Source organism: Vanessa tameamea, chromosome 24 (assembly GCF_037043105.1).
Source record: "Vanessa tameamea isolate UH-Manoa-2023 chromosome 24, ilVanTame1 primary haplotype, whole genome shotgun sequence".
Taxonomy (NCBI): domain Eukaryota; kingdom Metazoa; phylum Arthropoda; class Insecta; order Lepidoptera; family Nymphalidae; genus Vanessa; species Vanessa tameamea.
In genome coordinates this window covers 7,352,501-7,581,263 of record NC_087332.1, presented here as the reverse complement: position 1 = coordinate 7,581,263, position 228,763 = coordinate 7,352,501, and the positions used below count along the sequence as shown (strand labels likewise).

Here is a 228,763-nt window from a genome sequence, read left to right as displayed (position 1 = left end):
ATTTGATAAAACGGCCAGACTAAATCGGTCCAATGTCAATTTCTATTATTATTTAAAAATCGTCATCAAGTTTATTTGGGGCCAAGTTTTATGATTTTCTCTTCCATTAATAGCTTTCTCAAGAAATATTATTTTTACACATCTTCCTTCACACAAACTTGAACCAACAAGAGTGGGTGGTTCAAGTTTGTACAAGTCCTAGGAAGCCCTAGCCTAGGAAGGTAAAACACAGTCGTCACTTAGGGTTATTGTGTTCCAGTTTGAAGTATAGTTCCCAAGGTTGGTGTCGTGTTGGCGATGTATAGAACCGTTGAAATTTCTTACGGCGCCAATGTCTATTGGCAGTGGTAACTAGTTGCTATCAGGTGCGCCGTTTTCCAGTCTGGAAATAGACGACACTTGGAGTCTTAACTAATATCGCTCAGATATCTGAGATTTCAAGGCTACACAAGAATTACCAAATTTTCATTTATTTAATTAGTGTTTATTATTAATCTTGTTTTCCGTGCTAAAGAAATCTGCCAGCAACTCGAATTGGAGCGTAAGCTTCAAATCTTCTCTTCAAAAGGTGAGGGGCCAAATTCAAGAAACATTTACAAGCTGTTACTTTACTCCCTGCTCGTCTCACCTCGAGCTCAACTTATGGGACAAGAGTGATCTCGCCTCATCTCCTCACATAACCACTCCTCGCTAGTGGGTATATAACGTTCATTGTCAGCACATATTCATAACGTTATAAGTAGCGTCAATGGAAAACTTCCTCTTACGTAATCACACATTTGATCCACCTCATCACCCCTGATCATGCAACAATATGATACTTCATTCATGTAATCGTATTTCAAGTGTCTCCATGACAGACCGAATAAATTGGAAAATTACTTGGCCTTACGATGCGCATGCGTTATGATGAAACCTCTTCTAGTTATCGATGTCTTCATTTACATTTCAAGTGTTTATTCATGTTATTTACCTTAAAAAATATTGTTATACGTACTCGCAATATTGCAAGTGAGTACGCCTTATTACCTTATGCGTAAAGAATATATTATATTAGGCCTGTCTAGCGGATACGTCTTCTTTTATTGCAGTTCTTAAGGACTTATTCAATTAAAAAAAAAAGATTTACCGTAATGTAACCGTAATGATCCTACTAATTTTTTTTTTTTTGTTAATGTCTAAAACTGTTTCTGTTTAGTTATAGTTTAATTTGTTTATATATTATATATTTTTTATCTGTGACGGTTGTTAATTTATATGATTCTTTGTTGGAGATACTAAAAAGAAGTATTTATGCGTGAATGTGAAGTTGCCTATATAGTTGATCCGTTAATGGTGGCAGTTTCCGAAATCAGTCAGCATGATATCAATAATAACTAAACATTATAATAATTCAGCTATGATTATATATTATATTTATTTTATATAATATACAACTGAATTGTGCAAAGGATAAATTATAAATGCATATTAATATATTACAATTACATATATTCAAACTTCTTAGACTTTTGGTTAAATTTTCTCAAAGTTACTAATATACTGGCCGAATAAATAAAAAAGTAACAAAGTCAAATTTCGCTAATGTCAATACTATTATTATAATTAGGCAAAATTGTTAACACAAAATAATTTGGCTAAATTTACAAAAAATGCACAATAGATACGAAAACCTTAAGCTTTTCAAAGTGATCGAACCGCGAGCTTAAAATGGCCTGCCCAATATTGCCCTCGAAGTTGAAGACGGAAGAAATCATAAAAGGGGCCCATGTACTCGGTCCAGGGATAGAGTCAAAGTTTGACGAGCTGAAATGTGAGATACTCCAAAAAATCGAGAAGGAAGTTTCCGACTCCGGTAACGCGAGATTATACATATCACAGAAATACGACGAGCTCAGCAATAAAATACAGTACCTAACAGAACTAGATGCTACCGTTACCGGGTTTAGGAGTGACGTGAAGGCTATCGAGAGACAGATCATTGAATTGGCGACGAGAGTCGATGATATGGAAAAGAGGATCATCTGTAAGGAGTGTCCATCCATATCCTCATCAGCACTTGGAACCCCTAAATAGCATCTGCTAACAATTTGTTCTATGAATGTGTTTGTGGTGTGCATATTTTTTTGATATACAAATTTCAAAGTACAGAAGACTTGACCGTTTTTATTTCTCAAATGATATTTAAATAAAAGCAAATTATAAAAATTATGAAGTTTTTTTTTTGCTAGAATGCAAGAAGCAGGTAGGTATCTTAGTTACCGGTAATCAGCAATAGGCATTGCCATTGTGTCCTTTGCTTGTAATTACACTGTCTCATTCCCAGTTTAAACGAAACAAAAGCAATACAAAGTTTTTATTTGTTGACATATACCCAGTGAGCAAAGGTCAACTCCAAATTAAAAAAAAATGTCCTCAAAAGAACGAAAACTGATTGTGACGTGGTTCGAAAATTAAAAAATAAATGTGTCCGTCACGGATGTCATTATGTTAGATTTTTATAATAAATTTTATTTTTAAATAAAACATTGTTTTTCGCAACAACCATGAAAATAACTTTTAATAATATGGGAGAAATAAAACAATTATGTATTATTATAATTAATCATTTTTATTTAACATTTAGTTAAACTTTAACAATATAACAACCGATTTAAATTATTAATAACATTTTATTGTCACAAAATATAACAAAGTACGCAGATTTAAATATTTATAAAAAGTATCTAATCCAAATTAAAAGCGATTACCTATATCACTAATTTATTGCACATCACATTCAAATACGTCACGAATAAATTAAAAAAAAAAAAATCCGACGCCGACAATAAATATTTGGCACGTTTTCACTTAATAATAATAAAAAATTGCTAAAAAACCAATGACCTTATATACAAACGTCGTATAGGGGATGTTTAGGTAAACAGTGCTGTCTTCTTCTTACGAACGTCAAATCAATAATGACAGAAAGAGACGGACAGTGTTTCCCGGCACCGCTAAGCAACGTTTATAACAATGGCCGTAAATTGTTTACAGTTAATCACAAATTACATAAAACGAGCAATGTCTACTAGAATCCGATCCACACATACTTTATAATGTCATCGAACGATAATTGCGCGTGAAATGATATGAACACATCTATTTAAATTATTAGTCTTATAACTAAAACTTATTTGATACAATTGACGAAATTCCATAAACAAAACACTGAGTATTCGACACATTACGATCGACTTTGTTCAAGACCTCGACCCGCCGAGGATGGTCTGGATCTGAGAGACAGTCTTCCCCTTCGTCTCGGGGATCAAGAAGAACACGAAGAAAACGCATATGATCATGAAACCACTGAAGAACCAGAAGCAACTGTAAATACCGATCGCGTCCTTCATCAAGGGGAAACATAGCGTGACGATGAAGACGAGGCACCAGTTCATGATGACCGTGATACCAGACGCCGTCCCTCTGAACTCGACGGCGAACAGCTCCGACATCATCATCCAGGGTATCGGCCCGAAACCGAGCGAGAAGGAAATTATGAAGAGGACCAGACACAGCAGCGGGAGCCAGCCGACGGGAGCGACCTTCGCACCGCTCTCCTGCAACTTGAAGTACGTACCGAGAACTATCAAACATATGCCCATAATGATACAACTCTGGAGAAGCAGGATGCGTCTGCCGGCCTTCTCAATGAGGAGGGAGGAGATGTAGGTGGCGATAGTTTGCACCACTCCCACGATGATGGTGGCGATGGCGGGCGGGATGTTGGAGCCGGCAGACTGGAAGATGTTGTTGGTGTAGAAGATGACGGCGTTGATGCCACTGAACTGTTGGAAGAACATGAGCCCCAGCGAGCAGATGAGCGCCATGAGGGGCGCGCGGTTGGTGATCATGCTGACCATGCCGGCCTTCTGACGGGCTGAATTATCCACCTGGTGAGAGAAATAGGTGATTTTAACGTATTCAACTCATTGACCTAATTTTAATAAACGCATAATATGATTGTTCAAAAATCCATAAGCTAATATCTCTTAAAAATTACAAACAAAACTGCTTTGAATTAATTAATTTATAGATAGTGTAACTTGGAATGATGTTAGAGTTCTAACAACAAAAAAAAATCTTTACAGTCGTATAAGCTTTAGTGAAATAAAGAACTCATATACAAACATCAACTCTGTAAACATGAAGCGTTTCTGGGCAGTCGCGTAGAAATAATCTTACCAATTCTGTTGGAACATTTACGATTCTCCAAGAAGTTTCAACTTCAACTTCAAAGTTTTGCTAAATGAATGTTACTCACGTCTTTCTGCATGTCTTCGAGTTCCGCGGAGAGGTCAGCGTCAGGTCCTCGGAGCCACCTCAAGGCTTTCTCTGCATCGCGCCTTCTGTTCTGACCTAACAGATATTGGGGCGTTTCCGGCATCCACCTGCAATCGAATAAGATCAATGGAGCGAGGCTAATTGTTTGAATTCTTAATCTCTACATAAGACAAAATGTAGTCGCTTCCCGCCGTCTGTACACTTAGACTTACACTTAGATCTCTTAAATTACAAAACGGATTTTAATGCAGGTTTCATCAATAAACTCATGATAATATGAGAACAGAGAAAAAACGAGAATTTCAATATAACAGCCGGGAAAAATCAAGATTTTTTCGTTTTATGTTTTTTCCCTTATTCTGTTTTCACACGGGTACAATAAAAACGGGACGACTAGCTAAATATTAGTTTTTAGTTTAATGAAATTACGCATTAATAATTAATTCAAAATATTCGAACTTTTGAATAGTATTTTTTTCTATGAAACAACAAATCCAATCTTATACCAAAACGATCACAATAAATCATTACGATTCTCTGTAACTTACCAAAAAACAGCGACCAGTAATATCGGGAAGATTGCGGAAATGATGGAGAGCGTCCTCCAATGAGTCCAGCCGCCGACGACGAATGTGAACAGGATGCCCACTGTCAAGAACAGCTGGAAGAAAGCACCCAGAGCACCTCGGATAGAGGTCTCAGTTATTTCGCCAATGTACATGGGTGCTGCTACGCATATACCACCTGGAACACGAACAATGAAATTTATAATGGAGTAGGGTAAGGTCGAAGAAGTAGATTATATTACTTCTTAGGTATCTTTGAGTTTTACAAAATTATACAAGTATCTGTAAATGTGGTTTAGCGAGTGTTAAGTTAATTCATCTCGTGCTCGGCGGTGAAGGAAAACATCGTGAGCAAACTTGCATGTGTCTAATTTCAACGAAATTCTGCCACATGTGAATCAACCAACCATCAATGGAGCACCCTGGTGGAATATGCTCCTAACCTCCTCCTCAAAAGGAGAAGAGGCCTTAGCCCAGTAGTGGGAAATTTACAGGCTGTTATTTTTTTATGATATAGGTTGGCGGATGAACCAATGGGCCAGCTGATGGTATGTGGTCACCATCGCCCATAGACATGTGCGCCGTAAGAAATATTAACTATTCCTTGCATCGCCAATGCGCCACCAACCAGGGGAAGTAAGATGTTATGTCCCTTGTGCCTGTAGTTATACTGGCTCACTCACCCTTCAAACCGGAACACAACAACCATAATGAGTACTGCTGCTTGGCGGTAGAATATCTGATGAGTGTAGGAGAGTACCTACCCAACGGGTAACCTACCCAAAGCCCTACCACCAAATACTATACTATAAGTTAAATAATGTTTTTGTCTTCTTATTTTTAACCACCGATAATAAATTATATTATTTGTAAATTGAATACTCGCTTAACTCCATTATTTAGGTCGTTATTGTTTATACTATATATTCAAACATTATCAAAATTGTAATTAGTATTATATATATTTACGTATATATTTATAAGTTACAATGTTTATTAGATATAGAACCGGATTTAAGAGGGGTCGAGAGGGGTCAATTTAAAAGAAATCTCGAATACAAAATCCTAATTCATTATTTAACAAATTTAGTTATATATATGTAGACTTAAAATATCGTTCATTATTTAGACACAAAAAAACATTGATTAATTTGTTTGGAAAAATAAATTTCCTCCAGACTTAATGTTGTCTTTACTATTCTTGGATATTGTTAAAGACTCGTATATATTAGGGATGTTTGTCAAGGTCACACGAGCTATAACTCCTAGTTGAAGAACTATTACGTATTACAAGTGTTGCACGATGACGTTCAATGTATAGTATTACAAGATACTTATAAAGTAATATTATACATTAGAACCTTCTCCGAAAGCACTGCATCTTCTGGTACAAGTTTTATGTAGGTATATCGGTTTTGCTTTTTTTTTAACTTACAAAAAAACATCACATTTATTTCATAATATAATTTGCCGGTCAATGTATGTATTTTTTTAAATATTGATGTATAATTTATTCAATGCCTATATAAGTGACAACGAGGTTTACCGATTCCTGTCATGAAGATTAGCCCGCTGCAAGATCTATTTCCTCACTTTCATATGGGGGTTAGTGACAGCTTCTTGCTGGAAAGGCGTGGAATTCCTTGGATTTTAACTCACGCCTTGGATCTAGTTAAAAAAAACCAACCAATAATAATAAACAAAAAAATCTCTTTCGTTATATATTTACCAGTAGCTATTCCAGCGAAGAATCTTGCGGCAATGAGCATCCCGGATCCATTAGCGAAGATTGTGAGCACCCAGTTTAATAGAAAAGGCACTGCTAGTGCAAGCATTGTTGGGCGTCTTCCGAATTTTTGTGCGAAAACGCCAACAGGTAGGGCGCTAATAGCCGCCCCGATGGCTAGGATTGCTGACACCAGGGAACCTAGGAAAGAATATTTTTTAAGGATTAACCTAGGAAATATATATATTTTAGGTGAACTGTAAATACCAAATTCTTAATATTGTGATAAGTTATTTGATTCATAATGCCGTTTATTTTGGAAAAGTCATTGTAATTTTAAAATATATATCACAGTTTAAATTGACTAATTCGTAGGACTAAAGATCTTCTACGTTCTAAAGATCTTCTACGTTCTACGTCTCTATAGAATACTATAGACAGATAGAAGGTAGAAGGTGACTATTTTTTATGAACACCTAACAGCTGTTTAATGAAGTACTGGAAGTTATAGTATTTCCTAAGATTTTTCCATCACTATAAGCACATGAAAAATGAGGTCGAAGGGAAACGTCTTGAGCACGCGAGAGCATCCTCGAACGAGCTCATGCCCTCACGAGTCTGCTCGAGCGTCTGTTAAATGCCTACCACGGTGCCAAACTTTCGGAATGCATTTTTGCTTCCATGCGAATTGTAACCGAGGAAAAAGAGGTTGCCTAAGCGTTCACGAGGTTCTTTTGTTTGGTAGAAACTGACCCAGCTGTAAAGTTGGTCCACTGGACCCACCGATCTTTGATATATCACATGTCCTATTCACTAAGCCATATATATCTTCAATAATTTCAATACTATGTGAATACTATTTCCATGATCTTAACGTAAAAAACTTTAGCCGATCTCTTCCTGTTTATAAATAAAATTTGTAATTACATAACATATCATGTGACTATTTACAATTTAAACGAATACGCACTTTTTTTACTCAATCGCGTGATGTGAATTCGAAAACAAAGTAAACGACCTTCGATGACGTTTCTGGCTGAGGTCCAGAGACTACGTAATGGAAGTACAGTGGTGGGTGTGGCGTTTAAATATATACCTGTGGTAATTACATATTGAATATGCATCAGCGCTAACATTCCTAGTTCTATGAAAGCTGGTTTATTTGTAAATTAACTGTGGGGCCTTTTCTGATATCTGATATAAGCCTATTCCAATCGAAGGTGGAATTAATATAAACCTTAGATTTATTCCACGCGATTTGCCAATAACTCAGCTATATTGTGCACTACTATTATAATACTTTCTTGATTAATTAACTCGTGTCTTTATTTATAATACAACACTTCTTCGACTTTCAAAATGCAATTTTTTCGCAGATCCAGATTATTCAAGGTCTCGACCAACGAACGTCAAAGTAGCATGCGAAAGCGATCCTGTGGCGCCCGCTGAAAAGACAGAGAGGGTACCGTTGGTTTTTTAGTGGGTATTCCGGTGTGCTTAGTCCTAGGCACCGGCGAGTTCCACGAACCCCCCCCCCCCCCCACTTTACCGGGGGAAACGCGTAATGCGTTTTTCCAGCGAGAAAAAATAAGGTCTCGATCAACGATATCGCGTCAATATGATGTTGTTTATTTGGCTTTTGTCCTCTTGTGGTTGGAATACGCTATGTCTTTTCCTAAAAAACTAAGCACTCTATCTGTTAAGCTCGAATCTCACTGCAGAACGCGAACGTGAAATGTCAGAATATGATGTGCGACATTGACTATTATAATTATGAAATGTATAAAATTTCTATTAAAATCCGGCGAAATAAATAAACCACAATAAAAAATTACAAATGAATGTATACTTTCTAAAACTTCGTTAAATAAAATATGTTTATATGATCCTAGTAGATACATATATTAAATTACATAAATATTTTCATTATATTATGTATTTATACGTGTACGTATTATTTATAATGATATTAATTTCAAATTAAATTAATAGTTATATAACTTACTTTCAGTGGTATTCAACAAAAAGTCGGCAGGTTGTCCCAGCGAATTTAACAACACTTGAGTTAAATTTTTATCAATAATGCTGTCAGTCTCGTTCATTGAGAATATATCGATTTCTGGTTCCGTAATATTTTTCGTCGTGTTCTTCGGCGGCTCTAGCTGAGGTAACGCTGGAGACGTCCACGCTAGGATCGTTCCGGCTGCGATCGCGCCAATCGCCGCTGAAAATAACAATGATGGATCTATTCAGTTATTATCCTTGCATTGACAATTGTAACACAGACAGACAATTTTGTGCATAACATTAGCATTTTTATAGGAATAACAAATAGCTAACGGCTGTTAAAATCTGCAAGATTATTTTTCTTGTAAAGTTAATTAAAATAACAGCGTGATAATGTACTACGTCTCAGTCAAGTCAACCTATCCTTATGAAGAGAAAAGTTTGTAGTTTATTACATTACTCTGCTCCAATGCATATTGGTGGATACCCAAGTGGCAGATCATCAGACACATGTAAATTTCCTCCTCCTAGTTGTTTTCCTTCACCACCAAACACGAGGTGAATTAAAAACACATTTTAAGCACAGGACTCGTGAAGCAAATTCAGTGGAGTTTGTTCAAATTACTTAATCTGGGACAGCAATCAGACAGGATCAAAGAGAAATCAGTCGCCGTACCAACTGCTTTATATCTGAGACACGATAATGCAGTACTAGCAAATTCCTAATTAATATAGGCCGTTATTGAGACAGACAACCCTACCCAACCTAACCCTTGACAGTAAACCCTAATACTCTTTGATCCCACCATTGATTTGCACCCAATAATCTTACAAGCTATAGTCGATTCGGTGCAAACATATATCTATATATGTATAAGTACCAAACAAACAAGACAGTTAAATATACAAATTAAAACGATACACACAAATTATAAACAAGTCGTTATTTAATTATAATTTCAGACAAATCGTAATTGCTAACTATATTGAACTAGTGGGTCTTTAAGTGGCTATTTTTAACCGCAGTCAAGCAAGTCTGCGTGTATATTTACTGTCACACTTCATTCAATTTGCAATCGTATTGAATTTATTAACGGGACGAGGGTCAATTGATGCAAATAGATTATATTCCAATAATTCAATAATTAATTAGAAGTCTATTTCGTTTTAATATTATCATTGCGTGGACTTCATGTGGTATAAAGGGGCTCCCTTTAATGGTGGTATAACATCTTATTTAAAAGGTTGGTGCATCAAGACGTAAGGGATGGTATGGTATATCATAATGCCAATGTAAAATTATTTTGTGTAATGATCAATTGTTAGATCTTGTTTTTTAAAATAGATTGGCAAACATCCAAATGAGCTTTCTAAGTGGTCACCACCGCCCATAGACAATGGCATTGTAAGAAATATTAACCATTCCTTACATCACCAATGCGCCACCAACCTTGGGAACTAAGATGTTACGTCCCTTGTACCTGTAGTTGCACTGGCACACTCACCCTTCAAACCGGAACACAACAATACTAAGTACTGATGTTTGGCGGTAGAATATCTGATGAGTTGGTGGTACCTACCCAGACGGGCTTGTACAAAGCCCTACCACCAAGTATGTATCCTATTTCTGATCTGACCTGATCGTCTTTTAAAATTTAGCATTGACAACAAGAGATACATTCGAGTACATAAAACTATTGAATTAATGATTTTAGTATACTTTGCCACGAAAGTCACAGCTCGCAAGTAGTTAACAAAGTCAAAAGTAAAAATATTTCTCACCTGCAATGGCTGCGATGTATTGATTAGTTTTCTTCGTCTCTCCGCCCTTCTCCTGGACGGAGAGCATATGCATTGTTGGTTTCTCCATGGTTCACGTTTACTTATCGCATCCTGTAAAAAAATAGTAATTAAATATGAATACAATGTTTAATAGGACAATTTATTGGATTTCAATTTCGAATTCACCAATGACTTTTTAGTTTGATTATACAAAATTGAATTATTTCGATCTTCAATATTCAATAAGTTCTAAATTTGTGTTCGAATTCCAAATTTAAATTAGATAACGTATGGCATGTTGTAGTAATACGTTTTTTTTTTATTTGTCACCATAACAGCTCCAAGTCGAATCACTAAACTACACAATTTTTGTAGACCTCAACACTAACTCAAATATATTATATCGAATACGTCTTAACGAATTAAGTCAAGATATTTTGAAAGTAGTTGCTACTAAGATTATACTTTTTAAATAATGTTCATGGTGAATATGTTTGGTACGTGAAGTATGGCAATGTTATGTTCATAGCCTCGGTAGTAGATGTCTAGATCTAATGTGTGCTAATTAAGTGCTAATATCTTACTGTTTACGCAATACATTTGTCACTATAAATAATTACATTCTTTTACTGAAAACAATAGAAGATTTTTAACGTGCTGTTAAGGAAAGTTTAAATATAATAAATATTTTCTCAACAGCTCAACAGTAGTACTATTCTGTATGAAATCACTTCGTATCTCAGCCGTAAATTGTTAAAAAACGACTTAGGTTAATATACTATTTAAATGTGTGTATTCCTTAAATGTAACGATTGTGTTCTGCGGTGAGTTTCAAGTTTATCATAACAGCATAGTTCTACAGTAAGGGCAACATATTTACATAGTTGTATATTACATACTGGTATATTTCATACTCTGATCCATGTGATTGTATATACTTAGCTCAAACAATAATAGGAAGAAATATATATCGCTTTCTCATTTTCATTTTAAAGATAAAAAGATAAATTTTAATAATACACAGTACTTTTATAGCAGTTTCTAAATGACGGAAAGGAAGTTGGAGAGATTAGGTTGGTTGGTCCGTCTGCAGCCGGATGTTTGATTTTTTACGATTGTGTCCGATCTATCCCCCATATTTAGGTTTTTACATACTATAAAACAGTAACAGCGTTTAAGGATTACGTTAAGAAAATTTAAAAGTAGTATTACCACCGGTTTTTCTAAAGTACGTCTGACTTTGAAGGATGTCCATTTTAAGGGCGAAACTAGGTTAGATGTCTGATCTGCTTCAGCTGATGAGAACGGGAATAGAGTAAAAAGAGCAACTGATTGCAGGTTACCTCTGCTCATAGGCACACCTTCAATTCTCCGATAACTTTGGATGTAAAATGCTATGCTCCTTCAACCTGTCTATAATGGTAAGCATATTGTGAAGTTGAACTTACCACCATTATAATCGTTTATAATATAATATATAAGAAAATTATGAAAATGACAGACTATTCAATTAAATTATAACGCCTAATAGCAGGTTTACAGCGGTTCAATTTTAGTTGATCAACATTTACTCTACAAACCTTGAAAGACGACCTTCTATTGTAACCATTTTTGTTTCTATTTAGTTGATATTCATTTCAGATCAATTCGCTTTCGATTGAAATTAGACGAAGACTTAAAGACGGCAAAAAAAACAGTTTACTTTTTTTATTCGTTATAAAATCGTTGAAATACCGATCATTTTTACTTAATCTCTGATACTCCTCACTGTTTACGATGCATCTGCTGATGATAAGAACTGCAGTCGTCTAAGACCTATCGAATATCGTATATAATCTATTCGTAACTGGAAAAACTGAAAACATCGTAAGCACTTCCTGCTTTAAATGGGAATCCTTCTCCCAATTTCAAAGTTTCTTCGATGTACAACTTAGAGTCTTTAACGCTGTTGACTTTAAAACTCAGGTCCTCGAGTTTTTTCTTGTTTATTAATTATATTCGTGTGGTAGGATATTCAGAAAGATCGGATCAATGCGAAAATCCTTGGACAATTGCAAAGGGCCGTATAGTTAGAATCTTTGGAAGGTTTTCACAAATCCTTTGAGCTGTTTCTGTGATCATTGAAAAAATCCAACATTTCTTAGCGTTTATCACTTTGTGAGCGTTGATTGACTGATATTAACGTTAAGTAGCTTACTTCCTTAGATTCCAATCATCTAGTCCTATAAAATCGTCCTGTAATTTTTGTAATGATCCAATTCGTCTGAATGTTCTACGCCATACGCCTATATTTCAACGAACCTAATTAACGTAACAAAGTATACGCCTGTCACTGTTCTACAAGTAATGTTTACGTAGGTCAATTCATATCATTCGTCTCATTGCACGTTAATGAGGTTCAATGGAGTAAAATATATAATGTTTGAGTCATCGTCGATGCACCGTTGAACTTGTGAGATGCGGGTGACATGTTTAAATTATATTTTTTAATTTACCGACATATTTGAATTGCGCAGTTTCATAATTAATATAGGTTCAAGAGAGGCTATAGAGATTGTATTTACAGAAACGATGAATGATGAAACTTGTTTGGGGCAGAGCTTTGTCCCCGTCCAGGTGCAAAACACAAAACGGCAATTCTTTGTATCGATGAATGGCGTTCTTTGTATTTCATTTCCCTAGTAAGAACTAGAATTAAATACTCGATCACGTGTTAAACACGTATCGATTTGAAACACATTTTAATAAACAAATACGATAACTTAATGCAAATACTTTTGTCAAGGAAATATAAAGTTCACTTATAATTATACCGCCTAAAAGCAAACTTTTTCGTTACATCCGTTATGAATTCCAAAAATAATGGCAAGACTAAGAGTAATACGAATTTGGATACAATGTTTGTCAGCAGCAGCTGGCTTGGCTTAAGGATTAGTTCCGTCTGGTATAGTGAATATTTACCAAGTGTCTGCTTTAAGCCGTTATGCCATAAGATTTTATATTTTCAATGAATGCAACGCTATTTTTTATGATTACAATATACACAAATATACATATATTTGTGTTTAGATTTTACATATAAATTGCATACATTTATGAATATATAATTTACATTAATAATGCATATTAATAAATACATACATATATTAAAGGTAAAAAAATGTAATAATTATTTATTTGTACTCATGATGATGATGATGAAAAAACTAGTTCCTGAATCACGGTAATGTTTGGTTTGGTCCGATATATATAGGATCTCGACTGAATGTTTTGTTTATTACCACGTATTTGTAACAAATGTCAACCGAAACTACGGTAGTTGATTTTTTGGATCGGAAGTGTACACGTAGGGATAGTCTGACCTATACTGTACTCCATTTATAAACACCATAAGCCAATGAACTCAATTTACTGCTTTAATACTTAAATATTTAGCAGGTTCACACGGTGCGGTTTCAGTTGATAAAAAAAAACCGAAAAAAACAGTGAAGTTTTTAAATAATTGTTGCTCCAATTACATTGAAAGTTTATAGAGACGATCCAATCAAAATCGGTCGTGCATTTGATCAACGACTTGTGTTAGCCAGGTTAACACAAGTCGTTGATCAAACTACAGACAGATAATAAAATTAAATGGAATCATCCACATCCATAAAGGTTTCATGAAAGATCCTTTTGAGAATAAATATTTTTAAATAATATAACATGAAACATATATTGTACCATGAAAAGCATTACAGCGAATGATCGAAGCGATAAACATCGGCGCCAAATCTCACCGAGCTGATAATGATAAGTGCCACTTGAACGCAACCTTCGATATGTGGGCTAACGTGACATCAGGAAACAATGATATAATTTATACATATATTTTTAAATTATTTATCGAAATTATGTGGAGCGGATTTTTTTTTTTGAGGGGTTGTGTTGAGCAGCGCCCTGCTACCATACAGAAGTAATACTGTACAATAAATAAACATTAGTTTTCGAGTTACTGGGCAATCGGTTGTGATAGGGACCTCTTTATAAAATCCAAAAAAAATTTTGGAGGAATATGGGTTGGCGGATACACTATATGGATGTAGTCACTCCCGCCCATGGACATTGATGCATTGCAAGAAATATTAAACATTCCTTACATGCCAAAGCGCCACCGACTTTGGAAACTAAGATATAAGCTGTCCCTAGAGCCTGTAGTTACACTAATTCACTTATTCTTTAAATATAATATAAATACAACAATACTAAGCAGTACTGATAAGCGGTTGCATATCTAATAGAAAGGAGGTACCTACACAGATAGGCTTGCATGAAGCTCTACCACCAAAACAAGTTTTCTTTATTAGGAAAGTATCAACTAAAAACAATGCCTTACAACCATCACAGAGGATATTTAACAAAGGCAGGAGTGTTGCAAACACATTTGCATTCTCTATTCGAAACGATCGAAAAGAGAGATCACACGCTGGACGCATAACGTGTTCCCCAAAACAAACACATCGCTGTGACACCACCAGCTCTGTGAATTCGAGCTGCTACTTCGATTTCCTTAAGGATTCCGTTGCCAATGTGAGTCCAGGAACGTGTGGCATATCTATAAGCTAGCCACTTGACAGTCGAGACAGTGATATCCAACAATCCATAGTGAGCTACCGGCTCTTTATCAATATAAGATATACAATAATATTTTCAGCAGCTTATCTTTAGAGGATTAAGTCTAAGCTTATGCTACTGTATATGGTGGAATATAAATCTTATAATACTTCTAGATTTATTATCAGTTTCCGCTCGCGGCTCCAAGCCACGTATGAAGGGGGAGGCGGGAGGGTGTATGTGTCGTTGTTCCTCTGTCCTTTTCTGCACTCTTGACAGTGTGCATGCAAAATTTCACGATAGTCAGTTGAGTAAGACAAATACATTATTAATACCATAAATTATTCAATGATTGGTTACTTCGTTAAAAAAATCTGAATAAAATAGATTATAAAGTTTGCTCTAAAAATATCCTACATCCTACTAATAGTATAAATGTTTTAAGTTTGTATGTTTGTTAGTCAATCATATAGATACGTCTGGACGGATTTGGATGAAATTTTGGATAGAGGATAGCTTATATCCTGACTTACCACATAAGATATCTACTAACGCCTGAACATCAAACCCTCTTCCGTTTCATACGTAGGCGAAGCCACAGGCGGAATTTAATCATTACATAGTATAAAACAAAGTCGCTTACCTCAGTTTGTCTGTCTCTGTGTATGCTTAGATCTTTAAAATTACGCAACGGATTTTGATGCGGTTTTTTTTAATATAGAGTGATTCAAGAGGAAGGATCCAATTAAGTACCTTAAATACATTGTGCATTTAATATAGATCAATATGGCCATTTACATCATGTAATTTATATGAATATTTTCGAAGATATTACATATTTAAAACGCAAGGACATAGCGGTTTGTATTGTCTAATGGCTGAAAAACTGTGAACGTTGTATATGAAGATACACTGTAGTATATTTAGGATCAGCATTGCACCCGTGCGGAGCCGGGACGTGTCGCTAGTATAATATATAAAAGAGCAATTCGATTTAGTCTTTAGAATCTTGTGATAAAATATCATCAATAGTGATCTATTTCAGGTTGGCAATGTTTGACAAGCCCGCTAATGCCAGTCTACTTCTAATCATGAGTCAGTACGTAGTCAGTCGTTTGTCGTTTTGGGACATTGGATCATTCAACTGAAAAAATACATGATAAAACTATTATAAGACTATTTGGAAACGGCCTCTTTGGTCTAGTGGCTTAAAATCCCGTAGTCCTGTGTTCGAGCCGCTGGCTAGGCCAAGTAATAAATTATTGAGTTTTTTAGAGTTATTAGGTTAATGGTAAAGCAGCCCGGAATTTGGAAATTGGAAGTGGCTTTCAGAACTCGGATAACATAAGAACTCTGAGCTTTAATTACTTCCGGTCGTCATTGGATTATGATATTTAGGGAACAGAGTGTGAGAGTGAGAATGAGAACGATTATATGTCTCGCGAATTTTGCTCGTCTCTCTTTTTCTTTCTCTTTTAAATGAAGTATGTTATGAAACTAAGCACTCGTGAAAATAGTCCGATTACTAAAGAGGTTAGTCATCTGACTATTTTCACTAAGACCCTAAGGTCCTATATAATATTTTTTTATAATAAATAAAATAGAGGATTTTTCATTATTTATTTCTGTCAACCCTCATATTCATAATTCATTTTGGGTTGACTATTAGTAGTAGTTATACGATGTATGTGGAATACTTCATTTTTATCTTTAAATAGATCTACCCACAAGGTAAAGGTTGGGAATTTTGCTTTACATCCGCTCTTAAACTCAATACATTCTTCTGCTTCAGTCAAATTTGATTGCCAAGGTACATTACCAAATGTAGTACATAACTTATAGTTTTGCTAACGCGACGGTGATCCCGTTTCGGCTTCACACGGGTGGGATAAGGATTTCATCGCGTTTTATTATTTAACCAATCAGAGAGAAGCATTCGCCAGCGATCTTTTCACCCCTACTCTACTAATGAGTCGAGAAATACGCCCCATGATTTTAATATCTCGTAATATATCTAAAACAACAGTATCGAATTTTAAAACCATATTTATTAACATTAAATGTTTAAATATGATTAATTTTGATAAGCATTAATACTTCGTGCCTTAAACTAGTTTCGGTTCACATTTTTTTAACATAAAAACAGTAATTATTGACTCAGGGGTGGATTTAGGCCTAGTAGCGCAACGCCTAGGGCCGAGCTAAATTTAGGGGGGCGGCATAACTTGATTGGTGAGCTTTTCTTAGTAGACACATGCCTCGGTGAACTCACCGTCTAAAAACTGCATAACTCTTCTCAAAAATAAAAAAAAATGTGTAAAAATAAATGACTTGACTTATCAAAACTTTTCTTTACAATGAGTAAGAATCATGCAGCATCTTTATAGGCCTATGGCGGCTAAGGTCGTCACGGTAGGATTCGAAAGCGATCCCGTGGCTCCCGCTGACGAGACGGAGAGGGTACCGCTGATTTTTTAGTGGGTATTCCGGTGTACCGCCAACATATTGGGCACTGGCGAGTCCCACATACCCCCCCCCCTTCCACGTGGGGAAAACGCGTAAGGCGTTTTACCAGCGAAAAAAAAGGGCGGCTAAGGTATCGAATTCGACCCTATACTGATTATAAATCCATAAAAGAAAGAAATAATATAAATGATTTTACTGTAGAAATCTTAGAGATTTTCAAATAATTCATACATAGCTTAGTTCATCAGGCATAGTTTGGACCGCGTTTAATTCAAAAGCGCCGGGGCCGACAATTTTCTGTGCATCTACGTTGATATATTAAGATATAAATAAAATTACAACGAATAAACATACAATATTTAAAATCTATTCGAAAACATTTTTTGTACATCTATCGTTTTTTTTTGTTTAACAGCATATAAACATACATTTAAGGATATGAGACTACGCTGTTATGAAGTTAACGAACTAAACCATAGGTAATCAAAATTTTTAATACTTGGTTAACATATTTACTTCAGAAGCGTCGTGAACTTTGATGCAGTTTATAAGTACGTCAGTGTATTATTTTCAGTTATGTAACAATTTTAATTGATTAATACATACTTAGCAGTCTCATAGTAACTAAACGAATTTTAATCTCGTATTATTTTTTATTGCTGGTAATATATTATAATATTCGTGTAGGTAAAATGATAATGACCGGTCCGAGTCATTATCAGTATATATTTACACAATACGATAACACAATTGTATAATTGTGACTCTCGAAGTTTTATATACACAATTATGTACTTAAAATCAGTTTTATAAACTGCGGTTCTTTTATAGACTTCATTTTATGGAGTGAACTTTATTTTATTGAAGATATATTATATATTTTTTACTGCTAGCTTATATTGCTATTGTGATTAATCTTTATATTGAAATGTTAAACGATGACAACATGAATTACTTACTTTTTTAACAATATGTTTTATAACGTATTTTCAAATTTGTATTTGGAATATATTATTTTTTACATTACATTAACAGCCTGTAAATTTCCCACTGCTGCGCTAAGGCCTCCTCTCCCATTGACGAGAAGGTTTTGGAGCATCCACCACGCTGCTCCAATGCGGGTTAGCGGAATACAAATGTGGGAGAATTTCGTTGATATTAGACACATGCAGGTTTCCTCGCGATGTTTTCCTTCACCGCCGAGCCCGAGATGAATTATAAACACAATTTAAGCACATGAAAATTCAGTAATGCTTGCCTGGATTTGAACCCGAAATCATCGGTTAAGATGCACGCGTTCTAACCATTGGGCCATCTCGGCACTGGAATATATTAGTAACGGAATATTGTATAGTCTATTCCAAGCACGAGAGGACAAAAGCCAAATAGGTATATAACATTAGACACCGAATTGACGTGATATCATTGGTGGAGAGCTGGAATAATCTATGATGGATTTGCGAAAATATTGCGTTTTGAATGTCGACGTAGCTGTTATTGGAATTTTGGAATTGAAATTGAAATGGATATTATGTTATGTGTAATAGTGTTTTATTATAAATAGAGATATATTAATCAAGAATTGTTATTACAATATAGCTGAGCTATTAACAATTTGCATGAAACACCGTGAAACTAAGGTTTGTTTATCTTCATTGTTCCCCCATTGGATATACACTGTTATACATATATATATATTCATCTATTGCAAATGTCTTAAATATATATACCTGAGCAGTATTAGTACTATTAAAGAGAATTTTCTTGAATTCCATTTAAAAAAAAACTCTACCGAACACAAACGCCTACTTTTAATTTTATAATATTTATTATTATATATAATTTACCTTATAATGTTATATGATTTTTATAAAACACTACACGGTAGCAGACATTAAACTGTAGTACTTACTTTAAAACAGGAAAAAACAATTTTAACCAATAAGTCGATTACCCGAAGTCGAATGCATTTAGGAATTGCTGAGTCGTACAACTCGAATTACATTTTTTTTTAATATATGTAGGCGGACAGACAAATTGCCCATCAAATGGGAAGTGGTATACATTGGTGACGTAAGAAATATTAATCATTCCTTACATCGCCAATGTGCCACCAACCTTGGGAACTAAGATGTCATATCCCTTGTGACTATAGTTACACAGGTTTATAAATAAAACAGATATATAATATGGTACACGGACAAAATTAAAAATAAATAATTACTGATAGTGTGGACACGACTTTAGCATCAACTTCCCAAACTGCAAATAAAGTAAAACTCGTAAAAGCCGCACTTTTATTTCCTTCGACGTTGAATCCAGCAGTATATTTAATAATAAAAAATAATGAGTAACTTCCCACGCACGAAAGAGTTGGCGCGAAAATTCCATTCTATACGTTAAAGAATAGTCTGGTCAACCGTATATTCCTCGAGGATTCTTCAACAAAAATTGGCAACACTTGAACTTTGCGTCAATGTTTCATATCTGGCTAATTGCTAATGAGTTAATCCATTAACCAAAATTGGATCAGCGTGATGTTATAAGTCAAACCTTCTCAAGTCCTTAGCAGTATTACATTTAGTATTTTATTAAATTATTTAATTTATAAATGAACTTATCATTATCATTTCCTTCATTTTAATGACAAAAAGAAGACGAGCATGTTTGAATGCCTTATTCTCAGGATCTACTAGATCCAAATAAAAAAATATTTTTGCGTTCGATTGCTAATTTATTGCGAAAGGCTATAAATAGTTTTTAAAATAGTGTTACAAGCTTCCTTTCGAGAAATGTAAAACACAAAGACGATGCGGTAACGTGGAGGAAAACGCGCGATGTTATTAGTCCAATTAATATTGGGCATAAATGCAGAGTGAGTATGTTTGTTATGCATTTAACTCTTAACTACTCAAGCGATCATCATGAAATTTTGCGTCCAGGGTACGGAAAAGTACGTGTCTTCAGATAAACCACTTCACACTGTAGTTCTTTACCAGTGGTCCGCGGAACACTGACGGTCCCTGGAAGCATCCGAAGTGGCCCATGAAGTCATTGGAAAACTATGAAATAAGTGTCGAAATAAGTTCACGTTGCGCGAATAACGCTGGAGGATTCGGATTGTCATACAAAGAAAAATTGTCAAATATTTCACTAAAAGATTAGCAACCACTGACATAAAACCTGTCCCCGAGGGGTTACATAACTCGCGGGCGAAGCCACAGGCGTTAACTAGTTTTTTTATGTATATTTATGTACGTATTACGATGAACTAAATTAGCTGCCGGTTTAAAGCCAAATGTTTCTCATATTATAAACCTATTTTCGGAAATAAACATCGTTATGCTCTCACGGTAGCTTCGTGTTTGGGGATAGAAATACGCACATCTATAACGTGGGTTTATGGATTTAATTCGGCGAAATTTCATTATTTCGGTGAACATTTGAAATAGGTTGAGAGAGCACGTAAACGGTAAATTATCGTTTTAAAGTGATGTTAACAACATTGGCTCAATATCATACATATACATATGTATATATACATTATATACTATATAGCAAAAGCTACATACTTAACTACCCTTAATCATTTAAATTATGTCATTTATACCGGATCACAAGGTGTACGCGCGAGAGATAAATGGACTGTAATAAAAAGGGGGGGTTGTTACCTCGAAATCTGAGCTCTTACTCTTGAAGACACGTTCTTCTTGGGAGCGCTCCCTTGATATTCACACAAACTTCTGGGTAGGTACCACCCACTCATCAGATATTCTGCCGCCAAGCAGAAATACTTGATATTATTGTGTTCCAGTTTGAAGGGTGACTGAGCCAGTGTAACTACAGGCACGAGGGACATAACATCTTAGTTCCCAATGTTGGTGGCGCATAGGCGATGTAAGGGATGGTTAATATTTCAACAGCGCCACTATCTATGGACGGTGGTGACCACTAAACATCAGGTGGCCCATTCCGCCTACCTATTACATAAAAAAGGAGGACATCATCATCATCTTCATATCGAAGTCGGTCAAAATCCATCATATTAACCGTTTTTTCCTTACAAAAAAACATTAAGCTTTGATACGAGGATACGTCATAAGGTTAACAGTAATTGAATCTTAGGTGGCAAAGGTTGTTATAACTCCACGAATTGATAAAAAATAATATGAAGAGATATGCCGCGTTTATGAGTTACTAGAAATCGTCGGTAGATATTTTCGTATATTTTAACTGATAATTGTAAAGACTGTGTTTAAATGAAGCTGAATAATTGAATTTTATTACAAACGGCGTAGTGTTTAATATTATATATTATATGCTTTTTACGTCCTATAGGTTTGATGTTTCGACTGAAATTATTGACTAACTTTTAAGGCTGCAGAGCCCAAGGTTAAATCCGAATCATTCCAAAAAATGTTATTGGGTTTTCGGTAGATAAGTCAGAAGTAAGGATCACTTTAGTGTTTGGATATGGGCAGTTCCCAGCATCACTTGTAGTAGTCTAATCTTTCTCGTAGAAAGACAAAGGATTATATGAATCGACGCGTGACTTTTAGCCCTCGTTGCAAACATATGGAGCCCATATGGTAAGTCTAGTCTATAATTAGTATCAATATCACACGTGGAAATTGTCTTTACAAGTGTTTACATATTTTATCTAATAATATTGAACTTTTAAACAATACATATTGTAATTTAACTTCTTTTGCAATACGTTTTTTTAGGGTGTTTTGTATTTTTTTTATATAATAGAACGGGAAAATGGGCCACCTGATGGTAAGGTGAGATGGTCACCGCCGCCCATAGACATTGACTCTCTAAGAAATAATAACCATTCCTTACATATACCAATGCGCCACCTACCTCGGGAGCTGTTAGATGAGATGTTATGTACTCTTCACACCCTCTCTCTCACTCACCCTTCAAACCGGAACACAACAATAGGAAGTATTGCTGTTTGGCGGTAGGATTTTTTTGAAATAAGGTCATATATATAACGGGGCGCGGTTACTTTGGTTGTTGATTTGGACAATAAATGAATCGAATTGGTAGCAATAATGATTGATGGCTGATTTACTTTTAAGAGCGGCTCACCCCGAATGGAGTTGTAAGTGTCATGGCAACGCGAGCCGTTATGTCTTGGACAAGCGACTCGAATGCGACGGTTGCTTGCAAACCCATTTGCTCTTAATCGAGATGAATAATTGTAATCCTTTGATATTATTGTGGTGTACGATTATTGAATCAATTAATACAGTGATTAGACGATATTAAATACGTTTTATTTTGTGAATATCTCCATTGCACGCCCCCATTGTATTCCAAATGTCGGATCAATCCCCGAACCCAACTGTTCGGCATCCTGCTCCTCGACATATATATATGTTTATAAATACTATTGTATACATCTTGATTGTAATTAGTATACTTTTATGAATCAATAATAATATTCTGAAACGAGTTCTACAGTATCTACATTAGTATATATTTTCTATACATTTTGGTAATTGCTTATTTGTTATTCCGAACCGTGGTAGTTTTAAGATAATTTATGTTATTATATTTATTTTAAATGAAAACTGTCTTAGTTTAATGTTGAGATTATTTAACTAAGCAATCATATTATTTAACTAATCAATCATATTTATACAAATGCATCAATCGACGTGTTACTCGTCTAGGTCTGTTTGTCACGTAGTTTCCTATGAATAGTGCTCCATCATACGCGTACCAGAGTTGACACATGAGGTAAATGTACGTAAAATATAATCACATAAATGTGGATTATCCCCCTTGCTCATAATATACTAAAGTTACCTGTTTTTCTTTGTTATTTACACGATGTAGTTTTTAGCACATCACTGTTACGTTCATTTGTTTAAGAACATTTTATATCCTTGTAGTGTTTCGCATCGCTATAAGTCAGCAAACAAAATCATCAATAAGGATTTTTAAATCGAATTTTTATTGGATGGAATGTAAAACTACCTTCGTTTCCAAATGTACATTCTACAGAGAAACGGCATGAAACACAACAGTAAAGATGACACCAATTTAATTACATAGGTAGATACTTTTAAATTGATTCATTTATATATCTTTTAAATTTAAACAATATATTTTTGTATAACTTGAATTAGCCGAAATTTTATATTGATAAGTCCATAATTATTATTTTAGACTAAAGTATCCGCGTGTTGAAATCCAAGTATTTCATTTATTAACATTATTTGCAAATGAGTAACTCTTGTCTTGCAGTTAAAGAAAATAAAACTTACTTACCCACACTCAAAAACATACATTACCCATATTTAACACAGCATAGTAGACACAACGAATAAGGAATTATTTCATCTTTAAATCTTAAAGGACTACAAATTTAAATACATTTTTAAAATAGTGACGTATACATGATCATATTTATTTGTATAGTGTATAAAAATATGTCACCTGTCATGTTAAAAAGCGCATGCAAATTAATTAAAAACTCAAATAAACACCATACTCTTATTTTTTTCAGTCTGACGATAATTTCAATTCCCAATTTTTCCTATGATCTATAGGTAAATTTTATAATAACATTTAACAAACGTTATTTGAAAATCTCTTTTGATTTGACTATTGTAAATACTTGATCGTTTTAGAGGATTTACACTAAGTTAAACATTACTAAGCGTGTATAAGCTTCTCAATTTTCGATTTTTAAGACACTTTCTGCCTCGCACAACCACTCTGTGGAACCAGCTCTCGCCGGCGGTTTTTCCGAACCGATACGACTTAGGAACCTTCAAGAAAAGAGCGTACTCTTTCCTGAAAGGCCGGCAACGCACCTGCAAGCCCCCCGGTGTTGCAGATGTCCATGGGCGGTGGTAGTCACTTTCCATCAGGTGAGCCTCCTGCTCGTTTGCCACCACTACCATAAAAAAAAAAATAATAATAACCAGCGTAGGGTTACAGGAGTAACGAGTTTGTGTTTGTTCCTTATACAGATACCGTGGTATCTCGGATGGAGGATCTTTTAGATAAGAACACATCGATTCATACAATTATACGCTTTATTCTTTGATCAAAGGGCGCCATATAAACCGTACATTGACCTCAATTCACAAGTGTGATCGAGTCTGATACTACCCATCTATTAACTCAATATCTATTTTTTTTGGCATAGGCTGATGTTCAGTTGCTGATTGCCCATGGAATGGATGAATGAATGAAATGGATTGGAAATGTAAAAAATATTGATCATTCCACATATCACCGATGATACCAACCTTGATAACTCAGATGTTAAGTCCCTTATGCCTGCAGCAATAGTATTTTTTACTGATGTATTTTTGATGGTAGATTTTATGATGAGTAGGTGCTATCTACCCAGACGGGCTCGGAAGAAGCTCTACCAGGGAGTAGAAAATAAATCTTAAGCACATATATGCCCCGTAATATCCTTTACGAGCGTGACCAAAGGAAATAGGAAATCATTTTTTATCTCTACATAGTATAAAATAAAGTCGCTTTTCGTTAAATTTTATATTTAAAGTATAACAATATTAATAATAGCTACTGTACAAATCATGACGGCGCGGATGTCGAAAAAGCCCCCCATCACAAGTATTATCGTCTTATCACAAGTAAAATGAACACACCCCTTGTGTTATGTTTTATAAAAGTTTTTTGGGCTACACACTCCCTGGACGAAGTATTTCAACTGTAAACTCTCATTCGACATTTATGGAATATTTTTTATACAAACTAGTTGTTTACTTGAAGTGAAATAAACTTCAAAAATTATTATTATTTTATGAAAAAAATAAATATTATCCTATCATTATCCTTGCGTAATCTAGTTACTGTAAAATTGGCTTGAATGATTTATACCGTCGTATCCCTTCCAGTTTGGGTCGGATGCTTTTAATCAATCGTTTGTAAGGTTATAATTTTGGATAAACCAGACTATTAATACATCATCGGTTTTGCCCTTCCATACATTTATGTTAAATGTTTCCTTATTTAGCTTAACATTATGCCGTACGTTTCATCTCGGTTCTGAAGGCAAATATCGTCAGGTAACCTGCATGCGCTGGTGTAATTCTGTCATAATATATGATCATATCCAATAATGGACCAGCGTGGTGTAATATAGTATATATTATGAAGTTAAAACTATCTCTTGAAGAAATTTTTTGCCAAACTGTGAGATTGTATAATCATTTTTTTTCTCAATTTTTTATATTCACAATAATATTACGCTTTTGTAAAAGATCGCTTCGAAAAATATTCAACGAACAGACAAGACCCCGTTATTTCGTTATATATATAGAAATATATTGATACATTGCCAAATCTATTTAAATAACAATAAATATTGTTTGTTTATCCGATGTCCGCTGTTAGCGTGATATGCGTGAAGCAATTCATGTACGCATGATATTGATTGATACATCTCTTAAACTAATCCTATTTGACAGGAAATATATTGCTCTCTTTCTCACGTCCCATACTTAAAAAAGAGAGAGCAATATTTGGTTAACACATGTAAAACAATCTCGGCACCATTGTATCGAAGGAGACCTCTCGAACTGAGATGGCTAAATGGTTAGATTTGAATCTTAACCTTATAAGTGTGGGTTCAAACTCAATTTTCATACTAAGATTTATTTGTGTTTATAAATTCTCAGATTCATTCATTCAACATTGAAGCAACAAAAGCGAATACAAATTTCATTGTTAGTGCGAAACGACGCGTCTATTTGTTAATTAAATACAATTTTAACCAGTATAGTTAAATTTACTTAAGATTGTCATGAAAATATAAATATCTATAATAATTACGTTAGAAAGTTGGAATGCGATGTGGATGGATATAGAGGTAGGGGACGACCCAAGAAACGATCGATGGATTGTGTGAAAGACGATATGGTTAGAAAGAATGTTACTTGTGAGATGACGATTTAGTATGACTATGTATATTTTCTGGGAAGTCAAAAACAAATTAACCAATTCTATGAACGGAAGATGTACGAATGAATGAACGCCTGAATATCATTCAAGCTGCGGGAACGGCGTCGCTTAGTAAAAAGGCTAGGCTGTTAATTGAAAGGCTATTTAAGATAGTCATATACATGCATATCACCAAAAAATAACATTGAAGAATGCTGCAAATCTCCTTCTTCTAAGGGAGACTAACTCTGCAAAATCAGTTAATTTGGACTATTTACTGTAACAATGATACTTATTTCCGCTTTGTGTTTCTTAGAAACCACAAGATACAGCAGATATGATATTTGTGGTAAGTTTAGAGTTACTGTCTATGGTGAACGTTGAGGTTGACCATATTTTTTTTAAGTCTATAGGTACTATAAATTAAATAATTAAACACATTTGTACAGACATTTCTGTTTAATCCGAGTCTTTTTGTTATTTATATTATTAAATGCCTACCTGTCCCGGGTATCCGCACGGGTAGACAACATAAACGTCTGATTATGGAGAAATATACAAATAATATTGTTTATTTTATTTTTCCGTTTTGATACTTTCTCGCAGAACAATTAAACGAGGAAAGGAGGCACTAATGAAGGAAAACTTAGAAAAAATATTTTCATTGATATTGATTATACTAACAGATAAGGCTACGTTAAACGTTAATGTTCACCCAAGCAAATACTTTTTTTGTAACCATTGATTTTGAACCTGTTGAATATATATTGGTACAAATTTAATTTCAAAACATTCATATTCTTTTGCGTGCAGAGCGTTTTTGGCTTTTGTTAGGCTTTTTACGTTTGATTTTTGTTTCGCAAACGAGATACATTTGATTGTATTTATATTTCATTAGAATTTAACAAGATTTATGGCAATCATCAGAAAGGCTTAATTTTACATTAAAAAAATAATCGTACCAGCGTACCACGTATTAATACTGGGACAAAATCTTCAATAATGTAGGATCTCTTTCTTACTCAAATGTCCGGCCAAACTGACTGGTCTGTCCGACTATTAGGTTCGGCAAACTGGCAACCCTACCTACGCACGATATAAAAATAAAAAATACATATATATCTCAATAAGTATGTGATTTGAATCAGTTTTACTCGATCGTCTAGTTATTTTATTAACTCTTACTATGTGGGTAGACAATATACATATATACATTTTCTTATAAAACGTAGCCGTATTAAAACATGCAGGTGTGCCATAGAACAAATGTTATAATGGAAGTGCTAAGGACTACCTAGTCCTACCTAGTACCTACTAGTACCTACATTGATGATGTCCATGTGTTGACGTGTGACGTGTGAAAAACGTGAATTTCACGTACGACGTCGTAACGTCAAGACGTGTAAAGTAATTGTGTCCTAGCCATAGACTAAAAAAGGTTGATATAAAATTGTCATGATGTGTTATGATATTTCAATAAGATAAATGACTTTTGCTTATTCTGTAATTAAAATTTACTATGGCGTAATTGTATTGAATGAAAAAATCAGTCACTTTTAACCATAGCTACAAGTTGACAAGTATAGATGGATCAAAAGTATTGATTGTACACAATTATTTTATGAGAGACGATCGTACCTACTATGACCGGTTGAATACACAGTTAAGTACACAGTCCCTAAGTATAATTTAAAGTCAAAATAGACAACTTCACTCCTTAGCTTATTTGATTATGTTTATTTTATCACAAAATTAAATTTTAAATATTCTAAACATAATTTTTGTGAGCAGTGAAAACAAAAAAAAGAAATTACATTTATCATAATAATAATAATTATTTTATTATTAATAAGTGCATTATTATTATTTTTTGATAGTTAATTATTCACATGCAGTTCAAAACTATTTTTAATTGCACCGAAACATAGGAATTCGCATGTACTTAACACGCACATTCTTGATCCTTGTAGACACAAATTATTATTGTGACCCAAGACCCTCGATACCATTTCTAATTTGCTCTGACATTTATCTTGAAGTATGTACATAAATAAATAATGTTGTATTTATAATTAGTCCTTGCTTTCAAGAATTGTTTTTATACCTTTATCCTCCGAGATTTTTTAATTAAATCACAATTTATAAGGAAAATATCAATTATTTGCATTTGCCTAGGAATCTTCATGTTATATTATTGTTTATTACGAATTAAACGAAAACAACGTAAAGCGGTCAACAATATTAACAGATTATATATGGCTTGAATAAACACATTCCACAGACTAAAAATTAATGGAACATATTTAAAAAATAAAGTTTAGCTATTCATTAGCCGCTATGTCACGTTTCATATGGATTTTATTTTGATTATCTATATTTGTTCATACTGTATAAATGAGGGGGGGCGCGCCCCTCCACGTTCAATTTATCGGCGTAGATTGGTGTGAGTAACGCCCGTGCTTACGAGATGATTTTAGTGTGCGTGAAACATCAAAAGTAAAGATAACAAAAATATACAAATTAGATTATGTTTAGTAAAGTTTCATTTTATTATAAAATAATAAATTTAATGTTGTGAGTAAATACATATACACCTCCTTTTAGAATGGTATACGTTAGTAATATTAACATTTCGCTACTAGGGGTCGTAACACAAATTAAGTATTACGTAAAAAGTTTATATATATTTATTTTAGTTTCTGTTTCAAAGTATAAAAACTCTCGAGGCTTATAAAATATATGAAGATAATATTATTATAATTATTATCTATATAAACGTATTTCTTTAATTAAACAATTGATAGGAAATCTTGTTACCAATTTGATTTTTTTAATTTATCTAATATATCAGAGCAAAGAGATAATTTAAAAGATAATGACGATAGTAAATAGTATCAGTTTTCGTTATATTACGATATAAATTATAAAACAATCACTGACAGTCATAAAACCAATAGTTTAATTTTTTATTTTTTTTATGGCATTGATTGGCGGACGAGCATATGGGCCACCTGATGGTAAGTGGTCACCACTGCCCATAGACAAAGGCGCTGTAAGAAATATTAACCATTCCTTACATCACCTATGCGCCATCAACCTTGGGAACTAAGATGTTATGTCCCTTGTGCCTGTGATTACACTGGCTCACTCACCCTTCTAACCGGAATACAACAAACCAGAGTACTGTTATTTGGCGGTAGAAAATCTGATGAGTGGGTGGTACCTACCCAGACGGGCTTGCACAAAGCCCTACCACCAAGTAGTTTAATATATAGATATACTAATATTATACAAGCGAAAGCAACTCTGCCTGTTAACTCTTCACGCTTTAACCACTCATTCAATTTAGATAAAGTTGTGTAGGTAATTTGAGTCTCGGGGAAGAACATAGTCTATTTCTTTTAACTCGCCCCTCGAGGGGGTATAATGGGGGGGGACGGTTATGTATTAGTTTTATAAATTTCGCGCAGATAAAGCCGCAGGTTCAGCTAGTATAAATATAAAAGTATAAATCATCCGTTTGTTCCGGCATGACGAAAAAACTACGATACCGATTCTGATGAAACTTTTACATTTAATTTTTTAAGAATTTGGCACAATATCAGTGACATATTAAATTCCTCTGTTTTACTATAACTGATTAAAATATAAAAATGAGAAGTACCAGGCGAACACGATGATATAAGCACTTCGTAATAAGCTTCAAGCTACGCGAACGCAACTGCACCCTTAAGCTATTACTAGTAGATTAGAAATTGAATGAATTCCCTATTAAATTGTGTAAAATCAATAAATGAGTCACAACGAACCGTTAACATAATATTTATAATACGAGAAAGGTCATCGTTGTTATTTATTTAACATTTTTAATAAAAAAATATATATATTAAAATTTCAAAATCTATAATTCCGTACTCGTTGCGACTTAAAACTTGCGACTTAATAATTTATTGATTTCTTGATTGTAAAATAGTTAGCATTTATGCAATTAATTTACATTTAACGTAGGTAGTCTTACAAAAAATTACCTCGTTTAGTTTCATGTAGGTTTTGGCGAAAGTATAAACACGTTGCTTGGGATAATCCAGGCATCGTGTGTATACTTTTAATATAATTATATTAAATTAATTATAATATATTATATTTTATATAGGTACACTAATTTCTGTGTAATATTACACTCAACTACCGACTGAGTTCATTTAAAAAATATAAATTATTATCACTTACCAAAAATAAAAGACCGGTGACCTATTGAAAAATAACAATAAATGCACTAACTGTTCTCAAAACTCACTAAATTTAGTATAATTGTAGTTCTGTCGACGTAATATATATTTTTTTAATTATGTAATGACGATATTGTGCGCACGGACGCAGCAATGGACGCGCTCAGCGTTCGCGCCGGATTTTGGAACACTGGCCAAATAATTTGAAATGACCTGCGTCACTGTCAAGCATTTGTTAGTGAGCGCTATTTGTGATAACCGTCTATTTATTTGTTACATGAAACAAATTAAAAAAAATAATTTAGATAATTAAATTTATTTCCGCGAAAATACTGATGAAATTTCTTTGGTTACCATAAAAGAGCAATTATTATATTTCTTCTAGTTGAGTAATAAAAATATTGAGCAGTAAAAACATTAATCGGCTAAATTTTTTTTTAATTTTTACAAAATTAATTATTTTATTCATTGTTTGTAAATAAATATACGTAATTCTTTTTTGAAAAGCTTGTGAAAAATTCAAAGAGATAGATTATTTATATTAAGGACTTAAACAATAAATGTTTTAGTTGAAATTTAAAAAAAAACCTTGTTATTATTCTTTTTTATTATTTTATTTTTAAATTTTTTTTTTGCACTGCTCTTTAAGTTTGGGCAAACTTTTTTACGATCATATCGATTAAACTTTTTTCCCATACATATCAATTAAATAACGAACTCCGCACAAATACATTGACAGACTTGTGGAGTCAAAACACATTACGATTCAGATTAGTATATTTTAAAAATAAACAGTCGCTCTTGACCGTGAAATATTTTTAGGTAAAGCGACTCAACACGATTTAATACCTACATCATAAATATTTTCTCGTGTTCACAGAGCAAAATATTGACATGATACTTTTTCTAATAGTGAATTAAATAATATGATTATAATATTCAATAAACTTATTGATCTCTGCGGACTTACCAGTAACAATAGGTATTGTTAATCAAAGACAATCATAAGGAAATGTCTACAATAGATAGCTGAATCAGAAAATAAACTTTGTGTGATAGATATTTATTTGTCTGTCCGAAAGATCATTCTTATGATGTAATAGCATTTTCTACATACGTATCTTATATCTTGTATATATATAGTTCGTTTTTCAAAGTTTTCTACAATAACTACAAATGTACCTACATCATATTTTTTTTAAATGCGAAAACATTTATTATTAAAACGAGGAAGAATGATAATATGGCTCTATAGTGATTGCTTTAGTTCAAACTCATCATTTCAAAAATACATGCGATGTCGACTGTTAACAATTTTACGGAATACCTGAATTAAAAAAAATTAATATTAATAATATTTATTTGTGTTTTTTTAGATTTACATATATAGTATAATTACAATGTAGAATAGAGAATAGGTACCTAATTGGGTAATAATTTTTAAGATACCCTACATTTTTCGTAAGTGCTGTCCGTATAATTGGGAACAGAGTAAAATATAACGAACGTTGTTGCACATACAGCTCGAATTTAAGGAAGTGAATCTTGATGTCGAATAAAGGGATAGATTCAGGAAAGCTAAAATATACTAATATTATATATGCCAAAGTTTGGTGGTATGAGTGTTTGACACTCAATCTCAAATCGCGGCTTGAACTAATGGCATAATATAAACGTTATATTTGTTTTTCATTTGTTATATTATGTTGCTAAAGGGTTCTTAGGTTATTTATGTAGTACTAATAAAAGGTATTTATATACTAATAAGGTACCTAACATTCTTAAAAATCTAAATCAAATTATGTTTTATTCAAGTAGGCTAATAAAATCACTTTTAAATCGTCATGTTCGGAAAGTAGATTCTACCGAGAAGAACTGACAAGAAACTCAGTAGTTACTCTTTAACAGAGTATATCAGTAAAATTCAATTAAAATTAAATACTGCCTAGAATTCAATAAATATTAACTCCACGCTTTATCATTACAATAATTTTCTATTGAGCAATACGTCTGGTTCATCAGGGTTTTTTTGACATGAACTTTACGTAGACCATGTTGAAAATAACTATATTTAACAAAAAATAAAAAAACATTTCTAAAGTTTATCCCTGTAAAGAGCACAGTTATTGAAGCAGTTTAAGTGCACTAAACGCATAAAATGGACGCAACAAGTTTTATCATACACTATATATGAAGCATCGAAAGCAATAAAACAATTAGGCAACACTTACTTAGTTTATTTATCAGGTAAAAGCGCACGATTAGAATGAATGAACGTTTACCTGTCAGTGTTACTGCGTGATTACGAAAAATCGATCTTCCAGATAACGGGTGTAGTTTCAACGAAAACTGTCATAGCGCGATAAAACATGACGTAGTTTTTTTATTAAATACATGTTTACTATCTAATATTAGAAAAACGCTTTAAAATATCTAATTTAAAAGCCATACAAGCGTTTGTTAACGCGCGGCGATGCGCTGCATTGAATTGTCTAATCAAATAAAATAAGATTAATTTTGTGTAATTCCTATAGAAGGGCGGTTTAAATAGATAGATGTGTAGTATTACAAATTCTAAACAAGTTATATCGTGATATAAGTAGGAATAAAATAATGGTAACAAATGATAGATAATATAAAAAGAGAAATGCTAGTTTTTTTGTATATGTATGTAAGAATGAACAATGTAAAAATCGCTAGCAAACCAAATAAATAAATTATGTAACAAATAAAGGTAACGAAAAATACTGGAGATATTATACCCTTAATTTTTAATAATTGTTAAGATAAACAGTGCATTAAATACTCTCTCGTTCTAATATCCGAAACTGGAGAAAATTCGATGCACATTGGTATGTGTAACAATTTACTAAATACGTGTATCAATTTTTTATGATGAGTGGTCACCACTGCCGATAAACATTGGCGCTGTGAGAAATATTAACCATTTCTTATATCGCCAATGCGCCACCAACCTTGGAACTAAGATGTTATGTCCCTCGTGTCTATAGTTACCCTTCAAACCGGAACACAACAATACTGGGTTTTGCTGTTTGGCGGTAGAATATCTGATGAGTGGGCTAGCAAAAGGCCCTAACACCAATATCACTGTTAATAGCCCCCCTAGTCAAATATTATACATAAGTACTATTTAATCAAACACAAACAGATTAAGGCATAAACAATTTTACTACTTTTTATTAATATGTTTATGAAAAGTAATCCAAGGAGGCTTGTTATGCGGTAAGCATACAAATAAATATAATACCTATAATAATTCCTACCCTCAGCGGGGGTTAAGCCCCCCCAAATGACAACGCCGGATCCGCCACTGGTCGCACACATAAGGTACGAAATAATATACTTTCACTTTCTTAATAACTAAAAAATATTCTATGCTGACATGTTAAACTATTGATATAAAAACATAATGCATCATAATATAAAGTATAAAACAATTTCCTTGAGGCCAGAGATCGGCGCATAGATAATTTTATGCAACGAGAAAGATGCTTACCTTTCCATTTTAGAAGACAAAGTCAGAAAATAACGATACTCTGGGGGATTACATCTAAATATCTCAAGGGATAATAATAGAGGCCTTTTCCTCGCATTGTTAATTCGTATTGTAATCGATGATGGATTATTAATTTGAATTAGAGTTTAATTAAGTATATTATTATTAAATTCTTAATTTCAAATTTTATAAAGTAGCCTTATCCAAATACCAGCCTCAGCTGTTAATTTTAAGAAATAGCCTAAAATAAAAGGAAGGCTATCTCTAATTGGTGAAAGGTAATTTGTTACCTATTGGCGAGTGTAACGTGTAAGTGGGCCACCTGTTGGTAAGTGGTCACCACCGTCCTTAGACAAAGGTGCTGTAAGAAATATTAACCTTTCTTCCATTCCTTAACATCGCCAATGCGCCACCAACCTCGGGAACTAAGTTGTTATGTCCCTTGTGCCTATAGTTACACCAAGTAATCTGGGGTAAGTAGTTATTTATTCTTGCACACCAAATTTGACATGCAACAGGCCATATATCGTCTTTTTATCAATAAGATAGCATCTTTATAAGCGAGCTAGTTCAACGAGGCAGCTATAGAGTAGTCACCTCGTTTGCGGCACTAATGGCGTTGAAAAACATCTTCTAGACACATCCTCATGACATATTGATTTAATCATTGATATTTATAATTTATGGTTTATGGTTGTATATTTTACGACGAGTAAGATAGTACAAAATGTTTATTACGAATTCAACAACCTAAGTGCTAAGTTTTATGACCAAGGCTACGTCTCCCAGACTATTTATTAGACCATATATGAAAACGAATGACCAATTTCCGCTCAGCTGTTCCACGGCTCCACTGACTTCAATACCGTGAAGGAATTATTCTATGTTTTCGATCTGCACGATCGTAATTTTAGACGACTGCCCTCCCTTGATATGAGATTCGTGTGTAAGTATACCCCCTTATCTATTAAGGTATGGGGGAATTAAAGGTATTTGGTAAGTTGGCACAATCGGCAATAGATGTTGGCATTTTAAGAAATATACAACACGAGGTCACTCAGTGCATCTTAGATATTACATACATTTTATTGTAGTTGTACTGGTTTTCTCGTCCTTCAAACCAGAATACCACAGCCAACACAAAGCTCAATAATCCATTAGTTTTCGGTGCATATGTGTGATACAGGGATCTCTATCATGTTTTTAATTCGTAATATCCTCTTGTTTAAAGTGACTAAAATTATATTATTAATCACATGTATCGCGCTTTACCACCAGCCGTCGCGCGGTTTCTGGAATGACCATGACCTTTTCCGACCGTTGCGATAAAAACTGTTGTACAGCGACAAAAATCAACTGTTTTATTAAAATGTGAACAGTTAGATATATTTTTCGAATAGGAATGTTATATTCAAATTGAATTTGTTTATAAAACCTCAGGGAATAGATAGACTTGTATTGAAATTAATTTAAGATAAAGTTACCGCGATAATCATTTATTTACTTATTGATAATGTTACTATGTTTGATTTGATCTAAGATTAGTATATTTAAAAATACTGTACTTATTAATACTGACATTTGAGTACCTTTTCTTATTTTTTTTGCGATGCTTGGATTTCATTATCTGGCAGAAAATCCAAATCCTAATGACTAAATCGTTTAACGAAAGACGGTATCAAATCATAAAAATACACTCAGAGTAAATAATCATACTGACAAATTGTTTTTAGAGCCTATTTTATAACGCCTATATTTATTAAAACACATTGACAAAATTGCTATTTTTAATTAATATATTTGTTTTTGTAACATTTATATATGGAGATGCTTTTATTTTATAATAATAAAATGTCATTTACTTTGCATTAAAGTGCATGCTTATCATAATTCATTTTATTATACGAATTAAATAATCATTATTCATATATGCATTTTTAAACTGTTTATTTTAATGTCAATGTCAAAAGCCAAATTTTTTAACTGTCAACTGGCTGTCAAATGATATCTGCACGACGCACGTGTATTTATTGCATTTTATTTTGCAAGTAAACGTTCTTTACTAAATGTAAGTCTTTCAAAAAATAATGGAACCGAAAAAGATATTACAAAAACCGTCTCTAGCATATACAAGTAATCCTAATTTCAGTAAACCTCCTAAAACACCTAACCCCGTAAGTATTGTTTATGTTTAATTTTTGAGGTACTACTGCTCATTTCAATATTTAAAAAATCTATGGATTATTTAATTAATACTAATTTACTGTTTTAGCACTTAGAATGCCTAGGGACGCCCCATATAGATTCTTTCAATTATATGGTACAAGATGGTCTCAAAGCTGCAATCGCGGATTTAATTCCGGCCGAATTCGAGATGCCGAGTGGAGAAAGAATTAAAATCACTATAGATGAGGCAGCGTTCGCTAAGCCGAGTGTACCCATGGAAGCAGTGGGTGTCAAAAATCAGAGGGTACTTCCTACAGAATGCCGACAAAGGGCTGCTACATATAAGGGTGACTTTAAGATAAGATTAAGTTTCAATATTGATGGAAAAACTATGTCAATCGATAAGTCACTAGGAAGCTTGCCTATTATGCTAAAGGTAAAATAAATTCATTTATTAATTTTTATTAAAAAATATATTATTTTTGGAGTTTTAAATAATGTATTTTTATTCTGTATAGTGTTTTTTAATATATTTTTTAATGTTATAGTCAAAGGTCTGTCATTTGGCAGACTTATCGCCCGAGGAACTTGTGAAACACAATGAACATGCTGATGAATGGGGTGGATATTTTGTTATCAAGGTAATACCATAATTAGATTTTACTTAGTACAATATAATAAATACAGAAGTAACTCTGTCTGTCAGTCAAAAGTTTGCCTAAATTATATTTAAAAAAATATGTTACAATGTCTTTTACTATTGAAATAAAATTGGGACCACCTTGAATTTATACTGAACCCAATGCAAAAAGATTAATCAAAAGTCATTTTGGAATCAGTTAAAAATTTACTGGAACTTATTAAAATTTCAATAAATGATTGGTTGACAAAAAAAATTTTTTATATTTTTTTAAATTAATATGTGAATGTTGAAAACTGATTAGCTTCTTTTGTTTTTAATTTTATTCTACAGGTACTGTTCACAAAAAAATAGGTGACTAAAGAAAAATGAAAATGTAAAAAAATAATATTCTTCTTTCTTTTCTAGGGTCATGAACGTTTAGCTCGTATGTTACTAGTGACGCGCCGCAACTATCCCGTCGCTATTAAACGTTCAGGCTGGAAGATGAGAGGGAATTTATTCTCCGAGTTTGGAATCCTAGTACGCTGTGTCAAACCCGATCTCACGAGCACCGTAAGATTCTAATGAAGCATTACTCTTTATTATAGTAATTATCAAGACTTATCAATACTATAAGTGCTAAAGATTTAACAGTAACAACTTCACTGACAAGACAGTTATGTGAAATAAAAATGATTTAGTCAAAAAATTGAAAACAAACTATAAGGCTATCTACACAGTGAAATATTATTACTTATGGATATCTCACAAAAAGTGACAATGCAGGCCCTAATATTTAAATATAATAAAAGTTAAGCATTAACAAATTAATGTTCTGTTTATAACATTTATAGAATATTGTCAGTTGGTTTTGACATGAATCATTGGTCAATTGGGTTCAACTGTGGCATGGTCAGATTTGATACCTTGGCCTTACTCCCTGTAAATTACAAATATGTGAAGAATTTAATATTGAGATTGATCACCTTTTTACTTTCGAAACATTGACTTGTTTGTGGGTTCACTTTACCACTGGCAGCCCTACACCGTCTAGGGAAATCTCAAGTGGTCTGTTTGTTTGTAGTTAAGTACTACTACATATCTTACAACCCGAACTAATAGTCGATGTTAAAAAATTAAATTAAATTTTCTTTTCACAGAATAATGTTCTGCACTTTCTCCAAAATGGTACCTGTAAGCTAATGTTCTCTCACCGCAAAGTTATGTACTACGCGCCATTAGTATTGATCATGAAGAGTCTGGTGGACTGGCCGGACCATTACATATACAGATTATTGCTGCACGGAAAGAAGAATGATTTGTATTATGTTAAGTGAGTTATATATACAACCTCTTTTCAGTGATTCTATTTTATTTGGAGTTTATTAATTGTACTTTAACTTTGTTAACATGAAGTAATTGCGCAAAGAAATGGTCCAATGTTGGATAAAGGTTTTAATTTCAAAAAACTAAAGGTAGTGAAAATTAAAAGGTATTAAAAGTCTTATTCTACCATGCCGTTTCAGTGTAAGTTTGTGGTTTTATATATAGACAGAATAGGCTATTTGACTGGTTTTTAAAATCCATTTTATATTATTTAGTAGAGGTTACGGAACTCAATAAAAGTTGGGTTTTTTAATTCTAGTACATATTTGCTGAGAAATATCAAATTAAAAATTCAATATTTAAATAGCTCGCGAAAACGCTACTTTGATAATATGGTGCTGCTATGGGGTCGGTGACGTCACTTGCCTGTATTGTAATTTGTGGTTAACAAGCAAGTGACGTCATCATAAACCCGACCAATCAGGAGCGTTTTGTGTCCGTGTCATATGTTTAAAAAAATGCATATTTATTTAGGGATTTTTGAATAAATTAATTATTATTTTCGACTTAATAAATAACCATTTTTAAACTCATAATATATAATGATTACAATAATTGATACTTTATTTTTCGCATTTTCAAACAGCCTATTTTACCTGGAACATGTAGATTTCTTGTAACACTAACTATAAGATGAATTATAAAGATGTATGAAGCACCTGAATATGTTATGGTGTATACAAAGAAACTCTGTAAGATTCTAAAAATGACTTAAAAACATTTCTATAAATGGAATATTATTTCCAAAATATTTTCAATGTTTTGTTACCTAACATAAGGTTATACCTAACATATTCTTGCTGACTTCTATCATTAGCAATACCAGTAAAAATATGAAAAACTAAATCTCTCCTTAAGCAGGGTTACTATTGATCAATAAGCGCATATTTCAAAATTATTTCTTCCATAAACAGCTGTGTACAGAACATGCTTCGTGAACTTCATGAACAAAGTATCCACACACAAGAGGAATGTAAATCCTACCTCGGCCGCATGTTCCGGCCCAGGCTTAGCGAACTGCCTCCATGGGCAACGGACGAGGATGCTGCTGACTTCCTTCTGACTCGCTGTGTGATGATCCATCTCAATGGAAACACTGATAAGTTCCATGCTCTAGTGTTTATGGCACAGAAGCTATACGATGTTGTCCAGAATAAATGTAAGGTGAGCTTGAAATGCATTCACTTGTTACATTAAATCAAAATTAAACTATACTTTATTTAAGCAATGTCGTATGTTTAAAAGTATTTATATTGTTAATACAGTAGACGAATCTAGAATCTTCTACTAATAAAACTGCAAGAAATTCCTTAGTTTTTGCAAAATATATTATAAAAGTTTGAAAGATAGTTATTTAAGTTGAGCTGTGTAAATCTTCACTGTCCTAAAGTACAAAAATAACCAATAATATGATTACATGAGAACTTACATTCAGGTTGGTGAAAGATAAACGAGGTTACGAGGTAGATTGGAATTTTAAAGTTTTTTTTTTCTAATATAGGTGGAAGGTGCCGATGCTGTAATGGTCCAAGAGCTACAAGTCGGTGGACATCTTTATTTGCAAGTGTTGAAGGAACGACTTCAAACTATATTGTATATCATCAAGGCGAATATTCTAAAGCGAGCTAAAACTGCTAAGAAATTTGTACTGACTTCGGTAAGATTTGTATTGCTCATTTTTTTTTTCATAGTATTAGATGATAAATATAAAAATTGACTTAAAAATACTGTCCACGTTTACACCGCATTTACACAAAAAAATAATTGAATAATTCATAAGCTATTTTTGGAGTAATTAGTCTAATTTATAGGTGTATCAGTTTCAGTAAAATTCGTGAAATTAACACACAAATAAGAAATAAAAATATACTGACTATTATAGATAAAATTACAGTTAATTATTACATTTATGACTTAGTTTTACTAGAACTAACATATATGGCTGCTGCTACATATACAGTAAGGCACACTCATCTCTAGGAGAGATTTACAAGCTAGTCAATTGCTAGGCTGGTCTATCTTATGACAAATGAAGGTTTACTCAATACTTAAAAAACCATGTAGCATCACAATTTAAATTTTAAGATCACTGATGACAATATAGTTTTCACATACAAAATACTCGTACAAATTCTCCTTGGGCTGAACAAACAAGGACTTCTTCATTTGGAACAGATACATTTAGTAAGTTATGTTTACAGAAAGAGCTGCAGCAATTGATCCGAATGGCTGGGAGTTTGGAACAAAAGATGGAGACGTTCCTGGCGACTGGCAACGCCCCGTCCACCAACGTGAACCTCGCGCAGTACAAGGGGCTGACGATCGTCGCCGAGAACATCAACAGGATGCGATACATGTCGCATTTCAAGTGCGCCCGAGTATTTTCTATTTGAATTTTCTCATTGATTCTTTTGACCGCTTGTAATTGTACCATTGTACTAATGTTCTCTCGTAATATTTCATAACTGCATGGACCTCGATCGAAGGTGTGGTTTCAAAAACTCGTTCGGGGTGTGTTTTGCATGTTATTCACCGTATTCTCCAACTGACAATGGAACAATGCGATTCATATCATCTCCTCAAGATAGGAGGAGATCCTGACCAGGCCGTACGAAGTGTCTGCAACGTAGTTCGGTCCGCAGGGCGATCCACCGCGGCTCGTTCTTCATGGAGATGCGCACGACGGAGGCGCGTCAGCTGCTGCCCGACGCGTGGGGCTTCGTGTGCCCCGTGCACACGCCCGACGGCGCGCCCTGCGGCCTGCTCAACCACCTCACCGCCTCCGCGCAGGTACCTCCACCTCACTCCGCCGCTGTGGTTCGAAGAATCACTGTTTAATGTCCTTTGTTTTGCCTCCAGGTCACGCAGCATCCTGACCCTAAGCATCTCCCCAACCTGCCATTCGTCCTGGAAAAATGTGGTGTGTATAAAACCATTACTCGTTTAGGACATATTACTTGCAAAAAATGGTCACTAAGCAATATTCCTAATTGTTCTGTCAGTAGAAATTCTGGCGGATATACTCATATATATTTAAAAGTAACACAGTTTCTTGTCTAAATTCAGAGTGTGTTTAACTAAACTTTTAACCAAACACAAAAAAATGTTTAATTAATAAGCTACTACTTTATATTTGTTTTTTACTGCTCCGTATATTTTTTTCACTTTTTATCTTAATTGTATTTAAATTATTATTTAGTGCATGATGTGGTCTCCTATAATTGAAGGAGCACACAACTTGTAACCCTTATATTGCTTAATTTTAAGAATATGTATTTAGTGTGTATCTTTTGTTGGAGATTCGAGAATTAAATAAATAAATAAAATAAAAATTCGTAGTTCTGCAAGTCGATAGCATAAGCTTCGAACCCTTCACAGCCCAAAGACGAACTTTAATGACAGTAGGACTCTAATTTATGTACTAAAATTAGGAATGGAGCCTATCAGCTCGGTGGCCAATACTCCATTGTCCCACGACGTATACAAGTACCCAGTCTTCATAGACGGGAGACTGGTTGGCTATCTGCCTGAAGACACCGTTCAAAGGAGTGCCGCTTATCTCCGGACATTGAAGATCAAGGGGGAAGAGGTGCCTATAACTACTGAAATTGTTGTGATACCCAAAAAACAGGTACAGTCATGTTTTTTTATATATATATATATATTTTTAAAGATCAACAGACATACAGATGGAGTCACTTTCTTACTTATAATATTAGTATAGTATAGATAACTAGCTGATCCTGCGGCTTTATACGCGTGAAATTTATAAAACTATAGTACATTAAACTGATTCGGTTTTACAAGGAGTCCCTCGACAACTGATGCGGGAATAGCACTTCTCAAAACTATTTACATTGCATGGGAAAAATCACAGACTGCTATTGGAGTATTCTGTGATTTGTCTAAAGCATTTGATCGTGTAGAACACGAGACGTTTCTTTATAAGCTCAAATATTACGGTAATAAAGGTAAAGCCCTTGATCTCATTGCTTCATATTTAAGTCTAACAAGTTTTTAATAATGGAATAAAGTCTTCTGGATCTACGTTAAAAATGGGTGTTCCACAAGGATACATTTTGGGTCCCTTTCTATTTTTACTCGTAGTGTTGATTTTAATTGGCACAAAATAAACATACATTGAAGTTAACGGAAATGTTAATTATAATGAGTTTTCCTCCCTACCTTACTTACATTCCTTACCTAAGAAATGATTGATTCCATATACAAACTTGTATCCCCTTTTCAAACCCTTAAGGGATGATTTCCAAAATAAAAACTAGTCTATGTCCCTTCCCGGGATTCATAACTATATCTATGGTAATTTTATCAAAATCGGTTCAGAGGTTTAGGCGTGAAGTGGTAACAGACAGAGTTACTTACGCATTTATAATATTTATATAGATAAAATGCCTGCCTACCTGTTTTCGTTTAAAAAAAATTATAAATGTTACTCGTGGCCATTTCTGGAACAGATGTGCGCCCAGTATGCGGGTGTATTCCTCTTCACGACCGAGGCTCGTATGATGAGACCGGTCATCAACTTGTCCACGGGACAGTTGGAACTTATCGGGACAATGGAACAGTTGTATTTGGACATCGCCGTCACTCAGAACGAAGTTATAAAAGGTTTGTAAAATGTCTTTGAATACAGCATGTCTCTCTTAATCTATAATGTATATATATATATATTATATATCAAAGTATATATATATATATATATATATATATATATATTATATATCAAAGTATATAATATATATATATTATATACTTTGATATTTTTTTACTTACTTCTTGGTTAATTTTTCAGTCCATAGATGGCACTGCATGTATATTAAATCGCGTATTTATTTGGTATTTTATATTACAAGAATTTGAAGTAAAATACATATATTCTATCTCTAACAATAATACTTAGTGCTGCTGTGTTCCGGCTTGAAGGGTGAGTGAGCCAGTGTGTCTATGGGAATAAAAGATATAACATCTTATAACCTATGGAAGTAGGAAAAAAGATAAACAAACCTTAGATTTACGTATTTCATGCGATTTGCCTGAATAACTCAGCTGTATGTTCACTACTAAGAGTTTATGATTAATATATCTTTACTTTCAAAATTCCGATAACAGTTTCGTCGACGTTCAAAACGCCATTCTTTCGCAAATCCATAGTGAATATCATAGATTAATCAAGCTCTCGACCAATGATATCGCGTAAATTTTCTGTCAAATGTTAATTTAGCTCCTATTGTGGTTGGAATAGAGTATAGTTCTCAAGGTGACTGGAGTATTGATTATATACCGAATGATTAATATTTCTTATAGTATCAATATCTACCAACAGTTGGCTCATTTGCAAGTCCGCCAACTTTACGAGATTTAAAAAAATATTTATGTTGTCCAAAATTTATATGTATCCATAGAATATGTACGTACTAATTGTAATATGTAATACTGTTCATAAGTTAAAGAGATATATATCTTCGTTATGATTGGTTATGATACTTGTTCGATACTTTTGCTAGAATAAATAGTTAATATTTATTATAATATTTTTAGTCTCAATAAAACTGTTGTGAAGAGAACACGCGTTATTAATATTCACCCGCTTCATCGTACAAAATTGAACCATAACCAAATAAACAAAAAATATATACCCAATTTAAATTCTTGATTTTTTTTGGAATAAAAGGTAGAACAACACATTTGGAGCTCTCGAAGTCAGCGTTCATGAGCAACTTGGCACAACTGGTCCCGATGCCCGACTGCAACCAGTCGCCTCGGTAAGTTCTTGACACACAAATCACCCTTAACCTATTCATAGCAATAATATAAGTGTTCTACACTCACATTGCACATTACGTTTAAGAAATTGCCAATTCTGAATCACACCTCGATCATATAATAAGCAAATCCATTAATTTTATTAGATATTTTTTAATTTAGTTTCTGTTCACAAATTAAAAATATAAAAGTCTCTTGGTATCAATGTTTAAAAAAAAGATTTTCTACTAAAGTTAACTCTGAAGAGAATTTACGTAAAGGGACCTAAATTATTTCAGTATTGCTTTTTTAAGTAAAAATCTTTGAAATCCTTGGAGTGTCGTTAATTTCTCTTCGTATCAGATGCTACATGGGTATGTAATCCACAGTAACATGTACCAGTGCCAGATGGGCAAGCAGACGATGGGTACGCCCATCCACACGTGGTCGTCCACCGCCGAGACCAAACTGTACCGCCTGCAGTCGGGCGCGGCTCCGCTGTTCCGGCCGCTGCACCACGACCAGATGCGACTGGACGACTATCCCGCCGGCACCAACGCCATACTCGCCGTCATCTCCTACACGGTCAGCACCAGCCTGACTCACCACATGCGACTGACTGACTGACCGATTTCAGCCGGCAGCCTTTTTCAGGGGAGACCAGCCAACTACGTAGAACATAGAATAAGTGTGTGCATTAACACATGTGCACTCTATTTCTCACTCTCATATCCGATGGGACGGCAAATCCTACACGACCGGAAACAGTTCACACTTCCAACTTCACGACTTCGTGCTGGTACTGCAAAATTTTCAACGGAAAAACCTATTTTTTTTTTACCCTATACCCGAGATCTATGGCCTTATATCTAGCCACGAGATCGACGACCTTCGATCTATGCGTGAACTGCGACCGGTCTGAAGTCGGTCGAGAATACCGACGAGCCCCTCGTCGACTCTCCGAGCCGATCGCGGTAACGGTCCAGCGCGGGTGGGTTCCAGGGCTACGACATGGAGGACGCGATGATCATCAACAAGTCGGCGTACGAGCGCGGCTTCGCGGCGGGCGCGGTGTACAAGGCCAACTTCGTGGAGCTGGCGCACGCGGCGTCGTACTTCTGCCGCGACCCCGCGCGCGCCGAGCTGGCGCCGCACGTGGACGCCGACGGGCTGCCCGCGCCCGGCGCGCGCGTGCGCCCCGACGACCCCTTCTACTGGTGAGCCTTGCAGCGGCCCGCGGGCCCGTGAACATCGGCCGCGAAGGAAGGAGGACGCATTTTTCTTGAAGGTTCCTAAGTCTGTGAGAAAATGTCTTAAAGATCGCGCCGTTGGGGATTTTCGTTTTGATGGACATCTAGGTGGTGCGAGATTTAAATCGGAGCATGCACCGTCGACAACTATCTTGATGCTCCGATCTGCCAAAAAGCTGGTAATCCAATTGCATAATTTCCCGGGAAGCCCATAGGAAAGAAGCTTCGAAGGATCGCTTTGTGCCACACGCGATCGAAGGTTTTCGCTATGTCCAGGCTGGCTTCTAATGCTTCCCCCTTGCTCTCAACTCCAATTAATGGTACGAATTGCAGTACATATATATATTGACCATAATTATAAAAAAATAAGGTATATTATCAATTGTATTTCTTAGCTACTGGGACGGCGAGAAGAGTCAGTTCGTGGTTTCTCGCTACCACGGCAAAGAGGAGGTGTTCGTGGACAACGTGAGGTTATGTGGGGACTTCTCGTCGAAAGCGCCGAAGAAGGCCTGTGTCATGGTTCGGATACAGGTTGGACATTGTCATAGTGATAATACTTGAACATCATCTTGATAATACTTGAGTAACATCTTAAATTGATTTATTCCAGCGTAATCCGACAGTAGGTGACAAGTTCGCGTCCCGGGCCGGACAGAAGGGTATCTGTTCGCAGAAGTGGACGGCTGAGGACTTGCCGTTCACGGAGTCGGGTCTCATCCCGGACATTCTGTTCAACCCTCACGGTTTCCCGTCTAGAATGACAATCGCTATGATGATCGAGTGCATGGCCGGGAAAGCGGCGTGTCTGCATGGACACGTAAGTCGTTACGTTCTTTGCTAACATTTTTTAGTTATTTTCGATGCAGGAGAATTCCTTTAAATGTTTTATTGTGTAGCGTACTCCAACCGCAAGATGACAAAAGCGAAATAAACGACATTCGACATCGAATCGATGAGGATTTCGGTCGGGAGAGTCTTCGGTCGAGTCCGAATAAACTACTGTAGTCGTTTTGGATCGTCGCTTTGAACTTCTAACGAACTAAATATCGTACGATCAGGTCCACGACGCGACGCCGTTCCGCTTCAACGAGCGGGACACGGCGATCAACTACTTCGGGCGCCTGCTGGAGGCCGGCGGGTACAACTACTTCGGCACCGAGCGCATGTACAGCGGCGTGGACGGCAGGGAGATGGCGGCCGACATCTTCTGCGGGCTCGTGCACTACCAGCGGCTGCGGCACATGGTGTCGGACAAGTGGCAGGTGCGCACGACGGGCGCCGTGGACGCGCTGACGCGGCAGCCCGTCAAGGGCCGGCGGCGCGGCGGCGGCGTGCGCCTCGGCGAGATGGAGCGCGACGCGCTGCTGTCGCACGGCGCCGCCTTCGTGCTGCAGGACCGCCTGTTCCACTGCTCCGACAAGACCGAGGTACTCGACTGCCCCACTCGGTGTGCCGGTTCTAAATTAAGCGAAGCGATCGTTGTGATTTACTAGTGGAGGAGCCGACGTACTTGCAAAGTATACCTTCCGATCCGATGGTGACTTTGAATTAGACTTTAAAATAAAATGGAGATTTTGTAGTGTTGTTTTTGATTCAACTCATGCGACTTTTTGATATTCAATTGCACCTTAATTTTTACAACGTTCTTACTTAGATTAACGACAGAGATATTTGAATTGAGTAGAGATAATATGAGTACTTTGTTGTGCTTAGGCGATCGTGTGCTCGAAGTGCGGCACGCTGCTGGGCCCCGCGGCGGGGGACGCGGAGGGCTCCAAGGACTCGTGCCGCCTGTGCGGGGAGGGGGACCTGCTGACCGTGGCCATTCCTTATATCCTCAAGTTCTTTGTCACGCAACTGGCCTCCGTTAATATTAATGTTAAAATCAATTGTAACAACGATTTAGCCATAACGAGTTGTTGATTGTTAATACATTTGTATAGTAATAATAAAAAAATTACAATAATGATTTGTTTTACTTCAAAGTTCTAACGCATTCAAAGTGTAATAGAACCAAACTATTGTAATTTGGTTGAAGTATACATTCTGAGAACAATAAATTATACCGAAATCTATAACCAAACATTCATTTCTTGTCTGTCAAAAAACTGCATTAGTACACAGGAAAAACAGTACTCAGTTCATTTTTTAATGTTAAAAATTTGTATTTTTTTTCAAGTGTTGTTCGTACAAAAGTATAGGATTATTAAAACAAAACAATAATTGGAGAAAAATTTAATTGTATAATATATCAATAAATGTTTACACCCAGACAATGTCTGTATGTATCACTCTTAAAATAAAACATTTAAAAGAAGTATAGTAATATATTTCTTGCTAGTCTTCGTCCATGGCTACCTCTTGTTCCTTCTTTTCCTTCTTCTTCTTTTTCTTCTTACTAACGCTCACATCTGCTTCCTGGGCATTGCTCTCATCTGCCACCTGTACGTCTTGCTGTGATACTTCCTCCATGGCCTGTTTCATTACATCTATATTCTTCATTGGAATGTCACCGGTCTCGTAAAACTTTAATCTGTCTTCAACTTGCTGACGGAGTTTCTCTCCATACACAGTTGTTTGAGTTTCTAAACAAAATTATTCACAATTAAATTATATATTTTAAATTAAAATTAATTTTTAATAAACATATAATGGACATAAGAGATATATTTTGAACATAAAGCTATGTCTTGGACCAATTTTGATCACTATTATTAAGAAAATAATAGTGAAGTCAGCACTCACCAGAGAAGCAGTCGATCCTAGAAGCGATAGAGCACTTGTTTGCGAGGTAGCGACTGATACGTCCCTTGTTCTTAAGGCCAGCTCGCCCGATGAAAGTTGAGTGATATAGAAGACCATACTTAGGTGTCTTGGAGCGGGTCTTCAAAGCTCGGAACAAAGCTTTTTCCGCGCCTGTGAAAATGTGCATAGTAAAAGTATTTTAGGATTTTCATAAATGATGATATTTTAGTTTTTTATTAGCAAGTTGAACAAGAAGTTGCTAAAACTTACCAAGAATCTGTAATGTGGAAGCCGGGTACTTCGCTAAACTGGTAAGAGAACCAGCTTTGGAGATGAGACGAGCTCCCACCTGGTCCCCAATAAGTGTTGTAAGGTTTGGAGCCACCGAGGTCATCTTTGTATGTAAATACTCTGCTATTTCTTTCCTAAAAGGAATTTATAATATATTACTATAATAAATAAAATCAATACATTTTTTGCATAACGGCTTACATCTAATATGTAAAACAGATCTAGTATACTCATAATGTAATTTTATTAAATAATATTCTCAGAAAATTTAATATTACAAAAAAAATTATTAGTAGAATTGATTGAAACCTTATAATATAACAAATATGCTCAATAAATATGGATATATTATATCTATACATTAAAAAAAACTTAAATAACGTTCAATTGCTTCAATTTTAAATCTCGAAACTCACCTGTAATTACTCAATGCAACAACTCGTTCAGCAAACATTTGTATATTAATTAAATCAACCGGTGATATATCCATTCCCATAGACATTTTCGACGCATCAATAATAGCTTGTGCCTTCTCTGAGTCACCGAGGATCTCCGTTAACGGTTCAACAGATTCTTCTGATAGTGTTTTACGATCTTTGATGTATTCCGCACACTTTGAGTAGAGATAATTCTCTGGCACAATACTGACAAGCTCTGGGAAGTGGTAAGAATACCATTCTCTGTAAAAAAAAAATCAAATCACATTCACGTTTGCTATATATAGCATTACATAATAGTGCAACCGAAATTTTTTATTATCATTCATATTAGCATTTAGGGCAGATGGTAGAAGTTCAACTGCTAGGTAAACTCTAGTAATTTCTTATTTAATATACATAAACTAGAAAATTACTGAACTACATGAACCCAAATATCTTTCTCTTGCCATGCATCTAATAACACTGGATTTATATTTAGTCAAATGCATGTAATTAACACAATTTTTTTATCTTAATTTATTTTACCTAATTCTCATAGAAAATGTATTGACGTCTTTATCCAGCTGGTCCAGCAGAGCTATGGATTGAATGATCATGTTGTCCACACGATGAACATTGAACTTGACTCGGGCTCGCGAGTAAGAGTGGCCGAGACCTAGCTGAGCCACACTGCATGCCTTTGGAGTTAGTCCTTTGATGAGAGAGTGGAAATGGTGTCTTATCCCTAGAAACAATTAATTTAACTTGTGATAAACGGTCAAGATCGAATTTAAAAGTAACAATGTATACATGTATGCTGTCTAAGTACGATATTAATTTTTCAAAAATTGAGTTCTCTCTTATACATTACAAAAAAAATATAAATTTATAGGTTATGTTTTTATCAAATTAAGTTTTAAGGTCTCATAGTTATAGATTCAAGCTGAAAGCTAGTGTTAGGAGTGGGAGGACAATAGCCCAAGGGGTTAGGATCGATTTTAAGATTGTTTCATTGCAAGGCGGCCCTTAAACATAAGACATAAAACACACAGACAGTGCCCCCTTTCAATCAAAGACAAAGTGACATTTTTAAAAATACACCAAATATAAAATAAATAGAATAAATTTTATGTTGTCCAGTAGTTTAAGAGTGGAATTCTGGCAGTAGTAATCCTCCACATCCACAATACTGGCATTGTACCCATACACTAATTAGATGATCATAAGGTGTATCATACAAATATGTATATCACATTTTTAACAGAAATTATTTGAATTTCTCCCACCCAATCAAGCTACATTAACTTAAATATTGAAACAAGCTAACCTGTTTAAATATAATTATAGCTTTACAGACATAAAATGTAGAAATGTAGCAATAGCTTTAGTGCAGTTATCAAAGCAAATTGATAAATAAACAAAAGAACTGCATTAATATGGCACAATTTTATTACCACAAGTCAGGTTAAACTCGCAATAGATCAATTTGTGCATTATTAGTACTTATAAACAATTTTTTATATAATAAATAATATATAAAAATATAAATTAATACTTGTATGCATATGTTTTCTGGTTATGATGAAATTATGTAGGATTTTCTGTATAAGCCTATGAAGATTCCTGGTGCAAATAAAAGATGATCTTTGTATAACTCTAATTCTACCCGTGCAAAGTTGGGTCATATAGCTAGACATTTTTAAAAATCGTGTACTATAGTATCTTTACACCTTTACTGACTAATCTCCAAGATACACGAAGACACTCACCTCTAAGCACCTCTGGTACAGCGCCAGTGTGCGAGCAAGAAATTTCCAATGCTTCACTAATAGCAGCACCAAGCTTAGGGTCAGAAATACCGAGAGTGCATTTGCCACGCTTCTTGCGTTTCGGTAGACCACCTTCCAAGAAGAGATTGAGATCTTCTGGTAGAATACCTAAGCAAAAAAAGGATTTTATGAATTTCACTCTTCTTAATGCTTTCAAATTTCATGTTTCTGAAATATATACCTTCTGATATTGCGTTAATATTCTCTAAAGCAGTTATTGCAGATTTAAATGGTTGAAACGCAATCAGGGTCACCACAGAATTGAACCTCTGAAGGTCAGTCACTGATTCCTCAACTTGAGGCAAGAATGCTGCTAGTTCTTCAAACTCAGCTACTCGAAACAGGGCAAAGCCTGCGCTGTGCTCATAGAGCACATACAGCTTACTCTAAAAAAATAGAAATTATGTATTTTTGTGATAAGAGATATGTTTGTTTTTTCATATAGCGTACAAGCATGATATTATGCACAATATGTATAATAATATTTGTCTATTTCCGAAGATCTTCATCAGATCCTAAAACATTATAAACTAAAACTTGGCAGGCATATAAAAAATAGGCATTCAATATAGACACCACCATCCAAATCGTATGAGTGGTTTTTGAGAAAATCGCGGACTTACAACCTTACATACATATATTACACGGGAACCACGGAAAACTTCTTTATTTGTTAGAATGTAGCAAAAATTCTTTCCAACTTATCAATATTGCAATAAATTGGTAAATGTAATTGCTCTGATATAGCACAATTTTATAATCACAAGTCAACTTTATTAACTTGCAATAGATCAACTTGTGCATGGTACTTATACACACAGTACAATATATTATAAGGAGATTTCATTAAAATAACAATGTATATAGAATTCAGAAATAAAACAATGCAATTTAGTCTGGAAAATTCAACGAAATATACTTATGGTTACATTTTTAGAGCGTAGCTATGATGTAGTTATTTCGAACACATTGGAATTATTTCTCTTTATGTTGTTTCAAAGGTTTAAATTCAATTTAATACGATGAACGTTAAGGTACTATTCTTATAAAAGACATATAAACATAAAATAATGTTTTTAACTCACCATAATTAACTTCTATGTAATTATTTTACATTACTAAATATTGTAACGTAAACACGTGTGTTTTGATCTACCATGCAAAACAGAAGCGTTATTAATTTTTTAGGTTATAACGTTACGTTCTAAAAATATTTTTTTGTGTAGCAGTAATTTTATGAAAAGTATACTTATATTGGTTTATTTTCTATTAATTTAAAAATTACGCTATTAATAAAAACAGAAATACTATAATATTTAACATATCGTTAAATATTTTATGATTTTATTGCGTTAAATGAAACACGGTCATAGCTAAATTGGTGAATTAATAAAATTTGATTAGAATATTATATATATTTTTAAAATGCCAAATATACTATAGAACTGTATTAATGTTTTTATTTTATTTAAAATGTACGTAGGTAGGTACTAGTAATTTTATAACTTTTATCCATTAATGAAATTCAAAATTATTGACTATCTGTGGTTTTAACGGCAAATTTTGTCAAATTTGAAATATAATTGAGTACTACTATGTTGACTGTTAGTCGTATGCGTATAAATTAAAATCGTTTTATCATATAAAGTGATAGAAAACAAAGTATTGTTTTCGTCCGAAATATTACTTTCAGAGAATTTTCATAGAAATTTTCAAATTCAGTGAAATGTGTTAGATATACAAAATGGCTACGATATTAATGCAAAGAGATCTTGTTGTGACGCTGAAAAAGGAAACAAATTTAAATATTGGATTACTCAGCAAGCTACATCCTATGCTTCCAGATTTATCTCATTTAATATTCAAGGATAACGCTCTTGATAAACCTACTCAGAATTTATTTAATAATTTATCTTACTATTTGGTGTCTATAATTGATTCGCACGTACACGCATCTTTAACATGGCCCCTTTACGACACGAAGGCTGAAAGAATATATAGAAATGAACTATCCATTTTTATTAGCGATTATAGTTCTAAAGGCTTATTAACACATGTGATGACTTCATATTTAGTAAATCCTGGTTGTTTTAAAGTAACAGTGCTCTTGTTCCAACTCTCACAGTTGGCGGTAAATCGTTTACTCGTATCAAAAATTATGAAAGATAGTAAAAATACTTTGTACAATACTATGACTGATAAATATAAATCTCAAGAAAAAGAAGGTATTGTGGAATGTATTGAAAAAGAAACAAAAATAATGTTGAGTAAATTTTCTAATTATTTGTGTAAGAGACAGATCATGGAAAAATCAGCGGCATTATTTCGGAAGAGAATAACTGAAATGGAAAGTAAACTGCGCTCCTTGAACGCCCAGGGTTATATCAACAATTTGGTTGACAACTTTATAAATAACAATACACTTGAAGAAAACTTCAAGAGTGATCTCTTAAAAATTAAAAATGTTAATGAACATCCAGCATTCTTTGATAATTGGCTTTTGGAGACAGATAAGAAATTAGATAATATTGAAGGCGAATGGAATACGAAAGTGTTACCATTGTTGACAAGATGCAAATCCATAGTACAGAACACAGAAGCAATCATTCATCGACACACTGGTCAAGTACAAAAAAGTTCCTATATGATAGAATATGACCCCAAAACAGATTCAATATGTACGTCTGAATTACAAGATCAAGTGAACAGCCAACAAAAATATATACTCAGGAATCTAGAGAAGGACGGTGTACAGAATTTTCCTAATCTAATCAGGGCATTTCTCATATCAATTTGTTTCATTTTGAAAAATAATGAGATTGCAGATGAAATTTATAACTTTAATAAATATTTAGAAGGAGGGGAAAAGAATTTCAAAGAAGTTGTTAGTGCTTTAAAAGTATTGATAGAAAGAGTTTTAAATGCCGAAGCTAAATTACAGGTAATTTGTCATTTGTTATTTTTTTTCATTAAAGACTAAATAAGTAGATCCTTTTTGTGAAAATATTTTAAAAGCTGCCTTTTTTATTAGCTCATAATTAAATCGTATGTCTGTCTGATTTGTATTTGGTATTCTATTTAGACTAAACATTACATTATATTGTTTGAATGTCTATGGGTAGTGGGTGATGTTAACATCAGGTGGCCTGAACCTAACATTTGCATGAATGGTATTTTTCCTGTCCCATATAAAATGATATAACAAAACTATTCTCATAGTATTTTGTCCAGTTTTCAGTAGTTCTAGTTGTACTCTTGGCGGCAAAGATTTTATAGTCATAAATCTTCTTTCAATAGACTATATAGACTTTCTGTCCATTTATAGGAAACTTCACAATTACTTTTTTTTATATATATGTGGGATTATTGTGAGCGAAATGTTTTAAAAGAGTGATATTTCTTTAATAACTCTGGAATCAAAATTAACACGTCTTACCTCGGGTTACATTTTATGACAGTTGTCTAGTGTCATTATACTTTTAAAAAATAAATCCTCTAGTAAGGAGGTGTAACATTAAAATAATTAACCTAAATTTCTTAGTATACTACATATACATATTCGTTTGAACAGTATATGTCATGATTGGGAGCTAATTACCCAGGACCGCCATCAATTACCTGTTATTAATAATTTAATTTTTATTTTTTCAGTCTGTACCCATTGTATATGATGAGATAGTGTCAGTAAAAGATTACCCAGAAATACCTCCAATGCCTGACTTGTCGGAGTTGAAGATGAACAGGGATCAATACCAAGTCTTCTTTGATACATTTACTCCACTAAATCTCTACAAACATAAATTCAATTTACGAAAACGTACAAGCGGAAATTTCCTTAAACCTCAACCAAAGTCATTAATTACACCATTTTATCAAGCTTCTAAAGAAGATTTTATGAAAAGTTTAATATCATGTCGTGTAAGTTCCTATGATATTGCGAATACTACACACAATAATCACAATATGTCCGTCATTTCAAATATAAAGGTCAATGAGACAATATCGGAATGTTCATCTGGTTTTACAAAACAGCAGATCATTCGATTGCTGTCTACAAAGAAATCTAGTAGCTCGAAGAAATTTAAATACAAGCAAGAAAGACCGGATATTAATATTAAGAAAGGGGGATTATTTAATGAATCTGTTAACTCAAATGAAAGTAATGGTTTGTTTCGAAGTTATTCGTCACCAAATTTATTTGAAAATAGGGAGAAAAGATCACTTAATAACATAAGAGGCAGAAAACTTTCAATTATGCAAGAGGACAGTCCAACGCAACTTGATGTTTCTGGAATCACTTGCTTAGATCCTGATAGTAATTATAATACACCACATGGTCTAGGTAACGCAGAGAGTTCTAGACAAGCGGAAATGGCAAACTTTCCAATTATATCTGTAACACAAGATGCGGAATTTAGAATAAATAATGTTCTTAATGATGTCAAAGTTGATTTGAGTAAAGATTTAATAATTGACAGTACCGTATCACCCATATTAGATGTACCAAGGAAGAGTTTCGAATTAGAAATGCAGTCGTCAAAAACGGAAACACCGAAAACAAATACCTCACTCATTAAAAAGACAAGTTCGTTGGAGAAAATAATAAACAGGTTTAAAAAAGTTAGGGCTAATGTTATACCTCAGAGCTTAAATGATGTGAAAACAATCGTCGAAGAAAAGGAAAATGTAAATTTTGATGTTTACACTGCAAATAGAGTTTTATTGCCGGATCTATTGAGTCCCAGTTGCAGTACGCTAAGCGTTAGATCGAATGATAATTATTTGGATCAATTATGCTTTGATATGGAAGAAGTTGATCGTAGGAAGCCTCGGGAAAGTTTAGGAACTGCGCTGGGCGTTGATCAAACATTTTTAGACCAATTTGAATTAATAGACTGATATTTATTGTGGTCACATAGTTGTGATTATTTAGCATTTATCACCATTTCCTAAGTGAAAGTAGTAATGATACAATATAAAATTTTATATAAATAATTAAGTTTTTTTTTTATTCAATGCTAGTTTAATGAGGCACTGACCAGTGTTTCTAAAAGGCCATCCATAAAATTTGTACCTTGTGTCTCTCTAAGGAAGCATCATGTCTTCTAATGCTTTAATTAGATTAAATTCCATATTTCAATAATTTGTTTATATTTATAGAGATAAATAATATTTTCTTCTAGTATGTATATCAATAAGAATTTCTGTTGTAATATTTTCATGTTCTATTTTTATGCTTCATAGTAGATAGTTTATAGATCATAGTTAATAACCACCGAGGAACTGAAGATCAGAATCCGATAAAGCAACTTTGAATATACTCTGTAGTAAAATATAGTCGATTGGTGTGGAGGTATAAGCTCGGAATACTTACAGAAAAAGCCTTTTGTTGCAGTCGTACAACTATGGGCTGTTAATTTACTTTTCAAGAAAGGTTATTAAATAGAAAAAGTTACTACATATTATGGGTTCAATTGTAATATTAGAACATTTATGATTAAATATTTTCTTATAACCGACAATAATTCATAGTTTTAATCAGTTACATGTTATGTTATATAAACGTGAGAGGCCTTATTATGTAAATATTTATGTAAAATAAAAAAAGTATGTTTATATTTGTTTTTTTTTTTATTTAAAATCATTTTCCTTATTTAAGAATAATATTTTGTATATTATTAATAGTATGCATAGGTAATAAGTTAAAAAAAATATAAATAATATGCAGTAGGTTAACATAAGTTGTTCAATAAACAATTCTTAATTAAATATAATTAATCATTCTTAATTCAATTATTTTTACTTTAAGTACTGATCTGATATGCATTATTATTGATATTAAATATCCTGGATGTTATTAATAACCCTAATTGTACTCTTTCAGGATTATGATAAACGAACTAAATTCTTGGGTCATTCTCTTCCAATTTGACCATTTTTTCCGAAATCTCCCACAATTTTCTTGCTCTACTCATATCACTGGCTGAAGAAGATAGCGAGCTTATCTGGCAATCAGAGAAATACTCCCCAGTAACTTTCGAAAGGTTCTCATCTACAGCCAACATTACTGATGTTTGGCATCCTTGGACAGGGGTCTTGAAGTAAAGAGTGTTTATCAATCCCAAACCCCAGCTCAACGGTGCTGGCACGTTCCGCCAAATTCCAGTGTCAATTAAACCAGGATGTAAACAATTTACAGTGACGCCTGTTCCCTCCATACGTCTGGCCAGCTCCCTGGTAAAGAGAATATTTGCCTCCTTGGACACGTAGTACAAATACCCTGGCATTGTGTTCAATGGATTTGGGTTGTCTAAGTTTACGGATGCCAAGCGGTAGAGTGACGAAGCAACAACAACTATTCTTGATGGAGAACTTTTCTTTAACAGGTTTATGAGAAGATGAGTTAGTAAAAACGGTCCATAATGATTGGTAGCCATTGTCAATTCAATGCCGTCTTCCGAAATATTCTTTTTGAAGGTTTCTGCGTATCCTGCGTTGTGGATCAAGACGTCTAACGCCTTCTCATTTTTGTTGATGTCTTCAGCAAAAGTTCTTATAGATTCGAAAGAACTTAGATCTAGTTTTTTAACTACGACATTTGCGTTTTTTGTCGATTGCACGATTTCATCTGAAAAATAAGATATGTTGTTTATTTGAGAAAGTTATAATACTTCTAACGCCTTATTCGAGAATATTTTTGGGACATTGAACTTTGTATGTATATGTTACTGTAAAAGCTGGAACTACAGTAGGTAAATCCTAAGATTTTCCAGTAAAACCTAAGATTTACCAATTCTTAATGGTAAATGCCCAAAACGGTTTGCGATTCGAACTTTTGCCACCATTCACTTAGTAAATCTTAGGATTTACATTTAAGGCACGGTAAACGTTGAAAAAAATCATGTCATAACGTGTTCTAAACTAATATCCGAAATTAAAATAAGTTAAATAGGTTAGGTTAGTTATTTAATGACTATCGTTTGATACCTAAGGTTTTGACTAATAGTAATTAAAATAAGTGATTAAGAATTATAACATATCATTGTTTTATTCTTAAAACCAACGTCTACCAGCTGACAGCGGTAAAACCTACCATATACTGAATTCGAATGCTATAAGCCCGAAAAAATCGTCCAATTTTCAGAAATACTTACATTTATCAACTCATCTCGGTAAAATCTAAGACTTACTCTTAAATCTTAAGATTCACCGTAGTTCGAGCTTTTACAGTAACATATGTAATTCATAATTTTAAGATTTAAAAATGTTTCTTTTTTGTTTTGTACCTTGAACCTTTTCTGCCTTTTCCATACTTCTGCAAGCCATGATGACCCTGGCGCCTCTTTTTGCTAATTCTTTAGCAGTTTCCTTTCCAATACCACTTGTACATCCAGTGACGATTACCGTCTTTCCGTCCATCCTGGTTTTTGCTTGGTAACGTCCACAAGTAAGTTTAGCGTACAAACGAAGGGCGAAGAAGATACCCAATAGAGCGAGCAATGCCAGTAGCCCGAGAATTAATACAACTGGTAATATCCAAAATAGATAATTTGCTTTCCAGGCCTCTGCGACAATCATTTCTGAAAAATATTAAATTATTGTATTAGGAAAGTTTAAAAAATTGTCTATAAATATTTAAGTACATAAATTCAGTCAGCCATCAATTCACTGCCCATAATTAATCGTAATTTAATTACGAATTTCGAATCAGTGTAAACAATCATTTAACAAATTAGACTTAGTGGAAATAAGTGTAAGTCTTTATGTTTATAGTCAACTTCAATAAAACAAACACATACTCATCTTATAAAAAAAATCCCTACATTAATATCATGTAAGTATATTTAAAACAGATACATTAATTTCAGAAGTTTAATATTTAGGTTACGTATCAAATATATGTATATGTCTGGTACACAGGGTTAGTAACGATAGTTTAATTTCCAGATTTAGGGACTACTAGTAATATCAGTTTGAACGATGTAAGAAAACCAAAATGTCTCTTTCCTCTCAGGGAAACACTTGGCATTGACTTGGCACGCTGCCACAATGCTAGTTCGTGGAAACATCTGTCACAACTATATCAAACAAAGTTTTGTCATGGGTTCAGTAAAGCTTGCCCGTAATAGAAGGTTCTAACCACTGGACAATCATTTTTCAAATCTTTTTATGATATACTGGTGATGGTAAGTGGTCACCATCGCCCACAGACAATTGCCAATGCGCCACCAACCCTAGGAACTAAAGTATAATTACCCTTGTGCCTGTAACTATAAATGAAAATGCAAGCGAATATTTTATTTTAATTAGAACATCTACAAAACAATTGATTCACCTACTCAAGGTAAATGTTGTCGAATTAAAAAATCATTAAGAAATCTCAATTCTACCTAATAACTTTCGTAATTCAATTGACACATTTAAATGAAGAAGCTAACTTTACAAAAATTGTTACTGAATGTAAAATAATATTAAGCGGAATACAAGGTTTGAAGTTTTGAGTTACAGCATTGTAAAACGGCATTAAATGTACTTACTTAACATTTAATTAGCACAGATTCGGAAAAAAATATGTATGTAGATTACTTATTTAATTTCTAAAAAAAGATAACTTGATTTTGAAATAAGAACAGGGTTTTAAAAAAAATAATAATGAGATATATTTTTTAAATGATTTTGAGAATAGCGAATATTAAAATTAAAAATTACAGCTACTTACAGTTATATAAAATCGAAAATTAGGACCACAAAACACGTTAGCTTGACATGTGTACTTGTTCGAGTATGAACAAAGAATTAGATGTACGTAGTTACTCGTAACAAGACGTGGAATGTTTACAGAAACAATATTGTCTAGTAAAATGTGACCTGGTCGTTTTGTGGAGAGCCGAGACGACCGATGATATAGAACATGTAGTAGGTTCAAATTCGGTCAAGTCGGGCAGGCTGTGTAATTATGATTATTATTTATTTGACACCTACCGTTTAAAAAGGGAAAAAAATTCTAAGTAACAATAAATCTGTAAATCCGTTCGATAAACAATAAATAAATATTAAATTAGTTTTTCTGCAATTTACAAAGTTTGAAGTTTTAAAATGTACACAACATTTTATGAACACGTAACAGATAAAGAACTTGATTTTGTATTTTCCTTAAGTAAATCCGTAACGAATCGCTTTAAGACGATTATTTGAATTTTTTATCGATAAAATTGTTTCATTTATACCTAATAAAGATGATTACGTCGATTTCCTCCTATTTTGATCGCGGCCACCGTTCTCCCACGGAGAAAAATCAACTGCACAGGATTAATACGCAAATACAGGATCATTCACTATTCGTTCACTCTTATAATCCCCTGGGACGGAAAAACAACGCGACCGGAGAGAAATCACGACAAGCTTTTGGTGCTGTACATTGCCAATTTATAATTTTGAATTGCTACTGATAATTCATGTGCTGGATTTAAGGGAGGCCGGATCTGTTAGAGTAGTCCTAGTAATAGAAATTTCCTTTCCACGATAAACAATTATCACAAAACGAAGCTATATTATTACATACGAATAACCAGTTATTGCCCCTTAAGTGTTACATATTATGTTTCTATGATGTTTATTAAAAATAATATCGATACGACTTCGCTTGTTATATACGGTGATGGATATAAATCCAGAATACTTCGGGCAAGTGTCAACAAAAACTACGTACAAAGTTTCAACTTCAATCATTTCGGATTCATCATCATTTTTGCCCTAGTATGAAAGGAGCTGACCTGACTGGAGACGGATAAACTATAAGTTAATACATTTTAAAGTAATTAAATTCAACAATTACTTATCATAATCCAACAACAGAGGTATTTTATTTTATCATTAAAAGCTTCTTTTAATGTATTTAAAAGTAGTTGTGTAGTTGTAGTTATGTAACGTCATTCAAAATTCAATATGGCGTCATATGGAAAATGTAATGAGCCTTATAGTTGTCCCCTATCACGTGTAACCTCTGACATCTCACCTTGGCAATAAGCAACATTAACAATATATCCTCTCTAGAAGTACTCGTGTGCTATCTGACGTCAAACTCTAGCAATATAGCATTGTTCAAATCAAATAACACGCGCTTCCCTCACTTTCCGTGATACACTTCCGTCCCTTATCACGAAATCACTCCCACAGAAAAAAATATTGGAATGGACCATTTGGGCTATCAAATAAAAAACTTAATCAGATCATTTCAAATAAATAATTTGTTTGAATTAACTTGATAATTAAATCATATACTATTCAGAGCGCGATTTCGAGTCGAGTTTATTTTTAAAACTTTTACCTGTTATGTATAAATATTCGTAATATTCTTAGTTAAACCCCGATTATTATCACGATAATTAGGGCTCTAACAACACAAATGTAGCAATTATAGAGTAAAAATTAACTGTAAAATGGTAACACAGCTTTCATTTATTTAATTAGTTTCGGTTTTTATTGTTGTTCAAATGTAAAACCGTTAAAATAATGTTGAATTTAAGGTCGTAATTAAAGACGTTAGAAAGTTTCACAAATTAACTTGATTTTAAAGAAGAAAATGATTGTAGTAACTACCTATTTTTTAATCAAAATTATCGTTTGACCTAAAGTATGTTTTGTTCGTTTATTAGACAATATAATTATAAGTTCTGTCTTAAGTAGAGTCCCCTTTAGTTTTTCATTGAACAGGTGTAACAATAGCTAGCTAATTGATATTAATTGATTCTGAGGCAAGATCTCGGAGTGAGGGTTTAGTCCATAAAATCAAATGATCAAAAAATCGATTGTCGTAAAGCAAAAATTCAGATCCAGAGATTAGCATGTATAAACAAACAAACTTTTCAGTTTCATACATTATTATATATTCTTGTACTGATGTAATAATTCTTGGAATCACATTAGAACATTTGATACAATATCTTAGAACCTTTATTCATAATCACGCAACACAATATATTATATTCGAGTAACATAAATTAATTCTAAACACGTCAGTCACATGCAAACATCCTGCTTGTAATTCGGCCTATGTCTTATTTAATCTAATAAATTTAATTAGGGAACTTTCAGGGTTCCATTTAACTTTTTTTTTCTTTTACGTTGATCTTGACAAAGATCTCAGAATAATTATTATCTTCTAAATAAAATTCAATCACAATTAAAATATAGAAGTTTAGTTTTCCGTTTCATTACTTTTAGAACAATTGTTATTTCATGTTTTATCCGTCTCGGAATAAAATATTTTTTATGTCAACAGCACAGGTAAAATAACTTTAGATTTTTTCGTATGTCATTATGTACCTATCACCTTAACGATGAAACTGGTTTTGAAGATGTGTTCTTGTGTATTCACATGTCTCAAAAATACTATATACCTACGTCATCAGTGTCACGGCCTCCTTGGAAAGGCCTTCTTATATTTTTTTACTAAATCTCTGTTTTTAAGTAACTCCTGAAATTGTAAATTGAATTTGTAAATTGTTTTTTTTTTTAAGCAAAATGAGTAAAATATATCAATATCAAAAATCTGCATGTGTCTAATTTTAACGAAATTCTTCCACATGTGTATCCATCAACCCGCATTGGAGCAGTGTGGTGGAATAAGCTCCAAACCTTCTCCTCAAAGGAAGAGGAGCAATCCGGTCTATTTATAATCTTGGAGCTAGAGACTCTCTTCGGGATTTTTTTTAACAAAGTAGGAATACTCACTGTTGCGTCACAGTAAATTTACAATAATATTATGTATATTCACAGTAGCATTGATCACTTTGATAAAATCAGTGATAATCATTGTATGTGCACAAGAAGTAAGGATAAGCTTAGAACGCCAAGTTTCCGACTCCGCAAAGACAATAAATCATTCTTGGGGCAAGGTATCCGCTTCTATAATAAAATTCCGCAGACATTTTTAACTTTGCCGTTTCATAGATTCAAGAAAATTATAAAAAATACATTGGTAAAGAAGGCATATTATTCGATACAAGATTATATTGATGATAAAAAAGCGTGGAGTTAATGCTCGTTGACTTCCAGGCAGGAGACATAACATACATATATAATTGTATTTAACTAACATGACTGTATTTTTATATGTTGAAAAAGAGTAACTACTGAGTTTCTTGCCGGTTCTTCTCGGTAGAATCTACATTCCGAACCGGTGGTAGCTTTACTTTAAATAGTTTGTTAAATGACGATTCAAAAGTGCTTGTAAAAGCCTACTTGAATAAAGTATATTTTGATTTGATTTGATTTGATTTAGCCCAGCAGTGGAAAATTTACAGGTGGTTACTTTATATTAATATAATAATAAGGTTGAGAGTTTATAATAGAGCACGCATTTCCCTTCATTCCACCTAAATCCGTGGCTGTCGTATGCACAGAAGCGCATCTATCAATATTTATATTGTTATCGTTATAAACTTATTGTCTTGGTTAACTTCTAATTATACTTAATACTAACTATTATTCAGAGTCCGACGGTATATAACCAAAGACAATGAGGTTTAGGCATAGACAATTACAGCTAAGAAGGATCTGTCTTAATAACCTGTCGCTGGAAACCAACTCATCAGTAACAACATACAGGCGAGCAACTCGATTTTTTTGGTTGCTTGTTTAACGTATAACGACGTACGATAATGACTTAAGCAAGACAGATAATAAAAAAGAAAATCCTTAGAAAAGTGTCTATTTTTATAGCTAATGACGTCCTGAACGACTCCTTCAATCGGAGACTTGCTAGAAACGCAGGATATATAAAAGTAAACATATGTGGTGCACATGCTTTATCATCGAGGCTATATTTCGGGACTTCAGGCTCAAATTCAACAGCTTTATTTAACTTGACAGGGGTTGGGAATGGTTGATGTTGAGAATTTGGGTTTATTGGAAGAAATACCCAAACCCTCATATTAAGCCTAAGTCTAGAACCTTGTAAGCAACCTAATAGACCAACCAATAATTTAGAGAAAATTTAAGAAATATACACTAAAATATAAATCTCCGAACTGCTGGTTCGGATTTTACTTTGATAATTGGTCAGCAACAACAATCTCTATTCATTAAATTGTTTGGATTCATAACCTTTGTAGAATTCCCAACACTTATAAGTTTATCGGTAATGTACGCTATAGGCCCGGTGACGCAACTGCAGTATTCCGTGGGCCGTTAGAAAATTTGGTCGAGGGTTCGGTTTATATACTAGCTACTTTGCGCGGTTTGACTTTCGTTAAACTGTCCGGCACGCGTGAGCCGTATAGTGATGTTATATAGTCTACAATCTTTCTCAATCAATTAGCTATATAACGTAAAAATATTTTTACAAATCGGACAGGTCAATCTTAGAATTCACACGTTGATCCTAGACTTTAAAATAAGAGTATTTTTGCGATTCAACGGGGATGAAGCTAGCATTCTTGCCACCATTCCACGCGATCAAGATTTATATAGTAAATATTTTTAATTCATATTTGTATATATTTAAGGACTTAATGTTAATAATTCTTATGTTAATTTAACATAGTATAGATTAATAAATAAAAGATTTATCCCATATGAAGAGACCATTTTGATACATTACCTGTAGAAGTTACATACAATTCGGACTGGATTACAAAAAATATCATAAAATTTCTTCTCGAAATATACGGAACCATTCTAATATTATATATTCTCTATTAGTAAAGAAAGCGAGTCGTTCTAATGAATTGAAAGTGAAAACGAACGTGACACCGTATTATGTGACAACATGATAGTCACCAATTCAAATATACTGTCTTAGACCATGTTATATTGTATATTAAATATTAATTACATAATCTGTGCGCGTGGTGGGCGCGCTTAAAGGGGCCTTGCACCCCAAAGAAAAGGTTGTTTTACCTGTTTTGTTAGGATCAGTTTTGACTAGCAAATTCTAATAAAATATATTGTATAAAAAATTGCTATCGTACTATAGGCGTTATTTATAAATAAAAACAAATCTAATTGTGTTTGTAGTAACAGTACCGGTGTGTGTCTGTATTTGTACTAATATTATAACTCAGGTTCACTTGGTGTCAGGGCTCTGTGCAAGCCCGTCTGGGTAGGTACCACCCACTCATCAGATATTCTACCGCCAAACAGCAGTACTCAGTATTGTTGTGATCCGGTTTGAAGAGTGAGTGAGCCAGTGTAACTACTGGCACAAGGGACAAAATATCTTAATTCCCAAGGTTGGTGGCGCATTGGTGATGTAAGGAATGGTTAATATTTCTTACAACGCCATTGTCTATGGGAGGTGGTGACCACTTACCAGCAGGTGGCCCACCTGCTCGTCCGCTTATCGATAACATAAAAAAAAATGCGATAGTAGCTCTGTCTGTCTGTTTATCTATCTGTTCCTCTTATGATGCTGTTAATGCACGCTTTACCTTCAAGGAAAGACATAGGTTACTTTTTATGCCTGATACCTCTCGACCAACAAACCAACCTAAGCGGAAAATGAACAAAAACAATTCGAAAATGATTATTATTCAAAATAACAAAACCACCATTAGAGAGCCTCGTATTTTTTTTCTTAACCACATATTTCGGCTAAGCGCAGCCTCCGTCTGTCAATGTATTGAACATTTAAAAAAAAAACTGTAGTTGTGCTTTTTTTAATCTCGGGAACTACTGATGCAAATGACAATATTGTTACGGTAATTGAAATAACGGAAACCGTAAACGAAGGAGTTACTATGTTTTTTTTTTTTAATAAGTCAAATAATCTGCATCCTTAATACTTAAGAGTGAAGTCATTAGCTCATTAATTGAACATTTATAAGCTCTTAGTATAATTAAATATCTTTTAACTGTAAGAATCAGGGCCGGAGCGTAACTTTACGGGGCCCTGGGCTAACACTACTAAAGTAAAAAAAATATTAATTGAATGAGTTTGATTAATTGCAGGACTCGCAGGGCTGTAAACCATACGAACTGTTTAATTTAATAAAGTTATGGATTCTTTCGCATTATCATCTAATTTTGACTTTGACTTGACTTAGCTGGGGCCCCTTGAATCCACGGGGCCCTGGGTTGAAGCCCAAAAAGCCATATGGTAGATCCGGCCCTGCTAAGAATGCTTATCGTTAATATTTACAGTTAACGCCGTGAATAGGTACAACATCAAATATTGAGACGGTTTTCATTTTGTTAATGAGTGCCGATCTGTCAATTTATAATCACAAGATTATTGCGACAAAAACATTCGGGATGTTTTTAACAAAGTAGGAATACTTACAGATACGTCACAATATATTTACAACAATTTATTGTATATTCTCAATAATATAAATCACTTTGAATAAGTGATAATTTTATGAACACGAGAAGTTATAACGCCAAGTTTCCGATGCCGCAAAGTCAATAAATCCTTCTTGGGATAAATACCTTGTGTATTAGCTTCAATAATAAAATTTTGCAGATATTTTTAATTTCGTCGTTTCGTAAATTTAAATCATTTGTTAAAACTACGTTAATAAATAAGGCATATTATTCAACACAAGATGACAAAAAAGAGTGGAGCTTATACTTGTTGCCTTTCCGACAATATATATTATAAATAATTATATTTAACTGACATAGTTTTGTATTTCAAACGTTGGAAAAGAGTAACTACTGAGTTTCTTGCCGGTTCTTTACGGTAGAATGTAGATACCGAACAGGTGATAGTTTTACTTTGAATACAGTTCTGTGAAATGTCTTTAAAAAGTAACTACTCATAAAAACCTTCATGAATAAAGTATATGTTGATATTGAAATAATTAATGTATAGCAGATTATTAAAACGACTTCGATACCATTAAGTTTTTCTAAGCAATAAAACTTGGCAACATAAATATTTGGAAAATCAATGAAAAATAATAAAATTGTCAAGATTTTTTTTTATGAAGATAGATTCAGTTCCGTGAAAGCTTCATTTTGTTGTATAGTACGACTCTAAATGTCAAATTGTTAAGCAAGGATCTTTTTTTTTCAGAAGTAAGTTTAGAGACCAATCCACCACATTCATTTTTATAAAATATGTAGGTGGATTGGCAAATGTCTCATCTAACGCCTTAGCTTCTATGGACAGCAATGATTACTCACAGTCAATAAGGCCCACAGACGTTGGCAACGTAAAAAAAATGACCATTTCTTACATCGCCTATGCGCCACTAACCTTGGAAACTGATTGAGATATGATGCCCCTTGTTCCTGTAGTTACACTGGCTCTCTCACTCTAACGAATGAAACAATATTAAGTGTAAGGTGGTGTACCTACTTTTCTTGTTTTACTTTGATTATTTTTCTAATAATACAACCCATATCATAAATATTCTTCCACTACCAAACAGCAATACTTTTTATTGCTGAAGTGAGTGAGCTAGTTTAACTATTCCCCGGATTTCAATTTGCAATCATCGATCGAGTTTCATGTGTTGTAACCACTAGACTCTCGGCTCTCATTGTATCGAATGTTCAAAAACCCGAACGCAAAATTGGTGAACATGTGAAAAAAATTGGTGAAATTTAAATCGAGAAATTACCGTACAATTAAATGAATCATTTAAATGTCAGAATTATTTCATTAAAAATAGGCGATGGTTCAAAAAAAGTAAAAAAAAATTCCTCAATCTTAATAGATTTACCAATTAATGAAACGTATGTCATAAGAGATGTTCTATACGATCTTTGAGTTAATAAAAACCTAGCTAATACAAATGAAAATAGCACGAGCTTTCTCTTTATGACAAAAACCGGATAACAATTTATTCAAAGATAATTTCGGACATCTTCGGGGAATTTTGATTTACGGACAAACAGGTTATATATTAAATAAATTTAGTAATGTCTTAGTTTTTGGTCATAATACTATATCACGATACTTTTATTAAACATTTCTTTGTAAATAATTACAAAACTGTAAAGATGATGTTATTAGTATTATATGTATTAATTTTAAAGTATATAACGTATTTAACATACCTCTTAGTGGAATATATGTTTATCGGAATAAAACTCTTAACACGACCGCACGTCTCAAAGTACAGACACCTACTAAGTAAGTATTAAACTTAAAAGAAAATGTCATGTAAACCTATGCTCAAATAAGATGAGCAAGCATAACTTGAGCCAAAGGAAATTCTACCTTAATCCGTCGTTATAGAGACATTTTATAAAACATATTATAAAAAGGTTTCGTATTCATTTTTTAGATTCAGCGTTTTCACAGACAATCCTCAGAATAATTTCTTATATTTGTGTTATTAAAGCTATATGTATTTCGATGTAAATATGTATGTATATATGTAAATTATCTTTAAGCGTTGTTAAGTAAAACAATGCTGTGTCCTATTCATTCAAATGTTAAGTCATTGGTGATAGACAGAGACAAACCAGTTTTTAACTAGACACCCATACTTTTTTTTATATAAGTAATGCCGTTAATGTTTAGCTCGTAAACTTCGAGTGTCGGTAAAACGTATAGCGTAACGGCTCGTCGCTGTAGAGATAAGTTTTATTGAGAATGTTTGGAGTTTATTCCGCTACGCTGGTTTATAAACTGGTGGGTACTTTTGGAAGAATTAAATTTAACGTACCATAATGTAGCTTTTCTGATGAGTTTACTCAATAATACAAGCCCGATTTTGAACCTGAATTTCGTTCTATTACCTGGGTAGTTACAACCTCATGAGAACTTAGTATTGTTGTGTACTGGCTTGAGTGTTGAGTCAGTATAATTACAGGCACAAGGGATATTTCTTAGGTCCCGACGTTGATGGCGCTTTGGTTATGCATGGAATGATTAATATTGATTAAAACGCCGATATATATGATCACAGATATATATCCCATTTGAGTTCCCAGTACCCAGTTCACCTATAAAAAAAAATTATAATGTCAAAACAGTAAAATATGAAAAGATTCAAAATGAGATCTGAGTGGGTCTCTTAAATCAAGTGCGCGCAACGTATTAACAAGCACCGTGTAATAATATTATACTTTCTAAATAATACGAGTGATCTCGAAGCGTGGTGTCCAATTAGACACCTCTTCCGTCTTATCGAGTTACATAATTCCAGATATTATGCATGTAAGTAATTAATGCGATATTCTTGTTTTAAAATTAAAAAAAGATATACACTTTTAATTAATGAAATCAAAGTAAAATTCTATAACAAGACTTGGTGTACATACTACCGATTTTCATTACTTGATTTAATTATATTTCGAAACGGAATAATTTTATTTAATCCTTAAGATCTAATTATTCTATATTAGTGACCCGCACCGGCTTCGCACGGGTGCAATGCTGATAAAAATTAAAAAGTAAAGGATAAAAAATGGTTATTGTGGGTTATCCCTAAGAGATAGACCATCGCGGACTTTTTTGAAGAACTGTTTAAAGTATACAATACTGTAGTACATTATTTTGATCAATCTCGTAGCGTTCAGCCAGCTTTTGCAATGTAAGCGCAAAAAAATTGTTTATTTATGACATCACTTCAGAAACCTCTAAAAATACCAGTGTTTCTCTACTATATTGAGCAAGTATTATACATATAAACCTTCCTCTTGAATCAATCTATCTATTAAAAAAAAACCGCATCAAAATCCGTTGTGTCATTTTAAAGATCTAAGCATACACAGGGACAGACAGCGGTAAGCGACTTTGCTTTATACTATGTAATGATATATAAAGGCGAAATACCACTACCTGATTAATCACAAAATCTGAGAAACGTTACCACCTACAAACTTGAATTTGGCAGGTAGGTTGTTTATACGATGTAGAGCGTGCTAAGAATGTATATTACGAAACTCCACCCGTAAGGGGGTAAAATGGGGGTTAGAAGTTTGGGTTTTATAAATTTCGCGGGGATAAAGTCGTAGGTTCAGCTAGTTTATTCTAGTTCTACTTAGTGGTAGAGCTATGTTCAAGCCTTTTTGGGGTGCCACCATCACTCATCAAATTCTACCGCCAAACAGTACTCAGTATTATTGTGTTCCAGTTTGAAGGTCGGGTGAGACAGTGTGTGTATAGGCACAAGGGACATAACATCTTAGTTCATATGTAAACGGTAAATATTTCTTACAGCGCCATTGTCTGTGGGCGGTGGTACCGCTTAGGTACCATCAGGTGACCCTTTTACTCGTCCACATGTATGTAGGCACATATACCATAAAAAAATTCATATTTTCGTAAATTATTTGAGACATTTGAGAAACTATTTATCAACATGCAGTTTAATATTAATAACATAAAATAAACATTTTAACATATTTTATCAACCTATAAATAAATTATATGAGCTATATGAACTTAAGAAATGTAATCGTAATTATAAATTTCTCAATTTTGTTAAAAAATATTCCAAGTTATTTAAACAAGTTTGTCAAACTGCCCATTCGTTGCATATTAAAAATAGAATTTTAAAATCTAAAAATAAAATGAAAACTACTTGGGATATTATAAGTTCAGAGACGGGCAGAATGAAGTTTGAGGGCAATTAACCCTTAATATAAAAGGGAATGTTGTAAGTGAAGATTTAGATGTGGCCAACCAATTCGGAGAATATTTCTCTAATATTCCTTTGAATACTACTAAAGGACTTACTTAAGTGTTACGTTCCCCAGAATGAGTTAGAATTTTCTTTTGAGAGTATAACTCCGTACGATGTATTAAAAAATTTTAAAACATTAAATCTTAAAAAAACCAGTGATCTATGGGATCTATCAGTTACAATTATTAACAACGTAATTGTCGACTTGGCTCCTTGTTTAGCTATCATCTTTAATAAATGTATACTATCCGGTATTTTTCCAGATCTATTAAAATTAAGTAAAGTAATCCCATTATTTAAGTCCGGTGATAAAAATGACCCAAACAATTATAGACCGATCTCTATTTTGCCAGTATTAAGTAAAATTTTTGAAAAAATCATGTTTAATCAATTATTGTTATACTTAAACTCGAATAAGCTATTGCATTCTCAACAGTTTGGTTTTACTAAAGGTCGCTCGACTACTGATGCGGGTATAGCATTTGTTGAACACATTTATGATGCGTGGGTGAAGTCACAAAATGCTATTGGTGTTTTTTGTGACTTATTAAAAGCTTTCGATTGCGTTAGGCATGATATTCTTCTAGAAAAACTTAAATATTATGGAATCAAGGGCCCTGCACTGAAATTCATTTCCTCCTACTTTAATGAAAGAGTTTTGAAGGTTGTTGTTAACGGTACAAAATCAAATGGCGCTCTGGCGCAAATGAGTGTACCACAGGGTTTTATTTTAGGACCTCTCCTGTTCTTAATATATATAAATGATTTACCTTATTTTGTTAATAAGAATTGCAACATTGTACTGTTTGCAGATGACACATCCCTTATTTTTAAACTCGACAGAAAAATAAACAACTATGACGTTGTAAGCAGTGCTCTGTCGCGGGTTCTTGGTTGGTTTGAGATAGATAATTTGGTACTAAATGCAAAAAAGACTAAATGGTTTTTGTTTTCTCTGCCAAATGTCAAATCAAATTCTTCTGCCGTCATTTTGAATAATGAAAGGCTTGAGTTTGTTGAGTCGACGGCCTTTTGTAGGGATAACCCTTGACACCAAACTTCAGTGGGGCACCCATTTGTATGCCCTATCAGTGAAACTAAGTAGTGCCGTTTGTGCAATAAAAACAATAAGAAAACTCACGGACATAAGTACTGCTAGACTAGTTTATTTTAGTAATTTTCATAGTCTTATGTCATATGGAATGTTGTTATGGGGTAATGCAGCAGATATTGAAATAGTATTTATTCTGCAGAAAAGAGCTATCCGAACTATTTACAATATTAGCTCTAGGACATCATTACGCGAAAAATTTAAAGAAATAGGTGTATTAACGGCTGCTTCACAATATATTTATGATAACATAATGTTTATACAGTAGAATATACAAAAGTATTCCATAAAAGCTGATATACATACTATTAATACAAGAAATAAGAATAAACTTGTAACCCCTACTTTCCGTTTGCATACGATACAGAAAACGTTTTTGGGCAATCGTATACGCATATATAATAAGATACCGGGAAATGTAACCAATTTACCATTTACGAAATTTAAAAAGTTTATTAAGACTAAATTAATAAATAAGTCTTATTATTCATTAAAAGAGTACTTTTTAGAAAAAAACGTCTGGATTTAGGCTCGGGTTCCATCACAGGACACTAATTATTGTAAAAAAACAGCATTGTTAATCTGTTTATTTGAAAAGAGCAACTATGCGAGTTTCTTGCCGTTTCTTCTCGCTGGAGGCTGCTTTCCGAAACGGTGGTAGTATTTTAATATTGACGATTCAAAAACGCTTCGTTGTGAAGTTTACTTGAATAAAATTGATTTGATTTGATTTATAAAATGTCAAACCAATTGTTAACGAGTTAACAAGCGATTGTAATTATGGAAATCGTGACTTCTACAGTAGGTGGTAGGTATATTATTATCGTAGTGGGGCTTCCCCCGCCCTTTGATAAACGACTTCAAATTAAATATAAATAAATAAAATATAACGGAATACAGTCACTATGAATAGATGTTGTTTCAATTTATTTTGAGGTTACGAAACATTTCCATATCACAAAGATTAAATTATTTTAAAAAGCTTATACTTAATCAACTTTTTTTGTACGTATGTACAAATATTGTCATTTTGAATCTGTATTTTGAAACTTTAACAGATTGGGCCGAAATTTGATGTTATTGTCAATACAAACTAGTATCTATATCTATATCTATCTATCTTTTATACTTCTATATAAATCTGTAGTCTGTCTGTACACTCATTATTTTTTTTTGTCGAATTTCGTCATAAATATTTTGTTTTTATGACTCTTCGTGCTATGATCTTATATGTTCATAAATATATTAAAAATAAAAAAAAGTATGGCTTCCATTTATAATAATAATAATTATTATTATAAAGAACTAATTTAAAATAAATTTCAAAACGTCGTTTCAAAATGCAATATATTAAGAATGGTCATTACACTTGGTACATACAAAATCTTTTAATGTCACTTGTTTACGTCAACCTGTACTTATTTTCAATCATTATTGAAAATTCGAAGAAAGCATTAAATTAATTTGCTTGCTTGTGTTTCAAACATAATTTTTTCTAGTCATATTTTCATTATTTCATTATCATATTAATGATTAATGTATTTTATTCAAGTAAAAGTTACGTATTAGCGGCTTGGGATCTAATATAATTATAATTTCCATATATTAAACATAATTTCCTGACTTTGGGCTGTTAATGTAAATTATATAACACATTATCGAAATAAACCAACATATTTTTATCTCTCCTGGATTTTGAACCTAAGACCTCAGATTTATAAGCCTATCAACGTGAAACAAGCGGTAACGAGATTGACACAAATTTGCATGAACTGTGTGCAGAATGTCAGTAAGGAGGGATTATGATGATCCGCGAATAGAACATAAAAACAAACATATATAAACCAGATAAGAGGAACCTATAATGATGATGATAATATATAAACAATTATAATAACGACTGGCCATTTAGCACTTAAGTAGTTCTTTAGTGGTTTTGTAAACTGAACGTGTTGCCATTTAAGGAAAATATCTGTTTTCTATGTTAAGTAATCAGCTGTTAAGTCGCCAGCCATTGTTACTTACAAAGTCAGTATGTTAAAACGCACATATTTAATGTATCATTATTTATTTATATAAAAAAAACTTTGTAGATTTTTTATTTACTATGCAGGTACTAATGTGGGCAACGGTAATATGATTGAATGCCATATTATTGTCGTAAAAAAATAAATATGATAATTTAAATTACTTGTTATTTATCGATATATCGAAACTAATATTATAAATCTGAACATTTGTTATGCTTGAACTTCTCGACTGGTTATCATATGTCGTTGTAATGGTACAGGAAATACCTAACACTCATAAAACAAGAAAGAATAAAACACCTGCCCCCCCCCATTTCCCTTCAAATACGGGTGAAACTAGTTGATAAAACATTCCATTCATTTACTATTATTTAAATAATATATTAAGTACATATTACGCATACATATAGTGTTATTTATAAATTCTGTCGCAATCACGATCACTATATAAATATAATTTAAAGTATATACGCGTAAGTATATACCGTTAATTAATTATATTTATATTTATAGATGAACTTATATTTTTATTGTTAGCAATCAGATTCAACGATTAATAGCTACCATTGTTAACGCAACATGTTCGTAAATCACGACATATTATTAAACAAATGTCTGCATGTTTGTCTGAACGCGATAAACTGTGCAACGGATTCTCATACCGATTTCACCAACGGATGGAGTGTTTTATGGATTTTTTGTAAATTAGCTGAAATAGAAATGGGGTAACGAATAGTGTTAAATGTATTATGTTTAAAATATAAAAAAAACATATGTATATCCTTATTCTACAGTAAGCATATAAATTTTACGTTAAGAATGCTTACATCCGCCATCTTAAATTTCTTATGACGTCATCACATCACACTTCAATCTCAAAATCGATTCTCGTTATTGTTCACATGCATACAAGCGAGGTAAGTGCATTTCCTCTTCAATACTATACCGCTAAGTTTGCCATAACTGCACATTTTACATACGTACGCTCAAGGCAAAAGGTTTATAAATAATAGGTACTGTATTCTTGTCAATATAAGAATACGATAACAATCTATTAATTAATCAATTTTTATTAATGTTTTATTATATAATAATTTCAAATATTTAATTTTTTTTTCTTATTATAGATACCTACTTTCTTTGGCGAGCTATGATTTTTTTATGACGCTCAAGCACAGGTGATATGAAAACTATACAATGAAGTTGTTCCTAAGCCGTCAAATAAGTTCAAGTCGCACGAAATAGACAACTTCACACTTCATGTTTATTTTCTATACATATTATGATAAAATTTGAGTGTCTGTTTGTTACATTAATATAACCATATTTTACTAAATGCATATGTATGTTATACACGGCTTTTATACCAAAATAACATTTTTTTTTTCAATTTTTGTCTGTCTGTTTGTTTCGGCTAATCTCTGGAACGGCTGGACCGATTTTGACGGGACTTTCACTGGCAGAAATCTGATGTAATAAAGAGTCACTTAGGCAACAGCAATAACTTTTTTGTTAAATTCAAAAGCGCACGAAGTCGCGGGCACATCTAGTTTTATTATAAATTAAAATTGTGAGTTTTTTTGTGAGCGAGTGTCAAAGTTTTGGTGAAAAAAAAGGAATTATATTTATAATTATAATAATTATTGTATTTAATTATTTACATGTAATTATAAACTATTTTATTTTTATTTACGGGAAAATAGTACTAGGTACGTCTTACGCGCGTACTTAAATACACGCACCTTTATTGTTATTTTCAATAATTTTAGGTAAACACTATTATTATACTGTTCATATTATACACATTTTGAATACTTGTAAAGTTATATTACGCTTATTTATGTTGTAAACTTATGATAGCCAGTGTACGCAAATAGGCATTATATAGAAAGTGTTTATTTCCGAAGTAACAGACAGACAAACGAAAGGTTACTTGTTGTGTGTTGACACATTGACATACATTTCTGCGATCAGTCGTCATGAGATATTTTAAAAGCAAAAACATGTAAATGGATGTTATTTTAAAAAATACAATAAAACTATTTCGATAATTGATGAATAATGAATGAATGAATTATCTTTTTCTTCTATTCTTGTGTTAGTAGACATTGACCAGAATTTATACAGCCAAAAGTGCCATTCACACAGTCAATTGTTTTTATTGAATTGTGTAAATATATGTAAGTGTGTGTGTAAGGTTTTTAGGAATATGTCTAATTATTTAAAAATTTGTAATTCTCTATGGTTCATTTAATGTATTTAAGAAAATATCTATTTATTTTGGCAGTATGGTTAAGGTCTTTGCCGGGTACCCTTTAAGTAATTAAAACGAATTTTTTAGAGTAGCGAAATTTTTAGAACAAACTTACTTACTACCAAACCCCGTTTTAGTCCCTTATTTTACAAAATTCCACCCGAGGTTTGTAAAAATTAGCAGATGAAGCAGATCTTTGTTTCAAAACGCAGGTAGGGTTCAAATAGGATGGTTTAGTGGATAGAACGTTTGAGTCATTTCATTGATTAATGTCAAGTTATCGTCCAGCTGAACCTGAGTTTACCTTTCTCTCCAATCAGTGCATCGTATATTTCTTAGCATTGAATTTCGACCAATAAGCGGCCACTAGTAACATAATCAATTTTAACTTAACTGTAATAAAACCCTTTTATATCGATGCTAGAAAGCGTGATATCAACAGACGGCAAAAACTGTTTTCACAGTTAAGATTACGTTTTGATTGTTATGATGTCGATTTAGATACATGCCGACAGACAAATGCAATGCAATGCATCGGAATAGCGTGGTGAAATAAACTCTAAAGCTGCTCATCAAAGGGAGCGGAGGCCTTACAAACATTTACAGGCTTTACTTTATGCTTTTACATTTTTATTTATTAAAAAAAAAAAAATATATATATATATATATATATATATAATAAGTATAATAAAAGTTATGAGTAATAGTGAAATAGATACAGTAGGAACTTTCCCCCGTTTATTTTACGAGAGAGTTTTACGCCATTTTTAATTTTAGAGTTATCGCGGAACCGTGAGTTACTATCTCCAGTTTCCGACCTGAATGCCACTGATAATAATTATTAGAGTGAAACTAAAAATTCTTAAGTTCTAGTGTAAGTAATTATACGCTGCTATACAAAGTTTGGAAAGCTACAAGACATCCGCGGAACTGTACAGAAATATTTTACGTCACTATTGTTTATTGTCTCTTGAATTAGTATATATGTTTGTGTATATTGGTTATTATGTTTATATATTACTAGTATTACTATTTTAACCCCAAAATATTATTGATTACCAAAGATAAATGATTAGTACACCTCCTCACTATTTATAGAGCATACATTTTAAATTTCAAGTCTCTTACTTCAAAAACATTCATACAAACTTCCAAGCCCTGTTTTGCCCCACTAGGGTAAAATTTCGTAAAATTCGTCCTTAGCGGATGTCTACACCGTATAAGGATCCTACCTGCTAAATTTTAATTTTGTAGGTGTTACAGTTTCTGAGATTTCGTGATTAATCGGAGTGGTATTTCGCTTATATATTTAGGTAAAGTGAGTCACTTAAAGAGAACTTCAAAATAAGAAATATTCGCTGGAAGAAGAACAAATAATGCGTTGTCCGATTTTCATAACTCATATTGTAGTTTAGGGGTCAGGGGGTAAAAGCCAATTCCTTGCCGATAAGTAGCACAATAACCTGCAACATCAAGACCTGAGATCCGGAAATTCAGTTGATGGGCGATCGTGCACGACCGAACGTGAAGTTTGTTTGGCTTTTCCAAATTATTCAAGTATTCATTCGATACCTTAACATCTAAGACCGCATTGCTGTTGGATAGAGTAAGTAGAAAAGCACAGTTTGTGCGCTTCTCTATTTGGCATACGACTGTTAGAATATTTATCACACATACAAATTCGCTCGCTTAATAAATGCTTCTATAAAAGAGGTCTCGGGTATAATAATAAAATTTAATGTCAACAATGTTACAAGAATTAAGACCATAATTTGAAATAAAAAATAAATTAGCCGTATCAAATACTTTATATTATAATTACTATGATTTCTCATGTAAATTTATAATTTATTCATAAGATAATGAATAATACCCGAATAACAAAAAATATACGATCTTTACACATACTCAACTTAAGAAAAAAAAAATTATAAAATAACCTGGCCATCAAGACAGTTTCAATAAAAATGACATAACAAACACGGCAAAGATGCGAAATTTATATTTACAAAGAAACCGAGTTGAATATTCATTATAATAAACTACAATTAGTGAAAATAAAAAAAAAATGTCCACTCTAGATTTACCTATGCCGCTAACAGACATCGAATCAATTTTAGCCTGGGTCGACACCTACAAGTTATCCAGACCCACCAGGAAGATTAATAGAGATTTTTCTGATGCTGGTATATATTCTGAATATATAATCTTACTTGATTTGTTGAAGAATTTATTTTTAATACATACAAAACAAAAAGTGTTTAAAAGTTAGATAAACAGAAAGATCGTGATATTTTATATAAATAATATATAATATATTTATATATATAATAATCGGTTAAACTACAAAATAATCAGGGTCATGTTTAGCAGTATCGAAGTTCAAGTTCTTTAGCACCGATTTCTGGTTCTTAAAAGATTTCTCATGTAACATAATATCGTAACATGTATAGTTTATTTAATGTTTTAAATAATTTATTCGCAATAAATATCTTATGCGCTAAAAAAGAGCTTATCACATTTCGCTTTTAGTTCTTCTAGCTGAAATCCTAAGCGTTCACTATCCAAAGCTGGTTGAGATGCACAATTACCCACCACGAAACAGTCACTCACTGAAGCTGAACAACTGGATGACGCTGAACAGAAAGGTGTTGAAAAAACTAAAGCTTAATTTGTGTACCAACACGATGGAACAGCTGGCTAACTGTGCACCGGGGCTGATCGAGCGAGTGCTTGTTATGGGTGAGAGACTACATTTCTTTACCTTAAAAAATTTAAAAATCTGACTAGCATGAAAGAATTAATTAATCTATAGCCAGTACCACTCGAGGTGATTGAAGCACTCTAACGATACTCCAAACATGTAAATCTGCTCATGCGTTTAAGACTTAAGGTGGAATAAAGAAATTCCCATACATGAATATAACTGAGGCAGTCGATAACATATTATATTGTTTGAATTACTCGTTTTCCCATACATCAAAATTGCTTCGGTTAATAGATTCATTCAAAAAAGTTGCATGCACTATAATAAATACGTTCAATGTGTGTTCTAGTTAGAGATAAAATTCATCGAGATGATGATATTAATAAAAGTTTGAAAGAAGCTGAGCAAAACGTATCCAGCGGTGGCAGCTACTACGAAGCCTGCGGAGACGACGGTATATAGATTGATTAAATGAATTAATTAGAATGTAGCTCCATTTTTATAAATGAACGATAGATGATCTATAAAGGTATATATTTTGTTAGCTATGAATGATTTCAATGACATTTTAATTACAGAACACATATTAGTTGTTCCCGTTAAGACCAGAGTTAATGGTATACTAGAAACCATTCAAAAGAAGGTAGTTAGTCATGATTCATATCTTGCAATCAAAGAAGAACTGAAAGATGCCAAAGATTGCTTCGAAGTCCTGAAACAGAAGGTATTTAAATACAGAAGTATTATATTATTTATAATTTTTTGACGCTTTTGACTATATTGATAACATTTCTAGTATAGGAAAAAAAAAATGTTTTCCAGATTGTGTGTGTTTTTCATATACTGAATAGTTTATAATTATAAACAGGTTGAACATTTGGATAACTTACTTAAATTAAAAGAAGAGAGGATAGAAGAATTACAAAAACAATTAGAAAGGAAACAAACAAGACGTAAAGAAGTGGAAACTCTTCAGAACAGTCTGTCAATTCCTTTCGAAATAGAACCACCTTCCCCTAAAATAATTGAACTCGTCAAAATACCGAGTAGAACATTATCTATAAAATCATTGGAATCTGAAGGAAAATTAGTCAAAGAAGAATCCAGGATTCCTATACCCGTATCGGATCAAGCTAAATCTAAGCCAAGTATAACTGAAGTCACGTCGAAAGACTTTACTGAAGAACAATGCATTAACGTTGAAAAAGTTAAATCGGATGTTTTTAAAGAAATTGAAATAACGGATGAGAAAAATTCTGAACATTTTCAGGACAATCAAAATTTTGCAAATGAAATGAATACATTTGTAAATTTAGAAGCTACAATTCAAAACGTAATAAAAGGAACGTGTGATACACTTTGTGAGAACTTCAGTGAAAAAACCTAAGATTAATCAACACACATATATATTTTTTTTTATATACCTATGTGTTGATTAAGGACGATACAGATCTCATATCAATCTCATGAAGAATATTACAATCATGATTATTTTCTAGATTTTACAGTTTGCTTAATTTAGGATTAAAAGTCTGTGTTTTTCAATATTTTATAATTTAGCTATTATTTATTTAATTTAGAAATAGAAATATACAAAACTTATAAAATTCACATTTATTGTTTTGCTATTTATTCTTTTGATTTTTAATTTATTTTCAAATTATTTATCAACAACGAATATTTGCTTGAAATATGTCGTACAGGCTTGGGTGTTGTTTTAATATGTTTTTGATCTCATCCAATCTATTTCTGGTAGAATTCTTAACCTTATCATACCTAAAACAAAAGATCATTAATTAAACATCTTTATAATAATATTGCATCGATTTCAAGGATTAAATTGATGTAGTTTAGTTTTCTTATGTCTTTTTAAATATTTATTCTTTACTCGAGTAATATCATCAGCATACTGAATTGAATTGTCAATATGGAAGAATTGGTAAAAAATATTTTTTATTAAGGACAAAAATTTGAAATTGTCAGCCATATGCTGTTCTACATGGAGGTAAGTAAGTCTTATTGGCAACGGCAATGGCGGACAAATCTATGGTTATATTTTTCCATTATAGATCGAAAAATGAATTGTATTAAAAATTTAGAACACGATATAAATTGAACAATATTAAGTGTTAGAGACTAGCCCTAGACTCCAATACGGTGTTACGTCATAGGATGTCATTTTATTTTATTTTATTTTATTTTCATTAGGACAACCAACAGTAGATACAATATCACATCCAAAATAAAAAAATAAAAAATTACATATCAAAATTATCTCGGCAAAAGTTCTACTACGTACAGGTAGTCTCACCATGCATTATCATATTACAAAATGTAATTATTGAAAATATGAATTAAACATAAGCATAATAATTAAAAATAAGAAATACAATACATTTTTTAAACTATTATATAATAAATAATAATTAATAAGATAAACCATATTATATATGATGATTATAATCAAGCTATTTATTTTACATTATTATGTACTTGTACAATTATTGTTTAATAATTTGTTAAACATTAATTAATACAATTTTATTTGGCACACTATTTAAGACTGGCACAAAAACATATACGTACTTCTTTTTTTAAAAATGATCGAGCTGTCATAAGGAAAACAATTGGATGATTGTGAGGGATTGTAAAGAAATATAGAGAGATTGGAGCATCATTGTAAAACATAATTTTATTTTGCCATCCCGAACTACTGAAATTACATAAGATTACCGATGTCAGAGCTGTGTGCAAGTGTGTATGAGTATTTACTGCCCATTTATGGACAAAAGGGGGATCTAGACGTAGGTCCTGGTTTTGAGTAAATTTTAAGACTACAGTTAAAAACATACTATATATACAATGTACGTTGGAAAATTTATCAGAATATAATTATTTTATTGAAATAATTAGTTTGTTTACTTAATCTTGAATATCACATCTAAATTTAAAAGTCTGGTAAAAATAAAAGGACAAGAAAGATGAACTAGTTTGCACCAGTAGGAAAGAATATAAATACATAATACTTTGGATCGACCGACGTTCCAGTTAGGAAGTGACAATCGCTTTAATACAGACTTAAAGAACGTAACATGCAAAATCACTTGTAGCACATTGACAATGTTGCCAAATATTTCTCACAGTGTCAATCTCTTATTTACTTTGTTTGCCTGCTACAGATGAATAAATGAAAACAAAACATCCGTATAGGTACTTACGTATTTTCTCTACTTTCATCTCGTCCAATAACTTTGAACCGATTAAATTCAATGCTATCATCGAAGAAACATTCCGCATCGATTTCGTTAACTTTTTGTTTAACGGGAATCAAATCTGCCACTGTAAAAGTTAGAGTCGCTCCGTTAATACGTCATTTCATACATTTTGGTTTTTCTACGTGTGACTTTTGTTTGTTTGTCAATATTTTAATAGTTATGTAAAACAGCAAACCGAAAAAAGTTATTTCCTATTTCGAACACGTTATAGAAATTGATTGACAATGTCTCAGCCGTTTATCATGCACGTATGTACGTATTCCAGCTAGACAATGATGAAAGTGTCAAAAATTTGACAATGACTGTCTCGTTCGTGGAGTTCCAAAATTGTGGTTGGACCCACAAAAAGTTTTTAGGTTTTCCTGTGTATTCTCAGTAGCTGTCCGTTATCTGAAAGTCAGTATATTTACTTTCCCGTACCTAGAGAAGCACGTCAAACTGTTGGTAATTACTGCGCATGAACTGGTTTTTGTCAATTTTGCCGTCCTATCTAATTATAACGATGAGGGAATCGAGAGTGCACTCGGGTTTGCAGTCATACTTTTGCATTATAATATATTCCACGCAGTTGATTAGTCTCAATAGTAGCCGTGACCAAAATAAGACAGGGGGGACCATGATTTGTACTTACCAGTAAAGACGTGTTGTGTGCTTGACACTGGTGATGGACTTGGTACTCGACAGGTGCAGGGTGGTAACGACATTGATATGTCTGATGTCTGCACGGCTACTCCATCTAGACTGGGCGTCCAGGATAGCAGAGGATTTATTTCTGTTACAACGAAATCAACCTTTTCTCTCTTTTTCTTCTCTTCTATCCTCTTTTTTAGGATTTCCAGTTGTTCTGTAATAAATTTTATAGCTTTACAATACAGCAGGTATATCCTCGGAAGGATATCCACCAATGGGCATTAAACAGTTTTGTATATGTACTATATTATGTGTAATAAAAATCCATTGATTTAGTTAAATTCATCTTCGCATGATAGTTTTTTTTGATATTTCAAACTAGTACTCAAAAGTACCTATATCTTACTAGTATTTATACTAGTATGTATAATGTATATTGTATCTTGTTTCACAGTACAAAATAAATACCAATGCTGCCGACAATTAATATTCTATGAGTGCATATTCATATGAAGGTCTTGATTAGATCATAAGATAGATTAAAATACTGCCTCCAATCTGCTTTAAGTAGCTCAATATATCGTGCCATGGGAGAAGCCTATGTCCAGTAGTGGACTGAAACGGGTGATGATGATGATGTCATCAATAAACCTAAAATTTGACGCTGAACGGTCCAACAAATCATAAAAAAATCGAAAAGCACGTAATACATGTCTGTGGAGAAACGATTTTATCAGAAAAAAGGGTTTATTTGTCGTTACTAATACGACAAACTGAGTACGTCACCTGGCGAGCAAGCTTCGTATTCATCGTAAGTCTGTTCAATGTGCGTGAACGGACTGGTACGCATATATGCGGGGAGACTCCGTATGAACGAGTCCACTTGTAACTTCTGACATTTCTCCATTGGACAAATCTGATGTTGACGCAAATAATAGTATTATATAACCATCAGTTTATTATTATTATTAATTTAATATAGAAAACTACTATTGAAAGTGCAAACTACTAAAAAAAATGGTGTCGCTTTCTTAGCCGACCTCAAAAAAGTTTATAAATTTAGTCTATTTTTTTTATATTTTTTGCTCGATAGCTTCACTGACTGTGAACCGATTTAAATAATCCTTTAAAAACTTTGACAACCCTTATTCTATATAATGAAAATACCCTTTCATTATATAACTAAATTAAATAGAATTGTTGCGAAGATTACTATCTATATCAACATTATGAAAAGGTAAAATTTGTTTCTTTATATAATTTAGGAGGTAATTTCCTGAACTTACGATTCCACTCTGAATTCATTTAACAGGTAGAAAGCTATATTATGTTTAGGTGTTACAAATATAAATCATATTTATATCACAAATTCAAATAAATAGCACCCGAGCGAAGCCGGGCCGAGTCGAATATTTACAAAACTGGTAACCATATAACCCCAATTACAAGACGCGTAGATCTTCAAACTTACCTTTTCGTAATTAATCTTGTGATCAAAGTCTGGCACGTGTGAAATTATTTGCAAGCTGTCGTTATGTACGCTTCTGTCATTTTGGAAAAAAAACATGTTTAAGATTTATACCCTATCAGTTACAGTAGATCCTCGCTTCTCCGGACGCCGATCAGCAAATAGGGGAGGGTCTTGTATATAAAGTGTTATCTATATTTTCAAATATTTTTTCGTTTTGTTAAACCTATTTCCTTTCATTAGCTTAATTGAATATTACCAGTTTACAGGCACAAGGGACATAACATCTTATCAACCTTGGGTAGGTTGGCGCATTAGCGATGTAAGAAATGGTTAAGTTCTTTACGGTGCCAATGTCTATTGGCAGTGATTAATACTCATAATTAAGTGGCATAATCGAGCATCCGCCAACCGATGCCATAAAAGATAGACTGTTCAATCAATCTGTGTTCAATCGACCTGATTATTATTTGTATCGTAATTGGTTAAGAAGAATATTTATATGTAAAGTAAAAACTAATATTTGTGTATACTTAACCCAAGGGTTGACATTGATTCATCGCCGACTTCTTCATCTTCCATTTGAGACGTGGTCTCCCTGTGTTATGTGAGAACTATTATGTCGTGTTCTGTATTCAAAATTGCATATTTTGCAAATACCATTATCGCTAATGTCAAATTATTTCGTAATCTTAGATTGCCTAAAGTAAATGTGTGATGTGAAATAGATTTATTTTAGTCTTATATAAATAATTATATCTTTCCTAACAAATGTTGGATATGTATTTCAATTTAGATTAGTCAATAAACTAAAGTAAGGTATGTCATAGTGCGCCAACGCGACGGACGGAAATTGACACGATTGGAGATTTATCAGGTGCAGGACCCATGATTATATTTAAGAATGTGGGATATACTAAAGAAACAGCCTATAAATGTCACACTTACTGCCTATAAATGGCTTAGACTTCCTCCCTGTTCAAGAAGAAAGTTAGGAGCTAATTCCAGCATGCAGCTGCTTAAGTTTTTCTTCCAGCATGCTCTACTTTCAATGTTTTTCTTCACCGAAATCGGACAAACTGATGATCACTGATGCTTGTCGATGTTTTAGCCCACAATCTATGCTTTTGGTTCAGATGTGAGTCATCTTGTACTCGGCTCATGAGTGTACTAGCGAACAACATAATATACAACAGAGCACACGGATATTAATCGATTATGCAAAAAGTCTACCTCGGTACCGGTTCATGCTCTTCTACGTCTTCATTTTCTGGTCCTGCTTCCGAATACATTTCATTGAAGATTGAGTCCTGAATTTATGTTATAAGTATTTAATAGGTACATGGTAACAAATTATTTTTAACAAAACTCAGATAACAGTTCTTTTATGAAATTGATACTAATATTATAAATGCAAAAGAATTATCTGTATGTTTGTCTGTGAGTTTGATGAAATTGGGTTTGAGGCAAGCTTTAAACCCCAAGAAATTTATTAGGTTTTTTATGCCTAACATGCCTTCTATGCGTGCCTTAAACGTTGATATATCTTTTTTAAGAATTATAGACATCGACATTGTTTGAACGATCACCATAATATAATAATTACTTATAAGTTCAGAAAAAAATCCTCATAAGTTTAACTAAAGACACATCCCTCCAGGTGTCCCTTGTGCCTGTAGAACATCTTCATTCCCAAACGACGTAATTTGGCAATTTAACTGATGGTTAATATTTACTTAATTGCCAATGGTTACTTACCATCAAAAGGCACATTTGCCAGTCTATCTGCCTATTATCAATTAACAAAAAAATACTGATTACAGAGCTATCATTAAGAAATCAAAAGCACGCTTACGATTTTATTTCCAATATTAAGCACAACTCTTCCATGATCGATCGTCTGTCTTTGCTTTTCGCGCTGAAAAACGTAATCAGTAATAATTATCTTACGTCTCTATTTACTTTGAATATTCAATTAAGTGATAAATTTCATAATATCTACTGATAAATAAACTGTAATAGATTTTTTCCAATAATATTCATTGGATAACGGCTAATGATCCAGAAAGGCAACTGTTACCAATTTTGTTGTAGATGCAATTTCCATGGAATCTCTTGCTCCGAGTAGTGTATTTTTATGTGTATGTGGTGTTCCATTTGACGTGCTGTGAATGTATATAATCAAATATGTTATTTTTATACCTTATATAAAATAATCTTATGTATTATTATATATCTAATGGTAGAAAGTGAGAGATATATGCATCTGTATCTAAAACCGGTAAAAAATAATACATACGTATATCCAAATATCCATAACATCCCTGATATATTATGTTAATGTTAATATTCTTTATTGTACACCACCAACAGAAAATACAAGAAATCTTAGGACAAACACAAAAAAAAAAAAATACAAAAATATAAAAAAGTATTTAATGTGTTGTACAACGGGCGGACTTATGGCTAATTACCCATCTCTTCCAGACAACCCAATATCATACAGCGTAACATGACAATAAATTGACATCGTGAAATAAACATTTGTAAAAAACTAACATCATTTTTAAGATAGACCCCATGTTGGCTCGGATGTCAACAGAAGCGGTTGTTATACGTCGGCTCGTTTCGGACTGGAAAAAATTATATAAAAAATCAAAATCAAAATATTCTTCATTCAATTAAGCTCATAAAAGAATCCGAATGAATCCGAATCGTTGTGTTACAGAATTAAATTAAATTTAAAGCTATCGGTTTGGAAAGTACATTCTACCGAGAAGAACTGGCAAGAAACTCAGTAGTTACTCTTTTTCACCATTTTAAATACAGAGTATGTCAGTAACGTACAATTAAATTTTTATATATCCTGCCTAGAAATCAATAAATACTAAGTGATATTACGTACTTATCAATGATTTCTTGACATCAGCTTTAATTATTTTTTTTTATTTAAAGATATTCTATCAAAATCAAAATACACTTTATTCAAGTAGGCTTTTACAAGCACTTTTGAATCCTCATTCAACAAACTATTTAAAGTAAAGCTACCACCGTTCGCTACGGTTCGGAATGTAGATTCTACCGAAAAGAACCGGCAAGAAACTCAGTAGTTACTGTTTTTCAACATTTAAAAATACAGCCATGTTAGTTAAATACAATTATCAACACTAGTCAACAAGTATTAACTCCACGCTTTTTTATCATCAATATAATCTTATATAGAATAATATGCCTTCTTTACCAATGTACTTTTTGCAATTGACTTGAATCTATGAAACGGCAAAGTTAAAAATGTCTGCGGAATTTTATTATAGAAGCGGATACTTGCCCCAAGAATGATTTATTGACTTATCTTCATAACAGTTGTTGTTTTTATATATTAATTTTTATTCTGCTGATAGTTCTTATATAACTCGAGTGAAATCAGATCAGACTGACCAGCTAGTCGCCAATGATCGCCAAATGAACGGAATAAATATACTCACTCCATGCGATAATGTCTGATGTTCTGTTTGGGTGCACTCCCATTTTCCGGGCGAAGGCATTCCTCTCAAGTATTCATTCTTTATGACGTGCGAGTGTGGACATTTCGATTTCAGGAACATTTCGTTGAAAACTAAGTAAAAATGCCACAAGAACATTTGAAATGCAAATTTTACTTATTCAAGAACGTTTGTTTCGGTTCTAGCTTATTTGAATAATATTTGTGTAATCGAGTTAAGTTGATTGTCTGGATTGTTTCTTGAATAGTTCTAAAATGTAACTAATTCTTTTATATGAAATCGTTATAATGTTATTATTTAAATTTTAAATCTATCTAGATATGGATTTAATTCAATTTAATTTATTGCTTAACTCAATTCATCCATGACAAACATTTCAATTATTATTTTTTGTTAATTACTAATTTTATGAACTACCGTTACTAGCATTTATATATGTTACTACCGGATTTTAACCAAAATAATAAATTAAATACTGCATTACTGAGGCTAAAATTAAGCAAGTACGATTAAAAACATTCGAATTTGATTTTTTTAATAATTTTACAGCCGTATAGGATTAAAGCTATCAAGCTTGGTTCTACTACACATGGGATCTGTCAATTATATATATTTTTGGATCGGAATTGCGACCATTCCACGCGGTCACGATTTGTACCTTTTTTTAAAATTTTTATTTGAATTGAATATAGTTAAGGCCTTGATGTCAATAATTCTCAGGTAACAAAAGATCATGTTTATAAAATCAAGCCCAAAATATATATATTTTATATTATTATTATATGTATATTATTATAGTTTCTCGTGTAATTTTAAGGGCTAAAATAAAGTCTATAATTTCTTTAGTATTTATATACCGTATTCTTTCCACTTCTTTGGCGCTGATTTAGCAGCTTTCACAGATTTTAATACTTCTCTGCGTTGCGGCGGATTGAAGTCAGCCATATCTCCAAACATGACGAATGGTCGATTTTCATCATCCACCATCTCCCACCATTGCTTACTAGGCTCAATTTCTGGTAGGAAATATTGGTTTACTTTCAGTAGAATATACTAATCTACATTGAAATAATACTTCCAGGTAAAATGGCGTTTATAGGATGATGTATTGATTGATTTTTTTTTCTTTTAAAAGAAGAATAGCAATGCCCTTATTGGGTTATCACAAATATTCCTATTTACTAATTCGTCAATGACGTGTGAAGCTTGTTCTAGTAGAGAGGAGAAAGGAAGCCCAAGCGATCAGGATGGCCCCCATTACGTTATTGGCACGTAAATTACACATTTAATTATCTTACTGTAATCAAGCAAGTCTACAATACGTACCTTCTTTAACGGAAATTTCTTCATCCTCGCATGGATCTTCTTGGGGATTATCTTCTATGGGTGCATCTATCTTAAATAAGGCTGGTAAATCGAGCAGAAACTGGTTCGCTTCTGGAGTTCCTCCGACGAAATTGTTTACGAAATTTTGGAACTAACAAATGGTGTACTGTTAAATTAAATATCGTTCACATATTTGGTATTCTTAACGACACCAGCACCAAAATTATACATATATATACGTATGCAAAGAGTATTTCCCTAACTGACAAACAATTATGAGTCTCAATATATTGTAATAAATTTTAAGTAAAACTTAAAACTTGGTCAATGTTTATCTTTAGAGACGAACTAAAAAATGTATTTTGTAAAATGTTAGCTCCACGGCTCAAAAATGGGACGTTTCATTATTTCAATCACCTACTTCGTTCTTTCATTATGTTTCATTATTTATAGGCAAAGCTAAGGAATATGCTGTAGGTACTTGCATATTAGGTATTAGTAAACGCCTTAATAATCACGTCCATATTGTCAAATCGACACGATTTATGTCATTCTTCCCAGCTGACCAAAACTATTTAAATATATTAAGAACATTGCAGTATTAGTGTTTAGATATAAAATATTGCCTTTTTACGTTTTTGGATTAGAAGAAATGGTTTATTTTATAACTCATAATTGAAATTCTGATTCAATGGAAACGTACTAAGCAGCCAAATAATAATAATGATTAATTTGTTATATTAGAATTTGGTACTTATTGGCCTCTGAATAAGATACTAAATAACAACAAAGCTGGTTCAGATAGAATAATCAAAGAGTAAAAAAACTGGATTTCAGTAAAACAATTCTTAAAATTTCACGGCATCGAATGTAGATAAGGTTATCTTTATTTATAAGTTATTTGACCTCAATATACTGATTGAGATAATTGTTTAATTTAGTTTCTGACAACTCATTAGTACGTTCAAATAGATTTTGATTGATTGAACAAAGTTACGTCAGGGCGACATTTTATACACCTAAGCGGAGTCTTCTTAAAAGTAAATTATGCAACATTTTGTATTATCAGTAGGTGATATGGTGATAAAATTATTCATAAATTTTAATACAATGTTGAAATTACTTTAAAGCGTATAACATCAACTCCGTAGAATCGCAGAAGCAGTGGAAACATACTTTAATAATTAAATACTCCTAATCTTTTAATAATTCTTAGGTTTACGTATTGTATGTTAACCACAATGACGATGTATCTGGATCACGTAAAAATAGATCGTAGATACGGGAAGACATTTCAAACTAGTTGTATTATTTTTATGATATCGTCACGGGTAGCGTGGCCGAGCGGTCTAAGGCGCTGGTTTAAGGCACCAGTCTCTTCGGAGGCGTGGGTTCGAATCCCACCGCTGCCAATATCTTTTTTGGGAATAATAATATGTCACAAGAATTTTATAGTATTCTAATATTGAACGCTTTGCCTCTCAAAAATTCAAACTAAAATTTTATCATCAATAAATTTGGTATATTTATATTTTGCTAAGAATATTTAATATGTTATTTAAAGTTAGGTTATTTTAGTACCTACATCATTGCATTGATAGACATGCGTTTTGGCACATGTATAAGGATGTCCTCAGGTTAGATAGAGTGACGGCATACGAAATGATTTGAGCGCTTAGTATATAAAAGCGGAAGAATGAATGTGAGCTAACAATGATAATGATCATCACATTGATAACACCATCAAATAGGGATGGGCAAACCTTGACGTAACATATTAGTCCTAACCTAACCTATTCCGATCGGAGAAGGACTAAAGATAAACAAAACAGATTTGCATGTTCCATGCGATTTGCTTATAGCTCCGCTCTATACAATACAAACAGCCCCTTATTAATGTATCTTTATTAACATATTATACAACACCATTAGATGCACTTTCTATTCTCTGACTCTCATAAACCGATGGTACGGAAAATCCGACAAATACGACCGGAAAAAAATCAGGCACAGAACTAACAGCATTACGTACTTTTTGAGGCATATGAGTACATGAGGCACACACTTCCAACTGCCAGTCACGAGACTGCTACTGAAAAATTTTCGACTGAAATACCCAATAAATTTTAATCGGCTCAACCAAGGATTTTAGCCCAAGTTCCCGGGATCTGCGGCCTTATATCTTGACAAAATATTATGCTTATAATATGTCGATTATATTTTTATCACGGACATAAGTACTGCTAGACTAGTTTATTTTAGTAATTTTCACAGTCTTATGTCATATGGAATGTTGTTATGGGGTAATGCAGCAGATATTGAAATAGTATTTATTCTGCAGAAAAGAGCTATCCGAACTATTTACAATATTAGCTCTAGGACATCATTACGCGAAAAATTTAAAGAAATAGGTGTATTAACGGCTGCTTCACAATATATTTATGATAATATAATGTTGTTTATACAGAAGAATATACAAAAGTATTCCATAAAAAGCTGATATACATACTATTAATACAAGAAATAAGAATAAACTTGTAACCCCTACTTTCCGTTTGCATACGGTAAAGAGAACGTTTTTGGGCAATGGTATACGCATATATAATAAGATACCGGGAAATGTAACCAATTTACCATTTACGAAATTTAAAAAGTTTATTAAGACTAAATTAATAAATAAGTCTTATTATTCATTAAAAGAGTACTTTTTAGAAAAAAAAACGCCGGGATTTAGGCTCGGGTTCCATCACAGGACACTAATTATTGTAAAAAAACAGCATTGTAAATCTGTTTATTTGAAAAGAGCAACTATGCGAGTTTCTTGCCGTTTCTTCTCGCTGGAGGCTGCTTTCCGAAACGGTGGTAGTATTGTGAAGTTTACTTGAATACAATTTATTTGATTTGATTTGATATCGATATGAGTAAATATGTATGTACATACATGTTTAACAACTTTCATCATCTTCTCCCGCCATTCGTTATCTACTCTAGCTGCAGTCTTGTAACCTCGCGAGAGACGCAGTATAAGAGATTGGCTCTCAGCTAAAATATTCTGTAAGCCTTGTATATAATTGGTGTATTCTGTAAAAAAATTACGAGTTTATACTAACAGCAACCTGTAAATAATTGTTTTTTTTTTAAATTAAAGCTGAATAAAATGGTATCCCATATCCTAATTCAGGACATACCCTAGGTACTTACTAATTATAAGTACAAATAACCTCCTTTTAGAGAAGACAACTGATACACACCAATATCAGCGAAGAAGCCTTAAAAATGACAGAAATAAAACCAGACGACATTTAAGAAACAAGTTAGGTATAATGCATTACTGTTAACAAAACATTACTTGTTCCTTAACAAAAAGTAAAATTCAGTTTATAGTTATTCTGAGTAAGCTGCTTCCCTTTTTTTCGAAATATGAAAGTGAAAAGTTGCCTTCATCTCTTTACAGAAAACCCAATAACTTTTGGTTAGGACCTACGCTAATAGATTAACGTTTAAGCTAACCACTTCTTTCACCAAGGAGAAATCGTCTAAAAATGCTCGAGTCCTGGTGGGGTTTAAGCCACTAGACTAAAAAGGCGTACATGGCATTTATAAAATAAAGTGTAAAGTTTCCGACAATCTTTGCTAACCTTCAGTTAACTTCATTTTTTCAAGTTTACTCTTCCGTCTCTCAGAGCACATGATGTACATCAAACCTGCCAAGTTCTTGCATTCCAGCTGAGTTTGAAGAGCTGATATCTTCTCTTTGCGTTCTCTGTGTGCTTCTCGTAACATGTACGAAGTTCTTACTTGTTCATTTCTTTCAATGTAAAATAGATGATTGTTGATGATTGATGATGTTAATGGTACTATAGAGTAATCAGTCATTCTTAGTGTAATTTAAAGCGCAATAATTTATATTTTTCATAGTTACAATCTTTGGCTGGGGGTGACCATCATCAGGTGTTTAGTTTCCCTGAATGTGATGAAGAAAAATTAACACCATGTCTACTGCTGGTTAAATGCCCGCCTCTCCTTTTTAGGAGACGATTTTTTGATGTTATTTCCCTTTTCCCAGCGAGGTGGACATGCACATTACCTGTATTATTCAATTGTTTATAATAAGTTAAACCGTATTCACCAATTTTCGTTGGAACAGCGATGGTAAAAGTATCAAAGCCATTCCATAAAATTGTACTTAAGAGTACTAATTTCCTTTGAAAATAAGCGATCAAAATAAAGATTACGTCAATAATCACGAGCAATTGTATAAAATAGTAGTTCTCACTGCAGTATGAATTCGAATCGGTCTTTCAAATGTTCCACCTCATTCTTGAGCCTCTCTTGAATTAATCCCTCCATTTCAATTTCTTTTTGACTTAACTTTTTTTTTATTTCTTCAGCAAGTTTCTCTTCATATTCCGCGTCTATGGCAGCTAGCGGTAAATAATGCATAACAATTTATTACATAGTTTACTCGTAAAACTGCACCTTTTTTTTATCGTAACAGCTCAGGTTACATAAAGGCAGATGGAGCGTGCGGAACATTATAATGCAGCAACAAAAGCGAATACAAATTCTCGATTGCTTTTATATTAATTATTGCTTCACTATAACATATATTAGCGTACATTATATTATAAATTTCACGTCAAAATATTTGACGGTCTTTGCGTGATGTGCGTTCAAAAGATATATATATACTTAGATAGATTAGCAATGATTTCACAGTCACCAACGATTTTAAAGTCAATCATAATAATACTCTATATAAAATACCTTTGCATGGACAAAATACAACTTTATCGTTTTCTTTGTTTTCATTTTCTTGGGCAGCTGTTGGTCCAGAAGCATTGATCGTCATTGAAGGCGTTATGGAAGCATGATCTTCGCGGATAACTTCCAAAACGTCTGTGATTTCTGCCATTTTTAACATACATTCCGGACTCGAGTGAAGAGACATCTGAAGTGAAGTTGATTTTTATATAATTACGAAATAACAAACAACGGCAATGCATAACGTAAATATATATTTGTTACATAATATACTAGTACATTTGTCAAATACCTAACTCAATAAAAATTATATACACGGCAGATTACATCAGATTGGCAGATTAACACTAGTCGTATAGGTCATGTCGTTATGAAATTGTAGTAGATTTATCAGAAGACTGATAAGAAATATAATTTATACATGGTGTTGACGTTCAAACGCCTTCTGAGTTAACGTGACATGACCAGATACGAGATTGGTATTTCTTTATAATATTGGCAACCTGGTGGTAAAAGGGCTAAAGTATACTTTTAGCAAAAAAAAAACCATGTTGTCTTTTGCCAAATCATTTAAAAATAAATAAATATAATTGATCTAAATCACCGTAAGACTGTTATAACTAATAGGTACCAACAACATTATTCAAAAAATAATATTTAAAAAAACAACATCTGCTCATTCTACATTTATATTCTGATTACCAAAAATAAGGCACACAGTTATGTATTTTGGCACAAATAGTAAAAATACCTTGCCTGATTTTATATTTTAAGTAATCAACTTATGCAAATTATTTTTTATAATTATGTATTTATTTATAAAATAGTAATTTATATAAATTGTCTAAGCTTTCTACAACATAATTTACACATTTTTTCTACACATTCAATTTTTAAAAAGAAACTGTTACTGCCTCTTAATATATAAAAGCAAATACTTGTTAAAGCTTTATTGCCTAAAAACTTTTTATTTCTAAAAATATGGAAAACTTCATGGTGTGGTAGCTGGTATATTAAAAATAGATTTAAAAAGCAAAACACGTTGAATTCGATGACATGCACGGATAACCTTTTCGCCTTTTTTTAATAATTTGACATAAAGGACCACGTGGTAATATTGCAATTGTTATTCCCGTTGTATTTGTCTATCAAGGATGCGTAAAAATAAGGTAATAAGTAGAACAAAATATTATAATTGTTTTAAAATTATTTAAATTTTATTATTATTATAAAGTCGTAAATTATTTAAAATGTCATGTATAAAATGATATGGTTCGTATAAAAAAAGTTTTACTTTATTTAAATTTTAATACTTTAAACTTAAAAAATCATGACTTCATGAAAAATTCAAAAAAGATTTTGATCAACAGATTTTTAACTTCGTGTAGTAATAAGTTGAACAACCTACGCTCTACTTTTTGCACATACCGTAATTAACTCCAAATAATCACACCGTCACCAACTCACCGTTGTTGCTATATCTGTTTACGTAAAAAAAATTAGGTCATTGCACTTTTTTGAATGGGATGCATCCACAGATTATTATTATTTAATCTTATATTAAAAAAGCTTGTCTAAACTAAAAGATCTTAAACTATTAAATAATAGTTTAAGATCCAGGTAAATCAGCATTAACAAAGATAAAGTCTTCAAATCATTGTCCTTGATATATTTTAAACGCTTAAAAAGTTTAGTAAGATTATGTAAAACCTTATTTTTGGTATTTTCTATGATTATCAGTCATTTGACATACTGTATACGAGTACGTAAAGCAATAGGCTTTACAAAGCCATTAAATACTATTATTTTTTACTAATATGCTACATTTCTAATATATTTTTTCTATGACAGCCATGTGTTTATCGCACCTGTCAAAAATATTAACGATGGCAACATCATAAATAAGAGTTTGCTGTCGTGCGTGAAGTTTGTAGCATGTGATGTTTCATGAAGTGTTAATTTTTTTACGAAAAACTAATAAAATATTGGACTGTTTTGTGCCTGAATGTGTTATGAAAGTATAACTATTAGTGCTACAAAACTTGTGAATAGTGTATATAGTGTCATTGTATCAAAATAATATTACATGGATAAAGCCGTCACTTGAGGTTGTTAAGGTTAGTGCTTTTTTCGTCTGTTGTTTGTCTTAAAATAGATTTCAGTGCGGGTTGCAATGATATTTCAGATTTGTTTGTGTAACGGCTTCATGTGACTTTTCAATTTTTTCATGAGACCTTGAACTAGAAACTTGTATCAACCTTTTTCGTTATCAAGGTTAGGATTGAGTGCGCGCGTTTTATGTCATTCCGCTGATGTTTATTTTGCTTTAAATAATTGTTCCAACTTCCAAATGTATCATATCATTATTAGATTACTCAACAAATAGTCTTTATCATTATTATTTCGATTTAAAATCATTACATCAAAACTTATTATGATTTTTCGGACTTAACCTCAACATGCTCATGTTATTTTTTTTCACGAGTTTGGTTTTGTTAAAATAACCGTTATGTACTGTAAGTACGGGAGTCGTAGTCGATTTGTGGCATTTTCATGGCGTTTTTTTGGCAAGAATATAATGTTTGTGTCACATGATCCTAAGCTTTTCCTCATAGTTTGACATTTCGATGTATTTTAAACGCGTATCTTTTGACAGTATCACTTATCGGCCTTTGATTGATAACAGAGAAATAACCATTTTAACACGCGTTTATATGAGATAATAGCGAAAATTGAGACAGTTATTTGAATAACAACTAAATAAATTAATGTATCTTAAAAATAAACTTGAATTGTCTTTATAATCTCATGCAAAGGTGAATTAATAAAATGTATGAAATGGAGATATTTCAAAATATAACAATTTTTTTTAACCATGTTTCTAACTCTTAATGTGTATTATACATCCTTTTTATAAAAAAATGAAATACCAACATAATAATTGGTTCTAAATAACAAAAAATAAACACTATTTAATCTGTAAGTATATTGAGTCTAAATATTTAAATTAATGCAAGTCAAGATGTAACTTAATTTTTTCAGTAAATTAAATGTTCATAATGGTTAACATTTCATTCTATGTACTGTGTAAATTTATTTTTTTTCCAAATAAAGCTTGAACTTTAACTCCACTTAACACTATAAATGCTCCACAGTGTTTATTTATGTTTTTGTATGGCAGCAGTGGAGCAAACGATTGGCATATTTTTTTAACCCTGATGGGGGTGAATCTGTTGGTAGAACCTACATTATTAGTTTTGAGAATTTGTTAATGTGATTTCATAGTAAGGAAATTGTCATTATTTGAATGTATAATTATGGGTATGACGGATATAATATCTTAGTTGCCATGGATGGAGGCATATTATTGATGTAAAAATGGTTTTCGAACTGTGACAATGTCTATGGAAATTAGTAATCTACCGTCAGGCTGAAATTCATTTATAAAAACCATTGGTTGAATGTTATGTTGACTTTCAGGCAGAAAATATTATATCTATACTTGTATTTAACTAATATAACTTTGTATTTTAAATGATGGAAAAAATAAACTACTGAGTTTCTTGCAGGTTCTATTTTTCTTGGTAGAATCTATATTGTAAACTGGTGATAGCTTTATGTTTAATATAGTTCTGTAAAATGACATGTGCTTGTAAAAGCCTACTTTAATAAAGTATATTTTGATTTGATTTAAAATGTTCGGTCTTGCAGAAACTACATTTCACTGCTCGATAGGGAAGCATTTAAGAATAATAATTTGTTGTTAATTTAAATAATATTTGTAATTAAATATTCAAAGATATGATAAAGCAAGATTTATGTTTAATGAAATCCTTACAGTTATTTAATTTTCTACAACTATTAAAATGTTTGCTGAGCGTCAATATATAGAGATTTCTGTGGGCTACATTTTAAATATATAAAAACCCAACTATAATGTTGTGACTATATTTGTAAGGAATATGCCGTTTTATGACATTAGGGTATATGTATATGTTTTACTAGTTGTCCTTACGTTTTAGTAATTGGTCATTACGTAGTAGGCATAAATAGGTAGCCTATGTCCTTCTGTGGAGTTCAAGCTTGAGTCATCAAAGTCGGTTCAGTGGTTTGGCCATGAAAGAGTAACAGACAGACAGTGTTACTTTCACATTTATTAATATTACTAGTTGTCACCCATGACTTCGCTTGAATTTTAGGGGTTGGTTGTCACATGTTAGGCAAAAAAAGTAGCCTATGTCCTTCCTTGCAGTTCAAAATTCAGTTCATTAGCTTGGTAGTGAAAGAGGGACAGACAGACAGACTTTCACATTTATAATATTAGTATAGAAGGATAGTTAAATGTGAAAGTATAGACTATATGTGTTTGTTGGAAATGAATAGTGTTGCAAACCTCTATAAAAAATATTCCCTAAGTTACAACATGTATGTTAATGGTGCTGTATAAACAAGTGCAAACAACAACTGTACAAAGTTACAATTAAGTCAGTTTAACAATGCAAGAAAGCAAATATAACACTTAACAAATATAATTTTTTTTATAATAGCATTATTTGTTTTTGTCCACCAGTGTGACAAACATTAAATATTTATTTTTATAGTATATGTCTAGCTTATGTATGAATACACATTTGATTCTTTAAACAACAGGACGAGGGCAATATACAAGATAAATTTAACCAAGTTATGTTAAACGTAGCCCAGATTATTTGCCAAGAATTTTCCCAATGTCATTTTAATTGTTCAGTTAATAATATTCAACACAATTGTACCTTAAAATATCCTTGCTTGTTGCCGAATATTAATTATTGATTTCCTTTTTCTTCTTTTTTTTTTGGGTTTTTTGTTGTTTTAGTCAGCTGCTTTATGTCAAATTGACATTTGTTATTTGATTATTAATGGCCAGTATTTTTTTTATAAGTTAGTTTTCATAACGCTTTTTTTTATGAAGTATATTTATGTTATCTTTGTATTGATGTATATAAAAACATTGGATGTGATTATATTATGTTAAGCGATATTTATATAGATTTTTTGAATATTTGTAAAAATGTTTTATATCTTTGCAGAAATGGAGTCGCATATATTAAATATGTACCATCAAGCTCCATACCGAAGTATTGGGCATAAAATAATGCGCTCCACGAGTGAATCACTTTCATCAGAAAGCAGTTGTAATCAAAATAGCCCAGAATACTCTCAGAACCAACAAACAAGTCAATATGAGGACGAGAGCAATGAGGGCGAATATTGGAACCACAGCGAGAGCCACCGAGTGTGGAGTCAAAATCAAAATGTGAGTCTTTAACCACATTGCTCCAGGTAACAAAAATTGTATGCATAGACAGAAAATACAAGAAAATATCTTAAAAATGGTAAGCTCATTGATTATTATTAAGGTTAAATAATGAATATGTTAATTTCAGGTTAATATAACTCAATCAAATCAAGATACAAGTATAGATGAGGATGAAAATATAGAGATTCAAGAAGTATCTATAGATGATAAAAACTCAGATTCCAATGACCAAATGGATTTATTGGAAGCTGAAAACATGGAAGAAAATTCGCTCGTTGAAGGCGATGATTATGACGTCATACAAGTTTTTGCCGTTGATCCCGATTTAGATCTTGAGGCTTCATCTGATGAGGAACAAGATTATAGCATAAATGAAGATGCAATCGAATCGGATGATGGTGAATACTTAATACCAGAAGATACAACCCGTAATGAAAGCCATCTTAAACATGATAATCAATCAAACAATATATGTCAAGATAGCTTAGGAATCAATTTTGATACACCTGTAGTTTCAAATGTCGATGAATATTTTATAAAAGAAAATGAAAAACACATATTGGAGGTCAAGGATGAGCCAGTTGTTAAAGATGTTGATGAATATTTCATTAAAGACAATAAAGAACCAGAACCCGAACCAGAGTCTCCGAATGTTGATGACTTTTTTGTCAAAGAAAAATTGCCAGAAGAGACTGATTTTCGGATATCAAAGACTGTTCCTAATGTTAATGAATTTTTCGTTATTGATAGCTCTACGGCTGTTAAAGAACAGGAAATCGAAGAAATTGATGATGAAAATGCGGATCCCGTAGCTGAAGTCTCAATAAATGAATCTGACTTGGAAGTGCTTCCAAATATCGAAGATTTGAAGCGTTATCTTTTGGAGGATATGCCATATACAAAACTGAAAAATGCGCAAAAGGCATGTTCAGTGTCACTTCCTCATTCGCCTATGCATAATATTTGCATGGATATAGATGCAAAAACTTGCTTAAGTTTTGAGGACCTCAATCTTGATTTGTCAGATCTTACTTTTGAAAGTGACAAAGAGAAGTCAGGTACGAGTGTAAAAAGCGATGACCTACCGCGTACTCTAACAGAAGAAGATGTTAACAGTTTCCTCATAACTGATAAAGCAGGATCAAAAGAAGTTGTTAAAAATGAAGATGATTTCAATCCCCAAGACATGGATATTGATCGTCCTGTTGATTCAATAATTAGCAATGTAGATCCTGCCTCTCCTATTGCAATACCCGACATAAAGCGTACTTCTACACCAATACCAGCACCGAACGTTTTAGAATTTTGCATAGAAAAAACATCCGTAAAGAAAGAGCCAGATATAAAAGTAGAGGTGGATGATTTTGTTGATGTTGAATCTTGCAATGATGCTGTTATACCGGTTTTGGAAGCTAATAATTTAAATTCACTTCTGGAACAGTTTGAAGCAACTGAAAAGCTTAACATTAAACACAGAGAACCAATTGTCAACGTGAGCGAGCCAAAGGTTAAAAGCTACACAAACTTGACAAGTGGTATGCGATTACAGGATGCTGGCGTTCAACTTAACAAAACCAAAATGCGACAAATACTGGTAAGTACCAACATAGTCACATAACTTTCAGGTCTTTTTAAAGGGGATGTTATCCTACCTTATAATTATTACAGATGCCGTCGAAGGTTAATACTGTGATCAGGAGATCACCCAGCCCTGTTCACTCTGATCATGACTATTGCTCGTCGAAAAAGCGTCACAGCCTTCCTAATCTGAAGGGAGGACAAAGTTTACTAAAACCTGAGGTTTTATCCAGCAACAGCAGGATATTAAACTCCAGGCATAGGTCTTGTAAGAATAAGAAAGTCGTGTATCATCTTAGTAGTGACGATGAAAGTGAGTCGAGCGATGCTAAGAAAAATAAGATAATCATAAACAATCGTGCTAGTGATGACAGTGACATTAAAACAAATAAAAAATCTAGTATAAAACTAAGTGTTAAACCGTCAGTTAACTCTAATCATCGTAAGAAAATATCACAAAACCATAACATTTCAAACGATAGTGGTATTGATAAAAGTAACGGTTCTGTGATGGTGAAAAATGCTTGTAAAGCAAGTGATACTCCTTGTAGTCAAAATTCTAACGGTAGCATTAAGTTAACTATTAAAAATAAATCTGAAGTTATAATCAAAAACTGTGATGCTAGGGACATACATAAAGATACGGCTATTGAAAAACCTAAAACTAGTAGCTCTTGTAGTAGTAGTTTGAATAAAATACCGACCAATATAAACAATGTTAAAAGTGTTGAATCATTAGATAGAAATAAAAATAAAGACGTGAGTTGTGTAGATAAGCACGTTTTAAATGTGAAACAAGAAGTCAATTCAAAACCAGAACATTTTTATGCGGCTTTGTTTAGTAATAAACACGATGTGCAAGTTCCTCTATCAATTGATGTAAAGACCGAAATTAAAACCAACGATGAAGAAAATAAAGTAACAGTTGATATCCCAACTGTAACCGAAATTGAACAACCGCTAAAAAAGAAAAAGCTGAATCTCCAAGAGTATAAGTTAAGACGTGGCGTTAGTTCAAATAACAGCTCAGCACAAGTCAGTCCCGAAGCGATATTCCCGGATATACCCTGCAATCTTAATTTTGATAAGGATTTCAAAATTGCTATCCACCAAGGACCTGCTACTAATGTTTTAATTCCTAAGGAGCATGCCAACGCTGAAGTTTCTAAAACTATTTTTGATCCTATCAGAGAAGCTTCTCGAAAAATCTTAATGAATAACAAAAAACAAAAAGCTGAAGCAATGAGAAAAAGAGATGAAGATATTGTTATGAGCAAGATACCAAAAGTGGAAAATTTGGAACTGCAACCATTAATAAGTGATGCGGAAATGATGAAAATTGTTGGCATGACTCCAGAAGTTTTACCTATGCCAATTGCAACTCCAATTAGAGAAGAAAAGATGCAACAACCGAAAGATTATGATGAAATTGTTCTAGTTAGTATAGGAACTAATACCGAAGAACATCTGTTTCAACAAGTGGAAAAAGTATCTGAGAGCAAAAAACGAAAATCTGAATCGCCACAAACAGAAAGCAAATCAACAATCAATTTCAAAATAAAGAAATCTGATCATGTATTAAAGCATAATGTTTTTGATTCTGTTAAAAACCATAGGAGTCCTGCTGATGATAAAAATCGTTCCGATACCAAAATCGATACGGAGAGATTCAAAGATATTACTGCCACACTTAAAAGCGTAGAGAAACAAGTCGAACCTAAAATTTTAAGTAATTCATTGTTTGCTAGTATACAAGATGTGGTAATGAAAAAGGCGCCAACGACTGCTGCCTCAACATCAAACGGAGAACATAAACCATATAAATTGAACTCTCCTTCAGATAAACGTGAAGTGTTTAAATATACAAAGACGACAATCGTTAGAGAATACGATACTAGCGCTGACCATGGTGAAGATAAAGTTATACTTCACTTGGAAAAGAATAGGAAGAAACCTGGTCATATTACAATCAATATTCAAACTGATTCTACTTCTGAGTTCGCTGATTTAGCTAAAATAGTTGATAAAGTGATTAGAAAAGAGCCCAGTGCTTCGCCGAGAAAAAGAAACGATAGTGATATGTCTATGTCTAGTGAAGGCAGTCCAGTGCGTACTAAAAAGGTTCCAAATGTCACACCGACTAAGTCTGATGATAGAGTCGCTGCTGTTAAACCGAGAACAGAAACTAGACGACAGACGGAGCAATCTCAATGCAAAGAGAAAAGGTCTCGGTCAAGGGATCGATACGATGTTAAATACAGAAGATCTAGATCACATTCTCGTGGCCATAGAAGGAAACGGTCCCCTAGTCGTAATAGATCAAGATCTCGTGGTCGTTACCGCCGCTACAGACGGTCAGACTCACCTTATAGAAGGAAAAGACGATCGAGGACAAGATCACCGTACCGTTCCACAAGACGTTCTCCGTCCGTCAGAAGGGATTACAGATCGAATCGTTCTCGTTCAAGATCGAAGCACGTCGACCAAAACAAATCGAGAAGTCCAGTTCCTAAGAAACGGCCAAGTCCGCAGTACAATGTAAATAATAATGAAAAAAAGCCCGCGAAATCTTTGACGCCACCGTTAAGAAAGCCGACTGTGTCTGAAAGTTCTGAATCGTCAACATCTTCCAGGTTTGTAAGAAATCGTATTTTATTTAGGCAAAAAAAAAGAAAAAAATATTGCCTATGTATCTTTACCCGATTCATTTTCCGAAATTCTTAAAAAACAAGGTTGTCCCGTGGTTTTGTTGTTCTGCTATTAATAAATAATCTTAGATTAACGATTCCAACATGCACGAGTGAATGTGATTAAAATTTTGTGTTGAAATGTTGATGTTGGAAATGAAAAAATATTAAATTGTAAGTTAATTTGATTATATAAATTTATAGTTCATCGTCATCAAGTAGTTCATCAGCGTCATCAAAATCTCGAAGATCATGCAGTTCGTTCAGAAAAGATGATACCTACAGGGCGAAGAGTTACCGAAGTTCCTTTAGCTCAGAAGATAGGTAAGGATCACATGGTCAAAGCGATGATAAAAATTTCTCACCGAACCTATCATTTACCAGGCAAAGAGTTTAACTTATCATTATTTAAAATAACTTAAAAATCATCTGAAAAAAGATGTAATTCCTGATAGGTGACAATGTCGTATAACATATATGCTTATATAAAAACAATATTTTATTTTAGGGAGAGCAACACGCCCGTTGAAGAGAGACGCATAGTTTTCGTAGGAAGGCTAGAAAAGGACGTAACAAAAACTGCACTAAGAGCTCAATTTGTTAAGTTCGGACCCGTCAGTGAAGTCCGCTTACATTCAAAGGAAGATGGGTAAGATATTTTTTTTTAAAAGTATGTCAAAGGGATAAAATATACATCTAATGATAACTTCTCATTTACCTTAAATATTAATTTGTAGTCAGATATTATTCTTACATTAAACAAATATAACTGAAAAATAGCAACAATATGCAATATCGAATTAACAATAGAAGACCTGTTGAAGACTTGTTGCGGAATTATATCAAATCAAAAATCTGTATTATGGACCTATGCTGCGGCATAATGATTTATCGACTGCAACATTTATCAATCCACAACAAATATTTGATAGCAACAGTTGCTATGCTCTAACCGTAATAGCCCTGATGGGTAATTATCTAGTCCATTTTAATGGCAGCAGGACCAAAGATAAACAAAACTTAGATTTACATATTTCATGCGATTTGCTACTAAGTCCGCTCTATTATGAACTTCAAACTGATGAAATGAATAATATTATTACATTTATAATACACTATTCCATTTTACTACTTATATCTATTTTAATTTTACACTCGAAGTTACGATAGCTACATTGAATGCTATTTTTTTTATTTACATCTCGACCTCATATGATGTAAAATTTGCTCAGTGCAAGGATCAAAGTTGCTTGTACATCCTGCTATTCGAATTAACTATAAATAATCATCCATTGAAATGAATTATATAAATTATATCATATAATGCCTAAATTAAAGGTATGCAGATTAATAGATTTTCGTTTTCTAGAACCCGTTACGGTTTCGTAACTTTCCAAAGGCCAAGGGATGCTTGGTCGGCTGTGGAAGCAGCGAGCTCTTTCCCACAGTACGATGTGGGCTTCGGAGGCCGCAGAGCATTCTGCAGGCAGAGCTATGCAGATCTTGGTAAGTTTTATATAGCAATAACAGGTTTTAACAGTTTCTTCGGGAACGTCGTCGTACTTGGTGTCGAGTTAGAGATAATTATTTACAGGAAACATTTTCGATTTAAAAAATATCTAACGTAACATTACAGGATTTTGTACTTCAGAAGGAATTTTATTATCCAATTGTGCTTTGGATAATATTCTTGATAAAGTGCGTATGTCAGTATAAAAAAGAAAAGCGACTCATACAAAATTTTATTTTTAACAGATGGTCTAGAAGCTAAGTACACTGAGAGCGCATTTCACGGCCAAGCAGCGCTACCAATTCGTCGAAACGACGATATGTCATTCGAACAAATGTTACTAGATATAAAAAAGAAATTAAATAAACGAAAAGGTGATAAAAATCGTAACGATGAAAATACGGCTTGACGATTACTTAATTTTAGCCTCATTTCGATTAAACGTGTAGTGTTAACTGCGTTACCTGTGCTTGTGAAAGTGACATCTGACTTTTGAAGTTTTTGCCCATTAACTGACAGCTGTCATTGTCAAGTTAATGATGCGTTCCGTTGTGCAATCGAAAAGACATTTTGATTTGTTGTGCTCTCAACGTACCTCTTTAGTTAAATTGTTTTAGTACATTTTTTTCTTTACTGATTTATTTTTTGTAAATAGTAGTCTAGTAACGTACATAGATTTATGTACGATTTTAACGCTACCTCTTATGTCTAACAGTACATATAATTTTGGCATTGTTATTTTTTTTTTGGTTTTATCTTTAATCGGATTTTTTTTTAAGCTAAACATACATCACGTTTGCCGTGTATGTATGTTTAGCTTAAAAAAATAAAACAGATGTTTTTTTAATTAATTATCACAGCAATATCTTGTAGAAATATCCATAGAGGCTCATGTACATTTATAGGACTAACAAAACCGTTGGATTCGACATTTGTATGATTTTGTGTTTTTTTTTAGTGCTAATCCTAGTTTCGCTTGAATAAATTCTCTGCGATGTTACCTTCAATTTATCATTACAATTGTTGTATTTTCGTTTTTAAAACTTAATCGTATGAATATTACGAATTTTATGTATATATTATCTGTAAGTGTATAACTCATAGCTTATTTAGTTATTTTAGACTTACAATGTAACATTTACTTAGCCACCGAGCCGTGGTACAGATTATGTATAAAAAAATCCAACAAGGAATAAAATTTTGCAAAATTAAAAAAAAATAGTTTATAATAAATAAAACCTTTTTTGAAAACAAAACTTTAAAAAAAAAAAGTAAATGGTAGCTAGAATGTATGAATGAAGAACAAAATGATTCCAACGCAAATGCTAGTGCCAAAAGTTGCTTTGTTCCTAAATATATTTTTTTTTAAATTAAAACAGCTTGTTAACTGGGGTTTATTAAATATAGGCAGCTTAAATGCATATTTTTTGTCAATTATAATGAAAATATATTTTGCATTCATGAAATATACACCCATAGACAATAAAGTATCACTACAGCCATAGACTGCGCTTTTTATTCTATATACAGATGTCCAGTTAAAATAGTAGTAGCTTTATAAATCGAACAACCTAATGTCAAGCTTTAATACTTCCCTTTTTGTTCCTGATGTATGCTATAAGCAAATACCGTGCATTGTCGGCTGATATTTTAATAAATATATACAAACATAACTTCATATATATATCAGAATATTTAGTATAGATCAATACATTCACGAAGCGTTCACCTTCAAGTTAAATTGTCGTACATTAGTGCATTAGTATGACATTTGTTCGTGCTTACAAGATGTCTTGGTGTGCGTGAGACAAAAGAGTAGAGACAGCAAAAAAAAATTAGATTTTATTTTTTAATGAACAACGCCCCTGATGAGTATCTATAACATAAGTATTAGTCTCTTTAAAAAAACTTGTTAATTTAAAGACAGATAAAAAAACAATCATTTACAATTATTATTTTTTAATATTTTAAATTCTTAATTACAAATATGTTCATACATTCTTTTATATCTGTAGATATAAAAAAAATGGCTGGGATATATTAATATGTAAAGTATTGAGTTTTTTTTTTGGATAAAATTGGTCTAAATTAAAATAAAAAAAAACCATTGCGGAACCACTTAATCGTAATTTAAATATATGTTTATTCAAGTAGGATCTTACAAGTTTTTGAGGAGGCTTTATATTAAACACAAATTAAAGCTATCGGTTTGAAAAACATCTACACGTAATGGCTCTTAGATTAATAACGTTCAAAATAATCATTGCATATGTAATTTAAAAAAAAAAGAAATGGTGTCTTGTACTTTTGTCTGAAGATTCTTTAAATTTTTAGTAAATTTATCCACTATATGAAAGTTAAGTAATATATCATATTAAAAATATCAGCCGATAAAACTCGAATGTGCGCTCTCTCATAGTACACGTGTTGTCATATAATATTGCCGCTTTTAAAGACTGCTAATACAGACTGCATAGATTTGAATAGCTGTTCGCCTTTTAATTAGATATTTAAAAAAGCAAAATAAAAAAAAAAAAAAACGAAATATACCCCTATCGGTTTTGATAAAAGTTTTAAAAACAAACCGTGGTAATATACAATGTTATTTAAAAATAAGTCATACCTGCATTAAAAAAAACCGATTTTTTTATAAATAATATCGATCGGTTTGAATTGTTTCAATAAAATTTATACAAAAAAAAATGAAAATGTTTATGAAATTAAACTTTTTATATTGAACCAATTTAGTCTTAAAATCTTACAGTGACATTTCCTTGTATAATAAATAACATTGAAGTGGACTATATCAATAGTTGAAGAATTCCCACGTCGGATTGACGTTTATTTAATTATCTGTGCGTTAGTTGTATGGAGAAAAAAAAAGAAAACCTAGTCAATGTAAGTAGATGATATTGTGTTTTCTCGTTGTGATGATATTTATTTTAATAATAATATTAAGCATATTTAAATATGACTTTAAGTTTTTAAATTTTAAGCTCATTCGTATTGATTATATTGATTAGCTGCGATTTATTTTCTTCATTTTTAAATCACTTGGCATCACTTTATGTACGTATATATCGTTAACTATAAGAAAGGCTGTAAAATTACAAATATTTAAAGCAATTAAATAAATTAAAAAAAAATTGTATTATCTGTTATTGCCTATATTAAGTCGCTTAGGACCTTTCGCATTGATTGGCCACATAAATAATTGCCGGACCCCCTTTGGCAACATACTTATTCGATAACTTTAAATATAATTAGTATACGAAACATGAAGAATATAATTCAGCCTTAATTAAAAGCCGAAAAAAAAACAAAGTGTTTAAAAGTGTTCTTTTTAATTACATTTTATCATTAAATGATACTATATTATAATATCATTTTACAGATTAAGACTTAACACTCATAATTAAAAAATATCTTTAAACAACTCATGATGTCATAATTATGTTTATCATCAAACATTTATTGGCTCTTCCATTATTCTAGTTCCAATTTTAGTTACTAATTAAAAACAGCTTTCATTTTTTATACTTGTAACAACGATACATTTACGCGGGAAAATTATTCGTTACACAGATTATGTCATAATCATAAAATTTATATTGTTTTACGCGTTTATTTGTAAGATGAATTATGTTTCTGATTGATATAGATTATATTAACCTTAATTATAAGGATAAAAAATGTCCACTTCAATAGAATTTGATTTGAGAAAAATAAAATTTGCAATTTTTAAAAATATCACGATGTCTATTTTATTTTTCTAAAAGATTTCCCAAGCGAACTATAAACACATTTTGTCAGTAGGGTTTATTTTATTATGTACATAAATAAATTTAAAATAAAGATATGTACAAACTATAAGCATCACTCCCTAAACTAAAATTGCTAATCATTTAGTTCATAAGGATCTCGTTTCCTGTGCTCTGCAGTTTTTTGTAAATATTGACTTTGCATATTTCATACATTTTTGCACGTTGGTTGAGTCAGGACACAATTTATATACAACCTATACATACAATACAGCCTTATAACAATGCCCAAGGAATGGATTATCTACCGCAGAAATAATTATTTAAACACAACTTGGACTTTTAGAGATAAGCACGTTCAATAAAAAAACCTGTAAACTATAATTATTATAACGAATATAATTTAAAAAATACAATATTAAGTGTATTAATAATACTGAATTACACCAATTTATAATATATTTATAAAATAGTAACACTAACGAAACTAAAGGTCATTGTGGCTAAAAGCAATGTTTCTCATTATTGAGTTCGAAAAAATGATAAAATAACAGTAAAAAGGTTTTGATTAATAGATGAAACTTTTTTAATTTTACTAAGTCCTAACAATCTGAGGGCTTAAATCTTAGACAAATTGTCCTTCAATATAATATAAAAAAAACTTAAAGTTGAGTTCTTCTTTACAAATTCTATTGAAGTAAACTTTATATTAAACTTCTTTTTATAGGAATTGAATACGAATTATGTAAATAAATATAACGTAATAAAAAAAGTATACTTTAACAGTCAAACAATAAAGTAAAAAAAAAAAAATTGAAATCACTTAGAAATGACACGTGTATAAATAATTCAGTTGTAAAAATGATCAGTGGCTTTAGTATGTGCATTCGACGGATGCTGTAAGGATGTTTTATACGTAATGTTGTTGAGAATAAAGTATTTTGAACACAATTGCTTTTTATTAAAAAAGGTCCTGATATCGTTTTGAAATTTCATAATATATAATATCATAACACATATAATATGTATATATAATTATTTGTAAAGAATTACATTATTGTTTCAAAGAACAATATATTATGCATTTTGTTTTTTATTTCATTGTTTATTGAGTAAAAATAATTAAAATTCGTAAAGTAGGTAATTGTATTTGTATTGTACAGATTGTTTTGACCATGTTATAATTTGTTTTGACCATATATAATTTTATAATAAAATTTATTTCAAATAGAGTTAAATTTTAAATAAAATCGTCGTGAAATAACTATGTGATATTATGTTGCAGAATTGGATTTTTCTTTATATTTTTATTTTTAGTACTATAATAGCGCCATCTATCGCCTTTTGCAAAAACCATAATGTCAAGCATCATATAACATAATATTCTACAGCTACTCAATAAGAGATGGCGTTAAAAATAGAAACATTCTCAATAATTTTCAAATACATATATATTTATTTATTTCAGCCGCAAATAAAAGTAGTCTTTTGAATTAAATAATTTTAAAATTAAATATAAATTTTAAATATATTTCGATCTACTTTTTAATACGAGATGGCGCTTAAGCTCTGTACAAACGAAACTAAATTTTTAATGTTTTTTTTTTATAATAATCGTATTTAAGCAATATATTATTGTTACATGTAATACTACTACATAGACGGTGAACATGCTGGTGAGATACAATTTAGAAGGATAGGAGGGCTGGCTAATTTAAATTAAGAATTTCAATCTTACTTATTGCATATAAAATACCCTTTATGATGATAATGGCCAACTATATATATGTACATATATTATACTGATATACCACAACATAGCTAACTACGCTGCACATATCGTGTAAAAGTATGTGCACAGAAATCAGACATAGATGCACTCTATTGCCTCACTCTAATATCTAATAATATAAAGGGACGGCGATCCAACACGACCGCCGAGAGCTCAGGCGGTGGACCAACAGCTTAACTTGCTCTCCGAGCTACGTTAGTGTAAACACTCGTCGGTCGTACCAAGCCCGGTATTTGGACCGGGTTTGGTAGTGAGTTTTTTTGACTTAATAATATTATGTTGGTCCAAGGGGTTTTAAGCCCAAGATTTCGGAATTCAGTCCTATGAGCTAACCACTCGACAAACGAGGCATTAATACATAACATTTTACACTCGCTCACCAGTGCGATAACTAATAAGGGATGTCTACAAATGCCTACCTATGTAATAATAGTTGTAGCCGGTTACTTCGTATTTTAGGGGTTAGTTAGATGCTTGGTATAAAAAGTAGCCTGTATTCTTCCTTGGGGTTCAAGCTCGCTCCATAACAAATTTCATCGAATTCGGTTCAGTAGTTTGGCTGTTAAAGCGTATAATATTAGTTAATAATGTTTAATGACACGGGTGTTTGTGGAGTTCCTTGCCGGTTCTTCTTGGTTGAATTTTCATTCTAAAATGTCGGTAGCTGAATGTATTATTATCCTACTAAAACTCTAGTTATATTTCCTGATTAATATTTTAATCTTAATGATAAAATATCGTTTGTCCTGCCAAACTACTAATATTAACGCCCAGCCAAAACTATTTAATCTAGAAAGTTGATGAACACTTTCAGGACGAGAGATTATGCATCCTCAAGACATACTTGTTACATCCTATCATGTATGTCGTCAAGTTTATATTGCGTAATAAAAACCAGTAATAAGTCTGAAAAAAGTAACAAACTTTTATGGAAGTCCCTACTTAACCAATGAAGATATAAAAAGCCCCTAAAGATTCCTACAAGGGCAATTATAGGAGTAAATTAGTCATTAGGGCGAATACGCACCAACACTCGGAAACGCTCGGGGCTGCCACACCATAAATATATTTTATTATTAAATCTTCCCACTTTTATTACTATTGCAACATTCATTACTACTTTTACTCGACTATGTTTAAAGTCTTTCGTATTACAGCGCGCAATGGTCATCGTGTGCAGTGTATGTTTCTTGTTTCGAATTTTTTTGGTAAGGGTGAGGTTTCATTTCGCCTAAGGGCTAAAGGGTATTAGTGAATGGTTAAGGGGCCTCGTGAAGACACATTTCCGTGTATCCGTTTGTTTGTGAGAACGTTATTTAGGAAGTTTTGGCTAATTTATAAATTTAACTTATTATCTTCGCATATTTTTTTTATAATTCCATTTACTTATAAATATGTACAGAATTGATGTACGTTTTGGTATTTATGTATGTTATATGCTTGTCTTCCTCCGACGTCTCGTAGCTTTGTTGGTTCTGAATCTCGAGGTCCATGGTTCTGAAACCTCAAGTCTCAGAAATCAGACGGATAATTGAAGTTGGCTGCGTTTTCGTGTTCTGAGAGCAGACAGATCGGTAGCCGCTGTGCGTATGAATTGTCTAATCGTTTTGGATATCATACTTGATCTATTATGAGAGTGAGGGTCCTTATCCTCATTTTTTAATTTGAGGGAGAAGAGAGACTTGTGTTCACGCATCATTGCACTGTAATATATCCTAAGTCCTTCGTAGTAACGCCGTCTTAACCCATTCCTGGCCTTGGAGCAAGTAAAAACTGACCAAGTATGAGTGGAACTGGCACACTGCCTCAATGAAGGTTCTGTACCACAAGCTTTGGTGTTTAAATTCGAGATATATAGCGAAAACCAGACTCGCACTTGACCAGTTATTATAATTACGCTCAGTATTTCCGGAACTCAAAAAAACCCTTTTACTCTCTAAATATTTTTGTTGAGTTCAATAATAATAGAAAAAAAAAGTATAATAAAATATATTGGTCTTTTGGAGCCCCTGTGAGAATGTAGGATCTGAGCCCCGGCGTCCTTATGGAAAAGATAATACTGCTCCGTGATCAAAATTGGTCAGGAAGATATAATTGATATTTATTCGCTGGAAAAACGTGTTACGAGTTACCCCCACGTGATGTGGGGTGGGGGGTACGTGAGACTTTCCCAGGCCGCCTAGTGTGCCCTACCGGACCACCGGACTACCAGCTACTACTGAACAACCAGCGCTATTCTCTCCGTCTCTTCGCTCTTCTCTCCTCTCGACGTGACGGGATACAGGAAGCCTTTCTTAAGTATTCGTTTTGCAGATTATTCCAGCACGCTGCTTTTGGCGAAAGTCATCCTTCATTGTCGTGTACGATATTTGTAAATGCAAATTAAACACGTAAGAAGGTCAGAGGTGCTTGTACGTTGAAGTAACGATCTTCGGAGAAGATAAACCAAGTTTAATGATCAGATCAGATTTTTTTTAATTACCTAAGCAAGCAAGCAAGCCTAAGCAGATGTTCTAATTTAAGTAGCATTTGTAAACTGCGTAAACTCTTATATATTAATAGCTTAAGCCGATCTTTGTTCCAGTGATTATGGGACGATGGCTGCATATTAAAAATCGGTTATAGTCTCATTTTGAAGAGCTCCAGCCGTAGATGTGCAGAAAATTATAGATAATTCTTGATTGCAATTTACTAAATTGTTATTATTTAACTAAGAATTAATTTTAAGCGGAAAAAAGTTATTGATCGATTAGAAAGCGGTACTACGGCTGTATAAGAAAAAAAATAAAAAAAATTACATTTTAACTGAACTAATGTATACTATTTGATATTAAAAATTTAATTCAAAAGAGGTTTCACCATTTTGGCGCCAAATGCAAATGAGTGACTTGCAGTTTATAATGAGTTTTGATTTCATCAAAACATAACTTGTCATAGGTTTCGAACTTCCTAAAAAAAGTCTTTTGAATAAACGCGAAGTTTCGCGGGAGACCACTGTTTAATTTTAATAATGTCAACACTAAGAACTAAATATTATATGTTATTAATATTAAATAATATAAAAATATTTAAGGAATTAGTAATTAATTAACGAACAAGTATGATTATTGTTTTCCTTTTCCTGTCACGTTTCTGCTATTATTATAAAAATCTGCCAATATATGTTGTAATAGAGATGACATGATATTAATGATATTAATCGGCCATAAAGTTTAGTTCAGTAACTATATAATACAAATTCGGATATCTGCACCAACATAATGATAAAATTAATTAATCTTACTTTACCTCCATGGCTTATGTATTTAATTTTCTTTGACATAATTGTGTTTATATTTTATTACTGGTGCGAATATCTACGTGGATAAAGTCGCTTCTGCGTCTGTACGATTAGATCTTTTAAACTACGCAACGGATTTTAATGAGGTTTTCATCAATAAACTGAGTGATCCAAGAGGAAGGTTTATATGTATAATACATGCATATTATAGGAGAGAAAAGCCGAAATGTAATAGGTCGGAGTACGGGCAAATGGGCCACCAGATGGTAAGTGGTCATTGTCATGGTGACCACTAATCTTTTGCCTACAGTTACACTGGCTCATTCACCCTTTAAACTGGAACACACAATACTAAGTATTGCTGCTTGGCGGTAGAATATCTGAAGAGTGGGTGGTACGACTAGACGTGCACAGCGCCCTACCATTAAGTAAAATTTAGCCATTATTATTTTAATGTTTGTTCTCCAATCCAAAAGGTGTATATATAACCTTATTATATCCGTGTGCAACCGGGACGATTAGCTAGTTCAATATATATGATTAGGTTCCGCCCGCGGCTTCGTCCGTGTGTGAGGGAGATAGCAGGCGTTAGGTACACTATGCTATTTTTTGTATCCCTGACACAGTATATGAAAAGTTTCATGATCGTCGGTTGAGTATTTGAGACGTGTAATCTTAACGAACCAACATTTTGGTATTTATAATATCAATCAGGATTACCCTAGTTCATTCATCCTTAAAACCGGAATTCAGCAATACAAAGAATTGCTATTATGCGGTAGAATAGACTACCCAGGAATATATTGAATTTCTTCTTCAATTAACCGTATGTAGTCACATTCTCTAACTACTTATTCAAATAAATCGCATTAGTACAATGTCTCCGTAAATATATTATTATAAATAATATTTCATAGAAGCGTATTAGAATATTATTATACAACTAATGTGTTTAGGTTATTAGGTTGGCTCGTTCGGCCTGCAATACCTATGTCTTGGAAAAGGTCTAATTCCCTTTAATAGTCTCTAGCTGGTCTGACATAGTCAAATTTTTCTTCAGAGTTGTCGGATTGTCTCCCTTCGTATGAGTGTAAGGGAATTAGTAGTAAATCTGTGTTCGTACCCAATTCTGAACTTAATAACTCCTGCGTAGATAAACGATCCCTTTTATTAAAATAATAACTTATTTTACAATCGTAATTGTAATTGTTTTAATTTTTTCAATCTTAATTGTTAAGATCTTTTTGTAACTGACTGTTTTTAATTGAAACGAAACCTATCTATAATAATATAATAACAATTCAATATATATAATAACAATTAAATATATATAATAACAATTAAATATATATAATAACAATTCAATATATACCAAATATAAAAAAAAATATCTAATAAAACATTTTAATATTAAAAAAAAAACGGCCACGAAGAAGACTTTACAGACGAAGTTTTCTCGCAAATTACTCGATATAAACTTAATTATAAAAAAGAATATTTAAATTTAAAAATAGAATATTAAATTAAATAATATATTAAATACGTTACAAATGAAATAAGCCTTCAATACCGCATACCTCCAGTCTCACAATATCGAAAGTTTCAACCCTTAATTTTGTTAGACACTCACTAGTACTCTAGTCACTCTTGCCGATCGATTACTTCTCAACAATTTCACTTTGCACCCTCGACACCCTTACGTACTTATTATAAGGGTCGGTTTACCGTAAAAGGGATGTCTTCATTAGAGAGGGACGGCTATATGGGGATGGTTGGTTATTTCGAGGGGTGGTCTTCGTATTGTGACGCCCCAAATTGTAAGGGTAGCTGCCAGTCATACGGGTGCTGTAGACACCGGCGCATGTTCCTTAGGTATACCTACCTGACACGATACTATCGAAATAAAACGGTTGTTCTTTTTTTTTTTTTAAATAACGCGGTGAACTGTTTGTGATATGGATTCTGATTAAACTTTTATTTCGATTTTAGTGTTGTGGATTGATTTATTGAAAAAGTGGAGATTATGAGGGATGCCTGATTTCAGTTGAGAGGTAAGTTTTGTTATTATTTTTAAAATTTAATTTGAACTAATCGAAAAAATGTCTTTGAATATTATCTATGGATTTTATTTTGTAACAATTTTAAAATTTGTTATTGTGAATAATATTATAAACTAAGGTATCATTAACAATTAAAGTTAAAAAAAAAAATTGTAATGCATGTAATTTTAAATAATTAATATAAATCTAATTATACAATTTTAATATTTTCTACGTTTAATATTTTAATTATACGCTTGTATTCATCTTGAATTACATATTTGACATTCTGAATAAATGACCGCCTTTAAATTTAAACATATGTATGTGTAATTTAATAACATTAGCTAAAATATTATCATATTTTACACAATACAATTACACTTTCGCAATAAAAGAAAAAACAATTTCGCTAGATTTATTAAATACAAATGGTGCTTATAATTATCAATCGCTTTAAGCACTTCATTATGTTGTGCATTAAATTACAGCATTAAACGCACCTTAAATAAAGACGGCTGTATCTTGTTTAAGGGGTGACGAGCAAAACTGTCTTCTTCCTTCGAATGTCAAAAGAGAGAACTAATTTTAATTAAACAACCGATAAGCTGTGTTTAAAGGCCTTTGATATTTTGTTCCGACAACAAAATAACAGATTTGGATTATATTATATTTTGTAATCTGTATTTACATTTTGATGTAAAGAGTGTTTATGAAAGCGCTATTAAAATTATCTTAATGTTAGATAGCCCGTTTATTGAGAAGTATAAGGCTAAACATTATATTTAAACAAACTAATACAATAAAACTGAAGAGTTTTATTGTTTTATTTGTTTGTTGAAACGCGATAATCTCTGAAGGGATCGGTCGGATTTGAAAAATTGATTTTGCATTTTATAGCCCAATTATTGAGGAAAGCTAAAGGCTATAACATCTCGCTACGGCCTACGGCGGTGTAACGTTTTATGCGGTAGAAGTGGAGCAGCAGTTTTAAGCTAAAGTTAGGTACTTAGGTAATACTCTTTGAATGTTTATATAGTTTTACATAAACTTTAAGAAAATTTATATATTGTAACATTGCAATTGTTATTGATAGATCTTTATTTTTCTTCTCGGCTGTGTTGACACATTTAAAGGATATATACATAAATGTATTGTATATTTAAATATCTTGTTAAGGTTATATGTATAATTATTTATTGTACTTTTAATAAAGTACCTAATCTCCCATTTAAAACCAATGATATAGTTTTATTACAAGCTGTTAACATTCTTAGCTGGATATAAATAAACAGTAAAGTTTTTGTATGATAAATTGAAAAAAAGATTTTCGATGAATCGGTATGACCTAATTGTTAGAACACGCGGATCTTAATGAAATATTTCATGTTCAAATCGTCCAAGGAATTTCCAATTCATCTTGAGCTCACCATTGAAAGAAGGATCCCGTATTCATATGAAACTCTGCCAACATTGTGATATTAGCTAAACTTTAGTTTCTCCTTGTCAGACTTGATCTTTAATCCATTTTCTCCTTTCTCTCCTTTCTCTTTCTTATATGTCTATATAGAATGTCAAAGTAAATTAAAAAAAAAAATACTGGGCAATAGTTAGTCAATAAATAATATGACGTTTGGCGAGTGTTAAGGGCAGCTGTCACTCACGCACACCAAGATAATAAAAATTAGCTTGTTTGTTTTAGTTCTATTGTAGAACATTTTATCGAGACACAGTCTAATCGTGATATTAGTATATTTAAGAAATGTAGTCGTTTATAAATAAAATTGCCTTCAACGGTAGGCTGAATAGCGTAATCCCTTGGGCACCAATTATTCATCAAACACTGTCACATGTAAAATTTTATATTTTCGTGTAATTAACTAATTTGAATACACTTATATTAATTAAATATCGCTTTACTTAATAGCCGAAGATTAGTTTACGTTTGAGGAAATTTTTATCCATAAAATTATAATTTTTTTTACATAAAATTATTGTTAACGATTTCACGTAGTTGAAGATGTTTCAATCCATTTATGCCCCTGCAAATGCCCCTCTCGAGGACCGTACGATGGTGGTTTACACATATGACGGTTTTCATAATGTGCAGGAGGGCAATTCTACTCACATATAAGGGTTCTGCAGTGCGATTCTGTAAGAACTCAATTCTTATCTACGAAGTGACTTCTCACAGAATAGAAAGGTCGGTTGTCAATATTTCACGATGAGATCATTCGTGTAATATTAACAACCGATTTACAACGATACGCTATTTTGATACGTGTATCCTATATTTTTCATAATTAATAAAGTCAATGTCGTATATCTAATTTTGACATTTCAAGCTCGTGTTCAGCGGTGACTTTCGCGTTTATTGTTACAGAATTGCCTAACTGATTCTATTTCGACTATCGCTCACAAAAATAAGCACAAAATAAGCACAAAAATAATAAATAATCATCTTAATCGTAACTGAGGACTAATTGTAATTATTTATATCGGTTACGATACGATCCCTATTATATTTCGATCCAACTTCGAACGAATCGCAGCTGGATTGTTACGTTAATATAATTCATAAGCTGAACAGCGAAGATTACGTTTCGATACAGTTGTGGTAACGTAACAATTTGTCAGTAGAATTAGCGCCCTGCTTCCTTACAGTGTTTTTCTCAATCGTTGGACACGAAATATATGTTAAATTTTGGTGCTTGATCGAGTTTAAACTACGATTACTGTGTTCTAACCGGACCTGCTGTGATCAATAACTCGGATACACATACCGAAATATAAGTGCTTAAAATCATTAAATCTTAAATAATATAATCGATTTGAATCTTTTAAGTAAATGTTAACGAGTATTTTAAATTAACGCTCGTCACGTTAACAGCAGTGCTACATTATATAATAATACTGTCTGAACTTTTGGCTTTACCCGCGTAGAATTTATATAGCTTTTCCTATAGCACACAAACCGTTACTATTTTAATACCACTAGACTTCAATTAAAAAAGCAACCATTGTCCTTTCTCGGACTCAAACTATCTCCACACCGAATTTAATCTAAATCGGTTCAGCGGCTTAAGCGTCAACAGAGATACTTTCGCAAATATAATATTACTATAGATTATATCCGAAACGCGATCTATCTTCTGTTATAAGTTTTATGTTTATTGTTTTAGCATTCTTCTCAGTTAGGCATTACAAAATTAACATATCCTCATGTATTAATATACATAGATTTTTTTTTAATAAACTATATATACATGTATTTAACATTATGTATATTATGTGTTATGTAAAAGTTATTGTTATGTAATATTAGAACTAATACATAATGAACATATAAATGTAATAATTCATAAACGATTGCTCGTAAAATAACGATGTAATATTTAACATTTAACGAATATAGTAAGTTATTACAAACCGTTTCGTGATTTCGAGATTCGTAGAAACATGAAACGTCTAAGGCCCCACAGCTGGCAGATTCTTGGGAATATCACTGTCGTACACTCGAGAAATGCCAGCGATTTGCGATATTTGCAATTGGCCATCTTGGTCGGAACACGGATAGGTTTACATTAATATTATTTGGTATGATTTTATTGAAAAAATGTAGGCGATTAGGAAGTGGACGGTTTGATGGTAAGTGGTGACCATTATAAATATTAACGTATCCATACGTTGCCATACTTCCCAACTCACCCTTGAAATCATAACACAACAATGCGAAGTATTTATGTTTGGCTTTAGAACATGCGTCGTACCAATCCAGACGTGCTTGCACAACTCGACAAAGGCCAAATACACAACATTTGACATCGAATTGACATGATATCATTGTTCGAGAGCTTGGACAATCTTTGATATTCATTATGGGTTTGCGACAATTGGCATTTTGAACTGTAGAAGCTGCTAGAACTTTGGAAGTCAAATTAAAGTGGATACGAGTATTTATGGATATAATAGTGTTGTATTATAAATAAAGATATGTTAATCAAGAGCTGTTGATAGAGTACAATATAGTTGAGCTATTAAATAATTGCAAGGAATACGTGAATCTTTATTCTTTATTCAATCGATCAAAATATTTTATTCAAGTAGGTTCAAAAGTACTTTTGAATCGTTATGTTGTTGAGTGTTTAATATGTGTGAATTAAATTTAAAGCTACCACCGGTTCGGTAAGTAGATTATACCGAAAAGAACCGGCAAGAAACTCAGTAGTTAATTTTTTCCTCCATTTAAATTTCAAAGTATGTCAGTAAAGAACAATTTAAATGTTATATATCCTGCCTAGAAGTCAATTAATACTAACCGCGCTTTTTTTGTCTTTAATATAATATTGTATTGAGTAGTATGCTTTAGTTATCAAGGTTTTTTTTTATATGAGTTTTTAATTATTTAGAAGGTCAAGATACAACCGAAACGAATACTGTGCCCCAGGATGGATGTACCTATTGACCTTGTGAAGGCGGAAACTTAAGTTTTATTAGCATTATTAGCATTAGCAGCCTGTAAATTTCCCACTGCTGGGCTAAAGGCCTCCTCTCCCTTTGAGGAGAAGGTTTGGAGCATATTCCATCACGCTGCTCCAATGCGGGTTGGCGGAATACACATGTGGCTGAATTTCGTTGAAATTAGACACATGCAGGTTTCCTCACGATGTTTTCCTTCACCGCCGAGCACGAGATGAATTATAAACACAAATTAAGCACATGAAAATTCAGTGGTGCCTGCCTGGGTTTGAACCCGAAATCATCGGTTAAGATGCACGCGTTCTAACCACTGGGCCATCTCGGCTCTATAACTTAAGTTTACCTTTATTTTAATAATTATTTTATATAATATAAATACTTCGATTTTTAGACTGTAATAGCATACGTTCGTATAAAATTGGCCACTAATAAAATTTAACATTAATTATACAAAGTAATATTAATATCAGAGCAATAAAGATCGAAATAAAGGATAACAGATAATGAAAAGTCTCACTCCATTGTTATTACACGGCTAATAACTAAATGAAATTTTAACAGTTCCCCGCGAAATCGTAAAACATTACAAAGTCTAATTCAACCCTTTACGATGCTAAGATGTGATCCGGTCGTCCATTACACCGTGGTCACTTTTATAACGGTAAAAAAAATCATCTATCATAAAATAATAATAATAATCTTTATCCATAAATAATATATCCTCATTTATTAATATAATGCATAAGACAATCTAAATCGTTACAAATATTTAAAAATTCTCTGAAGAAATTCTATTTGGACACTAATAATGATGACATTTGAGATACAGTTATTTAATATCCTATTATACTTTCTATTATATTTATTAATAATATTATATTTATTTATTTTTTTTAATACATATACTATATAGATACATGTATGTATATATGATTTATTTATAAATATCTATAATCTGCTTTATATTCTATTTATTAGTATTTTTTGTATTTATGTATTTGCTATATTTATTGAGTTGTATTCGTTATTATTTCATAATGTAAGTTTTTACTGCACCACCATATTGCCGTCTTCCATACACATTATCCTTCTAACCCAAAGGTTGTCTGGAAGAAATGGCTTATAAGCCATAAGACCGCCTTTTGCTTGGCCAATTTTCTTTTAAAGAAAATATATTTTGTATCTTTATGTATATTTGGTGTGCAATAAAGAGTTAAATAAATATCTCGCCTTAATATTTCGTGCATAAAAAACTAAAAACTGGTCTAAAATAATTAATAATTATTACATTGAAAGGATACAAGGTTCTAGATAGCGTAACAGCGCGGGTTGACATTCGACGTTTTACGACTGAGATACGAAGTGTTTCATAATTTTCTGTGTACGTATTCTTACAATGTTTAGATTTGAACTCACAGCCTGCAGTTACACGTGTATCGTCACGTATCCTATTAACTATTATTCATCGGCCCCCTTTACATACGACTGCCCAAAAGGAGTGTAATGTTTTCACCGTTCATGTATGTATATGAGTTTCTTTATAGGTTCTAACATTTTAAATGCTTAAAAAGATTTAGGTGTATGGGAATTGGGATATCGCTCAGAATGGCATGGTAGTCATATTTTAATTTAATTTTTTTTTAATTAATGGTACAAGTTTATTAGTATTAAATTATTTTTAATTAAATAATCATTAAAACAAGTTTAACGGTGTGATAGAGGACGTGACAGTTCGATTAGCATCCGAGGGTTAGAGCGTCGTAAAGTTACGGGTTAGATGCTATCGACAAGTGGCCATCTGTCATGACGCAATCTTGTTAAGTTAGGGCCTTTATGTATATTAATTAGTTCGCCTTTATGTCTTTTCATACATTTACAAGAACTATCTTATTTAAATATATAATGAAAACCCGTGGTAACGACTTATTATTGTAAAGTAATAAAAATATGCTTTCTATTGTTATATGAGTGGCAGTGGCGCCGTAAGACATTTTAACAGTACCTTACATTGAGATAGCGCCACTAACTTTGGGAACAGAGATGTTATGTCCCTTGTGCCTGTAAATATCTCACCATTCGAACTGGAACATAGCAATACTAAATATTACTGCTTGGTGGTAGAATATTTGAAGAGAAGGTGGTACCAATCTGTACGTAGGGCTTGAACGAAACCTTTTCACCTATAATTTTAATCCTTCCCCCGTCGGAGTTCGCATCAATCAGCTGCTCAGCCCAAAACAAATATTTGTTACGAACAGAAATTTTATACTACTTTAATTTTCCACGAATCAGAAGTTTATGAGATTTCACAGATCTTTAACACTTACCTTGTGAGTATAAATAAATACACAAAATACTATTTATTGTAACCATATATCCTTAAAGTATAAAAAAGAATAAACTGTAAAAAAAAATCTCTATTATCGGTAAAATTAAACGAATATCAAAAATCGAACTTCAATTTAATCTCACATCAAATATTTTGACACAACATTATACAAGCAACAAACGCCCATAGTTAAAAATTATAAAAAAATCGATTTGAAAAATTAATCGCGATAAAAATCTTTTATAAAAAGTATCGATTACATACTTTACACTCGAACGAATATTTGGGTATCGATTTAGAATTACCACGATATCGTATTACTGATACCGAAATAAACATCCCTTATTTATAATCTGTGGCTCGAAACACTTGGTAATGATTTTATCCAAACCTGAGTAAAAACATATTTAATTAAGGAACGAGATAGCGATCAGAGGGAGAGAGACAGAGATAAAAAAAATAAGAAGTTGCAAAGCTTAATCATAATGTCTGTCTGTTAAAACATTTTAGAAGGATTAGTTTCAACTGAATATCTCCATATGTAATCGCAGACAAGAATGACGGTGTTCTGACTGACTCTGGTCACGGCGGACATTTTAATTGAAGCCTAGCTATATGTAAAGGAGATATTACAATGCACAATATTTGCCAGGAAGGAGTGTTCATAAACGAGATCAACGGCTTCATGTGCTTTTCGAGGTTAGGGAGTGTATATATTCTTAACTAGCTCTGCCAGCGACTCCGTGCGCGTGCGAATTTAACAAAAAAAAAAATTGTTTTAGCCTAAGTTACTCCTTATTACATCAGATATCTGCCAGTGAAAGTTCCGTCAAAATCGGTCCAGTCTTTTCAGAGATTAGTCGGAACAGACAGACAGATAGACAAAAATTGAAAAAAATATATTTTGGTATATGTATCGTGTACACATATGCATTTAGTAAAAAGCGGTTATTTTAATATTACAAACAGACACTCCAATTTTATTATATGAATATATTTCCAAAAATCCAGATTGCCACAGAGTTTATTTATGACAAAGAATTAAATAACTTTTTTAACCGGCTCGTGTTTGAACCCAAGACCTCTGGATAATATGTAGTCAGTCAACTACCAGTAGCAGTTATAGATCAGCTGATAGTCCCAGTATAGGTGGTTACTCTATGAATGGAAACTTCACGAGATTATCCAGATTTAGAGCGTTGTTCTCTACGTCAAAATCATGTTCAAATTGTAATTGATGCTTTGTGACGTAATAAACTAAACTCAAATATTGACAATTGGACCGTATTAACTAATATAATAATAATTCTAGCAAAAATATATTTTCGGTTCATATTGAATCATTTAACTACGTTATAGAGACTTTTTCTTTTTTTTATATGGAAAATAATATAAAAATAAGTTATGTCTCTGGGGCTGACTCCCGATTCAAAGCAGTAGACAAAATTAGTAAGAAATGCTGTTTTACAGTAGAATTAGTGTGTAGTGAATGGTACCTACTTAAGGTTGTATTTCACAAGTATATTTGGTGGTGCGAACAGTGTAATAACTAATTTATATGTCTGCCAGTGGTAACTGCCCAGACGACACATTTGGCAATTTATTCCCGTGCTAAAATGCCAGCCAAATACTCGCTACTTTCACGCTTATGTTAAACAAAAACTTGACATGAGCGGGAGTCACACTTGCGACCATTACACGATCGTTTGTACTGTGCGACAACAGCCAGTAAATATTACATTTCGGATGTGAGGCTTTCTCATTAAGATGATTCATTTTGTTGTGAATTGTGTCAGAATTTCGTTTAAGGTTTTTTTATCTAAACAAGAAGTGAGCTATAAATACAAAAATCGATAATTGTCTAATATAATTAAATATTTATATATCGAATAGATTTTCGAAATAATCTCACTCGAAAACATTTTACAATCCCGAATTTCCATTAAACATTTTTCATCCACGATAAATTTTACATCGACAATTTAATCGAAACGTCCGTTCAAATACACATGTTTAAAATACCAAAAGTGGCAATCGAACGTTTTCCCAATGAAAAGCGTGTTTCGACGAATATTATTGCGATGGTATCAAAATTCGGATCTACCGCCCTTGTTTAAATTACAACTATTACATTAATTTGTGTGAAACCTTTTCCTGTTTTAACGTATTGAATCGAAATTTCAACTCGAATGTTCGGTCAGCGGTTTGTTTGAGTTTCTTTCCGTTTTCAACTTTTTGTGGATTTGTGTTTTCTTGTGTATTGACATTGAATACGTCTTAAAATTTCTTCTAAGATTTACGGTTTTAGTGTTGATTTTGTTTTACATAGAGACGGTTTTCTTATTTATTTTTTTTTGTTTTCGTAAGGTGAGTAGCGGATTACCTTCGTCTATAGATTCTGACTATAAGAAGTATAAATAGCTCCTTACTTACTTACTCATCGCTAAAACATAGTGTTTAAGATGTTATATTCCTTGTGCTGGCTCACTTATTTTTCATCTTCAACCTTGAATACAATAATGCAACATATTACTCTTTAACAGTAGAATTATACATCAGTGGATGGTAGCCCAAACAAGTCTGACAAAAATGTCAAAGTTATAAGACAGATAATAAAAAAAAAAAATAAGTTTTCAAAAAACCTATTTAGAATTGTTTAAATAGAGAGTGCTTAATTTTTTTTTGTGCAATCCGCTTTTTACCTTGTCAATATTAAAATTTAAGGTATATATCATTTTTATTTTTAATATCAATTCATTCTTATTGTAACATCTGTTACCTGTCTTTTTGGTTAAGAGGCTAGGTACCAAGGCTGCAGATCCAAACCACGGTTCGGGCCAATAGTGTTATTGGGTATTTATGTCAAGAAATTTTGCAAACAGCAATAGTGTTTAGAAGTTGTTTACACTCCAAGTATCGAAAACCATGTAAAGCTGAACGATTATATAACGTACTTGTGTTTGGGCAACATTTGTAAACTATCATAATTCTTGGGTAGTTCATATCTTTCATCCAGCCGTCGTTTATTATTATCTATACTTCTATGCTAATATTATAAAAGTGAAAGTAACTTTGTCTGTCTGTCTGTCTGTCTGTCGCTCTTTCACTGCCAAACCAATGAACCGAAATTGACGACATTTGCTATGAAGCTAACTTGAACTCCAAGGAAGGACATAGTCCCCCTCATAACCCCTAACGCGAGCGAAGCCGTAGGCGACAACTAGTTCTACAAAAAGCACAAATCTATATTAAATCATAATAATTCTAAATAAAGAATATATAATAAAAATCGTAATCTAAACTACTCATTGACCAAAAAGGGTAGCCTCCTCTCGAGACCTTAAATCTTAACTCGAGACGTTTAACTGATCTATAATTCAGTATCTTAAGTGCGTTATTGTTCTTAGCTTATTAGGGATGTCCCACGGGCACAGATTATATAAAGAGGATCCCGCATCCCCCGTGAATAAATAACAAGTTAACTGATAAAAATATTATGCTTTTTAATGGATTTGCGTTTGTTTAAGATTTTTATAAGATTAATGTTATGGTTCAACGATTGATGTTAGCGACTTGATTTCAACTGTATATGTATCATAGTTTTTAAATGATTCTTGTGTAATTTTATTTATTAGTAACCTCTGAATCGAGAGAGTATCTGAGTGGAGTCTAGAAGTGGAGTATATAATCTATTTTTTTGTCATATAATAGTATCACTAGTACTTACTTGTTATGGATGAATTTGAGTCAAACACATGACTGATTTTTGAATGTGACATTCGTTTAATTTTAAAACATCTTATACATATTATAAAATTGGAGTGTCTGTTTGTAATATTAAAATAACCGCTTTGTACTAAACGCATATGTATGCATACACGGTACATATACAAAAAAACATTTTTTACAATTTTTGTATGTCTGTCTGTTTGTTCCGGCTAATCTCTGGAACGATTTTTACGAGACTTTCACTGGCAGAAAGCTGATGTAATAAGGAGTAACGTAGGCTACAAGAATCACTTTTTTGTTAAATTGGCAACACAAATGGCACAGCTGATTTATAAAATAATACATATTCGTACATACAAACTGATAAGAAAAGTAATCTACATTGTATCCAATGAGATTTTTCAATATGTTATTTCTCTCTAAGGCTTAATCAAGTATAAACACCATATGCGACACACATACGCATACACACGCACACACACGCAAATATTACATGCACACATAAAATGCTAGAATACAATTCTACCGTAGTACTATATAGATATATTTAAATAAATAAAAACTCAAATTTTAAATAAATAACTTAAAAAAATGTATATGTTGGTTAAGAGTAGATTGTTATAAAATATTTTGGCTAGGGATGAGAGAGATTGTCGAGATGACACTTAAACGAAGTTCTCCGCCCATACCTTGGAAATATAAATATTTATTAAGAATTAATATATTTTTTTTATATTATTTAAATTTACATTACCATATTTATTTCCCTGGTAGATGATACTTAAACGGGTAGGTTGGAGTTACAGAAGAGGGGCGGGTCCCCTTAAATCAAAATTTCCTAAATCCTTTCTGAGTGCGTCTCGGCATAACGTATTCACTAACTTTATTTTAAGCTTCGATGTGTTATAATTTAAGCTGTAAGACAGATGGATGGATTTTTTTTTCTAAACTCACTGTTATTTGTTACTGACGACCTCCGTGGTCGAGTAGTGTGTACACCGGTTTTCATGGGTACGCCACTCCGAGGTCCCGGGCTCGATTCCCGGCCGAGTCGATGTAGAAAAAGTTCATTAGTTTTCTATGTTGTCTGGGTGTTTGTGGTACCGTCGTTACTTCTGATTTTCCTAAAACACAAGTGCTTTAGCTACTTACATAGGGATCAGAGTAATGTATGTGATGTCGTCCAATATTTATTTGTTATATGTCGTCTGGGAGTTAATCGGTTCTCACACAAAACACATACATTTTTACCTTATGTACATAATTGATAAAATATAAGTAACTACCATGTTTCTAAATTATTATTCTCGATAAACATTCCGAACCGGTGGTTTGACATCAGATAAGATACTTAAATGACTTATCATATTGCTTGTAAGAGTCTTGAATATTGCACTTACAGTATGATTCAATAAACAGACGTAGCTTAAAATAAAAATGTTTCAAAATTGAATTCTCCTGGATGCCTTCGATTGTGTTACCGATGCCGACGGTTCTAGAATTACAAACATTGACATGATCTTGTTGATTTTTATCTCTGTCGCCATTGGTATAAAATTATTGGTACACTAGCTGTTACCAGCCCGCTTCGCGGGACGTTTTAAAATTTATTTAAAATTCGTTATTTATAATAATAATTATTATTATAAATGGAAGTCAACTTTTTTATTTTGAATATATTTATTGAACGTATAAGATCATAGAATGAAGAGAGTCATAATACGAATGTTTATGACGAAATTCGACAAAAAAATTGAGTGTACAGACAGACTACAGATTTATATAGTAGTATAGATATATATATATAGCCTATCATTTGCGCAATCACATCAAAGTCAAAAGTCAAAGTCAAAAATCTTTATTCAATATAGAAGTGTTTACACTTGCTTATTGATTGTCAAAAATCTACCACCGGGTCGGAATTTAGCACCTCGGACCTGAGAAGAACCGGCGAAAGAAACTCAGCGGGATATATATATATATATATATATATTTTTTAACCATTTTCCATGTACAGTGATAATTATATTTTAGTTATTTGAAGCAGCATACATATTCTTACTGTATACCAATTTTTGTAAAGATTGGTTCAACCGTTCTTGAGTTATAGCGGGACATACGGACAGACAGAAATTTCAAAAGTGGTAAATTGATGTCAGTGACTCATAAAACGAATATTTATGACGAAATTCGACAAAAAATTGAGATTACCTTCGTCTATAGATTCTGACGATAAGAAATATAAATAGCTCCTTACTTACTTACTTATCGCTAAAACATAGTGTTTAAGACGTTATATTCCTTGTGCTGGCTCACTTATTTTTCATCTTCAACCTTGAATACAGTAATGCAACTGTATTCAAGGTTTTGTCAATACTCTTTAAAAGTAGAATTATAAATCACTGGATGGTAACCCAAACAAGTCTGAGATAAATGTCAAAGTTGTAAGACAGATAATAAAAGAATAATTAAGCTATCAGTACAGACAGACTCTTCAGATTTATATAGCAGTATAGATATATTGTTAGTTGTCGTACGCGGTTCCCTCGCGTTTTAGGAGTCGGTCGTCAGGTATGATCAGTATGTAGCCTATTTCCTACCTCGGAGATCAATCGCTCCATAGCAAATTTCATCAAATTCGGTTAAGTCGTTTAGTAGTGAAAGAGTATCAGATAGACGGAGTTACTTTCTCATTTATAAAATTATTTATATCGATATTTTATAATATTGAATTAGAGTTGAGTCGAGTTGAGTTAATAAATTATTTAATCATGACTCAGCTAGTTTTTAATAATATACATATATGTCAATTAATTGATTTAATCTATTGTAATAAAATTGGAGTGTCTGTTTGTAATATTAAATTAACCGTTTTTTACTAAATGCATATGTATGTACACGGTACATATAACAAAATAACATTTTGTTCAATTTGTGTCTGTCTCTCTGTCTTTCTGTTTGTTCTGGCTAATCTCGGGAACGGCTGGACCGGTTTTGATGGGACTTTCACTGGCTAGATCGCTGATGTAATAAGGAGTAACTTAGGCTACAACAATATTTTTTTTGTTAAATTCAAACGCGTACGAAGTCGCGGGCACAGCTAGTTGTTAATATTTCTTACAGCTCAAACATAATAAGCAACAAATCAGGGTTATTTAACAGAAAGAAATCAAAATAAAGGTCGTGTAGTTACTCTAATATAAATGTATTTTTTAATTGTTTAATATTTCATATATCTTACAGGTCACAACTAAACGATGCGCTGAGACCCAAAATGGATTCCCCCGTTTCATCCCAAGACAACGACATCGAAGTGAACGTCGTATCCGGAGCGAGCAGCCCCGACATCCCTTCTTCCCCTTCTAGAAGAGACCAGAAGAGCCCATTTTATGATTTAAAGAAAGATAAAGAAGAGAAGGCCACTGGCAGTGCTCCATACACGAGTTTCTCTATAAGTTCTATACTTAATCGGGCTGAACCTAGAAGGGAATCGAACGTTCTAGAAGCAGCGTTAGCCGCTAATCATTTCGGCAGCGCCAATGATGCTATGCTATCGAGGTAAGTTTTAAAATCTTTTTTATTGACTTTGGTTTAGAATACAACTTAGTTAAACCAATTTTGACAAGTATATTGTTACTAGAATTCTAGAAGTTTCTGGAAGCTGACGTCACTGAATGTTATAAAAGAGAAAAACATTTTTTTGGGATATTTTTGAGGTGGCAAATTATATTGCGAACAAAATATGCAGATGATAACCTATGTAGGTATGCGAAAATGTCTTGGGTGTTTCTGCACAGGTAATTGCACATACAAAAGGGTGTCTAGTGTAGTCAGCATGGTTGAGAATTTATTTACAGTGTGAGGACGGTTACTCGTACAAAGCCACTGTCTGTGGCTAGAGATGAACACTTGCCATGGCGTTGTGTATTCCACTATCCAGCTTTTTATCAATAGACATAGCAAGACCGCAGATACGAATTTGACATCAAATCTAGAAATTAAAAAATGTCAAGGTTTTCTTCCAAAAAATCTTACCAGTTGTGAGTAAAACCTTTTTTCTGGTGCCCGATCTCTCTCTGGTCATGTCATATTACCGTCGCTGACAATAAAAGTCAGGAACAACTAAATTTTTCATAATCAAACTCATTGGTATTCATAACTAAGAACTCTCCTAACTTAATAAGTATATTCAATATTTATATTGCTATTCCATTAAGCAAATAAAGTAGCGATGAGTTACTTAACTAACGACGTAACTTCAACTTAGTTTAAGAAGTAAGCGGCTATTAGTATTGACCGGTTAAAAGTGCTGCTGTTTATGGCTTAGTAATTTAATTCATAAGTCAAACGTAAAAAAAAAAAAAAATTGGTACACAAACATTATATAATTATTCACCTTGAGATTAATTCAGATAAAATGATTTATAATATATTTAATGCTAATTTGATTATAAGTACTATTAACCAATACACGATAATTTCATTACAATTAGTGTTACTTCTTTAATATATATAAAAAAAATGTATTTATATATTTTTACACAGGCGATTATATAAATAAAACTTTTTAGATCTTCTTATATTCACAGAATGATTTAAAAAATAATACGATTTCAAATTGAGAATGTTTATAACTTTTTGATCAAAACATATTTTATCTAAAGTTATATATTATTAGGGATTAACAATGAAAATTATTATAGTTTAAAATCTAATACAGCATAACTGCTCAATGTAACTGTGAACTAGGTAATTGTCATCTACTGAGTCGATTGAAGCATCTTGCGATGATCGAATATGCTTCGTTTAGACGACTTGATTGCAAATTAAACTTCGAAATTTGTCATCGAGATTGAAAATGGCTACTAAGGTTCGTGACTAAATTAATTGTTTGTTTCATAGGCACGGGTTAGTATAAATGTAAATATACTTTATTCAAATAATATAGTTATATTTCAAGGTTAATTTCCTTATAAAACTATATTATAATGAATTACGATTAATCATTGTTTATTTTATTATTTAAAACCTTCCAGTAATTTCCACGTAATAACAGAGAGATTGAAATATTTCATTGTAAATTAGAAATAATGAAATTATCACAGAGTCTATTAAAATAATATCAGGACTAGAAAACAATATATAGCATGGTAACAAAAAAGTCTTACGCAAAAGTAATAGGTAATATTTCGTTTTCTATTAAACTGTATATAAAAATATTATTATTTGAGATGGTAATTAGTAAAAAATCTCTCACTGCGTGAGCTTTCTTAGTAGCTTGGTATACCAAGTTGAACCAGTATGGGGTATCTATATAACAGATTTTCAAAGATACATGCTGGATTCATGCGAGCAAGCACGAGATGAATCAAAAATAAATTTCAGTCTACGATTTACGATGAGTGATATCAATTAATATTATAATTTATTATGTATTGACTTCAGTTCAAAGGTCATTGAACTCATTCGATTCGATGAAAATTATTCGAATTGGACATCCACTCAGCTTGCTCGATTTACTAGCATGTTTAATTGTGCATGATCGATTCGATAATTTAAGCTTAGTTAAACGTCTAATCGATCTAATCTTTGTCTATTAATTATTAAACGACAATATCCGTCTGATAAAATGAGATGCTCGTATCTGTATTTATATTTACTACATAGGCTTCCCTCGGCTCTAATAATAATTACTTATCTATATTTTTATTTTTTTCTACAAAGACTGCTAGGTATAAAGATAGACTTTAAAAACAAAACCTTACCCAAACAATTTAAATATGAATTATAATTGACAACTAAGAGTCGGTATTGCAACAAGGACATTTAAGCGTTTATATATATAAAGATTTTCTTTACATTAATAGTACAAAATATGCTTAAATATTTTATTTCAATTAAAATTATAATGCACTTAATATCTATGTTGAAATATATATTTAAAAGATAAATTCCTTACTCGCTCAAGTCACTCGCCCGTTTAAACGCACACGATCGATTTGGTAGATTAAGCCCAGTAGCGACCGCGTTGGTCGGTTCCGATCATGATCCGATGGTATACCACTACAACTTTACAACTAACTTCATTCAAATCGCCCCTCAGTTAGTGGAGGGTTAATTATTTAAAGCGTTCGTGTTTCGATTTTTGAATTTCGTTTAAAAGGAAAATGTTACAGATTAAAAATAGTTAAAGTACGGTAGTTTTAATAACGTTATTATAACGAAACTTATTTAGAATTTGCAACGTTATTTTTGTAAATACATATAGAAAATTATTATGAATTTTTAAAACAACGTATTAATAATTGTACTTTGAAGTTTTATTGAGAGAAAATGTAATTAAGGTCAGCTTAAACTAAACAAAAGAATATTAACATAAGACTTAATGCGTAGTTATTCCAAGAACATAAAATGTTTGATAATAGATAAACGTGTTATTAAAATTATTATTATTGGGAATTAAGATTTTATTTCTCTTGTGCCTGTAATAACTCGGACACCCTTCAAACTGGAACACAACAATAATCAATATTTTTGTTTGGTGGTAGAACATGTCATGAGTAGGTGGTACCTAATTAGAGGGGCTTGCACAAAACCAAATAAATATAAAATTTAATTAAATGATATTGGACTCTTGCGAACTCTTTCAAATCATTTTACAAGGCTAAATTAAATTAAAAGTTACCCGTGGTTCGGAAGTTAGATCCTAACGAAAAGAAGTTACAGTTCTTCCGACAGTTACAATACGTGGGTTAATTAAATATAATTAAATTATTATTAATTCAGCATTAAAATCTAATGGTTACTCCGTGTATTAATCAGCATATAGCCAATTCTCAGCTAAACTCATATTTAAAAAAAATACTTTATAATAATTTGATATCTTAGTCAAAACTAACATTCTTATCCAAGAACCCCACACATACACACAGTCTCAAATCAAATAATTCAGGAAAGGTATTCCAAGAGACGTGTAGGAAGTTCGTAATCTTTGTAACCCTCGTCGTATAAAAACAAGCCTACAATCCATTTAATCCGTATGAAGGAAACATCATTACCCCATCTAATCAAGGGTTACAAGTAGTTTCCCCTTTATGGGGTAAAAACGGACCTTTTATCTAGGTAGAATCGCAGTTGGTTTTACGCAGCGGCCGACAAGACTACAAATTGGCCTTGTAAACAACTTGATGGAGGTTTGACGGTCTGTCTTGATTATTTAGATTGGCAACATTTCGTAACTTTGGTTATACATACAAATAAATAAATTGTAATGTACCTCATAGTTTTATAATTTGTAATGTATTTAGATATTTTTTATTTATGGATATAGTAACCCAGAAACCTTTCAAATCTACTGTTGCTAAAATAAATAAAAAATTAATAAATATTCAAAATTGGAAACAGTTACAAAACTACACAAGTAAAATGGAACGCAATAAACTAATTTCATTTGACTGTTTGTGTGTCAAAAATTAAAGCTAATAAAAATAAATTTAAACAACTAAAATGCTTTAATAACATTGTAAACATAATTAAGATTTTAACAGCAACTCGTGAAAGCAAATTAAAACAAACGAGAAACAATAAATTATCATTAATTATGTCACCGACAATCTAAATGGCAAGAATTAAACATTTAAAGTTAAAGAATATTGTCTTCATTTTCCACCCTCTAGTCTTAATTACGCCTACAGTGACGGCGGACATTTTGTTTAGCGTTGTAAACAATCTGTCATTGTTCGCGCCATTATTGTTGACATAAACTTTTTTTTTTTAATTCTCTATACTTTAGTATTTTACTTTATTCTTGTCCTTTTGCGTTTTTTCAAATCGGCTAATTACGTAACTTAAGATGGAAAAGAAATTGATTAAAAGGATTAGGGCCATTATATTTTTTTTATTTGGGCCGATTTTGTTTGTATTTACTTTTATAAAGAGTTTCGATAGGCCGCAGGGTAGATTTTGTCAATATTGTAATATTTAAGGGGCCTGTAAGACGATGGAACATCAGATATTTTGTTGAAAAACATTTTGAATGTTTTTTTTAATTACTTCTTAAAAATCTGGCCTTTGTCTTTATGTATATATTTTTTAAATTTGTAAGCAAGATTTTAATTTGTTTTTGTTTTATTGTCTTTAACTGTGTTCTTTGTTATCTGTACAATAATAAAGTTTTGATATGGCAGTATATTATTGTCTTCGTTATATTTTAATAAAATCTTATGTTTAAAGAAAGTTTTATGTTATCTTTGTTCGAATGCTATGACACATTAGCACAACATAAGCTCACTTTCACGTTTCTATACATAGTACGGCTACATGTAGTAAATTTATAAAATATAATACTAAAATTTCATGAATGGCTTTCCTTACGCCATAAATATAATGGAATCTTTTGATAAACACCCTTATTTAAACACCTAATAACAGAAAATATGCTGCACCCCAAATCTTGGTATCTTTAGGGTGAGTTACTTGCCCTTCTTAAGTATAAATAACTTAACGATTATTATGGCATAAGTTATGGGTTTAAGCGATAGTGGTACTTAGTATAAATTAAAAAAAAAACTGTATAAATGTAATCACTGTGTACGATTAGATTTTAGCCAGCGTTTAGTACTTGATAATATCTTAAATAATTTCATATTTACGTGTCATTAAACACATTTAAAACATGTAATCACAGAGTTCGATATTATATTATTATAAACAGTCTCTTGCAATATATAATGTACTACTATTATTAATAACATTAAGTGCTTATAATTGAATTAAAATGCATAATAAATAGTTACTGCAAAAATCTTGACCGCGTGGAATGGTAGCACCATTTCCCCGTTGAGTCACAATTCCGATCCTCTGGGCTAAAAGCGAACCAGCCCACCTGTCACCAGTGGAGGCAATAAGGCGAGGTGTTATACTTTTATTATTAATAATATTAAAAAAAAAACATGTGATTTATTTTTTAAAGAATTATGAACATTGTGACCTTATCTATATACAAATAAGGATTAAAAATAGTTACTGTATAAATAATGCACAAGAAAATTGGTGGCGAGATTGCTGGCAGCATATCCCTGTTGATAATAAAATTATATATGTATATAATAAATATACTCTGATAATTATTTAGTAATTCTAGGTTTTATAATTAAAAAAATACGGTACATTTTTATTTCCGCTCCGCCTGTGTTCTTAAGCCCTATCTCAACTAAGTATATACCGAGGGTAGGAACCCACTTTCTTATCCCTTAAGAGAATTTCAGATTCCATTTTTGTTTTCTATTGAATACCTACGTTTTTTTTTTCCTTTTTAAGATAATATTCTGTAAGCTGATACGGGATCAGTTGGTAGTCAGGTAAATATGAATTATAATTTTGTCGATCAATTTCTATGAATATTTATGCGTTCCTGGTAGATTATTTATGCTTTTTTGTATCATTTTTAATTTGGTTATCTTTTTCAAAATCGAACGTGTTCCATATTTAAATATTTCGAAAAATGTAAATTAAAAAGGTCCCAAGTATTATCACTAATAATAATAATTAAAGCATATGATAAAAAATCGCATACTTGGTACACTTTGACTTATTTTTTATCGTTTGGATAGGCGGATGGCCAAATGGGCATACCATAGACATTATCTCTCTAAGAAATATTGAACATTATTTACAATGCGCCACCAACCTTGGGAGCTAAAATGTTATATCCCGTGTGCTTGTTACACTGGCTCACTAAAGTTTCAAACCAGAACACAAAAATACTAAGTATTGCTGTTTGCCACCAGCTATGACTGCGGGTGGTACCTACTCATAGAGACTTGCACGAAACCATACCACAATGTAAAAATAATTGTACAGATTATAAAGACATAACTTATTGAGAAAAAAAAATATTTTCAATTACATAGTACTTGTATTAAATTTATAGTCTTGTAATTGGGACCGTCCCAAAACAAATATTGTATAAAAATGATTATTTTTTTTTAAATTTTTTTTTCTCTAAATTATTTCTGTATCTACCACAAGAATAAATTTGACCATTTTTAAACATTCTCACTCTCACTATTAAAAAATAGAAGATATAACTGCAAATTAAAGCAATTGATAGAAGATAACTTCTATTTAAGAGAAGACGTACCTCACTCTTGGGACATTTAGACTGTTAAAGCAACTACCACTCGTTTTCAGCCGCCGCTGATCTTGTTCAATTTCCAAGATAAAGCTGATGTCACAGAACATCACAAAATAAATCAATGCATAAAATTTACTACGATCACATTGTGGAAGAACAATCTAGAAAACATACTTATGCATTTGTAATATTTAATGGTAAGAATATACAATAGAATAAACAAATATAACTCACCGAAAATGGTTTACGAACTCCATTACACAATTGCCCTAAGAACTCTTTTTAAGTAAAAAGAATACGCTAATTCGTATTTCGGAGGTTAACGTGAGCAAAAAATATATATTAACAATCTCACGGAATGTTTTACTAAAGAGAAATGTATAGAGAATTAACTCGGCACGGCTTTACCAATGTGCTGCGGAGAACTAAAAAACTAAGTGTTCTCATTGTAAACTAACAACACGAGCAAAAAGGAAACGTTTACCAAGAGGTTTCAGAACACAAAGAGAGTTTTTAATATATGTCCCGTACAAAAGAATATCAAGCCTCCATGCATCTCTATTTCAAACATAAAAGCCTAAACCTATTGTGGGATCTATGAAGTCTTAGCGCTGACTTAGTTTCAACAAAATGTAACCGAAAAAACGAGACGCGGAAGTAATGTTAGCGTATTTTTTTTTTTTTTATTTAACTATGAACAAGGAATGGCTCACATTATATGACATGTTGATTATGGAGGATTGGATGTGGAAATTCAGCCATGAACGAATGAGGTTTTATTAGATAGTGTTGATAGTGAAAGAAGAAGTTTCATACACATAATCTTGTGCTGCAGCTGAGCTGAATAAATGACGTCATAATTCATTGATGACAACGATATATCTATGCGTTTACTGTCCCAGAAGGTATTAAAAGGAGAAGAGACTCTTGGTTATCCAAGCTAGCCAGTGGATTTTTCGCGAATTGTGCCAAATACTATAGTTAGGGAAGTTATGCTTCGCTTTAATAAGATACTTTGGACAGTAAATATATAAAAATAGTTTAAATAATAGTAACATAAATATATTTACTGTTTTACTAAGTTAACTACAATAATTATGATGATGTCTTTTGTAATATTTATTATATAATTCATTAGTGTTCGCAAAAATTGGACTCAAAATTTCAATACAATTACATTTATTCTTTAATATAAAAAATGTTCCATTATAAAAGAATACTAGTTATATTCTATTGGCATTTAAGCAATGAAAGCTGTAGACACCCGTTGAATAGTCGTTACGAGGCGTATTGTCGTCTGTAACCTAGGAAATAAGTGAAAAGATATCTCTGAGAAGCTTTTAAACGCGTCCGAGAATACCTCCCTATCTGTAAAACCAACAAAAGACTCCCGTGTCGCTTGCACGGACAACAGATACAACTAAACACTTTATGCTATAAAAGAAAGTACAAACGCCATTATTAGTAACAAGCGTAGAGTGTCGGGCGGACGCGCCGCGGCAAAAAGAGTGAGCGGGTGACGCGCATCGATTTTTATACCCCTCAAGAGAGGCGGGGTCATGAGCCGGCCAATCAGAACGCGGTGAGCCGACCAATCACGGCGTGGCTTCTTCCTTTCCGCTTTTAAAGGAAGCAGTACTTTATCGAGTAATGGAATTTCAGTTTGGAACTTCTCTGCGGGGATTAAATGCGGGACCGATGCAAATTGGTAATGTCCCGATTCTTTTTTTTGAGCTATTGAGTCTTGAGTTCCGGTCTTGGGTTTGATTTTAACGATATATCTGTTATGTACACTTATCTATATTTCTAGATTGTCATTTGTATTATTGTAATAGAGTTCATTTGTTGCTCGTTCCATATGATTAAGAAATATAAAATATAAATAGTTCTATTTATCAATTAAAAATAATGACGGTGTTTGCAATTATCACTTGAGTTACTAATTATTTAAGTTTAGTATTCTTAAACATATAAAACGTTATTTGATAGGAAAGAATCGTTATAGTCGCGTTCACGCTCAGTTGAGTAACTGAGACAGTTATTTGAGCAAAATATACTTACAACCAAGTTTAAGCAATACTTTATTGCTTGTTTCAAAAAAGTTTGTCGTTGAAAATCTTTTCTTAATATCGTTAGTGTTAAAAATATTAAAATAATAATATATAATCCGATCATTAATTTACATTTAAATAAGATGTAATGTCACAGTCATATCTTCATGCTAAAATATAATCCATTAGTTTCATGACTGACTAAAATATAGTCGATAAACAAATAGAGAGGCCGCAATCGTTATTGTTTCGAATATCGATAAATGTGGCGTTCGATGCAGAGCGAGACAATGGCGCGGGATAGTGATGGGAGTTACTCAATATTATTGTTCTTTCGCTTAAAATAAACCCTATGCTATAAGTTTTTTACTTATATAAAACTATTTATTTATTTAAAGACTTTATTGACCACTACAAAGTAAATGGAGCAAAAGGCGGACTTAATGCCAAAAGGCATTCTCAGACAGTCAACCATTAGGTCAAACAGAAAACCATGAAAGCGGTAATAAATAATTGACAATATATCAAAATGTACAAATTATATATAAAACTATAGAAAAAACTTTGTTGTTTAAAAAAAAATACTAAAATGAAAATATAGAGTTTAGTTGTAATACTTTTAAGTTAACTTAATTATTACTTATTACTCAAGGTCACTCTGTAATTATCGTTAGATAATTTAATTTTTAAAAATGATTTAGACTATCGATAGTCTTAAAAATCAATATTATATTAGAATTTATTCTACTACGAACTGGGACCATGAACGGTAAGGCTACGGCGTAGATTCCGTAGCGTCGTAGCTCGTAGACTTTGTAGACTATTCAAAGAGTCTCTTGCATTTTCCAGATATGATTTTAAAAAGTCATACTACTTTCATAATTTATGTATTACCTTTATATTTTCATTACATTTATATCTGATAACTGTTTAAATAAAGACATAATTATTTTTTAAATAAGTTAATTTTTTTTTCATAATTCTGCCTTGATGGACTTATTATTCGTTAAAGCATTACTTAAATAACTATTAGTTTAAGCCTTAATTGGAATTTTTATAATAGTTTAGTTTTAATTGTATTATATCAAGACCTTGAAATTGAAAATTAAAGTTAAGTTCAGTTAAAATTTACAATATTCAAGAGCGGAGCCGTCGCGGTAATCGCGATAATTAGCCTTTAATTCCGAATTATATAATTTTGTTGTTTGCAGTCAGACATCTTGGGTTAATGTGCAAAAACATTTGTAAATCATATAAAACTATGTATACATATCTATAATCATATGTTTTATTTTTACCAAGATAATCGGAATTAGAATTGAAATTAAGAAGGAATGCTGCCAGCATTTTTAACGTTCATGATTTGTAGAGTGTGGCCATTTTGAATTTCGAATTATTTATGTTATATATAAGTCTTTATTTTTTTTTAATAGTTAGGCAGATTGGTAATTGTCCTATCTGATGGTAAGTAGACACTACCACCCATATACATTAGCTCTGTAAGCATATAACATAAAAGCACTGAGATTGTATTGTTACTATAAAATAATTAGTTTTAGTTCAGACTTACAAATTGTCTGTCAACCAAATAGTCTTCAAATTAACGTACTAATTACGTTTAGAGTATTTATCGATATTTATCAAAATCAAGTTATATTACATCACTACCGCCAACACTCCCAAGAGCGCTCCAATCCTCTTTGTTCTCGACAATCGATAGTTATACATCGATACCTGATCGGCCCGTAAGCGAGCGGGCTTGTTTATGTCACTGGTGATTTTATATCAAACAAAAAAAAAAAAAAAACATTTTACTTTAGTGATTTATTACTTACACATTTATTTCTACTTTAGCTTAGTTTAGTTTGTTGTTTTGCGTCTCTTCCGTTTAAAAATAGAATAGGTCTTTTTTCAAATGTTGCCATAGAAAAATATATATATATTTTTTAATATTGTAAGGTTTATACTTATATTACATACATATATAATTGTATTTAATTAACATGATTTGAAAAAGAGTAACTACTGTTTCTTCTCGGTAGAATCTACATTCCGTAACCGGTGGTAGCTTCACTTAATATCATTTGTTAAATGACGATTCAAAAGTGCCTGTAAAAGCCTACTCGAATAAAGTATATTTTGATATTATACATGACTGAGTTCGATCGCGTGTTAGTTTGCCAATTGCCAATGATTCAAATTATAATAAACGTATAATAATGTAACATTTATTATACATAGGTATTTATCTAAACCCGCCCAGCCGTTGCGACATTGAGTAATAAATATCCTAATATTAAAAAAAGTCATTTATAATATTAATTGAATTATGTAACTATTATATTACGATGACAGATTGACAAATTGTTAACTTAAAAATATTTGCGTAGCTCATACATCTTTGTCGTATTTAAACATGAACAAATTCTGTTTATCATAGTTGCTGCTCTGCTGAAATTAATGTGATGACATTGTTGCAGACTCGGCCTAATATCGCAATGGAGTGCACTAGCTGGTCGGTACGGGGGCCTTGTTCCAGCCCCTTGGTACTGGCAGAGGCCTCACGAAAGGACACCACCTAGAGGTAATTATACAAGTCTAATTCACGAAACACTAATTTGGTTCAGCAATATAACCCTTATTAATAAAGTTTGAATTTTGTGTAGATCAATGTAGTGTCACAAAATGCTCTATCTCTTTTTTTCGAATGCCAAATTACTGGTGAAAGATAAAGAGAAAAACAGTGTGAAAATATTCACCCGCTACACAACATTTTGTTGATAACCCCGTTCAAGTTTATAATGTCACTATGTAAATGTATTAATCGCATTTGTAGAGGTAAAAAATAAATAGAACAAAACATATAAAACCTTAAACGTAAATCTCTTTAGAGTGTTGCTATAATGAAAAATATTGTAATAATTACAACGCACGATATAGTCACCACGGAACACGGTGACACCGTGAATGATGTCACCGTTACAAGGATTAGCATTGCTACGGCCTCGGCGTAATCAATTGTCGCGTACTGTGATTTGTGAGGCTCGGATTACCATTTTGGAGCCAGAATGTAACTCATAGTATATTTTTGTTCTCAAGCCTAGATGTCCCAGTGGTTAAAACATATGAGTCTTAAACGAAGATTGTGGCTTTAAGTCCGGAGAAGCATGTTGATAAGTTCAGCCGTAGCCGCTTATTTTAAAAACGGGCGAGATGTGAAAACAAGATATTATATATCTTTAAGTACTGGTTTTAAAAAATGTGATTCGATAAAAATGAAGACAAAATCGTGGCTGAATTATTTACTCCTTTGCAAAAAATAACTTTTTTTTATTATATTTAAACGAGCTAAAGCTCCTTTAATTCTCAAGTTATGTTATCATCTGTGACCTTGATTTTATTCAGATGAACCTGCAAGGGTGTCACTCATTTTATAAAATGAATAACATAAACACAATTAAAATATATCGCATATGAAAACCAACGATATATTCAGGTATTGTGTAATGAACCTTATTTGTTATAAGATAAGATTTAATTTTTTTATTAAATACGTTTTAAAGTAAAAAAATGATCTCTATGGTTAGTATCAGCTGACGGTATTATGTTGCAACATCGATTTTGTATAAACCTGATGATTTTATAAAGGGAAGCTAAGATTTACACATGCGTTTGTAAGCACAGACACAGCTAATTAGTAAGTATAATATAGATACGTATTTGAGGTATAAACAAGTAGTACATAAAAAAAAGTTTCTTAAAATTTAATGACTCCCTATATATTCTTACAAAGTCTACTCATAAATACATTCCGAAAGTGTCCGTCTTTATACATAACTAGCAGCTCGCCTATATATATATTAAAAACAAACAAACAAATTTTACCTCTGTATAATATAATAATATAGATTAAATGACGTTTTAAAAGAACCACTTAGAGTTATATTTGGAGTTTGTTATATTGAGCTACTAATGGCTATATAGAAGCCAAAATATTACATATAAAAATGTTGCACATAAACGTAAAATTTTACCGTAACACTCAAAAGAGTATCGCTTAAAAAGAGCATTGACAACAATGCCTATTATAAAATTGTTTACAATTTTTTTTAATCATAAACCTAAAAATCTGTCCAAGTATTATCTTAGACATTCTCACTACATTGAAACCATGTCAAAACTTTCAATATATTTTCTCGAACAATGTACTCGAACAAGTCTTAAACAACATACTTCCAATATATTTTCCAAAGATTCATACAGAAACTATCGATTGAAATCGAAGTAGACAAACTCTTCATTAATTCATCCGAGCGTCCCATTGTCTGTACGACAAGCGAATATTTCTCACATTCACATTTGTATGTTAGCAGGCTATATTTATGGTAAACAAGCAATCGTCATCTCGTCTGCTCTCTCAACCCCGCTCATTTCGCTTTAATTTTCCAAAACCCATCTCCGGGGAAAACAAAGCGAGCGCCATTTCACGCGATCCAAACCGACCGAACAATGCTTTTCTAGCATCCTACATTTATACGTATAGCAACACTGGCGAATTGTCAAACATACGTCTGTCTCGCTCGCACGCGCAGGTTACCCGCTTATCGCGATTCGCACCAAAAGCTATGTAACGTTCGGTGATGTCGCATGCGGTTCTTTTAATTTTCGAATGCGGTTTGTTCGGATTGCTGTGAGTGCATTTGTTGGCCTCTTTTATTTTTTATGGTGATCGAAGTTGACTACCGTCAGGAATGAGCGCTCCAAATAAATAGAATTTTTTCTCTGTAAACGATATTCTATCCGTATATTGTATACTTATGTTTCAATTGAAATGTGACTGGTTTCATTTAATAGTATTTTTACTGATGCAGTAGTTTAAAAATAAACATGCGGTTTTACTAATACACGCAGAAGGAATATTAGAAATATATTAGTTTTAGTTATTTAAATTAGGATTTTAAAAATAACACTAGAAGCTATTAAATAATTACTAAACAATTCAGTATTCATAAACTGCTTAACTAGTAAGCGTTTGTGTAAACAGCAAGCCAACGGTAACAAAGGATTACTTGATATGGCTTCTAAAATCAATGCGAATCACTGCTGTCCAACCATTTTATTTGAACCAATTCATCGAAGTCTAGACGTTAAAACAGAGGTCATTTTACACTGTTCGGTGATCCTAAAAGTGACTAACTTTGCGCAAGCTAATTTATACCTTATTTTATGTTTATAGAGTACAAAATAAAATGTCAGTAACGGGAGTGTTCCCGATTCGGTTGTAGTGATTCATTCAACAGCGTTGATGACATTTGACTTCGCGCCTTCGAGACTCGTTCGAATTTTGAATTTGCATGCGCGCGTTTTGTCTTTAATTATTTTGAATTGCGATTGGTAGAAAGATTAATATTAGTAGTTATTAAAAAAATTGCACATTCAAGCGTTAAAAGACATTTATTTTAGATAGTTTAACATTTAGAATATTTTATAATTTGTTTTTATAATCCGATTCCGAAAAGAACAAATAGTTAATTATATTATAATTATTACTGTATGGCTTCGATGTCTATTAAACGGACAACAAGAAATATCCGCCAAATTACCTAATCAAGGGCGTAATGGCGTAAAATCCCGATTAGATTATTAACTGTAATTGGATCGGAAATGTAATCGAAATTAATGTGTATTTGTTTTTTTTTATTAGAAACCTTTTAAATAGTAAACGTATTTAAGCTTATACGTGAATTAAGGTATACATACATACGTTATTTCGTATTTTTCTTAACCGAGTTCAGTGATCGAATAGGTTACGTTTAGTTTTTTTTTAAATATTACTTATGACATACGCTTAAAGATATAATTCCTATATAATATTTATGTTGTAATTATAACTGTATTCTTTATTTACTTAGTATACATAATCGGTCAATTATAAAGACGGTTTTGAAATGATTATTTTACTTCAACGAGTTATTCTAGATTGGATATACATTATAATGGACTAAGATATTTTGATTCTGAAGAAATGGATTCACATTTGAAATTATTATGTTGTACGCGGTACCGTAGAACAGATGCTGACAATATATATGTATATATAGATATATTCACTTGGCTTCCATGCAATAAAAGCATAAGTTGTTAAGTATTTTTTAAATACAAAGAAATTGATTGTAGTTGTATAATATATTTTGATACTAATAACCTAAATAAAACTTAGATACAGATTTATGTTATTAGAACTTGGCCTAACTCAAACGTATTGTTACAGAGGATTCCATAAACAACGAGGAAGGCTCAGCAGGGGGCTCACCAAGACCTCGTAGTCCACCCCGCGCCCCTTCTCCGCCGTCACCCTCCCGTTCTTCCCCCCGTTCTCCGCGCCTCCACCCTGCGCTCTATCCACAACAACCGGACGTTCAAGACTCAGACCCTGATGTCGATGAAAGCGATGACTTCGACAAAGATGAAAAACGGGATCCCAGCTCCAGTCTCGGAAAGAGAAAGAAGAAAACACGGACTGTTTTCTCTCGTTCTCAAGTATTCCAACTGGAATCTACCTTCGACATGAAGCGATACCTCAGCAGCTCTGAGCGCGCCGGTCTCGCTGCAAGCCTTCACCTCACCGAGACGCAAGTGAAGATCTGGTTTCAAAACCGCAGGAATAAATGGAAGAGACAATTGGCCGCAGAATTGGAAGCCGCTAATATGGCGCACGCGGCTCAAAGATTGGTGCGTGTACCGATTCTATACCACGAGTCTAGACCTACGTCGATGCCACACACGCCGATGCCGATTCATCCTCAGTTTTCCAACGAAACCGGTGTCTACTTCCCCCCTCAAGCGCCACAACAGCTCCAGCCGCTTCCAGCGTCTCCCGTTACGTCTAGAGCACCGCTGTCCAGTCTAGTGTAGTGTCCGCTTGAAGCCGCTCGAAGAAACGACGCGGCCGATGGACACTTTTAAAAATGGAACGTGTTTTTTTTACTTTTTAAAGGCGCGGACTAGTCATAACAGTGAGTGTCATAGCTGTCAAATGCCAAATTAAGAATCATAATTGTATTTTGTAATTGATAATTTAGTTGTGAGTAGTTAAATTATAGAAATTAATGTAACGTACAAAATCGTTGTCATTCCACATTGTATATTATTGTAAATATAAATGTTTTAATGTCTTCTTGTATTTATTCTGTGCTAAGCTAGCTAATATTGTACATAGACATAGCGAAACGGTGATCGGAGTGCTTGTTGCGACGTGCTATTGTTTCAACATTATTATTGCGTACGTGTTTATAATTATTTGCAATAAACGTTAATATTTATTTTCTAATTTAATAATAAATAAAAAAAAAAAAATTACAAAATTATAATGTCTCGTTAAAGATGTGTAAAAAAGTTCAAAAATGGTAGAAATTTAAGTCCAACGCTAGCCAACCCAGTTGAGTAGTCCTCATTTTGTATAAAGTGTTGCCATTGTCAGTGTCATTCTATAATTGCTAGCCTAATGCTTGATTCTAAATATTAATGTTATCGATAGCGGACTATCTTTAAAATTACAAATATTATAATAATGCTGAGATAAGGCGGCGAATAAAGACATCACGCAATATAAAAAATAAAAACAGTTTTTTATTTATCTTTTACAAATTGCTAAGAATATCTTTACTAATATTTAAAATTCGAATGTAACTCTGTCTGTCTGTTATATTTTCATGGCCAAGCCACTGAACCGAATTTGATGAAATTTCCTATGAAGCCAGCTTGAACTCCAAAGAAGGATATAGGCTTTTTATACGTAACATCTGATGACTATCCCTTAATACGCCAGTAAAGTCGCGTCTGACAACTGGTATTATAAATATTAACTCCATAATTTGCAAAGAACACGTAGTCGTTACAATAAATGCAAAGATAATAATAGAAAAGAGAATTAATTTTACACTCGACTTTACCTTAACATTAAATATTGTTAAGTGTAATTCTTTGCCTCTTTTTTATTATTTAAGTAATTAAAAAAAAAAAAAAAAACAATAAATATTGCTTTTATGTCAAATTCTTAATTTAAATCATTTGGGAAATATTTACAAAAAATCTTAAGGAGCCACGAAGTATTTAATATAAGAAAACACAGACCACTTAACATATTTTTCTATTCTCTTTTTAAATTGTGTGAGAAGCGATTAATAGTTTGAGATTATCGTTGATATTGATGTCACTTCTATTGTTCTCTGATCTATGAACTTAATAAAGGGATGTTTCAAAGGGCTAAGTGTCCATACACGCGTTGATACCAAACCAATGTTTCCGGTCAACACCACCCGCGTCCGGCCCGGAAATGAGGGTCGACTTACACGCGCTCTGATTAGCTATCGTTTAACATAACGATTTAAAATTGAGATTATACTTATAATAACTTAATCGTTAAGATATAACCAATTCACTACTGGATCTCACTTGTCTGGAATTAGGAAATACACCAATGGGCCATCTGATGGCGAACCTTAGTCCACAGACATGAAAACAATTTTCTATACCGGCAATATTATAATTATGAGATCCGAGTTTCCCCTTGTGCCTGTTATTCCAAAACTTACTCATCTTTCAAACCAGCAGAGTTATTGTGTAAGAATTCACTTCATATCTCACTTGTGAAATATTGACAACCGACTTTCGATGATAATAAATAAATAATAGAAAGCCTTATATTTCTTAATTATTTATACAAATATGCAATGAAAACAAAATAACAGCAAGTATATCCTTAATATGTATCTATTTATATATAAGTTATACTTCATCATATATGTTTCACTAAGAAGAACCTCTCGTCTCGAAGGTGAAGGCCTCCCCTAGAGTTTGCCAATGGTCTCTATCGAAAGCTATATTAATCCAGTGTTTCCCAGCCACTTGCACTATGTTACCAGCCCAACGTGTCACTGGTCTTCCTCTTCTTCTCATGCCTATAGGTCCGGACCAAGAAGTCAATCTTTTTGTCCATCTGTTATCAGTTATTCTAGCTATAATATGTCCAACTCAGACGTTCGATAATAAGTTATTTTAATACGTAACTATTGTAATCAATCTCAAGTATCCCATTTTGACATTTCGCTCGTGTTCTGCGATGACTTTCGAGTTTCTTCTTACATAATACCTCTACACAACGAAATAATACAGAATAACAAATATATGAGGAGCTTGCATAATCGCGTATCGATAAAAAAAAATGTTCAGTGTTCTACGTAGCCTTATAACTTCTCTATATATGCTTGATTTCGTTAAAAGTCGCAAGTATGTTAAAAGTAGTTGGGGTTAAAAAACACGGATCAGCTTGTTGATTGGTGTTATATAACATAAACATATAATAAAAGAAAATGGAAGGAGCCTTCCATTGCTACATTTTTGACAGAACCAAGCAACTTCGCGCGAATTCATCTGCATGATTTCAAAGTCAATATTTTTATTCAATATAGAATCGCTTGCTTATTGATTGTCAAGAAAAGGAATTAATTTCTCAACGAAGTTAATAAAAATATATACATATGTATATTTGAAATGGCCCTTGGCGATGGTTTAATTTTAATATTTTTAGCATAATATAATGCAAAAAATTAAAGCTCTTCTGGGTAAATACTACCAATTCTCACAAAAATTCTCAAGAGCAAAATTTATTATTTTTTGTGTTGTGGTTTGAAGGGCGAGTAAGCCACTACAGGCAGAAGGGGCGTAACAGTTCGTTCGTTCTCAAGGTTGGTGGGGCATTGTCAATCCGAGGAATGAATCAAATCAAATCATCAAATCAAAATATGCTTTATTCAAGTAGGCTTTTACAAGCATTTTTAAATCGTCATTTAACAAACTATTTTAAGTAAAGCTGTAATAGTTGTTCGGAATGTAGATTCTACCGAGAAGAACCGGCAAGAATCTTAGTAGTTACTCTTTTTCAACATCTAAAAATAGTCATGTTAGTTAAATACAATTATATATGTATGTTATGTCTCCTGCCTGGAAGTCAACGAGCATTAACTCCACGCTTTTTTATCATCTATATAATCTTGTATCGAATAATATGCCTTCTTTATCAATGTATTTTTTTACAAATGATATGATTATGAAACGGCAAAGTTAATAATGTCTGAATAATATTTACAGTGTGATACAATGTTAATGTCTTTGGACTTTGGTGCTATTTGCCAGTCTAACATTAAAAATAAAAATAAATACTTACGTAATTGAAAAGAGTTTTACTGGATAAGCTATGTGTCTGTCATTTAGACCGCTATGAATAAAACGGTAAACAAATATTTTGTTATCACTTAATAGAGAAACATAATGTTGTTTGTTCCTTTGAATATATTCCTATATTGAAGTTTGATTGTAACGGCTTCTTTGGTGTAGTGGTTACTTTATAAGATAGGTCCCAAGGTTCCTAAATTGCTTTGGAACGAAGATATTTTCGCGGCTTATAGTAGATGAACTGGTGGAAATCATCGTGTAAGGAAAAAGCATTATCCTCCCTCTTCCCCTCTTCCTCAGGCGACTTTTCCCTCTCTTTCTTTTTCTCTCCGTATCTTTCTATTATATACAATTTTATATTCTATTATATAAGCAATTTTTTTGTTATTGTTTTTTCGTTCCATTTGGTTGTCCTATGGCATCTCTTGTCTGTCAAGAGATTCCCTCTAGCAGCTCTGATTTAGTAAGTTGACAGAGTTCGGACTATATGGCGTACGGCGAACGGGCTTAGGTTAGTCTCCAAAAGCACGTGATGCTGTTGGTTCAGCTAATCCATCTCCAGTTCTGTCAGCCAGCTGTCCCATCAAATTATAAGAGTGAGTGAGTTTGAAGAGAGAGTGTTGTTTCATAAATTAGTTGGTCTCTGATATTTGCCACCGTGGTCGCAAAAGGACAGCTTTATAGGTGTTCTATTTTAAACACAAAATACAAGATATCTCTAACCAAATTATTCAGTATATGCTAAGAAATTATTATATACATTTCACAACAATGCAGCTGTTTCGTGTTATTTAATTCATTTCACAATTAACTTTTGCTAATATAACTTATATCAAAACATTTTGACAACAAATGCTTACCAATAATTCGGTAATGAAACAAACGCCTCCATCGCCCTTTTGTAAATATATCTATTTAATTAAGCGATTCGCGATATTAATTCGATTATTACTCCTCGTAAAAACTTACAAAACAGACTTTTGCCGCGCAAACGACGTGCCGTCACGGAACACGCCATGCCATAAAGCAATTTGGATTTTATCGTTCGGTAATAGAGATTACATTGGTTTATCACAACAATCCTCTAATTACTGCCGCGCATACAAGCATTAGCACGCCACCAACTAAATACATTGTAAAAGCAACCTTAAAAATATGCAACATTGAGTATATTTTTCTTATCATCTATCAAGATTCTAATCAAGTAATCTTGAACAATTACATTTGAAGGAAATTTGACTTTAAATTTAATGGGACAAGATTTGAAATTCAACAGTGGGTAAAAATGTATGTAGTGTCATCTATCGGACATTAGATCGAGTTAGTTCGTTCCGGAATGTTAATTTAATTAAAATTGGAACGTTTTGCCGCGTGCCCCCAAGTGTTGCCACGCGACACGACGGATTTTTGTCGTTATTCAACTGTCACTTCATTATTGGAATTGAATTTGGAACGTTTGCGGGTTTTTAATTTTTTTATGCGTCTCTTATCTGATTGCTTGTTAGTTTTGTATTTCGAAAGATTTTACCCTTAAAATTTTATGCACTTATAATTATTTTGTTATAGGAATTGTTGTTGTTTTATTATTATATTAAGATGAAGTATCGAAAAAAATGTAAACGACAAATAACATTTAAAAAATGGTTGAGCTATTTAATAAAATGTTAAGTAATATTTAATAGCCCTGTTCGTATTATATCGTAAATTAATGATATTTTAAAATATAAGGCATTACCATAAATCTCACTTACCTTTGAATGATATAATCTTCGTTTACTTAGAATCTGAAAAATTAGCGTCAAGAGTGTTATAATCCTCGATTATAAACGAAAGGCAGATGGAGCGCTCAGGACATAATAGTGATGCGACAAAGACGAATACAAAATCAACAACGAATGCAAATTCCATGTAGTACGAAACGACACGTCTTTGTTATATACGTCAATAATTGATAATAATTAAATAAACTACATAATAAATAAAACTTCTCATTATTGTACTGACAGTTGGGTTAACCAATCGTAACTGACCCCTAAACTAAATCATTCAAAACAGGTCACCCATTCAATGCACGGTATGACTTACCACTTACCATCATTGATATTATATCAATCAAGCTAATTATTTAATGAATTTTAAATGCCCTATAAAGAGGTAGACATACGTTGTTGACGTTGCTCGGTAAATAACTAAATAACTAAGGTACCTATATAAATTAAGCAAATGTTTTTCGGGAGCGCATTGATACAATTTATCATAACAAAAACAAGAAATCACTGTTGATAAAAGACGACCTCAGATTGCGCGGGACATATTAAGGACTGCAGGACTCAAGAGCACTCGTCAAGTCCTCGGTTGATACATAACTGAAGTGATGTCGGGTACAGGAATAGTGACTATGCGTGTGGTTTTTAACTTTATTAAAACTTAACCTGTTAGTGTGTTTACCATCTAACCGATTGTGCTAAAGATTTAGCTCACATAGAATTTGTTAAATATATTTTAGAATACTATATTTTATTTATGTTTGTCCACGGATTATACAATGCTGATCATAATTATTGCTTACCTAAAGTAAGCAAAAGTTCTTGCTCGACGAAGAAAATTGTCGTGAAGATTCCAGCATGTTTCGAATGTAATTCTGGAATATGTGTATCCATGAACCACTAATAGAAGCAGCGCGTTAGAAGCCCCAAACCTACTCAAGAAGTGGGAAGTAGACTTGCCCTGGTCTTATCCCAGCAGTGGCTTATTCACAGGCTATTATTTATTTTAACCTTTTTACTAACCTTATAGTGATATATTTTAGTTTTTTTTTATAAATACTAAATTAATGATAGAATATAGTATGTCATTTAATTATTTGTGTATTTTTTCTTCAATTTTAAGTAAAAAGGTTGTTTGAAATATATGCAATTTTTTTAAATATACTAAATAAACAAACTAGCTAGATTTTCTCACATTTCTGTTAAAATTAATCCACAGTGTGTGTATGACGTCATAGTTGCGTGAGACAGTTGATTTGTCCCATTCCGTCACCAACGTCACTAATGCCCGCAATACACGAGGCTGTGTAGCATTAAGCTAATACACAAGCTAGGAATAGGAAGCCCATCGGAATATTACGCGTTTTATTTATTTATCATTTTAGAGTAACAAGCAGTACAATAACACAGATAATAAAAAACGAGATAACACATAAACCAAGTTCAAGTCTCCACCAATAATTAATAAAAATGAGAAGAAGAAAGTGACTAGTGAGTTTATTGCCGGTACTTCTCGGTTGAATCTACTTTCACACATTCATACGCTCGATGTTGAGTGTTTGCTCATGAATATATCAAGAGAAGCCCTCGGTAGGGCTTTTAGCAAGGCCGATAGGTAGATACCACCTACTAATCACATATTCTACCTTTAAACAGCAATACTACTGTTTATTCCCGGTGTAATTACAATCACAGGACATATGACATCTTAATTCCCAAGGTTGGTGGCGCATTGGCGATGTAAGGCTTAGGTATTTTTATTTATATTGTCCGGGTCCGAATATGAGTCCACTCCACCTGACGGTAAGAGAAAGTGGAGTCCAAACGCGAAGACGACCAGTACAGTCAGCAAGAATGAGCTGCACTAGTCGCCCTCGGCATGCCGGCCCGCAAGAGACTCATCACGCCTCCATTGAAGGCAGCCAGGTTATAAGAGGAGGGAAACACGGGCTGGTAAAGAGTTCCATTTTTTTGTTGTGAAAGCGCATACCTGCGTTTTCTTGGCATTAAACTCGACAGGATTATCAGAACCCCATTTGGCAATGAGTTCTAACGTCCTATTGAGTTCAACAACAAGATCTCTCCGCCTCTCCTCAGTTTCGGCGTGCTCGGCTACTGCGCGTCCGTGGTAACGCTTCTGTATATCACGGTGGTGACCACTTGCCCATTTGACCGTTCGCCTACCTGAATATAAAACAAAGTTCTTTGCAGTATAATGAATAAGATTACTTTTAAGTTAATATCGGGAATTAAAAAGTGAGTGAAAGGCAATGAAAACGTTTATTGTACTCATCGTTGGAATGTTCTATGTAACAAAATATTATATTTTACGACCTTACTGTTCATAACAGTTAGTAAGTTCCATAGACAGTACTACTCGTTTTATGTTCTTAAGAAGTTCTAAATTTATAAGAAAATTAGTGTTACTTTTTAAAGTTGATTCCATAAGTGTAATAGTTTCGTAATGTCTGAAACAATGAAACGATCGTCAATTAATTACAGAGTAATTAGAATGTGAAATATCATATATCCAATATGCTGTCAATTCCTGTGACAGATAAGCGAAATGGCCGCTAATGGCCGGCTCGCTGTCAACTATGTTTGTTTTTTAAACATGTAATTATTCAAATTTCGAACGGCAGATGCGTATGGATACGTTAATCGATTTTCGACGCGTGTCGCTCGCTTTACGACTTTCAAATTGTTTTTGAGCAAAATTATACCGTTTTTACACAGCCATAAGTACTAATTTATCAGAGCTGATAGTTTTAGTTGTGATGAATTATTTTATTAAATTAATAAAAAATACTAATACGATAATGGTCTTTATTTTGTTGAGAATAGAAACGTTTTTTCTGTCAAATGTTAAATTTAAGTTTTTTATAATATTGGTAACATCAAAGTTAATGATGTGTTTGATTACGATTGTGTTAGTGGAGCAATTAAATGGATTAATGACTCGTGTCTGTTAGTGATACTGAGTAATTTTTCATTAAACTGAGTTTACGATTACATTGTGTCACCGTTATCAAGAGTGTTTAGTATATGTGTGTAATTGAAGATTGCGGGTTCAAGCCCGGGTAAGAACCATTGAATCTATATATGCTCAAAGAAAAACGTCGTCAGAAAATCTGCATGTGTCGAATCAGTTGGTGGTAAGTGCAAGCCCGCCAGGTTAGGTACCACCCAATCATCAGGCACATACCATCTGAGTTACTAAAGTTGGTGGCGCCTTGGTGATATGAGGAATGATTAATATTTGCTCAGGTGACCTATTTGCCATAACAAAATAAAAAACTGCTGTTACGTAAAACAGATATACAGTTCAAATAAATAAATACTGTCCCTGATAGAGGTTTGTCTATAAGTGAGATCGACGGCTCAAAGCATTGATATACCGAGTTCTCGCGGGATACATTAAAATATTCACACGGCGCACTATTGATTTGTATTCGTATAAATCCCACTTTAAGTACAGTATATCTTTAGATTATTTATTTATTTAAAACAGTTAAACAGTTACAATTCATTGCGTTTACCTACTAATATACTATTTGCATTTTTAATTATTAGATTAGCGGTACGGTATACGATGAATTCACAAAAGGATTAATTGTGTCCTTGTTTTTTTTTTTTTATAATTATGTGTGTTAATATTAATAGTTTGTTACAAAAGCATTATATAATATAATGATATTGGCTGAGCCCGCGGCTTTGCCGGCACAAAATTTCTAAAACTTTACCTGAATTGAAAAAGTGACTTATGTCCATGTTAAGGGACTGAAACTATCTCCGTAGCAAATTTCATCAAAATAGGTACAGCGGTTTAAACGTGAAGAAGTAACAGACAGATTCACTTTCGTATTTATAATATTAGTAAAGATTTTTCTCTTACATAGCTAAATTATTTAGATAGACACATGAGTTTTTGAGTGGATACATCCGAAGCCAAAACAAGCCGATGTTTTGGCACAACGATGGGCTATAATAGGTCATCAGTAGCACGGACGTGGGCTGATGATGATCATTTTGTTGTAAGCTGGTCAGATCTTCTCCTCAACGGGAGAGGAGGTCTTAGCCCAGCAGTGGGTAATTTACAGGCTGATTATGTATGTTATGTTATTATGGTCAGATCACTTGGGTCTCATGTAACCTATACTGCATGGTTGCAGTCCGTTACCTTATTATTGATCTGCCAAATTATTATTAGGTATTCACTATTGGAGTAGAGTGGTCTTCTCTAAAAGAGGAGGTTTTGGTCAAGCAGTACTTTATAAAGGCAGACTAATTTATTGGTTCCTCTTACTGAACCCTCAGAAGTAGCTTTAACTTAACTACGAAAACTAAGATGTTTTATTTATTTTATTTATTTATTTATTGTTTTATTTTTTTGTTTATCCTTATATATATAGCGCAGATTTACATGGAAAGCTATCTAGGTAACCACTATTGTCGTCCGACGTTGACTAATTCAGTCAGTACGCACGTCTGGCGCTGGCGCTACCCCAAGACCAAAACCAAATACCTCACTCAACACACTGACAGATGCCCTATAAATTTTTAATATTTCCATCAGTCGGCTGTGTAACAAAATACGTGGCCGTCTTATATTTTTACAATTGACATCTCACAACTGCAATTTATAAAACACGTTGTGATTGTCATTCTAATAAATGAGGTTGTATATAGGTCACCAGAAGTAAATTTACGAAGATACTGGCACTGTAAAATATAAAAACCGCTTCTCGTCAATGCACTGTCAACGAGGGATTCAAAGATGGCATTTTTTTTTTAGCATTAGCAGCCTATAAATTTCCCACTGCTGGGCTAAAGGCCTCCTATCCCTTTGAGGAAAAGGTTTTGAACCCGCATTGGACCAGCGTGGTGGAATATGCTCCATACCTTCTCCTCAATGGGAGAGGAGGCCTTAGCCCAGCAGTGGGAAATTTACAGGCTGATTATGTTCAAATATGGGTTGCCTGCTTATAGGGCCGCAGATCTTGAGGCTCTGGGTTTCAACCCTGGTTCATAGAGTTATTGAATTACTAAAGTCTGGAAATTTAAAGGGCGGCGGTCGCAATTGAATGTGCATTGGAAGCACGTAAAGTCATTTATTTTGCGCTTCAACACTTTCCAGCCGTATCGGATTACCCGTCCCGTCGGATTATGGGATTGTGAGAAAATAGAGTGCAACTATTTCTGCACAAACTTGTCCACTACAACATGTTCTGCGTAGTTGGCTGGTTAAGGAGGTCAGAAATCATCATTACTTCAAAATTGTAACAAGTTACTGAATTATCTTCATTTCGTAGTGGTGATACCTTTGTCTGTAAATAATCTTGTAAAATTGTAAAGTTTTTAATTTTTTTTTACTGCCAATGATACGTTTGGTCCAGTTTGAAATAGAATTATAATTTTATTACCCTCGTTCAGACAACTAACATTGTTAGACTGAAGATTAAAGATTAACTCCCAGTTTCGATTAACGGTTTTTCAGGTCAAAATTGTTAATTTTTTAACCTTTGGTTTGATGATAAACACTTTAATGACTTTAAATTTCATTTTGATATACTTACTTGGTGGTAGGGCTTTGCGCAAGCCTACCACCCCCTATCAGATATTCTACCGCCAAACAACAGTACTCAGTATTGTTGTGTTCCGGTTTGAAGGGTGAGTGAGCCATTGAAACTACAGGTACAAGGGACGTAACATCTTAGTTCCCAAGGTTGGTGGAGCATTGATGTAAGGAATAGTTAATATTTCTTACAGCGCCATTGTCTATAGGCTTTAAACTTCATTTTGACATGGTTGTGTTACTGTGTTTATGTGTTAAGAGATTAATAAGCAACGTATGTACGTATGAATGCAGTGTAATTCGCCCACCCAGCCCGAACAGAATAGAATTTAAGACAACAATAATTGATGGTATACGTAACGAGCGGATGCCGTGCTTACGATGTGTTTATAAGAATTTTTTATTAAGGCTGAGACGATTTTTTTTGTTTCTTTGCTTAATATCGTGATTCGTTATGAGAAAATTTAACTTACAACGATGGATCATCTTAAATATATTTTTTTAATTACTATTAAAAACATATATTACGTAAAAGTATTTATTAAACAAATATAAATTTGTTTGTTTGTTTTTTTTTTTTTTTCGTATATTTATTATTTCAATATTCTCGATTCATAAAAGTAGATGCATGTGAAAATGTAGTGATAGTTTTTTAGTGGGTAAACCCGGCGTACCTGGGCGCACTCGGCGTCCAGGGCTCCGGGGAGTGACCCCCCCCCCCCACTTTCCATCACGTGGGGGAAGCGCGTAACGCGTTTTTCCAGCGAGAAAAAAAAAGGTTAGGTTAGATCAGCAAATTATTATAAATATATAAAAATATTTTATAAATATAAACGAAATACCAATGACTGACTAATCACGAGATCTCTGGTCTACTACTAAATACCTAAACTATAGGTCCGATTAACTTGAAAATATACATGGTTACTCCTTTCGTAGACGCACAATGAAGAAGGTGGGGATGTAACTCTGAGTGAATTTTACCTGTACGAAGTCGGGACGGACAAGTAGTAGCATTTATACTGATACTTATCCCACTGGGCTGAGACGAAGAGAGTTGGACAACTTGGCCACCGCCCGGTTAAAGGGGCCTCACCTTCCAAAGCTAAGAAACAAACTACCTGTGGTAGATATGTTAACAGTTTTGGACGTTTTGTAAAGTACACACAATAATATATATATTTGAATTATTTTAAAGAAAAATGGTCAAAAAACTGGCCACTATAAATTTATAGTTTTTTTTTAAATATCAAAACCGTCTTCCCCTTATCTAATAGCACTTCTAATAACACAAAGTGGACTCGAATATAGCTGTAAGAAATGTTGATAGTTAATGCTTTTGTAACACTTATTGATTCATAATTCATGTTAGACTAAGCGACCTCGTGACTTTGCATGTTTATATTAAAGACGTGATTAATTCAGTTCTTTAGTTTTTGTAAAACCTTACTGAAAAAACTACTGAATATATGTAAAACCTATATCAGAGCGAAGCGCGTTAATAAATCGAGATTTTATATGATTTAGCTAAATAATCACTTTTTTTTAATTTAACTAGTTTTAGGTTATTTCTAGGGTCTTGCAAAAAATAGTATTACGTATACCGAAATAAATCTAACATAATTTATATATTTAAAGACAACACGGTAGCTTTCAAACCGACATCCGCGCGTCTGCGCAAACACAACGCGCTTTTTTGCGCAATCTAACTGTTTATCAATAAATCAATAAACATTAAACAACGAATTGATTAGTGTGCGTGAGTAAAATTTCCACAAGTAAGCTCTGAGCTGCTCAAATGGTAACTTAACAAGGGAAGGAAAACTTAATAATAATTAGGTCACTTTTAAAAACAGATTGTATTTTTTTTATAAGTAGTTAAATATTTAGATCAAAAATAAATTTGTCAATACACCAAACTGCATTGAATTGTGTATAAGCTTTCGTAGTTCCGTACGGAATCATAAAATAAAACAACTTGTTTTTACTTTGTACTAAATTTCTACCCAAATCTCCGCCATAAAACTCCGCTTCGCTTTTCTTAAACCTTAAAAAAAAATCATAAAATAAAAATATTGGTACAGTTTTTACTTCTTTTTTTTTTAATCATTTTTTCGAAACAAAATTGGACTATCAGATGTTAATCGGTCATAAATTTCGCAAGTCAGACATTTGCCGGAGGGTGGTCGTGTTCTAATCAACATTTTGAAGGTTTATAATTAAATGGGTACTTATAACTCCAAATGTTAGTCAATTATAACTTACTGAACTACTTTGGTAAAAAGTGAGCTTTATAAAATATTAAAAAAAAAGTAAAGTAACAGCTCGTAAATGTTTCACTGCTGAGTTAAAGCCTCCCCTCCCTTTCGAGAAGTATGTTAGTTTATTCCACCACGCTGCTCCAATGCGAGTTGGTGGATACACATTTTGCAGAATGTCATTGAAATTAGACACATGCAAGTTATATAAAATAATTATTAAGGTTATTCTGTAATCTAATTAATGAATCATTAATATACTTTGAGAATATTGAATAAACGCTATTTGGTATTCTCAGAGTAATTCAGTTATGCAAAAAACAATGTTGAACACTTTTTCGGTTTTAATTTGCCAATCACTACGATATAATTAATAAAAACTTTGCAAGATACAGCAACACTGTTGCCCCGTAAAAAACAAATGAGGTCACGATGACGTCATTAATTCTCCTACATAACATGCTTCTTATGGAATATTAATAATGATAACCAACAAGCGTATTTAACATGACAATACAAACAGACAGAAGACCGTTATTCCTATCTCGGTTAGATCTATATGTAGATAATTATCACATTTTCGGGGCCTGCGCACGCGCAGTATAATTTCGACTTTCGCCCCAATTTTAATGATCGAACGTGGAATGAATATGAACTGTTATGCAGTTTAATTTACGGATGAGCCGCACGCAATACACGTTTATACCATTAGTGTGACACATTTTAAGATATCGTACATTATATTTAATTATTATTTTATTACAACAAGACTAGGGACTGGCAATCGCACCACCCGACGGTAAGAGGTAAATGACCGGCCAAGCGCGAGTCGGACTCGCGCACGAAGGGTTCCCGTACCATTGACTAGGTAAACAAAAGTACCGGAGGAGGAAGCAACTCTACGGGCACCTTCTCCGCCTCAATAGGCGCCGCAGGGACAAGGAGGGTTCTCAGTACCCCGGGAATCCCCCCATGGAATTGGAGGCCTAGGCGGTCTGACCGTCAGGGCGTCACAGTAGCATGAAAGCGATCCTGTGGCGCCCGCTGAAAAGACGCAGAGGGTACCGCTGGTTTTTGAGTGGGTATTCCGGTGTACTTAGCGCAGTCCTGGGGACCAGAGAGTCCCTCATACCCACCACTTCACGTGGGGGAAACGCGTAATGCGTTTTTCCAGCGAAAAAAAAAGGTACATAACTGTAGGTACACAAATTTCATATTGGGTACGGAACCCTAAAAAAGTTCATAACGCATAACAATATTATATATTTATACATATTTATTATTAAAGTAAAAATACAACTGAGTATTTTGTGAATATTTCAAGTGGCTATGTACTACCATTATTTAAATGGAGCAAAAAAATCGGGTTTGGAGCCCCCCATAAATATTTATTTTATTTTGTTTTTAGTATTTGTTCGTTTTTACCCTTTGGGTACGGAACCTTAAAAATAATTAAATACTTTATAAACATTTCTTACATAGCCAATGCGCCATTAACTTTGGTATCTAAGATGTTCCTTGTGCTCGGAGTTAGACCGAATCACACACAATTCAAACCGAAACACAATTGCTGTTATCGTTAGATTCGCGATTAGTGGGTGGTACCTACCCAGACAAACACAGAGCCCTACCACCGAGAAATTATATCCAATTATCTGCTGGAAAAAATTAAATGCGCTTCTCTTAGCATTCTCATTATGAGAAGACTTTTACAGATTTGGAACATTTATTAAATTTCTTCATAGTAATTATGAATAGAGCTGAGATGGCCCAGTAGTTAGAACGCGTTCATCTTAACCGATGATTACGGGTTCAAACCCAGGCATGCACCGCTGAATTTTCATGTGCTGAAAATGTGTTTATAATTCATCTCGGGCTTAGTGGTGAAGGAAAACATCGTGAGGAAACCTGCATTTGTCCAATTTCAACTAAATTTTGGCACATATGTATCCACCAACCCGCATTGGGGCAGCGTGATGGAATAAGTTCCTAACCTTCTCCTCGAAGGGAGAGGAGGCCTTAGCCCAGCAGAGGGAAATTTACAGGCTGTTATTGTCGTTGTAATTATGAACTAAATAAACGTATCAAAATTCAAGACATGTCTATCGTTAGAAGCTCTATGGCATAGAGAATGACAAATCGAAATATCCTTAAAATATTCCAGAACACAATCAGCGATAACGAATTCACTAATTAATTCGATAATTAACATGAAAACAATTAATATACGTTACACGAATTGCATAATGTTGTTTTGCCTTTTCATACATTAGCTTATCGTTACAGACGGACAGATGTAATTAGGCAATAAATTTACTTCCTTATGAACGATGTGATAATGTTGAGTGGCTCGCTGTAATGCAAACGCGATGGACGAGGGTGCGACGGATATTTGAATTTCGAATGTGTTCGAATATTGAATTTGTAAAAAATAAGACCAATAATAAAAGTAGACCGAGAATCTAATCATCGAGCGTAGATATGCCAATATTATACTGTAAGAAATATTAATAATATGACCGTTTTTCCGGTAGTTCTACTGGTTTACTCGCCTTTCAAACCTGTACACAACAATACGAAGTGTTGCTGTTTGGTGGTGTCTAGTATATATTTTTTAATATGCCTCTATTAGTATATTTAATATCATCATCAACCAATCGCAGTCTACTGCTGGACGTAGGTCTCTCCCAAGTTGATTCACAGCTCCAGGTTCTTCGCCTTTCACATCCAGACGAATCGCAGTTAGATCCCGTTACGTATTCATCAGTAGGTCATCAGATGAGATTGCCTAATGCCTGATGTTGCTGTTAAGTCCTGTAAAGTGAAGTGAAGTGAAATTAAATTATTGGTTATGTGTTCGTTGATCTAGTGATTAGTTTATAAAGCTTCAAATCCCGTGGTCCTGAGTTGTCCTGATGGAAAATAGATGGTTTTTCTGACTAGGAATTATATCTGGCATCCAGTTTGGAAGTGTCTACATTGCCTCTGAGAGCACGTAGAGCCTTCATCATTCAGGTGATATTGTATTTTCTATCCCATTGATTACGAAAGTTAGTATATAGAATTAATCTAATTCACACCTGGTCCCCCAACATTGCTACTTGGAACGAGTGTTTTATAAAATGTTATGTTTTTTTTAAATCAAAATACTCTTTAACTAGCTCGGGGCTCACTCTGTTCGGTCGTATGTATGAAGCCTGAGGGCGATCGCTCCACTAATGTTTATTTTATGTAAAGCGCACGTCCTCACTAGGAATTAGTCAAATCCAATTACTGAGCCGCGATCGAGCGAACCGTTGCGTAACATGGAACGGTACGGCTTAAACCTTTAAGATAATATATGTTTTACATATATAACAACTCATATAAAAGCAAAAGTATGTTAACAGCCCTAAATCCCGATAATGTCTCATAAAAAAAAAAATTGGGTACCAACATATTTTTATATAAAAGTCTAACATTCTATTTAAAAAAAAAATAAATTGGTATCGTATAAGTATGCATTGTTAAGGTGGTATCAGACAAATTCCTTTGGAAAACCTTTACACGAGCTATCAGCATAGTTATATTCATTTATATGGTGATAGTTAATTTCCAACATTATAAGTCGATTAAATTGAATCACTTTTCTTAAGACATTTTGAGACAGAGCAAAACGAAAGACGCAAAATGTAATAGGGTTTGTCTGACACCACCTTTACGAAGTAAATACAATATTACAAATTTATTTTCAGTAATGTTAAGCAATATAAGGATTGGTGACTAAGGCTTCTTTCAGTCAGAACATTTACAATCAATAAAACACAGCTCTTTATATTTTACTACTTTTTATAAAATCAAAATGGGCTGAATGTTTTTACTCCTTCGTGTCGTTATTATTTATGCGACTACAAAAATAATAATTAATTGTAGTTCGCGTAATAATTTCTAATGTTACCATACGCTTCTTCATCGTGTTTATAGAAAATATGAATATGTATACTTTTTGATAACAAGTAACTTTTAATGACTAAGTAATGACTCAATACATTTTTTTATCGACACTAAAAATGAAGTTAACATAACCTTAGCCTTATATTCTCAATTAAAAAAAATCATTGTCATGTCATCGAAGATTTAAACTACACAAAATATCACGCTTTAAATATCGAACAATCGGGTGTATAAAAACCACCTCAATTAAAAAAAATAAGCAAAAAATAACTGTATTTGAAGACGATAAAGATCACATTAATATACTATTAAAAATATCATAAAGTTACAGGAAAATGAACTCTAAGTCCAGGGTGATAGAATTTTAATAACAGCAAATGTATTTTTTTGTAAAATCTTAATACGTTTTGAAATTTGAGGTGTGAGTGACGACAATTCGAACGCCGTTGACACGTCGTATTTAAAAACATTCGATTCCAATTTCAAGCTTTTGAGAAAGAAACGTCACGGCACAAAGAAAGTTTTTCTTTATAATTATTTTACTATAAAGTTTTCAGATTACAAATAAATTGTAACAAAAATAAATCGTAAAAGGCAACAGTACACTAATAGTTTAAATATATATTTTTTGGATTTTTTTTAAGGACTTTTTGTTACTAAATTTCAAAAACATATAGATATATACGCTATATACTGATATAATGTGGTAATGTGATCTATTTAACAGTATTTCTACAAACAGGATTTATATCAATTTAACGTATATAAATTAGTTTTCAATAAAGCCTTTTCACTTGCTGGTTTTAATCAAATCGACGTTGAATATTGTCTGCCTCAATTATTTTGATCATACACATTTAATTCCAGTATCGTTTGCACAATACCGGTTCAATTAACAGCAAATAGTGCTCAATTGTAATTCTGTATTAACGTTATTTACGTTTATGTATAAATCAAATATAGTTTTTATATTATATACCTATTATTGTTTGCTATTTTGATCCATATATAAAACGTATATTTCTAAAAGAATTGATGAATACTAATATAGACATTTATTTTTTGTTAGAAAAATATGAAAGATAAATGTATTAATATAATGCAAAATATTATAACAAATACTTCCTTGTTGCCGCACACGGGAGGGAGTGTTCAATGACATCTACTGATGTTTTGAAATTAGAACGCCGCATTCGCAACTTGAACCTACGAATTACAATTTTTAAAAAAAGAAGGGCGATGTTTTATTCTTTTCTGCTTCTGTTACCGGCGCAAACTTTAATATTGCCTGTACCAAAAAAAATTAAGCGAATTTGCGTCTTATTTTCAAATACAGAGAACGTATAAAGATTTCGTAGTTATAAATTTATGTTTGTCGAATCATACAAAGCCGTTTATTTTTCTCTTTGTCGCGTATTAATGCGTCGATTTGGGCGTTAAGTTCCTTTTTTGAAAAATGAATAGGTAAATACCATCGGGTCGTGTTGCATGGCGTTTAGTATAAGCGGCTTGGAAATGATAGATTTATAGAATTATATACTTTAATATGTATGACGTAAATTTCACTTTACAATAACGGGATAGTCAAATCAAAAGGTATTTAGATAATAAGCTTAAGCATGCGAAATAAAATAAAATGTGTTAGGGGAACATTGTTTCTTAATAAATAACTTTTGTAATATCTCGTATGTGTGTGTGCTGTATGTATGCGTATAAGAAAATTATAATATTTAATGATGTAATAATTATTAGCCATTAATAATTATTGATTGTAATCAAAGCTTTCATTGAAATGATTTCAGTTTTGAAGTGATAATTTCTTATGGGAGGGTATGCTTCGTTACGTAACGCGTTACGGCGCCTGTCTGTCTGGCTTCCCTTTCTCTTAAGCATACGGCAGCGGTAGGCAGGCAATAATGATACTAATAATGTACATACACAAAATTCTAACGCATATTTTCAAGAATTGTAACTAACAATAAAATATATTTTATAATCAATAAAATATTTTATTAATGAATTACCTTTCCTTACATTATCATATTAATATAGATAATATTTAAGTAATATACGAATCTTTTCTCAAGTTAAACAATTTCAATCTTAAATAGTTTAACTTAGATAAGTTTAAGTTATCACTTTTGTCAGGTGCCCCGAGACGATATATGATTATTTACTGAATACTGTATGTCGGTGGATTGGATGGACTAGTTGATGGTAAGTGGTACCATTTAAAGACATTGATACTCTAAGTAATATCAGCCCTTCCAACGCCAATGCAACACCAACATTGGACCAAAAATGTAATGCCTCTTATGCCTGTAGTTAGACTCATTCACTCTTCACATCGGAATACAAAATTGAGTATGTTTGTTTGACAGAAGAATATCTAATGAACTGCATCTCATCCACGAAGGTTTACACTAAGAATACAACTGGAAGAAAACTCACCACCACCAAAAGCAACCACTGAACCAGACGGTTGACAAATATACTCTTTTTGACAGATATATTAACGGCAGATGGACGGAAGTTACGATTAAAATTAAATTAAATGTGACAACCCCATTTCCTAAGGGTTTAATTGTCCATCGCGACCTCCCCTTATCTGTGACTATGATAAAAGTGTATTATTATTTACCTATCATAGATAAAAAAAATAAAAAATACAATCCAGAACTTGACTCAAGTATTTTAATATATTTGTATTGATTAGTTTGCTAGAGATGTTTATATAAGTATTACTAAATTAACATAATTACATAGTATAAAACAAAGTCGCTTACCGCTGTCTGTCTGTACCTGCGTGTGCTTTGATCTTTAAAATAACACAACGGATTTTGATAAGTTTTCTTTTAATAGGTAGATTGATGAGGAGAAACATTTATATTTTTAGGGGTTTCTAAAGATATTTCGTAAATAAACGCATTTTTTTTGCGCTTACATTGCAAATGCTGGCTGAACCCTACAAGATAGATCAAAATAATGTTCTACAGTATTGTATATCTTAAAAAGTTTTTCAAAAAAGGCAAAGATGGTATATGTCTATCTCTTAGGGATAACCCACAATAACCATTTTTATCCTTTACTTTGTATGAAAAGTAATGGCTTATTTTCGTAGCGATTTTATTTTAATACGGCATTAATCCTTATCCAATTAGGTACCTTAATTATATTGTGCATTAAAAATTAGTGAGGTTACAATTTAGTTAAAAATAGAACAGTTGTTAATTATCTAAACAGCGCAATTTCTTAAGGATTCAATAATAAAAGTGTTCTTATTCAATATAAATAAATTGTAAAAAAATATATATCAAAATAAATAATAAATACAAACACCACATGTCTATTGTAGAATATTTTATTTTTTATATAAATAAACTCTAATTACAATATAATCAGTTAAATTATTGTCATAGAGTTTGATTGTCATTTGTAATGCTTGCACAGAGTAGGCAAGTATATTATGTAAACATGTTAATAAGATTAATTCTAGTTGCTTCCAAGCAGGATTTATTATATACATATACAATTGTATTTAACTAACATGACTTTGTATTTTAAATGTTGAAAAAGAGTACCGACTGAGTTTCTTGCCGGTTGTTCTCGGTAGAATCTACATTCCGAACCGGTAGCTTCACTTAATACAGTTTTGTAAAATGACGATTCAAAAGTGCTTGTAAAAGCCTACTTGAATGAAGTATATTTTGATTTTGTAGATCCAGAGATTCCGTGTTCAATTGGCGAGTCTTTAAAATATTATTGGGTTTTGTGAAGAAATTCTCATCTTCAGTTTAGAAGTTGGGGAGTTACAATCCTGTGATAGTACGTAGAGCCGTTGGTTCTGCGCCTGAATTACTTCTGATGTAATTCCGATAAAATAATGTTCACATTGAAATATACTTGTGTTTGCGTACATATTTGTGCACTAGGATATATCCCTCAGTTGACTAATGTGAACCATTTTCATAAAAAGGTCTTTTTATAGCTGCTGATTATTGATAGTCACGGACACAAGGTTTTAAAATAAATCTCCAAAAGTTCATACTCGTTAGATTCGAATGTCTATTGGCTGTTACCTATAACCCCTTCCCTGTGGAATATATGATATTTTCTGTTTAACAAATAACCCTTAGTCGTACTTTTTTATGGTATATGTTGGCAGAGTGGTCACCACCGCCCATAGGAAAGGGCGCTGTAAGAAATATTAACCATTCCTTACATCACCAATGCGCTACCAACCTTGGAAACTAAACTGTTATGTCCTTGTGCCTGTTACACTGGCCTATTCACCCTTCAAACCGGAACACAACAATACTGAGTACTGTTGTTTGGCGGTAGAATATCTGATTTGTGGGTGGTACCTACCCAGACGGATTTGCACAAAGCTCTACCACCAAGTAAACTGTATATTTATATTTGAAAATAATTGTCGTAGGTCTCATAGTACTTAGTATGTAATTGTTATTAAAAAAAACAGAAAAGTTATTTAACAATGTGTAATATTAAAATAACCAAGTAATTGAATTAGAATTAATGCAATGTACGCATTCCGAGAATCGAGTTTATAACGATTAATTTTTGGACAAGAACATCCGATTACAATCTACACTCCCCGTGTTTTGTGGTTAGACTACTAACACTATGAACTTCAGTTCTTTGTGTTTGATAAAATATATTTAAGAGCCGAGATGAGCTAGTGGTTAGAAAGTTTAACTTAACCGATGATTGCGGGCTCAAGCCCAGGCAAGCATTACTGTATTTTCATGTGCTTAATTTGTGTAGTGTAGGTAAATATCTTGAGGAAACATGCATGTGTCTAATTTCAACGAAATTTTGGTTGGTGAAAACAACCAACCCGCATCGGAGCAGCTCAGTGCAGAGCATAAGCTCCAAACCTCCTCAAAGAGAGAGGAGGTCTTAGCTCAGCAGTGGTAAATTTGCATGCTGTTAATTTAAAATATATTTGATTAGTTTATTAATGGAACTTTACTGATACTAATTAAAATGTTTTGTGAAATAAACTGTTAGTTCTTCAACTACCAGAAGGAAATGTGATGACAATAGCAAGACCGTAAGATATTTTAATTTATTAAACTTAAAAATAAACTGCTTGCTATAAGTATTTGAATAGGGATATTTACCACGGGATATTTATTTATTCACGAGTTCTCGTGAACAAGATTCGTAGATAATGTCGAAATATTGAGCTCAACCAAATAAAAATAAAAAACATGGTAAATATCCCGTTTCAAATTCTTATAGTAATAAAAGTAACCATGTTAATTTAAAATGTAAAACTGATTACTTCTTAATAGAGTATATTAATTTATTTCCCATCTATACGTATAAGATAAGTTTTGTGAGTTTATTTTTAGTCTTAAATGTAATAATTATTGTTTTAACAATTTCTTAGTTACTCAGGATAAAAGTTAATCATATTGTGGAAAGGTACTTTATTTTAATACTTCGGTTGAAGTAAATGTACAACTATTTGTTACTGATGACGTATCAAAAATTTTGTATGTTTGCAAATTATATTATAAATATTGTCATATAATCATAATATTTTATTATTCCGTCGTCACATTTATTATCATTCCATAAATAATTTAAATTTAAATCCACAAATTAAAAAAAATTCAGTTTAGTAAAAAAAAACATTAAAAAAATTGTTCCAAGTTCAAACTTATAGAATGATAACCTATTATCAGTTAAACAAAATTAATCAAACACGTTGCGATCAAAACAGCGCGTGTCTAATTGTGTTTTTATTCAAATAACGTTAGGATCGACAGATAAGAAACGTTTTATATTAGTATATTTACATACAAACATACGCGCGTCCGAACATATGAATCATCGAGGTATTATGCGTATGATAATTGATTATTTGATAAGCTTTTTAAACTTGGAACTCTTTTAAACTGGGGGGAGTTATTTATGGGAATTAAACCGTCTGGATGTAAGTGCGAACCGTAATTATATGACATTGTAGCTCCTAAAGGTGGTCAATGTAACTGTTGCTAAATTGGAGTGGGGAGAGGGTATTCTTAGTTAATTAGGTGTTATTTTTCCTTTAAAAAACAATGTCCCGTACGTTCAATAATCATTCCGGATATTTCTATATGTAGGATAAATTAATAAGGATATGTTTAGGGTGTGATGTTGTTGTACAAAAAGTTTGATCGTAAGTCACGAATGATATTCAAATTTAAATCGGAATTAACTGAGATTGGCCAGTTATTTTTTTATAAAAAAAACTTCTGCAATAGAACGTAACTGGTTTGTTTTCTACTTAACACAATTTTTCGGACACTCAATCTACGCATTAGGCGGTCGAGATTCTATTAGAACCATATTGAGACTCGTGGGGCTCAATCGTGTAGTATTTGAAACACTAAACAAATGATAAGCAACATTGATTAGATCTATTCACATCAAATAAATAATTTGTTAATAAAATAAACTTAAAATAATCAATCTAATTTGTATTTTTTTTTGTTGTCCTTACTCTCACGCACACTAAGACATCCTGTAGTTACGACCATAACTCATACTAATGCATGTGGATGATAATTTAACGTAGACCGCTTTCGTAGTGAATAGATCTATCTATACAATAATTATAATATTTAATGGCCTCACTATACCGATATAACTCAAAAATGGTTCACTTTTGCATCATGCATATGGGAGTTAAAATGATCGCAAATAGTCACCCCTATCACCTCCTAACGGGAATACGTCGAATTACCAATAACCCTGTATATCCAACTTTAAATGTAATGCATAGTCTAACATAACTGACGCTCGGTTCAATAATGCCAGTTAAAAGCTCAGTAACGTACAAAACACATCTCTATGCACCCATACGAATATTAAACCATTAGCTGCGAAGCAAACGAAAACAAATATGTGACGTCATACGTTACGATAACGTTACGTAGAGCCGTAAATAAAACACGTTCCAGTAATGACTGTATAACTGATATTTACGCGTTTTCATCAAGGAATATTCTTAATGCGGCTCAGTGATTCGATACTTTCGCTAATACGTAATGTGTTACACTTATGAAGAAATTGATTTTGTTTTGTATATAATTATTTGTTGTCAGTGGTTTCGCATAAAAAGTAGACTATGTCCTATCCTTGATTTCAATCTTAATAAAATAATCAAATATACTCAAATTCGGTTCAGTAGTTTGGCCGTGAAACAGCAACATACTGCCCGACAAACAGAGCTACTTCCCCATTTATATTATTAGCATAGATGTTTGATTTATGAATTTAAGCCGAGATGGCCCAGTGGTTAGAACGTGTGCATCTTAACCGATGATTACGGGTTTAAACCCAGGCAAGCACCACTGAATTTTCATGTGCTTAATTTGTGTTTATAATTCATCTCGTGCTCGGCGGTAATGTGATGTAAATTAATGTTACGAATTTCTGATGCAAAAGAATTCAACTTTGTAACGTGTAGATTTGTAAAGACGATTATTATTAACATTCATGAAAATCATTTATATGTAAGATTAAATATAGCTGCAGTACAAATATATCATATAGAGAGAGCGGCTTATTTCTTTATACATATATATAAGTACTAGCTGTTACCCGCGGCTTCGTTCGCGTAGAATATGAATATATTTACAAATTAACTTTAAATATTGCGTAAATTTAAGACCTCTTTGTATACCACATTGGTGTGTATTTCAGCCCTTAGGGTAGAATATCCAGTAACGCTTAAATGCGAATCAACTCATTTTAATCGGTAGCCCAAAAATAAAGTTTCATACTTCTAACTTAAAAAATGACAGACTTCCAGACTAACCTGTATACGGAATGTTAAACCAATTTCCCTCTTTAGGCGTAAAATATCCAAAAACGCTTAAATGCGAATCAACTCATTTTTAATCGGTAGCCCAAAAATAAAGTCTCATATTTTTAATTTAAAAAAAAATGACGGACTTCCATAAATACTTTCATCCCTTATTTCACCCTTCCAGAGGTAGAAAAACGCTTAACTATGTAATTACTCATTTTTAATCAGTGTCACAAACATAAAGTTTCATTGTTTTAAATTAAAAAATGATTAACTCTCATAAAACTTTCAATCCTTATTTCAACCCTTCAGAGGTATAATATCAAGAAACGCTAAATACGTATTTACACATTTTTAATAAGTAACACAAAAATAAAATTTCATGCTTCTAACTTAAAAAATCACGGACTTCCAGACTAATCTATATAAGAAATGTCAACCCCTATTAACACCTTAGAGGTAGAATATCTAGAAACACTTAAATACGTATTTAATCATTTTTAATCAGTATCCCAAAAACAGAGTTTCATATTTTTAGCTTAAAAAATGACGACTTCCATAAAAACTTTCAACCCTTATTTCACACCCGTAGGGGTAGAATATGCAGAAAAACTTAAAAAAGTATCTACTTCTTTTAAATCAGTATCCCAAAAATAAAGTTTCATGTTTCTAACTTAAAAAATTACGGATTTCCATACTTCCTTATTTCACCCCTTTAGGGGTAGAATTTCCAAAATTCGGTTGTCATGATATGTTAGTTTATATAGATATATATACAGACTAAAATGTAAATTTTATGCTTCTCGTCCTAAAAATACAGACAATACTTTCAACAACTTACAAACTTTCATCCCCCTTTTCATTTTCCCCATCCCCATTTTCTTATAGCACTTTTTCCAAATAAAAAGTAATCTATGTCCTTTCTCAGGCTCTAGACTATTTGTGTACCAAATTTCATTTAAATCGGTCCAGTAGTTTTGGCGTGAAAGCGAGACAGACAGACAGACAGAGTTACTTTCGCATTTATAATATTAGTATGGATTTATTTTTTTAATCTGTAGCTAAAGTGAAATTTAAAAGACGTTATTAGATATCATCATTATTAGACATTTGAACAGGCACATAATTTAAATTGGTAATTAACCCTTCTAGAAAAGTAACACGGGTGCAACGTACATTATGAAATAATATTATTATTAAACTTCTGAGCACACCATACAATAAAGCACAGAGTATTGCTAGAAAACATTAATATTTATGTTTTTAAATTTAGGTTGAATACTTAAAATGCACAGATATTAAAATTGTGAATAATGTAACTGGTATCGAATGGGATAGTCGTAATACGAACACACATTACACCGAAGCCGTGCAGGAGTCAAAAGTAATATTCGACGAATAAAAAGCCAGCCGTAGTTATCATAGCAAAACGAATTAAAAAGCGGGCCTTCTAAAAGTATGGTTTCGGCAAAGGATTGGATAAAATGATAAAAATGAAATATGATGGCTCGGAGCTCGATGCGAGTGAGGTGCTAGAGATGGGAAATAAATGTATCGATATTTTTATTGGATTGTTGAAGTTAAATGATCATAAACATTTGTTTTGATAATTATTTGAGCCTGTGTCTTGATGAATAGGGGTATAATTTTTGTGTTAAATATTCTACAACTACAGATAATTTTGTTTTGGGAATCAATTTATGTTTGATAATAGGCGTTTACTGACAATCTTCTAAGTTATACTTCCTTGTTATAATTGTGTGTTGCGCAATATGATCGCCAATTGGAAGCCGATTTCGATATTATTTTTTAATATATATGTTGTATCTTCAAAGTGTTAACATTTAAATCCATCTATATAGTCTCAATAAACAGGTAAAACCGCTGGTCCTGCGCCTGAACTCTTTCCAGTTTCGTCGAATTTGCCGTCGCATCGGATAATGAGAACGTGAGAATAGAGTGCACCTGGCTATGTGTGTGTATGAGCAATATTGAATATCCACTATTACTCCAAGGGCTACCACAGATAAAAAAGTAACGAAGTCGTAAGTCTATTTAAAAAAAATATATATATTTATTTGTAACTAGTTTAGTAACTAGTTGTAACCCGCGGCTTCTCTCGCGTTTTAGTGCTTGGTCTAAAGGTGTTAGGCATTAAAAGTAGTCCTATGTCCTTCCTTGGTGTTCAAGCTCGCTTCATACCAAAATTCATCAAACTCGGTTCAGTGGTATGGCATTGAAAGAGCAACAGGCAGACAGACAGAGTAAATTACGCTTTTATAATATTAAGCATAGATGTATGTTAAAAAATTACTTAAAAATATAAAATATTCAACTAATATTCGTATATAGATTTATCATTTAAAAAAATTACATATTTAAAAGAAACCTCATCGATATCTCTCTGCCGTCCCTACACACGCGAACGCGTGCCAGGCCCATCGTCAAAAGAATTAAAAAGTGGCGCGCTGCAAATGGGTTGCAAAAAATCGAAAGCTGAAAACCGTCAAAGTAACGTGATTAAGGCATGGCTTTGAGTTCGGATTACGAAAATCTAGATATTGGTGCATGAAATATTGCTAGAGTAAATTAATACATACATCTATATATTTTAATAAATTAAATTATAATTACTGTAATTGAATTTACTTGCTGGTAGGGCTTTGTCGAATTACCCATTCTGGGTAGGTACCACTCATAACATATTTTACTGAGTAACGGCAATACTTAATATTGCTGTGTGTGTGTGCTACTGACTGACTGACTTTCGGTTTTAAGAATAAGTGTAATTTTAGGCACAAGGCGTATTGATTATGTAAGGGTTGGTTAATATTTATTACAGAGTCAATGTCTAATGGCTTTGGTGACCACTTATCCTCAGATGGTCCATTTACAAGCCTACCTACCTTATATTAGAAAAAAAAATTACAATTACTTTACTCTGGCCATTGTCTATGGATCTATAGTTTGGCCATTGGTTATTATAACACACGAGATCGCCAAACACAAGTTTTTTTTTATGTCATTGGTGGCAAACGAGCAGGAGGCTCACCTGATGGAAAATGACTACCACCGCCCATGGACATCTGCAACACTGGGGGGCTTATTATTATTATTATTCCTTATTATCAGGGAACGGCAATTTGACACAATCAGAGAGATATATAGAAGGAACGATTTAAGTGTTTTCCGAGGTGAGGAGAAGTGACATCACTGTTTCCTCAAAAAACCTTTAACCACATATTACGCCATACAAACTAGCCACTAGACCAGCAAAACAGACAATCCAAAACTTTCCACAATGAAGAACTAGCGAGTGGCTTATAGTAAATACATTCATTTTTTGCTCACTGATATAATTTTGAGCTAAATAATTTCTTATCTCCTAATCTCTACAAACGTCAATAACTGTATAAAAAAAATCTTATAATAATTCCTTAAATTCATTCGCTTCGGCGAAAATAAAACAAACGTTAAATTTCAAGGCGGTATCGAATACAAAAAAAATGGCAGACGCCACGAAAAAAATTGGCTTGTCTATGACCAACAATAGTCTTTATACCCGACAAAGGAATTACCGATGGGAGTATAGATAAATAATATTTTTCATAGCCACTGTTTATGTGCGGTCTTTGCAAGAGGTTGCAGCGATTTAAAAAAAATCTTTGCCTTTCGTATTGTACAATTTTGTAAAGTCTCCTGTTAAACTTCCGTTCCATCGGTGGTAAGAGGAAATATGCTATATTTTGGCCCTCAAAAGTTTTTTAAACACTTTGAAATTTTATTAAGCAAAGTAAAATTAAATTGGTGCTGCTGCAGCTGAAATTGGTCAGGAGTATCGTTTTATTATCCTACATATTATATCAATATACATTACTAATAATGTTAATTATTTTTTGACGTGTGACACTTTTTTCTCGCTTGTCGTTGCAGGATGCGCGCGTCATTTGATTTAACCAATGAGCGCGCGGTGCTGGACTTGGCCTTCAAATGAGATCAATACATTTGCCGAGAGGATAATATAATGATAATGTTACTTATTATGAAGGTGAGATGTCAGACATTACGCATCATATACGATTTCTTTAGGACTCGTTTTTTATTTAATATTTCTACATACTATTTAGTCCAACGCATTTATGGGGTTCATTTCAAATTGAAGTTGTAAAAACTCTAATAATCTTAGCTATTTCTTCCTATTTAAATCACCGATGATGAAAAGTTATCACCTTATTATTTAATGGTGATTCTAAAATAGTTTCTGTTACTGACGTCATACCCGCTGTAAGCTCACCCCGTGGAGCTCAAGTGAGGGTGCGCTAAGGGTGTTTCATACGAGTTATTAGCTCCTTTGTCGATGTTCTATATTTCACGCATCGCTGGTCTCGTGTGGGAGTGCTCGGATCTGACCGACGTTCGTTTTAAGTGCTATTTGTTAACATTGTTAGATATTTTGTTATAATTTTTAAGTGTAAAGAATAACTATTATGATTTTTAACTTGTTCATTTGTTTATTTTATTGGTAAAATTACACAAATATATGTATTTTCTAAAGTTAAATCGCTATTTATAATTATTTAGATTATTTATTATAATTTCTTGGGATCCATTTGCTTAACGAAAGATTAAAAAAAAAAACAAAAACATTAATATAAGTAATTCCTTATTAAATGAAAAGATTGGAAAAGAGTACTTACGAAAGTTATTGAAAAAAATATAACGGGTTCACAAAAAAAAGGCTGGTCGGCAATAATTTTAAAATAAACGGATCATGTGCGCCTAATTTCACCAAACTGTATTCAATGGTTTAGAAAATCGCAAATTTTATCTATATACAAAGATGGCCGCTTGACAGATGTAAAACCGCGCCGAACCCTTTGGGAAATGTCAAATGGTAGCAGATGCCGGTAATTTGGTATTTGCCAATTTGTTGACAATATCATTGTAGTTTAATGAAGTGTTATAATTGTTTCGACAGTTAAACTTATCTTTGTACGCGTGCGTCCATATACATTTTTTGATTTTTAAATATATTTCCATTCTTTTTTTTTCTTTTATGGCTTATGGTAGTTTGGTTTCAGCACACAATAATTCTGCCTTTCAACTATTAACAAGTATTGTTTGTTAAAATGTTTATTTTATTAAGTACATAATTATATTCCGCTGATATTTTTAATTTTGCCGATTTTTAAATACAAATCGTTTGTTAAAAAACTTTAATAGATAAGATATTTTATTTACCACGAGATTAAAATATGATAAAAAAGCGTAGTTCTTTCGGTCGAATCTACATTCCGAACCGGAATGTATATGGTTCTGTAAAATGATGATTCAAAAGTACTTGTCACTTGAATGAAGTATATTTTGATTTTGATTTTTCTTATTCAATGTAAGAAATATAGAAACCATAATTATGTATTCCCTTGGGACTTATAATTTATTAGCCATGTAATATTTAAAATATATTTGTATTGCAAAATACACAATTTACATAAACTCTATTTACTAAAACAAACATTCTTAAATATTAATCCGTCAACTATAACCGTTGTGATAAATTAGGTCTTTGAAAAACGTAATATTTTATTTGAAAAAAAAAATTGGTAATTTTTTTTAATGTAATATATTCAAGAAAAAAACTTGTTGAAGGAACTATCTGTACAATTAATTTTAAATAAAAAAAAAACATAATTAATTATACACTTTAATATAATTTTGCTTTGGCAATATTATAATCAACTAGTAAATAATAAAACTAAAAAAAGGAGGATGGAAGAATTTGATGAAATGCGTGTACTACTTCATTTAACAGAAGCGAAATCCATTAACATCAGAAACGTTTGATTCGGACGTTACGTACAGTAACGTTACCGTCAAATGCGACCTTGAACATGTTTATTTAACTTTCGGCACCAATATTACGTATCAATTTTTTTTTTATAATGGTATAGGTATAATTTTGAACCACAGACCCTAAACATAACAGATTATGAGACATTATTTGGTTTGTTGCCTATGGGGCGAGTAATTGGAAAATCAAGTAACCCCATGAGGGCGTGGCGTTCGAGTGAGGATAATGGGTTATGAGATTATAGTTAATAAGCGTCATTACTTTGTTTCGTTTTAATATTGCCATTTGATGTTAGACTTCGCACATCTGAAAATGGAAAGTGCGCTTAGCAAGAAAATATTAAGTATGTTTATTTATTTTATAACGTTAATCTATAATAATATTGTAAATACGAAAGTAACTCCGTCTGTTTGTTGCTCTTTCACGCCTAAGCTACTGAACCGAATTTGATGAAATTTGATATAAAGCTAGCTTGAACTTCAAGAAAGGACATCGGCTACTCGTTGTCTTGATTACCGCGGTTGACATCTATTATATCATAAACGAGAAACAAGTGTTTTTCGTGATTTTATTGTAAAAAAATATTTTTTTCACTTGGTGTCTCAAAGCCCGTCTCGGTAGGTACCAGCCACTCATCAGATATTCTACCGCCAAACAACAGTACTCAGTATTGTTGTGTTCCGGTTTGTAGGGTGAGTGAGCCAGTTTAACTACAGGCACAAGCGACGTAACATCTTAGTTCCCAAAGTTGGTAGCGCATTGGCGAAGTAAGGGCTGGTTAATATTTCTAACAGCGCCATAAGCGGTTTTTAACTGTTAAGGTCAAAATATTGTTCGCACCAATTATTCGACTACTCGTTTCGCAGCGAACGTTTCTTTGGTTGTAACTACAGCCACAAGGGACATAACATCTTAGTACAACACAATTTTAATCAATATTAAATTGCCAAGTTTCCCAATATATTTATAAAAGGATTAATAATTCATTGAAGATAATGACGTATAATTTTTGCTTATCTGTAATACTTGAGATATAGTTCTTATGCGTGTATCTTAGAAGATAGACACTTGCTATCCCGTAATCTTGTGCCGTATCCATAGCTTAAATACTTATCTCCAAGTCTCTACAATTTTTTTAATATATCTCCTAAAGTTTAGCCAGTGTTAGCCACGTAGGAATGAGAAAGCAGCTTAAAAGCGCCGCCATAGTTCAACTGTTGAATATTATTATAGAAATGAATACCATGCCCTTGGCTTGTCGGAAACTAGGTGATATTAGATTTTAAATTAACATGGTAATTTTTATTACTAACAGTATTTAAAACGGGATGTTTACCATGTTTTTTATTTTTATTTGGTGGAGCTCGATATTTCGACATTATCTACGAATGTCTTGTTCACGAGACTAGGCGGGTAGCTACCCGCAAACGTCAGTCTCGTGAACAAGACATTCGTAGATAATGTCGAAATATCGAGCTCCACCAAATAAAAATAAAAAACATGGTAAATATCCCGTTTTAAATACTGTTAGGTGATATTAGTTTACCTTACACGAAATACACACGAAATCTCACTGCTAATCGGGTTTGAACCACTAATCTTCAGTTATCATTGACGAGTTATAACTACAATACCATGGCAAAAGTAGACCTTAGTAAAAAAGTAATCTTCAACGAAGTAGTATAAATCTCCTCCATTCAAGTGCCACGAACAATGGGACTTCAAACACCCTAAATGTATTCAATCATTTAACTAGTGTTTATAGTCATTAAGTACCCGGATTTGTCCCCTAGCAATCCCGAGCGATCCCGGATGAATCCCGCGAGGCACATCGCAATCCCGCGAGACCACGCATCTGATATGTCCATAAAATTGCCATGTTTTGGCAGTTGTTTAAGCAATACCTATATGGGTTTTGCTTGTGGTTTTTTATGTCTGCTGTGGGATGGGGAATTGATTTGCTTTTTTATGAGTTCCATTTTTGATTATCTATAAAAAGTTTACAGTAAAAGTCGTACATTTTAGAAATTGTATTTTCCAAATAGATGACATTTTTATAAGCCGAGATGGCCCAGTGGTTAGAATGATTGCATCTTAACCCAGGCGCGCACCACTGATTTTTCATGTGCTTAATTTGTGTTTATAATTTATCTCGTGTTCGGCGGTGACGGAAAACATCGCGAGGAAACCTGCATGTGTCTAATTTCAACGAAATTCTGCAACATGTGTATCTACCAACCAGCATTGGTGCAGCTCGGTGGAATATGCTCCAAAACCTACCTCAGCAGTGGGAAATTAACGGGCTATTAGGGTAATGTTGATATTTTTATATATTTTTCTGTGTTTAAAAAATAAAAAGATCTGATTTGTGTACTGGCTGGCAATAAAGATGACTAAATAAAAAAATAAGTACAAATTAAAGATTTACAGATATGTTGGAGACATAAATAAATAAATATAATAAATATTAAATAAATATTGGACAACATCACATACATTACTCTGATCCCAATGTAAGTAGCTGAAGCACTTGTGTTATGGAAATCAGAAGTAACGACGGTACCACAAACATCCAGACCCGAGACCACATAGAAAACTAATGAACTTTTTCTACATCGACTCGGCCGGGAATCGAACCCGGGACCTCGGAATGGCGTACACATGAAAACCGGTGTACACACTACTCGACCACGGAGGTCGTCAAAACATCAAGTCGTCAAGACATAAATAAAACAATAAAAAAAAACCATTTGAGTGTGTTTGTGAAGTATCCAGTACATAATAAGTTTATTTAATTTAATTTATATACCACCGGCTATGGATGCAGATCATATCCGCCATTAACTATAATCCGGCAGTCAAGTACATAGGTGATTAAAAACAAATTTTCACTGCATTATACATAAATGTATTTGGTACGGCATTCGAAAAACTTTTGTATGTTTTATAGCACAGGTAAGCGGATAGGCAAATAGGTTAATTGATGGTCAGTGGTCGCCACAGCCCATACACATTAGTCCCGAAGGAAATTCAACCACTCCTTACAGCGCCAATGGGAACTAAGATGTTATGTGGTACATCAACTAAGAACACTTAGCAACTGCTGCTTGGTAGAATACATAATGAGTGGGTTGTACACACACAGGCTTGCACAAAGCCCTACCGCTAACATATATATTCGCTAAATTAAATTACAAAACAAAAAAAACAGTTTGCTAGTTAGTAAAAAATATGGACCAAACTAAATGTTAGGTTTTCATAATATTGCATTTATTTCTAGAACATCTAAGACATACCAGCCAACCCCCGCCCGGGGCGCCACTAGTCGTCCAATTATCCTCCCTCGCAAAAACGCTCTTATGCTATTGGCCGAAGAGTAATTACTACGCGACTTAATATCACGTACCCTTTGATGTGCCGCTTTGATGTTTTCGGTCCTTCTAGCCGGATGCGTGTATGAAGTTAAATCGTTAATTTTTGTTATTATTACTTGTTTATCATTTAATTTCATTATTACGTAAAAGGAAAACAAATTAGTTAAGTTTAAAACTTGTTTTAAATTTTTTAAAATAAAAACATTTTTAATATTATGGATTTACTTATTTTACTATACCTGCTGATTTTAAATTAACTCGAATAAAAGTTAAAAGTTCATTGATCGTTTAAATACATTTCCAATCAATCAGATTCCAAACCTCAAATTCGAAATCAAAACTTGTTACAATTCAACGAGTCGAATTAAATCGTAACCATCGAATCGAAAACAAATATCTCAATTCAAATTTCGAGCGGGCTTATTCTAAATTCAAATAGACAATGCTGGCTAAAGAGGCACATTAGAGATTTGAAACGGCAACGCACACTAAAATATGATTTTATTTTTGTCTTTTCTTTAATTTTTTATTGTTGATACATATGTTCACTAAAATTCATTTTTATTCAAAATTCACTCGCTTTTGTCCGATTTATTTGTAGCTGGCCGCCTGCCAAATGCCGATTTTCCTTGGAAATCATATTGCTAGTGGATTGGATGGAGATCATTAGTGGCTAGAGTAGAATATAATAGAATAGAAAAACTTTATTGCACTCAAGTTCTAATAATTCAGCTTAAAATTAGGGGAAATAATATTTTTTTTAATAAAAATGTTAATAAAATTTGTACATAGAAATACATATATATATATATTAGTGCTGATAGACCTGCAATGACATTCACATTATTAAGGTATTACGTTAAAGTCTAAATGAGTACCAGTTCATGTCAGTGACCATATAAAAAATAAGTACACCAATTAAGGAGGTTTATTATAAACGGTTCCTTTTTATATTCGAATATTTACAAATTCTAATACACGTTGAGCGTATTTAATCTAAGAAGTATTTCACTGTTAGTTATTCTTAACGGGACTATTACACGACCGGTTGGCCAAATGGCGCGAAATCCGACCCCCGGCCGAACCCAAAACATTGGGGCGGGCGCGCAATAGATTATAAAGCAATTATTTTAAGTCATTTACAGCATACAAATAACATTATCTTAGCTTTATTTATGTCCAGAGCAACTCGTTTTGAGGCATTCCAGTATAATAATGTATGACTACCCTTTTTTTTATATTTGCTTAGTATATTACGTCGTTTTTACGTAGAACCCCCTACGATATTTTTCGTCTATGACAATCTGACTCTATGGTCATTTATTTATCTGTGTCTCAGAAATTTCCGAACATATAGACTGATATACTTTTTACTATTATATTTTTACAGTGTGGCATGATTCGGAATAATGTTATTTTTGCCGCCTCTATCGTGTAGTCTTTGCCGCATTAGGCCGGAGCGCCCGCGGGACGCGTAATGGCGCCCCACTAATGGCCCCAACACATATTTTCAATTCATTCCGACCTATTAGCGGTCGTCTAGCTCCGGCTTTATTATAACGGATCAATTCTTTACGATTATCTTATCTCTGTTATATTGTCTATGGTTTGAGGTTTTATATTACAGTAAGTAATATTTTCATGTGTGTGTGTGAAGTGACTTTATTATCTGTTTTTAAGTTGCTATGTTATCTACTAACGAAAAAACTATTCAAACACATATTATTCTATTGAATCCGTTACTAAAACTTTATTAAACTTTCAGAGGTAGTATATGAAAAATCTAGGTGACTAAGATTCTACTGCCTAATATTAATAATAATTATGATTAATACAATTTAATTCTCTATGGACGTTTGCGGTCCTTTTCGCATCTATTTTGTTTATTATCAAAAGAAAACATACATAAGAGGAATTGTCTCATTAATTTCACTCACAATTGTCTCAAAATTCTAACTCAATCACTAAAAGTAACAAATGACATAATAAATGAATTTAATACCTTACGAGAATAAAAAACACATCCACTTAATTGCGACATTAATTTCAACATTACGTCATTTATTTACCGCTAACTTGTAATGGGCTTAATGTCATTACTTTAAAAAAAAAAAACAGACACACCCCAAACATTACGGCCAGTAGTAATTTTATTCATAAACACTAATTGACACGGAAACTGATTCATATAGACTTAATTACACGCGCCACCCTCGCTAGCGGGTTTTAACAACGAATTACTTTTTTAAATACTCGACGATCTTCATGCTTTTAAAAAAATAGCCACCGTCATAGGGATCCATGGAAAACAGCGCGAAAAGAGGTTTTATACATTTGTATTACAGCGTATAATCTGTGTGATCACATGCGACCTTCCGATTCGGAATTCGAAAGGCCCATCTACCGCCACAATGGGCACTTACATGCGCACTTGGAATGCTTTTTTGAAAATCGAATGTCATTTTCTTCTTTTATTTAAAAACAACTCTATTCGTTATTATTATAAGGTACAAAATCATGTGCTTAATTCGAAGATCTCCCTCGATTTTATTCGGATTAAGTATAATGAATCGTAAATTCGATCTTTGACACCTTTTTCATTTGGATTCCATACATTTCTGTGATTGTGTGATATGAGTTCAGACATTTATCACATTTATTGCATTAACAATAAAGTTCAGACTCGTGTGTGTCTTCAACGTGTGTATTAAGATGTCTATTCGATAGTGATTTGGAGGGTAAATGGAAGCTAAGCTTGATTCTATTTGTAATGTAATTGTGTTCTCTTGTGATGTAGACCATATTTATTTTGGTAGGTTCTTTTATGATATTTAATTCAGTTAATTTGCCATTTGTAGTATAAATAATACATAATTCGTCCATATGTGCTGATTCAATTAAAGCATGTTTTTATCTAACTTTATTTTATGATCTAACAGGTTTTTTCAATTTATTAGAATTGAAATCGTAGAATTAATTTAGTAAAAGTACTACATTTTTACCAAATATTTTAATAGCATTATACTTTATACATTCATAATCTGATGTTCGAAATTTAAATCTTTAATTAAAAAAACTAAATGAAATATCACTGAAAGCCCGCGAAATTACTAATTTTAGTGACGCGTGTTCGCTTCGCTTACAGGCGAGAGTTATTTTAAATTTAGAATTGTATTTTTATTTAAATATAAACACATAACTCACAAAATTAATTGATATTGATACATAAAATGATTAAATAAAAATTTAAAACATTTTTTAAACTACGTATGTGTATTTTATCGTAATTGTGTATATTTTAGGCTTAAAATGTTGAATTTTCATATTCTCTTTATTATAATCTGTGGTTTATAGTCTATGCTTGCTTGTCAAGCTACGGAGTAACCGCGCCTGATTTCCCAGAGGCATGCGACGCGCCAATCACAACTCTCTGTAATAGGGCTGACTCTACTTTTTTTTTTTAAATATTTTAATCTGAACATAAAACATTTGTATAATACGAATAAGTTTATAGAAGGTTTTTTATTTTTTAACATTATTGCATTAAAAATTACTTGGTGGTAGGACTTTGTGCAAGCTCGTCTTCTACCGCCAAACAGTACTCAGTATTGTTGTGTTCCGGAATGAAGGGTGAGTGAGCCAGTGTAACCACAGGTACAAGGGACATAACATCTTAGTTCTCAAGGTTGGTGGCGCATTTGCGATGTAAGGAATGGTTTATATTTCTTGCAGCACAAATGTCTATGAGTAGAGATAGCCTTACCATCAGGTGAACCATTTGGCAGATTGCCTACCTATTTTTAATTAATAGACAATTACGATCATCATTACATCGTCAATTATTATTATAAGCACCTAAGCAACAGGTATATATAGGTACGTTTTATATAATTAGTCTTATATTATATTAGAAAACTATTTTTTGAACTTTGATACCATATAATCATTTCCAATAACAAGCAATTCATATTACCATGGACATAAAAATATTTGTAATAAAATTTAGGAATATAATTGCGGTAAGGTGAGTGGCAACCTTGACCCCTAATTCAGCTCTCAGTAATCAACAACCACCTCAAAGGTGTCTCTCGAAACGATTCCGCGCCCTATATTCCGAATTAAGAAACAAACATACGTCACTTTTGAAATTAGAACGACGTTCAGTTCGTCTTCCTGTTATATCTTAGCGGCTAAGTCAAAAGGTACATTATCTTCAGAAATATATTAAAATAAATATATTTGAAAGCAAAGTTAGGTTTTAACATATGTATAAATAAATTAACATTATAAATAATTTAAATATATACGAAATAAATCAAATCATATCAAAATATACTTTATTCAAGTAGGCTTTTACAAGCACTTTTGAATCGTCATTTAACAAAATATTTAAAGTAAAGCTACCACCGGTTCGGAATGTAGATTCTACCGAGAAGAACCGGCAAGTAACTCAGTAGTTACTCTTTTTCAAAATCTACAGATACAGTCATGTTAGTTAAATACAATTATATATGTATGTTATGTCTCCTGCCTGGAAGTCAACGAGCATTAACTCCACGCTTTTTTATCATCAATATAATCTTGTATCGAATAATATGCCTTCTTTACCAATGTATTTTTTACAATTGACTTGAATCTATGAAACGGCAAAGTTAAAAAAGTCTGCGGAATTTTATTATAGAAGCGGATATGTTGCCCAAGAATGATTTATTGACTTTGCGGAGTCGGAAACTTGGCGTTCTAAGCTTATCCTTACTTCTCGTGCACATACAATGATTAACACTGATTTTATCAAAGTGATCAATGCTACTGTGAATATACATAATATTGTTGTAAATACACTGTGACGCAACAGTGACTATTCCTACTTTGTTAAAAACATCCCGAAGAGAGTATCTAGCTCCAAGATTATAAATAGACCGGATTGCTCTCTTTTGTAAAATAAAAACAGATTCAATGTCTTAGCATTACCCCACAGTAATATGCCATATGACATAATACCGTGAAAATAACCAAAATATACTAGACGAGCGGTATCAATATCAGTTAGTTGTCTAACTTTTCTAACCGCGTATGCTGCGGAGCTGAGTCTTCCTGTCAGGGATGATAAATGAGGACTCCACTGAAGTTTGGAATCCAATGCTATCCCAAAAAAAACCGTAGTATCGGCTACATCAAGACGGCCACCGTTTAAAGATATATTATAATATTGCTTTCTAACATTGGGTAGGGTAAAAACTACACATTTTGTTTTTTGAGTATTCAAAACTAAATTATTTACTGTAAACCAATCGTGTATCTGTGATAATGCACCGTTCACACGTCATAGTCAGTTTTTTTCCTGTCAACATTAAAATTCAGTGAAGTATCGTCAGCAAAACACTATATCACAAATACCTTTAACATAAAAAGGAAGATCATTTATATATACTAGAAATAGAAAGGGACCCAAAATTGATCCTTGTGGAACACCCATTTTTAACGTAGATCCAGAAGACTTTATGCCATTATTGAAAACTTGTTAGACTTAAATATGAAGCATTGAGATCAAGGGCTTTACCTTTATTACCGTAGTATTTGAGCTTATACAGAAGCGTCTCGTGTTCTACACGATCAAATGCTTTAGACAAATCACAGAATACTCCAATAGCATTCTGTGATTTTTCCCAAGCATCGTAAATATGTTTAAGAAGTGCTATTCCCGCATCCGTTGTCGAGCGACCTCTTGTAAAACCGAATTGCTCACTATGAAAAATAGTATTTGTACCGAAATGGACGAGAAGTTGATTTAAATTTTTTTTTTTTCGAATATTTTACTTAAAGATGGGAGTATTGAAATAGGCCTGCAATTACTGGGATAGCTTCTGTTTCCAGTCTTAAAAAGTGGTAAAACTTTACTACATTTTAACAAGTTAGGAAATGAACCCGTGTCTAAACTCTTGTTAAAAATTACTGCTATATACGGAGCAATATTGTATATGATGTTATTAATAAATTTTACCGAAATGGCCCATATGTCGTTAGTTTTTTTAATATTGATAGTTTTAAATACTTTTATGATATCACATATAAATAAGGTATATAACTCAATACAAGATTATATTAAAGATAAAAAAGCCTGGATTTAGTATTTATGTATTTCTAGGCAGGATATATAAAGACTTAATTATACCTTTCTGATATACTCTGTAATTAAAATGGCGGGAAAAAATGACTACTGAGTTTGTCGCTAATTCTCGGTAGAATCTACTTTCCGAACCGGTTTTAGCCTAACATTTTGATTTTAAATCATGATGCCATTTCTCCTTTAGTTTAACTGATCTCTCAGAGAAGGCCTATTAGGTAGAATATGTGAATTTTAACTGAAGATTTTGCACGTATGCGTTTAATTTGTACTTATAAGTGATATCGTACTCAGCGTTGCAAGAAAACGTCGTGAACAAACCAGCATTAGATAAAAATCAGCCATATCTGAATTCACCAATCCATTAGAGTAGCGTGGGGTTCAAGCTGTTGCGTATAAAGGACAAGATTCCCACTAGAGGGCTAGTGAGATTTTCTGTCAAATCTCAGTGACAGCCCAGAGTTGCAAACTGGGCATCGTCAATCCCGTTCCTTTCAACGCAAAGCAGTTGATCTTGCGCCTGAATCGAGAACTATAAGAGGGTACAGACAGTTTCTGTGTTTGTCCATATTTGTGTATTCTAATATCTCCGCCGCTTGTCAAGAATCCGTTGAAAATGGCCGCCTGATTTGTCAAAAGAAACATCATCATATGCGTGGAGTTGATTATTTTCAAAGATTAATACTAATTCAATTGTTTTTTAACTACGTAAGTAATTTAATTATGAAACAATAAGAGTTCCATTTCCGTTCTTCCTAGTTCCGTAGCAGTAGTAACTTTTTAAAGGACGATTTGAAATAGCTTACTTGAGTAAAGTATATATTGTTGTATATTTTAATTATATGTATAATATTTGTATTTGAGTGAAGTAATATTTTCTAAATGTTTACAAAGAGTAACTATTAAGTTTCTAGCTTGATTAAGTTTTTTTACGTCAGAATCAACGTTCCAAATCGGTTGTAATATTTAATTCCGTAAAATGATGAATTAAAAGTGCTCGTAAAGACTTACTTGAATAAAGTATATTTTGATTACTGATCATTTAAAAAAGATAATAACCTATTATTAATCTGTAGCGAATTAATCAAAAGATGTCGGTAGATCTTAGTGGTGGTTATCTCTGTACCAAGTAACGCAAATAACGCAAATGCATGATACGACGTATCACAGTTTGCAACTCAAAGGGTAAGTAACCCAGTGTGATTACAAACACAGCGGATACAACGTCTTAGACTCATGACAGATCATTACCAGTGTACTGATGTAAAGCAACTTCAAAAAGGAAAAATAACATTTATTTGTTTGTATGTAGGGGGTAAGCTAGTAGGTGATAGGTTAAGGTCGGAAATACAAACACCATTAAGACGATAAAATATTTTATTGTCAACAAGTTCGAGCACATTATGGAAAAAAAAGTGTGTGAGCTGTCATAAAAAAAAAACAACTAGACAGCTAGGGATCATTATTCGAGACCCAATTATTATTAACCATTTAAACGGTAAGTTACAATGGACATTATGTGAGACCTATTAAATTATTATTTTATACATTTTGTTTATAAAGACAGCTCTAATAACTATTAGCTAGCTAGCTACATTATTCCTAAGGGTATGAATAATATTTTTATCACAACCTAGTACTAGGTACCATAGGTACCTTCTGTAAGTAAATTGTTTTTGGCCTAAGAGGCCATAGCCCAGCAGTGGGATATATACATGCTGTTACTTTAAAGCTGTGTGCAAATAAAATTAACAACACTTCTTTTCATATAATTACTAATATTCCTATTTCTCCTGCTTGCATTAGAAAAGGGGAGAAATGGGTACCTCTGGGACAGTCTTTTATTATTACGAAGTAATAACACTATACTCTATTCCAATCTTAAGAGGAGAAATAAACAACATTTGACAGAAAATTGACGCGATATCATTGGTCGAGAGCTTGATTAATCTATGATATTCACTATGGATTTGAGAAAAAATTGGGTTTAAACGTCGACGAAACTGTTATCGGAATTTTGGAAGTAAAATTAAAATATATATAAGAAGCTAAGTGTTATATTGTTGTATTATAAATGAAGATACATTAACCATAAACTCCCAGTAATGCACGATAGAGTTATTAGCAAATTGCATAAAATAGGTAAATCTAAGGTTTGTTTATCTTTATTCCTACTTCGATTAGAAAAAGCTATATGAATATAACAATTTTTTTTATCAGTCGATTCGAACCTGCAAACAGCACAGCAATTATAGACACTGCACCGTGAATATAAAATCGATGTTATCATTTAGTATTATTAATAATCGATTATTCAAGCTGCCTTTCTGTATAATAGGTATTTTCTAAATACAAAATATACTTTTAGTTTCGTATTCTCGATTGAAATAAATCGCATTCAATATTATCACATTCTATTATAAATCTTTGTGTATTCTAAAACATGGTATATGCTTAATGTTAATGGAACAGACATTTTCATTTCTGCAAACCCTCCTGGTGTTAACGATGTCCATGGGCGGCGGTAGTCACTTTCTATCAGGTGAGCCTCCTGCTTTTTCGCCAATTGTTCAATAAAAAAAGCATAAATATATTTGTATAAAGTTTACAAGTAGAACATTCGGCAAACGTTATCTGTCATGTATTGTACAAGATATTTAAACTATTTTCGAAAAGCGTTATAATAATCAGATTTATATTTTCAGTTTTATGTATTTTGGATAGGTACTCTTTTCAGTTTGATTCAGTGTATTAATTAGTTTATTTACTTACTCAAGAGATGCTTATTATTATAGTGAACCGGCGATTGAACTACGTTTAGTGTAATTAAAGTTAAAACGGCCTATGTTTTAGATATGGAATAAATTTCAAATATCGTTAAAAATAAAGGAAAATATGCGAAAATATTATAATAAAATGTAATGGCAGTTATGAAGTTGCACGTCTCAATCCGACTATTTTCGTGATGACATTTTTTTTCATCCGATGATTTTTCCGTTCCACCACACTCGCGAATGACTGCGTTCTCATTTGAGCAATGGCATTTGACGGCTGTGCCTTTGTCGCAGTGGAGTGAAAAAAAAAATGTTTTTTTCGTTCGCGCCATTTTTGATTGAAGCTTTGGATACAAGTCTTTTGGGTTCAGTGGGGGAAAATTATTATTTTGAATCGTTAGATATTGCGAGATCAACAATGTATTTTTTTTTTAGAAAATTAAAATACAGATGATGATACCTTTGAATTGTTGCCAATGTTGTAAATTGTCATAAAAAATATAGTATACAATGTAAACGTACGACTGTCATACTTTTCTTATTAGTCATAGCTCGATAATTTTTGTTATTCAAGTCATACATTTCATATAAAAAACTACACAATTACTGACAAAACAAAGACAATCTTATCTATTATTTTATGTTTGAAGTATATAATTAAAGTATTAAAAAAATCATAACATATATTTTATCTGTACACGTCGAATAATTAAAATTTAAAATCAAACTCAATATAAAAACATTCATTTGAAAAAAAAAACAAAGTCACGAAACTTTATTAATCAAAGTAAGGGAAAACAAACTCGAATAATCCAATAGGATCTGAAACTCATTAATATTTATTGAAAAAACTGTTCGTGTCGAATGTTAAACAATTCCTCTGTTACATGGCAAGTCAGGTGAAAGATTATTCTGGAACATCTTTAAAAAACAAACACATGCGAAAATAGCACTTATCGTCTCAAACATAAGGCCTTAAAATTATTTTCGTAAACGCAAATATATTGACATAACAATGTTCAAATACAAATTACTTTTGCATGAAAGTTAATCCAATAAAACTAATAATGATCCGTATTCCGATTATATAAGGTTCAGTTTCAAATGAATTGTGTTCCTTATATACGAATGTTGTTTGTGGTATATGATAATACCATTTTTCATATTAAAACTTGTCCAATGCGACGTGTCATTCCCGAGTGAAATATTGAAGGAATGAAGTTATAGAAAAAAAAGAGATTTTTTTGAATCAAATCTATTATACCCGTGCTTATAGAGTACATTGTCTATTAAAATGAACTGTGAAATCTTTGCGTTTTGTTTCAATATAACGATTATATTTTTTTATATATTCAATCACAAGATATTTATATATATGTTTTAACAACAGGATCCCAGACAACGTTCGAAAACATTCAATTGTAAAATTTAAACGATTTTTTTAGTTCCCAAGGTTGGTGAAGTATTGGTGTTGTAAGAATTGGTTAATATTTCTTACGGCCAATGTCATAGACATTATGACCATTTTCAATCAGATTTATAAACATAAACTATAATTAATTATATTAATATGAACTGACGTATGCACAGACAGACAACACAATAGAAGTATAACTTTGTCAATTAGAACCAGTTCCAATTTAGCGAAAGAAAATTACTTAGATTAGACTTACAAAAGATGACCTTCATCAAAAATAGTCGTATATCGTCTTTAGATTTGCGGTTATAAATTAGCGATTATTGGTATATATTAAATCGAGTACTTTCGTTTTTGAGAATTCTGTTTCTCTCATGTACAAACTTCGTTTATCCAGTTATGTGACGTAGGGCGTAAAACTAAGTCCCCTATAATGGGGCGGGATGTCGATGGTTATCCCTCGAATAGGCATGTAAATCCTGACCAGATGGAAACTAAATATTTTAAGCTGAAGATAATTTTTTCAGGACTCAGTAAGAAATTTTTAGGTTCCTTGGTATTTTCTTTAAGTCCCCAAGAGTATTACGTCACAGAGGTAAGGGTTCTACATGCTTTAAAAGCCAAAGTAAATTTAAGCACTATGGTGCTGCTCAGAATTTCTTAAATGTAAGATCATAATTTCTTATTGCCCGATGCTGGGATTCTACGCATCTATCTAGAAACACTGTTATTGAAACTTGGATCTGCGCTGTTAACTATCAATTACATTGAACTAACAGCTGACTATGACGTTAAAATAACAATCTCAATGTACAAATGCAGGACTGAGGACTTTTTCTCTTGATTACAAGTTTTCGGGTTCCCACCACCAATCTTGTGTAATACGGTTTGATGAATACACGTCTAGCTGATTCATTCGACACTTGCAGATTTCCTTACCGTATCAAAAATGCGAAAATAGCTAGATTTGTACAAAGCTATTTTTAATTTACATTCGTATATAATTAAGGATTAAATGCAAATAACTCTCATATAAATAATAAAAAAGTATATTATTAACAAAAAACCACAAACACGTTCATTGCATACAATATAAAATAGTTTCAATTTAAAATATTTTTATTCTTTAAATTTAATAAATGAAAGAAAAACAGCTACATATATTTGAGAAGTATATACTTTATTCATTATAATTATACATGACAAGGTAAATATACGTTAAATATAGGTACTACAACAATCCGAATATGTCCTAGTGACCGGACTATTAAGGCTTTTCTTTCATCTCATTAGTTAGTTGCACATAATTATATTCGGCGTAAAATCAAAACTGTTAATTTTCTCATGATTTCCATTTATTAGGAATTTTAGTAAATTTTCTAAGTATTTTTACCCGTTGCACTTAGTCGTATAACCTTGACTTGGTACAAGGCAGAACTGTTCGTAGTGAACCGTTCTAAGAAATGTTCATCTGTAATGTCATTCAAAACATGCAAAAAGCAATCAATCAGACACATGCATTAAAACCTCTTCCAATTACAACCCCAGTTATTTCGATCGGGCAACACTAAATTACCGAATAACATGTTGACGACAAAATGCTTTTCAATCAGTACTAACAATATTCCCCCAAAAGGGCCCCTTTTGTACAGTGGCCCCCAAATGCCAATCTGAGAAGATTGCTTTTTTTCTTTTGTTAGTTTTCAATGCGTGTATGTAGCTCTGAACTCAACGAGGTCCTTTGTAGGTGATTAAATATGGCGTTCTGTCAAAATACATTCCCTAATATTTCGTGTGTACTCTGTGGCGCGTGACGTAGAGTATAAATTGAAATGTCATTTGAGTTTTGGCGGCAAATTGTTTTGCTGTATAAAATACGGATTGGTTGTTTAATGGTTTCTTGATTCGAGTACGATTTATCCAGTGATTAATTCCAAGCTTTGAAAGAGACGAATTACTGTTTAAATATACTGTCAGAAGTGTGTCATGACTTCATTACGAGGAATCAATATATATTTTGTAAACGTTTTAGCAATATTTAAATAATATTTTGCTTATAATTTTTTATGTTTTTTTTTTGTCTACAACAATAAATTTGTCGAATTGCTTAAAATCAGTAATGGTAAATTTAGTATGTCATTTCTGTGGTGATTGGATATATGAGTCATTATTACGCACTCATTAAAATATGTTAAGTAAAGAGATAATCTTGTTACTTTTAATATAGGATAAATATCTATTATTACTATTATTTTTATTTAATTATAATAAGCAGGCGAAATGAACAGTGGTCCACCTTATGATTAGTGGTCACCACTCACCACTGCGAAGCTGCTATAGGAAATATTAACGATTCCTTGCATTGCCAACGCGCCACCAAATTTAGGACCTAATAAGTTCAGTACCTTATGCTTGTAATTTGTTGTGCAGTAGAATAAATGATGAGGGTGGTGGTAACTGCCCATATATGCTCGCAAAATCTGTATTTTCATGACGTGTTCTTATGTTACATACTGGTACCATGTTAGTTGGTATAATTAAACGAATCTTTATAATTTGTTTCTTGACATATTTATAGGTGTAAGGACAAAAAACAGTACAATATTTTCAGTGTTATGGACAGACCAGGGTATAACAACAACGTGAAGATGAGATCACAGCCAGATCGAGAGAATAGAACTGCTAATAAAGAAAATCTGTCAGAATAGTTTAAAAAGATTTTATTAGTCCAACAGATAAAAGTAAGTATAAAGCCTTATTATAAAGTATTATTAAGTAAGTATTGTTGTAAAGTAACTGCTAGACCACCGAGATTTTTACTGTACACAACAATAAATAAAAGGAAAGTTAAATACACTTTAGTGTATCCGATTTAGAGTGTGAAGAGGTGAGGTTATTGTTTTAAGGCTTATAGGCAAACTTTGACATTGGAACAATATGGATTTTTTTTAATGTAAAAGGTATGCGGACGGGCAAGTGGGTTGCCTGATGTTAAATGATCACCACAACCCATAGACATTGGCTCTATGAAATAGCCTTCTAGAGCTTAGCCCAACACATCGCTCCACAGTAGATTGATGAATATTTGACTTTATTTTTTATATTAATACTTGACTGGATTTGAACTCGTAATCTCTGTCCACTAGGCCATTATGGTTTTGATTTATGTAAGTGCGAATCTTTTTGAATTGGACGGAGGGGACAACTGATTTTTAAAAGGACGTATTTAACATAAATAAATTAAACAACACTATGCTTTTTGTCCCTCCGAAGAGTTTACAAATTCATCCCTTCTATAAACAACTCATAACGAATCTAGATAAGCTACAAATCAATTGAATTTATTCGTATAAAACACCAAAATGTATGTAATGGATACAAGTATTACGATAAGTTATCATGACCGAGTCTACGAAGATGATGAAGTCGCTTGCAATTGTTTTGACGCATTTTTCAAAATCCTATATAAACATATATTATGGAAGAACAGATCCAAACTCACCGCAACACAATCGTGAATTATTAGAAGGTTATAAAAAATACACGAACATTATAGTAATTTTTGTGTTTCAATTGATTTATTAGAAGCGAACAAATGGTGTAAATAGTCGGGTCTTATTCCAAATTGTTTTTGTCTCATGTGCTGTTGAAACACTTGTATCTTGTAGTATTATTGCAAAAACCTTAATCAAAAGTATAAAAACTCGCCTTTTTGGTGACAGGAGGGCTGGTTTATTTTTTGTCCAAGCAATCGGCATTGCGATTCAACGGTGAAATGCTTCTAGCATTCTTGCCATCATTCCAAACGTTCATGATTTATACAGAAAGTATTCTTAATTCATATTTGTATATAGTTAAGACCTTATTGTTAATCATTATTATGAAAATAACTGTTTATTATATTATAATCTTATATTATTTATGTCCCTATTTTATTTTATTTGTTCATCACTACATATTTCCTCCCTCCAAACGTCGACGTCGTCCTAAGCCGAGGTCCGGCCTCACAGGAGGCGCGCTTAGGACGCAAGTACTCTGAGTCCTTCAGTGGGCTCTCAACCAGTCAATCAGGCAAGGTCTTCCGCGACTCGCCCACTCGCCCGGTAACGCTGTAGACGCTGTAGAGCTTGTTTATTTGGTTTTTCTCCTATTGGTTGGAATAGAGTATATATTATGATACTTACGGGTCTGGTGGGTACACTTTAATTTCAATTATGTTTAGCATATCACATTTCCGTTATTATTTTTATTAAGGAAATGTAAGAATATATTCTCGGTTTAGTTTTATTATTACTATCTATTCCAATCAATGTAACACTGCGGTTTCCACATACATTGTAATTGTATATATTGTATCACACATCATCCAAATTGAGATGAATCAATACAAGTTTTGATTTTTTTGGGTTAAAAAAGCTATTGAGTGGAAATCCACGTGTTCACGTATCCACGTTAGCCGAGATGGTTAGAACGCCTGTATCTTAACCGATGATTGCGGGTGCAAATCCAGGCCAGCACTACTGAATTCTCATGTGCTCAATTTGAAACATCGTGAGGAAACCTGCATGTGTCTAATTTCAACGAAATTCTGCCACATGTATGTCCACAAACCCGCATTGGAGCAGTGTGCTGGAATATGCTCCATACCTTCTCCTCAAAAAGGAGGTCTTAGCCCAGCAGTGGGAAATTTACAGGCCGTTAATGTTGTATGCTGGAAATCCATGTAGGAATGACACAAAGTCCAAGCACTGTAGAGATTTCACCGTGTCAAAATTTCCATTTCTTCTATCGGCAATGACCTGCAACCTTGAGATCTATAACGTTACATCTTCTGTTATACATACAAGCTGCTGTCCCGTCTTCTCACAGATTAATTAACAATGTTGATCATTCGATTTTCAACCAATTTATACTATACAAAACTTAAACATACATACAAACAATTTCATCAAAACTGTTTAATGTGAGTTCAGGGATATACACGCGTACAGGCGGTACGCATAAAAATTAAACCTGTCCTTCATTGGGGTCCAAGCTTGCTTCATACTAAATTAAATTAAATCCAGTTCAGTGTTTTGGCCGGGAAAAAGCAACAGACAGAGTTACTCTCGCATTTTTAATATTAGTATAGATTTACATTCATATTTTCAAACCTAGAAAAAGTTATACAAAATTGTTGTCTGTATATAAAATAGTTGATGAGTTTACACACTCAGATGAACATCTGCGTGTACATGTCAAATATAGTATCACTGGTTCGTTCGTCCTTCAAACAAGAACGCCGCTACTGAGCATTGCTGATTGCCGGTAGAATTTGTGATGAGTGGGTAGTACGTACCCAGAGGGGTTGCACAAAACCCTAAGATCGTGCTGGATATCCGTCTGGAGCCACAATCCTGGGTGTGGAATTATATCAAGGAAATTAGTATGTATTTCAAATTGTTTAAGATACGAAAATTAGACAATAGACTCATTGATCGCTGAAAAGAAAGTCATAAGCGCTTACTCAAATCACCACATTTTTTAAGAATAGTTTATAAAGATAAAAACTAGTTAATAGTTATTCAAAAAATTTTAATTAATTCAACGCTAACTTTATATTTAGAAAACGTTATATTTTGATAATAAAAAAAAACACGCTAAAGAGATAGATTTAGTTAAGGTAATAAAAAACGAGTTTAACGGTGTTGCCAGCTTGGCTCGCAAATTACCTCGACAGGGTTCCCCCTAATATGGGGGCTGGAATCACAAGAGTTCCAATTTAGTCTGTAATATACCGGCTTTAAGGTGAGTCTGAGGTGTTATTTTATAGCCGGAGTATGTACAGACAATTTTTTTTTTATTTATAAATATATTGTGTTGCTTTTTTTGGTTATGGCGTTTTCATAATATGCATTTTTCATTCTTTATTAAATCATTGACTGTGATATACTAGATCTAGATTAGATTTAGATCAAAAGTTTCGTTCACATGATACTTTTATGATTACTAACAAGGCGCTGAAGTAAGTAACAGTCGTTACGATCTGCATACCATAAGAAAGTTATTAATAGATACTAGTTACTATATAACAATAAATTCTAAACGACACTAGTACATATATTGACAAAGGGATATATTATCTTATTATTTTAAAAACAAAACAAACATTAATATAATGAAATTTCTAACAAACAGAAATATTTAAATTTCTACCACGTATAATATGGAACCTGTTATACAATCAACACTTTCGTAGCGTCTAATAAAATGTGGATGAAATAAATAAATTCAGGGCTAACCGAGCGACAGCGAAAGTTAATTTGAAAATGGAATAAACAGCAACCGACCAATGGAGTGGGGGCTCGAGGGAGCGTCGGCGAATCACGGCGCGGGAATTTTCGCGCGCTGAATTTTTATTAGCTCAGATAATAACGCCATTTTGCTACTCCCTTCTTCGTTATTCTGTGTTGCCACATGAGAAATTGAAAGTGACGTAAATGTGTATGGAGTGGTTACGTGACCAATTCGTTTGGGGATCTCTTGTATTATTTGTTGTTTTGTCATCGTGATAATAACACTGATGGTTTTTCACTTTTTTTTTACTGATAATTGTAAAAATGGTTATAGAAATTTATTTTCACAGGATTACAGATAGTAAATTAATTGCAATTAATAATATTTAATGTAACAAAACATATATAAACTGAGTATGACAGATAGTTTAGGTTATTTATGATAAAATATAGAAACACAAAGATATCTAAAAAAAAATATTTTTTTATTTTTTAATTAAACTTATTATATAGTATCCGTACGCGGCTACGGTCGCGTGAGATGCTGCGTGTGTTAAGTAAATTTTTCGGAAATAAAAATAACCTATGTTCTATTCCAGACTATAACCTACCTAGATCTAGTTAAATTATAGTTGAAATAATCCAATCCGTGCCAAACTTCATTTAGATCCGTTCGGATATGAATGAGTAACAATCTATCCATCCAAACTTTCACATTTATAATATTATAAGTCAAATGTTTTGTAGTTATTAAAAGTCTTAGTTCTTAGTATAAAACCAAGTTTCATATTTTTTTTAATTTTGAAATACGCTTAATTATTCATTTTTATTTAATATTAAGGAAAACATATATAAAAAATAAAAATAATAATAATGAAAAAGAAAATACAAAAAAGTAAATAAACAAAGAAATTAAAATATTAAAAAATTAAATAAATATGTACCAAAAATATAAAATAGGTGGGGAACTTTTGATTAACTTTGTTTCTTCTTCACTTGGAATACGCCACAGACGGGCACAGAGCAAGCAAATAGGTCGCTTGGGTCGATCTTGTCATTACATACTATAAAACAAAGTCGCTTCCCGCTGTCTGTCTTACCCTGTGTATGCTTAGATCTTTAAAACTACGCAACGGATTTTGATGCGGTTTTGTTAATAGATACAGTATTTCAAGAGGAAGGTTTGTATACATTATACATGCATAGTTTAGTGGAGAATCACTGATAATTTTAGAGGTTTGATGATGTCGTAAATAAACAAATATTTTTGCGCATACATTGCAAAGGATGGTTGAAACCTACGAGATAGATCAAAATAATGTACTACAGTATTGTACACCTTAAAGAGGTCTACAAAAAGTCCTCGATGGTGAATTTCTATATCTTAGGGATAACCCACAATAACCATTTTTTATCTTTTATGTTTTACTAGAAATAATGACATATTTACTAAGCGATTATAAGTAATACAGCCTTAATCCTTATCCAATTAAGTACCTTAACACATTGTACATTTAATATGGATGAATATGGCCCTGTACAGCATGTAATTTAAATAAATATTTTCGAAGATATTACAGATTTAAAATGCAGGGACATAGCGGTTTGTATTTTATTATGAAAAAAATCTGTGAAAGTTGTATATAAAGATATTCTGTAGTATATTTAGTGTCAGCACTCGTGCGAAGCCGGGGAGGGTCACTATTATTTTAATAATTTAATAATAGCGTTTATCGGGAAACTTTAATGCCCTTATGCAGTCTGGAAGCTAGTTGATACAAAACACATTCGACGCCTTTGATTATTTTTATAACTAGATAGAGTGACGCACTACAAATGTGATGTTGTGAGAAAGGTTTTGAAAATGGATGTGGATGGATATAGAGGTAGGGGACGACCCAAGAAACGATGGATGGATTGTGTGAAAGACGTTATGGTTAGAAAGAATGTTACTTGTGAGATGACGTCCGACAGAGAAGTATGGAAGAAGAAGACATGCTGCGCCGACCCCGAGTAAAATTGGGATAAGGGCAGGAGGATGATGATGAGATAGAGTGACGCACTACAAAAAAAACTAACTAAGAAACCTTTACTATCTTGGTATGTGTGGCAGCTGCGCGTACTTAGTAGCCAATTTTACGTCACTATTTTTTTGGATGCGTTCTCAGCTTTGTCAGTCTATATCAATATGTGAAGAGAAAATTCTGAACAGTTTTTTAGGAATATGGTGCGCACGTGTTAGACATGTCTTAGTTAAAGTTTGTACAACTAAGTTTATTCAATCAAAATAAAACCTTCATTGTTTACTTTCATACAGCCAATGATAATACACGTCATGTTAAAGTTAAAGATAAATAATCCGTTTTTTTGACATTTCTTTTTTTTTATTGTGAAAATGACAAGGTGTCGTCTAGGTGGCCTCATTTTATCTATGTAACTCATTTCTAATAAGAATGTATTTCGGTCGAATTTTAACTGAGTCGCGATTTAATTACAGCATTAAAACTATGTTATCATAAGTAGAGAAACTAATTAAGGATATTTTGTAAGTTCTTTTTTTTTCATGGCATACGCTGGCGGTGTGGCTGGAGCATATGGGCCACCTGATGGTAAGTGGGCACCACCGCCCATAGACATTGGCGCTGTAAGAAATATTAACCATTGCTTACCCCGCCAATGCGCCACCAACCCTGGGAACTAAGGCCCACTAGAGCCCTTGTTCCTACCTAAAGCCCTACCACCAAATGAAGTCGAAGTATAGATCTATTTACGCATGAGAGGCGCCGTCACTGTCCGATATTAATTTGACATAAAGGACCGCGCCTTCATCAGTAAAAATATCTATAATATTTTATAATTCTACCATGTCTTAACATGGTAGAAAAAAAAACAAACCACGGCTCCTTAGAGCCGAGGTTTGGTTAATGGGTGGAACATGAGGATCTTAATTGAAGGTGACGTAGGCTTTCTTCTTCTATCTTGCTCTTAAATTGTGTTTAAATGTCATCACTCGTTTGGTGCAGTGAAGGAAAACATCGTGAGGAAACCTAAATGTGAAACCAAAAACAGCGTATTGAAATGACTTTCTTTGCCCAGAAGTGGGATATTATATTTGTGGGGTCTTACATTAACTGTTACTAACATAACCGTTCAACAATACCGAATTCTATAACAGAGATAATAATAATAATACAGCACATTTTATAATAATATTGATGATTAATTCATTTTTAATTATTAAATATTAACGGTTCTATTTGTTAAAAATCAGTTTAACACTGATTATCTCTTTCTGACATTAGTGATTTAACGTTCGAAAGAAGAAGACGGCATTAACTAATCACCGCCGCAACAACATTCACAGATAAAGCCGTTAATTTATAAAAAAAAAATGTTAAATTTTATAAAACATTTCAACTTAAAATTAAATTATTAGTATAAATTAAATTGAATAAGGTATAATTCGAACGAGTACTACACTGACTTTGTATAGCGAGTTTCTTCAGCCTCGGGCGGAACGCGGGACGGCTAATTATTTCCCGCCCTTTCCTTCCCGCGCCCGATCAACGCTTCCGGAGCGTGGAATTTATATTCAAATTTGAAATGTTCAATTTTCGAATGTATATTGAAAATAATTGTCAATGTGCCACGAAAAAAGTTTTTATATCACGGTACTCTTTTTAAGCAATTCTTTGGCTATTTTTTATTTGAAACAGATATAATTATTTAGTGTATAATAATTTTTAAAAATGGAACAACTTATATTTACAAATCTATTGGTCGCCATCGCACATAGATGTTGGTGCCGTAAGAAATGTTAATCAATTCACACAAACCAATGCACCGCCAACCTTAGGAACAAAGGCCCCCTAGAGCCCTTGTTCCAGTCCAGACATCTATTCGTTTTGATAGGCCAGATTAATTATCTGGCCTCTCAAAACGAATAGATGTTTCACATCAAGAAATGATAAGAAAGCTTGTGAAGAAACTGGTCTGCACTTTTGGAAACCTAGCAGTTTGGAGAGGTACCATCGCCATCCTGCAATGCCATACAATATATATTTACTATATTTTTTTATATTATGTCTGCTTTAAGTACAAGCTTGCGATTTCTCACAGCTGCGCTGCGACTACCTTTTTGCGGGGAATACATTTGGAGTTTATTCTACCACGGTGCTCCAAAGAGAGAGGGTATAAATGCAGATACCAGTGACAAAAGCCGAGATGACCCAGTGGTTAGAACGCGTGCATCTTAACCGATGATTTCGGGTTCAAAACCAGGCAGGCACCACTGAATTTTCATGTGCTTAATTTGTGTTTATAATTCATCTCGTGCTCGGCGGTGAAGGTAAACATCGTGAGGAAACCTGCATGTGTCTAATTTCAACGAAATTCTGCCACATGTGTATTCCACCAACCCGCATTGGAGCAGCGTGGTGGAATATGCTCCATACCTTCTCATAGGGAGAGGAGGCCTTAGCCCAGCAGTGGGAAATTTACAGGCTGTTTATGTATATATATGTGACAAATTCCATCCGAGACATGCAGGTATGATTTTAACACCTGAAAATTAAGAGGCGCTGGTCTGTGTCATGTTATATATAAGATTTATGTGTTTTTTTATGTAATAAGTATGCGTACGGGCAAATCGGCCACCTGATGGTACGTGATCGTGATGGTAAAACGAATGGTTATCTTTGTACCACGTCAACGCGCCATCAACCTTAGGAACTGAGATGTTATGCCCTTGTGCCTGTAGTCACACTGGCTCACTCACCCTTCAAACCGGAACACAACAATACTGAGTATTACCGTGACAAGTTATCTGATAGGTGGATATTCGGGGCTAGTATGTTTATTTAGTTTGATGGTAGTTTTTCATTTCTTTGTTCAAACATAAACATATAATTCAACACAATATTATATAGATGATAAGCGTGGAGCTAATACTTGTTGACTTTCAGTTAGGATAAATTGTATTATATAATTGTATTTAACTAACATAACTTTGTAATTTAAATGTTGGTAAAGAGTAACTATTGAGTTTCTTGTCGGTCCGTCTCTGTAGAATCTACATTTCGAAACGGTGATAGCTTTAATTAATATAGTTCTTTTAAATTACGATTCAAATGAATAAAGTATATTTTGATTTTGTTAAAAGAGACATACCAATACAAATAAACATATAAATTCCCATTTAAACTCAAAATATTAGCGGTGACGTAACTCCAAATAAACCACCCTAACATCTAAGATGATTTCTCAAAAAGGAATAATCTTATATACAGTTTAAAAGACGAAATGATAGCAATCTTTTATCTCTTACCCTTCTATATTAAACTTAGCGAGGGAACGTCTTCATAAAGATATGAAAGAGAATACAAGTTTTCACAGAACAGCGGGATTGAACGAAGTGCTCCCGATGACTAACGATATTACATTCTATACTATTAAAACGATCGTATTGAAATTGAACTTGTAATTTACTTGAATAGAGAACAATGACTTGAATGTATATAAAAATCAAATGAAATCAAACAATCAAAATACTCTTTATTGTATACCAGTAAACACATTCTTTAGTCACGTTCAAGAATACACAAGATGCGGCCTTATCGCTAGAACAGCGATCTCTTCCAGGCAACCTTAAGGTAGAAAAGAAACAGAGGTAGAAAGAGGTATAGATAGAAGTAGTAATATCTAATCGTATCAATAATCTTATATATTAATAGCGTAAGACGATTTTTGTCCCAGTGTTTATGGGACGATGGCTGCGCATAAACAATCGGTTAATGTCTCATTTTGAAGAGCTCCAGCCGTAGATGTGCTGAAAAATAAAGATTCTTGATTGCTATTTATATATATAAATTGTTGCTAGAATTAATTTTAGAGAGGGGAAAAAAAGTTATTGGCCGATTAGAGAGCGATGCTACGGATAACGTAAACATTCTAATTGATCTAATTTATACTTTTTGATGTTAAAACTTTCTGAAAAATCTTTTGAATAAACGGGAAGTTTCACGGGAGACCCACTAGTAATAATTTAAATATAGTACGACAACGTAGATGTAGCATCGACAAAATATAATACGTAAAACCGATCACATCCGAATTAAGTGACTTCAAAATCATCAATCTTTATTTATTTCTTATGCGATAATGATCTTTACGCAAACGTAACTTTGTAATAACCGAATACATTCGCCAAATTGACGTTCGATTGTATTTTTTTTTTTTTTATTGATGCTACATTTAAATTGTGTCGTACTATACAATGAAATTCCTAGATACTTGAACTTCATTATTATAATGATTTAAACTGATATCACTTCAAACGTCATCTACTTTTACTACACTACTATTTTTTAATAACTGTTAAAATCGATGTTGCTAGTTGCAATAATTATAATATGAAATAAAAAAAAATTAACTACGAAGTTTGAATACGCTTTCCTGTAACTTTTTGCATTCCTATGAATGACATGTTCATACACATTTTTAATTTATAGTTTGCACACATAGTGGTACTTGTGAATTTGTCGTTGGTGAGCCTTATAAAAAACTCAATTGATTTACGGGGCGCACGTCAGTAGAGGGCTGTATCGATTTTATATTATTATAACTAATTTACTTAATATATAATATATATATATATATATATATATATTCAAAATATATCTCTTCCGCGGTAACGTCTGTTCTCAGCTCGTATAGGTAATTAGCGAGTCCCTCGCAAACGCAACTTTATTTATTTCGACGACTCGCCTTCATTTAAGAGGTTTGGGGTTTATGTGGATGGAATCGTTTTGATACAAGGATTAAAAGTTGATATATATATTTTTTATAATTAATTCAAATCAAATCTAAATATACTTTATTCAAGTATGTCATTTTACATGAATAAATTAAATTTAATTCTAACACCGGTTCTGAATGTAGATTTGTCTGAGAACTGACTAGAAATTCAGTAGTTTTCTGAGAATCAGCTACATATTTTATTAAAAATATTGGATTATTACTTGTACAAGTTGTGTAACTTATGCAAATGCTCCCGCTCAAAGATAAGGTTAGTGAGGTAGGATAAATTTAGTGAGGTACGATTGGTCTAAGCGACCTCCTACACGTATCAATCCACTAGCATCCATGAAAGGTGTAAGAGCTATAATGCTAGACCGAGAACTGATTGTCCTATTTTTAGCCAATATGCCATATTCGACAGGAAATGATTAGCAATTTGCCCGTCCGCGAACCCAGATCTATAATAAAAAAAATATAATTTCATTTAAACTGCTTAATATAAATAATTTACATTAATAAACTTCAGTAAAGTTTAGAAATATTAAACATGGTTAAGGTAAGGGTTAAACAAAACAATTTTGTCGTGTTTTACAGTCACTATTATTAATCTGGATATTATAGATAATTTTGACAATATATTACACCAATAATAATATACCTACTTAAAATAAATTATATAAAAAAATACTATCAAGTATCAAGTGGCTTCTGTCGAGCTATAAGAGTTTATTCATGCTCTTTAGAAGAATATCTCAAAGGTGTAGAGCTAAGTTACAATATGAGATACATTTGCGCGCATAAATCTTAAGTAGGTACAATATATTTAACTTATATATTTATATACAATAAGTTATGTGGAAGTTTGAATTAATGAAAAATATTTTATATTAAAATCATTTTTGTCGCAGCATTTATATCGTAGAAAAGAAAAATAAGCAATGATTTATTAAATGCATGTTTTAATAAAAACATGTCATTATCAAATTTCGGAACCATCCATTTTGAAATAATTAATTATTGGAGCTGACAATGCGAGATGACTACTCTTTGGTAATTTTCAGACAAAAGTCACATCTATGTTTGAATTTTAACCGACTTCAAAACAAGAGATTATCAACCGGTTATATTCGTGTTAGTTATCTCATTCCGTGCGTCATTTATCAACTGATTTCAATAATAGTTTTTTGTTTAGGACTGTATACTTACCGTTTGTTACCATTTAAAAAGAAAAAAAAATCAATTATTTTTTTGATATAATTTTATATAGTAACTAAAATCAGCGACAATCAAATTTTTTATTAATACCTTATTCAAGTTCATACGTTGTAAGAATAAGAACATTTGAATAGTCAGTTTATCAGATTAAAGTATTTCTTAAATACCGCGGTGATATAAAATATAAGAAAACATTGTCTGAAGCATTGTTGATCAGCAAAACATGCGAATACAGAAGATACAGTCGGCATACTATGTAAAATCCTACAAGGTAATCTTTGATGGCTTGTATCTACATAGTATAAAATGGAGTCGCTTCCCGTCGTCTTTATACTCATATCTTTTAAGCTACGTAACAGATTTTAATGCGGTTTTAATCAATAGTAGTGATTCAAGAGGAAAGTTTATATGTATAATATATACAAATTATAGAAAAAAAAAAACCGAAATCTTAAGTACTATTAGCCTGAAAAAAATTAAACTTTTTCTTTTGTTCTGCAACATTCATTTGTATACAGACCCTTATTGGTAGTTATTTATAATTTGTATATGTATATAATAATATATTTAGTCTTACTTTATAAACAATTTAACTTGCTATTTATTTTTATTGCATGTTGATTTCCCAATCAAGATTTGATAAGAAATACATTGCGTGTTGATGAAATCAATTATCTGTTCTTAAATATTATTTAATACAGTAAGTTAATATAACACTTTTCTCCCCGAGCGTATTTTAGCTAAGATGGTTTTCTCCCACAAATTTGGCCGGCGCTGCTTAACACTAAATGCTGTATCATACACCCACGACGACGGATTTGTGTGGACATGCTTAGTCAAAGAAATAAATACATTTATTTATTCTTTATCGTGCCAATACTTAAAGCTAAATTTTACATATGGATTAAACAAAAGTTGCATGAATGCAACAGGCGGCCTTAGCAATAAAACAGCGATCTATAAATATATATATATATATATTTTTTTTATTTACTTTTAATATATATTTATTAACATAAGAATTATTAACATTAAAGTCTTAATCTATACTAATATTATGAACGTGAAATACTAATATTATAACTCTGTCTCTGTCTATCTGTCTGTTGCTCTTTTACTGCCAAACAAATGAGCCGAATTTGACGAAATTGGGTATGAAGCAAACTTGAAGGAAGGACATAGGCTACTTTTTTTAGCTTAACACATGACAATGAACATAAACACAATACACATAAATATAAATTAAAAAAAATAGTTAAATCACCTTGGCAAGAATGCAGCATGCCCCGTTGAATCGCAATTCCGATTCTCTGGGCAAAAAATGGACTAACTGTCACTAGTATAGGCAACAAGGTTAGGTGTTACACTTTCAATAAAGGTTTTCGCATTATCACACCAAGGATTTAATAACTTTTAGCTTAGTGACACCTCATGGTAAGTGGCAGTGGTGGACTAACAGGGCGGAAGGGGCGGCTCGCCCCGGGCCTCCAGTCTTGGGGGCCCCCTAATGCATCCGCGTTCCCCTGATCAAATCCTAAACGAGACTTTAAAAATGTGCTTAGTACCTACATAATTTCCTCAAGATCAAAACGCTACACTCTACAGCTAGCTAAACTTTTTACATATAAACATATATACACATAGACACTTATTTAGTATAAAAAGCTTGTAAAACTATTTTTTTTTTAAAGTTGGGGTCCTCATTCGGCTTTGCCGCCCGGGCCTCTGACGGGCCTAGTCCTCCACTGGTATGTGGCCATCGAGACGTAATGTTAAAAGTCAACCTTAATTTTATAGATAATATAATTAAATTATGTTGCAAACAATGCAAGGTCAAAAATATTTACATACCGATAGCAACAATAAACTATCTTTAGAATATTTTAAATTAACATGGTTATTTTTATTACAACAAATATTTAAAACGGGATATTTACAATGTTTTTTAACTTTATTTGTGGAGCTCGATATTTCGACATTATCTACGAATGTCTTGTACACGAGACTTTCTCGTATTAAATACTTTTTGTAATAAACTTTTCTTGTTTCCAAATAATATCTATTCACACACAACAATAATAATGACGCGACATTAATATTTGTGTGATTATTTTTTATTTATAATGTGATTCCTAGTAATAAGACTGTTTGGTTTTTTTACTTAGGTCGAAAAAAATAAACCCGAATACTAGTTTCTATTAAAAACTAAACATATTGAAATATTTAATCAGTTACTTGACGTCGATTCGAACTCATTTGAATTTAAAACTTTTTTTTTTTAAATCACTTTTTCAGACTCAGACCACTTTAGAACATGTATCATCATTGTCTTCAATATTTTTTAAAACAAGTGTTTTAGGAATCAATTATACTTGTTAACTAAAATAAACAAATTAATTTATAATATGACCTCAAATACAGCTATTCAATTGATCGCGATGATTGAAAACGAAGAACCTCGCCGTAACCATTACGTACATGCGCCAACGACCATGGAAACTAAGATGTTATGGCTCCTGTGCCTGTAGTTACACTAGCTAACTCACCCTTCAAACCGGAACACTATTATATACCGCTGTTTGACGCTAAAATCTGTGATAGGTAGTTTGTCAACCAGAAGAGTTTGCACAAAACCCACCACCAAGTATAATTAAAAAGTGGAAGGATAAAAGAGTTTGTTATTTAATTTATTATTTTATGAGCCGAGATGGCCCAGTGAGCCGAGATGTCCCAGTGGTTAAAACGCGTGCATCTTAACCGATGATTTTGGGTTCAAACCCAGGCAGGCACCACTGAATTTTCATGTGATTAATTTGTGTTTATAATTCATCTCGTGCTCGGCGGTGAAGGAAAACATCGTGAGGAAACCTGCATATGTCTAATTTCAACGAAATTCTGCCACATGTGTATTCCGCCAACCCGCATTGGAGCAGCGTGGTGGAATATGCTCCAAACCTTCTTCTCAAAGGGAGAGGAGGCCTTTAGCCCAGCAGTGGGAAATTTACAGGCTGCTAATGCTATAAAAAAAAAAATTATTTATTAGACAAAACTAGCAACATCTCATATATACGTCTTATCCATATAATTTCAAGCAGCTCCTCAAGCCTCGGGGAACAGCAAGAAAGTCACAAGTAAAATTTAAGTAATTATAAGGAGCGCTAATCAACGGAGTTTCTTAATTACGATTAACGGTCCGTCCGGCCCCGCGAGATGCTATCGCTTGTTCGCAATTTGAATTTTCAAATTTAGAAGACTAATATAGAAAATAGACAGGTATTTTGTGTTGTTTTTTTTTTTCTCTTTAATATTTGTCAAAGAACAATAATTTTGGCTTGTTGTATAATTTGAGTTGTCGTTGGTAGATTTTTATTTGTTTTTTATCTATTCATAAATGTTAAACTGGCTTGCATAATGCTTACCACCTTAATACTGGAGACTTTTAATTCAATAGCATTTCAAAAGGGTTTGAATCCGAAATCGTCACGATTCATCTGACGAAGCCTCTAGTCCATTTCAGATTCGACCTTCGACTTGTCAGGGTAATGATGTATTTTGATCTTATACAAATAAATAAAAGTTATAAATTTATCAATTTATAATTATCAAAATTATGTTAATTAACAAGTTAACAATCAACACAACAACTATTTTAATTTTTGTCTATCTGTGGAAAACCTTAAAAACTGGACATAGCTAATATAAATATTAAACTAAAAAAAAGCCATCACACGTCGTTAAAACAAATAAATAATATAAATACCTCATCCATTGCAAATCAAATCTTTGGGCAATATATTTAATGTTAACATTTCTTGAAAACATCCTAAATTGAAAGAAGGGTTCCGGATGTAAGCGACAAAGTTATCTTAATCTTAAGAAACTGGACGTTAAACTTACTCCTATTTCCTCCAAATGAAATATAAACAATGTATAAATACAGATTATAAAGAAGATCGAGAATCTAATCGAAACTTGGGCCGTGCTTAAGTCTCATCAAAGGTGTCAAATCAGCTAATGCTATATCAGGGTATGAAGGTGTTTTTTTTTAATAATATAGGTATGGACGCAGTTATTTCCCGGGGTTTCAACCAAAGGCCTCGAAATCTACAGCCTTGTAAACTAGTTACTAGAAACCGAGTCAGTGAATAGCGTGTACTGAGGAAACAATATACCAACAACACAAAGTTTGACTAAACAATGTGCATGTCTCTGCAAACGTCACCGCTATAAAGGGTTCGGATGCTGTAGATTAAATCAATCCTTTGTTCTCTGTGGTATGTTTGTCTTCGGTAACATCTTTACATAGTTAAGGTGAACTGAATTTTGCCTACGTTTTTTCTTGTCTTTGAAACGTATTTGATTTGCTACGATTTTTTATACCATAAGAATTATCATTGCAAAGTTCGCCATAGGTACCATTTCTCGTGGTAAAATGTGTTCTGTGCCTACGCAAAAAACTTCGTGCAATGCCCTTCCATTACTGAAAAAATAATAAAAGAAAAAATTATAAACTCTAACAAAAAAATCGGTTGAAGTTAAGGTTAATCATTATTTTTTTTCATCGAGCTTTAAATCTCAACGATTCTAAAGATATTTTACTTCAAAACTATTTCAGCATTGTAGATCTAATAATAAAATATTATGTAACCAGGACAGTGTACACAAGGGTTAATTCGTCACCATAGAAAGTATGTACACAAGCTTGAAACGTATAGAATGCAATTCCGTCACAGCTTTTCCGCCCCATTTGCAACGTCCTCGTACAGTCGAAACAGTCTTTGAGCCGTTTGAAAATCGAACCTGAGCGTCAATCAGCCAAATTGGAGGTCCATAAAGATCGGAATTTAAAAGCCCGTTTACACTTAATCGAAACGATTTTTTTTTTAAATTTATCTGCTTATCACATAAGTATATTTCATGTGAAATTGGTATTATGGAAATTATTTCAAGATAATTTATATTAATGTTAATAATAGCAGTTATGTAATACAAATGACCTTTGAATTGGTAGTAAGACTGTATCGTTTCCTCACTTAGCAAGACATTAATGATAGCTTAGACTACTTTTTATGCAAGTCACTACAGCCTACTAAAAATATTGATTTTTATTTTACTTTGTAATCGATTGTTTGATTATTTAATATGTCATGTCACTTAAATTCGATCTTCATTTTTAGTTTTGCGTTATTAAAGTCAAGGAAGCTCAAATAAAGTCTCATGAAATCTTTAAATAATTTGCGGATCCACAAACGCAAGGCAAACATAGGATAACATTTTCATTATTTAAATCGTTTTAATTTTTTGTGAACAGTCGCTAGCGCGGTCCTTTTACGATTCTCAATTTAAATTTCAAATTCGCCACGTTTTGAAATTGGAAATGAATGGACGTTGGATGCGCCTTCTGTTTTACGATATTCAAATTTTTTGCTGAAAACATCTATGGCCTTTTGAGTTTTATTTCGAATGCTATTGAAAAAATGTTTAGTGGTAATATTTCTGGACGAATGTAAAATTAAAATTACTGTTACTGTTTTATTCCTGTGTGGAATATTTGTTATTTTACATATTCTGACAACAAGAATAATATCATAACAGCCAACCAATTTATATTTTATTAAAAACAAATGGGCCAACACTATTATCTTGGTGTGCGTGGTGTGCTGCCGTGCTTGTAACTCGCCAAACGACATACTACTTTACTAGTGTGCGTGTATTACACGACAAAAAAAAGTGGTGCGATTCTAGATATAACAGTCGTTCTAGATATATAAATAATCGAAGATCATATATTCAAAATCTATAAATTTATATATCGCGTGTATGTATTGTCCAAAAAACAAGTAAACTTCATTAAAAAAATGCACCAAATCACTCAAGAAGTAGAAATAGTCGCGGCCATATTGTATACATCGTTTGAAAAAATACAAGTCTGAGTTCATCATTTAACTATCCACACAATAGCTACATTGATATTAATACTTAACTCAAGGGCCTTTATGAAACTCATAGAAACAAAAATATTCAATTATGATCCTTATTTCTTAATATATAAGAACCATCATAATTCTAAGTGCCTATTACAATAATTATTGAATTTTGTACCTTATCATTTTTGAAAAAAGAACAATAAAAAATTAAGCTTAAATAAGGAAATTATTGTTATAATGTGAGCCTTATGTTTAACGTGATTAAAGCTATTTTAATAAAAACAATACAGATTCAAGTGCAATAGTGATACACCACGCGGCTAGAAATTTGCGGGAATGATGAGTTTTTTTTTTAATACTTGTTATGTTGATAATAACTATAAAGTCCAAGGTGCACAAAATTAAGAAATTATTTTGCATTTTCCAAATTTAAATATTATTAATTCAATATTTTTTTTAACCATTGCCTGTGTTTTAAGAAAGCTATCTTTTACGTAAATATAAATTAAAAAAAATATTTAATAGCTTCGTACGCCTATTAGTTTGATTCTATATAAAGCGGTCACCAATTTTAAGGTACATGGTATGTACCTATCATAATCATACGTGTTACAAAAAATATTGTTAATTAAAACAAAAAGAAAAATTTCAATTACGAACTTAAATATTTCAACAATAGTAAAATTATTTAAAAAAAAAAAAAACAAACCTTTAAATGTAAAGCTTTCCACACACGCGCCTCTTTATCCTAAAGCTGATTCTACACGGTTCTCACAGGCATATTGTATTTAATTAAGGCGGTAATGGCAGGCGCGTGGCCCTCGTTTATTCGAGTACTCAACTAAGTGGAGGTGAGTGGGTGCTTTATTTTTTTGAATTTGTAACTGAAGTATCATTGGTTTATTTAATGATTGGGAATTCGAGTGCGGGTATTGATGAATGATTCGAAATTTGAAAAGGGGTTTTGTGTTATTATTGTAATGTAAAAGGTTTGTTTTTGAATTTAGATTATGATCATTTTAATTTTATTTTTATAAGTTTTTTTTGGCTATCAATTACGCTAGGCAATGGTATGATTCGGTTTTTTTTTTAAATTAAATCTATTATAATGTGCTTACGACTAATAATGTGTTTATTATTAATAAAAAATGTAAATTACTTATAATAGATAATATAAATATAATGTAACAAGAACTTACTTTGTGGTAGGTACCACACTCATCCTATATCCCACCGCAAAGCAGTATACTTAGGTACACTTAGTATTGTTGTGTTCCGGTTTGGGTGAGCCAGTGTAACAACAGGAACACGGGACATAACGTCTCATTCCCCAAGCTTGACGCATTGGTTATGTCAGAAATGGCTATAATTTCATTTGGCACCGATGTCTATGGGCAGTGGTGACCACTTACCATCAATCAAAAGACGCCGGTTCTTCTCGGTAGAATCTACATTCCGAACCGGTGATAGCTTTACTTTAAATAATTTGTTAAATGACGATTCAAAAATGCTTGTAAAAGCCTACTTGAATAAAGTATATTTTGATTTTGATATACATATTTATAATAAGTAACGCAGTCAATAGCTATAAATGAAATATTTATATAAGGAAATCTATATTTATCAAGTCCGTCAAACAGACAAATCAAAATGTGTCAACTTGTGTGTATACAGTATATGTATTTTTTTTTTTAAATTTTGCTATTATTATATTGATTGTTATTATAGTTAATTATTTATACATACCAATAAGTCATTTATAAACATCTACATAATATAATTGAAATGATAATTCAAAAAGATAAAATGATAATATAACCCTCCACACTAATTTTAGTCGTTAGTCAGTGAAAGTTGATATATGGAGCAAATTGTGGACACGTGTGGGCCGCCCTTAATGGATTCACTATGTTGGTAGAACTGACTTGTATTATAAAGAGCTGTCACAAGATAAATCCGTGTATGGAGTCGAGAACAAAAGAGTTTGTATATGTTACATTGCCGTTACGAAAAATAATAAGCAATTAGTTACCGATATGGTGGATTTTCTTATGTTATAATTAGGTTGACATCTCTTAGTGTCACTGCCCAGAGACAGTGGTACTGTAAGAAATATTGACCATTCCTTACATCGCCAATGCACCACCAACCTTGGGAACCAACCTTGGTGTAAGTAGTTCCACAACAATACTGATACAGATGAGCTTGTATAAAGCTCAAGGGATAACATCTTAGTTCCCAAGGGTGTTGGCGCATTGGCATGTAAGAAATGACTAATATTTCTTTTAGTTTATCGGCGGTGGTGACCACCTTAAATCAGGTGGCACGTTTGCCCGTACACCAAACTATTACATATAAAAAAACCTTGGTAGATGCAATAGTGAGGAATAAATTGATCGAAGAAATTAGGTTTAGTCTTCAGTTAAGTTCTTACGTCGCCTATTTCGATTTAAGACGAAAGGGTCAACCAGTGCGTCATACATTTCGTGACGTAGGTACGCAGCTGAAACGAAGATAAACAATGACTGAGGGACTGGAGAAAAATTCAAGATCGCGCAGTGCGCTTAGTAGTGAGCTATCATTGAAAGATTAAATCGGCTATAAGTGAATCCGGGGAAAACCATATATTTTTTTTTTTTCAATTTTTTTATCATCGAATAAATTTTAACAATGCTATATATTCCAATGCTCAAAACTAAGCTATAAAAAAATAACAAACGTCCTGGCAACAAAAATATATATTTATTTTATCCTATAAAGTTTACAATTCTCAAAAAAGATTAAATACTTTCAAATGTATTCCTTTACTCTTGTAATGATTTTATCTTTAAAAAAAAAACCTTTTAAGCTGAAATCGTAATCCGAGACGGTGACGCAAAGGACACTTTCTAGTACTTATCACGTGATCTGGAAACAAATTGTAAACAATTTGTAAACAACGCTAACGCTCTGACACACGCGCATAAAGATCTTGCGACAATTACTTTAGGGTTCCGCGTGCAATTGAAAAAAAAAGAAATGTTATAATCTATATATATAAAAGCGAAATACCACTCACTGATTAAACACGAAATCTTAGAAACTATATCACCTAAAAACTTGGCAGGTAGGTTCCTTATAGGTTATATACTTCCGCTATGAACACATTTTACGAAATTCCAACCCTAAGGTGGTGAAACGGGGTTGGAAGTTCGTTTTTTATAAATTTCTCGCGTGTAAAGCCGCAGGTTCAGCTAGTTTTATGTAAATAACGTATTAGATGCGAAAGTTTTTAATAACGAACGGTTTCACTTCTCGTTTTTAGAGTGATCAGTCGTCCTTCCTTAAGGTTTAAGCTTGCCTTATACAAAATTTCATCAAATCCAGTTCCGTAGTGGTTGTGAACAACAACTGTGGTTACAGACAGACAGATTTTCTTTACCATTTATAATATAGTATAGATATTATTAATGACTAAAAACGACAGTAGTTACGAAAAAATTTTTTTTTAATTATATACGGAACCTTATGAACACTTAAGCACTCACACCTGAAAGTTTTCTCTAAGAATTGCTAATTCGATACTAATCCATTATCAGATGGTATCGGTGCTGCGACGAACACTTCGGGCGCCATTATTAACAAAACCTTACGCTTTCGGATTCTTTGGTATCTTTGTATAAAATGGTCCGCGCGTTTCGTATCAAATATATTAACAGATGACTTTTTGTCACTTACAACGAGTTAAATAAATATTGGAAATTTTAGTCGAATTTTTAATCTTAATATATTAAATAATATACATTATTATTTTAAAATTTGTTGTGATGTAGTGAAAAGTTAATAATATTTAAAACAGTGACTGTAATTAGGTAGAACGACGAACGCTAATAAAATAATAATAAGTCCTTAACAGTTCATATTAAATTGTATCGAAAAAAGCCAATAAAAAAACGATATCACGATCAGATCGATACGATTTGTCTATTTAAAAATAATCAACGATATTATACTATACATTTGACAAATATAAAAAAAATAGCATTCATTTTAACATCATAGCATTCGACGCTTCCTCGAATACGGATGTCGTTTAAAATTTAATTGAAAATAAATACAATTTAAAAAAGCTAATCAATGTTGAAAATATTTATATTTTATGTAATCTATCTCTTTCTGATTGATTTGACATTTGCCAGAAGGATACAGCGTTATAACTCATCAACCTTAACAACATTTACAGGTAAAAACGTTACAGATCACGCAAACCACACTACACTCAATTTCTTTATTAGAGACAATATTGTGTTTTTTGTTAGCATTAGCAGTTCCAGAGACAATATTTTTTTTTTTTCGTTTAACGTCATTGAAAGTAAAAGTGCTCGGATTGAGGGATTAAGGATTTTAAATTTCGAATAAGAGCCGGTAAGTGTTTTGATATATGAACTTCAAATGCTAATTCTACTTTGTATATAAGATTTACACCATAGATATGATAGAAGTTGGAGTTACTATGACTTTACTTATAGATCAACGACCTAAATACTTTTAAGCAAGAAACCAAACCTCCATTTGATTTGTGTGTGTCTCTGTTGCATCTTGCCTATGGATTGATTTAAGTTACTTCAATGCAATTGTTTATGTTTTGTAGATACACATGTGACAGAATTTCATTGACATTAGGCTCATGCAGGTTTCCTCACGATGTTTACCCTTACCGTCATGCACGAGATGAATTATAAACGCAAATTAAGCATATGAAAATTCAGTGGTGCCTGCCTGGGCTTGAACCCGAAATCATCGGTTAAGATGCACGCGTTCTAACCACTGGGCGATCAGACGCATACGTCCTTCTAAAATTGAAAAAAAATCAGTGACGTCACAAACACGCAGTAAATCGTTGCGGCATTACTTTTAATATTAGCGGTCAAAATGTAATACTCCATTACGGGCCCATAGAGAAACGCACAGTTCTTAGGGAGTTTATCGCATTAGATCGCAGCAGAGTGGCCGTTTTTTCATCTAAGTCCGACAAAGGCGAACACACAATGGTGTTACGTAACGTGAAGCCTTATGGCGTTTCAGACGATACATATTATTATGATTATTATTTTTACTTTTTACTAGTAGCTGGTTGTTGTCCTGTGTAGCTCACCAGGGTAGATCCCACCCCCTCGTAAATTAATCCGTTATGGTGATGGTGTGTTATAACGCAGTACCACTGGGCAAATAAACTAATAATTAATGTACATTAAGCTTCATTATTTATTGAGATTATTATTGTATTAATAAAAGTAAAAGGTTTAACGTAAAATGAACTCATTTAATTTTATATACCTAATTGTTATGAAAAGTGTAATGCTTATATATATATTTGTTATCAGATTTAATTAGATGGATAAGACATCGTAGCAAACTCAGATGATATTTTACCGTTTAAAATAATTTGTTCTCTTTTTATATTTTGATTGATAATTCATTTATATTCCAGTGACAGCTGTCATTGACCCCTTGACCGACGGTAATCCAGCCGCCGCCGCTCCATCTACTTCACTCAGGCACTTAATGACGACCTGCCTGGGTCTATTTTTCCTGATAAGTTGAACTCTGGAGCCTTTAAGAGTAGAGTGAACAGGTTTCTTTTGGATGGGCGTGTACCTTCGTCTTCATCTACACTTTCCATCAGGTTAGATGGAACGCCTATTCCATTACAACTATAAAAAAAAAAAAAAATAGTGTCATTCTTTCAAGTGTTCGATAAAGTAATATTAATAATAGATGGTATCTGCGGCATATATATATATATATACAGGACAGGCCATAGGAAATGAGTCACCTGTAAGTGTTCTGCTCATAGAAATTGGCGCCGTAAGAAATGTTAACAATTCCTCACATCGCCAATGCGCCACCAACCTTGGGAGCTAAGATTTGATATCCCTTGTGTCTGTTACATTGGCTCACACATTCAGAACACGACATCCACCCAGAGTATGTATAGAGTGAAGTATACATACATAAAATTTATTATAAATTATTTTGTTCCTAAACACTAAACTATATTTATTTTTACAGAATAGCCAACAAAAAAATCCGTGTGAAACAACCTTAGGAGCTTAAAAATCTCAATACGATTATCATAGGGATTATGCCGTACGACCGACACTTACCTTTAAGCAACAATGCAACATTGGTCAATAATGTCTCTACTTATAAACTAATTCAAGCGTTAATCATGGTCGCTATTGATAAATATAATGTAACACTCAGAAACAGCAATGAATGCGAATTTGCGAGATCGTCGTTATCTATATAGTTATAAAAAAAGTTCGATTCGGACTCGCACAGTTCTACAACCAGACCAGATGTAGCGACGAATTTTGGCGGTTTTCGGATCTTTTCTTGTGCTATATATTACTCCTTGCCTAATTTCATGATTCCAGATCAACGGGAAGTACCCTTTTGATTATTGGAAGCGTGATACAAACGACTATATCTTTTAATTGCGCAAACTCTACGCGTTCCTGAGAAAAAGGATCTTCCACAGTGACAAAAGGACAACGAAGTCTTATAAAAGTTTCCTGTAGCGATGCAGAGCCCTAAAAATGGTCTTGAGATTTGACGTAACGTACAATCCAACTTATTTTAGCAGTAACGAATGTCTGAATTAGAAATACTATATTATATGTTGTGGCTAGAAGTCCTCGGGGTCTGTATCATACTAGCGAATAGACTTGCTAATAGTCACGATAGTCACTCTGTTAAGTAAAGAAAAGAAAAAAAAAATGGTACCTTTTTATTTACCTCAAATATTATATATTCCATAGCTCTTATACTTTAAGTTTGATATCTAAAAAACCCTGATTTATCACTGACTAACCTAGGTAGCTGAAATGTCTTAATGTCCCAGAGAGACAACCAAAAAATTTTAAAACTTATAACTTTTAACTCTTAATATACTTATTGCTACATTCACATGGGCGTAAGGTAAATACAATATATATTGGTATAATAATATATCAAAAAAAATGGCGAAGCGCTTCGATGCGCTTCGCTTGGCTCGTCTTGGAGACACTACCGCGCCTTAGAATTCTTATTTATTAAGATTCAAAAGTCCAAACTAACGGCGATCCATCGACGCTAAATTACGAGACGACTGCCGTTTGACGTTCTACCAGGGTGACATTAACAGCAAAAAGTAAACAGTCACTCTCCTCTGGAAATTGATAATCTCGCTGTCATGTCTATAAATATATATATCGAGTTTTGTATATACTTATGAGTCAAAAACATAAGAAGCCTCAATCAATTACAAGACGCGGATAAAAGGGATATGATATAAGTAGAATAATCATGGCTATTACAGAATTGAATTTCCCTTCCACTTATACACATGTCTGGACTCAGCTTTACTTGGAATTATTACAAAATTATAGACGCATTTAAACGTGTCAAATATCGGAACGGAGTGCGCGTAATCGGGACAGATATAAAACTTGTCAATGTTGTTTTTATGTTATTAGTTCGTGGACACCTGATATTAACGGTCACCACCACCCATAGACAATGGCGCTGTCAGAAATATTAACCACTACAGCCACACTTTTGTTCAACAAATGAACCTTACGTATCAATATGGCTTTATACAGACATATTTTGCAAGAACTTCAAACCTTAACACAACAATAATAAGTATTGATGTTTGACCGTAGATTGTATGAGGAGGTTTCTACCCAGATGGGTTAGCACAAAGTCCAAGTAAATACAATTAACCTAACAAAGAAAACAAAAGATTGAATAACTTAATAAAACAGAACTGTAACATAAAGACAGGTCGACTTAGCTTTTATATATATAAGCTCCAAGCGGATTTCTTAAGGTTGAGTTGCGCTGTCAGCGACGTGAGAGGTATAGCCGGGATGTATCACTGTAGCGAGGGGAGGAATGCTGGAAGGGAAAGGAGAAGGCTTCTTTTAAACTAGAATTACACTTTAAGTTGATTCTAAGTTCATCTAATGTTAAATAAAACGATTGGAGCCAATTCCTTCACGTTGCTTAAATATTGATGAGTAGAAACAAATGCTTTCCGCCACGACCGCACAAGAGGTAAAATCACAAAAAACTCTAAAGTCCTCCCAGATTCATACTTGAGATATTTTCGAAAGGAATTCAGAGATCACGGTTCACAGCTGAACAGAAGCTGTAGCCGTGAAATTCTGTATCTTGATTTGTAACAGAAGACATTTTTCATCAGCATTAAAAAAGTTGCAATAATGTTACAATACGATTCTATACACAACTTTCAAATTAAAGACAAACTTAAAAAATCTTGTTTTCTCCGACTAGGAAGGTTGAAATTCTCGTCCTTGCTTGTATTATACATATAAACCTTCCTCTTTAATCACTCTGTTTAATCAAATCAATTTTATTCAAGTAAACTTCACAACGAAGCGTTTTTGAATCGTCGATATTAAAATACTACCACCGTTTCGGAAAGCAGCCTCCAGCGAGAAGAAACGGCAAGAAACTCGCATAGTTGCTCTTTTCAAAAAAACAGATTTACAATGCTGTTTTTTTACGATATATAATATTAAGATTTATTTATTAATTTAGTCTTAATTTATTGACGAAAATCTAATTAGAATCCGTTGCGTAAATTAAAAGATCTAAGCGTACAGAAAGCGGGAAGCGACTATGTATCATGATGATTATTATTCATTTCTATATTGATATCTGGTCTCATATTTAATCCTGGTGAGCCAATACTATTTAGTTAGGCTTTAGAACCTGTAAAGTAAAGCAGCCCTTACATATCCCACTGTAAGGCCTCTCCCGTTTAGACGACGACTTGAAATTTATTCTACAACGCTGTTCCAATGACAATCTTTTAACAAATATATTCATGCCTGATGGCTGAGATTTCTTTCATACCAAGAAGTTGAAAAATTATAGGTACAAATGAACCTGAGTGCCTGTTGATACTGCAATTATCAACGACGTGTTCGAATCGGTAGACCATGAAAATAATATAAAAATGCTGAAGTCTCTTCCATAGTTGGCCAACCTTCCGTCACATCATCTCGTCCATATTTCACGCAAACAAATATAATAAAAGCCTCAGTCTGAGGTATTTCATATTATATTGTGTTATACGTTTTCATTTCGTCGCCTCACTGAAGGCAATTTTTAAAGAAAATATTATATACGTATATATGATTTCAGTCGACTTTGATGTTACCTCACCTAATCTATTACCTTTATATAATAAGGCTTTAGCGTCACTAATGTTATAAATGGGACGGTGTGTTTGTTTGTTACGATGACACGTCTGAATTACTAAACTGGTCAGGGTGTAATTTTGCACAAGCGTAACGGAAATTACGTCGTAAAATGGGTGAATACTCAACGGTTTTCATAGTTATGGAATGAACGTGACGAAGTCCTTCGATGACGTATTTTGAAATAATGAATAGGTCCAGTGGCTAGCTTAAGCTGCAAATCGCGACCTGGGTTCGACATCGATTCAGTCCATTAGAGCCGGATCTACCATATGGCTTTTTGGGCTTCAGCCCACGGCCCCGTGGATTCAAGAGGGTCCCAGCTATGTAAGTCAAGTCAAAGTCAAAAATAGACGATAGTGAATCCAAAACTTTATTAAATTAAACAGATCTATGGTTTGCAGCCCTGCAAGTCCTGCAATTAATCAAACCCATTCAAATAATTGAATTCAAGTCTACGTTCAGATATGTCTTAGGTGGGCCCCTAAGTAATGTTAGCCCAGGGCCCCTAAACTTAAACGGTCCGGCCCTGCATTAGAGGACTGTTTGGTTTTTCTATCATGAAATTATCTATTATAGTATTCTGAAGTTTCGAAATAAATTCAAAATATAAATATACAATGAAACTAGAAAAGCGAGTGGAGTGGGGCTTGTGTCTGAACTCTCTCCAGTCCCATCAGATTTGAGATGCACCTGTTGTGGTTTACTTACTTAATAAGCACCATAATATACGTAGATCTATTCCCTCACGAAGGCGCGCCCCTCAACGTTAAATTATCAGCGTGCATTAGGACGAGTGACGCTCGAGCTGACAGAAGTCTTGGTGTGCGCGAGTCTAAGAGTAAAGTTTGAAAAGTCTCTTTTGGATTTTCTTTGTTTGAACGCCGTGTATTAACATACATATCGATCACAATGCCTTCTTTCGTGTAATAAATGGTCATGGGCCACGGTGGTAATATCGTGAGGAAATCCTCATGTGTCTAATTTCAATGAAATTCTGCCACATTCATCAACCAGAACGCATTGGAGCACCGTGGTGGAATAAGGTCCGAATCTTCTCGTTGAATGGAGAAGAGGCTTTAGCCCAGCAGTGCTTACTTACTATGTTATAAACGCTATATGTATGTATATTATTAATTAATTCATAATTAAGTTATTATTATAAAAATAAATTTAACTTTTTCTTTTCCTATGTGTGAGTATTTTTCGTATTTATATTTATTTCCGTGCGTGTTACGAAGTCTATTACATCAGTGTATATTATGTGCGTTATAAATTGTAGAATCTATCTTTAGAAATAAATACATATCAAAACATATAAGTTGATTTCTAACAATAAAATAACATCTTCAGATTCGCATCTCTACCCTGATAATTAAAAAAAAAAAAGAAGATTTTTTCTCCATAGTGCGTCCGCCGAAACGAATCAATGTGATCGGATTTCAGATCTAAGTGCACTCACCATAGTTAAGGTAGCTACGACTCATTGACTCTTAAGTCCTTTATAAAAAAAATCATAACGAAATACAACTCTATATCAATGCCACAAAGTTTAATTCACATTATCGATGATCGAGTCGGAATCAGTGTTACTAAATAATTGTTTGTTGTATCACGCCACCCGCGGCGTTTGTTTGAATATAGACGTTTTTTTTAAACGCCCCTCGACTATTGTTGTTATTTTTTGCCTTTACATTATTAAATAAACTAAATACCGAATATAATGAGTGTAAAAATTGCATAATCTATTGTTGTGTTGTTACTGTCGTGTGCTTATTTAAGCGAAAGCGAAACATACGTCCATGTAAGAGGTTTAAGTATTTAAAGTTTTATTTTTGTATGTAGTTTTTGTTACGTATTTGATTTTGGTTTCATTCACATATAATATAAAAATCAAATATAAGTACTAACTCGGTGCTTATATAAAAATAATAATTGTTTAAAAACGTTCGTTTTATGTTACGTTTAAAATAATTTATGATTTGACGCAACTTTGGATGGTGTTCCATACTAAAATGTACATTGTCTTTTAAATAGACAGACAGTACAGACGTTTTTCGTAGCTGTCTGTTAGTGCCTTAATTTCTAAAGTACGCATCAGATTCTGCTTCGGTTTCCATAAAATTTCATTGGGTAGTATTATTCCATTTATTTATTATTCGAAAACATATTCTTAAATTAGATAATTCTAGTAATTTTTTGGTGCAAAATTTATTACGTTCGTTTGAATTGTTTATTATTGATCTAAATTATGACTGACAGTATTTTTAGAAAAACAACATCAAGGGTTAAAGGGCAATAGAGCTTTCGAACTATTTAGGTAACACAGTATAGATGATATACGCAGAGTTTAGTGGTAAACAAATAATAAAACTCGAACCGAAGCTTCGACGTGAAATGTGTAATTTTTTTTTATACACCGAAAATAATCGCGTCGCAATATCTTAAGGCGTGCTCATCATTGTTAAAATGTCCTCATTTAGATTAAGATGTCTCTGTTATGTCGAAAGTTAGTCAGAGAAGTGAATTACCTAAATTTATTTTGGTAGGAAAACGTAAAAGTTTTTATTGACTCGAGACTAAATATTAGCCGTTTTGTTGATATTATTTTTTAGAATCTATTACTATAAGTAAATGTTTTAATATGCTAATAGATGATAAATTTAATGTTTTGTAAACGTTAAAAGGTGCTATAGGGTCCTTACACGGCTTACGATGTCCAAACTATGAGAGAGATCTATTTTGTTTTAATATATCTACGGGAAAGTCTACGATAAAATGTATCTTCATTTTAGAGATCAGTAAGTATTCATATATTTAAGGAATTGGAAAAAAAATAACTTAACACTGACGTTTAGTTAAGTTTATTTTCTATAAGCAATGAGGATAACCATCAGTTGGAACCAGATGGAACCAGTTGGAACCAGAAAGTCAAGACATTGAACGTTGAAGCCTGCCAAATCCTCTATAACCTTTTCTTGACGATCAATCTTTTTTGCAGTGTATTAAATAATTTGTTATTATAATATTAATCCAAAAATGAAAAAATGTTTTTTAAATAATTAATTACGTAGGTAAAGAAGGCATATTATTCGATACAAGATTATATAGATGATAAAAAAGCGTGGAGTAAATGCTCGTTGACTTCCAGGCAGGAGACATAACATACATATACTTATTGTATTTAACTAACATGACTGTATTTTTAGATGTTGAAAAAGAGTATCTACTGAGTTTCTTGCCGGTTCTTCTCGGTAGAATCTACATTCCAAACCGGTGATAGCATTACTTTAAATAATTTGTTAAATGACGATTCAAAAGTGCTTGTAAAAGCCTACTTGAATAAAGTATATTTTGATTTGATTTGATATGTTTTTATTTTTTAAAAATACCTTGATTTATTATGTTTTAATTCAAAAAGTCAACACTTCTTATATTGTCAAATGCGCTCGAGAAATGATAAAATTGTATTATGTTATACTAGCGACATCTATTAAGGAATAGCTGAACATAAAATAGTATGCACTACTAGTGACATCTACTCTTACATAATAAAATCATTCCTCTTGAAAACTTGTTCCCTATGTAATTTATATTTGTATGCATAGATGGCGCTTATAACAAAATTTTAGAATGGTACATTAAATATTTAACTTATTTATAAAAAGTTAACGAATTGAAAAGGATTAAAAACTAAAGGTTTTTGTTTAGTTTTTTTTATCTCTTTCCAGCATTTTTTCTAGAGAGTTGACAATTAGCGGCAAATGTAATATATGTGTATATATAGATAGATTTAGATTAGGTATCTACCCCTAGTACGAGTTTGACAGTTAACTATAAAGTATTTTACTTTAGGTTTTCTTCCATGCAAATCCTATCAGCGCCCCAAGCGAAAACGGAGAGGAACTAAAATCGGTATTACGAGTTTTTATAACTAACTTTATCGACTTTGAAGTCGAAATAACGCGCGGTTTTCGACATTTTGGTAGTACGAGTTACACCTTTGACATATTTACGCATGTAAATTTACGTTTTCGTTAATTTCTTATCGAGTTTGATTTATTTAGGTGAGAGCAAGTGAAACTTGGTACCACTGAATTTTCATGTGCTTAATTTGTGTTTATAATTCATCTCGTGCTCGGCGGTGAAGGAAAACATTGTGAGGAAATCTGCCTGTGTTTAATTTTAACGAAATTGTGCCACATGTGTATTCCACCAACCCGCATTGGAGCAGCGTGGTGGAATATGCTCCAAACCTTCTCTTCAAAGGGAGAGGAGGTCTTAGCCTAGCAGTGGCAAATTTACAGGCTGCTAATGTAAAAATGTAAAGTGAAACTTCATTTTGAAAATTAACTATTAAGCGTGTGAGGCAATATTATGCTTGAAGACTAGCTACAACCGTTATGGGTTATGGTAGCCTTTTATAACAATAAAAAGCAACGAAATTCAATTCTGCGGTGAAATTTATCTCACATACTTTATACTTGGTGGTACGGTTTTGTGTAAACCCGCCTGAGAAGGTACTTATCAGATATTCTACCGCCAAGCAGCAAAACTAAGAATCGTTGTGATCCGGTTTGAAAGGTGATTGAGCATCTTAGCTTCCAAGGTTGACGGCGCAATGGTGATATAAGGAATGGTAAATATTTCTTACAGCGCTTATATCTATTGTCAGTGGTGACTTACCATCAAACGGCGCATTTGCCGTTCGCCTTCATTTAAAAAAAAAAAAAAACAAATTAACAAAACTATAAAACAAATAATTTTTAATTTATTTAAAACATGTTATCACAATTCTACTTTTGCATATTTTTTCCTCTTCGTTATAGAAATATTCATATTATCTGGTTTCCAATCTTCTTCCACAATTCGTTGTTCTATAAGTCTTTTATAAACTAGTGCTGATAGTCTTGCTTTTCTCGTTTTCTCTTTAGATTCGAAGTTCACTTCATATAATCCGAAACGTTCGCTGGAAATTCCAAAAACGTCCTATTAAAATATGATATGATTAAATTTATCTAAAAAATTGTTTTATTAGTACCTCGTGTTGACTGAAATTTTGTTAATTATAACGTATTTCTTTTTGTATGTTAATTTGTTTAAGAGCTGTATACAACGAACATTTTAGTTATAAATACTTTTTTTAACATTTGCTTTTTTCCGCTGATATTTTTAACTTTGCCGATTCAAAAAAACAAAAAATTTGTTTAAAAAAAAACATGAATAAATAAGGCATATTATCGACACAAGATTATTAATTGACAAAAAGTTTAGAGCTATTTGCCCTAAACTTGTTGACTTTCAGGGAGGATATATAATAAAAAATAATTGTATTTAACATTCTGACATAACATTGTACTTGAAATGTTGGAAAAAACTACTGCGTTTATTGGCGGTTCTTCTCGATAGAATCTATATTCCGAACCGGTGGTAGCTTTACGTCTACTACAATTCTGGAAAATTACTTGAATAGAGTACATTTTGATTTTTATTTGTTACCTGGTACCAGCGATCCATTCGACATTGTCCATCAAACTCCACGCCGTGTAACCCTTCACGTCAGTTCCGTCTTCAATGGCTAAGAGGAGGGCATTAAAATAGTTCCTCAAGTTTTTAACTCTGGATGAATCCTTCAGACCCTTCGTCGTGGACCAGCCGTGTTCTGTGATGAACACAGCTGGGTAATCGTACACTTTGTTTATGTGTAGACTCATCTTGTATAGTCCATAGGGTGCGCTCTAAAACACCAAACAAAACCCTGCACTCATTTATTGTATTTATTTTATAAGTTGTACTTTATTAGGGGAAATTTTAATTTGTAGCAAAAAGTGGATAAGAAAATTAGAACTACAGTACTATCGAATTTTTAATAATCATGATTGTTTTTCGCCTTTGAGCTGATTGTCAAAACTGTGGCCCGTGGGACATATTGTTTGATTAGTTTCAAGTAACAGACGAGCAGTGTTTCTATTACGGTTATAGCATAGCAACTGTTGCTATTAAATAAATGTTGCTTTCCTTGGAAGCTGACGTGGAAAGGCGTTCATTCGACACGACTGGAAATGTGTTAATACGACGAAAACCATTGGATAAGTTCCTAATATGATAAATTCCTAGTTTCTGAAAGGTTCTTTATATGTCTCTCTATCTGTGTCTCCCTCTGTTATTCTAATAACACCTCTTGGTGATAAAATTACTGATAAATAAACGGTACAACCCGGGTGGGCTTTCTCAAATTCTTGCCTTAAATAAGAACTATAGATTGTGTACTTAGAACTGAAACGTATTAGCTTAAAGATTAAGACAGGTTAAAAATAGTTTTACCCTTAACCAACTCGATTGCGAAGTTTTCCAATCCGACGGTTGACTGAGCTCGACACCGATGTCGTCATCGATAGAGGGAGATGGAAGACGCTTCTCTGCTTTCTTTACAAAATACGTTGTGTAATGGTTTGCTCCTAAGAAGTCTGCTGACCCTGTTGTTGAGAAGTTTGTACATTTCATTAAATATATCTTATTATTTTAACTTACATACTATTTATCGTTAGAAAATTAACATTTAATTGTATTTACTAAGCCATTTAAAATTAGATGGATACATGCTTTCTTTCACGAATATTTTGCATCCTATACTAAAAAATCTACATGAAATTCAAAATAGCCACCAGTAACCGCCATCGAATGCGACATTTTAAAATTACGTAACATCTCGCTTATTTTTAACATTTAACAAACAATGTTTTAAAATGTTATCTTTCGATTAGAAACGATAGTCTTTCTAAGAAATAAGAATTAATAATTTTATTTAAAAACTTTTGTTAGACCTTTTTTTTTTAATTGCGGCTTTTATTAGGGCGTGCTATTTTGACAACTCCAGAATCTAATAGGAGTACCAATTGACATCTCTATAACATTAGGTACTTTTAAATATGGAATACGAGTTATGTCCTTTTACTTATGGACGACTTAAATTTATCAGTAAAATAGTATTACCTTTCAAAAGCTTTATCTCTTCTGAGCTTAATTCCGGCAGCCTAGACTTACGGTAACCCTGTTCAATACTTTTTTGCAAGACTCGCTTTTTGACTACAGCCGGGAAATCCCCTTCTTTAGACCATATCGGATTCATGTACAAGCCGATCTAAGAATTTATAAATTCGTTTAGTAATTGACTGTAAAGGTTCTATAAACTGTATTTCAAATTGTATCGAGTAATACACGTAGTGTTGTTTGTGTGTGTATCTTGCTATCGTTGTTATTGTTTATTGTTTATGTGTGTGTAAATTTTTATTAGAATGCGTGTATTTGTTAATTATATTAAATTAATAATATAAAATTGGGAAGTAAAAAATGAAATATATGTAAATATAATAATTAGAATATTTATAGAGTTTGATATTAAATACTATATACTAACATAACTAGAAATCATTAGTTTTTATTATTAAGTTGGCGGATTGGCAAATGAGCTTGTCAATAGCACTGTGAGAAATTTTAATTTAGGTTAGGCTGTTAGGTTTTTTTTATGTAATAGGTAGGCGGATCGGCAAATGAGCCACCTGATGGTAAGTAGTCACCACCGCCCATAGACATTGGCATTGCTAGAAATATTAACCATCCCTTACTTCGCCAATGCGCCACCAACCTTGGGAACTAAATTGTTATGTCCCTTGTGCCTGTAGTTACACTGGGTCATTCATCCTTCAAACCGGAACACGGCAACACAAAATATTGCTACTTGGCAATAGAATACGTGATGGATGGGTGGTACCTACCCAAACGGCTTGCATAAAGCCCTACCACCAAGTGACAAACAAACAAAAATACTAAAATAAATATTAATATCATAATTGAAACTAAAATAACAATTATACTAAAACTATATCACCAAAATATTATCTTATCTGTGCTGATATAAATATATCACAGGATATTTCAAGCGTGTCTATAATCTAACGTAAGTTTATAAAAAGATAACTCACAGAAAACTCTCTGAACAAATCAGTCGATTCCACATTTTCGGTTTTATTATCGACTGAGTCAGCCCAGTTCAAAGATAAAGATATACCCACGGAACCTAAAAGAGAATCAATTAAAATTTATATAAAAACTTCATGGTTACAATGATAACATTTTAGATTACCAAAAATTAAATTCGAATGAAGAATTTGTTTTTATAAATGCTCTTTTTGTATTCATTTTAAGAAGGCATACGGGTGTCATGTCGCCCTGGTATGAAGAACAGATTATAAAACAAAAGGCAACAACAATTTGTTGATACGTCTAGATAATCTTATATTAATAGCGTATACCGAATTTTATCTCAGTGATCTGAATATAAAAAAACAATTATGTTCTCATTTTGAAGAACTCCAGCTCTAGTGCTGTTTTAGTTCTAGTAATAAGTTCAGCTAGAATTGGAAGTTGTCGATAACAATTTACTGTAATTTTGTTTACGTTTTTCATTTTTTTTTTTCTTATACAGACGAGATACCGCTCTCTGCCCGGCCAGTAACATTTTTCCGCTCTCTAAAAATAATTCTTTTTTAAATCGTAACAATTTAGTTAATTGCAATCAAGAATCCTCTTTAATTTTCTCTCTTAAAGCTCTTCAAAATATGACCGTAACCGATATTTTATGTGCAGCCATCGTGTGACATCCATCACTGGGACAAAAATCGGCTTACGCTATTAATATATAAGATAATTTTTTTAAACTTGGCATGACATTTAAGACAGGCACAAATACGTACCTATATTTCATTTTTTATTTTTTTATTTAATAAGTTTTATCTGTTACAAGAAATAATGAAATGATTGCGAGGGATTGAGAAATATATTTGTTGGAGAATTATTATCAAGCTTGAATTTATTCTGTTATCCTAATCTACTGAAATTACATTAAGTAAAGATTAAACAAATACATTTAAAAAAAAAAAATTCAAACTGTCCCGAAAAACAAATTAAACGCGGGTAAATCAAAAAGGCCTGTCTGGTTGATAACATATTAGTATTGTAACATACCTTTATACTTGGTTTTATATTCCGTTTGGTATAATCGATACGCTTTCGCGTGCGCCAGTAAAACATTCTTAATACACAAATAATCTGCGACACCACTGAACCCAACCGCTGGAGCAAATTCAATCCCTCCATATCCGTCCACGCATATCGAGTTGGGTTGGTTCATTGTTATCCAATATTTGACCTTGTGGCCAAACTTTTCGAATACAATCTTAGCGTAATCTTCGAACCATTCCACGGAGAGAGGATTGGCCCAACCTCCCAAATCTTGGAGGATTTGCGGCAAATCGAAGTGGAATAACGTGACCATTGGTTCTATATTGTATTTGATGAGTTCGTCTATCAAACTGTCGTAATATTCAATACCTTTTTCATTAATTTCGTTGGAGAAACCTAAAATACAATGAACATTAATATATTTACAAGACGAAATAAAATATTCATAAAAATGAATATCCAAATTACATTAAAAACAATATTCATGATATATGTTAGACGTAGACGGGTGAATGGGCCACCTGATGGTAACTGGTCACCACTGCCCATAGACAGTATGAAATTTTAACTATTTCTTACATAACCAATGCACCACCAAACTTGGAAACTGAGATGTTATGACCCTTGTGTCTGTAGTTACACTGGCTCAGTCACTCATCAAACCGGAACACAACGATACTAAGCATTGCTGCATGGCAGTAGAACATATGATGAGCGCATGGAACCCACCCAAACGGGGCCGCACAAAACTTCAAAGTATTTATTTAATATTGGATATAGCTCTTCCGCTTTTTGACTAAGAATTGACCATCATCAATAACGCATAATTGGCAAAGACCAACAAATATACTAACCGTATTTTTTCCATTGAAATCTACTACTAAATGAGTATCAATTCCATCCCTTTCCTGGTTATTCTAGAACATTTATGTATAACCCTTTTTTATGAATATCAGATTGAACACAATTAATATTATCAAATCGGACTGGTCGATCAGTTCATTAAAGAAATATAAATATCCCATCTATATATAAGAGAAGATTTATTTATATAGAAGCTGGCTAAATATATAAATAAAGACCTCTTGACAGTTTTTCGGTCATAGCATATTGTACGGATAACGTTATATATCTACAATTTACTATAATACATAAGTAAGTACACTAATAATATATACTTGTGGGAGATAATAT

The 228,763-nt window shown here is 32.7% G+C and overlaps 10 protein-coding genes and 1 non-coding gene across 14 annotated transcripts in view; 6 read left to right on the top strand and 5 right to left on the bottom strand.

Annotated features, from left to right (window-relative positions):
• Positions 1-2,585: 2,585 nt before the first annotated feature.
• LOC113396038 (facilitated trehalose transporter Tret1-like) lies at positions 2,586-30,833 on the bottom strand. Of its 2 annotated transcripts, XM_026633811.2 has the most exons (7): positions 30,634-30,833; positions 10,405-10,515; positions 8,621-8,839; positions 6,619-6,816; positions 4,872-5,067; positions 4,304-4,430; positions 2,586-3,932 (listed from the first exon to the last, which is right to left on the bottom strand). In XM_026633811.2, the coding sequence occupies exons 2-7, from the start codon at positions 10,490-10,492 to the stop codon at positions 3,243-3,245; spliced, it is 1,518 nt and encodes a 505-aa protein (XP_026489596.1). In that variant the 5' UTR covers positions 10,493-10,515; positions 30,634-30,833; the 3' UTR covers positions 2,586-3,242. The 2 variants fall into 2 exon arrangements, with proteins under 2 accessions (XP_026489596.1, XP_064074836.1); XM_064218766.1 differs by lacking the exon at positions 30,634-30,833 and having other exon boundaries at positions 10,405-10,523.
• A 5,307-nt stretch (positions 30,834-36,140) lies between these two features.
• LOC113396015 (DNA-directed RNA polymerase I subunit RPA2) lies at positions 36,141-47,323 on the top strand. Its single transcript, XM_026633785.2, has 19 exons — positions 36,141-36,323; positions 36,422-36,751; positions 36,864-36,956; positions 37,364-37,510; positions 38,098-38,270; positions 39,238-39,487; positions 39,825-39,980; positions 40,525-40,691; positions 40,966-41,113; positions 41,183-41,243; positions 41,755-41,954; positions 42,799-42,952; positions 44,016-44,106; positions 44,476-44,671; positions 45,089-45,303; positions 45,732-45,870; positions 45,950-46,156; positions 46,398-46,766; positions 47,053-47,323. Exons 1-19 carry the CDS (start codon positions 36,237-36,239, stop codon positions 47,260-47,262), a joined length of 3,393 nt encoding a protein of 1,130 aa, XP_026489570.2. The 5' UTR covers positions 36,141-36,236; the 3' UTR covers positions 47,263-47,323.
• A 238-nt stretch (positions 47,324-47,561) lies between these two features.
• On the bottom strand, positions 47,562-51,837 carry LOC113396023 (nucleolar protein 56). The gene is made up of 8 exons (XM_026633793.2): positions 51,709-51,837; positions 50,805-51,009; positions 50,564-50,731; positions 49,341-49,539; positions 48,792-49,055; positions 48,355-48,509; positions 48,085-48,255; positions 47,562-47,924 (listed from the first exon to the last, which is right to left on the bottom strand). Exons 1-8 carry the CDS (start codon positions 51,709-51,711, stop codon positions 47,677-47,679), a joined length of 1,413 nt encoding a protein of 470 aa, XP_026489578.2. The 5' UTR covers positions 51,712-51,837; the 3' UTR covers positions 47,562-47,676.
• Positions 51,838-52,237: 400 nt separating this feature from the next.
• LOC113396042 (uncharacterized) lies at positions 52,238-56,204 on the top strand. The gene is made up of 2 exons (XM_026633816.2): positions 52,238-53,564; positions 54,275-56,204. The coding sequence occupies exons 1-2, from the start codon at positions 52,368-52,370 to the stop codon at positions 55,520-55,522; spliced, it is 2,445 nt and encodes an 814-aa protein (XP_026489601.2). The 5' UTR covers positions 52,238-52,367; the 3' UTR covers positions 55,523-56,204.
• A 107-nt stretch (positions 56,205-56,311) lies between these two features.
• On the bottom strand, positions 56,312-67,706 carry LOC113396041 (retinol dehydrogenase 14). 2 transcript variants are annotated; one of them, XM_026633815.2, is made up of 3 exons: positions 59,343-59,459; positions 57,910-58,203; positions 56,312-57,251 (listed from the first exon to the last, which is right to left on the bottom strand). In XM_026633815.2, the coding sequence occupies exons 2-3, from the start codon at positions 58,199-58,201 to the stop codon at positions 56,524-56,526; spliced, it is 1,020 nt and encodes a 339-aa protein (XP_026489600.1). In that variant the 5' UTR covers positions 58,202-58,203; positions 59,343-59,459; the 3' UTR covers positions 56,312-56,523. The 2 variants fall into 2 exon arrangements, with proteins under 2 accessions (XP_026489600.1, XP_026489599.1); XM_026633814.2 differs by lacking the exon at positions 59,343-59,459 and adding an exon at positions 67,634-67,706 and having other exon boundaries at positions 56,313-57,251.
• A 9,889-nt stretch (positions 67,707-77,595) lies between these two features.
• LOC113396030 (sperm flagellar protein 1-like) lies at positions 77,596-79,701 on the top strand. The gene is made up of 5 exons (XM_026633800.2): positions 77,596-77,793; positions 78,140-78,349; positions 78,664-78,768; positions 78,893-79,038; positions 79,183-79,701. Exons 1-5 carry the CDS (start codon positions 77,676-77,678, stop codon positions 79,699-79,701), a joined length of 1,098 nt encoding a protein of 365 aa, XP_026489585.2. The 5' UTR covers positions 77,596-77,675.
• Positions 79,702-79,981: 280 nt separating this feature from the next.
• On the bottom strand, positions 79,982-92,959 carry LOC113396029 (uncharacterized). Its single transcript, XM_064218734.1, has 15 exons — positions 92,793-92,959; positions 92,155-92,324; positions 91,458-91,597; positions 88,517-88,667; positions 88,048-88,206; positions 87,173-87,303; positions 86,247-86,320; positions 85,768-85,852; positions 84,921-84,997; positions 84,226-84,285; positions 83,691-83,763; positions 83,006-83,135; positions 82,221-82,433; positions 81,533-81,653; positions 79,982-80,090 (listed from the first exon to the last, which is right to left on the bottom strand). The coding sequence occupies exons 1-15, from the start codon at positions 92,957-92,959 to the stop codon at positions 79,982-79,984; spliced, it is 1,860 nt and encodes a 619-aa protein (XP_064074804.1).
• Trnal-aag (transfer RNA leucine (anticodon AAG)) lies at positions 89,847-89,928 on the top strand. The gene has a single exon. It is a non-coding gene; the product is annotated as a tRNA-Leu (tRNA).
• A 2,233-nt stretch (positions 92,960-95,192) lies between the features above and the next one.
• LOC113396046 (serine/arginine repetitive matrix protein 2-like) lies at positions 95,193-105,898 on the top strand. 2 transcript variants are annotated; one of them, XM_026633818.2, is made up of 8 exons: positions 95,193-95,397; positions 98,350-98,576; positions 98,707-100,173; positions 100,248-102,790; positions 103,049-103,168; positions 103,353-103,493; positions 104,214-104,350; positions 104,600-105,898. In XM_026633818.2, the coding sequence occupies exons 2-8, from the start codon at positions 98,352-98,354 to the stop codon at positions 104,761-104,763; spliced, it is 4,797 nt and encodes a 1,598-aa protein (XP_026489603.2). In that variant the 5' UTR covers positions 95,193-95,397; positions 98,350-98,351; the 3' UTR covers positions 104,764-105,898. The 2 variants fall into 2 exon arrangements, with proteins under 2 accessions (XP_026489603.2, XP_064074910.1); XM_064218840.1 differs by lacking the exon at positions 95,193-95,397 and having other exon boundaries at positions 98,479-98,602.
• Positions 105,899-115,006: 9,108 nt separating this feature from the next.
• On the top strand, positions 115,007-145,565 carry LOC113396047 (homeobox protein HMX3-B-like). Its single transcript, XM_026633819.2, has 4 exons — positions 115,007-115,238; positions 129,007-129,321; positions 140,430-140,533; positions 144,221-145,565. Exons 2-4 carry the CDS (start codon positions 129,038-129,040, stop codon positions 144,862-144,864), a joined length of 1,032 nt encoding a protein of 343 aa, XP_026489604.1. The 5' UTR covers positions 115,007-115,238; positions 129,007-129,037; the 3' UTR covers positions 144,865-145,565.
• Positions 145,566-223,299: 77,734 nt separating this feature from the next.
• LOC113396018 (myrosinase 1-like) overlaps positions 223,300-228,763 on the bottom strand; it is an 11,645-nt gene continuing 6,181 nt past the window's right edge. Inside the window, exons 4-9 of the mRNA XM_026633789.2 lie at positions 227,573-227,965; positions 226,531-226,625; positions 225,542-225,689; positions 224,873-225,024; positions 224,048-224,286; positions 223,300-223,517 (exon numbers count right to left, since the gene is read on the bottom strand). Of these exons, the coding sequence (XP_026489574.2) occupies positions 223,337-223,517; positions 224,048-224,286; positions 224,873-225,024; positions 225,542-225,689; positions 226,531-226,625; positions 227,573-227,965 (1,208 nt within the window). The 3' untranslated portion in view covers positions 223,300-223,336. The remainder of the gene's footprint in view (positions 223,518-224,047; positions 224,287-224,872; positions 225,025-225,541; positions 225,690-226,530; positions 226,626-227,572; positions 227,966-228,763) is intronic.

What these genes read in the sequence shown, in the direction of transcription:
- LOC113396038 (XM_026633811.2), bottom strand. Translation starts at nt 10,492, where the DNA reads ATGGAGAAACCAACAATGCATATGCTCTCCGTCCAGGAGAAGGGCGGA. An exon ending in ATACATCGCAGCCATTGCAG is followed by an intron (nt 8,840 to 10,404) that starts GTGAGAAATATT and finishes TGTTATTTTCAG; the next exon opens with CGGCGATTGGCGCGATCGCA. An exon ending in TCGAAGACATGCAGAAAGAC is followed by an intron (nt 3,933 to 4,303) that starts GTGAGTAACATT and finishes TTCTCTCACCAG; the next exon opens with GTGGATAATTCAGCCCGTCA.
- LOC113396015 (XM_026633785.2), top strand. Translation starts at nt 36,237, where the DNA reads ATGGAACCGAAAAAGATATTACAAAAACCGTCTCTAGCATATACAAGT. An exon ending in AATGATTTGTATTATGTTAA is followed by an intron (nt 38,271 to 39,237) that starts GTGAGTTATATA and finishes TTCCATAAACAG; the next exon opens with CTGTGTACAGAACATGCTTC. An exon ending in CCCGACGACCCCTTCTACTG is followed by an intron (nt 45,304 to 45,731) that starts GTGAGCCTTGCA and finishes TGTATTTCTTAG; the next exon opens with CTACTGGGACGGCGAGAAGA.
- LOC113396023 (XM_026633793.2), bottom strand. An exon ending in TGTACCAGAGGTGCTTAGAG is followed by an intron (nt 49,540 to 50,563) that starts GTGAGTGTCTTC and finishes AATTGTTTCTAG; the next exon opens with GGATAAGACACCATTTCCAC. An exon ending in TTCCACATTACAGATTCTTG is followed by an intron (nt 48,256 to 48,354) that starts GTAAGTTTTAGC and finishes ACATTTTCACAG; the next exon opens with GCGCGGAAAAAGCTTTGTTC.
- LOC113396042 (XM_026633816.2), top strand. Translation starts at nt 52,368, where the DNA reads ATGGCTACGATATTAATGCAAAGAGATCTTGTTGTGACGCTGAAAAAG. An exon ending in ATGCCGAAGCTAAATTACAG is followed by an intron (nt 53,565 to 54,274) that starts GTAATTTGTCAT and finishes TTATTTTTTCAG; the next exon opens with TCTGTACCCATTGTATATGA.
- LOC113396041 (XM_026633814.2), bottom strand. Translation starts at nt 58,201, where the DNA reads ATGATTGTCGCAGAGGCCTGGAAAGCAAATTATCTATTTTGGATATTA. An exon ending in AAAGGCAGAAAAGGTTCAAG is followed by an intron (nt 57,252 to 57,909) that starts GTACAAAACAAA and finishes CTTATTTTTCAG; the next exon opens with ATGAAATCGTGCAATCGACA.
- LOC113396030 (XM_026633800.2), top strand. Translation starts at nt 77,676, where the DNA reads ATGTCCACTCTAGATTTACCTATGCCGCTAACAGACATCGAATCAATT. An exon ending in TAGAGATTTTTCTGATGCTG is followed by an intron (nt 77,794 to 78,139) that starts GTATATATTCTG and finishes TTTCGCTTTTAG; the next exon opens with TTCTTCTAGCTGAAATCCTA. An exon ending in TCGAAGTCCTGAAACAGAAG is followed by an intron (nt 79,039 to 79,182) that starts GTATTTAAATAC and finishes AATTATAAACAG; the next exon opens with GTTGAACATTTGGATAACTT.
- LOC113396029 (XM_064218734.1), bottom strand. Translation starts at nt 92,959, where the DNA reads ATGCATTATTTACCGCTAGCTGCCATAGACGCGGAATATGAAGAGAAA. An exon ending in AAAAATGAAGTTAACTGAAG is followed by an intron (nt 91,598 to 92,154) that starts GTTAGCAAAGAT and finishes ATTTTTTTACAG; the next exon opens with AATACACCAATTATATACAA. An exon ending in AGAAATTTCCGTTAAAGAAG is followed by an intron (nt 88,207 to 88,516) that starts GTACGTATTGTA and finishes ATTTCCTACCAG; the next exon opens with AAATTGAGCCTAGTAAGCAA.
- LOC113396046 (XM_026633818.2), top strand. Translation starts at nt 98,352, where the DNA reads ATGGAGTCGCATATATTAAATATGTACCATCAAGCTCCATACCGAAGT. An exon ending in CCAAAATGCGACAAATACTG is followed by an intron (nt 100,174 to 100,247) that starts GTAAGTACCAAC and finishes TAATTATTACAG; the next exon opens with ATGCCGTCGAAGGTTAATAC. An exon ending in GAATCGTCAACATCTTCCAG is followed by an intron (nt 102,791 to 103,048) that starts GTTTGTAAGAAA and finishes ATAAATTTATAG; the next exon opens with TTCATCGTCATCAAGTAGTT.
- LOC113396047 (XM_026633819.2), top strand. Translation starts at nt 129,038, where the DNA reads ATGGATTCCCCCGTTTCATCCCAAGACAACGACATCGAAGTGAACGTC. An exon ending in AATGATGCTATGCTATCGAG is followed by an intron (nt 129,322 to 140,429) that starts GTAAGTTTTAAA and finishes ACATTGTTGCAG; the next exon opens with ACTCGGCCTAATATCGCAAT. An exon ending in CGAAAGGACACCACCTAGAG is followed by an intron (nt 140,534 to 144,220) that starts GTAATTATACAA and finishes GTATTGTTACAG; the next exon opens with AGGATTCCATAAACAACGAG.